Source organism: Mirounga angustirostris, unplaced genomic scaffold, assembly GCF_029215605.1.
Source record: "Mirounga angustirostris isolate CCGP_5_RB_7025 unplaced genomic scaffold, mMirAng1.0.hap1 SCAF_1, whole genome shotgun sequence".
In the NCBI taxonomy this organism is placed as follows: domain Eukaryota; kingdom Metazoa; phylum Chordata; class Mammalia; order Carnivora; family Phocidae; genus Mirounga; species Mirounga angustirostris.
In genome coordinates, this window is record NW_026991709.1 from 28,767,102 (window position 1) to 29,055,459 (window position 288,358).

A 288,358-nucleotide genomic window follows, 5' to 3' on the forward strand; every position below is an offset into this window, starting at 1 on the left:
GAGGAAGGAGGGAAGGAGAGAAGGAAATTGGTTACATTTTGGAAGAAAAAGGTATTCCAAGGCCATCTCTACTAAAGAGATACAATCAATATGTAATTAGTGTCACAGAGCTGGCTCTGGAACTGTCTTCTACTAGCTGGCCCAGAATCCTTTCTGTTCTACCAGACAACAGATGCTATCTGTTTCAAGCTAGTGGATTTCATCCCAATTTGAGTATCTTGATGTACTTAGTACAACAAATTTGGTAAAAAATTAGACAAACCTTTTGGGCGCCTGGGTGGCTCAGTCATTAAGCGTCTGCCTTCGGCTTGGGTCATGATCCCAGGGTCCTGGGATCGAGTCCCACATCGGGCTCCCTCCTCGGTGGGAAGCCTGCTCTCCCTCTCCCACTCCCGCTGCTTGTGTTCCTGCTCTCGTTATGTCTCTCTCTGTCAAATAAATAAATAAAATCTTTAAAAAAAAAATTAGACAAAACCTTTCAACAGTTATTACTAAAATCTCAGGTTGTTACATCCCTTCCCTTCTCTCCTTTGTCTCCAGCCTGTCTGTAGTTAAGGCTAGAAGCTATTTAATTTTGCAACTCTATTGAGTTTCTTCTTTATGTTAGGTAAAGATTTAAGGCCAAACGTATGTGCAATAGAAAACCAACTAAATACTTTGAAAGACTACTTTTCTTAAGGCATTCTTTGTTGAAAGAAAAAAAAAACCTGAAAAGCTGCCATATTCTCTACTCCGTATTAACTTCCTACTGGTCCAGCTAAGAAAAATAATTGTTAAATGTCAGGATGGTTTTCTTCATGTGTTCAAAAGCATATCTGAAATCTAATGATCTTTCTGTGACTGTATAATATTTTGATGGGCTGAGGAACAATGAAGATGGCAAAGAGGATTAGACACTTGAAGTGCCAAATCATAAGGCATAATCAAATTTAGGAGCCTAAAGCTGGGTTTAAGCTTTGAATTCTAGAGCTCCTAGCAAGAACAATTAAAGGGGGCGCCTGGGTGGCTCAGTTGGTTAAGCGACTGCCTTTGGCTCAGGTCATGATCCTGGAGTCCAGGGATCGAGTCCCGCATCGGGCTCCCTGCTCGGCAGGGAGTCTGCTTCTCCCTCTGACCCTCCACCCTCTCGTGCTCTCTATCATTCTCTCTCTCTCAATAAATAAATAAAAATCTTAAAAAAAAAAAAGAACAATTAAAGGATGTGTCATTTGATTTGAAAAGAATGTATAATCTACTCATACTTTGGAGACAAAAAATTGAAAATCATGTAATAACACAAGTCTGTGTGACCATAAATTTGTTCTTAGGTGGTGGAATCCATTCATATTTCACCAACTATTACTATGTGCCAGAGAGTTACTCATGGAGTTATTAATTGTAGGTCACAAAGTAAATCACACCCAGAAGACAACTGAAAAATAACTCAAAATATTAAATTGTTTCATCCTTATTTGAAAATTATAACAGTACTAATTACAAAACTGAATATTACAGTGTTTAAAAACTGCTATGGATTGAATTTGTATTCCCCCAAAATTCTTATATTGAAGCTTCCATGTGACTGTATATACAGATAGTATTTTTAGGAAATGATTAAGATTAAATGAGGTTATATGGGTGGAGCCCTAATCTGAAAGGACTATGAATTTATAGGAGAAATCTCTCTCTCTCTCTTAGAACCATGTGAGGATGCGCAGAGAAGGCAACCATCTACAAGCCAGGAAGAGAACTTTCACCAGAAACTGAATCGGCTGGCACCTTGATACTTTGATCTTGAACTTCACAGTCTCCAGAAATATGAGAAAGTAAATTTCTGTTGCTCAAGTCACCCAATTTATGGTATTTTGTTATTATGACAGCCCAAATTGACTAAGACAAGAAGATAGGTTGTTTGTTAGTGTTTTTAATAAATAGGCCTAGTTTCAAATTCTGCCTTAACTAACTCTCAAAATCTGTTTCCTATTTGTAAAAACTTATCAAGCTATCCCCAAATCCATTTTTAGAAATAAAGCTTGTAACACATATAAAGCAGTTATTATAGAAGTAAATAAATATTATTATTTTATGTTTTAGTCATCATTTAAATAAACTATTTAGCAAATCATAGACATTATAACTTAAAGACAGCTTAAATAATACATATTTAAATACAAATTCACCATTAATAATTAGTTGTCCAGAAAGCAGTTTGTCTCTTATAAGTCTAATCATTTGTTTTGATCTTCAAGTTCAAGGTAGTGTAATCTTTGAATGACCAGCTTCATGGCAGAAGATAGTAACACCCATTAAGAAAATAAAAGCCTATACAATTATTTTGTCAGTTTGTTGGATATGCTGTTTATGCAGTATTTGGCAAAAACATTTTAAAGATATAATCATATTATTTGTATAAATTCACATATTATTATTAGTTTAAGTGAAAATTGCCCTCAGTATATATATAGTATTTGACACAATTTGGGAATCAGTAATAGTTCATGGAATAAATGGATAAATTCAATTATTTTAGCAACACTAGAACTATATATGATGACCTGTTCCAATACACATTCATTCAATCACTCATTATAAAGCATCTAATCTCCATGTACGGCAAGCTCATATTAAAATGAGCTAGACATAGTCATTGTCTTTAAGCAGCTGGATCTCTGAGACTTAGTGAAGGGTTTCACCCGTACCTTTTCATATCCCCTCTGTATTTACTTGTTTTGTTTATTCATTCAGTTAATACATTTTAAGCAGCCACCATGTATTTTGCACTCACTGTTCTAGGAACTGGGAATATGGTGAAGAACAAGACCACAAAGCCTCTTCTCTCGTGAAGCCTCCATTCACAGTCTGTATTGTACTTGCCTGTTTCCTTCTTCATCTTCCTTTGTCTCGGGCACATTTACCACATACCAAAGTTTTTAGCACACAGTAGTAAATAGTGCAATTAGACATAGGAACAGCATGTGTGCCACACCCCGATATCCAAACCCATGGTAGATATTGTTAATTAATTGTGGCTCTCATTCCCCAAGAGTCTGAATGTGATTTCAAAATCCTTTGCATCACAGTATTCACACCAGCAATGACTAATCAAAGTTAATAAACAAGTTAAATTATCTATTTAAAACACCGGAGTAGAATGCAAAATATAGGCGCAAGCTGTAAGCCCCACTTCAGCAAACAGGAAAAAAAAATGCAGACATCCTACAATCAAGTTTGTAAAGGCATCAGAGTAATGAGAAAGCAAAGAGGACTAGAAGAATTGTTTGCAGAGACCGAATAGCTCTTCTTAGGCAAGATGAGACCAGCAACAGTTTTCTTCATTGGGAGCATTTGCCAAATCTGTGCACATATGAAAGATCCAGCTTGACTTAAATAAAAAACTCTGCTACAGGGCGCCTGGGTGGCTCAGATGGTTAAGCGTCTGCCTTCGGCTCAGGTCATGGTCCCAGGGTCCCGGGATCGAGCCCTGCATCGGGGTCCCTGCTCCACAGGAAGCCTGCTTCTCTCTCTCCCCCTCCCCCTGCTTGTGTTCCCTCTCTCGCTGTGTCTCTCTCTATCAAATAAATAAATCTTAAAAAAAAAAAAAAAGAAACAAACAAAACTCTGCTACAGAAAGAGAAACCAGCAGAGTTTTGGGAGGTCACTGGCAAAGGAATCTAAAGAAGCCTCAAATATGAGTGCTTTTTTGCAAACCTGAGGAGACAAAGCCCCTCTAGAGGCAGGGGTCTGCAAAAACACAGGAAATGTCTCTACTGGAAATATATGAAACCTGACAAGTACTAAATTTATCTTAAGCTACAATTAAGCACCTACCAAGCTAAATTCCCATGTGAACTGAGATAATTTCCCCTCAGTCTGTATGTGTGACAGAGAAAAGGGCAAATGCTATCTAAGGGAAAATAACATCAACCTCTCTCTATGGTTCTTTGGCATGCAAAAGTAAACATGAGACATGGGAAGAAGCAGGAAAATGTAACTGAAAATAAAGAGAAAAAAAAAGATGTTATAAGGAGACCATCCCCTTCCATGAATGTCATTGGAATACACAGACAAGAGCTTTAAAATAGATAACAAGAATAATTTTAAATGAAATAGATAACATAAAGAATAAAAGATGGATATTTTCAACATATAATTTGAATCAATATAAAAATCAAACGAGACATTCTAGAACTGAAGAAATACATATATGAATTTAAAAATTCATGGAATTTGTTTAATAGCAGACTAGACACAATAAAGACACTATTAGTAAACATAAAAACAGAAAAATATTCAAACTGAAGCACACAGAGAAAAAAATAGAACAGAATAGAGTATTAATGAATATAAGACAAAAATTTCATATAGGACATGAGCTAATATATGTGTACCTGGAATCTCAGAAGAAGAGAAAAGGGACAGAGACAATATTTAAAGAGATACAGATGAGAATTTTTCCAAACCTGATGAGAGGCATCAACCAGAGATCCAAGAATCTCAGCCAACTCCAAAAAGGATACATATAAAGAAACAATTTATGGCAAGACATAGGTAAAATGCTCAAAAACAAACAGAAATTTTTTAATCAGGTAGAGAAAAAAAAGACACATTACCTTCAAAAAGCAAGAATAAGACTTATGACTGAGTTTCCGAAACAAACAATAGAAGACAATGGCAATTGGATGACATCTTTAAAGCAATGAAAAGAAAAAATTGAAACTGCCAACCAAAATCCTATATCCAATAAAAATATTTTTCAAAAATGAAGGCGAATTAAAGATGTTTTCAGTCCCTCCTCAAGAAAATCTGAAAGAATGTGCTGTCAACAAACCAGCACTACAGGAAATATGAAAGGAACTTTTTCAAGTTGAAGGGAAATGGTTGCAGATGAAAACACGAAAGAAATAAAGAACACTAGAGGGACGCCTGGGTGGCTCAGCTGGTTAAGCATCTGCCTTCGGCTTGGGTCATGATCCCAGGGTCCTGGGATTGAGCCCCGCATCAGGCTCCCTGCTCCGCGGGAAGCCTGCTTCTCTCTCTGCCTGCCACTTTTCCTGCTTCTCCCTCTCCCATTCCCCCTGCTTGTGTTCCCTGTCCCGCTGTGTCTCTCTCTGTCAAATAAATAAATAAAATCTTAAAAAAAAAAAAAAAGAAACGAACACTAGAAAAGTTAAATACGTGGGTAAATCAAAAGAAAACTTATGGTTTAAAAAAAGTGGTAAGTATGCCTTATGAGGTTTATAACATACTCTATGTACAAAATATGACATATCAATAATTCAAAGGTGCGAATGGTAAACTCTGAGATTTCTGTATCTTCAAGAACTGATAAGAGAACCAACTGTATATAAATGAAGGATATTTGTTCAAATCACTACAATAATCACTAAAGAATAAAATACAAGGGTTTTAACCAATATATATATATAATATATAGATAAAGGATTTAAAATACTGGTTGATATTAAGGAAAGAGGAAAAGTAAAAGAACAAGGGCGCCTGGGTGGCTCAGTGGGTTAAGTGTCCGACTCTTGATCTCAGCTCAGGTCTTGATCTCAGGGTCATGAGTTCAAGCCCCGCATTGGGTTCCATGCTGGGTATGGAGCCTACTTACAAAAAATAATAATAAAAATTTAAAAAATTATAGAACAAAAATTAAAACAAATCCTTTTAAAAAATTGGTAGACAACCTTATGTATAGATCTATATCCATAATTATATCTAATGTGAATGGACTAAACATTTCAGTTAAAAGACTAATATTGTCAAACTTAATTAAAACGTTAAGTTCAACTGTATATTATCTGAGACACTTTAAATATAAGGACACAAAAGGGTGAAGAGATAAAGAATGGGAAAAAATGAACTAAGCAAACACTATCCCAAAGAACGCTAGAGTTGCCGTATTCGTATTAGACAAAGGAGGAGTGGAACCAGGGTAAGACAAGCAAGTACAAGTACATTAGATACTTGCATGAGAGAGTGAGTGCCTCCTGAAGAACGAAGCTTCTAGGGCCCAAAATTTAAGGAGGCACTTATTCTCAGGGTTGGAAACGTGCAGAGTCATTTCCTTATGTTTTGCACTCCAGTTCTAGCCCTATGGCAAAGCAGACTTCCAAACAAGAGGTATTATTAGACATAAAAAAGATTATTTCATGATAATAAAGGATAACAATCTTAAATTTGTATGTGCCTAGAAAAAAGAGCTTTGAAATATATAAAGCAATAATGGGTACAGCTTCAACATACATTCACACACACACACACACACACACAGGAAACAGTAAAACATAATCATAGGTGGATATTTTAACATACCACTCTCAGTAACAGGACATGCCTTTGTCATTATATGGCATTCTTTCTGTGTCTCTGTATCTTTAGATGGCTGTTTTCTTTCATAATATTAGCTTAAGAGACCACTCTACTCCAGTGTGACCTCATCTTACCTAATTACATGTGTAATAATCCTATTTCCAAATAAGATAAGGTACTGCAGGTTATGGGACTTCAACCTATCGTTTTTGAGGGGGGCATATAATTCAACTTAAACAGCTGAAAATGAAATGCTATTATTTGTATTTACATTTATTTAAATGTGATTAAAATATCTTTTCATGTTTATTACACATTTTCATTTTCTGTTAATTGCCTATTCATATTGTTTCTGATTTTTCAATTGGGTTGTAAATATTTATACCTTGAGGCGTTACTATAAAGTAAAAAACTTAATCTCTCTTGTACATCATGTGTGTTTAATATTTCTTCAGTTTGTCATCTGTCTTGACATCATATATATTTACATATAAATAATTTAAAATTCTATATATCAAATTTCTCTCTTTTTTGTTTAGCTCAGTTTTGATTTACAGTTTCTAAGTTTCAAGTTTTAATTTGAAATGCCTTTCCCACCCCAAGTTAATTACTAAAGCCATCTATACTTTTTGAATTAAATCTTCCATCCATTTGGATTTTGATGTTAACATGTAATACTCCTTTCATGGTTAACATGATATAAATAGCCAGTTGTCTCAATAACACCTATTGAATAATTTGCCTCTCCCTTTCCCCTCAATTTGAAAGAAATGCCACTTTCTTCTTTGGTCTATTTCTTATTTCCTCTGTAGTATAAAGTTGTTCGGATTTTTGTAGCTTTGTCCTTTGTTTTAGCATGTGAAAGGGCCATTCTCCCATTAACTTCTTTTTTTTTTTTAATTTCTTTTATTATTATTTTTTAAAGATTTTATTTATTTATTTGACAAAGAGAGACACAGCTGAGAGCAGCGGGAGTGGGAGAGGGAGAAGCACGCTTCCCGCTGAGCAGGGAGCCCGATGTGGGGCTCGATCCCAGGGTCCTGGGATCATGACCTGAGCGGAAGGCAAACGCTTAACGACTGAACCACCCAGGAGCCCCTCCCCCATAAAATTCTTATTCTTAAACCTTCCAAATGAATTTTATTGTTACTTTGTCAAATATATTCTGCTGGCATTTTGATATTTCACTTAATTAAAAAATATGAGAACTAGCATCCTTAAAAATAATAGTCCCTTAGGACACAAATTATGGTCTCTAAATACTGCGTCCTAGTAAAAGAAAGTAGGGGTCCTTGGAGGTATGGCTAATTATAAGGCCCCCCCAAAAAATGAATACGAAGATCCCAGGGCATCTTTCAGAGTAAGTAGTACAGAAAAAAGTAAAGCCTACTAGGGTTTTGTCAAAAGCACTCAAGAGTGAATTTTGAAATGTTTACCACTGGCCAAAGTTAGGATATTCTAAGTATTAAAAGGATAATAATTACAATAGATTGGCACATATCTTATAACACCACCCAACAACTGTCACAACAAAATAATTGGTCATCATTGAATGATGCTAGTAAGCTGAATATTTTTAAAAGTAGAAAATAAAGAGAACAAATCAAGAATTAATCTTTCCTTTCGACATAAACTATACTATGGGTGATCAAATAGTAAGTGAGAGAAGTACCCCTTTAAGCTAACAAAGAAGGAAATATAGAATATGATTGTTTTTCAATGCTTAATAAATTAATGAGCTTGGCCATTACTCATCAATGAAAAGAGAGGCAACCACACATTATTTGTCTTTTAATGGAAAAACATGATCAAAGACAAAGTAGTCTTGCCATATAAAAAAATAGCCTAGGGGCGCCTGGGTGGCTCAGTCGTTAAGAGTCTGCCTTCGGCTCAGGTCATGATCCCAGGGTCCTGGGATCCAGCCCCGAATCGAGCCCCGCATGGAGCCCCGCATCGAGCTCCCTGCTCCGTGGGGAGGCCTGCTTCTCCCTCTCCCACTCCCCCTGTTTGTGTTCCTGCTCTCACTGTCTCTGTCTCTGTCAAATAAATAAATAAAATCTTTAAAAAAAAAAATAGCCTAAATTAGAGCAAACCTCCACATCTAACTAGCAATTTATACTAAATACACAAAAGAGACAAAGATGTTTATACGATTAAGATACAATCCACAAAATTGTAGGAAGCCTTGAAGGACAAATGGTTTATTTTTTAAAAAACTGCAAGTGGTAGGGGCGCCTGGGTGGCTCAGTCGTTAAGCGTCTGCCTTCGGTTCAGGTCATGATCCCAGGGTCCTGGGATCGAGCCGCACATTGAGCCCCATATCAGGCTCCCTGCTCAGTGGTAAGCCTATTTCTCCCTCTCCCACTCCCCCTGCTTTTGTTCCCTCTCTCGCTGTGTCTCTCTCTGTCAAATTAATAAATAAAATCTTTCAAAAGTGCAAGTGGTTGACTTTTGGATTCTAATTCAAAGGAGCAAACTGGAAAACAATACAATATTTATGTATGAAGCATTTGGAAATGCTTCTGACTAGATTCTTAATAGTAGAGAATTGCTTTTAATATTTACGTTTGACAATATTATTTTGTGTTTAAAAATTTTTTTACATGTACTTATTGAAATATTTAAGGATAAAAGGATTTATCTCCTATTTGCTTCAAAGTAATATGAGATTGAGGAATAGGGCAGATAGACATAAAACATGATTAGTTAGGCTTCGCCTTTCTTTTTCCGCCATCCTGGAGTCTGTGGAGGCCTGCTGGGAACAGGACTCCTCTAATGCCAAATAATGTCTGGAAGGCTGTGGTCCAAGGCCATTTTTGCTGGCTATAAGCGGGGTCTCCAGAACCAGAGAGAGCACACAGCTCTTCCTAAAATTGAAGGTGTTTATGCTCGAGATGAAACGGAATTCTATCTAGGCAAGAGATGTGCTTATGTGTACAAAGCGAAGAACAACACAGTGACTCCTGGAGGCAAACCAAACAAAACCAGAGTAATCTGGGGAAAAGTAACTCGTGCTCATGGAAACAGTGGCATGGTTTGTGCCAAATTCCGAAGCAACCTTCCTGCTAAAGCCAGTGGCCACAGAATCCGTGTGATGCTGTACCCCTCAAGGATTTAAATTTAATGAAAAGTAAATAAAGGTGTAGATTTGTTCTCTTGTATTTTTGTTTAAAAAAAAGCATGATTAGTTACCAATTGATAATTATTGAATCTGGATGAGGGGCATGGTCGCTAACTGTCTCTGCCTTATGTATGTTTAAAATTTTCTATAATAAATGTCTTGAGTTTTCCTATCCAAAAAGGTGTTGTCTTTTTATCTACTTCAATATTTTGTTCTAGTCTTAGGAAAGATGGATTGATTGATTGATTTTTAGGAGAGATTTAAAGCTTTCTTCTTTTATTTTTAAATGTACTTCTAAGGATTTTGTTTGCTACTGTAAATGTAATCTTTCCTGCCATATTTTTTTCTAACTGGATGTTGTTTGCATATAGAAAAGTTATTCTTATACAATATTATTAAAGGAGCCCTCTATTCAATTCTTATTGTTTCTCAGACATTTTTAATGTGTGTTTTAATTTATATAATCGCTACAGACTGTGTCTCCACTCCTCCCCACCCCCCAAATCTATGTTGAACCCCAATCCTCAATATAATAGTATTAGAAGGTGAGACCTTTGAGCGGTGATTAGATTATGAGAGTAGAATCCTCATGAGTGGGATTAATACCCTTATGAAAAAGACCCTAGAGAGTTCCCTTGTCCCTTCCACCCTGTGAAGACACAGAGAAGACAGCAGTCTATGAATCAGGAAACAGGCTTTCACCAGACACCTAATCTGCCAGTGTCTTGACCTTGGATTTCTCAGGCTCCAGAACTATGAGAAATACATTTCTGTTGTTTATGAACTACCCAGTTTGTATTATTTTGCTATAGTAGCCCGAACTAAGATAATAATCATATAATTAGAAAATGATGATAAATTTGCCTTTTTATTTTCCCTAAATTTATACTTTCTATTGTATTTTCTTGCACAGGCTGTTAATTCCAAAGCAATGCTATATAATAGTTGTAAATGAGTATTCTTATCTCGGTCTCAATTTTACTGGTAATAATTCTAAGTTTGGTGCTGGTTTGTTGTTTGGGACATATTTTTGATCATGTAAGAAGTATTCATACGTTCATATGACTTCAAGTTTTTGTTATGTTTTGCTTTAATCGGAAATAGATTTTTTAAAAACAATCTGTTTCTTATTGTAAACATATGTAATATATATATCCACTTAAATTAATTTGAAACTTACAGACAATAACCAGAATATAAGCTATTTTTAAAATAAAGGGCAAACATACTCATCCTTCAAAAGTTCAGAGGTATGATAATAAGGTTCTGTGAAAAAACAACAACACTGGTACCAGCTTCTTGGTTACAAATCAGATTTATTTCCTAATACGTTTACATGAAAAATCTTCATGCAATAAATTTTAAATTCCCAGAGAACAGAAATATATGGAACCATAGCAGTCTAGCACAAGGGGGAAAATGTATAAATACTCTGGTTCAATAAATGAGATTTGTCCTGTTATGGCATAATTTTAACATAGAAGTAATTTTTTATGTTTAAATATCACAGTGTTCCATAGAATCTAACAATGTAAGTCAAACTAAATTGTAATTTCAATACACTTATTCTTCTAATGAATGTGCAGAGAACTGGATCAATTTTCCATTCAATGAACTTTTCTTATATAGATGAGAGAAGAGAAATAAGTGTGAATTAAACAACAACAAGGATAATTTGTCCCCTGAATTAGACTGGTATATTGTAAGATTTTTGTTATTTGGCAATGATTTTCCTAACAGAGCACATTTCTGAAATAATAATGAGAAATATCGGGATATATAATTAGATAATTTTTCACTCCAGCTGCTATTGTTAAAGATTACCTCTAATCACTAAATTGAAGGTGAAGTATAATTTATTAAGAGAATGAACACTAATTGAGATCATAATTTTCTTGACTTCTCTTGGCCTCTATTTTTCTCTCTATAAATAAGGGGGTGGGTCCAGATGCCCTCTAAGATATTTTCCAGCTACCAACTTCATTTAGTTATCTATTTAAGTCTCTAATAAATAGTTACAACTTTATATTAAAAAAAGGCAATCTGGCAGTTTTTAGTCTATCCCATTTATATTTATGCATATAATAAAAATTGAGCCTAAATCTGTCATCTGATATATTTTTTGACTTATTGCTTCCTTTGTTCATATATTTTGCTAAATGGATTTTTAAATTTTACTTTAAATTATATACATTGACACCTCTCTATGGAAAACTGAAAAAAAGTACACATTTTAATTTGTCCCACTTATTTTTCTCTATAGCTTATTCTTTTATATGTTTTATCATTTTTTAGTCCTTCAGAAAGTTGCCTTCATAACCTTGAATTATCTATTTAAGCGCCTATGTCTCAAATTCTCCATTCTAAATATCTATGAACTCCCTGCTAAGAAAAATGAAGAAAACAGTATATCCACATTTCTTTCCATATCCCTGCCCTCACCCTTATTTCCCAACTCTCTTGGTTGCTATTCTTTATAACATTAGTATAAAGATCTTGAAGTCTTCTTGACTTCAAGATTAAATTACAGTGTTTATTCAATTCTGTTTCTGCCCTCTATCCATACACAATTATGGTTTTGTTAATCCTAAGATTAGCCAGTTATTTTACTAGCAAAATGAGTTTATGTGGTATGAATAGCAGAGGAATTGCGATTCAGGACAAGCAAACTATAGTGAACCATAGGCAAGTCTGGAGAACCAAATGAGAGAGGCTTATTTCTATGGAGGACAGGACAAAATTGTGAAGGACTTCCCTGAACAAAAGTCCATTGTAGTAGAGTGAGAGTTTGAACTTTTTTTTTTTTTTTAATTTTTAATGATTTTATTTATTTGAGAGAGAGAGCGCGAGAGCCATCAAACCCCTGGGCGGGGAGGGTGAGGGGGGCCGGAGAGGTAGAGAGGCAGAAGCAGAGGGAGAGGCAAAGGCAGAGGGAGAGGCAGACTCCCCACTGCACAACAGGGAGCCTGAGGAGGGCGGGGGCAGGATCCCAGGACGCCAGGATCACCAGGATCATGACCTGAGCTGAGGGCAGATGCTCAACCGACTAAGCCACCCAGGCGCCCCTAAAGAGTTTGAACTTCTCATTGGCTATTGCTATTGCTGGGCAAGGAGAAAATTTTATTACCTCCTGCTGGGGCAGTAAATTAAGCTTCCTCCTGCTGAGGATGCAAGGTATGGCTTTTCCTCCTGGGGTCTGCAATTGACAACCCGTGGTAGTCCCAGAGAGCTCCCCCTTCAAGGCTTCTCCTGCTCCATTTTAAAAATGATGAGATTTCCTTTATTTTCACAGTATATACCATAGTAAATTGTATGTATGTGCTTACCTTCTGTCTCTCCTTCCGGTTGTTACCAGGGGCTACCACTACGGTCAATAAATGTTGGTTAATGTGATCTATACCTAATAATATTCATGACTTGAGTGTTTGAATTATGTGTTCTTCATAAAGAAATTATACTGAACAGTACTCACTATAGACATACACACACTTTTTATAGATTACATTATGAAAGATTTTTTTAAATGTACAAAAGTGGAGAGATTATAATGCATCCCCATTAACTATACTTCAACTTCAATAACCATCAATATTTTCATTTACATTTTTTAGTCAAAAAGCCAGTAGTATATACCCCCAGCAGGTTGACCGGTTGTCAACACGGATTGTTTGATTTACATCTAAGATGAGGAAACATATTTCAATTCACCAGGATTATAGTTCTGGGGAACTTTAACAGCAATGACAGACAAACAGACAGACAGGCTTTCAGAAAGAGCCATTAAGTACTACCAGTGACCAAGAAGGAAAAAAAAAAAAGGTCTCTTATAGACTAAAATCTGAAAAACACTTCACAAGTTTCCTAAATGGCCATTACATGCTACAGGACTTGTCCATGAAAGCAATTCCTGCCAATTATGACAGGTGTTTAGAGGAACCCCATCCAGAATCTAGATCCCAGGCAAAGGATCATTCTTTAAAAGGTAGGAAGAACGAAAGACAAAGGCTTGAACCTAGGCCTGGGAGAGGAACACGGCTAAAGAAAGCAATAACCTACGGGTCCTCGCTCTCCCTACCGCGAATGGGGGCAGGACCGAACTACACTTCCCAGAATGCAAAGCGGGGGGGGCGGCGCTAAAGAGATAGTGTGTTTTTACCTCAACTTGGTTCCGGGCGCTTCCGGTTTGATTATAAACCCCAGTCTCTCTTCTTGGCTCTTCTCCACCTCAGCCTAATTGGCCCCGTAATCCGGGCGTGGGAGGGCGGCTCAGACGTCACTGGCCGCGGTTGAATGGAGGCTCTCGGCCCCGCGACCTGATGGTAAATGAAGTCTCTTCTCTGGTCAGAGCTGTAGCTTCTCCAACTGCATTGGAGCAAGAGAACTACATTACCCTGTAAGCCTCGGGGCTGGGAGGTGGCGTGGGGGCGGTCCCTCACGTCTGGTACAGTCATCCCAAGCCTCTTCGGCGGGACTGTGATGGCTGGAGAGATGACGATCTTAGGTCAGTGACCAGGGGTTCTCTATGGCTGTTGTGGGCACCGGAGCAGTTTGGGGAGGCCGGGATGGGCAGGGGTGGTTGTCACCTCCCGGATCCAATTGGCGCAGTGGGAAGGACTCGGGAAAGGTGACTTAGAGGCGGTTTTTGGTTTCTCGGGGCGCCGGATTGAGGGTTCGTCCAGAAATGGCCTGGGCCAGAGTAGGCCATGTAGGGCCGGCGGCGACCCTCTGCGTACATCCCAGGGACATCGGGCCTCGGGAAGGGTTCTTTTCAAAACAACGTCGATTTTGAATCGTTGGTTGAATTGGGGCCTTTGAGAGGCTGCAAGAACGTGCATCTCCAAGACCCCTTTGTAGAGGAAGGGGGAGGAGCAGTCCCCGCGGCCTGAGCTGTAGACTCGTGGGATGCTGCATTTTGAGAGAGCCAGGCCTCTTGGATGTATAGCCTGATGCACTTTCCACCAGTCTGAGTTAGTAATTAACCCTCCCCGAACGAGAAAATAATGAAATGTTTCTGAAGTTTTCCACACAGGAGCAAGAGGAAAGTGGGGTTGGCACTTGATTTCTTTCTTTCTTTTTTTTTTTTTGAGTTATGTGTGATGAGGATGAGCTCACAATTAGTAAAACAGACTCCTACAAATTGACGTTTTGGGTCGTATGTAACACGTATGGACATAATCTCCTGAAACCAAATAACATATTAATTTTAAATTCGAAGTGGCATCTTTCTTCATTCCTTATGTTTACAATCTGCATGGCGTTTGTTCATATTTGTGTGTCTGTGTGTGTGTTATTTTATTTTATTTTTTTGTATATATTTTTAATTTTTTTATTCTTACGTTAATCCCCGTACATTACATCATTAGTTTTAGATGTAGTGTTCCATGATTCATTGTTTGTGCATAACACCCAGTGCTCCATGCAGAATGTACCCTCCTCGGGCGCCTGGGTGGCTCAGTTGGTTGAGCGACTGCTTCGGCTCAGGTCATGATCCTGGAGTCCCGGGATCGAGTCCCGCATCGGGCTCCCTGCTCGGCGGGGAGTCTGCTTCTCCCTCAGCCCTCTTCCCTCTCGTGCTCTCTGTCTCTCATTCTCTCTCTCTCAAATAAATAAAATCTTTAAAAAAAAAAAAAAAAAAAGAATGTGCCCTCCTCAATACCCACCACCAGGCTAACTCATCCTCCACCCCCCTCCCCTCTAGAACCCTGTTTGTTTTTCAGAGTCCATCCTCTCTCATGGTTCGTCTACTGTGTGTGGTTTTTTTAAATCAATATTTGTTGAGCATCTGTTTGCTAGGAGCCATTCCTAGTGCAAGGGATATACAAAAGTGAACAAAAGCCGCCTTCAAGGAGCTTTGTATTGCATTTAGGGTTACACATTTATGGTTCTCCTTCCCTAAATATTAATTTCTGCAAGAAGTATTTTCTTATTTTGTATTTAAATACAGAAAAAGTTAACTGTGTTCTGTTGTAAAGTGGCAGTTTCATATTTAAACTACTTTCAAAATCATTTTACCCATTTATCCAGTTCATCCTTTTGAAAGGAAAAAGGAGATGAGGGGATAAAAAGTTTTAGTCCTCCAATAACAGAGTTTTCGCTGTGGAAATTTAATAATGGAGTTTCTTTTAAATGATAACTAAAGCTGCTTATAAAGCTATAATATCTAAATATTAATTGATCAAGAAATTGAATTATATCTATATTATATTTATCTAGCTTTTGCCAGAGATGAATGGCTTTTCCTGTCAGTATTAGCACAATTAATTATATGTTTTTACTTTTTCTTCCCCCATAGGTGTAGTACACAGACATACAACTACAGGGGTTTTTTGGTTTTGTTGTTCCTTCATTTTAACTGTATTATAGTCTTTATGAAAGACTTGATGTCTGAGAGAAGGGTTATCTTTAGTACTATAAAAGAAAATATTTTGAGAGTGTATTAGTCTTTTCTCAAAGAGTGTTATTAAAAGGACTTTGCTATAGTAATTTAACATATTGTACTAGTTTAATAAAACATATCTTTTCATTTGCCTGTATTTCAGGATCAGCTGTTTTGACTCTCCTGTTGGCTGGGTATTTGGCACAACAGTACTTACCATTGCCTACTCCTAAAGTGATTGGCATTGACCTTGGTACCACCTATTGTTCTGTTGGGGTGTTTTTTCCTGGCACAGGAAAAGTAAAGGTCATTCCAGATGAAAATGGGCATATCAGTATACCCAGCATGGTGTCCTTTACTGACAATGATGTATATGTGGGTTATGAGAGCTTAGAGCTGGCCGATTCAAATCCTCAGAACACAATATATGATGCCAAGAGATTCATAGGCAAGATTTTTACCCCAGAAGAGCTGGAGGCTGAAGTTGGCAGATACCCATTTAAGGTAAGTGATTAAGCTAAAATCTGTTTTAATTTTAGTTAAGCATACTGTTTCAATTAATGCTTTGGCTTCAAGCTATGAAACATTCTGTTTCAACTCACTTACTTTGCATGGAAGCTACATTATGACAAGCAGTCCTACAGCAATTCCATGATGACTTAATTCATTGGCTCCACAGCTCTATCATGGACTTGGAGCCTTACTATGTTCTTGCTTTGCAATCCTCAGAATATCTGCTTAGATCTTTGTTTCACTGTAGCAAGAAGGCTAATGATGCCCCATGTACTATGGATGGATGGATGGGTGGATGGACGGATGGATAGATGGATGGATGGCTAGATAGATGGATAGGTGCTGTGTGTGGTAGGATATACATATTTATATACTTTAAAAGATCACAGTAGGCATGCTATTTTATGACTTATTTGAAACTCAACAATATGACATGGTTCCTTAGAATGGCTATTCCAATATTTAATTTTCCAATCTCAGTAAGGGCACATTTTTTTCCCCTGGTTTTCCACTTATGTTGCAGCTTCAGTGAATATTCTTGTACATAGATCTTTGTGTACTTCTTGATCCTTAGCTTGAATTCTAGAAGTAGAAGAACTTGAGTTCTTTAAGTACTTTGATTTATCTTGCCAAATTGTACACTGAAACGGTTGTGTACTCTTTACTTTTTTTTAGAGGGCCTATATCTTCCCTAGTTACTGTTTGTTTGTTTAAGATTTATTTAAGAGAGAGACAGAGTAAGTGTAAGTAGGAGTAGAGGCAGAGGGAGAGAATCTTCAAGCAGACTCCACGGAGACCGCCACGGTACTCAGTCTCAGGGCCCTGAGATCATGATTGAGTTGAAGCCGTAAGTCAGACTCTCAACCAACTGAGCACCCAGGTACCCTCCCGCCCCAGTTACTATTTTTTTAATCTTTGCCAATATATAAGTGAAAAATGGTATTTTTGTATTAATTAGCATTCCTTTGATTTTTACTGAGGTCAGATTTTTTAAACATTTGTTAATTGGCATTTTTATTTTTTTAGTGATCTATTTCTTGTCCTTTGTCCTATTTTTTGGGGGGGGTTCTTTTCCTTTGTAAAATACTTAGTGATATGTTTACAGTGTTTTTTTATGTTCTTTTTTTTTAACTGATGATATATAATTTTGCTTTTGAGCTGTCAAGAATGTTAAATTTTTATGTGGCAAAATCATCTCAAAAATTTTTAAAAAATGATTATAGACTCTTACCATGCTTACAATGGCCTTTCCCATCCTGTCCACTTCTATTGCTAATGCTTTTACATGACTATATGTAGGTTTGTGTTTTGCCAGTTTTTTCTTTTAAGTATTTTATTTTTTGTCTAAAACATTTTTTTTCATCATGATGAGTGTACTCTTTAATCCCCATCACCCATTTCACCCATCCCCCCACCCATATCTTTTAAATACTTAAGTGTTTTTTTCCATAGAGGGTTTTTCATGTAAACTGTGAAGTGGAATTCTAAGTGACTAGCTTTTAAAATTGATAGCTGTATCAGTGCTGCTTATTGAATAAAATTCTTAAATATTTTATGCATTTTCAAAGGAGAAAATAAATCTATCCCATGCATTTCTTAGGTTTATTTCTTTGTTCTTTTTTAGCTTTTTTCTTAGGATCCTTTATCAATTTATAAGTCTTAAGTAATGATTAAATTATATAGAGCTATACATTTCCTCAAAATTAAGAATTTGAGTACATTACTTACTGATTCAGGAATTATTTTTTTCCCAAGTTTTATTGGAATATAATCAACATATGGCCCTGTATAAATTTATGATGTACAGCATAATGATTTCACTTAAATATATTGTGTAATTATTAGAACAGTAAGTTAACATCCATCATCTCGTATAGATACAAAAAAAAGAAAAAAAATTTTTTTTCCTTGTGGTGAGAGCTCTTAGAATTTACTCTCTCAGCAACCTTCAAATATACCATATAGCAGTATTAACTATAGTCATCATGTTGACATTACATTCCCAGTACTTACTTCTTTTATAACTGGAAATCTGTACCTTTTGACCACCTTCATCCATTTCCCCTACTCTCCCCCCATCCCCTGCCTGCGGTAACCTATCTAATCTTTTTTTCTCTGAGTTTGGTTGTTGTTTTAGATTCTACATATGAGCGATCATACAGCGTTTGCCTTTCCCTGTTTGACTTAACTGCGCTTAGCGTAATACCCGCAGGGTCCATCCATGTCACCAGCGGCAGGAATTTCTTCTTTTTTTATGGCTGAATAACATTCCACTGTGTATGTATATCACCACTTTATCCATTTATCTGTTGATAGACACTTCGGTTGTATTCATGGCTCGGCCATCGTAAATGTTGCTGCTGTGACCATGGGGTGCAGGTAGCTCTTCCACATAAGGGTGTGTTCCCAGAAGTGGAGCTGCTGCATCAGATCGTAGTTCCATTGTCAGTTTTTTGAGGACCCCCTGTACTATTTTCCAACCAAGAGTTAGTTTGAGTTTTCTTGGTGTTGTTAAGTTTCTAAGTGTTGTGATTTTTTTTGTTGTTGTTGTTGCTGTTTCATGTGGGAACTGAACCTCATTTTAATAGTATCTGTAGCTTATTTTTGTTTTTTCCAGATAGGTTTGTAGATGGTCAAGTTTTCTTCATTGAAATCTAATTATGTAGTCTAGAATGAAGAGGGTAAAATTCTTACAGTTTCTTAGAAGACTTAATTCTCTTTACTCTTGATATGAATTTAGTCTGTTGGTGAAAGTGGGATAGCATGTTTTAGAATTAATCTAGTTTTTTAAATGTACAACCACATTAGCAGGGATAATGACTTAATACATGTTTTCATGGAAATAAGAATATAAGTGATATTTGATTCTTGGATAAGAACATAATGAAGTACTAAAATTATTCTTGTTAATATGTGCCAGAACACTTTTTCACGTATCTATTATTTTTGGAAACAAGTTAACTAAAAAAAAGAAGATCCTAAGTCAAATACATGATCCAGCAACTTTTATTCCTTATATTTCATCTTTTTTTCTTTCATTTAGCAGATATATATTGAGAATCTTCTATATTCCATTTATATGCGTGGTGATGGATTTTATTATTCTGCTGTTATTGTAGATTCACTTTATAGATTTTAAAGTATAGCTTTTAATAACCTCTAATCTTAGTAAATGATAGATTATAAATAAATTTTATGATGTTATAAAGTTAAGTTTTTTATTGAATAAGTCCAATGTGTATGTATGTATGTATTTAAGTATATATGTGTATGTGTATATGTATGATTTTACATTTCTTTCTTTTTTTTTCTTTTTTGGCAAATCCTATTCACAGGTTTTAAACAAAAATGGAATGGTTGAGTTTTCTGTGACAAGTAATGAGACCATCACCGTTTCCCCAGAATATGTTGGCTCTAGACTACTGTTGAAGTTAAAGGAAATGGCAGAGGAATATCTTGGAATGCCAGTTGCCAATGCTGTTATTTCTGTACCAGCAGAATTCGATCTAAAACAGAGAAATTCAACAATTGAAGCTGCTAATCTTGCAGGTAATATCACCCTTGCTTGAGTTATATTTTTCTCAAAATGTTCTTAGGTTGAAAATCTTCTGTAGTAAGGTGTGTCACTTTGCAAACCACCTAACGAAGCACATGAATAAACCCAAAGTGGGTAAATTAGATGGATTTTGATATAGGTTTAGAAACAGAAATTAAGAAAATTTTATGGCACAATGTAAAACGCAACATACTATGAAAATAGCCAGTTAGGTAGGCATATAATAAAGACTGAGAACATGGGTGCATGTTAGCAATGAGGAATTTTTTCTATAAACTTTCTTTAATGTTATGATGAATGTAATATTTTTTTTTAAATCTGAGGTGGAAGAGAACTCATTTAAAACCATTCAATAAATATTGAGTGCCTTGATAAACAAAACAGATAAATCTCTGTTCTCATGGAACTTATATTCTACTGGAGGGAAACAGAAAGTCTGTATTAAAGATAAGTATATTGTGGGGTTTCCCTCTCTTAGCATTATTTGATATTTTGGGCTAGATAATTCTGTGTTATGGGAAACTGTCCTGTGCGTTATAGGACAGTTAGCAGCACCCCAGCTTCTACTCATGAGGTGCTCCAGCCCTCTCCTCTCCAAGTAGTGATAATCTTCTGTCTTCAGATGTTGCCAAATGCTCCCAGAGGGGCAAAATTGCTCCTGGTTGAAAACCCTGATACATTGTATATCAGAAAGTAACATGCAATGGAAGAAAAAAAGAGTAGAACAGGAACAGGATTGCTGGTGGTGATCAGGAGGTGGGGGGGACTTGTAGGTTTTAGAGTGGTCAGGTAGGCCTCATTGAGAAAGTGACGTTTAAGCAGATTTGAAGGAGGCACGTTTGTTAGCCAAGCTGATATATAGGGTAAGAATATTGCAGGAGAGAATGGTCAGTGTAGCAGCCATAAAATGGGAATTTGCTGGTACATCTGAAGGTGGTAAGTTGGTCAGTGTGACCAGAGCAGAGTGAGTGATGAAGTCAGACTGCTAAAGGAAAGGGTATGAATTTAAATAAATTCTTCAGAATTTGAATAATTTTTTTATGGCTCCTGATACATAAATGCTGTATTACTTTCCAAACCACTCATGACCTATGGCAGTTAGGTTAAAGCAGGAAGTTTGCGCAAGGAAATCTGACCTTTTGCTTGAACTTTCACTGTTTAGCATTACTTTCAAGATCAGATTTGCTGTATATTTCAGATTTACATTTGAGGGTCTTAAATTTTAAGTACTTTTTTAAGAGTCATTTTACCTATTGGAACACTTCATCTAGATTTTTTTAATAATCTCATCTGTTTACTTATCTGCTTTTCAAAGTCCCTTTAAAAAGAAGAGCATAGTAAGCTTATTTCATTTCCACAGCAATTTATTATAGCACATAATGATTAAAGTTTTATTGCTCTTATATTCCCAAGTAAAATAATGAAAATTAAAAGGGGCTAGGATTTTTAAAAATTAAATATTAAATAATACAGAACAGAATGATGTATTCCACTGAATCTGGGCTTTTCTTTTCTTACATTAATAATTTTTTAGAATGATTTTAATGATTCCATTTAGAACAACCAATATTTATCCTTCCCATTTCATTATTTTTGATGGGTTTGTGACTACTATCTTTGTTACTCAGTGGAGTTCATGTCGCATAAAACACACTAACATGGTATGACGTTGAGGGGGAAGGAATTTTGAGAATGGTGTCCTCTGATGAATTTTTCTTCCTTCCAACCAATCTTACAGGACTGAAGATCTTGAGGGTGATAAATGAACCCACAGCGGCAGCCATGGCTTATGGCCTCCACAAGGCTGATGTCTTTCATGTCTTGGTGATAGATTTGGGTGGAGGAACTCTAGATGTGTCATTGCTAAATAAACAAGGAGGAATGTTTCTAACCCGAGCAATGTCTGGTAAGAAAAATACAGGGAGACTAAAAGAGGTTCAGATAATGCTTTCCTTATTAGCACACCTAATGTGTTAAGTGTTTATTTTTAAATTTTTTTCAGGGGATGCCTGGGTGGTTCAGTCGGGTAAGCGTCCAACTCTTGGTTTCAGCCCAGGTTATGATCTCAGGGTTGCGAGATCGAGCCCAGCGTGGGGCTCTGCACTTGGTGCAGATCTGCTTGAGATTCTTTCCCCCTCTGCTCTTCCCCTTGCTTGTGCACGTGCTCTCTCTCTCTGTCTCTCTCTAAAATAAATCAATAGAAATAAAATAAAATAAAAATAAAATTTTTTTCAGTATACTTTGACTTCATTTTGGTAGTCTGTATATGTAATTTTATAACCACCATTTATATATATCATAACAACAAAAACTGAAATCTAAAAAAAAATGACTGAGGCAAATAAATATATCACTGCCAGTTGTAGCTCACTGAGCCGGTAGGACTTCATGGCTTCGGTGAAGGAAACGAAAGCAAGAAAAATCCTTTAAAATGAAGAGTGATCAGTTTATTTCATTTGCTAACATGTTTTACAAAATAGATATGCTTAGAAAATCTAATAATAGTATTCTCTAGGAAATTATAGGTTTTTGTATTCTAAATCTTTTTTTTTTTTTTTAAGTATTTTGTTTTAGTTTAAAGAATGGAGCCTGTTTAAAAAGTGAAGCTATAAGTTATAGGTTGTCTAACTTCTGCATTTTTCTTTTTCCTAACTGGACTCTTTAAAACCAAATTCAGTGCCAGGGATTTATATTAACATTAATCTTTTCCTTTTAAATCTCTCTTTCTCCTTTTTTTTTTTTTTTTTTTTAAGATTTTATTTATTTATTTGACAGAGAGAGAGAGGGAACACAAGCAGGGGGAACAGCAGAGGGAGAGGGAGAAGCAGGCTTCCCGCAGAGCAAGGAGCCCGATGCAGGGCTCGATCCCAGGACCCTGAGATCATGACCTTAGCCAAAGGCAGACACAACCGACTGAGCCACCCAGGCGCCCTTTTTTTTTTAATTTTAGCTCTTAATCTAGCAAGCAAAAGGATTTAAAAAAAAGATAAAATGCCTACTGGTACTTTTTAATTCTAAAGACTTTCTTCTCTTGGGAGTAATCATATTCAGTGTTTTTAAATTGCTTTTAAAAGCTAATCTTTTGTCAACCTTTATCTTCTGAAAAATTATTTAGGGATATCATTAAGAGATACTTCCTTTTTTATTATTTAAAAATTTTAACCAGAGGGGCGCCTGGGTGGCTCAGTTGGTTAAGCGACTGCCTTCGGCTCAGGTCATGATCCCAGGGTCCTAGGATCGAGCCCCGCATCGGGCTCCCTGCTCTGCGGGAAGCCTGCTTCTTCCTCTCCCACTCCCCCTGCTTGTGTTCCCTCTCTCGCTGTCTCTCTCTCTGTCACTTAAATAAATAAATAAAATCTTTTAAAAATTTTAACCAGATATACACTGTTTTTTTTTTTTAAAGATTTTATTTATTTTTCAACAGAGAGAGAGACAGCGAGAGAGGGAACACAAGCAGGGGGAGTGGGACAGGGAGAAGCAGGCTTCCTGCGGAGCAGGGAGCCTGATGTGGGACTCGATCCCAGGACCGTGGGATCATGACCTGAGCTGAAGGCAGATGCTTAACGACTGAGCCACCCAGGCGCCCGATATGCACTGTTTTTTAATAATATACATTTGAGTTAAAATTACTTTAATCCAATTATTTTTAATCAGTCTTTGTATGAATAAAATCTAAATAGTTAAGTACATTAAGCAAGAGATTTGTTATTCATTATATCATTTTCATACATACTAACAGACATGTATATGCATATACGCGTACAAATACATAAATATACGCCTTTTTATTTTTAACTTAGGAAACAATAAACTTGGAGGACAGGACTTCAATCAAAGACTGCTTCAGTATTTATATAAACAGATCTATCAAACGTATGGCTTTCTACCCTCTAGGAAAGAGGAAATTCACAGATTAAGACAAGCTGTGGAAATGGTCAAATTAAATCTGACTCTTCATCAGTCTGCTCACTTGTCAGTATTACTAACAGTGGAGGAAAAGGACAAGAAGGAGCCTCAGAGTAGTGACACTGAACTGCCAAAGGACAGATTTTCTCCCACTGATGGCCACCATGTGAACAGTGTGTTTGGAGCTGGTCTTTCTGAAAAGAAAAGCGGAGAAAGTCAGGTGTTATTTGAAACAGAAATATCACGGAAGCTCTTTGACACCCTTAATGAAGATCTCTTCCAGAAAATACTTGTACCCATTCAGCAAGTATTAAAAGAAGGCCACCTGGAAAAGACTGAGATTGATGAGGTGGTTTTGGTTGGGGGTTCCACTCGTATTCCTCGAATCCGCCAAGTCATTCAGGAGTTCTTTGGAAAGGATCCCAACACTTCTGTAGACCCTGACCTGGCAGTGGTGACAGGAGTGGCTATCCAAGCAGGGATTGATGGAGGCTCCTGGCCTCTCCAAGTCAGTGCTTTAGAAATTCCCAGTAAGCACTTACAAAAGACCAACTTCAACTGAATTATGGAGGGATGATTATTTGTGATTGTCTGATGAGCTCTTCCTCCTTATCAGACCACCTCCTCCAATAAAGAAAAATCTCTAAAATATCTCAGAAATTTACCTGAAAGGTAACATTTAGATACACAGAATTTTACATAACATTTTGTTTTAGGATTAAATGTGACCAGATTGATCCTATTTGATTTCAGAGAGATCTCACTCCAACAAATACTTTTAAAATGATAGAATTGAAGTAAAACTGTTATAGGAGCATGGGTAGTTTTGTTCTCTGGAATCTGGAAGTAGATAACCATATGCACTTAAAATTACATTCTGTAAACATTGCCTAGTACCAGTATTACAATTCCCAGTTCTTACTAAATTGTATTAGCAGGAGCTGGTAACTGATTTGCTTGGTTATCACATGTAACTATTAGTTTGAACTCTACTTGAAGGACAGTATTGGTGTCAGGTTTTTACATTGGCTGGGAGATAGCAGTATTAGTAATATAAGCTGCATATATATATAATGTTCAGTAACTGCCATAAATAAATTTACTTTCACAAATTCAATTACGTGTCCTATTTACATAACCTTCATTCTCCAGATTTTTAAAATTACTTACTGTATCAACTTACTTTCTTTCTAAAATAGCTGTAGATTTATTCAGATGTTTCAATACCAGACAGTAAACGTAACCAATTTATACTCCAGTTCCTTCAGTTGCTATGCATCATTCTCTGCTTGGATTCCCATGATTCTGCCTGGTGAGAAAACAGTGGGGAATTAATAACTTCATTCTACACGTCTTAATGTCACAATAAAGCCATCATTACTAGCTCTTTTTTGTTACCCAAGACCTTTGCAGACACTAGTAAGTACCAGTAATTAGCTACAGTATTTATGTTTTTGTTTTTGTTTCTTTGTTTATTTTCAGTAAGCCCTGGAGAATGTAGCTTGCATTTGAACTATCAAATCATATTTGATTCAGTTTTTACTGAGATTTTTCCCCATATTGGTTTTGAATGAGGAAAATGTGCTCAGTTGTAAAATCCTTATTGTTGTTTCCCACTATCATTTTACAGTAGTCACACTTGGACTGTTTTTAGCCTTAAGGTTAGTATGTGTTGCGAGTAAAAAAATTTTGAATATTGGAAATAATGTGGCAATCTAATGTGGGAGGCAATGTGGAAGAATTTCTACAAATCAGCATTTGTAGCAGTTTCGTTTTGTTTTTGTTTGTTTCCTTTTAGAAATGCTACAGGGACCAAGAAAGAAAATGTAGCAAGCAGTTATATTTCTGTGATGGCCATATTTGAAGACTTTTTTTTTCTTAATGCATGCATGCTTCATATTAATATTCAAAGATTACATTCTGGTCAACATTTTTGTTAATGTAAAAAGTATGTCTGTTTTATCTGTTGTTGAATTTAAAGGATGTTGTATTTCCAATCACTGAAAAACAGAACTAAGCAAACTCATTTCAGCAACATCGAAACATTTCAGCTTCTGAGAATAAAAAGCTGAATGTTAATATTTTTTGCAGATCTAAAAAAAAAAAGGTTAGCAATGAGATTGCTGTTAAAACACAATTTCAATCACATAGTTTTGTGTACAGAATGTCTAGTAAGTAGATAGAAAAATAAAAAATGTTTGTTGACATATTTTATTTTAGAACTAACAGAGAAATGCCAAAGATGAATCCTTCACTGCGTTATGAAAATATTCCAGTGTTCTCTTGGACTTGATACGAATCTTTAATAGATTTTAGAATTGGAAAAGATCTTTTTGCAAAGGTCTTAAGAGAAAAGTGTTCAATCTATCAAAATCTCCACTTACATTATCAGCTTTAACCTAAAGCATTTTAACATTTTTAAAAAAAGCCTTGACTCTCTCAAATACATGAGATAGTTCAGGAAGATCTGTTACCACTTTTTAGTGGAAACAATTTGCAGAACGGGGCAGCTAATCTCATATACTAAAATTGGAATTTAAATGTGTCTGAAAAATAGGATGGCAGTGTTGGAATTTGGGGGCAATAGTTTAGCATATTCTCTAGTATAGTTACACCTTTAAAAATACGAAGTAATGTCTGTCAGTCATATGTTAGGGGCCTATATATAAATGGTCTTGAAATCAATGTAGTTTATTTATTTAAAAGAGAAAGGGATCCCGAAAGGGATCATTTATGCCTAATAATCTTAAGACATTTTTCATAAAACAATACATTCTGGTTTGTACATGTAACTAGTGTTTTTTGAAGTGCATTAACTTTTTAAATATTAACTGTTGTATGATTAGAATATGTGAATGAGTAATTTATTTTGTATCAGGAATGTTTCGGTACTGTGTTTTCACTCCAACCACTGACTTCACAGATGCTACTGTGTATGACATTTCGGAAGATTATATAGTTATTGTGCATAACAGATTGTGCCTCTTCAAATTGTGTGTATACAGGTAATTCACATTTTAATGTAAATAAATACCACTTTGCAGTTTGTTTTTTAAACTGTGTCCTTTCTCTTCCATTCACAGCTAGGCCAGAGTACATATTTGAGGTTTATAAGTGAAAAGGGAAGCAGGGACAGCTGCTGTGATGCTCATGCATGTGAGCTCAGCAGCTATTGCCTGCCCCCCTGCATCCTGACTCTGGGGTTGCTTGTATCCTTTTTCATTTATTTTCCTAATTTAGAAGTGACAGTTCCTGTATCATATGAACAGTAGCTCCGGAATTCTGAATACCAATTCATGACCTTTGACTATAATGGAGCAAAGACCTAAATTAATCTATAGTTAGTGAATAATCCTACTGTAATCCTTTGGTTGATTCAGTAATACTTCATAATTTTCTAATAAAGTTTGTCTTAACTCTTTGGACAAAAACTATATATACATATTTTATATATCTAAAGAAATTCATTTGATTAATACAGTCTTTTCAGATGAGCCCTTAAATAAAGATAGGAGACTTGACTTTCCAATAGTTCCTGTGATTCCTCCATAGTTTTTCTAACCACCATTGCTGAGGGACTCAAATGAGGAAATATAGTGACACCCCCATATTTAGTTTATTTAACCAACAAAAACACAGTACCCCATTGAGGGTAGGCAGCCTCCATTGTAGCCTCCAATGACACCCATTTTCTGGTATTCATCTCCTTTTGTGATCTTCCCTTGACTTTGGGCAAGATTTGGTGACTCCCTGCTAATGATGAGAGGTACATGGTGAATAAGCACCCCAGCGGACAGCACCACCTTCCAGCTGTGAGCGCCTTCTCAAAAGCGAGCCCTCTCTTCCTTCAGATAATGTGGCCATGGTTGAAGTTTAAGTATAATCTCATGAGAGACTTAAACCAGAATAGTCCAGCTAAGTGGATTCCTGGCCCATGGAAACTACAATATATTTTTGTTGTTTTAAGCCACTAAGTTTTGGATTAATTTGTTGACCAATAGATAATAGAGTACTAATTATGTACCAGTACTGTTCTAAGTGTTTTAGTGATGGGGTGCCTGGGTGGTTTAGTTAAGCGACTGCCTTCGGAACAGGTCATAATCTCAGGGTCCTGGGATCAAGCCTTGTGTCGGGCTCCCTGCTCAGTGGGGAGCCTTCTTCTCCCTCTCCCTCTGCCCCTACCCCCTTCTCACTCTCTCTCAAATAAGTAAATAAATAAAAATATTTTTAGAAAAGTTTTAGTGAAAACCAATTTAGTTTTGTTCTAGCAAACTTATGAGTAGGTACTATTATCCCCATTTTCAGATAGGGAAATTAAGGCACAGATGTGTCAAGAAATTTCCCCAGGATTATACAGCTAATAAGTGGCAAAATCAGGATTTAAATCCAATCCATGCTCAAACGCAGTGCTGTGCTGCTTTATCCATCACATAATACAACCCCATAGTACCGATTTTATTGTTACTAAACTACTGGATGGTACAGACTTCTTATTTAGCTGATGATATTAAAATTACAGATTTTGATAATGCTATTTAGTCCCTTACACTTCTGACTAATTCATTGGTTTTTGTGAGTACCTAGTGCAAAGAAAATACTCAATATTACAAATGGCTATGCTAGAAAGATAAGGAAATAAGCAAAGAAGTTCAGTGACTTGCCAATTTATGTGGGCTTGTAAGAAAATGCCACAATAAAATAGGTTATTATTTTAGCTAAAATTCTCAAGCTCCTGATTCTGTAGTTCTCAAGTTTCTGCAAGTTATTGAAAATTCTCCTGATGAAGTATGAAAGAAAATAAATTTGCCTTGGTAAAGCATTTACTTAATTTGTAATATGAATTAACAGACATGAAGTAAAAAAAAAATTGACATTACTTGGGTGTTAAAGCAGGACCAAATGCTGTTTTTTTTACACCTCATTGAATTAACTATCATTCGGCTTATGTAAAAGACCTCCTTGTAACTTTATTAACATATGTATATCACATAAACACACACACATTTCTCCTGTTAAGAGTTCATCCATTTACCTTAAATCATCGAACATGGCCTATATAGAATTGGAAATTGGAATCTGGATCTCAGTTAGTTGTAATCGCTACTCTTCCTCTGTCTCCCAGTTTGCTAAACTCAAGTTATTTTGCTGAGGTAAGTCTTGAAAAAGACTTTGTGGCAAAAAGTAGTTATGGCAGAATCTGCTAAATGCTACTGCAGTATCTTTTCTATTCATTCTTACTTGTGTTGTTTAAAGCAGCAACATCCACTGCTTTAAAAACTGTTTCCCAGCCTCCTCTGCAGCTAGGGGTGGCTAGTGATACAATTCTGACCACTGAGATGTAAGCATAAATCAGTAGATAGAAACCCCACAGGCTTTTTTTTTTTTTTTAAGGTTTTATTTATCTATTTGACAGAGAGAGATCACAAGTAGGTGGGCAGGCAGGCAGGCAGAGGGAGAGGGAGAAGCAGACTCCCCGCTGAGCAGGGACCTGATGCGGGGCTCGATTCCAGGACTCTGGGATCATGCCCTGAGCAGAACGCAGACGCTCAACCGACTGATCCACCCAGGCACCACCGCCCTCCCTTTTTTAAGCTTACACGTTTGTGCTATTAAATGTCTTGTTCCTCACCATTCCTTTCTTCTTGGAACAGACATGATGCTGGGGATAAAGCAATGGGTTTTTGCAACTACCAACCAAGATGTGCTATGGATGATGTTTGAGCAAAAGACAAAAGACAAAAGTGTTATGGAACCACCCTGGCCAGCTTTGTCCTCTCTACCTTGAGAGGACTTCTTTCTACTTAAGAAAAATAAACCCCACAGGGGGTCTTGGCTGGCTCAGTTGGTAGAGCATACAACTCTTGATCTCAAGGTTTAGGCATAGAAATTACTTAAAAAAATAGGGCGCCTGGGTGGCTCAGTTGGTTAAGCAACTGCCTTCGGCTCAGGTCATGATCCTGGAGTCCTGGGATCAAGTCCCACATCGGGCTCCCTGCTCAGCAGGAAGTCTGCTTCTCCCTCTGACCCTCACCCCTCTCATGCTCTCTCTCTCTATCTCATTCTCTCTCTCAAATAAATAAATAAAATCTTTAAAAAAAAAGAAATTACTTTAAAAAATAACAAATAAAAACATAAAAATAAACCCCTTAGTTGTTTACCCTTCTTTCTTTGTTTTCCTTCTTTTCTTCCTTCTGCTTTTAAACTTATGACCCTTACTATAGGGTTAAACATTTGGCCAAAGTGTCATTCGTTGGACTTCTGTTTTTGGCCAGGATGGAATAAGAAGGAACTCATTTGACTAAATAATCAGACAAAATACATGAAACAACAGGACTTTACACATCATGGTCAACATTAATTCATATCCATTACCTCTGTGGAATCACTGATACGGTAATACAGGGAAAGCAGATGGCTGTTCTGTAATACCAGGAGAATGTTGCACAAAGGCTCAGAACAGAGCTAAAAGCAGGTGTTCAGAGGGAATTAGTGGCAACTGAAGTGTTATCAATATGTATACCTAGCTCCTGTTTGTACTCCGCTGTCACTCATTCCAAATCATTTATGTCATGCCCTGAGCAGAACGCAGACGCTCAACCGACTGATCCACCCAGGCACCACCCCCCTCCCTTTTTTAAGCTTACACGTTTGTGCTATTAAATGTCTTGTTCCTCACCATTCCTTTCTTCTTGGAATGCAGACATGATGCTGGGGATAAAGCAACGGGTTTTTGCACATGACATTTTCTACTACACATATCGGCAATAAACCAATGGTCATTCATGAGTATATTAAAGAGGAGTTACATTTTTGAAGCATGACTTCAAAAACTGATCCTATATCACTTCCGTTGGCGCACAGAAAACAATGCATGTGTGGTATTTTCTTTCTAAACATTGGGGAGCAAATATTTGTCAAATCTTGCAGATTTTTTTTTTTATAAATATCACAAATATTTCTCAAGTTATGACCTATTTTTACATTTTACTCCTAGGTCTATTCACATTTATTTTGTTCTTTGTGCCACGCCCAGGAGATAAAAGATTCCTAGCTTTGATCAACTGTGTAACTGTGTGCTCAGCCTGGCCAAGCAACTCTGGTTACCTCGCCAGCAATTGTGGAGAAGCCAGTCAGCCTTTTCCCCATTCATACTCATTACCTTATTAATTCAGCCGCAGAGCAGTCACATGAATTACCTACCTACCTTTCATCTCTATAAGCACATTTAGAAAAATGTAGCTTACAGGATAGCCATAAGTCTTGATTTCAGGATTCTACAGATGGCCCACGTGCTTGCAAAATGACAGCTAGCAAGATGCGAATTAGGAAAACCAGAAGGAACTAGATCTGTCCTGACTGGTACCTTCTCAAGTGACATAATATAATAACCTGATAACAATATGATACTATATTGTGTACCACTGGGGACTGGATCTTAATCTCCAGTTATCCCAAAATTGCTGTGTATAGAATAGACTTTTGTAAACATTGCCTCGATTTTGTCCTTTTTATTCACTTAACAGTGTGTTCCATGATGTTTGTAAATATGAGACTACAATTACAGGAGCTGTGACTGTTGATATTTAGATAATAGCTAATATGCCATTGAATGTTTTCTACATGCCAGACACTGTCCTAAGTGTTACATGTTATTGATTTAATTTTCAAAAACTTTAGGAGGTAGATAAAACCGTTACTCCCAAGTAAGCCCAGAGGAGTAAGTAAACTTGCCCCAGTTTACACAATCGGAAAGTGGTGGGAGTGGGCTTTAACACAGGCACCCTGTCCCAAGATCCTGAACTCTCTAACTTACTATATTTTATTTTATTTTTCTTGATTATTTTTCCTAAAAGCCCCTACAGATCAGTTATAATTATTTGTGTATTTAAAATATAGCATTATGTCTTCATAATACTGTTTGACATCGAAGCTATGTTTAAAAGTATATGAAATTGCCATTATTAAACCATTTTGACCTACAAAAATGGCTATTTCATATGGTTCAAGCTAATGATATATTTGAAAAAGCAGCCTGTCCCCAAACTTTAATTCCATTTACTATGCTTACAAAGCTATTGGTTTAAAATCTTTCTCCCCCATTTTTAACCACCAGACTCTTTTTAACTGGCTCTCCCAGGAATGAGACATATTAGTAGGAACTGGAAAGACCATCAATTTTCTCACCATGTAGACCTGGATTCTACATATTTGGCCAAGATCCTCTTGAAATCTTATTTTTGACAAAATGGGGTAGATAATATCTTTCTTATATTCTTTAGTGAAGACTGAAGTAACAAAAGATTCCAATGCCTTGCACATTACAGGCATATGGTATGCTTTCAATAAATATCATTATCCGTAAAAGAATTCAACTTAATCCTGCTTAGCATTTTCCTTCTATCAGCTAAGGTAAATATTTCTACACATTGAAATTATAATCACTATTTTCTTAATATATTTTGTAGTTAATATCTTTAAACAAATCAATCATTGACTAAAGGTGTTTTCTTTTTACAAAATTCAAATGAACTACCTCTCTGTAATCCAGTCATATTGAGTACCCTGCACTTTGCTTCCAGTGTACTTCAGTGATTGAATAACCTTGGTGAACATAATTGAAATGAAAATGTAATATTAATTTCTTAAAACATGACAAAATTATCTTTGAGTACTTTTGGCTTAGTCTTTTTTTTTGTTTTTACTCAAATTCTAGTTAGTTAACATACAGTGTTACTATAGTAACATATAGCTTCTTAAAACATGACGAAATTATCTTTGAGTAATTTTGGCTTAGTCTTTTTTGTTTGTTTGTTTTTATTTTAATTCTAGTTAACATATAGTGTAATATTGGTTTCAGGAGTAGAATTTAAGGATTCCATCAGTTATATATAATATTACATTTTTGATGTTTATTTTATTTTTGCTTTATTTTTCTCTTTAAGTATATGTTATACATATATCTGTATATGTATATATAAAACTGCACATATCCTAAGTATACAGCTTGATGAATTTTCACAAACTGAACCAATACTTGGGCCCAGATCAAGAAACAGAATATAATCATTATTGCAGAAGCCCACCGGTGTACCCCTTCAAACTTTACCCCTCCTTCCTTACCAAGAAGAGCCAGTATCCTGACTTCTAATAGTACTATAGACCAGTTTTCCTTTCTAAAAAACTTTTGTACAGAGTTATAGAATCACATACTAATATTTTTTTGTGGTTGGCTTCTTTCACTCAACACATTCATGAGATTCATCCATGCTGTTGCCTGTAGCTGTTGTTCATTCATTCTCATAGCTGTATAGAGTTCCACTCTGTGACTATACTATAATTTATCCAGGCTTCTGTCGATTTCCATTAGATTTTTTTTTTTTAAAGATTTTATTTATTCATTTGGCAGAGAGAGAGAGACACAGCAAGAGAGGGAACACAAGCAGGGGGAGCAGGAGAGGTAGAAGCAGGCTCTCCGCCAAGCAGGGAGCCCGACGCGGGGCTCGATCCCAGGACCCTGGGACCGTGACCTGAGTCGAAGGCAGACTCTTAACGACTGAGCCACCCAGGCGCCGCCCCCATTAGATTTTTTAAATTACAGAGGGTCTCAAAAAATAATAAATTAAAAAAATAAATTACAGAGAGTCTCTGGTTGATTTACTATAGGTGTAAAGAGGCTAAAACATAACCTTTTAACAATGAAATATCTAGATCCCTCTCTTATTTTAATTCAAGTATAGTTAACATACAGTGTTATATTAATTTCAAATGTACAGTATGATGATTCAATAATGCTCTGCATGACTCAGTGCTTATCACAGTAAGTGTCCTCTGAATCCCCTTTACCTATTTCAGCCATCCCCCTTCCCACCGCCCCTCTGGCAACCACCAGTTTGTTCTCTGTATTTGAATCTTTTTCTTTTTTTTTAATTTCTCTTCTCATCTTTGTTTTCTTTCTTTTTTTTTTTTTTAAAAGACATAACAATTCTTATTTTATTTTATTTATTTATTTGAGAGAGAGAGAATGAGAGACAGAGAGCATGAGAGGGAGGAGGGTCAGAGGGAGAAGCAGACTCCCTGCCGAGCAGGGAGCCCGATGCGGGACTCGATCCCGGGACTCCAGGATCATGACCTGAGCCGAAGGCAGTCGCTTAACCAACTGAGCCACCCAGGCGCCCTCATCTTTGTTTTCTTTCTTAACTTCCACATATGAGTGAAATCATATGGTCTTTGTCCTTCTCTGACTGACTTCTTTCACTTAGCATTATACCCTCCCAGCCATATTGTTGCACATGGCAAAATCTCATTTTTTATATGGCTGGGTGATATTCCATTATATATATCTTCTTTATCCTTTCATCTATCAGTGGACTCTTGGGTTGCTTCTATATCTTGGTTATTGATAATGAAAACACTGGAAGACTATATGCTACAAAAACATAGGGGTGCATATATCTTTTCAAATTAGACTTTTGGGTTTTGGGGGGTAAATACCTAGTAGGAAAATTACTGGATGATATGGTAATTCTATTTTTAATTTTTCGAGGAATCTCCATTCTGCTCTCCACAGTGGCTGTACCAATTTGCATTCCCACCAACAGTGCATAAGATTCCTTTTTCTCCACATGCTTGCCAACACTCATTATTTCTTGTCTTTTTGATGTTAACCATTCTGACAGATGTGAGGTGATATCGCACTCTAGTTTTGTTTTGCATTTCCCTGATGATGAGGGATGTTGAGCCTCTTTTCACGTGTCTGTTGGCCAGGTCTATGTCCTTTTTGGGAAAATGTCAATTCAGGTCCTCTTCCCCTTTTTAATTGAATTACTTGATTTGAGTGTTGAGTTGTAAAAGTTCTTTATATATTTTGAGTATTAACCCCTTATCTGATATATCATTTGCAAATATCTTCTCCCATTCAGTAGGTTGCTGTGTCGTTTTGTTGATGGTTTCCTTCACTGTGCAGAGGCTTTTTATTTTGATATAGTCCCAATAGTTTATTTTTGCTTTTGTTTCCCTGCCTAAGGAGACATACCTAGAAAAATGTTGGTAGGCCAGTGTTAAAGAAACTACTATGTTTTCTTCTAGGAGTTTTATGGTTTTAGGTCTCACATTTAGGTCTTTTTAAAAATCCATTTAGAGTTTATTTTTGTGCATAGTGTAAGAAAGTGATCCAGTTTCATTCTTCTGCAGGTAGCTGCCCGATTTTCCCAGCACCATTCGTTGGAGTTTAGATCCCTTTCTTAATAGAATTCAACAGATATTTTATTCATTATTTACGGAGTACAAAACATACTGATAGGCACTTCAGGGATTGTAAAGAAAGGATGACACTTCTAGTGGCTTAGATTCTAATGGGAGGAGGCTTCAGATAATATAGGGTTTTATAACTTCAGGCAACTTTTCATAAATACCTGTAGGGGATGAAGGTAGGTTGTACATGGTCATGCACAGGAAGGAGAAAAGATGAATAAAAGAAACAGTTGATAGGTCTTCCAGAACATGTTAAAATATTTTATTAAAATCATCTTAAAGGAAAATACCACTAAATTTGAATACTTCAAATTTGAAGGGCAATTCAAGAAATAATATTGCTTCTATTACATAAAACAGTTAAAAAGTCCTTCAAAATATGATTAGTATTACAAGCCAACAATCTTCTTGTGAATGTATACTATCTGATACCTAAGTCACTGAGGTTAATCCAGCCAAAAATAATGTTGCATAGAAAGTACTGTTTTTTACTCAAAGTCAATAGTAAAAAATATTATAAAATATTATTTTAAAATAAAGTATACCATAAAATACAGTGAATATATTATTTCTAAAAAGCAACTGAATAACTCCTAATATTTTTTCTGTGATTGCCCCATCATTTTATATACTGTACAGTAGCTCAACATGTATTATGTCTGTCTATAAATACCTGTATTATATTACTCGAAAATGCCAAGTCATTAATTCTTCAAACATTGGTTGGGTATCAACTAGATGAAAATCACTATGCTAGGAACCCAACATACAGAGATGACTGACACTGGGTACTTGCCTTCAAGTAGCTTTAGTGGGAAGACAGACTAAAATAATTAAAATAAGAGTATGGTCCCTGTCATGACGCCAGTATGCACACGGGGATGGTGAGTACAGAAAAGGGACAGCTAGATCAGATCGGAGAGCAGGGGGGAAATCAAGGGACCCTTCACGGAGAAGATGACTCCTGAATGAACTCAGAGACTTAAAGGATACATGGCATGTAGTACTTTGGGCAACGTGGAGAAGGCAGATATTCCGGAGGGCATGAGTGGAAGAGAGAAGGTTGGGTGCAGCCCAGGATAGTTGGAACTCTGATGCTTTTTGGTATTTATGCGAACATGTAGCCAGGGGCCTACCTTTGTGCGGTTCTCCCCATTGTTATTTTTAAAATACGAATCTATTTTTTATTCAGTATAATCAATCTATAGCTAAAAGTTTTTATTATTTTGCCACTGAGTCTTCTGGTATTCCAGCTTCTGTTAGCATTTCAAAGAAAAGTCCTTTCTGGAATATCAAATTCTGCGGTGTTTCAAATTCTGTAATCCTTCCAGAGTCTAGAACAAGTACCCTGCAATGTGAAAAGAATCCAGTCAGGTAACCTTAATCAGTTTTCCGGCTTACCCTTGTTTTTCTTGCTAATGTAGAATGTAAATTACCGTGTGAGTTATGTCACTACAAAATATGGGTACTACTGAACTCAAGAAGTATATCCAGTTTTCTTTTTTTTTTAAAGATTTTATTTATTTATTTATTTGAGAGAGAGAGAGTGAGAAACAGCATGAGAGGGGGAGAGGGTCAGAGGGAGAAGTAGGCTCCGCCCCAAATGGGAGCCCGATGTGGGACTCGATCCCAGGACTCCAGGATCATGATCTGAGCCGAAGGCAGTCGCCCAACCAACTGAGCCACCCAGGCGCCCCTCCAGTTTTCTAATATTCTTTTAGCATTAACATATTCTTCTAATTGTTTGGAAAATATGTTTCCTACTATTAAGGAAAATTTTGTATCTCTCAGTATGGATACAATCCTTTATTAGTGGCAATTAGTTGTTTGGTATATTCAGTGGCTATCCCTGTGGAGATATAGATATGTTTTGTTTCTGAAAACAAATAAAGCATACCTATCTGAATCAATGATAGAGTGCAGTCTATGAGCAATCGTCAGGATGGTACAGTCAGAGAACTCTTTCCTGATTGTGGTCTGCACCAAGTTATCAGTCTCAAAATCAATGGAGGCTGTTGCCTCATCCAAGATGAGAATTTTTGTTTTTCGAAGCAAAGCACGAGCAAGACAGACAAGCTGCCTTTGTCCAACGCTGTTAAAAAAAAAAAGAAGTAAAGTAATTTCTATGGTGGACTTTATGGTTACACACTTCCTGTTCTAAAATTCTGATTATATCACTACTCACTCTCTTTCTAAGTCACATATTCATTCATTCTTTTGTTCAAGAAATATTTATTTTGTCAAAAGAGACAAAAATCTCTACGTGGAGTTTACATTCTCGTGGGAAGACAGAAAAAAATAAACATGATACATGAGTAAAATGCATCGTAATAAGAATTCAAGCACACAAAGAGGGAGGGTATAGAGTGCGGGCCTGGGGTGGACATTTTAGATGGGCCTGCCAAAGAAACCCTCACTGGACTGAGGGTGTTGCCTTTTAATTTAAGACCCTTTGGAAGGGGAGAGCGGGCCACGCAGATTTCCAGTGGAAACTTGTTCCCGGCAAAGGGAACAGCGGGTGCAAGATCCCTGAGGCAGGCAAGAGCTGGCCTGGCATATTCAGGAACCAGCAAGGAGGCCAATGTGGCAGAAACAGACAGAGGTAAGGAGAGCAATCAGAGAGACCGAGTCATGCAGTGCAGGGCTTGAGGGGACCTAGCTCACTTTCCTTGGGTCTCTGATCACGTGAAAGGGACTGTCATCGGGTATCAGACAGCCATGAAGGAGAAAGGAGTCCTTACAACATTTTTAAGGAAGAAAGCTATTTGAATAGGAGTCTTCACAAAAGAAGAGTCAATTAAACAAACTTTCCATACCGGATCGTTCCTTTCTTCCCCCTTCTTTCCTTCACCAGAGGTTTCCCAGCTAGTGGTTACCATTATATTCCTTGTCCCTCTTCCCTAGAGGGAATCAGCAATCGTGCACTTTGAACAGACCAAAGGAGGTCCTCGGTGACTCAGGAGGAGCGACTTCTCTTTGAGGCTAACTCAAAGTTTCTAAGGAGCCTTGGAATGAGTAACTTGGCCAAGCTTTGTTCTTAGCAGCTTACCTGAGGTTTTCACCTCCCTCTGTAATCTCATGCAGCAACTTCTTGGGAAGGGACTGCACAAACTCTTTTAAGTGACACAGTTCTAGCACCTCCCACAGCTCGCTATCGGAATACTTGTCTAGGGGATCCAGGTTCATTTGAAGGGTACCAGAAAATAAAACAGGATCCTAGAGAATAAAATTGTCACCAGTAATCTTACTGTCTCATGAGGCACAGATACATTTTTAAAAAAATCAGATTCAGAAAATAAAAAGCAAAATGATCAAACCTAAATAGTTACAAAATTCACTTTATATTGAAAACAAAAGCAGAAGAGAATCAGGGTAAGCTGTAAGTGAGATTAAATCATTATACATTTCCTGATCCTCTTTTTCCTTCTCATTAACAATGTCAACATCAGCCACAATGATGATGATGGTAGGTGCTATCGGTGCCATTTAGTCAGAGAGAGAACACAGAAGAGAATAAATGCAAACTATAGTATGTATATAATATTATCAATCAGCACACCAACTCAGAAAGATGGAAGTCAATATCCCCACTTAAAGAGACTGAACTGGAGGGTCCAAAGAGCTCGTGTTCAAAGCCACACAGAAGGTGAGTGGTTGAGTAGAATTTGAATAGGACAAGTCACGCTCTTTCCAATACACCAACATGCCTGATGAAACTGTATTTTACTACACCTGTATTTATTTGTAAGAGAGGAACGACTAATATCTCTTTTCTTCATTAAATTTTTTTCCCTGCTGGAATTTCATTCAAATTTGCTTTTGAAGTAAATTCATGAATACGAGTATATGTCTAAACAATATGAAAAAGAGATCATATTTTAAGATATTTTTTCAAGGTAAATACAAAGGTATCTCATAAATACTCAGCTTAAATCTCTCAAACTCAACTGAATAAGTCATCTTTGACTGTAGATGCATATTCTTGAGCCAATTTGCATATTTGTTAATGATCAAGTTCTTTTGATGCCATAGATAGACAAATCAAAGGACTTGAAAAAAATGATCTAACTGAATTATTGTTCTTTTCATCTTTTAAAATGTTTTCAAACTTCAAATCAAAGAGGCAAAATTCTACACTCCCTCTACCAATTAGGCAAAAGCCTCAGTATTTTTTTTCTTTCAAAAAATACCAAGGCATTTCAGTCTGATCTCTTCATTCAAATTTTGTTTGCATTTACTATTATGAAGGAAACTTAGAGCAACATACCAGTTTTTCAAGTGGATAAATGCATTTAGGAAGAATGTTTTAGAGTAAGAGTATTTAATAGGATTCAGTTATGTAGTGATTTTTCATTACACATTCAAATGCTCTGGCTTCTAAAAATGAATTTAGATGCTTGGAAGGAACACATTTAAAAAAAAAGAAGATCAACTAAAGGGAGTTAAGAAAGTCTACTGACAAAATAGACTCTACCTGTGGAATAATATTAAGTTTGCCCCGAAGGTCATGAAGTCCAATAGTGGATATGTCAATACCATCGATAATAATTTTGCCTCCTGATCTTTCCACAATTCTAAATAGACAATTTGAAAGCGTTGATTTGCCTGCTCCAGTCCGTCCCACAATTCCAATCTGTAATGAAATGATCATAAACAGTTTGCACTGTGCTTTTGGTAAGGGACTGCGACCTTTGCGCTGACAACAAATACATTAGGTATCGGGTCAGCGGGATTTAATTTTGCCAAACAGAATCACCCTGCCTGGCATGGAAGACATAATGTTGACTTCTAAGGATCAGTCTTTATCCAAATACTCATTACTCCCTGGAAAGGCTCAGGTTAATATGTGTCTTTTCTCTACTTTTGAGTAATTTAATGAGCACCTGACTAGAGCATGCCAACAGCCCCAGGAAGAGCAAACCACCCCTGAACCATCCTGGGACTAGCTATTCAGAGTGCGGCCAAAGATGACTCTGATAATAGAGTGGTTTTCTTGGTCCTTTCAAAATGAGGCTTCTCTACTCTCCTTCTCCAAATAAAACAAACAAACAAACAAACAAAGGGGACAGGAACCCTTTGCCAGGATAGAAAATCCAAAGGGATGTTTGTAAATTTCCTTGGTGTATCAAAATAACTCTGGCATTAAAACTATTGAGGATGGCTATGGGTAACATCTGAGGATCTTAGATTCATGGACAAAATAATCAACTTGTCATAAACATCAAGTGACTACACATATTCCTCTGACCATGAGGACTAAAGCAATCCCTCTGGGTGCTGATTTGTGTCTTGGTTTTAATGGGCACATTAGGCAGAGAAAACATTAAGGAGGTTGGTTTGCCCTGATAAAAGATCTTAAATCTTAAATCTGACACACTATACCAGAAACATCAGGAATCTGTTGAATTAATTGGGATAATCAAAATTCCACAATGACCTCCTTTGTTCCAAAGACAATTTTTATTCTTGATGTTACTGCAGTGGACATGGTGTAGAGGGTTAGAAAAAGAGATGTTTGGGGTTATAAAAGCCCGGTCTTTGAAAAAGGAAAAGTAGGTCACTGTTGTCAATTTTTTTCTTCATTTTTTACTTTTATTTACTTGTAAAATCTTCCTAAGGAAATAATGTGTTTTCATAAAACATTTTGAAAAATGGGAGAAAAACTATAGCAGTGGAAATTATTTACAATCCTGTCACCTGAAGAGAACCACGATATATGCTTTACTACTGTTCTTCTGGGATTTTTGCTAATGTAGTCTACCTGTTTGCTTTTTTTTAAAACATAAAACTGATATACTATCAACAGTTTTGTATATAGCTTTTATTAACCGAATTACATCTCAAGTGTATTCCCTTCTCACTAATAATCCCAGAAAACATGGTGTCAATGACTACACAAATATTCTCTCCTATAGATTTACTGTATTTTAGGTAACTTAATTTTATTGTCTTATTATTGCTTTTTACTTAATAAAGGAAGTAAAAATAACGTATACTACTACTAGGTATATATCCAAAGGAAATTAAATTAGTATCTCGAAGAGAAATCTGCACTCCCATGTTCATATTCCCAATAGCCAGGATATGGAAACAACCGAAGTGTCTGTCCATAGAACGGATAATGAAAATGTGTGTATATATATATATACACATACACACACACACACACATATATATACTGGAATAATTCAGCCATAAAAAGGATGGAAATCCAGCCATTTGTGGCAACATAAATGAACCTGGTGGACATTATGCTAAGTGGAATAAGCCAGATGGAGAAAGACAAATACTGTACTATCTTCCTTATATTTGGAATCTAAAAGAGTGAAACTCATAGTACCACAGAGTAAACGGTGGTTACCAGAGACTGAGGGGTGGGGAGAATGGGAAGATGTTGGTCAAAGGGCATGAACTTTCAGATGAATAAGAAGAATGTGTTCTGGCGATCTAAAGTATAATGAGGTGACTATAGTTAATAGTACTGTATTGTATACTTGAAATTTGCTGAGATAGTAGATCTTAGGTGTTCCTACCACATCCAAAAAAAATCAAAACAAAACAAAAACAAAAAACCTTGTAACTATGTGAGGTGATGGATGTGTTAATCTGATCGTGGTATCATTTCACTATATATATCAAACCATCATGCTGTACACTTTAAATATATACAATATTTACTTGTTAATTATAACTGAATAAAGCTGAAAAAACAAAGTACGCTAAGATTATGTTTCATAATATAGTATGCACAATTTAAAAATACCTTTTTTTAAAGAGGAAAAACTTATTCTGTATATACCAACCACATGAGTTTATTACTTTTATATGAAATTTGAACAAAGACCATCTTATATTCAATACCATATCATAGTTTGACCTTAACAATGAATGAATTCAGATAAAAGGGAAAGTGAAACTTCTGAAATATATATGGTACCTTTTCTTCACCATGAGTCCGGAAAGTGATATCTTGTAATGCTAAACCAAGATCATCTCGGTATCGAGCCTGATAATTAATAAATTCCACTATCCCTTTATCGGGCCATTGTGATGGAGGTCTTTTAGACATTATCCAGGGTGCCTTAAAACAAAGAAATATTATAATAACCACAAAAAAAATACCCTTTCCTCCAAAAAGTAATTATCATGCGTATAAACAAAAGTGATAGAAAACATTCGTGGATATTATGATCTCCTGAAAATAGTTTTAAATATTACCAACATAAAACTTCTCACCTTGTTAAAGAAAAGCTTAGAAATAAGTTTTTGAAGGTAACAAGGCTTCCCATCTCCTATACAGTTATTAAGAAGAATCTTCTACAACTCTACAAAGTTGCTGAAGGTAACCTGTTTGAAATTTTAGCTGAGATGGGGGACAGTTTGTCATTCATTCATTGCCCAATATTGAGTATTTACTATGCTAGTCAGTGCTTTAGTTGATGGAGATTTATCATTGAGTAAAACAGATACAAATTCTTGCCCTTACAGAGCATACAGGATGCCAGAGAGAGACAGAAGGAACCACACAGCATATGTAGAATGTTAGACAGTGATAAAGCTTGAGAGGATGGGAGACAGGCAAGGTTAGTGGTGGTGGTGTAATTTTACATAGGGTGGATAGGGAAGTCTTGGCTGGACATGATATGGGAACAAGCCATGTGGATATGGGTTGAAGTGCTTTCCAGGCAGACGACTAACTAACTATACGTGCTGAGGTCCTGAGACAGGGGCCTGCCTGGGACGTTGGAGGAACAGGAGGCAAAAGAGTGTGGTGTCTGGGCAGCGAGGTGAAGTGTTTTCATCAGAGGGAGTGATCACCAGTGTCAGAGGATGGATCAGGTCAAGTGAGGACTAACAGGAGACCACTGGTGATCTTGACAAGGGCAGGTTCAGTGGAGTGGTGGGATTTAAAGCCTGTTTGGAGAGAGTCCAAAATAGAATGAGAGACATATAGGCTATTCCAGAAAATTCTTCTGTAAAAAGGTGCAGAGAAATGGGGTTACAGAAGGGTAAACAGAATTATATGAACAATTTACTTCTTCCACATCAAGAGTTTTTGTAACAGTATTTGTCATACCTGCATCAAATTACATAAAGATGATTTAAAAAAAAAATGTGTGGGTGTATGTGCTTTACACATTTTATTGTTTTTTCAATATGAAAAGAATATATATTAAAAATTTGTATGTACATAAACAAAAAGTTTATATACAAAAGTATATATACAAAAAATTAGAAGATACAGAAAACAATAAAGTTATGTAGTGGTCACCACATGGCAACAGACTGAGCAAAATTAATACTGATAATTGGAGGTTGTGAAGGTAGATTAATCTTCCGTGAAATTTGTGTGAAAAAGGAAGGTAAGACCTGGGGAAGAATCTAGGAGAAGATTCCAAATTTAAGTAGGAGCTGGAGGATGTAGATAATATTTTAGCCTATTTATAGGCAAGGGGGTCAGGGTCCTGAGATGTAGAAATTAAAGGAAGTGGTTAATGGAGCAAAGTCTGACAGAAGACATGAACAGATATTACCAAAAATATAAGTGGAAACTCAGGTTTCTATTTGAAGGAGGGACACCTCTTCCTGAGAGTCATAAGCAAAAGAGGAACATTTCATGATTCAGATACCTTTATAGGTGGATTGAAGAAGATAAAGAAAGTCAAGTCAACTTTAACATTTACCTTGTTAATTCATGGAACTGGGAGGCAGAAGTAACCCAGATTAGTAAAATATGAAGATAACTCAAATATTATACTCTGCCAATAGTCTAATCCTTCTCCTTTCTAAATTATAATTAATCAAAGGGAACAAAACAGACTGATTTATTCTTCTCCTCCTTTCTATCCACAGAGACGTTAATGATGAGTAAATGGAATAGAAAGCATAAATAATAAAGATGTAGTTAATTTAAAAATTGCACAGACTTCAATTATGAAATGACTATACTAAGACACTTTTCACAATGTAAAATCCTCACGAAGTTATAGTCTTAGGTTGCATATTTTACTCTACATTGGTAGAGGACAAATCATTGTGCCTTCTAAAAACAGGTAATCATATTTAATCTCTACAATACAACATATCTTCCAATTTATGTACTATTGCAATTTATTTAACTCTGATATTTTTTCTATTTTAGTGATATATAAAATAATGGTGTATTTAACAGTAGATTGGGTTTTAATTTCATTGAAATGCTGAATATTACAACATGAATTTGGAAAAGCAGGTTTTGTTTAAGATTTATTTTTTTTAATGTCAATTTAAGGTGCATTAAAATACCTTTTTTTTTTTTTTTTTAAGATTTTATTTATTTATTCATGAGAGACAGAGAGAGAGGCAGAGGGAGAAGCAGGCTCCCAAGGAGCAGGGAGCCCGATGCGGGACTCGATCCCAGGACGCTGGGATCATGACCTGAGCCGAAGGCAGACGCTTAACCATCTGAGCCACCCAGGCGCCCGCATTAAAATATCTTAATCTTGCATCTATTTATTGGTTATTTAGGAGTGCTTACCTCTTTATCCATATTTTCATATTCACAAACTCTTTCAATGGAAACTGCATTGGTTTCAATTTCACAAGCTTTCCTCACCCAAAAATTCAGAGATTGAGTAATCTGGAGGAAAAAAAACCCAACCTTCATGAGTGGTTCTTTAGTCTTTTACGTAATATTAATAATACTTCATAAAGTTTCACTTTTCATGGTTTTCATATGCTTTATCTCTTCTGATTATTCAACAACTTTAGAAGTAAGCATAAACACACAAGTGTTTAAGTATATTAAACTCATACATATCATAAATAATTGTTTTTTGGCAGAATAGATATAGTTCAACATAGGTTGAAGGAGTCCCTACTTGGTGCAAGGAATGATGAATACCAATATTGATGGGATCTGCTTCAAGAAATGTACACCCCGGGGTGCCTGGGTGGCTCAGTCAGTTAAGGGTCTGTCTTAGGCTCAGGTCACGATCCTGGAGTCCCAGGATTGAGTCCCGTATCGGGCTCCCCGCTCAGCAGGGAGTCTGCTTCTCCCTCTGACCCTTCCCCCCTCTTGTGCTTTCTCTCTCACTCAAATAAATAAATAAAATCTAAAAAAAAAAAGAAAGAAAGAAAGAAAGAAAGAAATGTACACCCCAAGTGAGAAAAAGTTGTGCACAATATTACTTTTGGCATTCCTCATTATCGGAAGGAGGATTCTCCTAAGTTTTGACCACTACTGTCTCCTCTTTTTCTTTTTCTTTTTTTTTTTTTAACTCTACTTTCTTCTCACCATACCCACAAATACAGATTGTAATTCAAGCCTAATTCTAAAAGTCAAAAAACTCTGCCAATTCAGTTTTTTCTCAAGTTTGGTGCCAGATCATTTGATGGCCAACCTGACTTGAGAACTGACTGGGGTTCTTTAAAGTCTTTATTTAACCCACTTAGGGTAAACATGCACGTATTTCACTGCAGAACAAGTAGTTTGATCATGGGGTTCTGCCCCAAACATTGACTATGGTATGTGTATCATATTTCCTTTCTACAAGCCTAAGTTCTGAATTCTGAAATGCAACTGGCCTTAAGCATTTTGGATAAGAGATGAAGGGTAGGCACTCAAATCATCTAGACTTATCTTCTAAATAATGTGTAAGTATATTTAGTAGTTTAAGGAATATTCTATTTTACAAAGAGGTCATGAACACACTGATACACTAGTGCTTTCCAGTGTAATATAAGATAGGGCTTATTAGGGACAAACTTACAAGCAAAGAACCACCAGAGCCTATATTCTCCCCAGTTTGCATCATCTCCTTGGTTAGGCTGGGCAAACTGGAAGGACAGGCCACGGTGGAGAGAGGCTCTACCACTGCTACATTCTATAAATTTATAAGGATAGGAGAACAGGAAACTTCTAGGTAACTAGGCAACCCCAGGAGTTTCTGAGTCTTCTAGCACTCAGCCTGTTGTTTCTGTGAGCTCACTTAGAACTGCTGAGCCAGGGGCGCCTGGGTGGCTCAGTGGGGCGCCTGGGTGGCTCAGTCGTTAAGCGTCTGCCTTCGGCTCAGGTCATGATCCCAGGGTCCTGGGATCGAGCCCCACATCGGGCTCTCTGCTCAGCGGGGAGCCTGCTTCTCCCTCTGCCTGCCACTCCCCCTGCTTGTGTTCCCTCTCTCACTGTCTCTCTCTGTCAAATAAATAAAAAAAATCTTAAAAAAAAACCCAAAACTCAAAAAAAAAAAAAAAAAAAAGAACTGCTGAGCCAGCTTCCTGCTAGTAGCAACAGAGGAAGAAATGAGCCTCCAGGGCAATCCTGATTTGTCTCTCATTACTTAGTTAATACCATATAAAATTCAGACAGGCAAAGGGGAAGAGAGTTTAATTAACTGGATTATAAACATATCATATACCACAAAATCATTATTACTTACATTTAGGGCATAGGATATGGACAAACCAACTATTGCTGAATCTATAGAATTGCCAGCCAGCACAGTAAGCAATGCAGCAAAGAATACCATTAAGTTGCCAAGGAATTCAAGTCTAACAGACAGCCACCTGTGATAATGGAAGACACTCCTCAGCTGAGATGCAAAAGTTTTGATGCACTTAGTATGAACTCTCCTCTGGGAAATGAAAATGTAAACATCAATAGCTGCTTCCTTTTTTTCCTCACTTACTTAGAACTCAATCAAAATAGGATCGATGCAGTGATGATAGATTAAAGGAGTCCCTCTACATAAAAACACACTTTACTTTTGCAGAACTTTGCTTTTAAAACTTAATCAGAATTAAAAATCAAAAAAGAACACCAGCCAAAATGATGCATCATATTTTAAAATCCTATTGGAAAATCGATCACCTTTCCAATTACATACCCTTTTTTACATGATAAAATTAGTCTCCAAAAGTTAAAACATGTCCAGCTACCATTTAATATTTCATTTTTCTCCTTTATGTGAAATGATAACCTCAAATTTAAAATATAAATTATTGTATGTAAATAAAATATATTCTACAAATACAAAATATAACATAGAGTCATATTATTAGTAATTCTAATAGCATCCTATATAACCCTCAAAAACTTGGGACCTGGGGCATCTGGGTGGCTCAGCGGGTTAAGCATCCAACTGTTGGTTTTGGCTCAGGTCATGATCTCATGGGTCACGGGGTCAAGCCCCACATCAGGCTCCATGCTCAGCGGGGAGTCTGCTTAAAGATTCCCTCCTTCTGCCCCTCTCCCCACTCATTCTCTTTATCGCTCTCTCTCTCAAATAAATAAATCTTTATTTTTTAATTTTTTTTAAAGATTTTATTTATTTATTTGACAGAGCACAAGCAGGGGGGAGTGGCAGGCAGAGGGAGAGGGAGAAGCTGGCCCCCCCAAAGAATAGGGGAAGCCCTGTGCAGGACTCGATCCCAAGACCCTGGGATCAACCAACTGAGCCACCCAGGTGCCTCAATAAATAAATCTTTAAAGAAAAAAAACTTGGGACCTTATTTTCATGTAAAGTAGCATGTACTTTTTATTTGAATATAAATAGATGCACTTTAACTTAAATGTATATTAAATATTAGAAACATTTAAGGTTTTCTTCTTTTTTTTAAATAATTTGATAAAATGCCATTACAAAACACTCTTTCCCTTTAAAAGTTAGTGCACAAGACATCTAAAAAGAGACTGGTCTTGAACTAGGTATACTGATATGACTTACCTGTTTGAAATTACATTATTGTAGAAACAGACCAGGTTCTCATTCACCACCTCTTTGTTTTGCTGGATGAACCTCTGTTCATGTCCAAATGCCCGGATAGTGGACACCCCTGATAAAGTCTCACTAAAGTGTGAAATGATAGGAGAGCGAGACGCTCCTGCCAACCGTCGAATCTGCCGAGAACTCGCCACATAGTATCTCTAACCCAAAGACAGAAAGAGGCAGTTGGAAAGATGTAGCACAAATTGCTTCATTGGTGTGAAAATGGCAAGACATTTAAGTGACCCCAAGAAGTGAAGTTCAAGCTTTCACTCCAGTACCTGTGAATGTGGCCTTATGTGGAAATGGAATCTTTGCAGATGTCATTAAGGATCTCTAGATGAGATCATCCTGGATTTAGGGTGGGCCTGAAGCCAATGCTGAGTGTCCTTGTAGGAGACAGAAAAAGAGAAGACAGACACAGGGAGAAAGCCATGTGAAGATGAGACTGGAGTAATATGTGCATAAGCCAAGGAAAATGCCAAGGATTGCTGACAGCCACCAGAAGTTAGGAGAGAAGCATGAAACCAATGTTCCCTCAAAGGCTCCAGAAAGAACCAATCCTGCCTATACCTTGATTTTGAACTGTTAGCCTCCAGAAATGTGAAAGAATAAAATTTCTGTTGTTTTAAGCTACCAAATTTGTTACATACAGGAGCCTTAAGAAATGAATACACGCTTGGAACAGTAAAAAGCCCAAATTCTGGACAGCATAAGTAGAACAGAATTGGGCAAAGCTCCACTTCGATAATCCTTTCATACAACCATTACTGAGTACCTACTATGGAAGAAGCTCTATGTCACAGGTTGGAAATGTGACTAGGGAGTTAACCCATTAAATGAAGGAAGTCAACCAAGTGTACAAACAATAGTATTTTTGTACCTAAATATAATCATGAGGAAAAATTTATTTATTTATTTATTTTGTTGACAAAAAAAAAAAACCCACCAGTGCAGCCATCAATACAATTGGCTAGTTCTCCTCTAGCTTGGTTGAGACTAGTTGGGATGAGTGGAGACTGGAGAGCTGGAGGGAGCATGCCCTGAGTTAACTGGGCCATCATTCATCAGCCCCAGATAATTGCTACAAACTGGAAATGAAAATCAAGAGTTTCCACATCTTGCAATTTTTTCAAGAAAATCTTTGGATCTGGAGTTTTACATAAAATCCCTGATTTTAAAATGTCTTCATTTTGGTAAAAATGAACAAGCTGAGCAAAAACCCATGTGAAACTACATGTCAACCTGCAGTTGACTCTGCTCTGTGCAAGTACCCTGGAGAACACAGAGGACTGTGGCATTCTGGGACTTCAAGGGGACTTAATATCATAAAGAAATTTTGACTCTGGGCCTCACCCTGATAGATTCTTTATTTCACCCTGATAGATTCTTTATTTCCTCCCAGTTTTATTAGGATGTGATTAACAACAACAACAATAACAATACACACACCCACACACACACACACGTTGTAAAATGTGATTTTTTAAAAAAGAGGTGCAACTAAAGACTCTGATTTAATACGTCTGGGGTATGGTCCATAGGTCCAGGGCCCATCCTTTGAGTAGCACTGATATAAAGCAAATCTCGTCTTTTATAGGGGAAAGCAAGGAAGCCTGGAAACAGAAATGAGGTGTCAAGCATAGGAGTCAGGGAAGTAGAATTTGAGGCTCCTGAATTCCCATTCAGGGCTCATCCTATACAGTGTCCCCTAACAAGATATGGTTTCTGGACTCATTTCCACTCCTGGTCATCCTATTATAATTTACCAACCACAAGACTATCACATACATTTTCATTTGTGATAGGAGAGTTTTTTTTTTTAAGCAGATACAATTGATTCTCAATACCATCCCTCATATTCTAATTTTTTTTCTTTTAGCTCTAAGACATAGTGTCTTCCCTGGAGGACTTACAGTCTCATTGGTGAGACAATTTGTAGTCTAAAAAAATAGCTTACAATACTACCTGTATAATAAATCCATAATTACCTGGATGAATCTGATCTCTTTGCACTATTCTGGTAGAGAACACTTCACACAGAAATGAAAGTAAGTAAGATCCAGTCAGGCAGAGAGAATAGGGAAAACATAGGAAGTAGGAGGAATAATAATGGCATACGTGTAGAAATGAGAACATGATTAACATTCTGGTTTGGGCAGATTAAACTCCAATATGAATTTTAAAACTTTAGTTTGGGGAAAGCATTGAACTACAAGAACTGCATCCTTTTATGTAAAGAGCCTCAAAATACTTGCATTTTTAAATTAAATATGTGTTAAAAAATTTCCTTTTACACTGTAGCCTCCCAGGGACATCATCTTGGAATGTGGCTGACCACATTTTAATTGGAATATAAAGATATGTATCATGAGAGATCTGTTTCCTTCTTCTAGGAATCCTTTGCTGATATTAGGGATAACAGGACAAAAAGGCCGTTACCGGTTTCTCTTTTGGATTTACAGGCAAATTCACTGTCTGCTAAAGTGTAAATACCATATAGATTCTGTGGTGGCCTTAAAAATGCATAACTCAGTTCTGCTGCGGCAGGCGGCACAGCTGACTGGCAGCCCAGCCACTGCCCCTCTGGATCTACTACTCTGTGAGCATGGAGGCCATGTTTCCCACAGGTGGCTCCCAGCAATGACTGAGTATGGCAAAGGTGCCAAAGCAGGCCCATTTCAGGGACACGTGGGACATTGCAATGGGCGACACTGCTTGTAGACGTCCCATTCATGCAAGGAATCTTTCATGGACCTGTCCCGTAATCCAACATCTTTCCTACCCAATCCTCTTCTCTCCCCTACCAGAATCAGACCTGCATCACTGTCTGAGAGCTCACCCATCCTTCTGCTGCTCCCTCTCCTTTATCTTTTACAGGCATTCCCTGGGAACTCTCTACTATATGGAATCCTTTCTTGGAATCTGCTTTTTGGAGAACGTGAACTAATGGGCCATTGAAGTGGGTCTGAACTTGACCCCCTGACTGTGAACTTATGTTATTAATACACATAAAAATCCAGGTACTTACCTGTATAGTGAAATAGAGGAACACCAAGGGAATAACCCCCAGAATGAAGAGTGGTAAAGCTCCCCCAATGACCAAAACTGTTCCAATAACATCCAATGTGCAATTCAGCCAGGTCCGTAAGTAGTAATGGAAACGTATATCAATTATAAACATGTCCTGAAAAAAATGATATCAGGTCACTTTATTTTTAACTTTTCATAATTTAAAATGAGGAAAAGAAAAAATATATTGTTTAATGTAAACATTTTTTTAAAAATTACCCAGATGTGACAATCTAATGATCAAATAAGTCTAACTACATGGTCTTTGCCCTCCCCAATCCACCCTCGTATATTTTTCCCCTGTGGTGAGTTGTAATAGTTAAAAACACATTCTGGTAACAAATGACCATGATCAAGCAATTTGCATTTCCCAATGACAACTACACAGCACTTAGTTTATATGACTAATGTCAGACTCTGCTTAAAAACAGAGTCCAAACCCAGGTAGTTGGGTGTTCAGGGGCATTGGCCTACCACTATCTACTACTCTGTAAAATACTAGTGAGCCATTCTTATCCACTGAGAACATGTTCAGTGGTCTTTTGGGTAGCTGGATCCTGTCAAGATTCTAAGAGGCAGGAAAACAAAATAATCTTCATTTGCAAAATTAGAAACTGAAAGATGGAGTGGACAATAAAGAAGATCATAGGAAGGTCATCCATCAATTCACATATAACTTAATCAAATCTATGTTGTCAAATCTATGGCATAAGGTATGACCTAAGAAATCCCAGAGAGTAGGAAGATACCCAATCTAGAGAGATGAACGACTACTCAGTTCATGACAAAACTGACACAAAGAGTGGAGATGGAATTTTATTAATCTCAGTCTTGCTTTGGGAATTCTCTGATTATCTCATATACCAAATAGTATAAGAGCATCATATCCATATGAAGTTTTCTGCCTGTCTTTAGAACAACCTTCCCATATTCTCATCTGTTTAAGACCCAAGCATTTGACATGTTACTGTACAAAAGTGACAGTTATTCAGTAGGGTCCTAGAGAAATGTCCACTGAGAGATAAAAATGCTGAAGATCAAGTTCTTCCATACATTTTAAAAGCTAGCATGTACATTGGTATGATGAGGCAAGATTTAATATTCCACCAAACATTTATTACGCTAGGTACTTTCACTTTGATTTTCATGTTTTATCCTCACTTCCCCCCATACACACACCAAAAATTTTTTACATGTACACACAAATATATTGGCATATTTTACAGTTGTGGGCTTGTACTATCTGATTCAGGAACCACTAGCAATATGTGTCTATTGAGCCCTTGAAATGTGCCTACTGCAAATTGAGATGTGCCATAAGCAAATAATACAAATCAGATTCTGAAGACTGTGTAGAAAAAAGAATGTGAAATATTTAGTTAATAATTTTAAACAAGTTTAAATGAGTTTGAAATGTTTCAGACATTCTATGTTAAAATATATTACTATAATTAATTATTTCCAGCTGTCTCCTTTTACTTCTTTATTGCAGCTACTAGAAAATTTAAAATTACCTATGTGGTTTGCATTACATTTCTGTTGGACGGTGCAATTTTAAGTGTTTGATAGTAAACACCAGGAGGGAAACCCTGTCGGTAAGCAGAGACACTCTGGGAAGCCCCACCTATCCCCCATTCACCAGAAGTGAGCTCACAGTTTTCTTAAAAGCAGAATGCTTAAAATCCAGTTATCTTCATATAGACTTATATTTTCTTTACTTTCTCAGCCCCAACCAGCGATTCTCAAGCTAAATGTATGTAAGAATTGGAGTCGTAGACACCAGAACACATATGCTTTTTGGATCCTTTCAGCAATTTTCAAGGGTTATTTTGATTATGTGTGTAAGATGTGGTGCTGCTATACATCAACTATAAATGTCCCAAGAATTATAAATAAAATAATAAGGAAATCTATACTAAACATAATCCCATCTTTTCAGGGTGATATACATATACATATTTATATATATTTACAAATACTATTACAAGGTACTAAATATGGATCACCATTTTTAGGTATGCTATTCAATGAGGTGTGGCTTTACTGACCTTAGTGAACCGATTGATGATCTGACCTATGGGATTCGTTTCAAAAAACCTGAGCGGGAGGTGTAGCACATTATCCAATAGCTGAGTATGCAAAGTTCGAGACGCAGACAGGGATCCTCTGGTGAGTATATAGGCTCCAGAGCAGACAAAGAGACCTAAACACAAAATCTTATCAGGGGTATGTTAACCTCTTAAAGGAATTTTGTACCTTAACTCACAAAAAGTTGCTTATCATAGCATTTTTTAAATGGAAAACTCAAAGAGCAAACTTAACAATGTGTAATTGTGGACCAAACTAAGTATAGATGTATATGGTGCATTGATAATAAATATACACTCTGATGGGTTGCCATCTCATCAAAGAAGGGCTCTCCTTATTCATGGGCTTAGATTCTACAGAAATGCACAAAACATAACAGAACCAGGTTCACCAGATACTAGCAACCTATTAATTTTGTGATGTCCTATGGGGCAATACGGTATTCACTGGTGCTGCTAGCCAAATAATTATAGTTCCCCTAGCTTCTAGGTCCATGGTAGAATTGTTCTTTCTGGGCTCCTTGTGATTTATGGGACCTTATAAAGAGTTCTGAACAAGTTGAAGGAGAAACAACACGTAATACCCGGTTACAGCACTTAATTGCTGGTATCAGAACTGCTAAAGTTTATTACCTTTGTACAGTGCCTGCCAATATTTATAATGGTGGATGGATTGCGTCTTCAACTTGGGTCCCAAGAATAAGGAATAAACTTTTTATTATTTTATTTATTTATTTATTTATTTAGGTCTATTAAGCTACTGAGATTTGGTTGGTGGAAGGGCTGTTCTTGCGACAACTGAAAAGGTAGACATATAAATAATAGACATATAGCTGTAGTGGAAGAGATTGGAAATAGTTATAAGCACCTATTGATGCTATAACAATATAACTATTGTTACCCTCATTTGACAAACTATGGTAAGAAAGAGACAAGCTCATAAAAGAGCTATCCATGTGTGAGGAGAAATGAAAGGACAAGAAGTTCTCAAACTGGAGAACTTGTAGGGCTGGAAGAAGACATGCTTTGTTACAGTGATTGGTCAAAGATGGATATGTGACTCAAACTGTTTCAAGGAGAGTAACTTCATGGATTTCTATGGAAGGAAGTTCTTTGCGAGAGAACATTTCCAACACCATGTGAAGCCTGAGAATTAAGCCAATGGGGACAACAAGCAGAGCTGATAAATAGAGTAGTGAACACTTCATCTGAGCACAGAGATGGAGTGTGTACAAAGACTATGCCTGGACTTTTCAGGTTGGGGAGTCAATAAATTTCCATGTTACTTAAGCTAGTTTGCTCTGAGTCATAGGGGATACACAATTGCTCCATTGTTCTCTAATACACAAAATTGCTAACAAACGTGTATTGCCAATATGATTCTTATTCCTTTGTAAGTATGTGTAAAACAAAACAAAACAATGATAGTTGACCCTGACCATCTTAAATTATTTCAGCTAATTCCTTTATATTTTAAATAATAACACATGCTGCTGTTGAATGATTTGTTAGCTTCAAATATTTTCTATTTTTTTCCTACCTCACTCCCCCCAAACTTCCTTTTTCCCCTTTCAAAAACAGGTTGTCACCCTCTTTCCTCAAATAAACATTCAATATTTATATTGCCACTAAGCATACATTATGCATGAAGTTCACCACTCTTTTCCATATTCTTAGTTTCCTATGCAACAAGCCCTAATTTATTCCCAAACACTTCAATAGTCAGCAAATCTCTTCTGAATATATTTCAACTCATCAGATATTCTATTATTTCCTTCATCCTACTTAGCCCCCTTCTCTTTGCAACATAAACTACTCTCTCGGAACCCCCTTTCTTTCCACTCTAAACTGGAATGGTTGCAAGATCAGACACTTGCATTTTTCAGTTATGGGAAATGTTAAGTATTATGAATTTGATCATTTTCACTTGCATTTACTGAAAGACTTATGTGAATGTTGAACTTCCTGGATTGTTCCTCTAATTTTCTTATTTATCATTTTTTCATCTCTTTTCAATGGTATACATCTGGAATAATTTCCTCTAATTTATCTTCTCACAGTTGTTCAAACTCTTTATTTTATTTTTTAAAAGATTTTTATTTATTTATTTGACAGAGAGATAGCGAGAGCAGGAGCACAAGCAGGGGGAGTGGGAGAGGGAGAAGCAGGGGGCTTCCCGCCGAGCAGGGAGCCCGATGCGGGGCTCGATCCTAGGACCCTGGGATCATGACCTGAGCCAAAGGCAGATGCTTAACAACTGAGCCACCCAGGCACCCCTGTTCAATCTCTTTAAATTCCTTAAATGTTTCGAGAATTGTTTGTCTAAGATTGAACTTATTCCAGCACATTTTCACACTTGCTTTGTGGATATAATATTTTGAATCTTTGAAGACACTACTTTGACATTTTAAGCTTCTATTTCAAATAGGATTATTTTATTTCTGGACTCCATTGCTTTATTTATTAGCTCTTATTTATACTGTTGGTTTGATTAAAATGCAAGGCCATCCATCATTATCAGTTTAAATATATGAGATAAACACATGGTTAATTAATAGAGGTATCTGGTGTGGCTTCCTTCTGCTATTGCGCACATTAATTTCCCCCAAGATTTTTTCCTCTGAATGGAAGGGATTGCTTCAAATTCCACATAAGTGGGCAGATGTGACACAGAGAGTCTGAATACTGGGATCCAGACTGGAGCTTTTCCAAAAGCCATTTAAGGAGGATTTCTTCTATGTAGGCCACACACACTAGGAACCCTAATTTCCTCTTTAGACATCAGCTTTCTAGTTTTCATTGTATTGCTACAATGCCAGTTGCTGTGAACATTATGGTGGTGATGGTGGTAGGTGTTGTAGGAGAGACTGATGGGCCAGGAGAACAATGGTCTAGTGAATTATTTTGATTATTTCCATGCAACTCAATCCTACTCTCTACCTGTGACCATGAGTTTAGTGTTTCTCCACTGCCCAAATAAACATCTCCCTCTTGTGTTATAGCTTCTCCCCTATCCATTTCTGGCTGCAGGTTCTTCTACCCTTGATCAACTATCAGGTTAATTGCTTATGTAGAAATTTATCACTCTGAAATCTTCTGAAGTCTTTCCTTTTATATTTATTCACTGTCATCTCACTGGAATTTTGTGAGGTAAGTAAAGTAGATGATCCACTCACTCATCTTAAACTAGAAGCAGCAGTGTAGTCTTTAAACATTGCACCTTGAAAATAAGGTGCCTAGGGACGCCTGGGTGGCTCAGTCGTTAAGCGTCTGCCTTCGGCTCAGGTCATGATCCCAGGGTCCTGGGATCGAGTCCCACATCGGGCTCCTTGCTCAGTGAGGAGCCTGCTTCTCCCTCTCCCTCTGCTGCTTCCCCTGTTGTGCTCTCCCTCTCTCTGACAAATAAATAAATAAAAATCTTAAAAAAAAAAAAAAAAGAAAAGAAGGTGCCTATATTTTTCACATTGGATTGGAGAAAGGAAGTTCCTAACAATGAGGCATAAAAGATAATAGACTGGGGATGTTTAGAGCGTCCTAAAGATTCTAAGGAGAATAGCTGGGACCTAGGAAGAAAATGTTCAGAACTATTTCTTGTTTAGAAAATGAGGTTAAAATTTTTATTATTGTTACAAAATATAGATCTAACACTGTGCTTTGATCTCTAGTTTCTTTTTAAATGTTAGCTTTCTATATTATTCATAGTAGGCCTGTGGTATTAACAGGTGACAGACAATGCTGCTTATGCTTTAAAGCACTTTTGCCCTTTTTATTTTGTGAGCTATGATGATCTAAGTGAATACAGCCTGCTCTTCATTGTACCAAATTCTGTAAGATGCAGCTGTGGTCTACTGAAAAAAACAGAAATTATACATTTTCATTTCTTAGGCTTACCCACTTACAGAAAACTTATAATTACATGTAATAAATAAGTCTTCAGAAAAATTTTAATTTTTTAATGCAAAAAAATTAAAAATGAAAGAAAAATTAGAGAGGATTCTTATTCATTCACTCACTCATTCATTCATTCATTCATTTATTCATTCATTCATTTAAAGTAGGCTCCACACCCAGAGTGGAGCCCAACATGGGGCTTGAACTCATGACCTTGAGATCAAAACCTGAGTTGAGATCATGAGTCGGATGTTTAACCGACAGCTACCCAGGTGCCCTGAGAAGATTCATATTTTAATGATTGAAGACCACTCTACACAAAGATCCAATCGGGAAAAAATCCTTTTGATTATACTGCATAATCTGTTGCCTCATTACAAAATATTTCCTATATCTACTGATAGTTAATTAAAAATAAGAGAGTCTCTTCAACAAATGGTGCTGGGAACATTGGACAGCAACATGCAAAAGAATGAAACTGGGCCACTTTTCTTACACCATATACAAAAATAAATTCTAAATAGATTAAAGACCTAAACTTGAGACCTGAAGCCATAAAAATCCTAGAGGAGAACATAGGCAGCAACCTTTTTGACATGAGCCATAGCAACTTCTTACTAGATACGTCCCCTGAGGCAAGGGAAACAAAAGCAAAAATAAACCATTGGGATTTCATCAAAATAAAAAGCCTCTTCACAGTGAAGGAAACAATAAACAAAATGAAAAGGCAACCTATGGAATGGGAGAAGACATTTGTAAATTGCATATCTGATAAAGGGTTAGCATCCAAATTATATGAAGAACTTACAAAACTCAACACCCAAAAAACAAATAATCCAATTTAAAAATGGGCAGAAGACACGAATAGACATTTTTCCAAAGAAGACAGACAGATGGCCAACAGATATATGAAAAGATACTCAACATCACTCATCATGAGGGAAATACAATTGAAAACTACAATAAGATATCACCTCACACCTGTCAGAATGGTTAAAATCAACAATACAAGAAACAACAGGTGTTGGTAAGGATCTGGAGAACAAGAAAATAATCTTGTTTCACTGTTGGTGGGAATGCAAAGTGGTGCAGCCACTCCGGAAAACAGCAAAAGGTTAAAAACAGAACTACCCTATGATAGAGCAATTGCATTAAGTACGTACCCAAAGAATACCAAAATACTAATTTGAAGGGATACAACACATGCACCCCACTGTTTATAGCACCATCACTTACAATAGCCAAATGTCCATCCACTGGTGAATGGATAAAGAAGTTGTGGCACACACAGACACACACACACAGACACACACAAACTGGAATATTACTCAGCCATATAAAAAAGAATGAAATCTTGGGGCACCTGGGTGGCTCAGTCGTTAAGCCTCTGCCTTTGGCTTGGGTCATGAGCCCAGGGTCCGGTGATCGAGCCCCACATCGGGCTCCCTGCTCAGCGGGAAGCCTGCTTCTCCCTCTCCCACTCCCCCTGCTTGTGTTCCTGCTTTTGCTATCTCTCTCTGTCAAATAAATAAATAAAGTCTTTTTTTTTTAAAGATTTTATTTATTTATTTGTGAGAGAGAGAATGAGAGAGAGCACATGAGAGGGGGGAGGGTCAGAGGGAGAAGCAGACCCCCTGCCGAGCAGGGAGCCCGATGCGGGACTCGATCCCGGGACTCCGGGATCATGACCTGAGCCAAAGGCAGTCGCTTAACCAACTGAGCCACCCAGGCGCCCAATAAATAAAGTCTTTAAAAAAAAAGAGAAAAGAATGCAATCTTGCCATTTGCAATGACATGGATGGAGCTAGAGAGTATTACACTAAGCAAAATAAGTCAGTCAGAGAAAGACAAATACCATACGATTTCACTCATATGTGGAATTTAAGAAACAAAACAGATGAATATAGAGAAAAAACAAAGAGAGACAGACCAGAAAACAGACTCTTAACTGTAGAGAACAAACTGAGGGTTACTGGAGGGGAGCTGGGGGGAGGGGGGATGGGTTAAATTATTGACGGGTATTAAGGAGGGCACTTGTTGTGGTGAGCACCAGGTGTTGTATGTAAGTGATAAATCACTAAATTTTACACCCAAAACTAATGTTACACTGTATATTAACAAACTGGAATTTAAAAACTTAAAAAAGATAAAAAAAAGATATATGGCAAATCAAAAAAATGTATACCTTAAACTAATATTACACTGTATGTTAACTAACTGGAATTTAAATAAAAAGTTTAAAAATTCTGATAAAAAAGTAAGACTTTACAATGGTAAAACTGTGAACATTAAACTTACATAGCTTGTCTAGTATGGGAAATGATATTTGCTCACTTAAAATACTCTCCAAATTATATTGAATTTCCCCTAAAGTTGTAACATGAGCTCCTGGATTGGTATGAGTTTAACTCTCATATGTAGATGTGATAGACACAGATATAGAGATATTTGTATATATGGATGTTTCTTTTGCTGTTCAGAATTCTAGACTGCTATATCTATTCTTTCCTCAATGAGTTGCGAATTGCAAGCCAATAAACTTGACTCTCACTGATTCAAAACCAAACACACTGTATCTTTCATACTATAAATATTCTTTATATCTCATTTTAGTCATTAACAACATCTCTTTCCCCAATGAATATTGTTAACAGAATGGCAAAGTAAATATAAATCTGTCTCACAATATTTGCATACTTTTGATGGAGACACTTAGAAGCAATACTATGGCCACACAATAAAGATGGGAAAGGAGAAGAGAACCAAAGCCCCAAGTTTCATACTTTTTATTTTATCTTCATTTTTTTTTTTTTTTTACCAAATGCATGTATCTCTTTGTGTTGTCCCTTATGAATATCCTTAGACAGTATGACTTCCACATATTTTTTTCTTGTTTGAATTCTCCCTGAATATCATTCTCCCTCAAGGTGCCTTTCTTTCCTTTTATAATCATACACAAAATGTCTGTACTTTAAAAATCTCTTTATTTCTACCATACTTTTGAATATCCTTTTTTTTTCTTTCAAATCACCTAACTTCTTTGAAGGACAATATGTATCTACTCCTTAATTATCAATTGTTCAACTACCTACAGTCTGTATTCTCTTTCTATCTCTTTCTAGATGATGCATCTTTGACTACAATCATGGGTCTTTTCTCAATTTTTTCTTCTTAACATTTCTGCAGCATTTCAGAACCAGTGAGAACTTCTTTGAACTTTCTTTCTTTCTTCTTTTTTTTTTTTTTTTGGCTTTTGTTACATCATACTTTTCACTTGGAAGGCAGTGTATCATCATTTAGAGTTTTCCAAAGTATATTCTATGGAAAACAAGTTGCTCAAGATATTAATGGCCAATACAAGAAGAAACATTTTTTCCATGGTCAAACGGATTTGAGAAACATTGGGTTAGATAGAACTAAACAGATCAGTTTACTGAAAAATATCTGGAAACTTCTAGTGAAAGGAAAAAAAGATTTCAGAAGCACAGAAAAATATAGTCCTCGGTTTTCCAGATCTATTGGGAGTACAGATCCCTATATTTGTGGAGTATCTCTACTGTTTCATGTAAAACTTTTGGAAATGTTAATTTAGTGGTTAAGAACATAGTTTGGGGAATCTGGTACACATGGATTCAAACCTGGCTCTGAAACTTTTATCTGTAGGACTTTGTGCATAGTATTCATTTCCTCTATTGTTAAATAATAGCTAACATTTACTGCACTCTTGTTATACGCTCAGCATTTTTTTGTAAGCTCTATACATATTAGCTAATTTAATCACTGGAACGATATTTAGGTAGAACTTATCTACCTTCTATAAATGGTAAAACTAAAAGTTTAATTAACATGCCCAAGTTCAAGGAGTCCCTCATTAGAATGTATGTTAAATGAATTAATAAATTAGTTTAAACCATATGGAATTACCATTTTTGTGTGTCATAAAATGTCAAATATAGGCAATTTCATGTATCTAACCTCTATAAAATGCTTTGGGTTTCTAGGAACAGAGCAAGCCTTCACATTATTGTGCTTTTGTGGGGTTTTTTTTGTTTTTTTGTTTATCTATTGATCAGGAACTTATCTCTGCTCAATTTCTCTGAAGCCAATCCTCTAACTGGCTGTACATGGGCATTCCCCAAGTAACCATCATTCACCCTTGTGGCTCTTAATCCTCATTCATAGTGATCATATCTTCTCTATGGCTCACTTGTTATCTCTATGAGAATGACTCAACATCTCGGTAGAACCACAGAGCTATGGAGTGTTAGAGGTTGGAGGAAATGTAGAAATTATTTAGTCTAAGCCCTCCATTTTACAAATAAATGAAATTTGCTTCCCAAACTTCCAGATATGCATTTAAACCTGCCTACTGGGAGAAAAAAAAAAGTAGAAAAATGCATCTACACTTTCTATTAAATGTGTCCAAAATTGAATTCACCACTGAATTGAGTTGAAGTCAATTGAATTCTCTGCCCCACGTATTAAGACTCCCCCCTCTGGTTTCCTTATTTTTGTCTTCATCATTCCCCAGTTACCCAAAATGAACTTCGAAACCATGAATGAGGCCCTCTTCTTAGCTTCAAATCACCCATTCTTACGTATGTGTTCACTGCAGTGTCTTTCCTCTCTATCCCTTTTCTCCAACTGCATTGCTATTCTCTGACCATTCATTTGTTTGTTCATTTATTTTCCTACATCCTTTATTCATTCAATCCTATTCCATTCCCTACTCATTGGTTAGCACTGGACTAGGTGCCTTGGATGACATGGAGATAGATTAGAGAAGAGATTTTTCTATAGTAGATTATCTCCCATCCAGACTTCCACCTAGAAGATACTTGATTACTCCTTCCCTATCAATCCCAAATTTTCCCTGGTCTCTGATTTAATCCCTCCAATAAAAGTCCATCTTTCTTTTTCATCACTTAATTCATTCTCAGTTTGAAAAATAACTCTAATTCACCTCTTTTCCCTCAAATTCTCAAAGTTTTCCACTTGCCTTTCCAACTATCATCTCCAACACATCTCCAAACTACCTTCCCACCTCTAGTTCCCCTACTGCCCTACCAATAACCTGAAGACCACTCAAACTGGCTCCCTCACTCATGCCTACAGCCCCCTTTCTTCCCCACCCCTGTCTTTACTCACATCTTTCTCTCTGCATCGGTCACCTCTCCTTTTCTGTGACCTCAGTCTCACAAAATTCAAATCATTCTTTTAGCGACACCTCAAATGACAACTATTCCTTGGAAATTATCTTAACTCTCAAATATGGCTTTTTCTTGCTCTGTATCCTTGCAGGTTTTCTTTTATTACTTTTATAGCACTTATTGCTTGCCATGTAGTTTTAGACTTTACTTACAATGTAGTTTGTAACTGACTCACTTATTGATCTTCATATCATTCACAGGTCTCACACATACAGTGAGTAACCATGTGGTCAAGACTTTTGGGTCCTGAATGACTTAGCATATGGGCCTCATTTTCCTCGGCTGTAAATAGGAATAATAACACCTTTCCAAATACTTTTTGTCAAGAATAAATGAGACAAATACATTATTTAGTGTGGGCCATGTAGCAGATACACATAAGTTTTGGTTTACTTTCTAAAATACGATGAATTAAAAGCATATGCATTTGAATTATCTCAAAATATTTGAAAAATATGGCATAGGTTTTATTTGAAATAAAATGATGCCATATGCTTGCATTTGAATAAATTAGGTCAGAAAGAGAAAAAAGAAGCCCCTGGACTTTTTTTTTTTTTTTACCTTGCATTAATCCCAGTAATCCATAGATGTTAAGTTTATTGCTTCTTATTTGCTTCCATTCTCTGAACTCATTCTTGTGTTTTGCTTCTTTTACCCAGGCACTAAGCCATAGATTCTGTCCAATGCCCACCAAATTCTGCCCGAGGTAAGCAGCCACACTCAGCCACACCCAGAGCCAGCCAAAGGCTTGGAGGTACTTCAGAATGATTGAGAACTTCATCTAAAGGAAAAATTAATATGGAATTAGATTACTGTACTTAAAGGTCAGACAAAATAGATTTAAATCCTACATGGTATTTTTCCTAAGCTTTGTGATCTTGGTCAAGTTACTAACTCCTCTAACTCCCAGATTATTCATCTGTAAGTTGGAATTTTAACAGTAGTCACCTTATAAGTACATCTAAAGTGCCAACATAGTCCTAAGTGCTTAAAAATGATGCATGTTCAAATAATATTGGTTACTATCATTAGTAACAAAGAATATACATGTAATCCTAATTAAACACCGCTATAATAAACCAACAGTTCCATTTAATGTAATTTCTAAGTAACATGTAATCCTAATTAAACACCACTATAATAAACCAACAGTTCCATTTAATGTAATTTCTTCTAACTATTATATAGTAACCCTCCTCAAATGAAAAATATATATTTATTAATAATGCAATGCAATCTTTTATATTTGTGTGGTTAATAACAAATAATACTAGTAATTCTGGTGCTTACCCCACCAATAGGGATCTTTTCTTTTTTCATTGAGAACTGTTTTCCTTGATCCAGTGAGGGCCTAATAAAGCAAGACAATGTACATTTTGTAGTTTTCAGATCAACCACGTTTTTTAAAGTTATACATTATCAACCATTTTACTGCATAATCTTCTGCCCTGATAACATTGTTCCTTTAATCTTTTCAAATGGAGATTGTTTATTTGCCAATATCTCATATATTTTAAAGTCAGAACATATAGTCTGATTTTTTACTGCTTCTTCTAGATAATTACCTTTCAAACTTGAGCCAAATCCCTAGATTATTTAAGCTAATGCTACCCAGTTGTACCATACTCTATGTCTTCTCATCTACTTGCCTCCTGGCCTATCAGGACTAGCACCAAGGGGCGCCTGGCTGGCTCAGTCGGTAGAGCATGCAACTCTTGATCTCAGGGTTGTGAGTTTGAGCTCCAAAGTAGGTGTGGAGCCTACTTAAAAAAAAGAATAAAAATTAAAAAAAAAAATTTTTTTAAAGTGGGCACCTAGGTAGTTCAGTTGGTCGAGCATCTGACTCTTGATTTTGGCTCAGGTCATGATCTCAGGGCCATGGGATCAAGCCCCATGGTGGGCCCCGTGCTCAGCGCAGAGTCTGCTTGTCCCTCTCCCTCTGCTCCTCCCCTTGCTCATGTGCTCTCTCTCTCTCTTTCTCTCTTTCGGATAAATAAACAAACAAACAAGCAAATAAATAAAAAGACTGGCATCGGGCTCATCGTCCCACTTTGTTCTGCCACCATCCTGGGTGATGTCATAGTTTACATAGACAGCTTATTAAACTCAATCTCTTTTCAATCTCATGACCTTCATACTTCCAGGTCCTTCCTCTGCATTCTACTCTGATCATCAACTGTCACGACGTTAAGCCATGAATCTTATAATCAGGAACTAACCCACCTTGGAAAACCCAACTCTAAACATTTCAATCTCTGGCCATAACTCCTTCTATTTCTAAATTGTACATTCAATAACTCTCACTACATTTGGTTTTAATTCCATCTAGACTTCCAGTTCCTGAATCCAACTTTCCTACCATCCTTGCTCTCCTAGGATGATCAATGATTCTAGTTTCCCAGATATTCCTGATTTTAGCATTGATTGTCCCATATTCCAAGAAACTCTCAGTCCCAGGCAAACCTATTACGTCTCTCTTTTGACTTCATTATCCAGCCTGTACTCCATGATTACATTATCCAAACTGTGGTAATATTCTGAACTGTCAGGCTCTGCTTTCTTTCCATTAAACCTCCATGTTAGAACTCACATGTCAATCTTCATCACACTTGCTTCAAAAAAAATCATGCAGCTCTGTAAATTGGTTCCACCATGAATTAACATCTTCCCTCTACCTGGGCTCTTAATAGTGCTTAGAAATTCTTGCATGACTCTCAGAAGGGGCCCCACATCCTACTTGATGGAGAAAGTAAGGGCAGACAGGAAAGTCAGTCACCAAATCTCTACATTTACATGCACCTCTATGCAGCCTTTTCTAATTCTCTCCTACAGCAAACAAAGGAAATTCTCTCCTCAGATCAAGAATAACCATATGATCTGAATCCCATTCTGTCCCATTTCCTCAAAACACATTTATTAACTATAGTGTCTCCACACTGTCCTGTCAATGAGTCACTTGATAGTACTTGTTAGAAATACAGATTATAGGGGCACCTGGGCGGCTCAGTCGTTAAGCGTCTGCCTTCGGCTCAGGTCATGATCCCAGGGTCCTGGGATCGAGCCCCGCATCGGGCTCCCTGCTCCACAGGAAGCCTGCTTCTCCCTCTCCCACTCCCCCTGCTTGTGTTCCCTCTCCCGCTGTGTCTCTCTCTGTCAAATAAATAAAATCTTAAAAAAAAAAAAAAGAAATACAGATTATAGGATTTCCCCCACTAGAAACCTGCCTTTCAAACAAATGATCCAAGGGATTCTCATCTTAAGGCAAATCTAAGAAACTCTGAGTTCTTCCCAATTTTTTCTAAACTTCATCTTCTCCTCCCTACTCCTGACTCTTTCCCATCAGCCCATAGAGAATAACACATTCTTCTCATCTTAAAACCATCACCACAAAAATGATACTATTCTCAATTCTATGTCTTTCGTCAATTACCATCCTACTTCTTGCCTTCCTTTTATAGCCAAACATTTTTCTGCTAAACCACTTTGCCTCCTTCAACTGTCTGGCACCTGGCTGGAAGAGTTTCCATCAATGGTGCCTTGAATGAAATGAGTAAAATATTTATTGTTATATCCATGGGATACTTTAAAAAATATTTCACTTAAACTCTTCATGACATTTAACAACATTGACCACTCCCTTGTTTAAGGAACATTTCCTTTAACTTCCCTACCACCATGAATTTGTATTTTCTCACACCTCTCTGGCCCTCCGTGAGTTTCTCTTTAGATTCCTTTCTCTGTATTCTCTTTAATGTTTATGTTTCCTCAGGCTCAATTCTAGTCATTATAGTCGATCCTTGAACAACACAGGCTTGAACTAAACAGGTCCACTTATATGCAGATTTCTTTTACAATAAATATACATATGGTACTGTAAATGTATCTTCCTTTTGATAAGATTCTCTTTTCTCTAGCTTACTTTATTGTAAGAATACAGTATATAATACATATAACATACAAAACATGTATTAATTGACTGTTTGCCATCAATAAGCCTTCTGGTCAACTATAGGTTATTGGTAGTTAAGCTTTTGCAGAGTCAAAAGTTATACTCAGATCTTCAGCTGCTTGGAGTTGTTGATGCTCTAACCCCTTACACTGTTCAAGGGCCAACTCTATTTCCTTTGTATGCTCCACACTCTTCTGAGTAATCTCATTCACTCAGTTTCAATGACCTTCTTTGTGGGTGACTCTCAAATTGCTTGTTCTAGTCCATACCTCTCCCTTGAGTTCCAGATCTCTACAGTAACATGCTTACTTCATCTCTTTGCTTGTTCATCTCCATACCACCCTAAACTGAACCAGATATTTTCCTACCTCCTTTAAAGCTTTCTCTGGCTTTGTAAAGGGCCACAAACACTTCCTCTGTCTCAATCTTGGTACATTTCTAACCAATCACGTGGTATGTGTCAATTCCTCTAGAACTGTATTATTGGAGAAACAGTTGGAAAATACCTAACAGCATGAAGAAAAGTAATGGCAAAGGAGGAGAGAAAAAAAGAGGAAGAAGAGAAGCAGGAGAAGGAAGATTCATAATCCTATGTTCCAGAGACATTCGGTGCTAACATGTTTGTGAATATTGCCATAGTCTTTCCTCCACATGTGTGTAGTATCATAATACAAATGTTGTTCTAAAACCATTCTTCAACTTTTAAACAACTTTATACATGGTCTTTGTAACTCAGTATGCAAGGAACCTAAAATATTATTCTATAACTGCATTATATTTTTCATTTTATTATATTAAGATTCATTTAACAAACTCAGTAGTTCTAGTGGCTGTAGACTGTTCCTACTTTTTTGCTGTAATGATCATTCTTTTTACACATCTCTCATTGTTCCTTGTAGGGACACAGGAGCATGGGGTATGTTAAGTTCTGAATTGAGTTTAATTTCCCCCCATTTCTCCATGTTTTCCATTTTATTTACCAGAATAAGAAAGGCTTTATTTGATCAGTCTGGTGGCTCTTCCCTTTCTATCCCTGGCACTAATGTCAAGAAACATTCTGTGGGAGGTTGTAACACATGGCCTTTGTAGAATCAGCTTCACCATCAGGAAAAGACACACTATTTAACAGACACTTTCATTGGAACAGCTCCTGGTATACGATTTGGGTTAATTACTGTCATCATCCGTCAAGCCCTTGGCATGGCTTCTGTTTGAATAAGCAAATTCAGCATTGGTGTCAAGCCAAAAAATTAATTCTTAATGTAGTTGGATATAAAATGCTATGAAACCCAACTGTTAAAAGGGAATTAAAGCATCCTAATTAGGCATAACTAACAAAGACCGAGAATTTATTGGACACCATAGAGGAGGGCATTGCTTCTGCAAACTACAATGTTACTTATTCTTTTTCCACAAAAATACTGCATTTGGTTCTGGGCACTCTACTGTGAATAACAGATTCCATCTGAATTTTAAAAGAGCAAATTATTTTATGCTAGTAAAGAAGTTTTAAAAATGAGTCTTGTGTTGTCCTTCAGAAAACCTCAGGAAAGTTGGCACAATACCCGTCTGCATATTTTTGTGTAAAAGATATAAAATTAACATACTGAAACCATTATCCCTGAACTGCGCATGCAGTTGCAAAGTATGGAATATGTATGGGAGGATTAAAGTGATTAAAAGAGTCTGACATGAAAGACAGAAGGGGGCAGTCTAATACTGAAATCACACTCCTGATTTATTTTATTTGAGGAAGATATTAATAAATATTTAAAGAAATAAAATAATTAATATATACCATGTAAATTTAAATCAGGAAGTGAAAAGCATAATGTAGAAACAGTTCAAATTATTTTAGTCCCTATTAGCGAATTGAACTAACGTGTCATAAAGTAATTCTAAGTCTTAAATTTCAGACATTATTTAGTCCAACTCCCTTTTTACCCCCCTCCTGATGGGCAGTTAGCCACTTTCCCCATGAACTAACTCTTCCATGAGGAAGAATCACTGCATTCTATCTCAGTACGTCCCGTTGTAGAGACTCTCTAACTGCTGTAAAGTTCCTGCCTGTGTGTATCTTCCAGCCCCTAGTCTATCTTAATGCTGCACTAAGTGGAAATTGGATAATTCTAAAAAATAGAAAGTTAGGTTAAAAAGTCAGGAAAATTTTCTCCATGTAATATTATCTTACCAAACAGTAAAGCAGATAAAAAATGAAATTTAAGATGAGAAGTAGCACAGAAAATAATAAACTAGGAAATACATAGGAAGTAGCCAAACATGCACATATTTTGGAAAAATTGAAATAGGTCTCTGGTCTCTCAAACACAAGATAAAAAATGATTTAAATACTATGATGACAAACAAGAAAAGATCAGCATGGGGGAATTCATGGACCTCCAATAACATTTTCATCGCAGTTATTAAGAAGTAAGCTTGATGCTCGTTGTGTTGACAAGAATGTAACATATTGGAATTGAGGCGATCTTCCCAATGTACTCAATCACTGGAGAAGTAAGTTTCAGAATGCTGGCTTCAGTCTGAGCCTCCATAAGTTGAGAAATGTTTAGAAATCAATTCTGTAAATAAATTTTTATAAGGATTGGGATTCCTGTTTCAAGAAGAAACTTTCCAAAAATGATTCACAAAAACTTCAAGGGGTTCAATTTAGATATTGTGACTGACAATGATTTTATAAATAAGGACAACTGATTTATTATAGAGAGAAGGGTATGATTAAGTTAACAACAATACTTACTGATTTTTAAGTTCTAAGCTTTTATTTATTTTTTTAGATTTTATTTATTTATTCATGAGAGATAGAGAGAGAGAGAGGCAGAGGCAGAGGGAGAAGCAGGCTCCCCGCAGAGCGGGGAGCCCGATGCGGGACTCGATCCCAGGACCCTGGGATCATGACCTGAGCTGAAGGCAGACGCTTAACCGACTGAGCCACCCAGGTGTCCCAGGTCTAAGCTTTTAAACAAGTTACATATTGACTACATGGTGAAACTGTACACAGGTGAAAATTCTCCTAAGGATTAGAGATGCTTAGATCCTATAGCACATGAATTTCAAAGTCTGGTTCACTGCTTCTAGATTCACTTCTCTTGGGGATCCTTAAAAACAGACACTCATTTAAATGAAAGGTAATGTCATAATGGTCAAAAAAATAAAATAGAATAAATGATGAATTAAAAGATCCTTGAGCGTTCTTTCAGAATTCAGTTACTTATTCATCCATTCAACAATTATTTATTGAACATCAGCTTATATGTTATTATAACATATAACACAGCTTTTTATTCAGTGTTTAGTTGAAACTTTTTAGATGACAATAAAGCAATGAACAAATAGACAAAAATTTAGGCTGTTATAAAGCTTAAAACCCAGAAGTGAAAGACAAAATAAAAGTAAATAAATTCTCCAGTATACTGAAAATTAATAAGGATTATAAGAAAAAAAAATAAGCCTGGAAGGGGTTGGGGAGGACTGTGACAAAATAGGGTGGCTAAACCCAAAGTCTTCATCAATAAGGTAATATTTGAGCAAAGACCTGCAAAAGGTGGGTGAGCAAGTTGTATGGATATCTGGGACAATGATTTAGTTGATCTACTGGCTCAGCTGATTCTGATATAGAGGCAAAACTCAAACCTGCAACATCCACATCATCCACACATCCTTAGGAATATCCACTCTTTTCAAAATAAATAAATAAATTCAAGGTCCTGTTTTTTGTTGTTGTTGTTGTTAAAGATTTTATTTATTTATTTGACAGAGAGACACAGCGAGAGGGAATACAAGCAGGGGGAGTGGGAGAGGAAGAAGCAGGCTTCCCAAGGAGCAGGGAGCCCGATGCGGGGCTCGATCCCAGGACCCTGGGATCATGACCTGAGCCGAAGGCAGACGCTTAACGATTGAGCCACCCAGGTGCCCTCAAGGTCCATTTTTTAATTCAAGGTCAAATCTACAAAATTCTGAGCCAATGGAACCCAAAGTGCTTGCTTCCTTATAATCCATCCCGATCCTCCATTTTAGCAATTTTGATGAGTGGCTGCTCCCTGTAATTCTGTTTATTCCTATTTTTTTTTCTTTCAGTCTCCTATTTGCAACTGCTGTGGGGAATACTGGGGCAAGTAACAGATTAGGGTAATTTGCTTTAATTACTGTTCATTTTAGTCACTTTTGAAAAAAAAAAGAAGTATAATATAACAAAATCCAATCAGGGTCAATGTTTTATGATTTTTATTTCTCTCACTTTCTCCTATCCTTCTTTCACTTCCTCCCTCCCTCCTTCCCTTCATACCTTCTCCCCCACCTCCTCCCTCACTTCTCCCTCCCTCTCTTCTTTTTTCCCTCTCTCTTGCTTCATTTAACAGATTCTTCAATTCCTACACCAAGTCCCTATTTCTAGGTCACATATCCTGGCCTGATACCCATACCAGTCCATTGTAGAATTCTCACATCTAAAGCTTATTTCACATTCACATCAGCAGTGGGTATGACTGTTATGGGTTGGGAACAGGGCGCACACCCACACACACACAATTCTGCTACTAGAATTTGTCTAGAAGTTATTGAGAGTCTAATGAGCATGTATGTCCCAAACTAAGTCACATCCATCTCTCTTAAAACCTTAGACACATCCATCTAACTTAGAGATTAAAACCTGGAGACCACTAAGTACATATTGTAGCCATTATAATGTGTAGATCCTTTATAAAGGAAACATTTTAAATGTTAAAAGGATTGTAATTAATTATTCATAATCCCAGTGAGCCTGGTATTATCCTAATACTCACCTGTCATTTTGCTCCAAGATTTGGTCTTTCAGTATAGTTCTGGAGTTGATTACACTGACTCGCTTTAAAGCATGAGCTGGAGAGGAAGATGGTAAGTGCTTTCATATACATATAAGCAAACAATGCATAAAATATAGAGAGATATGATGAAAGATTATACCAGTTGGAGAAATTTTGGTTCTGGATCCACAGGTATACAGGGAGCCCTTTCATTTTTCCCATTACTTCCCCTTCACCTGAAGTATCTTCTAACATCTTCTAAAACTAAGATTTTGTAATGAAAAAGCCTACACAAATTATTTTTTTGGACATTAGAGAGGAGTGTTAACTTGTTTTGGACTTCCACAGAATGGCTAGGTATTTGCCCAAGAGGAACATGACTCTAGTCTTTAAAAGAAAAATGCAATTTAATGAAGCCTTATAGACAATTTGATTATTATGAAGATTACTAATGAAACACAATGGTAAATTCCCCAAATCTCTGTCATGTTCTTTCTAATGTCACTAATACTAATAATAGCTTCCTATATGGCAGGCATTTTTCTAAATGATATATATATACATGTATATATATATATTCTTGATCCCTATGAGGAAGATACTATAATTATCCCTTTATTCTAGGGATGAAAAGACTGAGGCACAGAGAAGTTAAGCAGGTCACACAAACCAAGGTCTCACATCTAGAACTATAAGATTGAGGTTCAAGTTACTGCTTGTGAATTTGATGGGAAACTTCTCAGAGCTTGGCTGAGTTTTGTCTTTTTTTTTTACAGTATAATACTTAAACTCCTTGAATTTCAGACTTCTCATCTTTAAAAAAAAGGACTGGACCTGGGAATTTCTACAATCTCTTCTATGAATTCTATGTTTTCTTATTTCTAGAAGTAAACATCTAATAGCCCTTAATGGAAAAATTTGACTTACATCAACCATCTCTACGAAACATGGTATTCCATGTCTCAACAGAATGAAAATTTGATCTGGAGATGTTTCAGCCCCCTCCTGCCTAAGGACCGTTTTCATTTTTATAGTTTATAATAATTTTAAAATTTATATATTTGCAATTTATAGGGGTCTTTCACATACATTACATTTGAGTACCAAATGAGCTTGTAAGATAAAGAGAATAGTTAAGCTTATCCATATTTTGCAAGGGAAAAATAAAACTCAGATAGGATAAGTGACTTGACTGAAACCAACAGTTATCAAAGAGACAGAGAGGAAGGGAGAGAGACAGAGACAGAACAAACAAGAGTGAGCTGAGTCACACATCCCTTCCTGTCTCTTCACACCAAGTCAGTGTACTTGTTCCTACACATTTGATAAAACGTTTAAGAGTTTGGCTGGCCTCGCATGAAACAGATGTAGTATCAGATTCAAATTCTGCCACTTACAATCTGTCTTAACTTGTGCAAGATACCTAATCTTTGTAAAATCATGACCATGCGGTCTCAGGAGGTTTCGAGGAGGATTAAGGTAAGGTAAAAGTTGTGAATATATTGACTTACTACCCATGACATCCTCCTAGCTATCACCAGGATTATTAGTGTGGGTAAGAAGTAGCCTAGGGGCACCTGGGTGGCTCAGTCGTTGGGCGTCTGCCTTCAGCTCAGGGCATGATCCCAGGGTCCTGGGATCGAGCCCCGCATCGGGCTCCCTTCTCGGTGGGAGTCCTGCTTCTCCCTCTCCCACTCCCCCTGCTTGTGTTCCCTCTCTCGCTGTGTATCTCTCTGTCGAATAAATAAATAAAATCTTAAAAAAAAAAAAAAGAAGTAGCCTAGACTAAACCTATAAATATGTAAATTTATCATTAGTCTTCATATCTTTCTTCATTGACCTTTCTTCTCACCTCTGACTGATTCTCTAATATAATATCCCCTTAAGGTGAGATTTGTAGATTTTTCAGAGCTGGATGGAGTCTCCAAGATCTGATGTATCCAAACCCAAATTATACTATAAAAACTACTTTTTCTAAGTTATCTGTTATTAACCTTAATAGTAAAGGTGAGGATGGTAGGAAAAGAAGAAAAAGTGGCTAAGTCGTAGGTAGTTTTGGAGGCAAGGGAATGATAAAAATGTGCATTGTTCAATTCCACATCAGCCACTAGGAAAAAAAAGACTTAGTTCAGTCCCATTTTTCATAAATGGGAAGAACCAGAGGTGTAAAGTCAACTCTATGAAGACTCACATAGTTATTCTGAGTCAGAACTAGAGCCTGGGGCAACCTAAAATTGGCCCAGTGTTTTTTCCACAAAATTGTGCTTACTTTTACTCCCACTCTGGTGTCACATAAGTTAACATGAATTTTAAAATGGAAGCATTGTGTACCTTTTAAAAGAATTCTTGAACAGACTCAAGATCAAAGAAGATAAATTAAAACATAAATGATAGATCACAGGGTGTTTTAGTACTGGGGATCATACTTCTCAAATTCCACTCCTTGTCTAGGTAATCCTTTTCCCCTAAATCCCAATAAAAATGCTCTCAGATATAATGTGAGTTTTCCCTACTACTTATACAAATAAGAAAAAGAAATGCCCCACAGGGACAGGCCTGCACCTCACATTGGTGGGTACCAGGACAAGAATATAAATGAAGGCCCACATACCATATTCCTAATTATTTAACAGTAACAGATAGAGCCAACCAACTTATCATAAATAAGTTCTATTGCTTATCCCAACCAATACACCTTCCCAACCACCTGAAAGCTAAGGTCCATGTGAGAGTGTCTGAAATCCTAAGAGTTCCTTGGAAATATAACAGTCCTAAGTGAGGTAGTCCCAGTAAAGGCCCTTGTCCCCTTCTCTCCCACCCCAACCCCAACCTGCTGCATGTCTGGGGACACCCCAGCCCATATGTCTAGGCTTTGTTCACCCTAACCCATCCCTCCAAGAAAGAAAAAATTCCTCAGGCCAAAGAGTGGCAAATGCCGGTAGATTAGCCTGCCTTTGGGAGGATAGGATTGAGGAGCAAGTTTATGTTATTTGGGCAGAGAATTCTGGAACCCCAAAATATCTGGAATACTCAAAAAGTAGAAGATTGGAAGGAGACCCCTGATGGGCACAATCCTTGGGCTCTTGCCAGAAAGGCAGCTAAGAAAGGCCAGAACAAGGTAGAGTATAGTACTAGGTCATGCTGGTCCAGATCTAAGAGCAGCACTATAAGAACCTGACACTGGGGGCGCCTGGGTGGTTCAGTCAGTTAAGCATCTGAGTCTTGATTTTGGCTCAGGTCAGGACCTGAGGGTTGTTGAGATGGAGCCCCGTGTAGGACTCTGGGCTCAGCACAGAGTCTACTTGTCCCTTTCCCTCTGCTCCTCCCCCCACTCGTGCTCACGTGCACTCTCTCTCTCAAATAAATAAATAAATAAATAAGAACTTGACACTGAATGTAACCTGGTTTGAAACTATTATTTAATGGGGTGGTTTATATCATCAAACTCTACTTTTGCCTTGCTCTGTGTGGGCCCTAAGGGAATTACACTATACATGACTGACCTTTTACAAATACCTATCTAACATCTAGTATCATCATGGTGTAATTTTATGGTGGCCTTTAAAAAGCCTTTACATTTTTTTATTCAGCATCCAAAAAAATCAAAATCCCAGAAATATCCTTTTTCAAAAATGTATTATATTTTTAGTACAAAAATCATCTCTACTCATCACCTTCCTGAATTTTAATAGAGAAGACACAATATTGAAGTCATTAGGGGAAAAAAAGTTCAATTTGCATTTTTCTAACTCTGGCATATTTCTGACAGTGAGGTAGTAACATCTATTAATGTCAGGCCGACTTCAAGAATAATACTGCTTTCCATTTGTTACCATAGAGGATTCATGTACATAAGAAGGTATATAGAAATAAAAGAGAAGGCATGATATTTGTTTCCAAAAACTGGGATTTTAAACAAGAGCAAATTCCACAACTTTCAAAAGATACAGTTTATATTTTATGGTAAATTAAATATTGACCATAAAACTTATGCATTGCCTGCTTTTCGAGCTATATTTTCCAAAGTAATACAACTTATATTTCATGTGGCCTTTAAAATAAATTGCCACATGAAAAATACACTGGCTCATAGCATTCCAAATCATCCCATTAACTCCTGAGGAGACACGCTTCCAGCAGATTCACCTGTTTAAAAACAGCTACTGAGGACCTGTAATGTGCCTAGCATGAAGCTACCTAAAAGCTGGGAATAGAGAAAACTGACAGACCACATTTTCATCCTAGGAGACACTCACAGTCATCTCTTTCCTATACATACAGTAAGCATAAATTACTACTTAGCTTGGCCAAGAACATAAGAGATCATTTTCAAAATTGTTAGCCATTAAGAGAAGAGAAGGTGCTTCTTTTATTAAGCATGACCATAGCTGGGACTCCTGGGTGGCTTAGTTAGTTGAGCATCTGCCTTTGGCTCAGGTCATGATCCCAGGGTCCTGGGATCGAGTCCCGCATCGGGATCCCTGCTCAGTAGGGAGCCTGCTTCTCCCTCTGCTGCTCCTCCCCCTGCTCGTGCTCTCTTCTCAGAAAAATAAATGAATAAAATCTTAAAAAAAAAAAAAAAGAATGATCATAGCCATCTGATGATGCATCAGATATTTCTGAATGCATCTACAGATAGAATATTTGAATTTGAGAAAGGAATAAAGACAAGAAAGACAAAAAATAGTAGTATATAACTAAAGTGTATTAGCTTAGGTCCAAAAAAAGAAACACATCAACAAAATCGCTTTGATTTCACAACAAATAATAAATTGCACTGATCCTGTTATAAACTGGTTTCATATTTTTATGACTTTTATAACTAGGTACAGTGTAAAGTGATTAGTGGATAGGAGTTCACACTTGATCTTAGCCAAAAGGCCGAGAAGCGATTGGATAGGAGTTCATATAGGAAATACTGAGATATAGCTCTGTATTTCCTCTGTTACCCTGAAATTATGAAGTAGGTAACTGATTTTATAGTCATTTCTCAGTGGTATTCTGGGAAGTTATAGGACAAGTATCATAGCGGTCTACCTGAGAAAGCATCTATAGATGGAAAAAGAGATGACGCACATTACACTTTCTTTTTTTTTTTTTTAATTTTATTTATTTATTTGACAGAGAGGACAAGAGAGCACAAACAGGGGAACAGCAGACACCCTGCTGAGCAGGGAGCCTGATGCGATGTGGGGCTCCATCCCAGGACCCTGGGATCATGACCTGAGCCAAAGGCAGACGCTTAACAACTGAGCCACCCAAGCGCCCCTACACTTTCAAAGATGGGAAATAACTGACCTCTAGAATATTAAGTTAATACTTGACTTCAAACATCCCTGTGTCTTAATTAGGTAAGGATCAAACCACTTCATTTACATAAACATGTATAATCTTAATTTAAAATGGTAGGAGTATAGTAACAAAAATTAGTAGGTAAACTCAATTGTTATCTTATAAAAGTTAAGACAAATATCATTCCCCTTTGTCTTTCCTCAGATTCCTTTTCTGTCTATTCGTTTCTCCTCCTCAGCATGCAACAGTATGTTTAAAATATTTATTACTTATTTGACATGGATTTATGCTCCCTGTTCTTAATTTTAAAGAAAGTAGAATGTTTAGACCCATTATATTCTAGACCCGCAGTAGAGCTTATAAATCATCTAATCTCTTATTTCAGAGATGAACAAACAGATCTTGGGGCATAACATTTTGCTTAAAAAATCATAAATGAGGGTAATTTTTAGCTGATGTGTCCTAACGTTTGTTTCTTTTCTAGAGAAAGGAAGGTGCCCAGCTCCTGACTTAAGCAGGATGAATGAAGAAAAAGGCATTGTAAGAAATCACACAATTAATGGACTTTCGGAATGGCTAGGCACACGGCATCGTAGGCTTATTTTTCATTGTGTCTCACCTTTTTCTCGTTCACTGAAGGCCTGAAGCAAATTTGTGAGGTTTCTGGTTTTCAACAGCAGCTCCTGGTATGTTCCCATGTGTGCAATTCTGCCACTCTCCATTACAACAATCAGATCCATCTGTGGCAGAAGTGTGAGGTTATGTGTCACTAAAATGCGAGTCTGAAAAACAGTGTTTTATTTCTTGGGTTACCAAAAAAAAAAAAAGGAAAAATAATCTATTTTAAAGAAAGCTGCAATTTTTTGTTTTTTGTGTGTTTTTTTTACTATTTCAGAGTGTAATTGTCAGTAGGTACCAGTAAAAGGCAGCATATATGTATTTCACAACGGATGATTATATGCTGTTAGACAAAAACCAGACAAACAAACAAACAAAAGATTGCAAGTGTTTTAACCCTCTGGTTCAGGTAGTCTTCATTCATTAAAAACGAATCAATTTCATAACAAATTTAAAAATTTCATATCTGTCATTCATGCTTACTTTTTAAAGGTCCTATAGCATTACAATAAAGTGTTGATTCCAGTCATAATTCATATAGGAAATACTGAGATATAGCTCTATACTTCCTCTGTTACCCTGAAATTATGAAGTAGGTAACAGAGGAAGTATAGAGCTCATAGTCTTGTGAAGGAGACTGATGTATTTATTCATAGTATTTATTTTTAAGTCTTTCCATATTATTGTACACATACACATAGGATTGAACCAGAGGTTTTTATCTTGGGCTCATTTTAATAAGTAAAGACATTTATCTATTATTTACTTAGATATATACGTTAACATTTTATGCATTTATTTAATGTTTTCCAGATTGCCTTATATTAACAAGTCTATAAATGCGTATTATGAAGGAATGAGTACAGCCTTGTGGTCAGACGGACTTTTTAAAATCTCTGCTGTTCTTTTTTTTTTTTTTAATTAAAGTACGTTTGCACACGATGTTACATTAGTTTTAGGGGTACAACATAGTGATTCAACAATTCTACATGTTATTAAAATCTCTGCTGTTCTTAAGCTAAGCTACCCATATCAAATCATTCTGAGTCCCAAGTTCACTCATAGGTAAAACAGGAATAATAATACCTATTCAGAGACTTGCTGTAAGAACTAAATGAACTAATTTAGCGTCAGACATGGTATGCACTTGGTAAATATTAATTCCTTTCTTCTTGGCCCTTTCACAAGAGAGCTGAATTGTTACTGCTATGTTAATAATACCATAGTTTTAAGTAATAAATAATCAGTAAAATAATACTTTTTTTGCAAGTGCTATGTATGAAAATACCATTTAAAAAAAATCAAGTAAACTAAAACCAATTCATTCTGACATACAAATCCCCTTAGAGTATGGTATCAGTCTATAAGGTAACAATCACATAAATTATTGTCAGAGTAAACTTGTAAAAAAAAAACTTTAAAAAATATTCATTAAAGTTTATCTGTAAAAAGGTCAGTATGATATCCCCTTTTTCATATGAAATATCACTACTTTACTTCAACAAATGAACAAAATGTTGGAATTTTAGGCACAATGCTATGCAGATTATCATCTTCCCCTTTCCCCCCAAAAGCATAAGTGACACTATGGCTACCTTGTTTTTCAAAATACCCGAGGACCCAATCACTTTCTCAAAAAGTTGCTTTCCAACATGGACATCAACTGCAGCAAAGGGATCATCCAGGAGGTAGATGTCAGCCCCACTATACACAGCTCTGGCCAGACTTACGCGGTGCTTCTGGCCCCCACTTATATTCACACCCTGCAGATGGAGCAGGAGGAAAAAACCAAGACCAAAAATGTGTAAATCTCAAAGCACGTATAGTGACATCCAATTTCTCTTCTGTAGCATGGATAGAAAACAACTCAAGATTAACCCTCAAACCCTTCTTTATTACAAAATCCAAAGGCCTACCCCCACCCCCTATTTCCAAGTGCTACTAACTTGTGCAAATTAACAGATATATCTACTTTCTCTTAACTGCTTGCTCTCAAAAGTAGATACTAACAATTAAGGAGAAAACAATTTCCAATCCCCTAACTCTGAAAAGTCATGCCTCTGAAATATTAAATAAGACTTTTGGCTGCCAACCATATACCGACACCAGTGATCATTTTTAAATTGACACATAGAAAATGGAGAATAATAGCTAAATTACCAAAGCAGTAATCACCATGTCCTATTTTATTCTGTAGAAAGATTAGTACAAGTCTTGTTGGCAAAAGTACAACTCTAAGAAGCAAGAATAAGGAATATACATCATTCCGTGTGAGAATTAAAGTCGACGTGTACAGCCACATATAGAGAATTATGGGGCCAGGCCCAATTTACTTGATTTATTTTATATTTAGTGTTTATAGATCTGGCTTAAAAGCCCTCCTTGCAGCACAGAACTTAGCCAGTTACCTCTAATTATAAAATGCCATTGCTTTTTTGCTTTTCTCATCTTCCGCCTACTCAACAAATACCTCCTTTGTATAACCATATTCTGGGTGCTACGCGAACACTTGGGATTCAGAAATAAATGAAACTGAGCCTCTATCATGAGGAGGTCACAGTTTAGCAGGGGAGACAGGCATGAAAAAAATATATAAAGTAATATGATACATGTGTGCATGTGTATATATATGTGTGTGTGTGCGCGCTTCTGTGTGTGTGATTGTAATAGCCCCCAACTCATGGGTGTGTCATGAGCATTTAATAAGATGAATGTAAAATATTTACAACAAATCCAACACCAAGTACAGATGCAATCAACCTCACTATCATCACCCAATCACTCCTCTCTCCAGTGCATCCTCTGCCTTGTCACTGCATATCCTGTGATTATGAAATCACCTTGTTTAAACACCTGTGATGCCCACATCTCATCTGCCATCACCCACTCTCCCAATGCTGCCTGCCAACCAGACTAGCAGAGGCTGGTCACTCTGCTAGGGAGCCCATATCTTCCCTTTTCAATTCAAAAGCTATTCACTCTATGAAGTCCTCTTTGAAAGCAATCTTCCACCCAGTATTCCAAGTAAACTGATTCCTTCCCTCCATTCCTGTCCTGATGGTGCTCCATTTACTCATCCCATTGCCAGAAATGGCTATATCCACATCAGTCTCCCTCACAAGACTATGAGCTAAATTCATCCTTGCATTCCCAGCACATAGACTGTCTGATGATTAATATTAATAAAGGACAACTGATAATTTCATTGGCAGAGATCCACTAGACTGAAAATCTCTTGAAGGCAGGGTGATAGCTCTCTTGCTCACCATTGGGTACCCCACAGCAGAATAAAGGCATATAATAATACATTGATAAATATTTATGGTCAATTGAAGAATGCCAAAGGAAAAGATAAAGGAAAGTGAGGAAAATTCTGCATTTGTTATCTTGCGTGTCTCCTAACAGTTGTAAACAGATTGCCTTTTGAAATATTCAATTACATGTTTATTTTATTTTATTTATTTATTTATTTTTTTAAAGATTTTATCCATTTATTTGAGAGAGAGAGAGAGAGAGAGAAAGCACATGAGAGGGGGGAGGGTCAGAGGGAGAAGCAGACTCCCTGCTGAGCAGGGAGCCCAATGCGGGACTCGATCCTGGGACTCCAGGATCATGACCTGAGCCGAAGGCAGTCGCTTAACCAACTGAGCCACCCAGGCACCCTACATGTTTATTTTAAAGTATATCATCAGATTGGGAGACACTTAATAATAAAAAGTAGAAGTTATAAACAGCAGTAACATTTATGCCTATATTAAATATATACTTCATATTTTGAAAATTTTTCTTTTTTAGATTCTTTTTAGTTACATATTATCAACTATTTCTTATTATTAGTGATTGGCTTTATTGGCATAATATTCAATATGTATTAACAAGTTTGAAGAAGTCACATTTCTGCATAATTTTAGCTATGGTGCCATTTTGCCTGTGGACAGTGAAGACACCAGAAAAAAAAGAGAGGTGGGGAAAAAAATTAAATCTATTTAATAACTTGAGAAAATACATCTGCAAAGTAACAGACTATGAGTGAAGCCAACATAAGTCTACGTAAGAGGTAAATTTTGCCTCATTCTAGAGTTTTTTTAATATGCCCACTTTCTATGATTTTGTTCTCTATTTTATTTATCAATTTATATAAGAGGACTATTAAACAACAGGGGGCCAGGGGTAAAAATGCCTAACAATGCTATGCTCTCTTTTCAGAAATTCGAAGCACTTGGCAAGGATTATTTACTCATCTTCACAGCACACATGAATCGCAGGCAGAGGCTGCTTTTGCATTCATGTTTAATTAATGGAGATTTTAGTCACGGGTCGGAGATAATCTCTCGGGGTTCATGCTTTGGCTCACGCTATCTTGTTTTGTTTTGTTTTAACTCCAAAACACTGGGCAGCGTAATGACTATTCATTAATGCAATGAAAATAAAATAGAACAAAGACTATGGGAAACAAGATCCTCTTAAGCAAGAATGAGCAAACACGGAGAAGGCACATTAATGACAGCATCGTCCCTGAGCCTTTTTAGAACCTGGCCTCGGTGCCACCACTGGAGACTGGCACTCTGTTGCTACTGTCCTAGGCTTGACTTTGTGCAAAGAGACACAGGGTAAAAAAAAAAAAAACAAAAAAAACCAAACTACCATTCACTCGTTAGGTAGTGAGCCAGCAATGAAAACAAAGTGCTGATGATCCAGTTGGTGGGCTTTCATTCCCCCACGTAGATCCTAACGACAGAATTTCCTGCTGATTTTAAATCTGTTTTCCAGATAGTCAATTACAGATAATTATTTGTCCTTAATATTGCCATCTCTTTCATAGGAATTCTGTAATGATTTTTAAAAGATTATAGTTGTGTATGGCTCTCTAGGACCTCAGGAAAGAGACTATAAATATTTTATTAGCACGGCTGAATGGAGTTTTATTCCTGCATATGATAAATTATATTTTCCTTACTCTTTCTCCAATCTCAGTTTGATCTCCATTTGGTAACTGCTCCAAATCAGGAAGGAGGGCACAGGCTTCCAATACTTGCTCATAAAACTGCTTCTGCATGATGGAGCCAAAGAGAATGTTTTCCTGTAAAATGCAATTCTGAATCCAGGCCTGCTGGGCAACATAAGCCACAGAACCCTAAAAAGGGAAGAAATAAAAGACATGCTCTTAACAAGGGAAAAGAAAAAGTTGCATACACCACATTAAAGGAACATATTCAGTCCAGTTTTGCTTTAACTTTAAACTGAATTTTTAAAAAACTAGGTTATTTCTTAACTGTAAGTATATCCTATTTACATTTTAATCTTATACATGTTTCATAGAGGCTCCTTCAAATGAGTTACTTTGTACTTCTTATTTGCTTTCACTGTAGTTTCTATCAAAGTTATCTGTCTCTGGTGGAGTTTTCTGGAAGCAGAGGCTGATTGTATTAGTCAGCTCCAGTTGCCGTTAACAAGATACCAGACTGGATTGCTTAAACAACAGAAATTTCTTTTCTCACAATTCTGGAGGCTAGAAGTGTGACAAGTTGTCTGCAAGGTTGACGTCTTCTGAGGTCTATCTCCTTAGCTTGTGGATGACTGCCTTTTCTTGAGTCTTCACATGGCCTTCCCTCTGTGTGGGTATGTGTGTCTTAATTTCTTCTTCTCTTAAGAACACCAGTCATGGGCGCCTGGGTGGCTCAGTCGTTGAGCGTCTGCCTTTGGCTCAGGTCATGATCCCAGGGTCCTGGGATCGAGTCCCACATCGGGCTCCCTGCTCAGCAGGAAGCCTGCTTCTCCCTCTCCCACTCCCCCTGCTTGTGTTTCTGCTCTCGCTATCTCTCTCTCGGTCAAATAAATAAATAAAAATCTTTAAAAAAAAAAAAAAAAAGAACACCAGTCACATTGGATTAAGGCCCACCCTATTATATCTTAATTTAATTACCTCTTTAAAGACTCTATCTCCAAATACAGTCACATTCTTGGGATTAGGACTTTAACATATGAATTTTGGGGGAACACAGTTTAGTGCATAACACTGAGCCTGGAGTGCAAGTTGTTTATTTGGGATCAATTCTTGTGGAAGGAAAGAAGGTAGGAGGATTGGGTGGATGGAGAAGTCACACCGTGATCCAGATCCAACAAAGCTTTGTCCAACCCTCTAGAGAGATATAGAGTATTACCCATCAGAGTTGTTCCATGTTAGGCTAGATTGGCCTGGCTTTCAGTTGTGGGCCCTCAGCCAGGCCATTGTCAGCAGGTCACCCCTAAAGGGGCTAACTTGCTGTGTGTACTCCCAGGGCTGGGAGGCAAGCCCTTGCTAGACAGGGTATCTGGGTGGCACATCCATATCTTCCACACACTCACTGCTCCTATGCTTATTTTTTGATGATTTCATGACTCAAAATGATTCCTAAATATATGACAGTTTACTGTATAATATATCCTTTTAATAAACCCTCCTTTTCTTAGAGAGGACCCACAATATTTAAACTAGAGACTTACCTTTCAATCTGCCCCATGGACTCTATCCATACACTGATTTTAGAGAATTTATTTTGACTACACAATACAAGACACTTAAAGTACTTTTTGACCTACTAACCTACGTATATGTATGTAACTATTAGCCTTTTGATTTCTCCAGGTACTTTAAAAATCAAAGATTAACTTTTAATTCTTCTTTGTTGAGCACGTAAGACATGGAGTGGCTTTTGATCCCAAACAATGTAATTCTGATCTGACTTGATCTTGAACACAAAAGTAATTGCTCTTGAATTGCCTTACCCTGAATAACCTTTGATTAAAATAATATTAAATCAATTCTCAAGTGATAGAGATTTTGAACACTTATATACTTAGCAAGATAAGGGGAACAGAGGAAAAACACTGAAAAAAAGACTGAAGAACAGGAACAATGGTGCAAAATATAAAACAGAAACTAAATACTACATTGAGAGCTACAGACTTGATGTGTTGGTATGACTGGAGCTGAAGAAGAGTTGATCCATTTTCACAGAGGTATAAATTCTTCCTTTAATTTTTAGAATAATTATCATTTTAATTTCATATACAAATGAAAATGTGTTTTTTTTTTAAAGATTTTATTTATTTATTTGACAGAGAAAGACACAACGAGAGAGGGAACACAAACGGGGAGTGGGAGAGGGAGAAGCAGACTCCCCGCCGAGCAGGGAGCCCGATGCGGGACTCGATCCCGGGACTCCAGGATCATGACCTGAGCCGAAGGCAGTCGCTTAACCAACTGAGCCACCCAGGCGCCCCGAAAATGTGTTTTTATTTCATTTTATTCTTAATAATGAAACCATAATAGAATATTGCTAATTCAAAAACTGTCTTCCAAATCCCTAAGGTTCCATTAAAGAACACTGGATACTGAAAACTCTGCATGAATGGTGCCTGGTGTGAACCTTTGATATTGAGAACAAGGAGACTGAAGGTTGAATGTTGTGATATGATATGCCTCAAAAAAGTGCTCATAGGAAACCTTGAGGAACAGAAAGACAAAACATAAAAGCACCTTGTAAACACTAAGTGTTAAGTTCGTTATTATTATTAAATTAGAGATGATAAGAATGACAGTTATAAATTCAGGATTAAAAATGTTTTGAGGAGTTCCTGGGTGGCTCAATCAGTTAAGCGTATGACTTTTGGTTTTGGCTTGGGTCATGATCTCCGGGTCGTGAGATTGAGCCCCGAGATGGCCTCCACGCTGGGCATGGAACCTGCTTAAGATTCTCAAGATTCTCTCTCTCCCTCTCCCTCTGCCTCTCCCCTACCCTTCTCTCCCTCTCTTAAAAAAAAAAAAAAAATGTTTTAGGAAATAATTTATCCCCATATCCTCATATCCTGCCATTGCTCTAGACCAAAGAACTTCCCAAAGGACAAAATTGTCAATTATATTGACAGATAATATCTTCTCTCTTCCACAACTCTCGCTTAATATAAACAAAGGGTGTCCTCTCTGTCTTGTGATTAGTAACAGCATTGTTATAATTTCTTGCATCACCATGAACATTTTCTTAATTTCAAACCTTCAAAGGATCAGAAATAATCTTTAAATCTTACCATGAGTGCTTCAACAATCATAATAAAGATAACAATAACCATAAAAATTCACAGGGAGCTAGCAGACTCTGTGCCAAGAACCAGGCTAGGTCTTTGCACATTAATGCATTAGATGAAATCCAGAATTGATATTGTTTTTATCTTGATCAATTCCTAATTATTTTTTTTAAGATCAAGTAAAAATCTGATAATTTTTCTAACTCTTCAGAGTTTGTTGTTTTTTATACTTTGATTCATTTTTTTTATATCTGATTTAAACACTTGTCATAATTGATTTTAGTATCTCCCTCACTAGACAATAAACTCTGTAAAAAGAGGGGTATATCATATTCATGCCTGTTTCCCTGGTACTAAGTGCCAGGCACATAGTATGTGTGCAATAACTGCTTGGTAAAAATAGCTGAAGACACTAAATAAATGAAAATAAAGTCAATATGACAATCATATTTTTAAAGGATATTCACTGGCCTAAGATAAGTTACAGTCATCTTCAACTATAGACAAATGACTGACTACAATCATTATGAAGAACATAAGGGTACAAAGACAGCATACTTAAGGTTTAAATAGTGGTATTCATTAAGTATAATCTTATCAGAAAAAGTCCCAGATACCAATAGTTGATCCTAAAATAAGTAATAATAATAATACTGAAAGAGAAAAGAAAAAATAAAGGGCTAATCATTAGAGGACTGGAATCAGGAAAGACATAAGGATATGAGGAAATACATATTATGAAGAAAAATGAAAGAGTTGGAGTTGATTCTTCCTAGAGAGAAAAACTGTGAAGAAACTGGTCTCACATCCATAGAACTTCTCCATCTTGTCAGAAGTGAGAAGGAGGAATTAGGTTAGTATTTTACCTAAGAGTTAGTTAAATCTAAAACTCATCAGATAGTCTAGTGTTTCAAAAAAATAACAGTTGATTAAGAACCTGTTGAATTCTTATTCCCATTGACTTTTAAGAATAGAACAAAAGGCTTGGAGTAGTCCTCTCCATAGTCCAAGGGCTGAAATTTAAAAGTATTTAAAAATAATATTATTATTTAGATGAACCATGAAAGACTATGGACTCTGAGAAACAAACTGAGGGTTCTAGAGGGGAGGGGGGTGGAGGGGATGGGTTAGCCTGGTGATGGGTATTAAGGAGGGCATGTATTGCATGGAGCACTGGGTGTTATACGCAAACAATGAATCATGGAACACTACATCAAAAACTAATGATGTAATGTATGGTGACTAACATAACATAATAAAATAAAAAATATATATATATTATTTTTCTTTTTTTTTTTTTTCTGGGTCAAAGATCCTACCCCTGAGCAACTATAAGACTTCTTAGAAATGTGCCTGTAATTACTTAGGTAACTTTGCAATGAATGATAATTAGAAACCAAATCAAATTAAAATATAAATTGCATTAGTTTCTCTATAATTGGTTGCAATTCAGTTAATATCATCAAACAATTACCATAAGCATTCATAAATGATTCACTAAAGTATTTGGAGGACAGAATGCTATTACTAAAACATCCATAGCTAATCAATTTTTGTGGAAATTGAAATGTTTGCTACAAACTAGAAATACCCATTAAATACCTGCATCTTCAATTTGATTTGATTTAAATTCTTATTGACGCTAACCATGTGTTGGCCATAGCCTATTACACTAGGAGATGTGGAATGAATGTATTGCTGGCTTTACCTTTCTTTGAACAACTCCTGTAAGTTTCTCCATTTCCCCCAGAATGGCAGAAAGCACAGATGATTTTCCAGATCCAACCTGCCCTACAACAGCTACTAAAGCTCCTTCTGGAATCTTTATGTTCAAGCTGCATGACAAGAAAAGGAGAGAGATGATATAGGAAGTTCTTGTTACATTTTTAATGTTTATTCCCAGATAAGTTAGAGTGCTGAGCATTGTCCTTGAAATTGCTGCTATTCCTATGATACTAAATTATTCTATGAATACCCAGCCATTACCAAATGCAAACAACAAATGCTGCAGAGGAAACAGAGGAAATGAATAGAAAACAAGAGTAAAAAAAAAAAAAAAAAAATCCATAAAAACAGAAGGTATTATGAGAGGTTAAAAAAGAAAATTCTTGTAAATTTCAATATATTCATCTTTTCCTTTAAAAACGCTAAGAAATAAAAATATGGAACACTTTAGAATTCAATGCTAAAAAAAATTTTTGTTTTTCATTTTCCCCAAACCACGACTTACTTTTTTAGTACTGGAATCCCTGTTTTATCCCAAGAGAAGGAAGCATTTGTAAAACCAATGGCATGATCTGAGAAGAAAAATAAATACATTTTAGAGCCAATTATCTTCAACCCGGAAGTCAAATAAATACTGAATGCAGAGGAAATGCTGACCTCCTATGTAGTTTGTTTCAATATTTTGAGGATGAAGCTCCTCAGTGTTGAGAAAGTCTTCCAAACGATTCAATGATATTCTTGTCTATCAAAATAAACACAGATAGAATTTATTTGGGGGTCAAGTAGAACTTCAACTAAAAAGACTTACAGCACGATTAAAAATTTGTGATGCAAATTGAAGATACTGACTAAATATTCAGCAAGCATAGCTTGAATTGTTCTAATGTTTATAAATAATTTCATTCCTAAAAAGAAAGAACAGCTTCAAGAATGAAAGATCAAAATAGATGTCATTTATGCAGGAAGGCATGAGAAAAAGAAACAAAAATTCCTTCTTAACACTCTAGGAAAGCCATAATAACTACTTAATAATTATAGAAAGATTAGTTTTTAAAAACAACATCAGAACTGTTGAATGAATTTGGCTTCTGAATATTAAATGATAGCTCTGGCAATTATAACACTGGGTTTCAGTAAAATAGCTACAAAATGCTTAGCTACTATTAGGATAAATAAAATCAATTTTGTTTTCCGAAACTGACTTACATGAAATCTCTAGTGCATTTTTATTCACTCGACGCTAGAAGACACCTATTGTTAGTGGATAAGATGAAACTGGGCCATGGTTTTGTTTACCAAGTGTATCATATTAGTATGCAGGGTTGCTTCTCTCTTTCCTTCTCTCTCTTTGTTTTGATAATTGCTCTCTGTATTTATTTAGTGAAGGCAGAAATGTACCACTAGGAGTTGGAGACCACTTTGAGATACCAGACCTTTAGCTGGATTCTAATTTCAAAAGCAAAACAAAACTTATTCTAAGAATGGCATTTTTCTTAAGAGAAGAATGCTCTGAAACAAATGTTAAAAGCCTCACATCAATAGTACTTCTATGCCCTCTGTTGGTCATTATTAGTAAAATAACAACAACAAAAAAAGGCATGCTGTAACAAAAGTGGATTACTTGGTATTCACTATCTAATTCTTTATTCAAATAATATACTATTACTATAATTTCAATATAATATAATTTAATATCATTATTACTATTATAGTTACTATGAAGTAACTGTAAATTACTATTTATTCAAATATAAAAATTTAAAGGCAAAGTTCTTAGATCAAAGAGTGGGTTCTAATAAGTCAAGCTTCACTTTGTTTAAAAGACTTGAGAAAAAGGATTCAATGGGGGACATCCAGGCAATCCAAACCTGACATTCAAAAAATTTAACAGAAAATCTCAGGGCAGAGGATTCAAGGAACTCACTTCTTCACATTCCCTGTGGTTTTAGCAGCTTTCTACTCATAGTATTGAGTCTCCAGAGACTGGAGATTACAGTGAAGGTAGGCTGAACCAAATACCTCATACATGGTTTGTTGGCAGACTGATATTAGCAATGCACTTGTCTCCCTGCTTTATTCACTCAGTGCAGATGAAATGTTGCTGAACCCTGGGAAAACATTCCTATCCAGTTCCATGGAAAGCACCTCGCTAAAAATTTTTCAATTGAAAACAGAAAATGAGCCTTTTGACGGCATGGCGTCTGACCCCAGCTTTTAAAAAGCTAAATAAAAGAAACTAACACTTAGCAAAGAAAACAAAATCTTATATTAAAATAGTTAAGTCATTTTGATAGAAGAAAAGCATAGGCAAAGAAGACATGATTCCTTCCATTCTTTAATGTTTTCTATTACGCATTAATTCAGGGAGATTAATTTTGAAAGCAGTGTAAAACCACCACAAAAAGCAAAATAAATAATGAAGAAAAGAAAGAAAGAAAATGTGCAAAACCACAGACTCCAGTAGATGAATGATTTTTAGTTTAAGCATATTTCAGATGTACCTGGACCACAGCTGAGATTACCATTGGTAAATCAAACAAAGGAAGCCTCAAAATATTAAACAAAGACATAGATGTGAACACTTTGGTGGCTGTTAAAATGTTTCCTTCATCCAATAAGAAATAGATGCCAAATGTCACCAGGGACACCTGAAAAATAGACACATGTTCCTTCCTTCAATTACTCAGTGCTAACGACAGGATGAGTTAAGGTTCCAAAAATTAGGGGAAAAATTTAAAACCTTTTTTATTGTTGTTTACCAAAATTCAGTACTATTCAGTACGATTGCTGAAGAATATAAAATAAATATTCAGTTCACTAAGATATACAGATCATACAATTGTGTATCTTAGACCATGGCATCCTTGAGACCATGCGGTCCAGCTCCCTTCTATAAGACACTGTGTTCTTACCAGAGTTATTACTCCCATTTAATATGTATGCTAACTGGGGTGCCTGGGTGGCTCAGTTGGTTAGGCATCTGCCTTTGGCTCAGATCATGATCCCGTGGTCCTGGGATCAAGTCCTGCTTCAGGCTCCTTGCTCAGCGGGGAGTCTGCTTCTCCCTCTGCCTTCTGCTTCCCCTGCTTGTGCTCTCTCTCTGACAAATAAATTTAAAAACTAAAATAAAATAAAATGTATACTAATTGATCTTTTTTTCAAGATGGTATATTACGTAAATTTATTTTCCAATGGTGTGTGTATACATTCTGATTCATATGTAATGATTATACTTTCTGTGAGTCATAAAATTAACTGAAGAAAGTATGAATAAATTATGGCTCATAACATTTATATTTACTCTTATAAGTTTCATTTAGAAAAGGCAGAAAAGTTCATATATGCATGAGAATGTACTGACTATCATGTACCTAGGACTTATCTTAAGCAAATGCTTCTTGGACATTTTTACCAAAGAATTCCAAATGTAAATATTGCTTTTATTTTCATAATCCCCACATATTTGTTTAAATAAAAATAACAATATTTTAAATTACCAACAAAAGAGACATATGGAATTTCTCCTGACTCTATGACCACCAGGAATGGTAACTTTGATTAAAACTGATGCTTCAGGGGCACCTGGGTGGCTCAGTTGTTAAGTGTCTGCCTTTGGCTCAGGTCATGATCCCAGGGTCCTGGGATTGAGCCCCACATCGGGCTCCCTGCTCCGCGGGAAGCCTGCTTCTTCCTCTCCCACTCCCCCTTCTTGTGTTCCCTCTTCCGCTGTCTCTCTTTCAGAAAATAAATAAAATCTTAAAAAAATCCAGAAAACTGATGCTTCAGTTCTATGTGGTTTTGTTATCCTCTCGCTTTCACTCATTGCTTCATACCTCAAGGCAATTTATACTCTAGTTTAAATAGCATGGGATTCCTAATGTGTACACGGTATGATGGAGAATGCCCTCAGTTCATATCAATTTGCCTCCAAATATTAATTCTATAACTTTGAGGATGTTTCCCAAACTAGAATGGACTTCCATTCCCTATTGTAAAATGAAAAAAGCAAAGGCCTTATTATTGCAAGAATGAAATAAGGCAGTCTCTATAACTTATCTGGCATGCAGAGGAAACATTCAATGAATGTTAATTCTCTTCCCAACTCTATATGGTGTGTGTTGGGTCGTGCTTAAAAGGGATTAATCACACAAATCAAGACATTCCAGAGCTGAAATGAAACTCTGAAATGCAGGTTATATTGTTTAAGAACAGACTAGCACATGTTTGTTCTGTGAGAAATTTACAAAGAAGTAAAATCTTATTATGTGTAAAAAATACAGACCAATGAGAATGCACATATTTTCCCCTTCTTTAAAACTTCCATTCCCTAATCTACATAAGTCAATGACTGCGTTTCTTGAAAATTTTATTTCAGATATAGATTTCACTTTGGACACTGCAATTCCAAGTAATTTGGAGGTGAATCTGCAAATCAAATTTGAAAATCAAAACAGGAAATATTATACGCACTCACCAAGAATGGAATGCAAGTTAATGTCAGCATAGAAAATACAGCAAGATACCCAGCTGATTTTTGAACTTCCAATTCCTGCTCTCGAATTTCAACAATCTTCTTTTTATAGGAGGGCTCCCATGTATAAAGTTTGAGGATCTGTAAAGGAATCAGACAATAACTATTTGATAATCAATATCATAGAAAAAATAAAAACATGCATACATGCAAATATACACAGCATACCCCCCCACACAATTGTAAAAGTTAAAAAAAAAAAAATATGGTGAACTCATAAAGTAAAATGCTCCTATTTTCAGCTGAGTCAAAATGTTTCCTTGAATTGTGGGCTTTTTTTTGCGGGGGATGGGGTAGGTGGCTGGGAGAGGAAAATCACCATCTCTCTCCAGCCTTATGTCCTTCTTACCCACCAATAGCTTATTCTTGAGTCATACTTTGGCAACATCCCAGCTCTTGGCATGAACTCCATAGCAGTTTCCGTTTAGCTTAATCTTCGTACTTTTCCTGCTGGTCCAGCTCTCACTTCAATCCACTCCCCATTTCTTAATAGCTACGCTCCTCTCCCTGGACTCCCAATTTCTTGGAAACTGATGGCATGGGACTTGAAGCCATTTTCGGAAAGGTGACTGGTGTTTTGAGATTGTAAATTGGAATATATACATATTCACACACATCCTCTTGGTTCTGTTTCTCTGGAGAACCCTAAAAATCTTCCACTGGCTCTGTGAACTTACACATGACCCTTAATTGCACACTTTGTTTCCTTGTTTGGATAATGAGAATGAGAAATTATTTTCTTGGGGTTCATAAGAATTATATGAGGAAACAGATATAAAGTGGTAAGTACAGTGTGTGATCCATAGAAAATGTTCACTAAATGGTAGCTATTATCATTATCAGAGAGAGGCCATGGTATCTGTTATCCTTACCCCTGGGATGCCGACCCCCCATACCTTTAAACCATGCTGTACTTTCAACTTGCCTATACTTGGTCCTCTACCAGTATTCTAGTGTATTCACTGCTGGGACTGCTATTTCAAATTTTAGACTTTGCTCGTATCTTTAGGAGATGTTCTTTATTTTATCTACATTGTCCTAGTCCTACTAATAGTATAAATTTCCTTTTAAGAGTATCAATATTTAAAACCTATAAACATACATTACTGTCCTTTTTATGAATACAGGGGTTATCAGTTAACCCACTGAGAGGTACAAGATGCATTTGGATCACATTACTTTGGGAGTGTATGACCCTATTACATAATCTCAGTTATTTAATAATTTAATCTGAGTTAAATTTCAGAGCTACTTAAGGCTATTCCTAATTTTAGATAAATAAATGATTATCAGTCTCTTTTCAGGGTATCTTTTATCTAACAATGTTTTTCACTTTAGTAATTTTCAATGTTGTGAAAGTTCTACACAGCACAATACAGCATAATTTTTATTGATTTCTAAAGTGAATCAATGTGTACATATAATGGGCATAACCTATGTTTATAGTGATAGATGCACCAGACAGAGGAAATTTCCTATGCAATTATCAATTCCAGAAGGAAATTCCATGTGGGCTTTGTAAATTTTGCCCTTTAGAAACATCTGATAAAGCATAATCCAGGTGCAACAGGATTTGAATCTCTATCATCTATCTAAAAGTTCATGAGGTTGGTTTCACTCTTTTATCATAGAGAAAATATTAGCATGGAGTGTAGCTTTCCTATGGAACAAATAATTTATAACATACCTTTTGCAGAATCACATTTGTATGATCATTTCTATTCCACATAAAAGAACCTAAATCACATGTCATCATTCCCCCATATAAATCTGCCTTCACACTGAAGATGATGTTATGGCCACTCTTGCCTGCTTCATTCCATCTCTTCTACCCAATCCCTTCAAACAAGTCACATTTTGTGTCTTTTGGGATATTTGTGTTCAGTTGTTGGGTGAGAAACAAAGAGAAAACACCTGCATTTTATTTGGTTTTATTTAAATACTATTTTAGCAAGAAGGATTCCTATACATCTGAAATCTGAAATACTCTGCCAAGAATGTTATATACAATTATATAATTACTTTGATATTAAGAATGATAAAAATTCATTTATTGACTAACATGGCTATATTCTAAATAGTGAAATTAAAGTCATATTCCTTGTATATTACCTTAATTCCATGTAAGATTTCATTGAGTAGTTTTATCTGTTTATCTTTGTTCTTCGTTTGGCTTTTCTATTCAAGGGGGAAAAAATGAAGGCATATTTGACAAAGGTTGTTAATAATTTAACTAACATGGCCCACAGCTATTTTTCAAAATATAGGCTATTCTCTCCATTTTATATAATATTTAGTTGAAAACCATTTAAAAATATTCATATAATATTATTCTATTGATAATGTTAAAATTAGTTATAAATAGATATTTTAAAACTTAAAAGTAGTCAGCAGAATATAAGCAAGGTGTGTATTTTACAAAATAGTAGAAAATATAATATTCATTTAGATGTAATTTGTTTAAAATTGAATAATAAAATAATATCCATCTTCTATTAAAATGGGATAAAATTCCCCAAACTCTATCAATTATTTACATATATAATACATATATATTATAAGAGAAGTCTCACAGGAATAAAAATAAAGGTCTGTATATTGTAAGTACACTATCTTGAGTGTTAATACTTGTGATTAAAATGTATATTTTCTTTTTTTTTTTTAAAGATTTTATTTATTTACTTGACAGAGACACATCAAGAGAGGGAACACAAGCAGGGGGAGTGGGAGAGGGAGAAGCAGGCTTCCCGCCGAGCAAGGAGCCAGATGCGGGGCTCGATCCCAGGACCCTGGGATCCTGACCTGAGCCGAAGGCAGATGCTTAATGACTGAGCCACCCAGGCTCCCCTTAAAAATGTATATTTTCAAATACTGACTCTTTTTTGGCAAATCTTACGTAATTACTGTATATTTATTCAAATATTTAACATTTATATTATTTTATACTTATCATTGCTTGCGTATTGCTTCTTAAGGATTTCTTCCAATAATATTGTCATAATTATGATTTAAATAATAATAAGTACAATATTTGTATATCTAACAAAGGACACATTTACAAGTTAACATCCATAATACTCTATGTGTGATTAAAGGCATATTTTCTGCTTAGCATATTTGTACATAATATTGCAGTCTCTTTGAAATTTTTAGGGCCCTATATTAAGGTCCCCCAAATCTATTTCCATTCCTAAATATTTGAATCTAAATTACTTAAAATACAGAATTTTTTAAAAAGCTACTTTAAAAGTATTTATTAAAATTATAAACAAGCTTGTTATTCTAAATACTAGTGTGTTAATAATTCATAATTATTTCATAGTTATATGGTATATTCTAGCTCTCACCTTTAAAGACTAGTCATCTTTTTGGTAATTATTTGGTAATTTGAATTTTAAAAATTCAGAAAAATATAAAACAAGGCATAAACCTTCATCACTTAAATGTATTAAAGTAATAAGTGAAAAATCTCCCCTCTTTCCATCTAATTCTACTTTACAGGTAACTTTTTTTTTTTTCCTTAAATGTAGGCTCCACGCTGGGTGTGGGGTTGAACTCACGACCCTGAGATCAAGGTCTGAGCTGAGATCAAGAGCTGACGACCTAACCGACTGAGCCACCCAGGCGCCCCTATAGGTAACTATTCTTAAAAGACTGGTGCTTTATCTCTAGATTATTTCTATGCTTATACAAGTCCATTTATATCTATATCTATATAACTTCATTTATGCCTCTCTATCACACCCATGTGCATTGGTATATTCACATTTTAAAAACTGGATTAAGGATATTTATGTACATATATGCATAATATACACATGCACATACATACATATGTTTCTTTCTTTTTTCCCCTAACATATGATTGACATATTTCCATGTCCATACATAGATCTTATTCCATACATAGATATTATTAATCTTTGATCCATTTAAAATAATAAAATAAGTGTCATAAGCAGTACACCTGTACCTGTGTGGTTACTTTAACACGTGAAATCATTTGTCTCTCCCCTGACAGCGTGCGTGGCTTTTCAGTGCAGTGAACTGTGTCCTGTCTCTCCTTCCCTACAGTACAGCATACTGCACACTGTCTGGTACATGTCAGATGTCAAAAAATGTATTGATAGTAAGATGAATGACTGAATGTAAAGGAAGAATATTTAAATGAATTCAGTTAAGCACTTACTATCTACTTGCTGTATGCAGTCACGCCTTGCTCACCGTGGCCCACTCTTCAAACAAAATGAGCATACCCTTACCTCCAGGCTGTGTGCACACTGTTTCTTCTGCTTAGTAAATCTTTTTCTCAGACATCCACATGGATTCCTCCCTTATCCTGCTGATACATTGTTTCTTTCCTGAGGACTTTGCTGCCCCTGTATGTGAAATGGCCCTCTCGTTGTTACTCTATCACCCTAGCCTAAGTTATATTTCTTTGTATACAAATTAACACCAGGCATTATGTTCTTTATTTATTTCTTAATGCCTGTCTCCTTTAATGAAAGCTGGAACTTATCAGATCTCCTCACTGCTGTACTTTGGCACAGAACAGATGTCCAATCAATACTGGTTGAATGAATGAACGAATGAATGATAAATCTGGATTATTTCCACATGTACAGAATTAACTAGATGGTTACTGTCGACTCCAGTCAGAAAATTCAGCTTCTGTTTGACATATGTAACATGAGGCAGTCTTTTTCTTACCTTTAGCTTTTTTACTCTAGTTGCAGCTAAAGCATTTATTGGTATAACAAACACAAGGACTGCTACCCCTGCTAACACAGCTGGACCCAGCTCTTGCCAAAGGAGTGACATGGCCATCAGGATCTGAAAAGGGGCTGACCAGAGGAGACTGAGGTTTGCTGTCAAGTCCATGAGCTGCTGGGCATCCGCTGACATCAAGTTAATAACTTCCCCAGTTGAAAACCTCTTTCGAGAAACATTAGATAAAAGTAGGGCCTGAAAAAAGAGAGGCAAAGTATTTAAAGAGTTCTGTAGACCGTGGGGCATCTTTATCGTCAAACAATGGTAACTTTTAATATCAATTTTCAATATATATTTAGGAAAATCTAAAAGATTATTTATGTGTTAGGATTATGAAATACTGAAACTTTTAAAAATGCTTTTAGATGAAGAAAAATACAATTACTGATCAAAACACACAGTTTTAAACTTCACTGCATATTGGTAGAGAGTAACATTTGGATTCTCAAGCAAATATATTCACCAAAAGCCCTCTACAAGCTGTCGATTACAAAATTGCAAAAAGAAATCTATTCTAGGGGCACCTAGCTGGCTCAGTCAGGACAGCATGTGACTCTTGATCTCCAGGTCATGAATTCAAGCCCCACATTGGGCATAGAACTCACACACACAAAAAAATCTATTCTAGATTTCTAGCATTGGGGATCCCCTCTATTCGCTGGCACCCCTATAATGCTAAACCTTCTAAATTTTATCAGTACAAAGTACATAAGTGATCCAATAAATATCTAATGAATACTGATGCTATGTACTATGCTTGAAACTAGAAAATTTAAAAATGACACTGTCCCAATTCTCAAGAAGATTATAATTTGGTTGTGGAGTCCACCCCCCCACCCACCCACATATACCTCCCACACAGGATGATTGTAAGCATAAAAATAGTTAAGAAGGGCCATGGGAATTTAGAGAGATAAAAATACTGGAAAGGCTTCTTCGAGCAGATGGAAATATATCTTTTCTTCCAAAGCCCAATTCTCACTTCCTGTGCACGTTATTTTAATATTTGGATATTGAATTCAATATTCCCAAGCTTAATTATTGGTAACTCTTACTAAGGTTGATCTCAGAAATTCATTTATTAAATTCTCCACCCATTTAAAATTCCCAGTGAAATGCATAAATAAATTGTCAAAGTCGTGGAGAATTGGTATGTGTACTGGAAGCCAGGCAAAACTCCATTCATATGCCAAGAATTTTAAGGAATTTCCACTACACTGATTTAAAGAGACAGGATAGAGAGGTGGAACAAGCAAGAGTAAATGAGAAACTACAGGAGGCACTCAAAGTCTGTTTTCTCAATAAATGGGTAATACAAAGTCCCACCCCCACCCCCCAATAAAAGGTTCATGTGGAAAATAAGTAGTCAGGGGCTTCAGTGGACCTCTTCTAACATTCCGAAGCTTAAAGCAGGAGGGCTTCATGCAAAGGGGGAGGCCACGGGGTCAGCCCTGGGAGGTTCACAAGGTGCCAGGATCCCCCAAGCGCTATGGCTACTGCAGTGTTCAATCCTCATTTAAATTTCATGCAGTAAATTGGAAACATTTCTGTTACTGACTAGTAAGGGGGGACAGCTGTGCTGATGATAAAACAGAATGACTACTCAAACAGAGAAAGACATGTATCATATGATCTCACTGATATGAGGAATTCTTAATCGCAGGAAACAAACTGAGGGTTGCTGCAGTGGGGGGTGGGGTGGGAGGGATGGGGTGACTGGGTGATGGACACTGGGGAGGGTGTGTGCTCTGGTAAGCGCTGTGAATTGTGCAAGACTGTTGAATCTCAGATCTGTACCTCTGAAACAAATAATGCAATATATGTTAAAAAAAAAAAAAAAGAAGAAGGTAGCAGGAGGGGAAGAATGAAGCGGGGGAAATAGGAGGGGTAGACGAACCATGAGAGACGATGGACTCTGAAAAACAAACTGAGGGTTCTAGAGGGGAGGGTGGGGGGATGGGTTAGCCTGGTGGTGGGTATTGAGGAGGACACATTCTGCATGGAGCACTGGGTGTTGTGCACAAACAATGAATCATGGAACACTACATCTAAAACTAATGATGTAATGTATGGGGATTAACATAAGAATAAAATTAAAAAAAAAAAAAAAAACCAGAATGACTACTACTGCCACAAGAGAGAAAAAAGGAAAAAATACTAGTCCCTACGACAATGAAGCTTTAGCCATGTCTCCTCCAAAGGTAGCTCTTTAACCTCCTCCTGATACGTTACTGACCACCCAATGCAGCCAAGTGAAACAATGGAAATCCAAGCACGGGAACTCTCATTTCATTAAGTCTCTAACATTTCTTCAGAGAGGTTCATTGATCTCTAATAGAATCCACCAGCAACTTATAATTATAAACAAACATATTTCCTCTCATACTTCTAGAAGGAAAAGATAAATAGTATTTAGTATTTATGAAAATACTAGCAGATTGAAGAGTTCAAAGTAGCTAAATTAGCCAAGGAATCAAATGAATGACCTCCTATTGGAAAAAACATATCACAAGAAACATAAAAAATATATGAATATCTCTCTGTAATCTTTATAGTGAAAGAACATGATAACGATTAAAAATGAGTAAGAATAGAAAAATTACTTCAAATTAAAAGCACAACTGTCAAATTTTTAAAAATGTAATGGAGGCACCAAAAATCCAAATGGATATTAGAACAAATGGAATTCTTAAACTATGAGTAGATATGTTCAAAAACTTTTCCCAGAAATTAGAGAAAACATATTTTTTTTAAAGATTTTATTTATTTATATGCCAGAGAGAGAGAGAGGGAGAGTACAAGCAGGGGGAGTGGCAGGCAGAGGAAGTGGGACTCGATCCCAGGACCCTGAGATCATGACCTGAGTTGAAGGTAGACCCTTAACCATCTGAGCCACCCAGGTGCCCCGAGAACATATTTTTAAAATGAAATGACTTTTTAAAAAGACTTAAAGCATGGAGAAATTTCAGGAAATCACACACACACACACACACAAGATATAAATATATATTCAGGTTGTCAATTTCTTCCTGTTGATCTATAAAGAACTTCTCAAACTCAACACCCAAAAAACAAATAATCAAGTCAAAAAGTGGGCAGAAGAGATGAACAGACACTTCTCCGAAGAAGACATACAAATGGCTAACAGACACATGAAAAAATGCTCAACATCATTAGTCATCAGGGAAATTCAAATCAAAACCACATTGAGATACCACCTTACACCAGTTAAAATGGTTAAATTGGCAAGGCAAGAAACTACAAATGTAGGACAGGTTGTGGAGAAAGGGGAACCCTCTTACACTGTTGGTGGGAATGCAAGTTGGTACAGCCACTTTGGAAAACAGTGTGGAGGTTCTTCAAAAAATTAAAAATAGAGCTACCCTATGACCCAGCAATTGCATTACTGGGTATTTACCCCAAAGACACAGATGTAGTGAAAAGAAGGGCCATATGCACCCCAATGTTCATAGCAGCAATGTCCACAATAGCCAAACTGTGGAAGGAGCCGAGATGCCCTCCAATAGACGAATGGATAAAGAAGATGTGGTCCATATATACAGTGGAATAATACTCAGCCATCAGAAAGGATGAATACCCAACATGTGCATCAACATGGATGGAACTGGAGGAGATTATGCTAAGTGAAATAAGTCAAGCAGAGAAAGTCAATTATCATATGGTTTCACTTATTTGTGGAACATAAGGAATAGCATGGAGGACATTAGGAGAAGGAAGGGAAAAATGAAGGGGGGATATCAGATGGGGAGATGAACCATGAGACACTATGGACTCCGGGAAACAAACTGAGGGTTTTAGAGGGAAGGGGGGTGGGGGGATGGGTGAGCCCGGTGATGGGTATTAAGGAGGGCATGTATTGCATGGAGCACTGGGTGTTATACGCAAACAATGAATCATGGATTACTACATCAAAAACTAATGATGTACTGTATGGTGACATAACATAATAAAAAATTTTTTTAAAAAGACATAAATGTATACACATTTATGTATATATTACATAAACATATTAATATAAATATTAATATATTTACATTTATATTTCTTTATAAATTCAGAATAATGAATAACACAACTTCTAGAGTGGAATGCCTGGGTTCAGGGCCAGTTACTCTGTTTCATAACTCTTTGACAATGGGTAAGTTACTCATTGTTCTGAGTTTAAGTTTCCTTATATTATATGTATACCCACACACACACGAGCATTATATCTACAGCTACCTCTATATCTAGAACTGATTGTTTATCTATTTCTATGCACATAATAGTGCTTAAAACAGCAACAGAGTGCAACAGATATGTTAATATGTGTTTATTATATATGTATATTATGTGTTTATTATATATGTGTATTATATATACAGATAAAACATAACAACACACACACATATACACACACACACAAAACACAACACATAACACAATTACTTTACAAGCAAAGAATGAGAAGAAATAATTAAAGAAAAAATTAGAAGACAATCTCTCTGAATGAAGGAAAGATTTCAAACCAAAAGCAGTTAGGAAGTAGCAGTCTAATTAGAAAACAGTATACCTCCTCTTAGCATGGTGAAATTTGTAAATTCTATAATGTTAAAATTATCCTTAAAAAGAAATACTTACAAGCACCTAAACACAGAAAAATCAAAATAAAACAGGTTATCCTAAAATGGTGGGGCAAGAGGTGGGGATTGGCAGTAGCTTTACCTGTCATACCTACTATCAGAAGATAATGTTGCAATGGTTATAAAGAATGTGTGGAAAAGGTAGTTTGATATGTATTGAGTGAACCATATGTATTAATGAGTGAAGATGGTAAGCAAGGTGGAAAGCAAAATAGGGAAAAAAATGACAATAGTAGGAAAAGAGTTTAATATATATACGGAAGTTTCTGCTATGCATTTATTTAAATTTATGCTTATATGTAAGAATGTACTTAAAAACAAAATGATTTTTTTTTAAGATTTTATTTATTTATTTGAGAGAGAGAGAAAGAGCATGAGCATGAGCATGAGCAGGGGGAGGGGCAGAGGGAGAAGCAGATTCCCCACTGAGCAGGGAGCAGGATCATGACCTGAGCAAAGGCAGGTGCTTAAAGGATTGAGCCACCCACGCGCCCCCCTCAAACAGATTAAATACAAAAAAGAATCATAAAGAAATCATATAATAATGTATTTTGTCAATATGTTTTGTCATGATATATTATGAAGTAAGTAACAGATTATAAAACAGTGTATTACAAATATATATTATGCAGGTAAAATAAATGTTAGGGGAAAATATATCAATGCTTATCTTTGCAATCTAGAATTATGAATGGCTGCCATTTTCTCTTTCCTATTTTATGCATTACACATATTTTCTTCAGTAGACAAGAGAAAATTTTCTTTAAAAATTAATTGCTTTCAAAATATTAAGGAAAAGACTAAAGGGCACTATATAATTGGATCTTGTCCTGCATGGCATTTTCAACATCAGGAGCACTGATTTCTCTTTCAATATTTTTTTCTGCCAAATAAACTTCTACCTTTTTGTAAGGGACAAAATTCACAAGCCATGAGGGGGAATTTAGTTACCGCTTATTGCTAAATTATACAATCTAAACTGCCTCTTTGTTATATGAAACAATTTGGAAGAATACTGCAATATGTCACCACAATTATACTGGATGATGCAACATGTTCCAGAATTGTCTAGTAAAGAGTTATTTAAAGAGATAAAAGAGAGAAAGCCAGAGTGAGGTAAAAAGAAAAAAAAATCAACTGTAAAATCTAAAACCGTATAAAAAGTTGGGAGTTTATAAATACTCTTCAATCAAAATGACAATTAACAAATTTTCATTTACAATTATATTTAATCATAATCACTTACACAAAACTCTGTTATTTTTAAATTTCATCCAATTTTGAGATTTCTTTACTACAATATTTTCTTTACCTAGTCTACACACACACACACGGCACAACTATGTGACTTATCAATTCCTAAAACTTCACTGATTTCATTTATTGAATTATACTCTAACAAGACCAAGATGAACCGGATAAGGCTCCAGCCTCAAAAACCTCTCTTACTGACTGGAAATATTTGAATTATCCCTGAACTCAACTCACTAATATCTCACTTTATCATCGGATGATGAAACCTGTTTGCAATTTCACATTCTCCTTCTTATATATTTGTTCCTTTCTAGACTCATTGCCATGGTCCTGGTTCATATCTTTATCTCCAGAACTACTGAAATAGTTCTAAGTTACTCCTTATTTCCAACCCTATCTATTTTCATTAGTTTCTCCTGATCATCCGTCTACCCTATGGCTCAAATGAGTTCCAATTTCCTCTAGAATTAAAGTCCGTTTTTACAATGTATCTTTCAAGTTATTGAAAAAGAGAGTTGCAATCCCTTCTATTTTACCAACCTACCCCTCCCCACCATCCTACTCATAAAAATACTATCTCTAGCTAAATTAATCTACTCATCATTTTCTGAGCAAGCCATGTATTCATCTGTGTACTCTCTCCCACAATGTATTTCCACAGTAGAGTCTTTGCCTCGTGCAATTCATCCTTCTGACTTAAATCATGCAGTATTATGCAATACTAATCATTACATTTTTCCTGACCATCCTAGCTATAAGTCATAGAAATCACATAATTTAGAGCTGGAAGGGTCCTAAAAATTCCTCACCCAGTGATTCTAAACCAGCAGTTACTATACTTCTAAAGAGATGTGGTGGACCTAAAGGCGGACCCTCATAACATTTATAAGAACTCATTCTTCTTCAGTTCTTCTGTATGCAAAAAAAGTATGCCAGGATTCTCTTTCTGACTTTAAGTGCAGGATTAGGATTCTGCTTCTCCTCTTCCTGACTACACTTACATGTTTTTATTTTTTTAAATGTACTAAATTTTATTAATTTTCTTGCATTTTAGAATTATCCCAATTAAGGTTAAGAACAAATCTTTAAACTACAAATATAGACAGTTTAGACACTGCACTACTGTCCAATAATGGTAGCAACTAGCTATGTGTTGTTATTAAATTTCATTAAAATTAAAAATTCACTTCCTTAGTCTTAAGAGCCACAGTTCAAGGGCTCAATAGTCATATGTGACTAGTGGCTGCCAAACTGGATAATGTGGATATATTACTTTTGTTTAGTTAAAAAAATGTTTTAGAAGTCAGGAAGTTTTTATTGTATTTTGCTTTATTTTACTTTATTTCATTTTTTTTTTTTTTTCAGATACCTCCTTCAACATAAAACAATACTTTGGTCTCTAACTCAAACCTGTTCTCTTTGTCAGCACCCCATGCTCCAAATCTCTCCTGTTTCTCCTACCTCCCCGCTTTTTTAAAAATTGTGATATATTTAATTGACATATATAGTTTCAGGTATGTAACAAAATTATTCGGTATTTGTATACATTGCAAAATGATATACAATACAAAATGACATTGTCAAATGATCACAAGTCTAGTTAACATCCATCACTACACATAGTTACAAAAGTTTTATTTCTTGTGATTAGAACTTTTAAGATCTACTCTCTTAGCAGCTCTCAAATATACAATACGGTATTTTTTTTAAGGATTTTATTTATTTATTTGAGAGAGAGAGAGAGGAAGCACAAGCATGGGGAGAGGCAGAGGGAGAGAAAAAGGGAGAAGCAGACTCCCTGCTGAGCAGGGAGCCCGACGCGGGGCTGGAACCCAGGGACCCTGGATCATGACCTGAGCTGAAGGCAGACATTTAACTGACTGAGCCACGCAAGTGCCCATCACAATACAGTATTATTAACTATAATTGCCATGCTGCACAATACATCTTCATGACATTTATTGTTTAATTAGAAGTTTTGTACCTTCTGATCACCTTTACCCATTTTTAAAATCACAAAGATTCTACTGTTTGGTGGAAGAATTCCCCCAGACTCCCCATATTAAACCCAGGACTAACTGATGCTGCTTTTGAAGCATATCCCGTTTCTTAGTCCTCAAGAATTGTCATGGGGCCTGCACCTGTGAGCTAACAGGTAACAAAATCTGAGCTTTGAGACTCATGAACTCTTAAAGTGATCAAGTGGAATGGGGCCCATGTTTTTCCCACAAACCTTAAAAATGATATTCCTATTCCAAACTAGAGCAGTCATGTGGATGGGTTGAGAACAAGAAAGTCCTAACATCTCCCTTCCTCACCAAGAAAAGGATCTGAGACCACGTTTACCCCACTCTAGTAACAAGTCCCTGATGAAGTAGAGCCAATGTCAGATTAATATGGGTCACCTGGTGCCACTATGAAAGCCATTTTGGATACTGAAGGTCTCTAAATATGATAAAAATCAGAATTCTACAACCCGTAAAGAGAATGGAAATCTAACTACCCTAATTAGTCCCACAGAGATAGACTCTCTGGAAAACAGGTGTATGATACGAGACTAAGAAAAAAGGCCAGCCTTACATCAGTGCCAGCTGCACATGCTATCTCAGTGCATCAATACAGGTTATAACAACAAAGGCTATGTCTTCTACTGCTTGTTTGATGGACTTGGCATTAAACGGTAATCCATACAGCAAGCTCTACTGAGCTGGCTTGATTGCTGTACTCCTTTGATCCAGAGTGCTCTTTGTTCTTAAACAATCTCTCTAAGGAATCTATGGTTTCATCCCTATAGTCAGTGTTACCTCTTCCATTATTATCTCCGGGGTCTCCCTGCCCTTGTAATAGACTCACCCACAATGCTTGATTTTCTTTTTTTATTTGACAGCTTGTTCTAATTTCTACTGCAGTCCACTCTTTTGTATTTGTAAATCCATCCAAATCGTATTCCCAAGCTCCAATGCTTTAATCACTGAATGAAATCCTATTCCATATGGACTGTATATCAAAAACAAGTGTTAACATTTAAACTGATTCCTAGACTCCTTGATATCCTTCGTCCATATTAGGATTTCTTGGAATTTACAGCCTCTAGAATTACGACCATAGCAGTATGTCCCTGCATTTGGGCTAAGGCCATTCCATACCCCCATTTTGGCCCAATATGGCCAAATGGCCTATATGCTTCATGCACAGCTCAGCCCAAATTATAATACTTCCTTCCACTAATACAAATTCTACATCTCTCCCAAAGACCATTTCAAGTCTTTCTTTCTATGTGAAACCTTCTTTAACTGCACACAATCACTGTGGATTTCCTGCTCATCTGACCTCTTATAAAACCTGCATTTAGTTCCACACATTTATTATGTATGCTAATAATTCCCCCCAATTTCTTGAAGGCAGTGGCTCATTTACTCATTTATTCAGTCATCCAACTTTTATAAAAATGTATAAAAGTCACTTTCCCAGATGATAAAGGTACAATAGGTAAAGAGGTTTCTATTCCAAATCTTAAAGGGCCCACAATCTACAGAAGAGTACAGAGTAAGAATGCAAAATACACTTGATTGACTAACTCAGGTGATAACTACGGGAAGGAAGAAACTCTTCAATTGTTTATAATTATGATGTAAATAAAAGGCTCTGGATGGTAAAGAAGTGGTATTTAAAATCGCATTTTCAAGAAAGAACAAATTGAACTTCAGTGTTATCACAGGTATAAGAATCAGCCAGGTTGTTCTGAAGGGTGGATGGGTGCAGAGGCAGGGCTTAGAGTGAAACAGAAGTAGATAATGATTATATAGAGAAAGATGGCTTTGTTGCATGAGAAAGTGAAGTAGAGTCAGCAGAGGAAGAAGAAAAAAGTAGTATGCAGAATGAAAATAATCATGAAAAGAAGAAACTTTATTAATACATAAACATAGACAACCATGAAAACATTCATTGCCATTCACTTTGGGGGGAGGAGTTCAGTGACACAACAGCAGACAGAAACCATCATCTAGTTTCATGGATTAGGGCTCACCGGAAGTTGGAGGGGCTGTAAGGACTATAGAGAGTCCTATAGAGAAATTAATACAACCAACATTGATGAGTCAAAGTTCTTTTAAGGCAAAACAAATGTACACTCAAAGGGCACCCTAGGAACATTTTAACGTACTCTCCTATTTTAAAGTATGCAAGGAAAGAATCCATTTACAAATTGAGAATTCCTTAATTTTTTACCTTTTTGTAGATGAGTCCAATTACGGCCGTCTTAATTTTTGCTGAAGTGAGCATGTTAAAACGTTGGTATTGCTGAAGGATCAAGGTTTGCAGAAAGACTACAACAAAAAGTGCCAAAGCATAACCATAGCCACTCCATCCAAAATCTGGGCGATGTTCACAGAAAATGATCATTTGCCTGAACGTCATATAGAAATTGAGAAAGGGTAAGAAATGTTAAACATCTAAAGCAGTTAAATGCTTATGAAAGTTAAATGCTGTCAAAATGTTACACACACTCACATGTTTACCTGCTCTTTTTCTCTTCTTGCCAATTTGGCTTCTTCCCCCTGCCCCTTTATTTTTTATTTATTTATTTTTTTTAAGATTTTATTTATTTATTTGACAGAGTGACACAGCGAGAGAAGGAACACAAGCAAGGGGAGTGAGAGAGGGAGAAGCAGGCTCCCCGCTGAGCCCCAATGATGCAGGGCTCAATCCCAGGACCCTGGGAACATGACCTGAGCCAAAGGCAGACACTTAATGACTGACCCACCCAGTGCCCCCCCTTTATTTTTAATTCAATTATGATATAAAGTACATGGAATCAACAGTTACTTTCAGAGGCTTCTGAGTACACGGTTAATTTCTAGTTCTCACATGGTAATCTCACCAACTAACTGCTCTGGTCTAACTTCATCATACAAGTTGAGACACAAAGACCTTTAAAGCTTCTTTTTTATCATAATCATACATTTTGTTAAATATAGGGAAACATGACAGAACGTTAAGTAGTGAATCTCTCAGAATGGCACAGTTTTTTCAAAGAAAGACCTGAATTATATCTCACCTCTTATTACTTTTATCCGTATCCAGTTTCTCTCTACTCTATCTTCCCTTATTTTCTCCTAAGTTTGGCAATAGCATGGTCATGATGATCATGGTCAATGCTGGGTTACAGCTAGACAATGGGGATAGTTCTAATCATAGCTCTCTTGGTTGCTTATTGCCCTTCAACTGTAAACACTGGTTAAAATGCCTTATGTCATTGTTATTATTATATACATGCTCTCAACTTTTTTTAAACTGCATCTGTGTGACTAATAATAATACTAATGTAAAAAGTCTACATATACTCTACATCATGGTGAAAACAACTTGGATATATTCTCTCAGATACTACAGATTAATATGTCATTTATTTTGCAGGCTCAATTCCTGATTGGTTTAAGTAGTTCCTGTTATTTATTTTATAGGTAAAAAGTAAAATATTAGATGTTTTAGAAATGTACTTTTTTTTTTTACTCTGAGTTCTGGAAATGCAGAAATGTGCTTGTTATTGTAAACAGCCATTTTGAGTTAACTTAAGATTATAACCAGAAGGAAGCCACATGTAATTAGGTAAGACTATATCTAAATTTTTTTTAAGAACATTGACTTTAAAAACTCATTCTTTATGTGAGTTTATGTTTTTAAAGTTTACATTTTTTAAAAATAAAAAATTAATGTCTAAGCCTTGATCTATTTTATTTGCAGCTTGGACAACTTATGGGTAAAAAAATTAAAAGCAATTGTGTTTCCCAAATTGCTTTATAAACCAAGTACTTCAAGAGATTAACTTTATTGGAATTGTACTTTGGAATCAAATATATACCCGTGTTTCTAAAATTACTATTAAAACCTCTAGTCACTGAAAATTATTGAGAGCATTGTGTATTCTCAATGACAGTACTGAATTATACCACAGCCCACCTACATGAAATAACAGGAAATTCTGTATTTCTTAGTGGATCTCTATCAGATGCCTTCCACTGGGACACCAAATTATTTTTACAAGAGCAACTTACTAAATGTCTTCTCAGTCTATGAATTAAATTTCCTGAAAGAGGTGCACTATTCTTCTTATTGTGGCTATATCTACAAATTAGGCTTTTTTCCTTTCTCATAAAATCAAACAACTAAATGACTATCAACAGGTACCTTAGTGGTTCTACACATATAAATCTGGGAATATTAAAAATAATCTGTGATCAAGAAATGGTGAAGACCAGGGCGCCTGAGTGGCTCAGTTGGTTAAGCGACTGCCTTCGGCTCAGGTCATGATCCTGGAGTCCCTGGATCGAGTCCCACATAGGGCTCCCTGCTCAGCGGAGAGTCTGCTTCTCCCTCTCCCACTCCCCGTTTGTGTTCCCTCTCTCGCTGTGTCTTTCTCTGTCAAATAAATAAAATCTTAAAAAAAAAAAAAAAAAAAGAAATGGTGAAGACCATAAAACCAAAATCCTCATATCGTTTATGAACACTCATTGGTTTGACTAACATAATAATAAAATTCATAGAAAAGGGGAAAATGAGTAAGCATAAGAATCAACAAGAAACATTTCTTCTAATAGTATGTTAATGAAAGTATTATTTTTATATGTTTGATTACTACACATATGAGTCATGATAACACAACAATGTATTCTCATCCTTAAAGGTAGTAGTCTCTAGTAATTTCCCTTATCAAAAGGAAAAATATACATCTCAAAATTAGCTTATAAAATTAGCTCCCCCAGGCTCAGTTTATGATCATGTAAACTCATAAAATTCTTTATGTTTCAAGTTTTTATTTAAATTCTAACATTAAACCCATAAAATTATTTCTGATCCTTTAATCCTCAATGTGGAAATATTAAGGTTATTCAGCTACTCTAGAATCAGAATCTCTTGAAAAAGTGTGACTTTGGATAAGCCCATTTATTCAGTATTCCATTCAGGAAATGTATTTGAGTTCTATGTGCCAGGCTCTGTGCTAGGCAGTAAGGACACCGACACTGAGTAACATAGAATCTGTTACCATGAGGAGCTCATAGTTTAGGCAGGAAGAAAGATACATCAACCAACTGATTTCAATGCAATATTGACATTACTATTTTGCAGGTATGGTCAGGCTAGTCTGTTACAAAAGTGTGTCACAAAATTAGGGAGACCATTCCTTACCCCATAGACAAGGACTTAGTAATTATTTAGCACCCTGTAGACTGCAAATATTTGGAGACACTGAATTACCATGACCTATAGCTATTTTTAAAAAAAGTGGCCACAGTGAGATTCTGGAATGAGTTTTTTGAGCAGTAGACATTGAAAACTAGGAATCAGAGCATGACTAAAAATGGCTGGGTATCTCTTGCTACTCCTTCCACTCAGAAGTCAAACCTAACCATTCTAAGTCTCCTCCCCTTGGATCTGGGCTGATTTAGGGGCTTGCTTGACCAAAATAATGTTGCAGAAGTGACATTCTGGGGCTTCCAAGCCTAGATCATAAAAAGACTTGTCTGAGCCTCTTGGCATGTTCACTCTGAAAAAAATCCAGCTGCTATGTAAGAAGTTCAACTGCTCTGAGACTTCTGTGCTCAAGCTAACCATTTGGAGAGGCTTGGAGAGAGAGAGACAGACAGACAGACAGAGATGGATATCTGGCTATCTTAGCCCAGGCATGAATATGTAAGCTAAGTAGCCATTGTGGACATTCCAGCACCAGCACACATAAAAAAGAACCAAGATAACCCAGCTGACAGCCAAAACCAAGGCCCCAGGGCGCCTGGGTGGCTCAGTTGGTTAAGCGACTGCTTTCGGCTCAGGTCATGATCCTGGAGTCCCTGGATCGAGTCCCGCATCGGGCAACCTGCTCGGCAGGGAGCCTGCTTCTCCCTCTGACCCTCCCCCCTCTCATGTGCTCTCTGTCTCTCTCATTCTGTCTCAAATAAATAAAATCTTTAAAAAAAAACAAGGCCCCAAACATTCGTCTCTATTTGAACTTCTAGAGCTATTGCCTGCCGAGCTAATCAGCTAGGGCCCCCATCATGGTGAATCAAAGAAAATCCATCCCTCTCTGAAGTTCAGATCCATAAAATCATGCCTTGTTTCTGTAGCTTAGTGGTTATCATGTTTGCCTCATAGATTTTGGTGTGAACATAATAAAATGATCATTGTTTTATGCCACTAAACTTTGACAATCTTAATACTACAGCAACAGATCACCAGAAGAGGGCAGGAAAGGAAGATGCTGGTCAATACATTTCTGAGAGAGAGATTTCTGGCCACAGGTGAGAGAACTCTATGGCAACTCCTTAAAAATAGCTGTGATACACAAAGGTGAGAGGCAGAGGCAGGGGAAGAAGAGGTATGTTACCTTGTCTGTGGGGGGGTTTTAATCCAGAAGACATTTGGCTTATATTTCCACAGACAAGGGAGCCAAACAGACCTTGGAGTGAAAAATGACAGGAGCACATTTTCTGACAACAAAGGATCACCTTCTTGCCTTAGATTCCCTGACACCATGCTCTCTTGGTTTTCCTCTCTCTGCACTAAGCACTCCTTCTCACTGCCCTTTGGTGGATTTCCCTGTCTTCACTAACTCCACAAATTGGAATAGCTGGATTGTTTGTCTATAGATGTCTTTACTTCTCCTTATCCATGCTAAGGTGGTCTCATCCAGAAAAACAGTTTGTCATACCCAGTATAATTTGGAACAGTTCCTCAGTTTATTACCTCAGCCAATATTTTTGTTAACTCCAGGCTTATGTAGACAATTACTCACACAATCTTTTTGGATTGGCTAGATAGCTGTCAGGGATCCCCAAGGCCACTCCCTAGTTAAATGATTCATTAGAAGGACTTGTAACAGTCAGCATCTAGTCATACTAATGACTATGACTTATTATGTTGAAAGGATACCAAAAAAAAAAAAAAAAAAATCAACAAAGAGAAAAGATACATGGGTCCAGGAGAAAATAGACACAGGCTTCCAAAAGTCCTCTCTCAGTAGGGTCACACAAAACACACAAAAAAACCCTTGCATATAGATATTAAAGAAATATCAAGGAAATTCTTCAAACATTATGTCTCTATGTATATGTGTGTGTGTGTATATATATATGTATGCATTTATATTTATTTATATTTATATATTACTACCCTGGTTGATAAAGTTCAACTCCCAAAAGGCCACAGCTAAGAAAAATAGTAAGGGTATGTATCATTTCATTTTCTAAATATATATTCAAGACCGACTTCCTAGCTTTTAATCATAACTCTGGAATTTTCTAGCTATGTGAACTTAGGCAAATTACTTGAACCTCTTTTTCTGCATCGTGATAATGAGTGTAATAATATTTCCCGTCTCATAGGATTGTTGTAAAGATTAAATAAGATAATTCATATAAAGATTTTAGAACAGTGTTTAGTACATGGCTGACTTCAGTAAATATTGACTATATTACCATCATTCACATTTGTATTATAGCAAAGCTAACAGAATGTCCATATCCTACATAAAATTTGCAATAAGGACCTTCCCTACTCTTTTTTAGTACAACTTTGAGAGTTGAACACTTGCTTATCATTTACCTGTGGGGAGATTAAAAAAAAACAAAAAAAAAAAACTACAACTTACTTCATTATGAGTGGGCTAGTGAAGGACAAAATATCAGCAAACACTCTGAATAAAGCAACTTGAATCAGGACAAACTTAAAGGTGTTCCACAATGCATAGACCAGAGATGGTTTCCTGGCATGTGCCTCTTTATGAAAGGATGCCTACATAATGAAAGAAAATAAGAAACAGTGAGAAAATTGGACAGAGCTAATAGAGGTAAAAAATGAAATATATATATACACCAACCATAAAATTAGTACTGTACTCCAGAGATAATAAGGTCAGAAGGGATAAATTCAGTTAAACTTGAAAATATGACCTATATCATTGGAACTGTATGTCTTCAGATCACCTGGTATTATTTACACCACGTGGTATAAATGGGCAAGAGAAACAGTTCTATTTTATTTTGTGAATGCTGAAACTGTTTCATTAATGTAATTAATTAATATAAATACAATTTTATCTTCAAATTGTATTTTCTTTTTGGGAATTCTAAAGAGGATATATATGTGTGTATATATGATACTAGATAGATAAGGAGTAACCATCCCTGCTCCATAAGCTTTGCTCTTGGTCACCATGTTATTAGTTGGACCAACAGATATGAGGCCATGAGATATCGAACCCATCTTTGCCATGATAGTTGAGCAAAAGATACTGGTAAAAAGCCAAAGATAACATATCAACACATTGTTCCTGATATTAAAGGGAGGGGTTGCTGCATAATTTGATGACAGAAATTCGTTGCAATAACAACCAACTGTACTTATGAAAATGGCTTGTCATTGCACTATTTTAAGAACTTTCTAAATTTATAATAATATCATCTCATGTTTGGGAGAACCTCTTTCTAGTTTTAGGTAGTAATTAGGTACTTAGGTTTTAAGAATTAATTACCTTTACTTCTTGCCTCTCTTGATTCCTTAAAACTTCCTTCCTCCATTGTTTTTCAAAGATGGGACACACAATATAGGAAGAATCACTTTCATTTAGTTCAACAAGATCCTCTCTTTCCAAAGGTTTCTTATAGCCTAAAACAATTATTCTAAAAATGAAAGAGTAAGGTAAACAATTCAGCAAAACCAATAATCAAGTTAAAAATAATTTTGCATGCATTTATCTTATTCTTTGATTTATAAATTATTTTTTAAATCAGGATGCAATGACTAGATTGTAATGTGAAAAATCATACAACATATCCTGCAGTTCAACAATGTGCAATAATCACTTGTAGCTTTTAGAAGAATTACTTGGATTATTCAGTGAAACACTAACTTCCTTTACTCATCTCATATTGGAAGCACCTACTACTTTACCTCCCTTACTGAAATTTATATAGCTAACTTTCACAGTCAGGTGTTCACTTCAAAACCCCAACTCCTGGGGCGCCTGGGTGGCTCAGATGGTTAAGCATCTGCCTTCGGCTCAGGTCATGATCCTGGGGTCCTGGGACTGAGCCCCCTGTTGGGCTCCCTGCTCAGCGGGGAGCTTGCTTCTCCCTCTCCCGCTCCCCCTGCTTGTGTTCCCTCTCTCGCTGTGTCTCTCTCTGTCAAATAAATAAATAAAATCTTAAAAAAAAAAAAAAAAAAACTACAACTCCTCTGTCTTGTATCAGAGGAGAAATGGATCCAACCTCTGCATTTGCAACTTCTCCTATTCCACTGGGACATTATATACCCTTTGCCACTTCACTTTACAAATTGTCCAACTAGATGTGGAGTACCTGTCTCTGCCCCATAAACTTTAGCCTTGGCCATATGACCTACTTTGGCCAACAGAATATGAGCCAGTGTGACAGTGCTGTTTCTTAAGATGCCTTAAGAAGTACGGCAAGTTGGGGCGCCTGGGTGGCTCAGTCGTTAAGCGTCTGCCTTTGGCTCAGGTCATGATCCCAGGGTCCTGGGATCAAGCCCCTCATCGGGCTCCCTGCTCGGCAAAAGCCTGCTTCTCCCTCTCCCAGTCCCCCTGCTTGTGTTCCCTCTCTTGCTGTGTCTCTCTCTGTCAAATAAATAAATAAAATCTTAAAAAAAAAAAAAAAAAAAGAAGTATGGCAAGTTACTGCGCGTCTCAGTACTTCCACTCTCCCCCATTCAGTGAGTTTACCCCAAAGGACATTGTGAATAATTATGCAAAAACAATGGGTCTAAATCAGGACTGTCCCTGGCAAACTATGATTCATGGTCTAGTTACACAACAAATGTTGTGGCAGACAATAAATTATACTTACCTTACAGCCATCCTTCTGCCCCATCATCTTCTTACCACCAGGAATCTGATACTTATTCAGGTGAAAATCTCTCAAACTCAGGGTAAGTCCTTATCCCAGCCACAGAGTCATAACTTATAGATTGGTCTAAAGTAGTCCTGGTAATCTCAGTATCTTTTGCTAAGCATTAATAATTTAACTCAGTTACGGTTAGGGATACCTAAACACAAGTCTGCTGAGGAGAACTTTCTTTTTCAAAAGGAGGCACAAAACTTCAAGAGGAAAAAATGTTCTGCCTCCTTTTTCCTTTCCCCTTCTCCTTTCTGCCTGCACTGGAGGTATAATGCTCTGACATAGAGAAGCCAACTTTGCCACCATCGGCAAAATGCCAAATAATAAGGAAGGGAAGTGGAAAGAGAAAAATTCTGGGCCCCTTATAACATAGTTTACCCGCTTATTCCTAGCGTTCTGCCCAATAACAACAAAATAAATACCTATTTGTTTCAGCTGTTATTATTTGGCTACTCTGTTGCTTGATATGTTCCTTGATTTTTTTTTTTTCTTTTCAAATTTTTATTAAATTCTAGTTAGTTAATATATAGTGTAATATCTGTTTTTGGAGTAGAATTTAGTGATTAGTTATACTTACGTATAACACCCAGTGCTTATCATAACAAGTGACCTCTTTAATACCCATCACCCATTTAGCCCACTCCCCACCCACTTCCCTCCATCAACCCTCAGTTTGTTCTCTGGCAAGAGTCTCTTATGGTTTGCTTCTCTCTCTCTCTCTCTTTTTTCTTTCCCATATGTTTATCTGTTTTGTTTCTTAAATTCTACACATGAGTGAAATCATATGGTATGGTATTTGTTTTTCTCTGACTGACTTATTTCACTTAGTGAGGATGTGGAGAAAGGAGAACCCTCTTACACTGTTGGTGGGAATGCAAGCTGGTGCAGCCACTCTGGAAAACAGTATGGAGGTTTCTCAAAAAGTTGAAAATAGAACTACCCTAGGACCCAGCAATTGCATTACTAGGTATTTACCCAAAGGATATAAAAGCCAGCCAAGTTCCTAAGTGATGTAGTTCAGATATGCTCAGTTTATGAGCTTGGTGACAGGACTTGTTCAGGAAGAAATTAAACCCATGTTTAAACCCAGGCCTTTTGACTCAATAGTTTTTGTTCTTTCCATTATAAAGTACATTATTAGTCCAAGAGACCATAACAAAGTATTACACTACTCCACACTGGGACTGGTTTCATTGTCATTATTACTGAACAATCTCTATTGATTGACCCTGAGATGGATTTAAACCCTATGGTAACCAGAGTCTGCACTGGATTCAATTTCACTTTTATTATACTACATAATATCATATTACAATTCACATTTAACAAAAAGGTTTAAAAGTAGTAAGAAAGGACCTTCAATAATCATGTTTCTGTTGGCTCAAATACCCTGGACATTTTCCTGCAGTGCACTTTCAAAAACATATTAAGCAATAAACTACTTTTATGTCATATTAAGTCTTTCTATTCCATTCCACAAAATAAATATTCATTTTCTTTTTTTTTTTTTAAAGATTTTATTTATTTATTTGAGACAGAATGAGAGAGAGAGAGAGCACATGAGAGGGGGGAGGGTCAGAGGGAGAAGCAGGCTCCCTGCCAAGCAGGGAGCCCAATGCAGGACTCGATCCAGGGACTCCAGGATCATGACCTGAGCCGAAGGCAGTCGCTTAACCAACTGAGCCACCCAGGCGCCCATAAATATTCATTTTCAAAATAAGATTGCATTGATTTTCACAAAAGCATTTTTAATAACATTTACTGCCTCAGCATTTTGAGTTAGAACTGTGAAAAACTCAGCGGTTTTGGTTCATGGGGATAAGTGACCCCTGGCTTTCATGCTGAGTCTCCAAATAATGCAGCATCTAAAAGTGACACTTCAAATGAATTGATTGTGATGCCCGTGGTTCAGCTGTTTAACTACTGTGACTTGCCTTTTCCCAGGTGTGTGCTCCCTCCTCCTCTTTTTGCTCTCCCTTGGTAAATTTAAATACTCTCATCACCCTGGCTGGTCTTTCTATCACACATAAGCATCCAGGAAAAGAGGAAGGAGTGCTTCTTTTTAAAGCAAATGATGAGGCAGCTTTTTGGGAAGAACTGGGACCAAGAGCTGACTGTCCCAATAAGGGGAATGTAGCATGCACCAGGTCCCATAAACTTGTGGACTTGATTCCTAAGCATGCATCTTGTATTTTTTAGACTGATACTTCTTTTCAAAGGTCATTCAGTTAAATTAATTTGATCCTCGCAGCTCTCTAAAAGAGGTAGAGCAGTACTAATTTCCCATTATTACAGGTGGTTAAACACCAAGAACTCCAGAGACTGGTCAGTTTTTTAAATGTGACATAAACCAAGGCTAACTTAACCAAAGGCAGACAATGCCGTTAAGTGTAATATTCCACTCTGCTTTCAATTTTGTGATCTTAGAGAGAATTTTGAGTATATTTGATACTGACATTAACAAGTGTGAGTAAAGATCTCATCCAACTGATCTTAAGAGCAGCAAACCAGTAGCAGTTCGCTAGGAAGATGAGATGAAATATAAATTTTGTAGATGAGTAACATTGGAAAACAGATATATAGTTGCATCATCAATTTCATTACTGTTAATCACTTTTTAAAACATTTCTGGAAAGGGGTGACTGTGTTATGGGAAAAGGCAAAGGGTCAGTCTATCCAAAACTTACAAGATACGACATAGGTAATATATGTTTTATTAATATGTGAGGAAAGGGAGGACAGACTGAATAGTGTATCCCTGGTTAAAACAGTGATTCAACTGTGACCTCTAAAAACTTTAACTAGGGGCGCCTGGGTGGCTCAGTCGTTAAGCATCTGCCTTTGGCTCAGGTCATGATCCCAGGGTCCTGGGATTGAGCTCCGTGTTGGCGGGAAGCCTGCTTCTCCCTCTCCCACTCCCCCTGTTTGTGTTCCCTCTCTCGCTGTGTCTCTCTGTCAAAAAAATAAATAAAATCTTAAAAAAAAAAAAAAAAACTTTAACTAGATTTTCCCATGTATGTCAAGGGGATTATTCTATGACAATGATTATTATACACTGATGACAGATTATATTTGCTAATAAAGGCTTCATAATTATTTGATCATCAAAACTATCTAGACAGTTCCTGCCTTAGGAATTAAGGATCATAAGCATATAATTCCCTGATTATTTGTATCATCTGAGCACATTTTAATTGGATTATTCATATAATTATGGGAGCTTGAATTTGGCCTAGGAAATAATTTCTGACTTTATTCTGTAACTCAAAGAAAAGATCTGAGAACACAATTAACCACTGTCTTCAAAGAGACATTCTCTTAAACAATAGCTATATTTTAGCTGCAAATGTTTAATTACCAGATAAGAAATCAAATTAGATTCATGCCAGTGACAGCTCCAGATAGCAGCATGCTATAAAAATATTTCCTATCTAGTTCTGAGATGTTAAATCTAAACAGAAAATAAATGTGATAGTCAACAATTACAGCTTATTGGTTTGTTCAAGACATTGAGTTGTTATATTTTAAAATTTGCTAAGCCTTATCTTGCTTATTAAATTTAATTTCAGCTCATATTTTAGGCCTCCTAAAATGGTGTTTGTAATATTTAAAATAAATGCATATAGTCTTTATAGTCTGATAAAGTTTTAAAAGTTCATTTCCTTAAAATTAATTTTATTTGCATTATTTAAATTCTATGATATCCTGTGACTTAAAAATGATAGTCTGAAATTTTTAAAGCCAGAATAGACATCACTCTTCCTCTCAACACATGAATGAAATATAACTCAGGTTTGGAAAATATATTTATACATATACAAATTTGAAAAATCAAGATCATTAAATGTAAATAGCCCACATTTACATAATTCCTATTTAATCATTCTTTTTTCTAGTGTGTAACTTAATGTAGCATATTGATGTAAAATTTTTGCCATCCTCTTTAAGTGATTCTTAGATTTGTGTTAACTTGAAATTCTTACAACTTAATGCAATTTATTTGCTTCTGCCCAATTATTTGCTCAGCAAGTATATCAGTTTTCTACTTAAACTGCTTTCATAAAAATCACCAATGACCTTTACATTGCCAAATTCAATGAAGAATACTCAGTTCTTTTTTTAATCTACCCCTTTTCAGTATTTGGTGCTATTGACCACCTTATTTTCCTCCTTTTTTGACAGTTTCCTTAGCTTTCAAACACACTCTTTCCTTGGTTTGTCTCCTACATTCGGAATGCCTTTCCTTAGCTTCCTTGGTAGATGACCCCTCCTTTCACCATTTAATACTGAGGATTCTCAATGTTCTGTTTGCTCATCCCGTTCAATAGGCTCTCCCTTCTGGATGATCTCATTCATACTCATGGCTTCAACGACTGACATACAGTCAATGACTCCCAAATCCGTATCAATAGATCAAAAGCCTATATATCCAAACACCTATTAGATATTTTTTATGGGGATGAGTCAGACATCCCAAATTGAAGCTTCTCCAAACTGAACATAGTTTTTCCGCCACACCTGAATCGGGTGGTTATCCGAGCCAGAAACTGATAAACATTTTTCCCAGTTCTTCAATTTCCTTATCTAATCGTTCATTAGCTTTTGAATCTGTTCCTTCCTCTTCATCCTCTTTACCATAGTTCAGACCATAAGCATAAATTTACAGCATAATTGAAGAACCTAACCACTCCCTTTGTCTCCATTCTCACCTGGTACATACCATATCCACACAACTGCAAAGGGGATTTTCTGAAGTGCGAGCAAGAATTACAGGACACTCTGCTTAATCTCTTGCCACGTCAACAGGCTGCAGTGTGGGAGGGGTCAGTCCACGCTTGCCTCTCTGGTTTGCATACAGTATTTGCTCAACTTGGAATGCCACTTGGTTCACTCTTACATTGTTACATGTTGGGTTCAAACATTAATTACTTGTAAAACATTCCCTAACTGTGCAAATGTGGTTAGACGGCATTCCTGAAAACTGTGTTTCTCTATCATGCTTATATTGCCTTTTGCCTTTTTTGGGTAATTGACAGCATACTTTTTAATCTTTCTAAATCTATGAATTCCTAGAAGATATGAACTAGGGCATTTATCTCTGCATTCTTTTTTTTTAGGATTTTATTTATTTATCTGACAGAGAGAGACACAGCGAGAGAGGGAACACAAGCAGGGGGAGTGCGAGAGGGAGAAGCAGGCTTCCCGCCAAGCAGGGAGCCTGATGCGGGACATAGTCCCAGGACCCTGGGATCATGACCTGAGCCAAAGGCAGATGCTTAACGACTGAGCCACCCAGGTGCCCCTATCTCTGCATTCTTAAAGGTTAGCATAATGCAGGGCATCCAGCACACGATCAACCTTTTCTTTTCTTTTTTTTTTTTTTTTAAGCATTCATCTACTATTGAGAGCATATTTGTAGATCATATTGGGCAATTTTGTTTCTACTAACCCTAAAACAAGGGGCATAAAGTTAAGATAATAGTTTTTTGTATCATAATCTGTTATGGGGGAAAGAAATACATATCTAAAGAAAGCTTCTGAATTTATAAAATTGGAAAAATCAATTCTTCTCTTTTAATATGATTTAATTCTGGGTTAAAGCCCTCATCACACATTATAGATGAACTATTCTGTGAGATAAACCACATTATATGTCTTATAAAAATGACTATGTATGTGTTTTAATAGCAGTATATATATATACACGCACATATTTGTGGGAGCATTCCTAGTAAAGAGTAGACTATCAAAGTGAAAAAAAAGCATGAAACAGGGACTCAAAGAAACTGACTTCCAACACCAACTTGGTGCACTCCTTCTTGGGTATCAATGGACAAGTTAATTCCTTTCTCTAACCTTCAATTTTCAATTTTCTTATATGTAAATGCCTATCTCATAAGACTTGGGGGGGGAATTAAGTAAAATTATATGCACATATATACTGGATGTTAAAAAAAAATTCAAATTTCTGGGGTGCCTGGGTGGCTCAGTCAGTGAAGCACCTGACTCTTGGTTTCGGCTCAGGTCATGATCTCAGGGTCATGGGATGGAGCCTCGCCACGAGCTCCCCACTCAGCACGGAGTATGCTTGAGATTCTCCACTTATCCCTCTCCCTCTGTGCCCCCCCGAATTGCTCGTGTGTGCTCTCTCTCTCTTCCTCTGTCTCTCTCAAATAAATAAATAGAATCTTAAAAAAAAAAAAATTCAAATTTCTCTCCTTGTATAGTCCTGACAGGGTTACAAATCTTATGAAGGGACAGACATATTGCAGGAGTATTAGCAATCTTATCTGTGGAACTACTTAGTATGTTATTGTCTTGTGATTTCTCTGTAATAAAATAAGAAAAAAGTCTTAACAAAGTCAATTTAGAAAAATATGCATGCTTTAGACTGGAGGAATAGCATTTAGGTGTCATTTTCCTTGGAATCTTCCTCAGAATGGTATGCTGCAAACAAATTAGTACAATTCCTACCTGCTAAACCAGGAATATGTCATCCTACTGAAGAATGAAGCACTTTTCTCCGGATTGCATTTCTAAAAAGAAAAATATAACAAGTAGTCTATGAAGAATATGCCTTTATTTCAAATTTGAAATATCTTTGTCAACAGGTGGAAAAGTAAACATGAAATAATTTCATCTACCAATAGTTGCAGCTATGTTGCTATCATAATCCCTAAGGAATAAAATTAAGATATGAGAATGGTGGTTGGACTAGAGGCATTTTAAGATTTCTCCCAACATTATCATTATGACTCTGCTTACATAGCAAGAAATCATGTAGGAAAGGGAAATCATTTCTGAAATCTCTATTTCTCATTCTCTCTCTCTCTCTCTCTCTCTCTATCTCCTTGAATTTCTATGACTGTGTATATATGTATGTATTTGCTTATGTATACATACATAATTTAGCTCTCTATATAGGCTAAATTTAAAACATTTTAATCACTAAATTAAAGATAGTTTTGGGTTTTTTTCTAAAAGTATAAAAATAAGAGAATATAATAGGCATTTTTTTTTAAAGATTTTATTTATTTGAGAGAGAGAATGAGAGAGAGAGAGAGCACATGAGAGGGGGGAGGATCAGAGGGAGAAGCAGACCCCCTGCTAATCAAGGAGCCCGATATGGGACTCGATCCCGGGACTCCAGGATCATGACCTGTGCCGAAGGCAGTCACTTAACCAACTGAGCCACCCAGGCGCCCGAGAATATAATAGGCATTTGGTTTACATCTGTGTGCTTAATTACATATTTTAGTATAAAGGTATAAATATATAAACATTTATTTATCACAATTACATACTATTTTGGGAGTTTACAACATTACCATAAAATTCTTCCTGTTGACCTGGTGAGTTCAACCAAAAGAAGGGCTTAAAAGGGCCTCAAAAGTAATCATTTTATATTTTTAGAGTCAGCACCAATGTCTATATTTTAAAAAGTAAAACTGATCACCAGAGTAAAGTTCATTATGAGAAATTGTCCCATATTTAACAATTTTAGCACTGACCCTCTCTAATCCAGTTCTGATCTCATACATAAAGTGTTCACTATGTTTTAAAAAATTCTTATCCTAGAAGGAATCTGTGCAACAAAATTCCAACCTATACAGCAAATGTCCTGAGAAAACATTGTTCACTCCACATCTGTTCTCTGAGTTACAGCAAATGATCTACTACTATAAATCATTTACTCAATTGCTATCTATCCTTATATTATTGTTGCAAAAGTAAATGCAGTGACAGATGTAAAACCATCATCATACTTGGCCCAAAACAACAACTCATACATGTGAACTGTATCATCATCACTACTATTACCAAACATATTACTTGGAAAATAAGTGCACATATTGTGGAGAATGTTCTGAAAATTCTTGAATTAACCTGCAAGTCACAAATTATTTCACAGGGAGTTGCCAACTTGATAATTTACCACCAAACCAGAGATCGTATTCACCTCCAAAACACGTGTATTTCTGTGGCAGATTGCAAATGGCTACAGATCCTTAGGAGCTTTTCCCATCAAGAGGTAAACGCTAGTCTCCACCCCTTGAAAATTTTGATCATGAAAATGCCACAAGAGTGACACCAAGAGAGCTCCAATTCTAAGTGCCGAGAGGCTTGCTGTGCTCAGAACCCTGAGTGCACCATGTGTCTGATCCTGAGCTGGCCTGCTAGAGGATGAGAGACCCCATAGGAGAGAACTGAGGTGCTCATCTGACAGGTCTGTCATCCTGGCTTGGAACAAGTACTAGACATAGGAGTAAATTAGTCCTAGACGATCCTGTCACCAGCCAACTTTCCAGTTGGCTTTAGTGCCTGAAAGAGATCAGCAGAGATCAGCCAAGCTGACCCAAACCAGGTCATGACTCAACTGATCCAGAGAATCATGAGCTAAGTAAAAAAAAGAAAGCATCTTATATGAAGCCCTTTGAGTCCTTTGGTAAATAGCCTCCTTAGATGTGGGCCAGGCTTCTTACACTGAATTTATCACAGTAAATTCCAAATTTACCTCCCAGAAAAAAATTACAGTAGATAGGTAAAATATCTGGTGAAGGTAATTAGCCTTATCAAGCACCAAGGATATACAAATGACTTTTCAATAAATACTGAATTCATAGCATGGGTCTCACTGAGTTCATTATTGATATATTGCTATAAAGTAAAGTAAAGATCACTCTCCTCTGAGCTCCCCGGCGTTAAATAAACCTCCTATCCTCCAAGATCTCTGAGTGCCGCTTGGTTCTTCCGTCAGGCGATCCAGTCCAAGTTCCGTAACAAGAGTATCTTTCAGTGTCTTAATTTACTCCCATCTTCTCCATTAAACATTTCTCAATCCTTCTAATTCACTTATCTCACTCTGACATCACTTCTGGTCTGCAGACCGAACTGATCCCAATGTTTCCCATTTCCCTTGTTGCCCCAGGGCCACTACAGGCCTTTGTTTTCTAGTCCATTTTCTTATCTATTATACTTATCTACCATTTCAGGTATAGCAGGTGTCCTATCAACATACCTTAACACGGCGGACTTAAGGGCAATTTTCATTTGAACAGAGGTCCTGTTATTTCTGGATGATGATGGAGCAGGAAATTTTTAGACCATGAGACCACAGCATAGCCAGGGTCCAGGATTAGTGAAGTGTTTTGCTTTCAATCTTCCTTGGGTTCAACCTTGAGATGTGGTCCCACGAGGATATGGTTTGTGCGACTGCTACATTTAACAGTATCTCATAACCCCTAACTTCAGGAGCTTCCTTTGTGCATACTGGAGCAGGGTTCTGGGATTGGTGGAGGAAGTTAGGGGAAGTGGAAGGACAGCCTCGTGGGGAAGGGAAAACATCCAGAAACCAAAAATAATTTGTTTCTTAATCACTTATTATGTGCCAGATTCTGTATGAAGTGTATTATCTCATTAAATACAACATGTCTGTGGGGCTCCCAGGCTGCTCAGCCGGTTAAGCGGCTGCCTTTGGCTCAAGTCCTGGGATCAAGCCCCGACAGGCTCCCTGCTCAGTGGGGAGACTGCTTCTCCCTCTGCCTCTCCCCCCTGCTCATGCTTCCTCTCTCTTTCTCAAATAAATAAATAAAATTATATAAATATATATGTCTTTGTGGTGAAACCACTTTTGTCAACTCCATTTTACAGAGGAGGAAACTAAGGCCCAGAGTTTAAGAAACTTAAAGAAGTTTAAGAGATAGGATCTAATCCAGTTAGTCCATTGTATCTTCCAGTCGTGTTTCCACATTCTCAACTCTGTTACACGCTGCAGCTACTGAGATATCTTTCCTCCTGCCCACATCCTTCTACTTCACTTCTGGCTAATTCTCACTTGTACTTCAATCCTATTTAAGATTTATTGCCTTTGGGGAAAGAAAAAAAATTTACTGCCTTTGGTAATTCCTTTCCTCCCATCCCAGCCTCCAAGGCTTATATTCTTTTTTTTTTTTTTTTTTTTTTTAGGGCTTATATTCTTGTTCTGGGTTACCATAGCAATCTCAACATATGCCTCAGGGAGGATTTAAGGGATTCTTCAGAACTGTCTTCACTGAATGTACCCTCACTCTTTCCTGACTATCAAAACATTTGCTGACAGGTACTTCTCTCTTGCTAGACTTAGTTCCTCTGGAAGACGGAAAACTGTATTCAATTCATCTTTATATTTTCAGGTTTAGCCCAGGGGCTAGCTCATAATAAACATGTTGGGGGGGAGGGGGATGAATGAATGGCCCCTGCTAATCACAAGTATTTAGAAGTATTCTATTCATAGGTCACCATGCCAACCCTAGAAACTATCAGAACGTCATGTTCTGGGGCGCCTGGGTGGCTCAGTTGGTTAAGCGACTGCCTTCAGCTCAGGTCATGATCCCAGGGTCCTGGGATCGAGTCCCGCATCGGGCTCCCTGCTCTCCGGGGAGCCTGCTTCTCCCTCTCCCACTCCCCCTGCTTGTGTTCCCTCTCTCGCTGTGTCTGTCAAATAAATAAATAAAATCTTAAAAAAAAAAAAAAAAGAAAGAAAGTCATGTTCTTAGCTTATAAGTAGGTGGGATTTTTGTCTGAGATCTATTATGTCAAAATATAAAGTCTCAGCAATGAAATGTAATCATATAAGGTTTTCAATATGCTCTGAAGCCATCAACTATTTTTTTTTTTAAATTGGCATCATGAAGTAACAAAAAGAAAATGCGATTAAAACAGTATTTTCAATCCTGTCTAAATGGATTCCTGGTCCATAAAGCTATCCAGGTTGAATAATAGTCAAGGATATAAACATTGTTGGAATCCTACAGGAAGAACTGACTACAATTTTGGGTGAGAGAATTGTTTGAGTTTTATAATTTCCCACCCTATTAAGTTGGTGATTCACTGCCTTTGGCCACTTCCGTAGTTGCACCAGTGATGTGAAACCCATTTCCCTGCTTAAAACTGCCATCTCTCCTGTAAAGTAAAAAAAAAAAAAGGTGTATTGTCCTGGTGGAGCTCTTTCACATTTTCAAGGGATTTATTCAACATCTATATTTTATAGACTTTTAAAAGAATACTTTACATACAATTTGCTTTACTTTTAAAAACATTTATAGTTTCATTTTATATGTAATTAGAAGAATGCTGTCATATTTGACACTTGGAGTCACTAACAAGAACCAGGATTAAAACAAGATCCCCTGAACCTGAATTTTTCTTTCTCCTTTTTAGAATTACAGAACGACTTATGTGAGGGGCAAAATTTCTAAGACTTTAGAAAGTCTTAGTGGAGGGCGCCTGGGTGGCTCAGTTGGTTAAGCGACTGCCTTCGGCGCAGGTCATGATCCCAGGGTCCTGGGAGCGAGCCCCGCATCGGGCTCCCTGCTCGGCGGGAAGCCTGCTTCTCCCTCTCCCACTCCCCCTGCTTGTGTTCCCTCTCTTGCTGTGTGTCTCTCTCTCAAAATAAATAAATAAAATCTTTTAAAAACTGAGAGGGTTGTAGGGAATCATCTCCTGTGAAAAATACCTTCCATTATTTTTGGGAAACAGGGCTAGTAGAAATAAGACTAGTTCTTTGTAATCTCAATTCAAAATACTATATTGAAAGTGGTGTTCTGGGCGCCTGGGTGGCTCAGTTGGTTAAGCGACAGCCTTCGGCTCAGGTCATGGTCCCAGGGTCCTGAGATCGAGCCCCACCTTGGGCTCCCTGCTCGGCAGGAGGCCTGCTTCTCCCTCTCCCACTCCCCCTGCTTGTGTTCCCTCTCTCGCTGTGTCTCTCTGTCAAATAAATAAATAAAATCTTAAAAAAAAAAAAAAAAGAAAGTCTTAGTGGAGGAAGTTAGGGGAAGTGGAAGGACAAAACACGTGGCATTTTTGTTAGGGAAATTACTCCTAACACACCACTGCGCGGTTGGTGGCCCTGCTCTGTGGTCCAGCACGTGACTTCTATTGTGGAAGAAGCACGTGTTAATCACGGGGGCAGAGCGAGGCACAGTTAAGCGTCTGCAGTGTCCGGATTGCCCCAACCGCAGGCTCCCAACACCCGGTCAGTTAACACCTGCCAGTTAACCCCGGGGTATTTACGCCGAATCTCCCCTGCAGTTTCGGTGGGTTCTGCCGCTGCGTGTGCAATCCCATCCCAGCCTCTCCTCCTTCCCCGATGCCAGGTCCGTTCATTCTTTTCCCAAACGCTTGTTTCTGCTGACGGCGGAGTGCTCCACCCCTTCAAAGCAGCCTCTTTCTCTCCTCCAGCAGCCACCTTGGCTGAGATCTTGATGGTTCAGAGTTCACGTCAGCCTGAGGGCTGGTGTCAGCTCCCACGACTGCGCGCTTGTGTGTGTCCGTCCGTGTGTGCGTGTGTGTGTGATTTCTACTAAACCGGGGGCTCTAAAGCATCAGTTCACAGGCCAGCGCCCGAACCGGCGGCTCTCCCCCCCCCCCTCCCCACCCAGGGTGGCGAAGACCGCCCGCCTCCCCCAGGGCCCCCAGGACCAATGAGCATTACCTGCGCCTCGGGCCCCTCGGGGACCCGCTCGTAGCTGCTGCCGGCGCCCCACCTCCGCGGGATGGAGAACATGGTCCGCGGGCGCCTGGCGAGGGGAGGCGGGGGGCGGTACCGAGGCCGTTAGCTCTCTCGGCTGGGGTCCGCCGCCCCGGCGCCCCGAAGTTGGGAGGACGCGAGCACTCAGCCAGACCTAGCCGGCTGTCGCCCTGCCCCGAGCCGGCCCTTCCCGGGAGCGCGCCCTGGGCGAGGCAGGGGGCGGGAGCGAGGCGGGCGGACCCGCGCCGGGCGGGGGAGGTGGGGGAAGGGGCGGAATGAGCAGTGGCGGGACCTTCTGCGGAGGGCGGTGATCTCCGCCCCTGGGCAGATTGCGCTTGACTCGGTGAAGTTCCCTCCGCGCTTTGCAGGATTGCTTTGTTGGAAAATGATTCTTTCTTTTCTCTCTCTCTCTCTCTCTCTCTCTCTCTCTCTTTCTTTCTTTCTTTCTTTCTTTCTTTCTTTCTTTCTTTCTTTCTTTCTTTCTTTCTTTTCTTTCCTTTCTTTCCTTTCTTTCTTTCTTTTCTTTCTTTCTTTCTTTCTTTCTTTTTTTTCTTCCTTCCTTCCTTCCTTCCTTCCTTCCTTCCTTCCTTCCTTCCTTCCTTCCTCTCTCTCTTTCCTTCTTTCTTTCTTTCTTTCTTTCTTTCTTTCTTTCTTTCTTTCTTTCTTTCTTTCTTTCTTTCTTTTTCTTCCTTCCTTCCTTCCTTCCTTCCTCTCTCTCTCTTTCCTTCTTTCTTTCTTTCTGTAGATTTTGTTTATTTATTTGACAGAAAGAGCACAGGCGGAGGGGAGGGGCAGAGGGAGAGGGAGAAGCAGGCTCCCCACTGAGCAAGGAGCCCAACACGGGGCTCCATCCCAGGTCCCCGGGATCATGACCTGAGCCGAAGGCAGAGGCTCAACCGACTGAGCCACCCAGGCGCCCCTTCTTTATGATAGAAGCACAAAGCTCATTTCTCCATGGAATGACATGTTTATAAGCAGAATATTACAGCAGTCCGGAACAGAAAACTGTTAAGGACAACAGGTGTCAGCAGAACTGTATGGAGCGAATTTTATTGCAATGACTTTAAAATTAGAACGAATGAAATACTTCCCTTAATACTTCCTAAAGTTAGGAAACCATAACAGTATATGAAATCTAAATTTTACTCTTCAAATTAGTTATAAAGCAACATAATAAATGAAAAACGTCGTAGTAACTAGAATCAGCAAAGGGCTAAATGAGAAACATGACATATAAAAGGGAATATGAATATTAAGGATGGCATTTGAGTTTTAATAACTTGACAAACAGTAGCCTTGTATAAAGTACTGATGTATGCAGTACTTTGAGGAAAATCTGCTGACCCTGAGATGTGTCATTGGTCTGAGAAAATATTTTGTTTCAATTTACTTGGGACCTGAAGCAACAGGAGTAATTTTATTTTATTTTTGCTTGAACTCTTGACCCTGAGATCAAGTGTGGCATGCTCCAAGACTGAGCCAGCCAGGCATCCTAAGAGGGAGTAATTTTAGAAATTCTGAATAATGGGATAAAGATAAAGCAATGTGATAATTTCACAAGGATGGGTAATTATGTTTCAGGACTAAGGGAGATTCTGTCTGCATCTTGAAATTAATGTTAGAGGTAAATGGAAAGAATTGAGATTTAGGCGGGCCTGGGTGGCTCAGTCGTTAAGCGTCTGCCTTCGGCTCAGGTCATGGTCCCAGGGTCCTGGGATGAAGCCCCGCATCGGGCTCCCTGCTCAGTGGGAAGCCTGCTTCTCCCTCTCCCACTCCCCTGTTTGTGTTCCTTCTCTTGCTGTGTCTCTGTCAAATAAATAAATAAAATCTTTAAAAAAAAGAAAGAGTTGAGATTTAGGATTGAAGAAAGCCTGTTTCCTGGAGAAAAAAGGCCCACAGATGATACCTGGAGGAAATTTTGGCTTGCCCATAGAATGGGCCAAGCTGTGAGGAACCAGACAATTTCTATATAAGGATTAGACTAAATGATTCATCATAGAATTAAAGTTCTGGGGGATGTTTAGAATACAGTTTATTTGGCTTTCTTCCTCTCTTTAGACCGTATTCGTCTGGCCCTTTGCAAAGAGGAAGTTGTAGATTTTAGTTTGAAACAAATGTGTCTGTGAAGAATTGAGGTTGCAGCTTGGGATTTAGAAACTTTGTCTCACTTCTTCCAGAACTTTACACAAACTCAAGTGCAATCTGGGGACATTTCATATTCAACAGCCTCAGCCTGAGGGGCCCCTGCTCCATCTGTACTTTTAAAATGCTCACTGTGTGGATTCCATGTGGAAAATACAAGATCTTTGTAGAGTTAGTCCTTGCTTTCAGATACAAGGAAAGAAGGAACTTGGAGCCTGTGCCTCGGAGGAGGAAGCCAGAAAGAAGAGGCCTAAAAATAGCTCAGGCTTTAAATTCAACATGTGTTTTCCTCCCTCTTCTTGGAATCAGTCCCCTCAGAAAAGGCTGGTGTTCTGGCAGCTGAAAGCAGACAGATTTCTATACACACTCCATATAGACACACAATCCACTGATCAGTGGGAGGAGACAGAGATCCCCAAGGTAATTAATTATTAGTAGTTATTATTAAAGGAGAGAGGGTTATAGGTATTGGGGAACTAGAATGATGAAGTCTCCACTCAAAGGAATTGGGGGAAAAATCTCTGGGAGCCCCACAGGATTCCATTTTAAGTTTCTCCATTTTGAAGGAGGCTCAAGGTAAGACTATGCTAATAAGAAGGAAGGCATGAGTTTTCAAGAAAGGAATGACCATTTTCTTTGCTTCAAAGAAAAAACAGTAAAATATTCAGATTTGCCTAGGCAACAGAAAGTATAAAATAAAATAAAATGACCTTGACATAAGCAAAGCATTGCTGCAAAGTTAGCATTCTATCACTGAATTCTCACACTAGCTGAAATAAATATTTCCTCCTCAGGAAAAAAAATCATGGAGATATGGAATAAAAGGGCATGTGGATTTAGTAATGGGTGGAGCATGTTTTATGTCACAGTATTCCATTTTTTTAGGTTCATTTTGAGGATTCTTTTTTTTAAGATTTTATTTATTTATTTGAGAGAGAGAGAGAGCACACAAGCAGAGGGGGCAGCAGAGGGATAGAGAGAGAAGCAGAGGAGCCCGATGAGGGGCTCGATGAGGGGCTCGATCCCAGGACCCTGGGATCATGACCTGAGTCAAAGGCAGACGCTTAACCGACTGAGCCACCCAGGTGCCCCAATTTTGAGGATTCTTGTCCTCCCAGGGATTCTGCTCTTACTTTACAAGTTCTGCAGGCACTCAGCTCTTCCTTTCTTGTTGAGAGCTTCAGAGATCAGGGTCAGAATCTCTGAGGCTGATTAGAATAAAGCTGGAAAGAAAGAGCTGCATGTTTCCCATAGTTAGCTGAGCAAATGGTTGTCTCCATGGCAGAGAGGGGAGAATTCTTTTCCTCAAGGCAACTGTAGGTTGTGTGCGTATATGGGGTGGAGTCTGGAGTAGACAGTATTTTCACTGTTCTTGTTAACCTTGGTATTAAAAATTGAATTAACAGTACTCTTCAGTTCATGGCATACTACCATCATTTTGTGAAGCACCATTTTTATTTTGTTTTGTTTTCTTTTTATTTCCCCACTGAGTCAATTTCCAATCCATTTATTATCCACCGTAAGTCATTTATCTGGAGTGACACAAAAGTATACAAATGGCATTTTCTTATGCAGTCATTACAATACAATTCCTTCCCTCCGCCCCTTATTTTTTAACTTATTATTGTGAGGCCATGCAGTACTCACCTATTGTTCCTGACTTCTCCGTGGTGCTTTGTTCTATGCAAATACCACAATTTAGAGGAACTTGAATGTGATTAAGCACATAGACTCTGAGGTAAGACTTCAGGTTGAAGTTCAGCTCCACCATTTAAGAAGTGGAAGATGAAAGCAAGTCATTTAACTTCTCAGGGCTCACTTTCCCATCTATAAAATGAAAGTGATAGAGATGCCTTCTTCATAGATTTGTTGTAAGGATGACATAATTCAATCATATAATAAGTAAAGCACTTAGAACAGCAAGAGCACATGGTGTATATTGAATGAATTATTATGATGATTATGACTTACCTAGTCACCTAGTGAACAAGATGTAGGCTAAGTCCAACTACTTGCTCCCATGGTCAGTGCTATGAGGAATATCTCTCTGAAGACTGGTGTGCGACTTTCTCTTAGACCAAGAGATCTAACTCAAACTTTTTGGACTTGGGAACTCTTTACATTCTTCAAAATTATTGAGTACTTAACTAACTTCTGTGTATATGGAGTATCTCTATGGATATTCACTATGTTAGAAATTAGTTGAGACTAAAATTTTTTACTTATCAATTTATTTAAAGATAATAAGAAACCCATTATATGTTTTCATTAATGATAGGTTATTTATGAAAAGTAGCTATATTTAAAGAATGAAAATTTTTTCTGAGAATACTGACATTGTTTTACATCTTCTTTTCTTTTTTTTAGAAAGAGATGTGAGTGTGAGATGGGTGGGGAGCAGGCAGAGGGAGAGAGAGAATCTTTTTTTTGTTGTTGTTAAAGGTTTTGTTTATTTATTTGTCAGAGAGAGAGAGCACAAGCAGGAGGAGTGGCAGGCAGAGGCAGAAGCAGGCGCCCTGCTGAGCAAGGAGGCCGATGCAGGACTCGATCCCAGGACCCTGGGATCATGACCTGAGGCGAAGGCAGCTGCTTAACCAACTGAGCCACCCAGGCATCCCATTATTTTACGTTTTAACATCTGGTTTGGTAAAAGATGGTGGGACTCCCATACCTGCATCTGCGTTCAACCTATTATAATATATGCTTTTGATTGAAGTAGATGAAGAAAATCTAGCTTCCCACACATATGTAGTTGGAAGAGGTGGATTAATTTGTTGCTTTTCAGGTAGTTCTGGGTATTTTTCTTTGATATAACAGCAAAACTCTGTTAGTTTCTTAAAAGTTAGTTGCAATGTAGAAGCTGAAGCCCTATCAGTAAACCTTTTGTGCTACATTAAAATTCACTGGTCTCTCTTGCATTTTGAATGAGTCTTTTATAACTGTATGATTTTGTAACATGATGTCTTGGTTATTTGGAATATATTAGTTCCCTGAGTAATGAATATCTTCCAAATGTTGACACATATCATTATGTAATATCAAAAAAAGTTTATTGATATCACCACCAATGTCACCAAAAAATTCTGTAAATATTGGAAAGCTGTCAAGCTCATAATGCTGGATACTGGTAGTCTAAAAATATAACTTTCTCTAAAAACCTTGAATTTTTCACTGGCAACAAACACCGTCAGTTGTATCCCTTGAAATGGCAGAATCAGTTTATTTTCTCTTGAGCAAATTCTGCCAGATATCCAAATCTGAATGACCATACTTTGTCTTCAGTCATTCTTTCGTGTAAAAATGGTGTTCCATGAAATAGTGGCCAATTCAGCTTCCATTCAAACTATTGTCTAAGTGTTTTTCCTCAAAGCTACCATCGTACTTTGTCATGCAGCAGGAGTGCTTTGTGGGTACTTTGAATTTCATCACACAAAATATTAGAAATACATACTCAAGGGTCAAGACTGAATAGCTGTACACACACACATTTTAACTTACTGTGAATCCACAGTGGTAAAGAACGTGATGACTACTTGTACTTGGCTTTGCTGCATTTATTTGTTCTAAAGAGCCAGCAGTTTTACCCATGATTACTTTCACATCATGGGTCCAAATGTTAACAAAGTGAGAAAGATAGGTGAAAAAAGACTAGGTACTAAGACTAGTTATTTGTCTGTGGTGCATAACAAGACTACCATCCAAGAAAGTTCTGAAGAGGGTTTACATTAAATTTAAATGTAAATTTAAAATTTAATTTTAAATAACAAAATTCACCATTGATTCATATTCTCTCCCAAGAGAATAAACAGCAATGAAGTCAAATACTTTATTGCTAAATATTTTCACTGGGTCATTATGTATATATTTGGAACAAAGAAAAAGTAAATTATAACAATAGGACAACCGTTGAGTTAATTATAAATACATCCACATGATGCAATATTATGTCATGATAAAAAATGACATTTATGATAAAAGTTAATATCTGAACATGACAATATAATTATATAATTTTAAATGATATAGACTTTATAGATGATATCAACTATAAAGTATATGTAATTAATTAAATTACTATAGTATACAAATGTTAAATTATTTAAAATGTTAAATTATTTACTGTTTGCAAATAATCAGATGTTTGTAGTGGTCCCCATTGGATAGTGAGATTATGAAAGATTTTTATTCTCTGTATTTATATATTTTCAAAATTCCCTATAGCAAGCATGCATTAGTTTTTGTTTTTAAGATTTTATTTATTTGACAGAGAGAGACACAGCGAGAGGGAACAGAAGCAGGGGGAGTGGGAGAGGGAGAAACAAGCCTCCCACGGAGCAGGGAGCCCAACAGAGCAGGACCCTGGATCATGACCTGAACCGAGGGCAGACGCTTAATGACTGAGCGTCCCGGGCGCCCCTGCATTAGTTTTTAAAGTAGACAAAAATAAATGTTAAAAAAAAGGGCGGTTTCGCCAACAGGCAGATGTGTTTATAAACAGGCACATAATTCTTCAACACAAACTTTGCTCCTCCAAGGGCTCACGTTTCCCCAAATGACTTATCAGCGTTGGAAAGGAGGAGATGATTGAGGGCCGGGTTGAAAGCAGGGCTTGAGTGTGAGACCAGAGGTAGAATCTCAGTTTGCATTTGCTAGCTGTGTGAAACTACGCAAATCACCTAGCTTCTTGTTTCTTAGCCTCAGTTTTTCAGCCTAACTTTTACCTCACAGGGCACCAAAAGTACTATATTAGAAACTGAATTAGAAACCAGATTAAAATGTTAGGCACAGAACCTGGCATGTGGTTAAGTAGTCAGTAAATATTGCAATCATATTACATTTAGAGCCGTATCTCAAAAGTCTAAAGGTTAGGACTCAGCTCGGATTGGAAACCAGAAATGTAAAGCACGGCCAGTGTGCAGAATTATGAGGCTGTCTTTCCAGATCTGCTTCTCAAAAGGAGAACAAGAGTATTTAAAGGAATGATTGAATTCACTCAACAAAGAGAACCTGTTAAGACGCAAGAATTGAAAATGTTCGCGAGTGTCACTGTGGCTGTCCAGATTGGATAGAAAAGTGATAGGCAACTGGAGATGGAAACATCTCAGAGTATAAACCTTTATGAGTTATATTTAAACAGTCACCAGATCGCAATTCCAAATCTGCCCTTGGAGGGATAGATGGAACAACTTTCTACCTGAGTCAGCCAACAGACTGCTGCCTGTTAAAGGTGAACTTGGCTTTCTTTTACATACATGGAAAGGCACGTGCAGGTACCTCATTTGGAGTTGATAGCTTTATTCTTGATTGAACACGGCTACTGTTTTTTTCCTAGTAGTAAGCATAACCAAATCTCTTCAGAATTTCCATAGTGATCACAATAGCATTTAGCAGCAAAAGGGCAGGTATTGATGTTGACAGGGAGAATCACACATTTTTAAAGTTAGAATGCCTTGGTTTATTTCTATTGACTATGCACAGGTTTTTCTCTATGAAGCTCAGACCTCAGAATCTGACACCATTGAGAAAATGGCCAACTTTTTAATCCCTGCATTCTTCCTAAAATGACAGCCAATAGCAAAATGAAGTGAGCAGAACATCTTGGCCTTAAAAAACAAAAGAGCCAGTCATTTTACCAGCAAAATGAGTTAATTCAAGAACAGCGGAGGAATTGCAACTTGGGACGAGCAAACCTTGGCAAAGCAGAGACACGCCTGGAGAACTCAAGAGAGGGGCTTGCTCTCATAGGAGGAAGGAAGAGGCTGGGCGGGGCTGTTTTGTTGAGTTCAGGTGGTGATGGCTTCTCATTGGCTCAGTGTGGCAGTTTCTCATTGGCTGGGCTATTGATGGGCATAGAGAAATCCTTCCTCTTGCTGGGTAATGTAAAGCGAGTTTCTTTCAGTTGGGGAATGTGAAGTATGCTTCTTTCATTGAGTTGTAGTGCACGAGAGCGCCCCCTCCAGGGCTTCTTGACTCCATCTTAAATGCGGCTTCTTTTACATATTTTTTAAAAAATAATAGTCGAAATAGTCAAAGCACTTATTAATTCCATGTATTAAAAGCAAGTGCAAGTTGCTCTGCTTTCGACTGCATTACAAAAGCTAAAAATCAACACCAGAGAAGTTAAAAACTAAGCAATAGTAGAAAAGGTCTCAAGTTTCGAAGGATTTATTCTATTTTTTTTTTTTTAAGATTTTATTTATTTGACAGACAGAGACAGAGAGAGAGAGAGGCAACACAAGCAGGGGGAGTGGGAGAGGGAGAAGCAGGCTTCCCGCCAAGCAGAGAGCCTGATGCGGGGCTCGATCCCAGGACCCTGGGATCATGACCTGAGCCGAAGGCAGACGCTCAACGACTGAGCCACCCAGGCGCCCCTCGAAGGGTTTATTCTAAATCCACCATGTCACAGAGGTAGAGAGGCCAGGAGAGAGTTCAATGACTTTCCCACCATTAGCGTTAGAAAGAAAACCAGGGCAAAGTATTAGATTTCCTTGAATCCAGGATTCTTTGTGCCGCTATACCAATATGATACGCTTTCATTTTTCTTCAAAAAACTAGTGATTTGCAAATGTGTAAGAGAAGCTACTAAGTCTGCTCATCTTCTGGTACAATTTATTTGTGATCATATTTGTTTGACCCCCCAAAGTTGTATGCACATCATTTAGCAAAAAGAAATTTCTAAATATTTTCCAGAGAATTTTTTCAAATATGCACTGCTTTATTTAATTAATGTATTTAACAAGCATTAAATGACTACTTCTATGTGCCAGGCATTCTGGTAGGTGCTGGAAATGTAGTGAATTGTCCTTATCCTCACTGGATTATACACTAGAAGGAGAGACCAAGAAGAAACAAGTACACCAAGTAAATAAATAACTACAAAATGCATGGTGCTATGAAGAAAATGAACAAGATGCAGTATTAGAGAACAATGAATCAAGATATGGATCACCTTCCAAATTCGTTGGGGAAGGCTCACAGGTTAGAACATAATGATAAACTATAGCCAGCCACAGGAATAGCAGGAGGCAATCAATTTCAGGTAAGGAAATACTGTAGGCAGAAACCTAAACACTTGTTCTTTGTGGTTTTTTTTCATGCTTTTTATGATGCAAATTACTTGAAAACATATAAAACATATAATCTGCCCATGACTAGGTATTGCTAAACCTGCAGCAGAACTGTATTCTTTTTTTTTTTTTTTTAAGATTTTATTTATTTGAGATAGAAAGAGCATGAGTGGGGCAGGGAGGGGCAGAGGGAAAGGGAGGAACAGACACCCCACCAAGCAGGGGCTCAATCCTAGGACCCAGCGATCATGACCCCAGTGGAAGGCAGACACTTAAGCAACTGAGCCACTCAGGCACCCCCAGGACTGTATTCTTTATTTCTCTATCTTTCCCCACCATTGCCTGAATCATTATTTGGTTTCCAAAGAGACGTATGTGGGGCAAAGTCCACATTTATCTTTTTTAAATGAAAATTTTTGAGCCACATTACACATGTCTGCACATGTTCCTTTCTGTACATTCTGTGCGTCATGCATAGTGCACATCTATTACAATAGACTCGAATAGTTTTGATCAAACTCATGTAAGATGCTAGGACAGAACCCTGAAGACTTTAAGCTCCAAACTTAATAATAGCTAATATTTATAGTGCACTTATTATGCCAGTTGGCATACTATTTACACTTATAATCTAAGTCCACACAACCAAACCCATGAATTTTTGAGAAACTAAGTAACTTGAAAAGAGTCACCCGGCTGATAAACTTAAGAATTGACCAGAAGCAGTTTTACCATCAAGCTCTTTGGAATAGAGGGTAACCGTGCAAGCAAAGCCCAAAGGCTGGAACAGCTTGCATGCACGGTGATATTAACACAGCTGGGGGAAGATGATGTGAGCACAAAGGGGTGGGGCTGTTATCACAGAATAGGGTTCAGAGAGGAAGACATTTTCTCAGGGTATAAACCCAGCATTTCAAAGGGAGGGCAATTCCTGCCAACTATGAATACCTTTTCTGAATTTTCCAGTGCAGGTGAATGGTCATTTAGTCATTCATCTGTTATTCATTGAATATCTGTTACGGAGTAGGCACTGTGTTAGGTGTTGGATACAATTTTTTTAAAAAATTAGAAAAGGCAGTCAAATCCTGCCCACATAAAACTTATAAGTCTTATGTTTGTGGGGACAATGAACACACACATAAAGAAATGTTTTGATGTCAGATAGCATGCTATGGGGAGAAATGCTGAGGGGAAGAGGCAAAGGAAGATGAGTGATGTTGTTGCAATTTATATGTGGTCATCAGCAAAGGTCTCTCTGAAAAAGGATTTTAAGCAAATACCTAAGGAAAAGAGGAAGAAGGAATGTGGTATCTGGCAAAATTCAAGGAAACTGCAATGAAAATTTGCAGAATGGGCGTCTGTGGTTTGGAAGAAACTGGGACAACAGTGGAACACTTATCAGAACGTCCATCCACACCAGTTCTTGATGGCACAGAGGCCGATAGGGTGCAGACAAAGAGGACCACAGCAGCTCTGACTGGAAGAGAGATTCATAAATTTGGATCTGAGGACAAGAAGTTTTAGAAATGTGTCAATTGATTTAGTTTACTTCTGTATATCATTTTCTTGTAGGCACAAGAGTGATAAATAAAACCTCGGTCTAAAGCCTAAAAATATTCTCTATGTACATATAAAAGAACACATCTGCTAGGTAAGAAAACATTGTTTCATAGTTTAGTTGGTAATATCGTTTTTCCTTAGTGGTCTGTGAAATAATGTAAATGCCTAATCATTGACATCTTAGATCCAATGAATTAACAGTTTTGGGAACAGCAGATAGTGGAATTCTATAAAGGATAGAGATTTGCGAACGAGGCTTCTCATTAAAAAGACATCTTTTTGAAATAAAGCTAAAGATTTTCAAGTACCTAGAAGTAGAAATGATAAAATCACATGTATTTAAAAGCGTGAAAAGGGGTCATGACAGGCTGTGCACAATTTCTGCCTCTTTCCCTGTCCCCCGCTTGGCCAATATTCTCTTACTCAGAATCACCATCAATCTTTATCTATTAAAGAAAAGGTGGTGGTTATGACACAAGAAAGTAGTCATTATCTTCCCATTAACATTAACAAGATGAATTTGTGGGATAAGGATGAGCCGTAGAAGCAAGAGTTTTATTAATTTGGCTTTTAAAATGCACATTAATGAACAGAGAGAAGTAAAAAAAGCTTTAGATTCTTCCAAGACTATTATCTAGCCTTAATTGTAGTAGATCCTACAAAAATTTAGACATGGGTTCTCCCTGCAATGATTAGTTGTTAATTGAGAGTTAATTTAAGGATTAAAGAAAAAAAAATTTTTTTATCTGATTTGAACAAAATGGAAGAGAAAATGAAAATACGTATTATTTAATATGTTAAATTTATTTCTTCTTAATAGCTAACACTATTTAAAGGCACATTATTTTGAATTTAAATGTCAAATATACCTATGTTCATGTTTGAAATAATTATGCTTATAAATATATTAAGCAAATAACCTGAATGTATTATCTCACAGTTTTATGAATTGAACAATCATAAAGAAGATGTTTAAAAAGCAAAGAAAAAAACCACCAAATTCCATCCTCCTCTAATGGCCACTCTATGTATGATTTTTTTATGTTCTAGTTCTCTCTATAAGCACCATTACTGAATTTAGTTGCAATTTTACCAAGATTACATTTATGTTCTTCCTTTTGCTACATTTTCTACATAATTATTTTAATAACTACCCAATATTCTATGGCTAATGAAGCATAATTTAATTAATGAAGTAATGGAGTAAATTTTAGATTATTTTCAAATTTTTACTGTCACAAAGGACTCTGTGCAGAAAGTGTTTTCATATACGTCTTTTCATTACTTCCTTGAAATGAATTACCAAGAATTATTAGTTCAGGAGGTTTAAACATTCAATGGCTCTAGTTAACTTTGTCAACATTATGCAAAAGTATATACTTTTGTTATATGTTATATGTTATATACTAACATATTATTTTACCTGGTTCTGCAACACTCCTCCAGCTCTGTGGATACGGCTAACAATGATAACCTTAATCTAGTTCAAAATATGCCAGGCACTATTCTAAGCACCTTATATAGAATTGTAATGGAAAATTACAGATTTTATATTCAAATGAACTTGTGTTGGATTCTTTACTTTTCTAATGAGTTCAGTGACCTTAGGTAGGTTACTTAATCTCTTTGAGATAAGTTTCCCCAGTTATGCTATGCAATTAGTACTTAAAAATCTTGCAGGATTTTTGAGAGAATTGGTTTTCTTAAGACTTGAATTTTTAAAAAATCTATCCCTTTAATCTAACTGGAATTTATTTTTAATATGTTAAAATACGTGAATGTAATCCTTTTAGATAAGTTTTTCATTTATCACATTGCTAATTAAGTAATCCCTTTTGCCATTATTTAGTGTTATATACTTCCTTATATTCTAAACTTTCATATATAATTGTATCTACTTCTAAAATTTCTATTCTTTTTAATTGATATATTCTTATGGCTGTACAATAATACTTTAGTAACTACTGGATCAAAATATGTTTCATTCTTTGGTAGGCTATACATTCTTTGGTTTTGCAAATTTATTTTTACCAGAAAATTTCTTTAGTTGTAAAATAGGTGTACAGGGTGGGATTGTGTTAAATGTATATGTTAATGTCAGGAGTATTGAAATGTTTTCAATATAACCAAAGTGAAATTGTTAAGGTTTTGTTGCTAGGTTCTCAATGTAACACAGGTGCAGCAATCTCCCTAAATGAGACTGTTGGGGAGTGAGGAACCTTCTGGTGCTCCCATCAAAGTCACTTGAATAAACTTTTATAATTATGGCAGCTATATGGTTTGATTATATGATTATAGCTTTAGAATTATATGATTGTAGCTATAGAATTAACTGAAATATATTAAATTGGATACCTTATTTGAAATATATAAGGTGTCCAAACTGTTTATTACATTTAAATATAAAATTTGCAACTATATTTCAATTATCAAGAATGTAAATATTGGTATACTGAGCCAGAATGTGCCATTTATAAACTAGAAAGAGGAAATTAATTCTGATTCCTGAATTAAATCCTGATTTACCTGAAATTCATTTAAATTTAATTACATATACTCTGTCATGCTACTTAAATGAAAGATAATAACATTTCATTCCACCCACAAAGAAATTTGCATAAAATATTCAAATAAGAAATAAGGACACATTTACCCTAAATGAGTGGTCCAAATTATACAGTAAAATTTTAATATTTTAGACACACATTCATGAAATTTAAATTTGTTAAATAATAGTGATAATATTATCAGCATTTATTTAGTGCTTCTTATGTGCCAGACATATTCTAAGTGCTTTATTTGTACTCATGTTATCTCAGGATAATACTATGAAGAAGAAACTATAATTATTTTCATTTTATAGCTGGGGAAACTGAGGCATAAAGCCAGTCTAAGAACCTTGCTCCAAATTGTACAGAAGTGTATGAACCCAGGTTGTCTCCTGAGCCTTTGCTTTCAACCATTTTGCCCCAAACAATTAAATCCTTTATACACTATAACTTCAACTTTATTGAACAAGTGCTTTTGATTATCTATAGCTTCGTAAATTTAAATTAAATCCCTTATAAAATCTCAGCTATTCATTTCAGCTGTTGGGGGAATTCCTATAAAAGATCAAATAAAGCTTAACAAGTGTTCTTGTTCAGGATTAAACACTAACCGTAGAACAAAATCGTATGCACAGTATGGATTTAAAAATTGAGCACATCTTTCAAAAGTGACTTTTCAATTAAAATATATGATATATGGCTATAAAGTATTGTCTTTATGCCCACACACTTTTGATTTAATTTCAAGAATATTTTATGGTTCTATAAAAACTGTATCAGTAAGTCTATAAAAGCTAGAAGATACTTGGTTTAACCTTTATTCTTTCTACACCCAAAGTAAAACCGGCAATTACATTCAGCTTCTATATAGAGGCAGGAGGCTATCCAGCTAGCATTTTCAATTGCAAATGCAGACTTTACCTTCTAAGGCAAAGGACAGCTGGCGGTGGGAGCAAATCAAGTCGGACTAGTCTGCAGGAGCCCCCAAATTAAATATGCATGTTACTTGGGCACCATCTGCTGGACACTTTAAATAATACTCCATTTGCTGTGAACTCGAGAATGCTGAGATACATGCGTGGAGAACTCCTGAATTCCACTTCCGCCTTGTGTAGTAGCAATCCATTTTCTCTACCTAGTCAGAATTAATTGCCCACTCAGGACATTTACCCCCTTTTTTGCCTGTTGATTTACAGGCATGAGGAGCTCAAAGTGGCCAGGTGGTGGGCTCAACTTCCAATTTAATGGCACAAAATGACTGGGTCCCCCAGTGAAAGAATTACTCCATTGGGAACCAGGATCACGAAATTAGCAGAAGCACAAATCCTGAGGGCCCTAAGGACAAAACCACTCAATGCCGCCATTGCAGTATGGAAGCAGCCATAGACAACCGTGTGGCTCTATTATTACAACAAACATTTATTTAGAAAAATAAGCAGCAAGCTCAATGTGGCCTGTGGTTTATAATTTACCAACCCCTGATATATGTGATATAAATCTTTATAGTTTTTAATGACTTGTTTTATGACCCAGTGTAAGTTCAGCTTTCTTAATTGTTTAGTGTTCTTGTTGATATGATGATAGATGGATACGGAGAGAGACAGAGATAAATAGTAAAAAATTGAATTATCAGTTACAATTGCTATCAAGAGCAAATAGGAATTATCAGTTACAATTGCTATCAATAGCAAATAGGAATTATCAATATCAGGATCAATTAATTACAATTGATAATTGCATTGCTCAACTTTTCTAAATCCTTGATTGATTTGTGTATGTGCTTCTTTATATTATGTATGAAGGTGTAAAAATTCTCCCAGTATAATTGTGACTTTGTCTATTTCTCTTCGTATCTCTGGCAATGCTTCGCTTTATGTGTTTTGAGGATGATATTAGGTACATACAATTTGAGATTTATATCAAGCTAAAGAATTGAACCTTTTATTATTTTCAAGTGCCCACTTTATCGTGTATAATAGTGTTTGCTTTAAAGTCTTTATTTCCTTTTTTTAAAAATATTTTATTTATTTATTTGACAGAGAGAGACACAGCGAGAGAGGGAACACAAGCAGGGGGAGAGGGAGAGGGAGAAGCAAGCTTCCTGCCGAGCAGGGAGCCCGACGCGGGGCCCGACGCGGGGCTCAATCCCAAGACCCTGGGACCATGACCTGAGCCAAAGGCAGACGCTTAACGACTGAGCCACCCAGGTGCCCCTAAAGTCTCTATTTCCTGATATTAATACATTTATGTTAGGTTTTTTTCTTTATGTTTCCATGGTATATAATTTTCCATTCCATTACTTCCAACATTCCAGTATCCTTTTCCATTAGTTGGTTTATTGTAAATAGCGGATAGATGGACTTTTAAAAAAGTTGGTGTGAAAATGTCATTTATCTAGCGCTCTCATATTTCATGTTATTATTGATGTATTTGGGTTTAAATATGCCATCTTATTTTGTGTCTTTCTCTTTCTCCCTTCCTTCCTTCCTTTCTTTCTTTCTTTCTTTCTTTCTTTCTTTCTTTCTTTCTTTCTTTTTTTTCTTTCTTTCTCTCTTTCTTTTTTTTGTCCTGTGTTTCTTATTCAGCCTTTATGGCATTTGCACAAGGCTATGCACTCTGGGGTAGCCTACATTAAATGTAGGCTGGTAGAGGTTGGGGTATAAAGACCAGGCCATTTCAGTACAAAACAGGTTAGCTCTGATCATGATAGGACACTCAATGTCTCCCTCTGCCCATTACTGCTCACATCTCCCTCCTTGGGTGTTGACCCCAAGGATACTCTCCTATAAACATCCTGTACACTAAACTCCATCTCAAAATTTACTTCCTGGAGAATCCAAACTGTGACACATCCTTTAAAAAGCAGAACACCCATATCAAAGGATTGTATAAAGCATGGGTAAATGTGAAAGTGGAAAACAAGTATAATCAGTATAATATACACAAACCATTATTTAGTGAATGCCGAGGTGACAGAGTATTGCCCTGACTCTGAGAGAAATGTTCCAGAATCTAAGCGAATAGTTTTCAAAGGGAAGGCACAGTAGAGATGATACATATTGAAGGGATCTGAGCAGAAGAGTCCAAGACTGGGTTAGATGTTGCTCTGATAAGAGAATACCTTCTGGGTGACACAATCCAGTTGAGTGAGGTGCAGTTGGGAAAGATCTGTATAATCCATCTTTTTCATAGACTCAGAATTTATTGTGCATGCTTTATAAATCTATCCCACTGTGGGTGGCCTTTCAAAACAAGACTAGTTTCAAGGGCGCCTGGGTAGCTCAGTCAGTTAAGCATCTGCTTTCCGCTCAGGCCATGATCCCAGAGTCCTGGGATCACGCCCTGCATCAGGCTCCTGGCTCAGCAGGGAGTCTGCTTTTTCCTCTCCCTCTGTCCCTCTCCCCACACCCCCGCCATGTGCTCTCTTTTGTGCACGCTCTCTCAAATAAATAAATAAATTAAAAAAAAAAAAAAAAAAGCAAAGAAGGCTAGTATCTGGACCAGAGGACCAGAAAGCAAAAGAAAACTAAAATGAAAGGAGCACTAGGGTTCAACTAACTTAAGGAAAAGAATCATCCTCCAAGGTTAAATTCTCAGAAATTTCCTGGAAACTGTTGAATTTAGCTGAAGCAGTAGGGGGGTAGCACAGGAAAATTTCAGGCTACAATATGTAGCAGATGCTAAGAATGCATCTTCACTGTATGCATACCGCCCACCCCCCACCCCCAGCACATCTGAGTTCTCCAGCAGTTAAATAGAGAGCCCCATAGCTCACAGCTTTCTCCCTGCAGCCCTCTTTCCTGATTGTCTGTAGCTTCTCCAGTGCCCTAGAAAGGATGGCATGGGTAGTTGATGTGCCAGGGCAACTCCTAACTGATGGTGGATGGGAGTCCAAGGATAAATGGCCAGACTCCTCACCCTCTGGTGGGATGACTCTGAGGTATGACTTTGGATATTGTGATTTGTAATAAGAAAGACATGTTTGGTCTTGATCTCCATTTCTGGCCCAGGGCTCCTAAAACCCTTGGAATTTCCTAAGAGATGAGAGTTACAAAGGAGTTTCTTGTTATGTTAATGAGGTCACATTTGGAATCCACCTGAGGGTGGAGGCTGGTTGAGAGAAGACCTAACTCTGTGATTTGAAGATGGAACCTTTTAATCTTATCTCCCTGACCTCAGAAGAGGAGGAGGGGTTGGAGGTTGAATCAATCGCTGATGGCCAATGATTTAGTCGTCCATGCCCATGGTCTGAAGCTTCCACAAAAACCCAAAAGGATAGGCTCAGAGAGCTTCCAGGTTGGTGAACACATGGAAATTTGGGGAGAGTGATGTGTTCAGAGAGAGGTCATGGAAGCTCCTCATGGTTTTCCCATACCTTGCCCTATGCATCTCTATTTGGCTGTTCCTTAGTTATATATATATATATATATATATATATATATATATATATATATATATATATATAAATTGGTACTCTAGTAAGTAAAACATTTCTGAGTTCTGTGAGCTGCTCTAGCAAATTAATTGAACCAAGGAGGGAGCTGTTGGTATGGGATCCAGAGCCAGTTGGTCAGAAGCACAGGTAATAACCCAGATTTGTGAGTGGTGTCTGAAGTGGGGATATTGTAATTGGGGCCCAAGGGTTCAAGAGCACCTGGCTACAGGGGTCTCAAATAGACCATGTTCGGCCACTTGCCATTGACAAAACCCAAAGGCAGAGACGTGAGTGGTGGTGACACAAGAAAGGATTTCATTTCAGTGAGGCGAACGCTGGGAAGACAGCAGACTAATGTCTCAAAGACTGTCTCCAAACTGCTGAAAATACTTTCTAGGATTATATAAGGAAGATGTGGGACAAAGTTCAGTGGGTATAGGCAGCGGGGCAGTAAAGGTTGGATAGGTCATTGTCTTGGGGTCAATCATGTGGAGTCTTGGAGTCAGGGCAGTCGTTACTGCTTGAGGGGTAGTTCAGGTTCCCATCGCAGGATGCTATGTCCGCCAGGTCTTTTGCCTAAATTAAGAGATAAGCTGGAAAGAAGAACTTAATCAGTTAGAAAGTACAGACCAAGGTCAAAATGGAGGTTGTTAAACTCCTCTTTCAGACTCGTGGGACTGAGCCCTTACTCTCCATGCAAGCTTAGAGGATGAGTAATCAGGGTTGAAAGGGGGCAATTGAGGTGATAAACTTCTGAATAGTTGGGGGAATACCAAAATAAGAAACCTCAAAAAACCTGGGGTCCAGGGCTATCACCTTAGGGATTTTCTAAATTTTGTAAGGCAGCAATCTCTAAACACCTCTGAGAAAGGTAATGGGTACACAGATCAACTTTTCCTTCCAGATGTGATAAAACGCATTGCCATAATAAATCCTTGGATGGGAGTGCTCTCCAGTTGCTTTTATTGGATCTGGAAAACTTATGGGGACTGTGAGACAGAACCCAGGATGTAGCCACAAAGGAAACTCAGCTCCATGACATGGAGAATTGCTCAGGCTGCTACTGAGAAGAACACAAAACCACAAAATATTTAAATTTCCTTGGACTCTAACTTAAAATTTTTAGAGAGTTTTGGGGCCTTAACTCACAGGACAAGATTATTTGATTTCAGTCTGTGGGACTTTAATTTCCTTTAATTTCTTTTAGGTTGTGAGGAGATTAATTTTGTTAGTTAATTTCTCCCTGGGAACTCGGTAAGGGATTTATTAAAATGAGGAAATCTTATACTGGTATTTTATTACTGAAGCTTTCATGCATTTCATTGTTGGGGTGTCTTCCTGGCCTCACCACCCGTGGTTTGCATTAGCTATCATGACGGGACATAGTGGGAGTGCAAAGTCAGAATTTGCAGTTCCCAGTTTCAATTCCTTGACCCTGAGTGAAAAACAGAGTTTCAAATGCCAAGGTGAAAATATGAAACACAGCAGAAAACTGCAAACAGGTATTCTAAGGAGGGCCTTTGAAAGAACAAAGGCAGACTGGAAAGACACGTGAACATTGCCTCCCATCGAGTGTAGACACTGACACAACCAAGCGATGAAAAATTTGGTTCCGCAGAGCTGACGTAAGCTCCCGGGACTGTGGCCTCACGTGAGTCCAGGGCAGATGGGGAAGAAGACAATCTCTCTATCTCTAGGACATCTAGTTTTTATCAATATGTCCGTGTAATCAGAACATGTGGATTAACAGGTTTTTTTCAATGAAGAACCCCATACCTCCATAGGGTCAAGTGAATAAGATTTAGGATAAAAGGCCATGAAGAATTATTTTGGGGATGTCCATGGAATGGAAACACGAGGTGAATGAACAACATATCTCCCTCTAACATCCCTAGGCTTCTCATTCTCTAACCCATTGGGCTTAACCCTTAGGTCAATAGCTCATCAGGGACAGTATATTTCCCTTTAGAGGGGGAGACCAGCCTTCTATCAGGGCAAATAGTTTCCAACTTTTAATAGCCAAATCCTTCAATACCCAATACTGCTCTATTTATAGATTTCCTCCTAGGCCCATTAAGAAGCCGTTTATATTTCCTCCCAACCAGCAGAACACTAAAATCAAATGAACCCAAAATTGAGTTTCGAGGTGACAGAGCATTGCCCCAAATTTGAGAGCTATTGTTCCCAATTCTAAAGGAATCGTTTTCTAAGGGAAGGCACCAAGTATCACCCTAGTGCTTTATGATATACTGACCTCCCTATGTTCTAACTATATTAACAACTCTTTAGATCTGTTAGGAATTTTGTAACATAAAACTGTTTTGATTACATTTCTTTCTCAAGCCCACAGCATTGGAATTAGTACCACTATTGATGTATTAACACTATAGTTTTCTTTCTAGCATAAAAATTTAAATATAAATGAAATAGAATCAAAGAAGAGTTGATAAGGTCATTGGTAGGTGTGACACAACTTTCCAGAGCTACCAGGAGACAGAGGCCCTAGGGCTGCTGCTGAAAGGAGGGGCTTACAGTGAATGGGCTGGGGGTCATCCCATCTGGAGGATCTTTCTGCAAATAACCCAACAGATCACACTGTGAGTCACACCTGCACCTTCTTTGGCTCTCACTCTCTACAGACTCTGGGTCTAGAGTACTTTTATTGTTGCTCCACCATTAAGAACAGTATATTCCATGATTGTTTGGGCTATGCTTTTCTTTCTTCGAAAATTCCTTATGGGTTTTTAATCCCTTATTTTTGGCAAATAATAGGTAGGTAGGTAGGTAGGTAGGTAGATAGACAGATAGATAGATGCAGGTACAGATACATTTCTAGTAATTAGGAGAATCTACTTGCCTCGGAGACTGTTTTATCTGACACCGTGAACCAGTAACCCCTTAAAAGCTCCATGCTAATCTTTGTCTCAATAAAAAGATGTGTGTACGTGTGTCATCTAGAATCTTCTGTGATAGCTAAACTCTTCCTACTACTTAAGATTGTAAGATTGATTCAAATCCCAAATCCATGTCTTATGAAGTATGCAGGGGGCTCCTCAAGATTTCTAGGAATACCCAGAATAGTCATAGCTATAGTCATCTTTATCTTCAAATTCTTGCTTCCACTAAATTAGTACAAATAATACATTGGCACTGCTCCACACCTTATTAACTCAAACACTGAGCTTGGTTTTCCTCATTTTCAACACACGTGCATATGCGCACATGCACAGAAGGTCCTTACTGGCCTAGATGACCTAGGTTGACATTGCTGTAAAGTAACCTGAAATTGTAAATAATTTGAAATTGAGTCTAAAACACTATCTAGTGGTGCTTTCCACCAACAAAGGGTCCAGTCTCGCACTATTTTGATCATCTGTCTTCTCTTTGCTCTCCCTCTGTTTTCCTCAGTTTCCCTTCTTTACTCCCTCCCACACTATCCTATTCATTTCTATGCAGTGCTGGTATATTTCCTAGTTTCCCACTAAGCATTGCCCTCTAACGGCATCTCAAGGTATTCTAAACAAAGACTTACTGCCTAATCACTCATGTTAGCTGTTAAGCGTAATTCATTTTTTTAAAGATTTTTTATTTATTTATTTGAGAGAGAGAGAATGAGAGAGAGCACATGACAGGGGGGAGGGTCAGAGGGAGAAGCAGACTCCCCGCTGAGCAGGGAGCCCGATGTGGGACTCGATCCAGGGACTCCAGGATCATGACCTGAGCCGAAGGCAGTCGCTTAACCAACTGAGCCACCCAGGCGCCCAAGCGTAATTCATTTTTAAACAGTTCACTTACAATAGATTAAGCCAGTTACCAGCACAATTTTTATATAACTTTATTTTGTAACTTATTTAAGTTGTTGAGGAACTGATTAGAAAGACGTTAAGTATTTTTCCACATATTTTGCAAGAACATGGTTTCTCTGAAAAGAAATGATCTCTCAATGAACAATCTAAAATAAAAATATATTCCAGGAAGTAATTCACTAGGCCACATATCAGCATGATTCATCATGTTTCCTGTAACAGAGGAAATCATTAAAATTAGAAGGTTTAAAGGAGCCATAGGGAGGGTTTGGTTTTTTGTTTGTTTTGTTTAATGGCACTGACAACTGGCTTTTTTTTACCCATATGCAAAATTCTGTTGGCCGAAATGATATTTTTCATTCCCGATGATCAGGTGCCAAACACCTATACAAATACTCGTGCGATTAAAAATATGTATATATTTTATTTTATTTTATTTTTTTAAAGATTTTATTTATTTGACACAGCGAGAGAGGGAACACAAGCAGGGGGAGTGGGAGAGGGAGAAGCAGGCCTCCCGCCGAGCAGGGAGCCCGATGCGGGGCTCGATCCCAGGACCCTGGGATCATGACCCCAGCCGAAAGCAGACGCTCAACTGACTGAGCCACCCAGGCGCCCTAAAATACGTATATATTTTAAAGGTGTCCACTGTCACCCCTGAGATACAACTCAGGAGGGTTCCCTGCTGAATCTGAAGAAGACTTATTTTTTTGGAGCAGAGCTGTAACCTCCACTTCTCCCCTTCTGTTCTGCAAAACAACTACATCAGATATCTGCACTTAAGGCACATTATAGGTACTTGTGAACAAGTGACTGGTCAGGAGAGAACAAGTGACTGGTACTGGAATATGGGCTACAGGTATGATTCACAGAGATTATGGATGAGATATTTTTGAGAAAGAACATAGCGAGAAAAGAGCAAAGGATTAAAGGAGATGTATTGGTCAGTCCTAAAATATACTGAGTGCCCTTGACTCTGTACCTTTTACTAGAAACTCAATGTCTAAAGCTTCTTGAATTAAGTAGTGAAGTTTGATTTTGTTTAATATATAGATAACGAATTGTGACTCTTATCAAATCTCCGGATTTGATCATTCAGACCGGAAAAAAAAAATCCTCTACTCAAGATTAGCTGGATTAATAACCAAACCCTTTGTTTACAGATATTTGCAAAACTCCAAAGTAAGTGCCCATGGTTAGAACTCAAGAGTCCTATTCTCTGGAAGTAGTTTGTAGTTTGCCCTATAGTTCTTAGGCCTGGCAGGATTTTCTTAGCCTTCCTTTGACATCTGCTAAGAAGGATCAATGACCCAGTATAACTATTCTGTATTCATGAGTGCCATCTTTCTTCTCAGAAAGCTGTAATTTTACAATATTACAACTCTCAGACACATGTAAGGTATAATTTTTCTCTTTCCTATTTCTCATTACAGAAATGAATTTTGGAAGGGACTTCATGATTGTTATAGCCATGGTAGCAAAGGGGATGATGAGTCAAAACATTAGTGTTTTTGCAACAATAAAACCCATAGAATAAGTAAGGCTGTCTGGTGAGCACTTGCATGATCTGGCCATGTCCCTACGACATCAATGCACTCTGGAATCCCTAAATAGTTGCCTTGGACTTGCTAAGAATTTTAACTCGCTTTCCTGCTAGCAATTTATCCCTTACAATCTGACTATACTAGTTAGATAATGGGTAAACAATTTGAGGAAATGAGCTATCTTTCTCTTCTAATCATGTTTTCTACAGGGTAAAAAATATTAAAATTCATCCCTACACAGATAACTTGAATTGGAGAATTGTATCAATTATCTGACTCAGTGGATAAACATAACCAGAGATATGGAAAACTGAACATAGCTATAGCATACCCTTGTATTAATATTGAAACCTATTAAATGGGGCTGCCTTGTTGAGTGTTTTCTCACTGATGTGGAACAGAGCTTTGCTTCTAAGTGTTTGTATGGAAAAAATATCAGTCCATTTCCATGCACCCTCTTATGATTACAAACAGAAGTCTTGCAATAAATATGATGAATTAGATTTTTTTTTGTAGTCCATAAGGAAAAATGATATTTACTAAATATTTATAAGTTGTAGTTACTTTTATCCTTAACATGTGAAATAGATCATTGTTTTCCACTTCACACATGAATCAACCGAGAATAGAAATGGTACAGGATTCATGGCCTGTGTTTCTATATTTGATTTGGATTGGATATAGATTTCAGACATTCGGTTTCTTGAAGAAACATTAAAGGATCTGTTGTTATCCAGAGAATTTAGGACAACTCGCATATGGCAATTTCTGAAAATGTCCTAAGAAACGATATGTCAGTTTAAATGCATATGTTCCTGCAATCATATTATTTATCAGTGCACACTGACTTAAGTATTAAGTATCTGTAGACAATGATATCGCCAGATGAGTGCTGAGAAAAATCAATACTCAGTCCGCTTGATTCAAAGGTACTATGAAAGAATGTCTATCTAAAACAGAACCGGAGAATATAAATGGAAAATCTTATACAAGTGCCGTCAGGAAAGCAAAACTTAAGGACTGAGAGACTGATTTCCCCCAAATACCTAATTTACAGAAAACTGGTAATATTTGGATTTTTTTTAAATGATAGGAAAGTAATCAAGGATTGCTTCATATCGACTTTGGAAAATTTGCTTATTTTCCAGAGTCTTGAACAAGAGATGTCCCAGGTTGGGTTGGACTGGCAAATGATCTGAATTGAACTTTGTCTGCATGACTGGACTAGTTTTGTCTGCTCAGCGAGTTTTCGAGACTAGTCTCCATTTGCTTTGATTTTATCAGACTCTAACTGAACTCTCCCCTCTTTATATCTCCTGCCCACAAATACAGCCCCTCCCAAACCCTCAGTGGATTTGCCTGTACCTTGCTACAGTTTATCCATCCCAAATTACACTTCCTCTGTTATTCCCAAATAAATTCATCTTTTTTTTTTTTTTCTTGAGAGAGGGAGGGGAGAGGTCGAGGGAGAGGGAGAGAGAGAACCCTAAGCAGGCTCCATGCCCAGCATGGAGCCCGACATAGGGCTCAATTCCATGACCCTGAGATTATGACCTGAGCCAAAATCAAGTAAACTCTTCTTCTTCTTCTTTTTTTTTTTTAAAGATTTTATTTATTTATTTGACAGAGAGATAGACAGAAGAGCACAAGCAGAGGGAGTGGCAGAGGGAGAGGGAGAAGCAGGCTCTGCACTGAGCGGGGAACCCAATGCGGGACTCGATCCCAGGACCCTGAGATCATGACCTGAGCCAAAGGCAGACACTTAACCATCTGAGCCACTCAGGTGCCTGTAAACTCATCTTCTAAAAATGATTTTAGGCTTGCCTCTTTATTTAGGTCGACAGTACTATATCTTCCTCAGAAGCTATGGGGACAGAACAGATGAACTTGCTTTCATGATATGAGACTGCCATTAAGAGAACTAACGAGATTTTTACAACGTATTTACTCTTTCTGTTTAAGTGAATTGTGCCTATAGTATGTATTTAAATGCTTTTCTTAGTAAAAGATAGAGTCGGTGATAGAAAGTATCACTGGTTTGCGTTTTCATTCAGGATTATTTGAAAATAAAATACATCTTTTTTTTTAAAGATTTTATTTATTTATCTGACACAGAGAGACACAGCAAGAGAGGGAACACAAGCAGGGGGAGTGGGAGAGGGAGAAGCAGGCTTCCTGCAGAGCAGGGAGCCCGATGCAGGTCTCGATCCCAGGACCCTGGGATCATGACCTGAGCTGAAGGCAGATGCTTAACTGACTGAGCCACCCAGGTGCCCCAAAATGCATCTTTTATATAGAATTTTTCCCACATGTTTGTTTGGGTTTCCTTTTTACATCTCGCAAATAAAAAGTAGTTGGTTAATGACCTCTTGTCTTTTTAAGAAAATGGCTATAATTAATTTGCCTCACTCAGCTTCTGACTGAAATAATTGATTCTTGAACCAGAAGAAAAGAAAAACTCGAAATGGCCACAGTAGTAAACTTATCTGAATCATAGGAAATTTTCTGCCAGGCTGCTAGAAGTGAGAAGCTGGTCAGCTTAGTTGTGAGAAGCCAGCTAACCATTCTCCCTCCATCCTCTGCCATTCCCTTCCTGCTTCAGAACTTGGAAATCATTATCAAATAGAAAATTGACAGCTATTCTTCTACTTCCTAGATGCTAGTAGTAGATGATACTTTGTAATGTCAATATCAACATCTACATCCCACTTCAAGTTCTTCTACACCTAATTAGATACCAAAATTCCCATAATATGAGTGGGGTAGAATCAGGGGCCACCCAAAATTAAGACTGGTGGTGGTGGCTTACTATCCTCTGCAAAAGGTCATGTTCACAAATAAAGCATTAGAAACAGGGATGGGGTCAGGAAGACCTCTGGCCACAGTGCACCCAGAGGGTTCTACAGATCCACGTGCATCATCTGTTCCGAAAGTTAAAAACCCAGGTGGTGAATATAGAAAAGGCTCATCTCATTCCTGCAGGACAGAAATAGATAGAACCCTTCTAAGTAATGAAAGAGCTTATGAACTCAGCACATGCTCCTGAAACAGTGTTCTGGATAAAGTCCCAACACAAGAATTGGAATTGCACACAAGCTGGCACACAATGGACATAAACTCATTCCTCATTCCGTGTAATTTGGTAAACACTGCTTGAGGAGAGTTCTCATTTAAAAATGAGTACATTTTAAGAGAGGGAAATTAAAATGTATGATAAAGCAACAGAAAAGAAGTCTTCATAAAGTTTCTGAGAAAAGAGGAAACTCCAAAAATTATTTACTTTAAGTAATGTAATAGTGAGCATGTTTATTTACCTCATGACACAAGAGGTTTCCTCATTAACTAAATATGGAGGGAGAACCACAAAGAAAGAGTAGGTTGGCATGAAGGTGAATAAGACATGATAAAAAGGGAGCTGCATGAGAGAGGGGATTTATATAGCCCATAAATGAAAAAAAAAAAAAAAAAGCCAGATTGGAAGAAGAGTACAGCATATCTCAGGTAAAACCAACAAGAATATATTCACACCTTTAAATATCCTGTAAAAGAGATGAAAATAGCACCTTGAATATACCTTCAGATTAAAAAAACAAGAATGGTAAAGATAAAAATCCTGAAAGCATAAAGAGGCAAAAACTAAATTTCTTACAAAGAGTAAGAAAATACTCATGCTGGCCTCAAAGTTCATCTTTGGAACATTTTTTTTTGCCCACATATTCATTGTTAATTTGTTTTTTGTCTTCTGTGAATCACTGGTTAATATTATCTGCTATTTTTAAAACTGAGATTTTTAGCTCTATCACTGATTCATTAATGCTGGTTCTTATTTTAAAACTCAAGCAATACAGAAATATAAAGGAAGAAAAGGTTTCATATCTCTCAGTTCCCATTATAACTCCTCTGAGCAAAGCTAGCCACTTTGAACTAATGCAGCAGGAGCGTTAAAAGTGCTCATCTTTCTGAATCTATGAACCCCTGGAAATTCATATAGTAAATAAATTCATTAACAATCAGCAGTTTGCACAAAGATATCTGGCATAATATTATCTATGATAGTGAAGAAGGGGGGTGGAGGGATAGGCTAGCCTGGTGATGGGTATTAAAGAGGGCACATATTGAATGGAGCACTGGGTGTTATATGCAAACAATGAATCATGGAACACTACATCAAAAAGTAATGATGTGTGGACAGAACTGGAGGGTATTATGCTGAGTGAAATAAGTCAATCAGAGAAAGACATGTATCATATGATCTCACTGATATGAGGAATTCTTAATCTCAGGAAACAAACTGAGGGTTGCTGGGTGGAGTGGTGGGGGGTGGGAGGGATGTGGCGGCTGGGTAATAGACATTGGGGAGGGTATGTGCTATGGTGAGCGCTGTGAATTGTGCAAGACTGTTGAATCACAGATCTGTACCTCTGAAACAAATGATACATTATATGTTAAAAAAAAAAAAGAAGACAGCAGGAGGGGAAGAATGAAGAGGGGGAAATCGGAGACGAACCATGAGAGACTATGGACCTGAGAAACAAACTGAGGGTTCTAGAGGGGAGGGGGGTGGGGAGATGGGTTAGCCTGGTGATGGGTATTAAAGAGGGCATGTACTGAATGGAGCACTGGGTGTTATACGCAAACAATGAATCATGGAACACTACATCAAAAACTAATGATGTACTGTATGGTGATTAACATAATAAAATAAAAAAAATTAAAGTATACAACTGAAAAAAACAACTAATGATGTAATGTATGGTGATTAACATAGCATAATAAAATTTTTTAAAAAAGGAGTGTTTGGCATTACAGCCGCTCAATAAGTTCTTGATTAAATTAATAAATGTCTCTATTCTATATCTTCTCCAAGAAAAAAAAAAAAGTTCAAGTTCCTAATAGAGTCACCAAGCAATATTATGAAATGTGCATTCTATAGCCAACATTAGCTCAAGGTTTAAAAATGTGATTATATGACCTCTTATAATTTCTATCTTCCTCACCTGTTAATGGAAAGACAGAAGTTGTTCAGTGAAGTGTAGAATTCTTGAAACTGAAATATGGAGAAGTTGCATTTCTTGGTGATGGGGCAAAAGTCTAACGTATGAGCATGGGAGTGAGTGTACGAGGGTAAGAGTTGAGAAGCTTCGAGAAGAGTTCAGGGAACTAAGGGACCAGTGCTTTGGAAGGACCTGCTGACATCACTGAAATTTTGGTGGGAATAGTGTTAAAGACACTTTGAGCCAGGAGTTAGGTTCAGGAAATGAAAGAATACTGTAAATGATGCTGTAAATGATGCAATGAGGAGGTATGGCAGGAGATATATTCCAATGGAGAGAAGAAGGGAGAATGATCTTGAAGTGGCAATGTCAGGGAAAGAGACAACTACCCCTCTTTCAGGCTGAGGAATAAGGGGCCAGTGCATGAGGAGAGGAGAGTGTCGCCCCTTGAGAGGGCTGCAGGGAACCAGTGTCCTCAGGGGAGAATCTAGTTTTAGTTATAGCAGGAGAGTATGGGAACAGGTTAAGGAGGTGGGATTTTTCTGTTGAAAGACTGAATTCTAAAAGCACAGCAGGAAGGTTCAGGAATTGGAAAAGGCTGGAATATGGGTAAAGAGGAGGGATGTTCACAGAATTTCTGGTCCCAATAGTCTGGGAGATGAGGAATAACTGAATGTGCTTTTTGTAGCCACTGAAGGAAATCAAGATGAACCCCACAATAAGACTGATCTTCATGGTCTCAGGGAAAATAATGATGGGGAAGCTGTGGGTACCAGGACTGAAGGTAGAGGGAGAGAGAGTGGTGAGGCTCTCACCAGAACATCACAGAGCTCTCCTTTATTAGTACTGAGGAGGCCAGAGAAAGGGGACATCTTGTCAGTACACAGCTGTCCCTTTGGATGGAATCCCAAAATAATCTAGTCTACTGAGGGATGTAGAACTCTGAATCACAAAACAGCTAGAGAATCCAGATTCTTATTTAAGGAATACCTTATATTTTACACTTTCTTACATCTAGATTCTTATTTAATAGCTATTGGAAATATTGGGGAGCCTAAAACCACTTAGATGTTTGGAGTTAGCTTGAGAATAACAAGGCTGGATCTGCATGACCGTCACTGTGAATAAACAGGATGGATTTAGAAAGAAGATGGGAGGAGACTACTTTGTCTCCCTGAATGAAATGTGAAGAAATGAAAGGTGTTTAGTGAGATAAACAGAGCTTTTGTAATCTTACTCCACCTGAGAAGATTAAAATGGATTTGAAGTTTTCTAGGTTGTGTGGCTTGCAATGACCAGAGTTAGTTGTGAGGGAAGAAGGCCAAGAGATAGCTTCACAGATGGCCAGCTCAGAGAAGACACCGAAAGTCAACAATAAGCAGAATATGAAAATTCTTAGAACAGCTTTAAAGCAAATGATTTCCCAAGACTTCTTAAGACCAGATTTTAAACATATCTGTTTATGGATATAGCGTATGATTAAATGGGATTTTTTTATGGTTTAAATTAAATGAGCATTAAAAATTTTACAGATTAACTGTAAGGGTTGAAGTTCTATAATTTTCCTCACTCTCTAACCATAAGGAGGGAGAGGTGCCATGGAGATCTCAACTCCCCAGTTAACAGATATGTTGCAAAAAGATTAAAGGCAGGTTGACTGCAGAAATGCATTTAAATTTTTCAGTGAGCATATGGAAAAGTTATTTACATTGGTTAATGGAACGTGACAAAAAAAATCAGCTCTTTCCTCTCCATTTCACTAGTATTTAAAAACAAATAAAACCAATCTGATTGCATTAAAAGTTTGGAAATTGGGCTTGGCAGAACTACTTTAGAGAGGGATGAAAAAATATCCCCCCATAGCTCCATCTGAATTTCAAAGATATGAGAAGACAAGGAGTGACCAAAACATAACAATCTTTATTAATAAAGCTTGGGAGGAAAATGTAGAGTATTATATCTATATTATATCTATAGTCTCCAGTTACTGAACTCCAAAATTCATAAAGCTTACAAATCCAGTAAATGTGGTGCTGGAAAAATGTATTGTATGGGGAAAGGACAATACCTGCCCCTGAGGCCATCTTCACCCCAAGAAGATCAAGGGAAACAGTAGTTCTTCTTTTCCGTATTAAAATGATATGAATGCTTTTTCAGTGTGTCCCACCAGCCACAGACTGAGATGTCTCACACTGAAACGTTCCCGTTATCTATGACAGGCCAATAAACAACTCCAAAGTGGCTAAAACCTAAGTGGTTAAAAACCAAAACATTTTATGACATTTTATGATTCTGTGGGTAGGAGATGTAGGCAGGGCTCAGTTGTGAAGTTCTTCTGCTCCCTGTGGTGTTGGCTGGAGTCATTTTGGTGGCATTCAGCTGATGGGTCCAAAATGGATTCACTCAGATGCCTGGCCTTTGCAGGAATTGTTGGAAGGTTAGATTCATCTGTGCTTTTCTCCCTATCTCAGGACGTCCCCACAGCCGAACTGCTTACAGGGAGAGTCAAGACTCCAACTGTAAGTATTCTAAGATACAGAAAGTGGAACCATTAATTATTTAAGGTTTAGGAACCAGAAACTGGCACTTAATCACTTCATCCATATTCTATGTGCCAAAGCAGTCAGAGAGCCCATTAAGAATTCAAGGGGAAGAGACAAACACCCCCTAACTCAATGAGGAGAGTGCCAAAGAACTTACGGTCATCTTTATTGTGTGAGAATTTGCCTGCCCTCTGACTATAGAGAAAACACATTCAGCCCCTCCTGTGACCCCTGGGGTTCTCATGGTACAGCATCAGGCTCAGGTGGTCATCATCTAACTCAGGTCCAGGCATGGGTGAGGTTCTTTGGCTCCTGGAGCATGGTTCCTCCCTCTCGGATAAACTGTAAGCTAAAGAGAGCTTTTTTTTTTTTTTCTTTAAAGATTTTATTTATTTATTTGAGAGAGAGAGAATGAGAGAGAGCAAGCACATGAGAGTGGGGAGGGTCAGAGGGAGAAGCAGACTCCCTGCCGAGCAGGGAGCCCGATGCGGGACTCGATCCAGGGACTCCAGGATCATGACCTGAGCCGAAGGCAGTTGCTTAACCAACTGAGCCACCCAGGCGCCCGCTAAAGAGAGCTTTTTAAAGTTATTTTTTTTAAGATTTTATTTATTTATTTTAGAGACAGAGCACAAGCAGGGGGAGGTGGAGGGGCAGAGGAGAGGGAGAAGCAGACTCCCCGCCGAGCAGGGAGCCCGACTCGGGGCTCCATCCCAGGATCCTGGGATCATGACCTAAGCTGAAGGCAGAGGCTTAACCGATTGAGCCACCCAGGTGCCCCTACAGTTTTAAAGTTTTTCTACCAGCACATGATGGTGAGCCAAAAATAAGTGTAGTAAGATCCCCAGTTCAAATAGGGACGGAATCAGAGGTGCAGCAATTACTGGGGTTAGTAATTGTGAAATACGGAATTGGGGAGTTTTGCTCCTGGGAATGATTCTCCTTGGCTCTTAGCACTGCTTTCTAAGTTCTTGGTTTTGCGTTTTGGGTCCTTATCTAGACGGGATAGTCAAGTTTTTGCAACAAAGTGAGTTTCTCAGCCTGCTTCCTGCCCATAGTAAATTGGGAAAGTCCAAAGACTTCTTATTTTGTACTTTTAAAATCCATGATATTAAGCATAAACCATATACACACACTATTTTTTTCCTTTCCTTTCCTTTCCTTTCCTTTCCTTTCCTTTCCTTTCCTTTCCTTTCCTTTCCTTTCCTTTCCTTCCCTTCCCTTCCCTTTCCTTTCCTTTCCCTCCCCTCCCCTTCCGCCCCCTCCCATTTTCTTTCTTTCTTTTTCTTTCTTTCTTTCTTTCTTTCTTTCTTTCTTTCTTTCTTTCTTTCTTTCTTTCTTTCTTTCTCTCTCTCTCTCTCTCTCTCTCTCTCTCTCTCTCTCTCTCTCTCCTCCCTCTCTCTCTTTCTTTCTTTCCTGAGACAGGCTCTTAGAGGAGAGACCTTGGGCCAAGAGCAACAATAAGAATGCTGTGGGGCATCCTGTAGAGCCCTAGGAGGGATGAGTTTAGTCTTTTGTGTTGTTTTGCTTTGCTTTGTTTTTGAGGTATCAGCAAAGGGATTTATAGAAGCCACACACTTGCAATCCTTACCCTGAGTCTCTTTTAGTGTGCTGGATTTTATATGTGCTAAAGCTATTTCTTTCTTTGAGAATCTTTTTCTGGGAATAGCTGAGGATGAAAACCAATTTTATTTTCAACCCCCCAAATCCTTGGACCCTTTATATTTTGTCTAAATTCTTAAAATCCAAATGAAAATTGTATAGTTCCTTCTTTAGTTTCTCTTCCTCTTCCCATCCCCCCTTCCATCTTGTATTTAATTATAGGAAGCTAGAAGCCTGTTGGAATTTTCCACATTCTGCCTATAAATCTCTCCAGCTAGATCCATGAATTCATTAAATACCCTCTTTACTCTCTACATTATGACAGGAAGCTATGTTTCCAAACTTTTCAATAACAATTTCCTTATTATTTTTCAAAGCCTTGCGGTCTTCTGAAGTCTCTTCCAGCTTGACGATCTCCAATAACACTAGTATTTTCTGCTCTTTAACTGGAGGTCATGTTATATTCATTCCCAGGAGCAAAACTGTCCCCAGTTCTGGATTTCGGATTAGGCTCTTTCTGGTTGTGGATATTAGAGGACCATGCCATCGGAGGGCTCTCCATGGAGAAACACCTCTCTGACATAGAAATATATGTTTAAGGACCATGAGATGTTTAGTCCTCTTTAAGTATTATGTGTCAATACCACTGAAAATAGAATTAACACATTTTTATAAATGGCAAAGAATTTGCAGAAGAAAAATTTCTCGATACAAGAGCTATCAACAAAGATGAGAGAAAAAAGAAAGGAAAAAAGAGCAACTTTAGATTGTTCACTTTCTCTTATTATTTATTTCTTTTCTTAAAGATTTCTTTCTTTATGGGGGGGAGGGGCAAAGAGGTAGAGAATCTTAAGTGGACTCCTTGCTGAGCATGGAGCCCAATGAGGGGCTCAGTCTCACGACCCTGGGATTATAACCTGAGCTGAAATCAAGACTTCTTTGCTTAACCGACTAAACCAGCCAGATGCCCCATCTTATTATTTCTTTCTTTCTTTCTTTTTTTTTTTTTTTGACAGAGAGATAGCGAGAGAGGGAACACAAGCAGGGGGAGTGGGAGAGGGAGAAGCAGGCTTCCCGCTGAGCAGGGAGCCCGATATGGGGCTCAATCCCAGGACCCTGGGATCACGACCTGAGCCAAAGGCAGATGCTTAGCGACTGAGCCACCCAGGAGCCCTTATTATTTATTTCTAATGACACATTCAAATAAAATGTTCAAAAATACGGATTCTGTTTTATCCTTTTCATCATAGAGACTACTTAAAACTGGAGTGATTGACAAAATGTAAATTACATTGGCACAAGAGGGCAGACTTTACATATATATTTTTCAAATAAATTACCAGGACTTTAAGTAATTCTGTGGATATTTTAGATCATATTAGAAAAGAGGTGAAAGGAATTCCAAAGCAAAATTAATCCTTCAAAGGCGCCTGGGTGGCTCAGTTGGTTGAGCGACTGCCTTTGGCTCAGGTCATGATCCTGGAGTCCCTGGATCGAGTCCCACATCGGGCTCCCTGCTCAGCAGGAAGTCTGCTTCTCCCTCTGACCCTAACCCCTCTCATGTGCTCTCTCTCATTCTCTCTCTCAAATAAATAAATAAAATCTTTAAAAAAAAATTAATCCTTCAAGGTGATTATTTTGCCAGTTTCCTTATTTAATCACCGGCAAGTAGTTCTTGAATTTAAACGATTTTACATCAGTACAATAAAACAAGCACAAAAAAATTTTTAACTGCAATAAAATTTTATTGATTTAAATGTTTTATGGAGAGGCAAAATGCTGTGGAGATAGAATCTTATATTCTGAAGCTAGAATAATTAAAACAATGTAGTACTTGTATAAAGCCTGATAGTTCAATGGAATAGAATAAAAAGCACAGAAACACAAACAAGAAAGAATTTATTATTTGACAAAGGAGTCATTTTAACTAACCATATGGAGAATGAATAAGGTTAGATTCTTAACTTATACCAAGATGGAGCATGAGTTGGCGGGGGGGGGATGGAAAGGGGCAGAGGGAGAAGAAGAAGCAGATTCCCTGCTGAGCAGGGAGCCCAACCTGGGGCTCTATCCCAGGACCCTGAGATCATGACCCCAACTGAAGGCAGACGCTTAACCGAATGAGCCACCCAGGCACCCCTTGATTTATATTTTAATGCTAAGTATTAAATAAAATGCCAGAGGAAAACCTGGAAATAGTCACATAATTTAATAGTAAAAAAAGGCTTCCTGAGAATGTCATGCAAGGCAGGTACCATAGAGGAGGAAATGGTAGACTTGAGTACAAGCTAAATTCTCCAGCTCACAGGTACGTAAACAAACCTGAAAGCAAATGACACACAAAGAAATATTTGCAACAATTGTAAATGTTAATCAATATATTCCTTCTATATAAGGACCCCCTTAAAATAATTAAGAAAAATATGAGGAAAAAAATGGACAAAGGTCTTAATTCACACAGACTAGAAATGATCAGTAAGTTAGAAAAAGGGCTCACGTTCTTTTTCTTCATAAATTTTATTTATAACAAAATATATGAAAATTTAAACAGAAAAAATAGCATACTTGGCTTACTAGATTGGCAATTATAAAAAAAATTAAATATTGAATGAGGGTAAGGTTGTTGGAAAATGAGCTCGCTGTCTCATACTGTCATGGACTGAATGTTTGTATTCCCCTAAAATTCATATGTTGAAACCTCACCCCTGATGGTATTAGGAGGTTGGGCCTTTGGGAGATGATTAGGAGTAGATGAGTCATTAGTGGGGAACCTTCATGAAGGGGATTAGTGCCCTCAGAGTCAGGACAGAGCTTGCTTCACCTTTGCGCTCTCTGCCATGTGAAGATACAAAGAGAAGTGTTGTCTGCAACCTGGAAGTGTGTTCTTACCAGAACTTTACCATACTGGCACTCTGCACATCCCAGCCTCCAGAAATGTGAGAAATAAATTTCTTTTCTTTATAAGCCACCCAGTCAATGGTACTTTGTTATAGCAGCCTGACCTAATGCTGCTGATAGAAATGTAAATTAGCAAAATCTTTCTGAAGAGAAAACCAAAACAAGAACTGCTAATCAACTCACCCTGAGTAACAACAGAAAGTGAGGGAACCCAGATTTTAACACAGATCACTACCAGCGAAACCTAGGGTCCTTAACTTTCCAATAAATGCTTGGATTTAAAGAGTGCATCATTTAGAATATAAATCGAAAACCTAAGCAAAAGAAGGGAGTTTATTGTAAAACTACAGGGGGCTTAGGTAGATTTTTCTGAATGAGGGTCTCAGATGTCTTTATTACTCTCTTTTGTCTCTGCTTTTCTCCACATATCCATGTTGTTCTATTCTGTAAAGGACTTCATCTGTTTTCCTTACCCACAAGATGAAAAGCCAGCAATAGAAAGCTCCCAAATTTTCATTTTTTGAATAAGCCACTTGTGTTTCCTTTTTGTACTTTCCAGCAGAAGAGACCGTGATTGAGCCACCTCAGTCAGATTGGGTGCCAATCCCAACCAAGCACTTTTGACCGCAAGTGGGAAGTGACAAGGATTGGTTTGGGTTGCGTTTTATACATGTAGCTGCTCTAAACATCTATGACTAAGGAAACAAGAGTCCTTTTATCAAAATGGCTGTTACAATGTGATCATGGTGAGGGAGGATTGGTCTTTCAATGAGATTATTTAATATGAGGCAATCCACAATATGTGTGCGGACATAATCAGTTTCCTGAACTCCAAAATGGAGGACTAGACTCTTTATAGACCTTCATATTGAACTTAACAATTCCAGGGAGAATTTCCACATCTTTATTTATAGGGTGTTTTCCTCAGGACTAACATCTGGCATGCAGTAACCTGAATAAATAGTGGTTATTATGATTATTAACCTCATACAGCTCCACACTATGGGCAACAACCCTGCTTTATAGCGTACCTTTCAAATCTCAATGTAGTCAATATGCTGCAATTTCAGGTTTCTTTAAGCTAGTGACATAAAAATTTAACCAAGCAAACACAAAAAGTGAAGTATTTAAAATTCATTAAGAAGGTGGCTTTTCATGGTCACTCATCTTTGCAGGAGGTGGTTTTCTTGCATTTAAAAAATTCTTTTAAATTTTTTGCTACTGATGTCCGTCTTCTTCAACACACACACAAACACTCAACTAATCCATTTAACATTTCTCATGTTTATGGGGATAAAAGGTGCAGCTTAGGGAATATAGTCAGTGATGTTGCAATAGCATTGTATGGTGAGCATAGCAAAACGTATAGAGTTGTTGAATCACTATGTCGTATACCTGAGACTAATGTAACATTGTGTGTCAACTACACAATAAAAATTTTTAAATAAAATTTCTCATGCTTATATTTCCTAAATGGTGCATATTCTATGGAAAAAGACAACTGAAACTTGGGGAAATAGAACTGAAATAGGATTAGGGTATCAAAGGATAAAAAAAGCAGTTTTGTCATAAAATGGTTCACTTACACCGAACAGTGTTGGAAAGCCGCCATTGAATTTTTCCAGAGTAACTTTAATAGATTTTAAATTTATCCTAAGTTAGGGCAGAGTCTTTACGGAGAGCCTCATTTTTAGTCACACTGACCATTGGGCCCAGGTTTATACATAGAAGTGACAATGACATCAATCCTAGCATGAGGTAATTATGATACCTGTTTACAAATTTTCATTCAAAAGCTCTGACCAGTTATTATAGATCCTGCAAGTAAATTTTTAGTACCAACAGTGTGGTAATTAATATTTAGAGCACTGGATCAGGTCAGGCCTCACCAGACTTATATTCTAGCTTTTCTCTGCAGAAAAAAGATGTGTTTTGGTCAACTGAGTGAACCTCAGCTTCTTCATTTATAGGCTGTTTTCCTCAGGACTAAAGTCTGGCATGCAATGGCCTGAATACATAGTAGTTATTATTATGATGATGATGATTATTTTTTAAGATTTTATTTATTTATTTGACAGAGAGCGACACAGCGAGAGAGGAAACACAAGCAGGGGGAGCAGCAGAGGGAGAGGGAGAAGCAGGCTTCCCGCGGAGCAGGGAGCCCGATGTGGGGCTCGATCCCAGGACCCTGGGATCAGGACCTGAGCCGAAGGCAGATGCTTAACGACTGAGCCACCCAGGCGCCCCCATAGTAGTTATTATTAACCTTGTACAGTTTCAGCTCCTCATTCATTCATTCATTCCTACTCCCCAAATCCAGTATTATTTTAGCAGTAAACAAAGAAAGTTTGATTAACGAATTAAGAACATTCTTACTATTGCCTGAAAATTTAGTTCTTTGAAGCAGCTCAGCGAGTTTATCTGCAGCGTTCTTCAGAAAAGTACCTTAGATATTCTGCACAATTCTTTCATAAGGTTCCTACTTGCTGCTGGGGGACAAGGAGGGAAGAAGCTGCTGTGTGGGCAGCTGGATAATCTGTAGGTAGAAGGTGGAGGTGGTACCGGTTTGTGAGAAAGACAGACCTGAGATTTCCATCAAGGAAACGGCTTGTAACCGCCCCACTCCCAATTTCACGTACAACCCATAGGCTGATGTTTTGCAGTTTATCTTGTTTTCTGAACATGACATTTATTTTGATCAGACTCTTCCTGTGTGCACGTATTCTGAGGGAGGAAATTCGGCCACGTGGCTGGTCTGATTTGCTTTCCAAAATCTTGTGACATGGCCCTGAGCTTTGCCACTGCCTAGGGATGAGGTTTCAAGCTCAGGAGATTTTAATTAAATTTTAAAGCAATATAATCACGAATTTAAGAATCTCTGGCTAAGGAAACATGCCAATTTTTCAGACCAAAGTATTTCACACGTATTTGAACATAAAAGTAGTACGATATAGGGATATGCATACAGAGGCATATGTTAGTTGAACCAAAAATGCCTTAGCTCATAGTAAATGCAGTTCAGGGTTACTGAATTTTCACCATTTAAGAAAGGCTTAAATTTTTTAATGTAGTATTGGGTTCCTTACATAAATATAAACAAGCAAGCGTATTTGCTATTAAAGGGACCAATAACCCACCAGAGTGGTATGAGGATAACTTTAAACTGAAAACATCTGAACAAATAGCAGCCTTTCTCAGAAAGAAACCTTATCTAACTTCCCTTTGCTGACTTAAGCGGAGCCATAAACCCTCCTCGGAAGGGGTTTCCTGTTTGAGGGAAGACTGCTCCTTAGCCCTGGAAATGAGAGTTCAGCTGTCATAAATACCCCTTTGGGGGAGCTGCAAGCCAGGAAGGAGATGCCCATCAGCACCTGGATGAAAGCACATGTAAACATATGCGAACAACAGAACCTTCCACACTTTCCCACTGAAGCCCTAACCCACCAACCCCCCTTGTTTGTTAAGCTGGCATATAAACCATTGTCCCTTGCAATTTTTTTTTTTAAAGATTTTATTTATTTATTTGAGAGAGAAGAGAATGAGATAGAGAGAGCATGAGAGGGGGGAGAGTCAGAGGGAGACGCAGACTCCCTGCTGAGCAGGGAGCCCGATGCGGGACTCGATCCCAGGATTCCAGGATCATGACCTGAGCCGAAGGCAGTCGCTTAACCAACTGAGCCACCCAGGCGCCCTCTTTGTCCCTTGCAATTTGAGGAGTCAGTCCTTATACTATGCTCCCACGTGCATGTGAATTAAACTTTTCTTAAAGGCATTAATTCAGAGAAATAATTTAACCAAAATTAATTAGTTAACCTTTGTCAATTTAATTTTCAGGCCCCAGACTACTTACGCCTAAGTTGGTAAGAGGAAAGTTTTCTTCCTAACGCTATCTAGCTTGGTAATTCAAGCTATCCGTCTTGCACATATACCACTTCTTCCTATGAAGTTAAACTCAAATGTCTTTATAAAGGAAAATAAATTATAGCATGATAATTTGGAAAAGAGATCCATTTTCTTAATGTTTGTGTCCTTGGTTTCAAAAAATAGCTTAAAATTTGATGTCTGTTGGATGGGTCACTTTGGAGTCACCAAGTGTCTTGCAATAGGACTCAGGATGAATTTCTCACCGTCCCATTGATGGGTTGAAGAGGAGACTCCATTGAACCACAGAGCAAGACAAGAGAAGGCACTGTTTGCCATCCTCCCAATATTCCCTCAGAGAAGCTGAAGTTGTGTGTCTGTGAGTTTGGGTGGCCATTGCAGGTGCTGCCCTGAGCTTGAAGACCTGGGGAAGTTGCAGCGCCCCTTGTGGGGGTGGGGGAGTGGGAGGAAGCCCCTTGTCCCCAGGAAACTGAGCTTGAGTTTAACCCTTCTGCCTGGAAGAAGCAGTAGGAAATCCTTATTTAGGCTAGCTCCTTGTCAAAGTAGGTATGTGGGTTATTTTCAGAAAACCCTGCTCCTTAACAGCTGACGATTTACTTTCCCTAGAGGTTCATTCAACTTTTTTCTTAAAATTTTTGCTGACAGCAGACATATTTCCGAGGCTGTTTTAAAGTGTGTCATATTATTACTTAAGATTCCCCTGACTTAAATTTTAGTTGACTTTTAAGTTTCTAAATGCCATCAACTGTATCTTACTTCAGTTCCTTAAATTCCTCTAATTTTACTGGCCATATTCTGATTACGTTGTCACTTTCCTACCTCTAAACTGTTCATTTTGCTGAGAAATAACGTCCTCATTCTGGATGTTTCAAAATACCACACATTGTTCTAAATTTATCACCACTTTCATAAACTTTACCTTGTCACCTCAGGCGGAAACGAAATCTACTTTATTCGAGCCCTTTGCTGACTGTACTGTTTATTTTTTTTAAGATTTTATTTATTTATTCATGAGAGACAGACAGAGAGAGAGAGAGAGGCAGAGGGAGAAGCAGACTCCCCAAGGAGCAGGGAGCCCGATGCGGGGCTCGATCCCAGGACCCTGGGCCGAAGGCAGACGCTTAACCATCTGAGCCACCCAGGCACCCTCTTCAACTTAATTTGTTTCACACTCCCATTACAATGGGTGGGGGCAATAAATTCAGTCAGTGGGAAAATTCACTCCTTCCCTCAGGACTGTATCCTCTACAGGATTACCTAACATAGGAACACCATTGCTATTTTAATATAAAAAAACCTTCAGGCAAGCATTCAGAAAGAAACTCAAAACTGCTTATGTTGTACAAAAATCTAAACATTTAATCTTCATATCCTCATAAAGCACTCCATGATCCAAGATTTATATATAAAATTGAATTTGGCAAAATTCTAAAAGAAAACACAATAGATTTTCTCTTAATCTTTGACTGTGAAAGGCTCTCTGGGGGAAAAAAAAAAACCACCCAAACTATAAGAAAGACTAATATGTATGACAATATATTAACTATATGACAATTAAAACCTCCTGCTCTGGCAAGAAAACAGAAAAAATAAACTGGAAAATTATTTACATATATATAACAAAGAGCAAATTTTCTTAAGGTAAAAGAGGATTTAAAAATCAGTAAAAACTTTTTTTTAAACCTGACATACTGACATATTGAAAAAAAAAAAAGTATTTTAGCAGCAGAGATTGGGAAAAGGGACAATAACAAAATTTTAGGCATTCTCCAGATCTTTAAGAAAACTAAGCAACCCACAAAAATCTCTCTTAATCATGTTATCTTCCTTGAGTTATGGTCCTATTTCTCTCCTCCCTTTCACAGCAAGAAACTTGCATAAGTTATCTCTTCTTGCAGTCCATCAGTTATTTCCTCTATCCTCACTTGAAACGGCTCTGATCATGCTCTTGCCAGAATCATTCACCCAAAATGTCTTTATGAAGCATCATTGCTAAATCCAGTGACCAATTCTGAGTCCCTATCTTACATGACCTATCAGTAACATTTGACACAACTAATTATTTCTTCCTTCTGGAAACACTTTGTTCCCTTGGATTCCCAGACACCATATTCTGCTTGTCATTCTATGGGAGGTTCTTCCTCATCTCCCTAAGGTACAAAATACTGGCAATACTCAGGGCACAGACCTTGGGGCTCACCTCCTATCTACACACACTTCTTAGATGATCTTATCCAGTCTTGAGACTTGAAATACCATTGATATGCCAATAATGCTAATGTTTAAGTCTTCAACCTTGACCTTTCCCCTGGACTCCAGACTTATATATACAAATTTCTTGATATCTCCTATTAGATTTTTGATATGCAAATCATAATTAACATGTCCAAAATTCTGCTCCAGATCCTGCTCTAAAACTTGCTTCTCCATAGTTTTGCCCATATCAATAAATGATAACTTGGAGTCATTGTTGACCCTTCTTTCCCAGGATTAGAATGCTTAGTGAATTGTCAGCTTTACCTTTAAAATACATCTAGAATCTGACCACTTCTATTGCTACTGTTTTAGGCTAAACAACCATCTTCTCTTGACTGGGTAACTTCAATAGTCTTGATATGTCAGAACTTGTCCCCACACCCCATCCACAAGACATCCCCATTAAAAGTCCAAGTTGTTACAATGGCCTATGAGTTCCCATTATCTTCTGCTCACATCTCACCTGTGATCAACCTCCTCCACCATATTAGAGCTTCCTTCCCTTTCTTCCCTGGAATGCTTCCTCCATGGGGCCTTTACATCTGCTGTTTCCTCTGCCTGGTGTTCTTCCCTCAGATATGCACATGGCTTACTTTCCCTCCTGCTTTGAGTTTTTAATCCCTAAACATTTCCTGTAAAAAAAAAATCGTTTTCCTCAGCAGTTATCAGTTATTAACATCTAACTTTATATGTTATTTATCTTATTCTCTTTCCACTAGACTGTTCCATAAGAACATGATTTTTTTAAAAAAAATTATCATAACTCAAGTTCCTGTATCCTTAAGAGGTTGGGGTGATACTGACAAGAGGCAAGCCGTTTTACTTGTACAGATTTAATACTTGGAGACACTCTTCCAAGGACAGGTGAAAAGCAGGGCTAAATATGTGAGGACAGTTGAGAGTCAGGATAGAAAATTGTTGGACTCCTAGATATCCTTTTTTTTGTGTGTGTGTATTCAGGTTTTCTTTTCCTTTCTTCCTCCCAGGATTAATTTTCTTGAGGAATGGAGACTCTCATGCCCTCCCATCATTGCATTCTGTGTTTACCTCTATTGTTGTAGCATTATCCTGAAATCACCTTCCTAACTGTCCATTTATGCTGGAAAATCATAAACTCTTGAATGTTGGGATCAAACTTTTCCAGTGACGCTGTCGCCTCAGCACCAAAATCTGTGTTTGGAATGATAATCATTCCTTGTTGATTGATTTGCTTTAATGAATACTCCAAGTAGGAAATGAAAAGAACCTGAACAAGGTCACAATGAGGAGTTAATGACCACTTAGAAATGAAGTGAAAGGCACTGTCTAGAGTAACTCCCAGGGTTTTGATTGGCATGCAGGAGAGTCTGCAATGTTTCCCTTGTGATTAACCTGGAGGTGGGATAAAATCGATGAAGATTTGTTATCAGCCTGGGGCAACAGCTGGGGCGAGAGTTATTTTCCTATCCAGGTTATTACTAATTGTCTCATATAGAAATAGAAGCAAAACAATAATTATCAGGTTTCAAATAGTGTGTTGGAATGACCAACAGTATTCATTTAAAGCATGTTTTCATTCACAAAGCTCCCCAAACAATGGGTCAAGTGGTTGAAACAGGGGTTGTTAGATCCAGGTTCCTTGCAGCAGATATTATGTAAGCTTGTTGGGTGCCAACTATTCCCAGAGTTTATAACACAGGAAATATATGACTGTCTATCCTTACATACTGTTTAGGTTTTCTAATTACAGTGCAAATAGCACATGTGTTTCTTAATCCTTATAAAACCTGTTAATATTATAACAAGATGGTATTAGAAGCTGGAAAGGAAATTTTACAGGGAACCAGATAACAGACTACTTGATTTCACCTGCTAAGGCAGTTTCTGCAGGCACCTGAAGTAATTTTTGCAGGTTGGGCATGACTGGTAATAGACTTAGTCCACAGTTGCGGTATCATGTGACCCCGTAGGACCCATTCTGATCAAATAACATCATCACTAATGCAAACTGGAGTTGTGCTCACTGAACTTCCTCAGGCTTGAGGCATAGAAGCAGACATCATCCTTTGTTAAAAAGGTGTCCTTTGAATTTTCTGCATTAAAATATAGTTTCTGTAGAGATTTATGTATTAGTCCTCATTTTACCCAAAATCAAACCCAGGCTATTAATTCACATTTCTTAATGGGAAATAAATTAATGAGAGGCTCTTAATTCTGATGTAACTAGCTTTACTAGGATGTATAGAAATAGAAAATAGAGGTAGAATATGGACACTTAACTGAGCTTTGACTACAGACCTGAGTAGTTCAGCTGATGTTCCATCAGTTCTTTGGGATGGTATTCTAAAAGCCAACCCTGCTCCTCCAGCCTTTCTTCCTAGGGACAAGGAAGATGGGGGAACCAAACAGCCACACCATCACCCAGGGGCAGCTATGTAAGCCGCATGTGTCATGAGGCACATCCGCCCTGAGGAGAATATGCCCAGTCCTTAAGCATATTTAAATGGAGATGGGGCTGAATAACTGGTATCCCCTTTATCTTTGCATTCTGCTCAGTCCCAATAAATGGGCTTATTTTCATTTCCTTAAGTGCCTAACATCAAGAGTGCTTCATGATCTTGAAGTAGGCGCATGGGCTAAGAGAGACTGAAACTGAAGTGAGGTCAACAATTGTTCCAACACTCCAGCACCCAGTCCATAGTGAAATATTGGCCCCCACTGATCACAGAAGAAAATATTGGGGGAGGAAAAAATTGGGGTAATATTGAAAGTGTTGAGCTTGTATTGCTAATGAGACATCCAGGAGGGAATGTTCAGTAGGCACTGGAGGAAACGGTCTGGGAATATGGTTTCAGAAGTACTGTATTGGCAAGAGATGAAAATTTCACTTTCTAATTGCCCAACAATTTATTAGTATTTAGCCACACAAAGGAAGAGGCTGACTACTCAGTGTACAATGTTCCTGCACCTGGACAGTACTAAAGAAAGTATAATAATTCTTAACTTTTTCTTTCATTACACTCTAAACAGATAACATTATTACAACAGAACTTTGTCAACAAATTTGTTGCTAATCTTATAATAATTGCATTTAATGCTAGGAATTCAAAGGTGACAACCGTCTTAAGAGCTACACATAGCTATTTGAAACCATAGCTCAGGATGCATAATTTCAGTAAAAATTTCAAGGGTGTATGTTGACCTTTCTGACCAACTTTAATTCTAAGTAATTTTTCTCAATGGTTTTGCCACTGCCTGATGCATTATAAAAATTCATTAAAAAATTAGTGAATATGAGAATAAAAAGATAACTTATTTGGTTCTCAAAGTCCAGGCTTCTCCTAGCATTTACAACAGAATGTGCACATACATAAAATAGATTTTGAGAATGGAGAATTAAAATTAAAAAAAATAAAACCCTCTAAGGCAAATAATTTATATAATTTTTAACTCAAAGACACAGCACTGGGAAAACCGGTAATTTAAAATTATATAGAATTGTAGATTATAGTAACATTTTAAGGAAAGTTTCCTATTTATTTTAACAATGAAAGACAGCAAGGGCAAATAGGTGTATTTACCTTCTGGTTGGCTCAAATTGGCTGACTGTCTAAAGTTGGTAGCGGGGTCTAAAGTTGGTATCGGGGTAATTCCTGCCTGTGATGGAAGAAGTTGCAAGAATTCCTCGCAGTTCTAAGATTTCAGTTCATGTAGCAGTTATTTCAAGGTAATTCTGTTACAAATATGCACTCTTACTTGCTAAGAGACATTTCTTATGTACATATTTTTGATAATGCCAATCACTATGAAATAATGTAGGGCTAAGGTGAACTATAGGTATAAGAGTTGAAAAAAAGGCTGAGGTGAAGTTAATGTTTTTAAACTGCAAAAATGTGAAGGTAAAAAGAAAAAAAAAGATCATCTCTTTTAGTCTGATTATTCAGGTACATACAGTATATATAGATCAAGCTATATCAAGCAGTATTTAATTTTTCATGTTCCTCAGATGGAAATGGATTAGTATTTATATTTAAAACTCTACTGCATTGTATATTTATAATCAAAAGTTAAATTCAGTTACTCATTTTGCTAAAAACATCTTTGTTATTTTAAATAAAGATCTATAAAGTGCTATGCAACCTGCAAAAGAAGTATCTAAGCAAGGCTTTTGCAGGATTCTTTTAATTAGCTTTAGTAAATAAATACTTTCATCATTATGTACTTGTAGTTCATATGCAGCATCATATGTAGCTTATGATGAGCTACAAAGTTAACAAAGTGTCCAAATAAACCATTAATTTTACATGTATTCTATGTCTTCTAAAAATAAATGTACCAGAAACAGGAAACCTGATTTGATAATAAATATTAAATATCATATATTAATGAAATATCACTCTATTTATTGTTCATTATCAAGATTTAAGTATGTCAAATATACTATCTCAAACCCAGTTGGCAAAAGAGGTGGATAATAAATACTGATCTAGCCAACTAATTTCCATGAAATACAATTAAGTGAGAAGTAAAGAGGCAGGTATTCCTATTTATATACACTCGTATAAAAAAGGAAGGATCTAAAAACTAGTCCCATGATAATCAGCTTTCCTTTGGTATCACGGTCAGATATCCTCATTTTATGATATAAACCTGTAGGAAAGTAAGGCTCAGAATGAATATATTTAGACATAAAAAATAAAATGTTATTCACAAAGGAAACTAAAGCCTGCTTTTCCGTCTTTGTTAGGAACAACATGAAACCCCTAAATAGTTGCACTAGTTTCATTCAGAAGATTCCCCACTCCATACAGGCAACAGACTAGGAGAGCAAGGGTGCCTTATCCACGAGGGCTCAGTGAGTGACTTCTGACTGATAATTTCATGCAATTTCATCATCAGTACTAAAATATAACAACTCAAAGTATATTTCTTGTTGACAATGCGTCAAAAATACCATTACAAAAAGTACTACATTATATTATTTATGTTTTTGTCATTCAAGACAAAAATGAAATAGCAAATCAGATGTCATATTATATATTTCGAAAAACACAAGAAAGCCACGAGATTGGTCATTTAGAAGAATACAGGTGTTTGTTTTTTTTTCTTTTAAGAAAATGATGACCAGGGTAGGCAAATTTCATGTGAACATAATGCTAGTATCTTTTCTTTTTCTTACACTTTCGGAATTTTTGGCTATATTCATTTCCTCTCTTGTTTTCTGTGCTACTATCGCTGTCACTGGTTTGTTTTTGCCTCTTTCGTTTATTCGTCTGATAAAGGTCAGGGTCACTGGGCTGTTGGTGAGTCCATTCGTAAGAGCTGGGTCCAGCCTCCAGATCTGGGGCACAATTTAGTGACGACGTCGCAGACGTGCTATTAGGAAGCGGTGCTGCCATCTCATAATACGGCAGCTGCAGGGCTGGATTATAGGCATGCCACTGCTGGGGAAAAAAGACAATCATCTAGCAAAACAAGCCTGAAACGTTACAAGAAAAAGTTAACAGTCTACATGCATTATACAGCTAACCACGGGCAAACTCAACCACGAGTTAGGACAGTAACTTTCCAAAACAAGAATGTGGTAGTTCCTTTAAATTGTTAATGGAAAGATTCAAGGTAGTGTACAGCTTCCTACAATACAGATTCTGCCTTACAGAAATAGAATACAAGCCAGTTTTACATCTTCTAGTAGCCGCAATATAGAAAAAACAGGTGCCACTAATGATGTGTTTTATTTATCCCCCCAAATCCCAAATATTGTCATTTCAACATGTAAACAACATAAAAATTATTAATGAGTTATTTTACTTTCCTTTTTCCATACTAAGTCTTTGAAATCTGGTGTGCATTTTATACTTGCAGCACATCTCAATGTGGATGCAACATTTTCCCTGAAAATACTTGATCTGAATTTAGATTACCTAAAATTTACATTTGAAAAAGTAGATTCACATACCCAAGTTCCTGCAAATATTCTTTTTTTTTTTAAAGATTTTATTTATTTGACAGAGAGAGACACAGCAAGAGAGAGAACACAAGCAGGGGGAGTGGGAGAGGGAGAAGCAGGCTCCCCGCTGGGCAGGGAGCCCAATGTGGGACTCGATCCCAGGACCCTGGGATCATGACCTGAGCCGAAGGCAGACGCTTAACGACTGAGCCACCCAGGTGCCCCTCCTGCAAATATTCTTAAAAATATTCTAATAACTGAACCAAGTATCTGCTTTTAAATTTTAATAAAATTTAAAATTAAATAAAACTAAAAACTCTGCTCCTTGGTCTCACATGTGGCTAACTGCCACAGTATGGGACAGCATGTTTGTCAACTATTAAGATAGAGAGACCCTTTCTTGTTTTTAACTCAAATTTCCAACTATTCAAAGTAGATTAAAGATTAATAGAGAAAACACAAACCTGTGTGTGTCTGTGTGTTTCTCATCTCTACCAAGGATAAAAATGCTGGGAAGAAGGATATTGACAGTTTTGGATGAGAACTGGTTGTTTCTTAATATCTCACTGTAACTAAGAAAAATTTTTTTCCAAAAGTTAAATTCTCCATTTTCTTTATGTTAACAAAATGAAAATGGCTATTTGAAAAATCTGAAGCTCACATATATGTTGGATGTTCACAACAATGTTCCACGTCTGTCACTAACAAGCTGTACTGTCTTGGGCCTATTGGTTAATACCCCTGGACCTCAATTTCATTATGTATAAAATGAGGAGTTGGAAGAAAAAAATTTCCTAAGTGCCCCTTTAACTTATTGTGACCATAATTATGATTTCTAGGCCAGAACCATATTATTGAGAGTCTCTAGAAATAATGTAGTTTAACACTGAGAATCTAATTTAAATTAAAGTTTAAATGAGAACTCTCTGCTCAAATTGTACTAGGACCACAATGCAGCATCACTACTATCTACCCATCTTGTGTTGACACACTCGCTAAAGTTCTAGGTGTGAGGTTGAAGATGACTTGGTTGTTGCAGCAGACTGCCATTGCGGAGACAGTGCTAAGGGCAGCTTCTGCCTTCACCCCAGGTTTAGATTTGAGAAACATAAGTTCCATCACAGTCTGTATTATATTACATATTGAACCAAAGGCATATCAAACTTACCATCTTCTGAAAGAAAAAATATTCTTGAGGTAAAGCTGCACTGTTAATTGGAAAGAACTGCATGGGAAAGGAAGATCTGGCCACAACTTCTTCATTTCTTTGGGGAGGTAAAAGAAAAATTAATAAAAAGTTAAAATCCCTACACACAAATGTCCTTTTTTCTTAAAAAAAGAAGAAAAAGGCTCTTTGTTATTAAAAAACAAAGCTTCTCTAAGACAGCTCAGTTAAGATTAACTTTAAACATATACACACAAGTAATCAGATATTATACTGATAATATAGTGACATAGTAGTACCTTAAGTCTTACTAATTGCTACATAGCGAAATCTCAATATTTAGAGTCACATCTGGCCTTCTGACAGGAAAATGTTAAACAGTGTTGTATGTGTATAAAGAACTAGATACTTAAGTATGAAGAGAGCAAAGCAAGTCGTTGGTAATCACCAAGGGTACATTCAATCTTCTACAGATATATATAAAAAGTGAAAGAAATATAGAAATTTTCCTCAGTTTATTGTTGAAGATATCTTTACTGTTTAACTATAAAAATTATGCTCTTTCCTAAATGGACTGCTAATGTTTATCCACGTTTGTGGATTTCTTTCACCCATGAATTAAGATAATAAAAATTCCTCATTTAAAAACTGTGGTGAGCTAAAGTTTCATTTATAAGTGTTGTAATATTTGCTTCTATGAAGATACTTAATAAATTCCAGTTATAATTACTAGTTAGATTATCTAGCTAGCCCTCACTTGTCTACTTGCTCCACAGCATTCCACAATTTTAATGCTAATACTACTAATCCTTAGGAAAGGAGGTGTGCTGTGGGAAAGGCGGAGGCAAAGATGAGGGCAGGGGAACGACAGGAAGAGTCGGATACGCGGACATCCCATTGATAAGTGGTGAGACTGGTATCGCAAAAACCAGTGGAGGAGTAAATTTCACTAAGGAAGGAATTAGGTGTCAGTTGTTATGAAAGAATAAACTGAATTAGCATTGAAGCTATTGTTCAGAAGGTTCTTGATAACCCCTGAATGAGCACCTTCCATATAACAATGGGCTTAAGAAGCATGTAGGAAGTAAGGATGTGAAAGATAAAAGATTTTTCAGTGAGAAGAAGGGGTAAAATATAACAGCCTCATTTGGGGACAAGGTTGGAGGAGACCAGAACGTGTGTATAGAGTAAGTGATAGTAAAGAAACAAACAAAAAGTGCAATGAAATTAGACTGGGGAACAGAGTGGGGAAGATACAACCTCAGTAGCAGAAGTGCCGAGACTAGCACCATTATGAAAACAGATGCAGATTCTCTAAAACCACACCGTCTTTCCTAGGTGAATCTCAGGGCATGCATCGTTGTCTACAGAGATGAATCACATGTAAATTGGGAAAAGTTAGGAGCTAACTGTATCACTCCAAAATTTCTATGTTGAAGTCCTAACCCCCAATACCTCAGAATGTGACCCTATTTGGAACCAGGGTTGTTGCAGATGTAATTGGTTAAGACGAGGTCATACTGGAGTAGGATGAGCCACTAATCCAATAGGACTGTTTTCTTTATAAGGGGAAATTTAAAGACAGGCATACACAGGAGAACATCATATGAAGATCTGGGTGATGTATCTACAAGCCAAGGAATATCAAGGACTGCCAAATAACCAGAAGACACTATGGGATAGACACAGAACATTCTTTCTCAGAGCCCTCAGAAGGAACTAATTCTGTGGACACTTTGATCTTGGACTTCTAGCCTCCAGAACTATGAGACAACACATTTCTGTTGTTTAAACACCTCTTTGTGGTTATTTGTTATGGCAGCCCCAGCAAACTAATACGGGAACTGTTTATTAAAAACAGAAGGCATAAGAGGCAACAGAAGCATAAAAAATCCTTTTCAAAGAAAGACCCATGAAAGACTAAGGATACAACATGCACACCATTTTTCTCTGCACAAGTATTACTTCTAGGACACTATATCCTATTCTCATTCTTCCTTTATAATGTAACAAATACTAGAAAATAAGGGACTACCAATGAAGTGTACTGTTATGGAATATACATATAATTCTGATTTTCTGCTCTAGAATGTGATGATTTAGTTTGTCAAACATAAACATAGAATACAAGAGTTCTGATATCTCATAGTGCTTGTCTTTCTACCTCTGCCCAAATAGCAACAGCTTGTTTCTTCCTAATTCCTGAGAAATATGAGGTATGTTTTCCCACTAGTAGAAGAGAGGAAGCTCTCATATAAATGGCTCAATTCATGAGTCTATAGTACGTCCCCTACCAACATAGTAAATCATTCCCCCCTTTCTGGTAACATTGGCTGAAAGTATTTACTGAATACCTGCTATGTGTCCAGTATATTAAATGCATTGAATGTATTACAATATTTGATTCTCACAACAATCTTCGAGGTATGATCCTTGTTTTAGAACAGGTTAGAGTGTGGTGAAATAACCTGTCCAAGGTCATACCATTAATAAAGTGGCAGAAGCAAGATTTAAGTTCACGTAATTTGATGTCAGCACCTACTTTGTTTTTTTTTACGATTTTCTTTCTTTTTCTTTTATTTGAGAAAGAGCGAGAGAGAGCACCAGCAGGGGAGAGGCAGAGGCAGACTCCCTGTGGAGCAGGGAGCCCGATGCGGGACTCGATCTCAGGACCCTGGGATCATGACCTGAGCTGAAGGCAGATCTTAACTGACTGAGCCCCCCAGGTGCCCCTCAACACCTACTTTTTCATTTCTCCTGATTTCCCTGATACAGAAATACTGGGAAGAATGAAGATGTGGAACACACTGTGTTTTATTTGGGAGGCAGTACTTCTCCTATAGATAAGCCTGTGTGATTGCCAGTCCTCAGAGGCATTTGCTTATGCCTCAGAGGAGTTTCAGTTACTGTTAGTTTACATGAGAATATTCAGTTCTGCTGCAGAAGACAAAAACAAACAAGATGGATGAAATGCTTGTAACAGACTCTAAGTAAGCTAGTAGTTTATAGGACAGTGAGGAAACCGTGTTAGGGACAGAATAAGCAAATCACTTGGGAGATACAGGCAGGAGTTATAATATATGTTCAGTACAGATAGTAAATAAGTTAGAATCCTGTCAGACATGCTACAGATAGATTCAATCGATAATATGTGGAATAAGTAAGAGTGGCACTGGTACCCGATGATACGTGTGCCAAACTATCCAGGATCTTTCCTGTTGCTTTTCACTGTGTCTTCTAAATTGGTTTAATAAATGGTGTGATTTGAACATCTTAATTCAGTTTCAGGGCCTTTCTGTTCCATGACCTCTAGGATAGCTTGCCTGACAGTGTCCTTAGAGGCTACCATTGCATCAAGAAATCAGCCAATACAAAATTTTAGAATATTTGGAAAATTATCATAAAGAAGTTCTAAAAAGCAGTACAATAAATAACAGAATGGCTTAATGTCAGAAGGCTTAATTTCAAGCCTTGCAACTATCACTTTTTCATCTTTATGACCCTGAAAACTAGTTACCTTTTGCATCTCTGTTTATTCAAGTATAAGATATGGATAATAGCATCTCTATGATCCATCACAATGACACCTTGGAAGCTTAAGTGATTTAACATCTATGAAAAGCCCACAAGGTAAACTATAAAGAACACTAGAAATATGAATCTTTCTCACCTGCTACTGAAAATATTAAAACTGAACTTTAAATCAAAATATCGTGCCACTGTTCATCGTTTCAGAAAAAAGTGAATTGCTTAAATTTTATCCCATGTCTAAATAATAAGGTTTTACAATAGTTCAGAATATATAAAAACTATTTCTTGTACAAGAACATATTTGTTTTTTTGAAAAAATATTTTTAATTACCTGTAGCTGTGTGAATTTATCTTAACACAGCTCTCAAAACTTTGGTTAGCTGGTTCAGAAGAGCGAGAGCTCCCTATAGAAGAAAAAGAATTAACAGATTACTTAATGGTACAATTTTTTGGAGTTCTATTGTTAAACCACAGAGAAACTCCAAACCTAAAAGGATGTAGCATTGGTCAAAATTCCTTAATCATATAAGGTACATGAGTATATCTTTGATCTCCCAAGTGATAGTTACAGATTGTTTACATTACGACAAATGACTGAATTATAACCAAGCTTTGTCCAAAGCCATGGCTGTACAGAAGAATGATATTGACATGGGGCCATAAGATAGATGATGTGTATTATTCCACACGCCTGTAGACTAATAATGGCAAAAATTAGTGTTATCTGCCTCCTGTGGAGAATGCAGAAGTTCTCTAAACTGCATTGGCAAAAGTGGATGCAACGTTACAGAGGATGCTAAGCAGCTGGCTGGGACGTGTCAGAACATAGTGCATCCCGGCCCACTTTACCAGTCTGTGTGAATTAACCAAACAGTACTTGAAAGCAATGATACAGCCAATTACTTTTGCAAAATCATTAAAAATATAAATAAAAGAAAGAAACACAAGGAGAAACCTTTTTCCTTTGCAATGAGGTACTGTTTTCTTACTATCTGTTTTTAGTATAATAAGAGGAAAAAAATAAACAAGCAAGGGATACGTCAATAGGCTCGCATCACTCAGGGGAGGGAGGCAACATAAGCATCGCAAGCACCGCACCATAAGCATCGCCTCTATCAGTCCCTCAAACCATGAAAGAGGTAGCGTATACTAGTACAGTGTTCTCCGGTATCTAATCAGTTTTTGACAAGTGTGTAGGAGAAGACATTTGAGGTCACTGGTGTCCGGAAGCTCTCCTCCACAGTGACTGAGCGTCACTCTGCAGCCGCTTTTGGCCAGCTACTTTTGCAGGGGCTTAGATCCAGGGCAATAATGTAGAGTATGGTGCTCACAAGAGAACGACTAAGGCACCCACTCTACCTTCCAAACAGTAGGTATTTGATACCACACACTAGCATTGACAAGAGTGGCAAATGGCCTTGATGTATTAAAGGCTAGAGCTGTGTGTCCCCAATTCATTTAGATTCGCTTAATTTAAAACAGCCAATAGCAACTATCATAGCTACTTGCTGGCTGGTACTAAGATAGAACATTTTAAACTTTAATATAGAAAAGATGCTATAGGATTGGCAATACTAATTAATCACATAACACTATGAATGTCTACATGTATTCTGAGAAAATTTAACAGAGACAAAAGGAACACTTTTTTGGTCTTACATTATATAGAAAACAATGTTCACACCTCTGAGAACAACACCATCAACAAAACACACTTGGAAGATTCTTCAGTGGCAAGACCTACCAAATCGATACTGTACATTAATTGGTCTTCCATATAAACGTATTCCATTCAGCAAAGCTATGGCATAAGACACCGATTCAGGGTGTTTAAAGCAGACAAATCCAAAAGTCTTCGGCTTTCCTTCTCTGTCTTTGCATATAGTCACTTTGGTTAATGGCCCAGCCTATAAAAAACTTAAAAATTATTTTCTCATAAATCTAAAGATTTTTTTTTACACTCAGATAAATCAAGTATATTCAACTTCAGACTTCAAAATAAATCTGTTAGCAATAATTGCTTTATGTAGCTCTGCGAATGATGCATTTTCCTAACAGTAAATATCATATTTCATCACACTTTCTAGTATTTTTTGGCTCATCAAGAAAACATTCATGGTGTTAAGAACAGAAAATTTTAGGTAACAGTTCCAAATCTTAAAAGAAAAGATATGTTACCCTCTGTTAGGTTTAACAAAATAATTTGGAGAGCACTTAAATCTAAGAGTAAAATACTATTTTATCTCCATATGTATTAACTGTGTATAACTCAAAAACAAATTGAAATGACAAACCTAATGTTGGTTTGAGTGAGCCTAAAAAACTGTTGTATTGTAGCACGGCCTAATTTTTTTTGTCAGAGTTAAACATTTTGACAAGAGAAACTAATTTATCATGTGTTTTGATCTAATAACCCCATTTGGTAAATACTCCCAAAGGAAAAAATGTTTTAGTATGTTTACGACTTTAAAGTAGGTACGTTGTTTATATGAGTGAAAAATTAGAAAGGTTCTAATTCCCACAATGGGAGAATATTATTCCATCATGCATTAAAAAAATGGAATAAAACAAAATAAATTGAAAATATTCAGACTGTATTGGTAGTAAAACCTATAATTAGCAAGACAGTAAAAAAGCAGAGTGAAATATTATAAAAAGGTATTAATTACAACTAAAAAAATTACATGTCCCCATGATAATGATTATAGGAGGCACCCACAAAGACTTATAAACAACTAAGATTTAATGGTAAATGGCTCATACTTCTTATTTTTATTTATTTTTTTTAGATTTTATTTATTTATTTTTGAGAGACAGAGAGAGAGCATGAGCGGGGTGAGGGGCAGAGGGAGAAGCAGACTCCCTGCTGAGCAGGGAGCCCGATGTGTGGGATTCGATCCTGGGACTCCGGGTTCATGACCTGAGCTGAAGGCAGATGCTTAACTGACTGAGCCACCCAGGCCCTGGCTCATACTTTTTAATTGTACTTTTAATGATTGATTACTTTTCTCTGTCGAGTTGGATAAAGAAATCGCTTTTATTCTAAAGAAAAATGTTAACTATCATCTTTAAAATGATACTACATTTTAAGATTCCGTCTTTTTTTTTTTTTTTTTTAAATTCATTTTCTGCTTTCTCAGGGACTAGCTCATCCTCCCTTCTGGATTCAAGGACCACTTTGTCAACAAATCTATTTTTTACACTCATGCCTCCTAGAGACCTCTGTGTGACTGTTCTTCAACATATTTGAAACTGAATTCATTATCTTTCTCCTCCAAATCTCTACTTCAGTATTTCTTAGTCAAAAGTACAAAAACTTTAAACCTAATTTTTTCACTTCAAAAGATAATCAGAAATTTGAAAGAGACTAGTAAAAGGATAAATATACAGTAATAAAAAAATCAATTTTAATCAGTACTGTTCTACTACAGATATTAAATATATGAAATCACAAATGAAAAGAGTATGCTTAAATGCTTTGAATTTTACAAATTTGAAGGTATACCAAAACATTTCCAAAGATAAATTTCAACAAAACTTGCTTGTAGTAACAATCCCATCAACTTTTAGTCTTTTTAAAGACTAAGTTCATGTGTTTTAAAAAGCCTTTTTAAAAGACACCCCATTTTAGCAAATTCTTACAGAATACAGAAGGACCTAGGCAAAAATAAACACATATACTTGGTTGCCTGATCTGTTAAAAGAGATGAACATTTTGTTTAGGTAGAAATTATTTAAAAAATGAGAAGATTTTATATCTATAATATCTATCTATCTATCTATCTATCTATCTATCTATCTATCTATCTATCTTGTAGATCCATACAACTCGTATCGATCCAGTTCCTACTGACTAGAAATAATATAAGTGCGTGCTGGGGGCCTTTATGCTTATCCCCAAACCCTACACCAACTCCCCTCCTCCTTTTTGGAGGCTCAACATGAGAGAAACCTTCAGGAAAAAAGAACCAGAAGGTTTTTTCTTTCTTTCTGTTTTCTTTAAAATTTTTTTTTGTTGTTAGAGTGGAAAGTTTCAAATGATATTGGGGGAAATAACTATAGGAAAAGACAAGTATCAGAGCAGATTAAAAAGGGCAAATTTTAAAAGATGGCAACTTAGAAAAGTAAGCATAAAAGCCTTAAATGTATTTTTCAAATAATAAAGTTTTATGTCCAGGAAAGGAAACTGTGTTCCTTGGGGGGAATTCTCTTGATCAAATTGTGTGTATCTGAAATTAATAGAAGACAGAAACAAAGTTAGGGCCTTTCAAAAACCATGTAGAGAACCCTTTTCACTGCTAGTAGTACTTACCTAGTCCTAGAAATTTAGCTTTGCTATTGCCTGCCTTGGAACGTGCCCTTATTCTGATAGGGGGAAGTCTTCCTTTCTTGATTTCTCATTAGTATTAGTAGTATTAGTAATTGTACCACTATTAGTGGTAGCAGTAGCAGCAGCAAACACTTAGAAATGCCAAGCTCAGTTCTGTTTTACCTGCTTTAATTTATTTGATCTTCCCACCACATCACATTGTAGATGCTATTACTACCATTTAACATTTAAAGAAACTGCAGTACTGAGATACTCATTTACTTGCCCAAAGTCACATCGACATTAGACGTTATGACATTAGAGTTCATATTCCAAACAACTTCACTATATTGCGTATCCTTCTCTTTTTAGATTATCCTAAATCATGGTAATTAATTTTAAATTTCCCCTTTTAAAAAGACCAAGGGCGGGGCTCCCGAGTGGCTCAGTCGTTAAGCATCTGCCTTCGCTCAGGTCCTGATCCCAGGGTCCCGGGATCGAGCCCCACATCGGGTTCCCTGCTCCGCGGGAAGCCTGCTTTTCCCTCTCTCACTCCCCCTGCTTGTGTTCCCCCTCTCACTGTGTCTCTGTCAAATAAATAAATAAAATCTTAAAAAAAAAAAAAAAGACCAAGGGTTATCTCTTAAATTTGTATGTTCAGCATCTTACTTCGTATTTGTCGTGTAATGGCTAGATGAATGGCTGGAAGAGCAGATCTCTTTAGAAGTGACATCTACATGTATACAATAGGTGAGTGTTTACAGGGGACAGAAGACTTACTCATGGAGGCCCTAAATCTCGAAAAGTTTCCAAAAGGTCCTCCTGGTATGAAATACAGGGAACTGCCCAGGGAATCAACTGGTCATAGTCATGATTTGACTGTACGAATCATTAAATCTTACCATACTGGAGTAAAAACACCCTCCGTATCAAAGGGTTTGGAGGAGTAAGTAATGTATACGGTAACATTTTAAAATCTATACCAATGCTGGATGTAAGGCGTGAGGGCGCTTACTACCTCAAGGAAGGTAGTGACAGGGCTTTCTGTTTTGCCCTAGACACCCAAGGCCCAGGCCGTCTCCGCGAAGCCCCTACTCAGGGCCGGGGGCTGGGGGGAGCCAAGTCACTCCCACCCCTAGGGCTCTATAGTGGGGATGGGGATGGGGCGCATATTATATCACTTCACTACCAGCTGCTCACCTAGAGGCAGGTATGCCAAAACGGAACTAAATTATAAACCTAGGTACAAGACGCGGCGGGAAGGGGGCCGGGCTCCGGGTGGCCCAGGTGCGCCCGCTCCTCGGGCTGCGCTTCCGGCTCGACGCTCCCCGCCCGTCCGCCGCCCCCCGCCGACGATACCTGAAGGAACAGCTCGTAAAGAATCTCTTCCCGTACTCGGGCCTCTAAATTCCCCACAAACACCGTTCTGTCGGCCTCCTCCTGAGCAGGGAACATCCCTCCGGTCTCGGCCCGAGGATGTAGGAGGTCCCCAAGCCCCGCCCCCTCTCGTCTCTTTTCCGCGCCGCTTGGACTAGGGGAACGGGGCCGGCGGCGACGGGAGCGCGCGCGCCAGGGGCGGGGCGAGGCTGCGGGGCCACGCCCACAGAGGCTTGCGGGGACCGCCCACTGCGCCGCCACGCTGCTCCGGATCCCGCCGGGACCCTAGGAGAGTGAGTGAGAATAGAAAGGATTACGGCGCTCGGGGCTTTGCCCTCTCGTTCGTGGAGTGCCTTCCATTTTCCTAGGTACAGCATTATTAATTGACTTTGGATTTATTCAGTCAACATTTTCAATAAAAGAGATGTTTTAAGACATACTACCTGCAGTACTGGAGCTGCCAGGTTAATGGGGGAAGATTTGTTTCCAAAGAGTGAACGAATAAATCATTAGGAGTTTGAATTTATATTCTGTATAAAATAGTTTTTTGAAAGAATAAATCCATGCATGCGTGGATGTGAAATACGATAGAGTCCTAGGACTAAAGTTTATTTACCTAGGAAGCGCGCCCTAGAGAAGTCTTTGAAAATGGGTACAGAGGTTTTAGGTGGACTCCAGAAGGCATTTGAAAATTTGAGAAAACGGCCTCTACCGAGGAACGCTACAAAAAGGATAGCAAGTTTTTTTTTTTTTAAGATTTTATTTATTTATTTGACAGAGAGACACAGTGAGAGAGGGAACACAAGCAGGGGGAGTGGGAGAGGCAGAAGCAGGCTTCCCGCGGAGCAGGGAGCCCGATGCGGGGCTCGATCCCAGGACCCTGGGACCATGACCTGAGCGGAAGGCAGACGCTTAACGACTGAGCCACCCAGGTGCCCAAGGATAGCAAGTTTTGTGACTGAAGCCAGAATTTTTGAGGATGGCTGCAGGGCGCTTGTAGCGGGATCCAATGTTTGTACTTTGTATCAGGACTGTACTTTGTATACAGTGACCAGGGTGAATAATTAATTTTTACTTGAGGAGGGTTAGGGGAAAAAATCCTACAAAAAATAAAGGTAAGTAAAAGAAAGGGAGAAGAAAACCCACTCAGAATCTCAGTGGATGGATAAATCAACTGTCAACTATTAATTTGGCTTCCTTTTTGAAGAATCCATATGTCTATGAAAGACCCTGAAATTATCCCGTAAATATACAAGTAATCAGGGCGTCATTTGGCTATTAGTTAGGAGTGGTGATAATTTAGGTTCTATTTCTTAAGGAATGGATTGGGCTAATGTAAATTACAGTACTTCATTTCGGTATTTTTTTTTTAATGTTTTATTTATTTATTCATGAGAGTCAGAGAGAGAGAGGCAGAGGCAGAGGGAGAAGCAGGCTCCCCACCCAGCAGGGAGCCCCATGCGGGACTCGATCCAGGACCCTGGGATCATGACCTGAGCCGAAGGCAGACGCTCAACCATCTGAGCCACCCAGGCGCCCCCATTTCGGTATTTTTTGAATGCTTGCTATGTACCAGGCACTGTCTTTAATCCCTGGGAAACAAAGGTTAAGTATAAAGATCTGTCCTAAAGCTTTCAGCATAATGAGAGAGACAGACTTCCCATACAAATAAATACAAAATCATGTGTCAGTAACTTCAGTAGTCACCTTCTGTTGATATCATAAGTATATAAGTCCTGTCTCCATTTTTCCTTTCTTTCGTGTGTCATCAACATTGTGGTAGGATAAGAGGGGATTAAGGAAACTAACATTGTAGTTATATAACAAATATATGTTGATCAAATGAATGGATACCTGAAGGTCTCAATTATGTGTCATACTACTGATTTTTTAAATTCATTTATCTCATAAATCTTATCCAAATGAACATATTTCCTCTTTAACTTCCCCTCAGTCAGAGCTAATCTGAGAGTTGGATCTTCAGGTTTCACTGTAAAATTTGTAGTGCACATATCTGGTTGTGAATCATATAAACCTTTAGCTGTATTTATAAATAATTAACAATCATGTTGTCTTGCTATATTGAAGCTTGCATCATACTTTTTTTTTTTTTTACAAATGTGTATGATTTTGGTGTTCTTATCACATCCTCTTTTATAGTTTCTTTTTTTTTTCTCAAGATTTTATCTATTTGTTTGACAGAGAGAGACACAGCGAGAGAGGGAACACAAGCAGGGGGAGTGGGAGAGGGAGAAGCAGGCTTCCCGCTGAGCAGGGAGTCTGATGCGGGGCTCGATCCCAGGACCTGGGATCATGACCTGAGCGGAAGGCAGACGCTTAACGACTGAGCCACCCAGGCGCCCCTTCACATCCTCTTTTCTTTTGGCGGGACCTGAATTTATGGTGCTTATACTCCTAGAGTACTTTTTTAATGTTATGAGCTCTGAAAGTCAGCTCATGCAGTTAGCTGTTTATTCAGAATTTGACCTAAATATATATCATTTTTCTAATTTAAGCTTACTGTATTTCCTAACATATTGAATGAACACATTGTAATAAAACTAGCAGTAGTTAAAAAATAATTTATTCTCGGAGCGCCTGGGTGGCTTAGATGGTTAAGGGTCTGCCTTCGGCTCAGGTCATGATCCCAGGGGCCTGGGATCAAGTCCCGCATCGGGCTCCCTGCTCATCAGGGATCCTGTTTCCCCCTCTGCCTGCCACTCTCCCTGCTTGTGCTCTCTCTCTAATAAATAAAATCTTTTAAAAAAAAAATTTTATTCTCAGCATTTCCTGGACCATTACTCAAATATAAGATTTAATGGGTTAAATGCATGCAACACAGTAAAGAATTAGCCTTTCTTGACCCATATCAGGACATTTTACACCCCTAACTTTATGTATTCAAAAATGAAAATGTTTATATATATATATATGTAAAACTATAATCCATGTATATAAATCTGTCATCTATCTATCTATCATCTATCTATCATCTAAAACTAGAGGTTCTTTCTCCCTTTCTTTGCCCACTTGACTCTTACTCTCTTTTGTAGTTCAGCCTAGGCAGCATCTCCTACAAGGCTTCCCTGAACTCTGCACTCTAGATTAGCTGGCTGCCCTGCTGTGTGGTTCCACGGTTCCATAGATACACCTTTTTCAAGCCCTCCTCACTGTGAATTGCAATAGGGTAAATATTATTTCGGTACCTAGGACAAACCCTGACTTATCTGTGGATGTATCATAAATAGTTGTTGACATGATACAGTTTGAATGAATGAATGTCTGTACTTTGTATGTCCAACTATATTATGCCTGGAAATCAGTACACGCTTAATCAACCATGAATGGATGAGTGAATGGAGGAACTTGATAAATTAGTGTAAAGGGACTCTAGTGGATGCTTTTTCTAAAATTGACCTCACTTTGTCTTCACTTTTTTCCTACCCTCATTTTTTTCTCTATTCTGATTTTCCTAACCATATTTGTCCCAAGTAAATACAGTTTTTTTTGTTTGTTTTACTTGTATTATATGATTATTGTAGAGAAATACTTTTAATGTTTAAAGAAATAAATAAAGTAAAAAAAAACATCAATAAGTCTGCCATGCAGAGGTAAACATTTTGGAGGAAAACCTTCCTAACTTTGATCTATACATATATATGTAAAAGATATTTTAGGAAAATAAATTTTACTATACATATTATTTTTTAGCTTGCCTTTTCTCCCCTTGAACTACATAATGGAGACTTTCTATATCAATTAATATTGATTTATCTATATCTTTTATTTTAATCCACAGTATGTACATAATTAGACTAATCCTCCACTGTTAGACATTTACATTGTTTCCATTTTTTAGCCATTATAAAAATGCTGAGATTAAATCCTTGCTCATATGTCTTTGTGCACATATGTTAGTATTTCTGTGGGAAAATATCTTGGATGTTTGCTGAATCCAAGGGTAAGACCATTAAACATTCTGACACATATTGCTAAATTATACAAAAAGATTGTGCCAAAATATGTTCTGATAAACAATGACTCCCCCATCTAAGTATACAATACTCAACTACCTATTATAATCACCTGTAAAGTCCCTAGAAGCATACATGGTACATAGAGCTCAATCAAATTTATATCTTCATCCTTATCATCCTCATTATCACCCTTATTGTATTATTTATATTGTATAGATGTCTGTAAGCTTAAAATCATTTTTTATTTCGAAGGAGGACTAAATAAGCACGGAAATATTCTCTTACTAAACTATAGATATTTTGGGACGCCTGGGTGACTCAGTCGATTAAGCATCTGCCTTCAGCTTAAGTCATGATCCCAGGATCCTGGGATCGAGTTCCGCATCAGGCTCCTTGCTCAGCAGGGAGCCTGCTCCTCCCTCTGCCTACTGACCCCCCCCCCCGCTTGTGCTCTCTCTCTCTTTCTCTCTCTGACAAATAAATAAAATCTTAAAAAAAAATAAACTATAGATATTTTATATAATTTGCCATTTCTCAATATTTTGCTATTTAATGCAATGGACATTAATCTCAATTTTATCACTATTGACAGTAAGTAAAAATATGAAAACAGTATAGTTTTTTATATTTTGAAACTCTGCTATGTAGTGTACTGTATTAAATGCCAAGTTGATATTTTGAATATGAGCTCTTCAGAATGGCAAAGATGAAAATAATCTATAAGATTAATATTTCAGTGTCACATCAAAAGCACAGAATAAAAAAAATTATATGTTAAATAGGAAAGATTTATCTTTTAATTTAAGTATAAACTTGTTACTCTCTTTTAACATGTATGACATTTATATTACCTTTCTTCCCTCATTTCAAAATGATTGGAATGATTAGGATGATTACTAGATCATTAGAATGATAGGAATGATTATTCCTATCTTTGTTAAAGAAGTACATTGGTGGTCTCCAGTCAAATTATAGTAGTGGACTCCTTCTAAAAATGAAGTCTCACATAAAATCCCTAGAGAGCGAACAGTTTAAATTGCTGATTTTTAAATTTTTCATGGTTTTTAAATGAATACCTCCTTTTGTTTGTGGATTCTTTGATATACCTCCCAGACCTCGATTAGTTTCTGCTGATCGATGATATGAATTAGGCATTTCTGTTCTTCAAGTATCTTTGGAAATTTATAGAGACTTGAATTTATAAAAAACAAATTTAATTTTTGAACTGATAATGCATGTACTTACAACGGTTCTCTATTTTTCAGACCTCTAAAGTCTATTGCTGGAAGGAAAATAAGGGGAAAAATGAAGTAAATGTGAAAAAAACCCCATAATTTAAAAATGTTTGTTATATTAAAAATAAAAATATATTTTGTTTATTATCCAATTATAGAACTTAAGGACAAGCTAGCATTTTGAATTTTAAAATAGCCACTGAGCTTGGGTTGCAAAACTGCACAAACATGAAAATCTCATATTTTATATTTGACAGCTTGATGGATATGGATTTTATTATTGATTTTATGGTATATGAAGACAGCTTAGTTTGTAATCAAAATGAACATAAATCACAACGTTTTCTGACTCTTTCCATTTCTAGCATTTTTTAACATCACATTTGCTCTAGGCTTTCAACAGACATATTCTTCCTGACCACTTCTGAAATCTTGAGGTTAAGAGGAATAAAGAAAGATATAATTACTTTTTCTTTCCCTTTAAATTTAACTTGGGCAGCTGTTTGTGACTTCTTCGAGTTTTGACTTAAAAATCCTCTCACCACCACAAGCCAGATAAGAGAAACAAACCACCTTACCTTTACTACAAACAGGGAGGAGCAAAAGATCAGGAATCTTTTACGATAAAACCTACCAGACTCTGACAATCTTACCAAAGAGAAACCTTAATGAATTTCAGAATTTCTTTTTTGCTGAATCTGAGGGCTGCTTTTACTTTTATTGGATTCCAAATGAGAGTATACATTTTTCTCTGTTTGATGTGCTGGGCAAGATCTGGTAAGAACTGAATAATTTGATTTATCTACCAAATCGTGTGTAAGATAATTGGTATGGTCTTCTGATTCTGGGATAAAGAATTTTATGACATCATAGTATGAAAAAAAATAGTATGATTTGGGTACTAATTGTATCAACTGGGTAATTATGAAGAAAGTTTATATGTGTGTGTGTGTGTTTCTTAAATTGTATATTCTGTATTTTATTTGCTTTCCAGAAAATTAATAACTAAAAATCTTCTTACAAGAAGATGGAGAGAACAGAAATATTCAAAAGAAAGTTAGAATAATTCAGTCATAGAGAAATTAATTCAATATTTGAAAATCATGACTTACTAAACATCTTGTTTCAATTTCAGTGCTCAAGTAATCTTACTTTTCAGTAACTTTTTACATAGGTAAATTGCCAATTGCAAAGCAAACAAAGTAAACATATATACTACAACTTTTTTTTTTTTTTGACCTATTATGCTAAAGTATAACAAAACCCAAACTGATTTATAGTAATAAAGTAGAACTTTATTCTCCTGGTTTACTGGTTTATAGTAATAAAGTTTATTAATGTTAGTAATATCATTTACTTCTTTCTGGTAATGAAGTAGAACTAGAACTACTTGTTCTACTTTATGATAATAAGTAACAAATTTAAAATTCATGATGAACAGATTTTGTGCCTTTGTAAAAGCAGATGACTTGCTTTGTTTCAAATTTCCTTTTAAAATAATTCTTGAATGTATCCTTGAATAACCTTAAAATATCACCTAGAAATTCAAATTATTTCTTGTTTCTTTTCAGTTGGATATTTGAGTTAATCAAATTCTAGAAATGTTTGAGTTTTATATTCAAACGCAGAATCTAAAGGATATTAATATCCAATTTATTATATTTTTCTCATTTAGATGTTTCTTGATAGGCATTTTATATTTGTGTAATGTATGATAGTGGCATCTTAATTTAGAAGTCAGAGAAATTTGAAGTCTAGGCCTCTTTGTGTCATTTATAGTTTACATCATTTTAGTATCATAGTTTATACTCCAAACTCATGTGGCAAACTTTCTAAGATTATTGTTTTGATTAGTAGTTAGGAATTACCTAAATTTTTAGTTGGGAAAACTCTGAGGTAATTACTATGTATGTTTCTGTCTCTCTTGACTGAAATAGAACAGCAGGCCTTTAAGATATTAATGACCGTAAATAGAAAATAAGGAAATTAAAGATTTCAGTTATTCTCAAAATCATTTGTAACCCATGCAAACTCTTAGCGTGCCCTCTCATTTTCCTTGAAACCCACATGCCTAGGGAATTGTTGAATTTTCAGTAATTTCATATATGTATGTTTTATTCAAATTATAAATTCCCCTCCCTTCTCTACTAGAGATTCTGATATGTGCCTCTTAGAGAGCCCGTCTCACACTCCTCGACATGAAAATCATTACATGATTACATCTGCCTTCAAAAAAGGAAAAACATTCTGAAAAACCAAGATTATCAGATGTTTTAAACATTTTTAAATGGAGGGATGTCTGGGTGGCTCAGTTGGTTAAGCTGCCAGCCAGCCCTTGATTTTGGGCTCAGGTTGTGATCTCAGGGTCCTGGGATCAGCCCTGTGTGGAGCCCCAAGTTGAGCCCATATCAAGTCTCACATGGGGCTCCGTACTCGGTGGGGAGTCTGCTTGAGTATTCTCTATTTCTCTCTCTCTCTCTCTCGCTCTCATTCTCGCTCTCCCTCTACCCCTCCCACCTGGCTCACGCTCTCTCTCTCTCTCTTTCAAATATTTAAAAAAATTTTTTTAATGGGATAAAGGGGAATGGAGAGGTAGCTGAACAAACTATGTACAGATATGTATCTATTTGCATATATATTCAAATTATATGCATATATATTCTTAGTACAGTTTCTGATTCTTATTAAGTGCTTAAATAGTAATTGTTGCAAGGGTCAGCAAATATTTCTGTAACGGGCCAGATGGTCAACATTTTAGGCTTTGAGGGGCATACAGTCTCTGCTCTATCTATTTAGCTCTGTCATTGTAATATGGAAACTGCTATAGACAATTCATAAACTAATGAGCATGGTTGTGTTCTAATAAAATTTATTCTAGACAACATTTGAATTCATTACAATTTTCACGTCACAAAATATTATTATCTTAATTCTTTTCAACCATTTAGAAATGTAAAAGCCTGCCTGAACTTGCCAGCCAGATTTGGCCCTTAGGCCATAGTTTGCCAACTCATATTCCAGTAACTTGGAAGAGATGTACAAAAATTTCCTTAAGGGTGACTTGCAAGAACATGGAATTTGCATTTAAAAGACCCAGATTTAAGTCCTGATGGCTTGTTATCTCAAGGCCGAATGACTTAACCTCTGTGAACCTCAGTTTCCTCATTTTTAAATGGAAGTAAAAGTCGTAATACTGTCTCACTGCATTGCAAAGCTCAAAGGAGGTAACATAAATGTGTGATTTGGTCAATTATAAATTAGGATAGAATAATCCACTGTGTTTTCTTCCATGTACATTTTCTCTGTAATTGTCTCAGATTAATTTGCAGGTGTAGGACTTCACACTATAGAGTTGTGGTAGACCTGTATAGACTATGGGTATCAGAATCCCCTGGGGTATGCATTTTAAAATGCAGATTTACCTACCAAATCAGGATCTCTGGAGATGGCACCAGGAAACTACATTTTGAACAAACTTTCCCAGTCATTTTTACCCTCATTTTTAAACCCAGGCTTGAGAATTCTTGATCTAAAGACTTAATCAGACATCTACTTTATTTTGTGCAGTCAGCTTCATTCTTCCACTACTTTCCAAACATTTGCACAGTTGGAAGAGTTACTGATGGAAAATCTGGGTTACTTATGACTTGTTAAATAGTATATATTTTCTAAATGTGCTTTGATTGTTTCAGAACCAGAAAATTAAAGACACTTTTACCTCTTATTTTGCCTTCTGCCCCTAGCCTTCAGAGATTAAAGTTCTGTCTACAGTTTTGTGTCTTAACTGACTCTATGGCCATATAAACCTCTGTTTTTGTAGGCATAAAGTCAGTCTGTTGTTTCGTACTTGACACTTCGCTGGCCCCAAAGGTCTTCATTCTTTCTATTACACATGAATATAATTGAGCTAGTGAACTTGGTTGCTCAACTGTTTGCATAATAACTTGTGCCATGAGTATGGTTATGCTTTTCAGATGTCACTCATAAATGTTCTGTTGCTTCTAATTGTATGATCTTTCTTCATATATAAAATGAGGGAAAGGATAGCAAATATAAAGTAGCACAGTGCCCAACATGGAGTGAGTGCTAAATAACCATTAAGCATTATTACTATTATTGATGGTATTGTTATTGCTGTTAACAAATATATATTGTTTTCAGAAATGGGGAAAAAGAAGAGGTTTTCATGGAGTCTTTTGAGGGTTAGAGCGGGGTTTCAGGGGAAGTAGGGTTAAACCTTTCCAGGATGTGTTAGGATTGTTAGCTTTTTATGGTTGGGTTTTGAGGCTCCTCTGTATTGACTTGGTCAATATTCAAAGTTGCAAGGCAAGGGGCACGGGGGTGACTCAGTGGGTTAAGCGTCTGCCTTCAGTTCAGGTCGTGATCCCGGGGTTCTGGAATCAAGCCCAGTGTCAGGCTCTCTGCTTGGGGCAGGATCTGCTTCTCCCTCTCTCTCTGTCCCTCCTCCTGCTTGTGTTCTCTCTCTCTCTCAAATAAATAAAATCTTAAAAAAAAAAAAGAAAAAGAAAGTTGCAAGGCAGACTAATTTGTCTTAGTAGCTTACCAAGTGTGAAAATGGGTTTGAAACCAAAGAATGTTAGAATACAAGTCATGGGGACTATTTGTTACAGCTCCTTCCATTTAAAGAAGCCGAAGCTCAGAGATGAGGGGGAAATTTGCTCAGAGTAGCAAGAGATGTTTAAGGAGGCCAGAGGCACGTGGGTCTCAGCTGTCCGTGTCCAGGGCACTATCCATGCCTCTGGACACTGTCCATTTGCTCCCCTTGTCCTCTTCACAGCCACTGTCACTATAATGGAACTATATTTCAGAGATACAGCTGAACAACCTAGAATGATTATCCTAACTTCACTATATGCCTTTGATATTTTTAACAATTTTACTGCTTCTATAATCGAAGTCTCAAGATTTTCAGAATTCTTTCTCAGTGTACCTCTCTGTTGAGATTACTGCTAGAGTCATCATCTTCCTATATATTTGGCGATGGACTCTAATATTGTGCCCCTGCTACTGAATTTCTGATCACAGTAGAGTTACTTAGTATAGTATGCAGACCCTCAGTTTGTTAATTTCTCAAATGATTTAAAAAAAAATCAATACTTGCTTTTCTGGTCTAGATATCTTCATCCTTTTGCTGGTAATATTATTTTTGCTATTATCATTATCAGTTAATTGAATTCAATTTAAACCATTTTTTATCATTATAAAATTAATGAATGAATATTTTAAACCTAGAATATTTAGAAAATATAATGCACATAAAATACACTAGAACAGAGAAATAAACTAATATCTCCATCATTACAATTAATCTATTGTTTTATTTCCTATCCATTCTATTATAATGAATATGTGTGTGCACAAATGTGTGTTTTAAGTATACTGTATATTATATATAATATAGATAAAATTAGAACCATTTATATACACACATATATATATGGATTATATAAGATTTCTTAATTGGTGCATACAGTCCCCATCATGTGGGGACAACATTAATTTCTTTTTCTAGTCTCTCAATTCTGTGTATTTAGTTGACGGCTAAATATTCACTGTTAAAAATCCTGTGATAAACATTGATGTTAAGAGTCAATGGGTATAATAATAAAAATGATATGGGAATATTATTTTAATTAATCTTTATTTGATTTTTAAGAAGATTAAGCACACTTTGATGACTTAATGAGCCATTTTCATATTTTATAAAATATCTGTTTATATCTTTCTCTTGATATTCAGTTGGGTATTTTCTTCATTTATACTTTATATGTAAGTATATCAATTTCCTTCATACCTTTCATTGAAATATTTCCCTGTATATTCTTGTCTTTTGTCTAGTGTATAGTGTTTATGTACAGAAGTTTGTAATTTATATGCTGTGAAATCTATCAGTCTCACACTTTATGGTTTCTTTCATTTTTATGCTAAAAAGTCATTCCTCAACTGAGGTCATATACATATTATTAACTGTATTCTTCTAGTTCATATAATTTATCTTTTCTAGAATCAATTATCCTAGTCATTGTTTATTTAAAAATCCATTATCTTTGACTATGAATTGCCATAGTTATCATGGGTAATGTAGTTTATTTCTGGGTGTTCCCATTCTGTTTCATTAATCTGTGTATCAATTCTTGATTCAGTTTCAGGGGCCTCTTTTTCATTGGTTGATAGTATAAACATAATTTTAATCATGCCTCTATATTATCTTTAAAAAATCATTCATTTTCTTTGGGCATTTATCCCCTCCCTGGAGACATCTCATTGAGACCTTAATTTAGAATCACATTACACATATAAGTTAATATGAGTAGAACTGATTTTGTGATAATATCTCTTCCATTCTGGATCATGGTATATCTCAGTGTTTTTTTTTTTTTTAAGTTTGTTTATGTCTTTTATTTTATTTTATTATTTTTTTTAATTTTATGATGTTATGTTAGTCACCATACAATACATCATTAGTTTTTGATGTAGTGATCCACGATCCATTGTTTTCGTATAACACCCAGTGCTCCATGCAGTACGTGCCCTCCTTAATACCCATCACCGGGCTAACCAATCCCCCCCCCCCCTCCCCTCTAAAACCCTGTTTGTTTCTCAGGTCCATAGTCTCTCATGGTTTATCTCTCCCTCCAATTCCCACTGCCCATTTTTCCCTTCCTTCTCCTAATGTCCTCCATGTTATTCCTTATATTCCACAAATAAGTGAAACCATATGATAATTGACTTTCTCTGCTTGACTTATTTCACTTAGCATAATCTCCTCCAGTCCCATCCATGTTGATGTAAAAGTTGGGTATTCATCTTTTCTGATGGCTGAGTAATATTCCATTGTATATATGGACCACATCTTCTTTATCCATTCATCTGTTGAAGGGCATCTCGGCTCTTTCCACAGTTTGGCTATTGAGGACATTGCTGCTATGAACATTGGGGTGCATGTGGCCCTTCTTTTCACTACATCTGTGTCTTTGGGGTAAATACCCAGTAGTGCAATTGCTGGGTCATAGGGTAGCTCTATTTTTAAATTTTTGAGGAACCGCCACACTGTTTTCCAAAGTGGCTGTACCAACTTGCATTCCCACCAACAGTGTACGAGGGTTCCCCTTTCTCCACAACCTCTCCAACATTTGTTGTTTCTTTCCCTGTCCATTTTGGCCATTCTAACTGGTGTAAGATGGTATCTCAGTGTGGTTTCGGTTTGAATTTCCCTGATGGCTAATGATGATGAACGTTTTTTCATGTCTGTTAGCCATTTGTATGTCTTCTTCAGAGAAGTGTCTGTTCATCTCTTCTGCCCACTTTTTGACTTGATTATTTGTTTTTTGGGTGTTGAGTTTGAGAAGTTCTTTATAGATTTTGGATACCAGCCCTTTATCTGTAGTGTCATTTGCAAATATCTTCTCCCATTCTGTGGGTTGCCTCTTTGTTTTGTTGACTGTTTCCTTTGCTGTGCAGAAGCTTTTTATCTTGATGAAGTCCCAGAAGTTCATTTTTGCTTTTGTTTTACTGGCTTTTGGAGATGTATCTTGAAAGAAGTTGCTGTGGCCTATGTCAAAGAGGTTACTGCCTATGTTCTCCTCTAGGATTTTGTTGGATTCCTGTCTCACATTGAGGTCTTTCATCCACTTTCAGTTTATCTTTGTGACTGGTGTTAGAGAATGGTCGAGTTTCATTCTTTTGCATGTGGCTGTCCAATTTTCCCAGCACCATTTATTGAAGAGACTGTCTTTTTTCCTTTGCATGTTTTTTCCTGCTTTGTCAAAGATTATTTGACCATAGAGTTGAGGGTCTATATCTGGGTTCTCTATTCTGTTCCATTGGTCTGTATGTCTGTTTTTGTGCCAGTACCATGCTGTCTTGGTGATCACTTCTTTGTAATATAGCTTGAAATCAGGCAACGTGATGCCCCCAGCTTTGTTTTTCTTTTTCAACATCTCCTTGGCGATTCGGGGTCTTTTCTGATTCCATACAAATTTTAGGATTGTTTGTTCCAGCACTTTGAAAAATGTCATTGGAATTTTGATTGGGATGTAATTGAAGGTATAGATTGCTCTGGGTAGCATAGACATTTTAACAATGTTTATTCTTCCGATCCATGAGCATGGAATATTTTTCCATCTTTTTGTGTCTTCTTCAATTTCTTTCATGAGTGTTTTGTAGTTCCCAGAGTATAAATCCTTTACCTCTTTGGTTAGGTTTATTCCGAGGTTTTTGGTGCTATTGTAAATGGAATCGTTTCTTTAATTTCTCTTTCTACAGTTGCGTTGTTAGTGTATAAGAAAGCAACTGATTTCTGTGCATTGATTTTGTATCCTGCCACATTACTGAATTGCTGGATGAGTTCTAGTAATTTGGGGGTGGAGTCTTTTGGGTTTTCCACATAAAGTATCATGTCATCTGCGAAAAGAGAGAGTTTGACTTCCTCTTTGCCAATTTGAATACCTTTTATTTCTTTTTGTTGTCTGATTGCTGTTGCTAGGACTTCTAGTACTATGTTGAACAACAGTGGTGAGAGTGGGCACCCTTGACGTGTTCCTGATCTTAAGGGAAAGGCTCTCAGCTTTTCCCCATTGAGGATGATATTCGCTGTGGGTTTTTCATAGATGGATTTTATGAGCTTGAGGAATGTTCCCTCTATCCCTATACTCTGGAGAGTTTTAATCAGGAAAGGATGTTGTATTTTGTCAAATGCTTTTTCTGCATCAATTGAGAGGATCATATGGTTCTTCTCCCTCTTCTTATTAATGTGTTCTATCACATTATTGATTTGCGAATGTTGAACCACTCTTGCATCCCGGGGATAAATCCCACTTGGTCATGGTGGATGATCCTTTTAATGTATTGTTGGATCCTATTAGCTAGGATTTTGTTGAGGATTTTGGAATCCATATTCATCAGGGATATCGGTCTGAAATTCTCCTTTTTGATGGGGTCTTTGCCTGACTTGGGGATTAAGGTAATGCTGGCCTCATAGAATGAGTTTGGAAGTTTTCCTTCTGTTTCTATTTTTTGAAACAGCTTCAGTAGAATAGGTATTATTTCTTCTTTGAATGTTTGGTAGAATTCCCCAGGGAATCCATCAGGCCCTGGACTCTTGTTTTTTGGGAGGTTTTTGATCACTGCTTCAATCTCGTTACTGGTTATTGGCCTATTCAGGTTGTCAGTTTCTTCCTGTTTCAGTCTTGGCAGCTTATAGGTTTCTAGGAAGGCCTCCATTTCATCCAGATTGCTCAGTTTATTGGCATATAGTTGTTGATAATAATTTCTAATAATTGTTTCTATTTCCTTGGTGTTAGTCGTAATCTCTCCCCTTTCATTCATAATTTTATTAATTTGGGTCCTTTCTCTTTTCTTTTTTTTTTTTTTTTAAAGATTTTATTTATTTGACAGAGAGAGATACAGCGAGAGAGGGAACACAAGCGGGGGGAGAGGGAGAGGGAGAAGCAGGCCTTCCGCTGAGCAGGGAGCCCGATGCGGGGCTTGATCCCAGGATCCTGGGATCTGACCTGAGCCGAAGGCAGATGCCCAATGACTGAGCCACCCAGGCGCCCTCCTTTCTCTTTTCTTCTGGATAAGTCTGGCCAGTGGTTTATCAATCTTATTAATTCTTTCAAAGAACCAGCTTCTAGTTTCATTGATCTGATCTACTGTGTTTCTGGTTTCTCATTCATTGATTTCTGCTCTAATTTTAATTATTTCTCTTCTAATGCGTGGCTTAGGCATTGTTTGTTGCTTTTTCTCTAGTTCTTTAAGGTGTAGAGTTAGTTGGTGAATTCGGGATTTTTCTATTTTTTTGAGTGAGGCTTGGATGGCAATGTATTTCCCCCTTAGGACCGCCTTTGCAGTATCCCATAGGTTTTGGACCGATGTGTTTTCGTTCTCATTGATTTCCATGAATTGTTTAAGTTCTTCTTTGATTTCTTGGTTGACCCAAACATTCTTGAGCAGAGTGGCCTTTAGCTTCCAAGTGTTTGAATTTCTGCCCAATTTTTTCTTGTGATTGAGTTCCAGTTTTAGAGCATTGTGGTCTGAGAATATGCAGGGAATAATCTCAATCTTTTGGTATCGGTTGAGACCTGATTTGTGACCCAGTATATGGTCTATTCTGGAGAAAGTTCCATGTGCGCCCGAGAAGAATGAGTATTCTGTTGTTTTAGGATGGAATGTTCTGTAAATATCTATGAGGTCCATCTGGTCCAATGTATCATTCAAAGCTCTTGTTTCCTTGTTGATTTTCTGCTTAGATGATCTGTCCATTGCTGAGAGTGGAGTATTGAGGTCTCCTACATTTAACGTATTGTTATCAATATGACTCTTTATTTTGGTTAACAGTTGACTTATGTAGATGGCTGCTCCCATGTTGGGGGCATAGATATTTACAATTATTAGATCTTCTTGTTGGATAGACCGTTTAAGAATGATATAGTGTCCTTCTGTGTCTCTTATTACAGACTTTAGTTTAAAATCTAATTTGTCTGATATAAGAATTGTTACCCCAGCTTTCTTTTAAGGTCCGCTGGCATGGAAGATAGATCTCCATCCCTTCACTTTCAGTCTGGATGTATCTTTAGGTTCAAAATGAGTGTCTTGTAGACAGCATATGGATGGGTCCTGTCTTTTTATCCAATCTGCAACCCTGTGCCGTTTTATGGGAGCGTTTAGGCCATTCACGTTGAGAGTGATTATTGAAAGATATGAATGAATTGTCATCATGTTGCTTGTGAAGATGTTGTTTTTATAGATTGTCCCTGTAAATTTCTGTTGTAGATCACTCTTGGGGTTTTTCTCCTTTTATAGAACCCCCCCTTAATATTTCTTTTCTTTTTTTTTAAAGATTTTATTTATTTATTTGACAGAGAGAGAGACACAGCGAGAGAGGGAACACAAGCAGGGGGAGTGGGAGAGGGAGAAGCAGACTTCCCGTGGAGCAGGGAGCCCGATGCGGGGCTCGATCCCAGGACCTGGAATCATGACCTGAGCCGAAGGCAGACGCTTAACGACTAAGCCACCCAGGCGCCCCCCCCCCCCCCTTAATATTTCTTGCAGGGCCATCTTAGTGGTCACATATTCTTTCAACTTCTGCCGGTCGTGTAAGCTCTGCATCTCTCCATCCATTCTAAATGAAAGCCTTGCCAGATAAAGTATTCTTGGCTGCATGTTCTTCTCATTTAGTACCTTGAATATGTCTTGCCAGGCCTTTCTGGCTTGCTAGGTCTCTGTGGATAGGTCTGATGTTATTCTGATGTTCCTCCCTCTGTACATAAGGAATCTCTTCCCCCTAACTGCCCTTAAGATGGTTTCCTTGGTTCTAAGATTTGCAAGTTTTACTATTACATGCCGGGGTGTTGGCCTGTTTTCCTTGATCTTAGGAGGGGTCCTTTCTGCCTCTAGGACTCGAATGTTTGTTCATTCCCCAGATTAGGGAAGTTCTCAGCTACGATTTGCTCAAATACATCTTCTAGTCCTCTCTCTCTCTCTCCACTCCCTTCGGGATTTCAATTATTCTGACATTGGAACGCCTCATGGTGTCACTTATTTCTCTGATTCTATTTTCATGGATTCTGAATTGTTTTTCCCTGGCCTCCTCTTTTCCCTTTTTATCTATTATATTGTCTTCCAGGTCGCTTATTCTCTCTTCAGTCTCAGTTACCCTAGCTGTTAGATTATCTAGTTTGGATTGGATCTCATTGATAGCATTTTTAAGTTCTGCCAATTCACCTTTTATTTCTGCCCTTAGAGACTCTATGTTGCCATTAATTGATTTCTCCATTCTAGCCATTGTCTTCACAATTGCTAGCCTGAATTCCATCTCCGACATCTTGGTTATATCTGCATCCATTTGTAAATCTGCAGCATAAGTCATAATCTCTGAGTCTTTTCTGTTTTGGGGGCTCCTCCTCCTAGTCATTCTGTTGATGGGTGTTTGAGGGAATGTATATAGAGTCCAAATTATTGACCAGAACCCAAGCAAGATGCACTTGTTTTCTTGGGAACTTAGGGTTCCTGGCCTCTTGTTTTCCCAGCCTGTCTTCTGCGGGAGGGGCCTGTGGCGCTGTTACTCAGGCAACCCTGTTTGGGCGAAGTTGCCCTGCACCCCTGTGGTGGGGGATGGGCTCAGTGGGAATCAGTCTTTGGGGCTTTTGTTCTCTGGCGCCTTTCCCTGGTGGCTTTCCGCATCTCTTCCACGAGTCAGCAGAAGAGACCATTTCCAACCCTCTGCCTCAGAGCAGAGAGACCGCAGTCTGTTCTTCAGTGAGCTCTCCAGGCCACACCGTCTCCGTTTTTGTCCGTGCTGCTATAAACTGCAGCGTCCTGCATTGTGCGCCCCTCTGCAGCGCTCCCAGTCCTGCCTCCAGGTCGGGGCACGTCTCTGCCCTTTGTGCTTCTAAAACCGCCAGCCGCTCCCAGTTCGCGCGCGCCCGCTCGGGGTTTGCAGTTCACTGGTGCGACCCCCGTGCACCGGGTTTCCCTCTCGGAGGCTGCAGTTCGCGTGTGCGCGACCGTCGCTTCAGGTTTCTGTCCGGGGGGCTGCAGTTCACGTGCGCGCTACCCTGCTGGTCTGGTTTTCCACCCCGGGACTGCCCTAAAGTCCTTTCCCAACGCGGTCTGCGAGTCTGTGCCCTGTCCGCAGCGCGCGAGGCTGTCACTCACCGTCAGTGTAGGATCCCCACGTCCAAGCTCCCTCCCGCTGCCGTTTATCCTCCGATATCTGCCCGCAGAATCATGGCTCTCCGTTTCGTACATCAAAACCAACTGCCTGCAATATTCTGTTTGTAGAGATCCAGATCTTCTTACATCTCAGGCTGGTTTCGTGGGTGCTCAGAGCGGTCTGGTAGATATCCAGCTCAATTCCGGGGACCAGTTGAAATAGGGTCCCCTACTCCTCTGCCATCTTTCCCCCTTCCTATCTCGGTGTTTATTCAAATCTTTTCTGTTTCTATGTAAGGTTTTTAAGCTTTGTAGTTTTCTTTTAAGGGTACTGTATATTTCTTTTTTCCTTTTGGTCTTCTTTTCTCTGTCTCTTCCTCCTTTTCTTCATCCTCTCTATCCTCCTCCTCTTCCTTCTCCTCCTCTTTTCAAAGGGCTAATTAACTTGCAAATCACAGGAACCTGGTTGAAACTAGCTAAGGAAAGAAGAAATATATTATCTCATATAACTGAAAAGTTTTACACTAAATATCACTGGATCCAATACTGGAAAAAAAGATTACTATCTGTAGCTTCAGGATGTGTTTCCTTATAGCTTGAGATCTGGAAAGAAGAAAGCCACTTCTCTCTCAACTTCCCCCAAAGGGTCCTGAATGGACCTGTTTGGATTTTATATCCTCCTGTGGTCTAATCCTGGGTGGAGGCTGATTAGGCATTCAGACTGGCCCAGGATGAAGGGAGAGCATGTCTTTATGGTTAGTTCCAAAAATTCACGTGGTATTGGGGGGGAGGGGAAGTTTTAAAAAAGAAAGGCTGGAGAGCTGAGAAAATATAAAATATATTTACAGCAATATTAATAATTATATTTTTGTGTGTGGTTTTTTTTTTAAAGATTTTATTTATTTATTTCAGAGAGAGAGAATGAGAGAGAGCACATGAGAGGGGGGAGGGGGAGAGGGAGAAGCAGACTCCCTGCCGAGCAGGGAGCCCGATGCGGGACTCAATCCCGGGACTCCAGGATCATGACCTGAGCCGAAGGCAGTCGCTTAACCAACTGAGCCACCCAGGAGCCCTATTTTTGTGTGTTTTAATATTTTTCTTTATTATATTATATTGACTATTGCTATTATGAGCCAAGGCTAATGATTTTTGTATATTTATACGTCTATACTGCAACTTCCCTTTAGATTAATTTTTTTCAGTTCCTATTTTCATATTTTCAGGTAGAATATTATATCATATGAAACAAGTAATAATGTCTGCATCCAATGATGACATCATATTTCTTTTTCTTATACTATCGCTGGTAGAATGTGTGACAGCAGATGTTTTTATACTTTCTTAATTTTAATGGAAATGTCACTAGTGTTTCATCATTAATATGATAACTGCTATTGACATGAAATAGGTAATATTTTATCATTTTAATAAAATACACTATTTTTAATTATTTAAAATTATTTAATTTTAGTATTAAAATATACTATTTATTACTAATAAAATATACTATTTTTAATTAAATATTAATTAAAATTAATTTTTTATGTCCTAGTCTTATGCTGTGGACCGTGCTATGGACTATGTATGCTTATGAGTGTATTATTTGGGAATTTTGTTTTTAAATTGTTGCCTGAGTTGTAATAATCTATAGTTCATGTATCTATCTGTGTGCATATTTGTCCTATTATTGTTATGTTTGATATTAGAGGTGTTCTATCTTTTAAAAATGATTTATTAAGCTTTGTAATTTTCTACACTTTGTAAAAAATTAGATGTTTACTATAAGTTTTTTTAACTTTATTGAGGTTATATTGAAATTATTGAGGTTATAACATATACGATAAAATATTCTCATTTAAGAGTATACTTTGATGAGTTTTAAAAAATATGTGCACCACATTTTATGTGGCATGTAACAGTCTTATCAATCAAAATATAAAACATTTACTGCATCCCCAAAAGTTAGCTCTTTGCAATTAATCCCCTCTCCATCTCTGGTTCTAAACAGATCTACTTTCTGATACTCTAGATTAAATATCCCTTTTCTAGAATTTCATACAAATGGAATTAAATAATATGTACTTTTTTTTCTGGAGTCTTTTGTTCAGCATAATGTTTTTGAGACTCATCAAAGTTGTTGCATGTATGGTCAGTTTATTCCTTTTTATTGCTGGGCAGTATTACATTGTATAGATATACCACAATTTGTATATCTGTACTCATTTTGATTGACATGTAGGTTTTTTCCAGTTTGGGGGCCTTATGAAAAAAACTTCTATAAATTTATAAATATTGTGGACAAGTGCTTTTTCTTTTTCTTAAAAAAAATTTATTTGTTTATTTCACAGAGAGAGAGAGCAGGAGAGTACAAGCAGGGGGAGCAGCAGAGGGGAGGGAGTACCAGACTCCCTGCTGAGCAGAGAGCCCGATGTGGGGCTCAATCCCAGGACCCTGGGATTGTGACCTGAGCCAAAGGCAGTCGCTTAACCGACTGAGCCACCCAGGCACTCCAAGTGCTTTTATTTTTCATGGGCAAACAATTGGATGTGATTTTTTAGGATCATAAAAGTACATATTTAACATTTTAAGAAACTACCAAACTGTTTTCCAAAATATTGTACCATTTTGTCACTTCCCTCAGCAATGAAGGAAGCTTCAAGTTGCTTTACATCTTCACCTATATTTGGTTTTGTCAGTCTTTTTAATTTTAGCCATCCTAGTGGGTATGTAGTGATATTTTGGTTTAATTTATATTTTCCTGGTGACTAGTGAAGTTGAGCATCATTTCTTGAGCTTATTGGCCATTATACCATCTTTGGTTAAGTGTCTTCAGTTCTTTTGACAATTCTTAAACATTGAGGTGTCGTGTTTTACCTATATGTATATATAAACACACACATCCCCCCCCCCCCCCGCCCCACAAATTCTGGACACAGGTGGCTTTCAGGTGTACATATTGCAAGTCTGCCTATTCATATTCTTAACAATGTCCTTTTAGGAGCAGACATGTTTCATTATGACAGTGTCCTATTTATCAGTTTTTGCTTTTATGCGTCACACTTCTTGTAATCTTGTCTGAGAAATCCTTGCTTACTTCAAAGTCATTAATATTTTCTCTCAATATTTCAGACACATAGCCTGCTCCCTGCCAGAAAATGAAGCCGAATCAAAGCAAGCAGAATGGAGAGAATGAGAAGGAGAAAAGATGGGTCTCTTTTACACTAGTGCTAGTTTGGCTCCCTTAAAATTAAATATGACCCTTCTAGGGTCTCTATTGAATGTCCATGATGTTCTTTAAGGTCTTTCTACTCTGGCTAGCCAGAACTTCATTGTCTCCCAGAGGATTGTGACCTTTGGAATGGTTCAGCTTAGAGCTCTTTGTGGAATGTCACCCCCTGCATGCATAGGTTTGTATCCAGCAAGGTACTCCTGGGGATCCCTCTGCAGATTTCTGAGCTCTGCCTCCACACAGCTCCTTCCGTTGCAGCACTCTGATATAAATTCTAGTTGCTTTACCCTCCCTAAACTCCGGTCTTTCTCCCCAATTTGGTAACACCACCATGCTTCCCTTGAGTCCAACCTTCCTGCACGGCAGGAGACTATTCCAGGCAGAAAGCTATTAGATTATAGTGTTCAAATAATTTATTTCCTTTCTTTTAGAGATCCCAGTTCTGAGCCCTTTGTTGTCCAGTGTCTAAACTTTTATATAAACATTTTATCCAGTATTCTAGTTGTTTATAGAAGTAAGAGGAGTCTGGATATCTTTCATGACAGGAATTGTATTCTGTAAGGTTTAATTGTGGTAAAACATACATAACAATGACCATTTAAATAATTTTTAAGTGTACAGTTCAGTGGTATTAAGTACACTGACACTGATGTACTATCCATCTCCAGAACTTTTCTGTCTTTCCAAACTGAAACTCTTTACCTATTAAACAGTAATTCTCCATTTTCCTCTCTGTCCCACCCCCTGGCAACCACTATTCTACTTTATGTCTCCATTTGACAACTTTAGGTACCTCATGTAAGTGGAATCATACAGTACTTATATTTTTGTGACTGGTTTATTTCAATTATTATAATGACTTAGAAGTTCTTCCGTGTTGTAGCCTGTGTCAAAATTTCCTTCTTTTTTAAGGCTGAATAATATTCCATTGTATGTATGTACCAGATTTTGTTTATACATTCATCTGTTGGTGGATACTTGATTTGCCTCCTCCTTTTGGTTATTATGAATGATGCTGCTATGAACATGGGTGTATAAATATGTTTGGGTTATTTTATTTTTAAATTTTTTAGGAACTACCATATCATTTTCTATCCCCATCAGCAATGGGCAGGGTTCCAGTTTTTTCACATTCTTGCCAACAGTTGTTATTTTCTGTTCTTGATAGTAGCCATACTTATGGTTTTGATTTGGTTTCTCTAATGATTAGTGATATTGAACATTTTTCATGTGCTTATTAGCCATTTGTATATCTTTATCTGTATGTCCATTCAAATCTTTTGCCAATTTTTTAATTGGTTGTCTATTTGTTGTTGTTGTCATTGAATTATGGGAGATCTTTATGTATTCTGGATATAAATCTCTTATCAGATATATGATTGGTCAACATTTTCTCCCATTCCCTGTGTTGCCTTTTCACTGTTGATAATGTCCTTCAACTCACAAAAGTTTTTAATTTTAATGAAGTACAATTCATCTGTTTTTCTTTTATTATCTGTGCTATTTTTGGTAATGTTCAAAAAGTCATTACCAGATCAAAAGTCATGAAATTTTCTCTTATGTTTTCTTCTAAGAGTCTTATGGTTTTAGTTCTATCATGTCCTTCTTTTTCTCTTGTAAGAATTTTAACTTAGAGTGTATTTTCTCTGATAGAAGTATAGACATCCCAATCTGTTCTTTCCCTACCCTGCAACTTTATTGAGGAATAATTGACAAATATAATTGTGTATATTTAAATTGTACAATGTGATGATTTAAAACATATATACACTGTGGAATGATTGCCAAGATCAAGATAATTAATACATCCATCACCTCTCATAATTAACACTTTTTGTGTGTGTGATGAGAATGCTTAAGATTTATTCTCAGCAACTTTCAAGTATGCAATAGTATATTATTACATAACCAAATATACAGTATCATGTTATTAACTATAGTCACCATGCCGCATGTTAGATCCTCAGAACTTACTCATCTTATTTTTTTTTAAGATTTTATTTATTTGCCAGAGAGAGAGAGAGACAGCAAGAGAGGGAACACAGGCAGGGGATAGTGGGAGAGGGAGAAGCAGGCTTCCTGCAGAGCAGGGAGCCCAACGCGGGGCTTGATCCCCGGACCCTGGGATCATGACCTGAGCCGAAGGCAGACACTTTACAACTGAGCCACCCAGGTGCCCCAGAACTTATTCATCTTATAACTGGAAGTTTGCACCCTTTGCTCTGTATCTCCCCACCTACCCCTCCCAAACCTGTGGTAACCACCATTCTATTATCTATTTCTATGAAATTGGCTTTTTTTTTTTTTTTTTTTAGAGTCCACATATAAGTGATACTATATAGTATTTTTATTTGTTTTTCTCTGTCTGGCTTATTTTACTTAGCATAATGCCCTCTATGTTTATCCATTTGTTGCAAATGGCAGGATGTACTTTTTTTATGGCTAAATAATGTTCTATTATTTATATATACCACATTTCCTTTATCCATTCATTCACTGGACATTTAGGTTGTATCCCTGCCCTCTTTTGGTAACTTTCTGTTGAATGATATTCTGTTGAATATCTTTTTTTTCCATCCTAACACTTTCAACCTATGAATGTCTTTAGATGTAAAGTGAGTCTCTCTTATAGATAGCATATAGTTGGATGCTGTTTTTTATCCACTCTGTCAATCTATTTCTTTTTATTGGGGGGTTTAATCCATTTACATTTAAAGTTATTGCTGATAGGGAAGCACTTCCTTTTGCCATTTTGTTGTTTTTATATGTTTTATATGTCTTATAGCTTATTTTGTCTTTCATTTCCTCTGTCTTCTATTTGTGTTTAGTTGATTTTTTGTAGTGACACATTTTGATTCCCTTCCCATTTTCCTTTGTGTGTATTCTATAGATTATTTTCTTTGTGATTATCAGAGGATTACATATAACATCCTAAAATTATGACAACCTTTCTTAAATTGATACTAACTTAACTTAAGAAAAATAGACCTCAATAAAAACTTAACTTTTACATAAATAGCTACTTCTTTACAGCTCTGCTTTCCTCATTTTCAGTTATTATGACACAGATTTTATCTTTATATTGCATAACATTAGCATAGATTTATAATTATACTTATGCATTTGTCTTTTAAATTCTGTAGGAAATAAAAAGTGGAATTGCAAATCGAAATTACAAAAATATTGTTTTTTTATATTTGTTCATACATTTGCCTTTTCCAGAGCTCTTTATATTTTCATATGACTTTAAGTTACTGTCTAACATTTTCATTTCAACTTGAAGTCTCCCATTAGCATTTCATGTAGAGCAAGTCTATGGTAATGAACTCCCTCAGCTTTTGTTTGTCTAAGGATGTCTTAATTTTGCTCTCATTTTTAAAGGACAGTTTTGCTGGTTATAGAATTCAAGGTTGAAAGTTTTTCTCTTTCATCACTTTAAATATATAAATGTATCATCTCACTGCCTTCTGGCCTGCTCTGCTGAGAAATCTGACAATCTTATTGGGGATTCTGGTAAGTTTTTGATACCTAGAGCTTTATTTTTCTACTCCTAACATCTACCAGAATTGAGACAGTTCAATGTTTTTTAGGAGTTTTAACATACTAGTTAACACTTTTTATCATTTTAAAACTTTTGTTTTTCTTTACCTGATATTAATATTACCAATGTAATCAATTATATGATGTCCCAATAAAGCTAAACAAAATGAAACAAAACAAAAACTCATTCCCTCAGTAGCATTTGACTTAAAGCAGTATACTCACACACTTGTGGGGTCAGGTGGGAATTGGTTAGGCAACCCTGCTCTTCCTGATTGGGTTCACTTGCATGGTTTGCTTTTGACTGGCTGTCAGTCTGTTGGAGTGACTAGTACAACCGGCAGCTTGGCTTTTTTGCTCCTCTCTCCCCTCTTCTATCAGGCCAGACCAAGGATATTTTCATGGTGATGGCAGAAGTATGAGAGGCCAGCCCCCCAACATGCAAGCCCATTTCAAGCCTCTGCTTGCATTATATCTACCAGGGTCCTATTTTCCATGGCAGGCTGTATGTTTGTGCCCATATCAAGAAGTGAGGCAAGTCACCCATTTATGATGGTAGAAGAATGACTCAAAGTTACAAGGCAAATGGCATGGATTCAAGAAAGGGTGATGAATTGGAGCCACACTTATAATCGAGTACACCAACCAGCTTTCCTTTTATTTTGTGTAGAATGTACCTCCTATTTCTTTAAAATTTCCTGTGCGCTTCTTTTAAATAACATATAGCTAAGTGTCACTTAGAAGAATTATTTAAATTCTAGTTAGTTAACATACAGTGCAGTATTGGTTTCAGGAGTAATTTTAGTGATTAATCACTTACAACAACCAGTGCTAATTTTTTTAATGAAAGCTGAGATTCTTTGCTTTTTAAATGGGCAATTTTTATAGTTACATAACTTTATATATCATATATATTTTTTCTCCAGTGTAATTGTATCCTTTTGTTTCATGTTTTCTACTTTCTATATTTATTTTTTCAATTTCTAATCTTTTGTATGTATACACTATTTGCTATTTTTTTTTTTTTTAGTGTGTACAAAGTTATGTGTACTGTTTTATATAGTATGGTGGTTAAAATTTAAGGTTTTCAGTATCTTTTTAAAGCCACACTTATCTATTTATTAAAATTTAAAAAGCTGACATCTTTTGAATCCTCCAGTTAAGGAATTTTTGTACCACACTTACTTTCTCTATACTCCTTTTAACCTATATTCCCATCTTATTAGTATATTGACTTACACTAATATTTAAATATTCTTAGCAAACATTTGAATAAGAATGCCTTTTGATATTGCATGTATGTTTCACTCAGTTTTATAATATATACACTTATATTGGTGTCTTACCTATTTCCTTGCAAACTTTCTATCTGCTTATACTATGAGTTTCTGTGGATCTTGTCTTCAATAAATCTAGCATTTATTTAACAGCAATGATGTTAGGAACTGTACTATGTTATTTATGAGTGGTGTACTTTAGGGAGGATATAAAATCATTAGGCCACAAACTTTTTCACTTATAACTTTCATTCATCAAACTTTTATCTTGTCTAATGTATTGTTTTGGAAGACAAATCTGAAGTCATCATGACTTCATTTCTCTATTTTAACATGGATTTTCTGCCTTGATGTTTTTAGGATATTTTTCCCTTTCATCAAAACCCAAACTAGTTTCTAGGAAGCCTCTTGGTGAGTCTGATTAACTGATTTTCTCTATATTGTGATGGTATGCAATTATTTCCTTAGTGATTGTAACTGCAAACCTCTCCCTCTCTAATTCCTTCCCACTCCAAGGGAGCAGTGATGATTTTTTAACTTGAATCATCATTTCCTGTCCCATATCTGTGTTTCCCTTCATAATTGAAATCTTCCTTCCTTCATTTCTTACTGCCAGGTTAGCATTCCATGTTTTAGCACATGCAATGTGAATTTTTATTCTGCAATTGCATTTTTTCTTTTCTTGAATTTTAGTATCTCATTATTCCACTTTTAATTTTATACTATTTTTTTTTACCTCAACAAATTTTCTCTTAGTGTCCTCCTATTTTTGAGACACGATTTTTCTTGTATTGTAATGAGAGTGCTATTGAATTTTCTGCAATTACTTCTACATCTGGCAATAGATAATAGTTTGCTCTATTGATTGTTTCAAGTGATTTCTGTCTCTTACTTTATCAGAGGAATCCTACTTTTTATTCCTCATTACTTATCCCAGGGCCAGGTAAAATCTACCTTGGCTTGGAGTGGACTGGCAGTTTAGATATATTGATTGCATTTGGCCTTCTCAGAGTTTCAGCTGATGGAAACAGTTCAGATTGTGGAAAGATGGTTGTACACAATTCCCTATGCAATTTGTATAGTGTGATGTTGCACTGTGGTTTGATTTATTTCTCCTCTCCACTTCCTCATTCTCTAGTACTTAGGACAAATGAAGTTTGTTTCAAAGTTTTCACTTGCCTAAGTATCTCTCACCTGTCAACCTGGGAATTAATTGTGCTTCTCCTTCACTTGTTTCTCCTTCACTGCCTTCTTCCTTTATCTTCTGAATAATTGTGACAATATCACATATATATACTTTCCAAATTAAAAGGTAGATTGTAATTTGTGCATATTATTATGGATTTATCAAATGTACATTATATGTCTGTGGTTTTAAATATGTGTATACAAAACATATATTTATATTTATTAAATATATTTGTAGTTTACTTAATCATATCATTGTTTCTGGGCATTTAAATCACTTCTATTTCTCCAATACTAAAATAATATATATTAGTTCATTTTTATGTTTAAATGACTATTTTCTTGGGATAAATTCTTAGAAGTAGAATTACTGGCATGAACTATATTAACAATTTTGTGAATTTTGGATATAAATTGACATATCATTTCCCCAAATCTTTTAATAAGTTAAACTTCCAGAAATAATACAAGCATATGCTCATAAAAAATTAGGGTCATGTGCCTATTTTGAAAGAAATTACACTTTTGAGACTCTATGAAAAAGAAAATTAAAAAGCAGCCTTTGTTTCACTGCCTAGGTATGACTATTGCTATTGATTTGGCTTAGTTATTTCATTCTGCCCTACTCCTTTCTAGGATAGATGAATGGTTAGATAGGTAGGTAGATAGATAGGCAGACACATAGGATGCGCACATTAATGAAAATACTATCTGGTGATATTTAAGGTGTTTTAAGTTTTTGTGCAATTATGTATAACCCAGTTATTAATGTCTTTACATTTAATACAAATTATTTATTTCATTAATATAAATCCTAGGAAGAAAATAAGGAAGAACACATATTTTAGGATTCTGTGTACCATCTAATTTCAGTTTTTTTTTTAAAGATCTTATTTATTTATTTGACAGAGAGAGCGAGAGAGCACAAGCAGGGGGAGCAGGAGAAGGAGAGGGAGAAGAAGGCTCCCTGCTCAGGGAGCCTGATGAGGGGCTCAATCCTAGGACCCTGGGATCATGACCTGAGCCGAAGGCAGACGCTTAACCATCTGAGCCACCCAGTCACCCCTATAATTTCAATTTCAAAAGGATGTTGTATCAACTTATGCTCTCAGCATCCATGTATATGAATATTTGTTAAATATACCTTCAGAAGTATTAAGTATTAAAATGATTTTTTTTTGTTTAATTTGATAGGAAGAAAATGATACCTTATTGTTTTGTTTGTTTGTTTGTTTGTTTTTTTAAAGATTTATTTATTTATTTGAGAGAGCGAGAAAGTACATGAGAGGGGGGAGGGTTAGAGGGAGAAGCAGGCTCCTCGCCGAGCAGGGAGCCCGATGTGGGACTCGATCCAGGGACCCCAGGATCATGACCTGAGCCGAAGGCAGTCGCTCAACCAACTGAGCCACCCAGGCGCCCGATACCTTATTGTTTTGATTTGTATTTATTTGATCACTAGTTAGGTTAAATATATTTTCTTTTTTTTTTTAAAGATTTATTTATTTATTTGAGAGAGCGAGAATGAGAGAGAGTACATGAGAGGGGGGAGGGTCAGAGGGAGAAGCAGGCTCCTCGTTGAGCAGGGAGCCCGATGTGGGACTCGATCCCGGGACTCCAGGATCATGACCTGAGCCGAAGGCAGTCGCTTAACCAACTGAGCCACCCAGGCGCCCAAATATATTTTCTTGAATGATTATTATCCATATATATTATTCTGCAGAACTTCTGTTAAAGCTCAGAATCAATTTATTTACTTTTATTGGTGTGCATAATACTTTCTTCACTAACAATATATTTTTTAAAGATTGTATTTATTTGAGAGAGAAAAAAAGGGAGAGAGAGATAGAGAGAGCATGAGCATGAATGGGGGAGTGGGAGAGGAGTAGAGGGAGAGGGAGAAGCAGACTCCCCGCCCAGCAGGGATCCTGATGTAAGGCTGGATCCCTGGACCCTGATATGATCTGAGCTGAAGGCAGATGCTTAACTGACTGAGCCACCCAGGCGTCCCTTTACTAACAATATTAATGATTTTAAGTGACACCATTGCTATTTTGTACAGATAAAAAATAATTTTTAACTTTTAACCAATCGCATTTCTTTCTATATTTTATTTAAAAATTTTGGATGCTTCTTGTTCAAAGGGTCTTTTTACATAATCAACACATTAAACATTGTAGTTGCTCAGAGTATTATGTTGAAATACTGATGAAATAGGGGGGCCTGGGTGGCTCAGATGGTTGGGCATCTGCGTTCAGCTCAGGTCGTGATCTCGGGGTCCTGGATTCCAGTCCCAGATCCAGCTCCTTTTTGGCGGGGAGACTGCTTCTCCCTCTGCCTCCCGCTCCCCCTGCTTGTATTCTCCCTCTGGCAAGTAAATAAATAAAATCTTTAAAAAAAAAGAAATACTGATGAAATAAAACCTTCCCTCCAAGTTCAAATCTGTTCTTTGTAATAGTGATAGGAATTGTATCAAATACTATCCCAGTACTCAGTTTGACGGACTTTTTTTTTCTTATTTCAGAGAATAAAAGATCATGCCTTGAATTCTCTCATCTAAGTATAAAGGATTCCTTCAAAGATTTGTTTGTTCCCCAAATGGAGATTTCCTTGATGTTGTATACAAGGAAAAATCTCAACTGTGCTGAGCCACTGTTTGAGCAGCATAACTCCCTTAATGTTAATTTCAGTATAAGCAAGAAAACAGTCTGGCTTATTCATGGATACAGACCAACGGGCTCCTCTCCCACATGGCTTCAGAACTTCCTAAGGATTTTGTTGAATCAAGAGGATATAAACATAATTGTAGTAGACTGGAACCGGGGTGCTACAACTTTTCTTTACAACAGAGCAGTTAAAAACACCAGAAAAGTTGCTGTGAGTTTGAGTGGGTACATTCGGAATCTTTTGGTAAGAATTTTATATATTATATATGTTTTACAATATACAGTGTTTTATGCAATACCACAAAGTGGTAGCAAGATAAATACTTTTTTCCTATACACATTAAGAATTATTGCTTTGAGGGGCGCCTGGGTGGCTCAGTTGGTTGGGCGACTGTCTTTGGCTCAGGTTATGATCCTGGAGTCCCAGGATCCAGTCCACATTGGGCTCCCTGCTCAGCATGGAGTCTGCTCCTCTCTCTGACCTCCCCCCTCTCATGTGCTCTCTCTCTCTCAAATAAATAAATAAATACAATCTTTAAAAAAAGAATTATTCTTTGATATGCTACCATATACAGCCATCTTTAACTTGTGTAAATGGATAAATTCCATACCTACCTATGAACGGTCTTATTTTTAAAAAAAAAATATCTTAAAGACTCAGTTATTATGTTTTATCTTAAAATCTTTTAAGATTTTAATTTTTTTTTTTTTAACTCTACCTATACTGACTTGATGTTAGGGTAGTAATTCCATGTGGACCAAGGGGATAAACTATATAATCATTAGGTTCTTTAGACATCTTTCCTAAGGTATGGCTAATATATTTATAGTTCATCAAGTGTGAATTGGTAAAAGTGAGGGAAAAACATCTTGAAAAGTAGCATACTTCTGGCCAACTTTGGAGGCAAGTCTTCAGATTTTGTCCAGGATTTAGGTGCAGGGTTGCAGTGTGTCAGTAACATTCAGGCCAGTTTTAGGTCATCTGCAGTTTGAATGATCTACATTTACTATGTCAACCCATATGGAGATCAGTGTCTGTTCTAGAGAGAGATGTGGTGGTGATGAGCACTTGAGAGAAAGAAGGGTGATTTCTGATTTGGAACATTCTTGAACTTGACATCTGCTTTGAGTTGCGTTGTCCTGAATTTCCAAGGCTCTCCTGAAATTGAGCAAGCTTACCAGATCCAAGAAGCAGTTTACATGTAGTCATTAGGAGTCAGACTGGAAGAGTTCAAAGACCAAATCTATCTCTTATCTTCTGTGTGACTTTAAGCAATTGCTTAATCTCTCTGCCTCATTTACTTAGCTATATATTGGGGATAATGAAACTTTATAACAATATTTTATATAAGTATTAAATGAAATTAATTCTTAACCAGTACCTGGCATATAATAATCATTGAATATAATCAGGATCAGTATAATTATTACATCCCCAAATTTGGACAAAACCAAACTGTCTCTCTAGAGAGACAGTGGAAGTAATTCATCTGTTCTTATAGTCTATAAACTACATAATTGATTTTTGCTTACAGCAGTGGTCTTTTCTCTAATAACATGTACTTCAAAGTGTGGGAAATACGAATGTAAAATATAGAAATTTAGGAAAAGGCTTTATATTTAGGAAAAAGGATGAAAAGCTCAGTAACACTAAAGTTGAGAGTGATACTCCCTCGGGTTTCTGGGCATTGCTCTGAGGAATTTGAAGAAAATTAACACCCTGTGGCTGGAAAGCCTGGATTTAGTTTCTCATTGGCAGTAAATGTCCCACATCTTTCTACAAGCCTCTAAGATGTGTTCAGAATTTTAGCTTGGAAGATTGGATTCCATGGCTCTCCAGCTTGTGATTCAGGAATCCATGATCACACTTCAAATCCATGAGTCTCATTTTAACATCTCTGAAATGAGCATCCTCATTTCATACTGTTTCAGTCTTCCTAGTGATTTTGACACAATCTGTTCAGAAAAAAACAAGGAGGCAGATTAGTATATATTTTGGAGTTAAACAGGTCTGGACTTGAAGTTCATCTTTTTCCCTTACAGTAATAATTATATGTGGCTTTGGGCAACTTTTTATCAAACCATGTTATTCAACATTTAATAAGTGCCAGGAATAGTTTGAAACAATAGGATAAAAATAAATATCTCATAGGACTAATGTGAATATTAAATGTGAGATTTACAAAACACTTATTCAAGGTAAGTACCCTATAATGTCTACTACTATTATTACAAAATTCTTTAACTAAATGTATTATTTTGCATATACTAGTTTAGATAACAGATAACAAAGGTTTTTAAAAATGTACTGGTATTACTAAAAATGTATAGAGAAAAATCAGATGTCCTATGGAAAATGTTGAACAAAGATATTGTTGTTTTCAAATTATAAAATCCCATCCTCCATCTCCCAGAAATGTATTAAACTAGAAAAAAAATAAATTCTAGAATATTGATGCACAGGGCATAATTTGCGATTTCTGAAATGAAAATCGTAACATTGCATTTTCACTTGCAGAAGCATGGAGCATCTCTTGGTAATTTTCATTTCATAGGTATGAGCTTAGGGGCTCATATTAGTGGATTTGTTGGAAAGATATTTCAAGGTCAACTTGGAAGAATAACAGGTAAAATATTTTTTATAAAATGTGTTTTAGCATTCTTTAAGGCATCAGAAGTTGTTTTATTTAAAAGTTATCCGGCACAATAATTAAGCAGTAGAAATGATGCACATTTATTTTTTTTCTGTATTATATTCAAATGCTAGTCTTTGTTTTAGTTAGATTCTAAAGTCTTGTTTCTTGTTTAGTTCTTTTTTTTTTTTTTAAAGATTTTATTTATTTTTTGACAGAGACACAGCGAGAGAGGGAACACAAGCAGGGGGAGTGGGAGAGGGAGAAGCAGGCTCCCCGCAGAGCAGGGAGCCCGATGCGGGACTCTTGTTTAGTTCTTAACAGAGATGAGATACTCCTATAAAAATGGGAGGAAGAAGATCAATTTCTGCAACCCCACGTGAATTTTAAGGACACATTATTCTAACAATCCAGAGGGAAATATGACCCATTAAATATAAAACTTTTTTCATGTATTAACTAAATATATAACCATGTACTTAATTTTCACAAACTTTGACACATTTCAATTCTTTTAAGAATTTTATTTGAACACCAGAAGAGAGAATCAGGAGTTGATACCCAAGCTTGAAGGAGTCTAGATCCTGATACCCCTCATATTTTTTTTTTTTTTTAACAGAGTTCCTGCATCCAGAAAGCTTAGTAACCAAATAATGCTGACATAGATTTTCATGCTTCCACTTGGGAATGGTGATTTTAGAATAGAAAGAGCATATCCCTCCCCAATCAATTCAGCTTTTTAACAACTATTGAGATCTGTGTCCATAGAATATTTATAATGATTTTAAGTGTTAATAAAAGTAATAGTGTGTTAAGTTAAGCAAAGGGGGAGGGGAGAGGTGAATGAATTGCATAGATAGGATCTTTACAACCTTAAGTATACCTTACTTACTTATTCTGATCGGTTTTAATGTTATTCCCCATTATATAGATGTGAAAACAGGTTAACTGAATGAATGTAGGGGGAGGGGGTCAAAAAGTTTTTAATAGCTAAGCCAGGATTTGTACAAAACTTTCTAGCACCCAAAGCCCATTCTGTTTCAACCACCATAGTCATCCTACTTTATGTTAAGGTGTGTTTACTCACACATTAGTCCAGTTAGATTGAATCCACAGGCCAAGCAATCATCAGGGTTTAAAAGTCCAGCAAATGTGGTAGTTCTACATCAGAATTATTTATGAGAAGAGAAGTTTCTGCCTCACTCAGTCAAGTGGGCTAACTAAACTAGGGATAGGAGAAGGGCTTGAGATGAGCAACATTATATTTTACTTTTTAAAATATCCTTTTTGAGATGATTGTTATCTTCCATTGCATAGATGTTCTCAAGTTATTGAATTTTACCTCCTTCCCACTCCCTTGCCTTTTTGATACATGCCAGTAGGTCATGAGACTAGAATTTCTATTTAAAATTTCAAATATGGGGTGCCTGGGTGGCTCAGTCGGTTAAGTGTCTGCTTTCGGCTCAGGTCATGATCCCAGGGTCCTGGGATCAAGCCCCATGTAGGGCTCCCTGCCTGGCGGGAAGCCTGCTTCTCCCTTTCCCTCTGCTGCTCCCCTTGCTTGTGCTGTTTCTCTCTGTGTCAAATAAATAAATATTTAAAAAAATAAATAAAATTTCAAATACACCAGAAATAATATCTATATTCCATGGAACTCTTAATACATTTTTGTTTTCTTGTGTGTATATGGGAAACTTTTGTGAAAAATGAATGATGAGATAATAATATGTTTTATGCCAGAGCCCAAATTGTATTTGGCACTTAAAAATCATTTTAGAACTGCAGATATATCTGGGATGTATTAGTAAGGCATGAGATTCAAGACAGGACCAGGATATTATTCATTCCCCCCACCCCCCTCAGGGCAGTAGTAGTTATTTATTATTAACTATATAGCTACTATTGGTTTACCCCTAAGTACTTCTTAGATAAAAATGCTAAAAAAATAAAACCTACAGTATTTTGTTGAGGCATCGCTAAGTGTGCTTTAACACTAGATTGTTGATTAACTATTGGTAAAAAGTATCATTCAAATAACAAAGATACTTGCTATTCATCCAATTTCATTTATCTTAATATTAGTTTTTTTTACAAGTTTAAGCTAAAACTATATAGACATGCTTATAATTTAATAATAATGCAACCATAAGATCTAATAAACACTGTAGTAGGAATTAATTAATCGATCGATAGTTTCTTTCTTGAATTTCAGGTCTTGACCCTGCTGGGCCAAAATTCTCTGGAAGATCATTTAATGACAGATTAGACTACACTGATGCCAAGTTTGTGGATGTCATCCATTCCGATACCAATGGTAACAATGTAGGATTTATTGCTTAATTATCTGAAAATGAAAAGATGTAGACATTGGGGAAGAGGAGAACATGAAAGGAGAAGGAGTAGTGGGTAAAGTGACGATGAGTCTGTAATCATAAAATGATTTTATTTCCCACAAGCGGTATTTCTTAGAGTTCGTGATGTCCTGTGGTGTCAAATGGCCAGGTTTTGCCATCGGCTTACCTCCTTCAGGTTTCAAGGGCTGTCATATTATCCTAAAAAATGGAAACTTGATAAAAAAATACTTCATCTTGTTCAAGCTATTGACAATTTTGATTGATCACAGTTTCTCCCATGCTTCCTTTTCCTGCTGTATTTAGATTACCATTCCCTCCACTTTCTCACTGTGATGTGTATCAACTCGAACTGAACACAGCATTTCAGGCACAGATAGAGAATACCCTCCCCTGGAGGTAGGGACATAATTTCTCTATGATTTTTAATTGTCTTCCTGAAAATGTCTAATGGGCTATTGGTAGTTTAGGCCAGAGTGCTTTGGACAGACACTCTCAAGGAAGAATTTAGATGACCCTGAGCCCCTTCCTCATTTGAAATTAATGATCCTACGATTTATTGAGCACTTCCTATACCTTGGGCAGTGTTTTAGATGCTTTCTGTGAATGAATTATGGCATTCTTCTAAGTCCCCATGAGATAAATAAAATAATAAAATAAATAAAATAAATAAAATAAAATAAAATAAATATCATCCCCCTTTTACTGATGGGGAAGCTAGGGTCATGGTCACAAGTGGCAGAGCCAGAATTTGAAGTCTTATGATTCCAGAGTCTGTGCGTCACCAGTTTGTTGCTCTGACCAGCTGATAATTTCCATGTGCTCTGGTTGTGGGCATGGGGAGGATATGGCGCTACCATGGAGAAAGGAGGAAGTGATGCTCAGGCTGTTTTGATTTCCCTATTTCCTCAGGTTTCTTTTCTCTTTGGTCCAGGTAATTTATTTGCTCCCATAGTACTCTGAATTGTCCTTGTGGAGATTCATACCGATGCCTTTGTGAGAGATACAAATGCCGTAAATGCCACAGAGGACAATTTTTCAGCTTCTATGGCTACATGCCAGGGGGCTGAGCCTCTATGGGTATCGTTCTGCTCCTTCTTTGGAATCTAAGTTACCTTATGTATCACAGGGAGTTAGTGCCCAGAGGTTCATAGTTCGAATATGATACCTCAACCTCTCAAGCCTTCCTTGTCTTTATCCCTTTATATTAACTTAGCTTTCCCCCCACACAGTGCACCTACTGCCCAATTGCTCTGCAGTTCTTTGTCTGAAATCCCAACTCCAGTTTTGCCTATGGCCTTTGAATTAGCTCTTCATACTTTTTATTATTTTTGTTTGCATTTCTGGCTTTTCCTAATAAAAAACTGTTTCTATTATCTTCCACTGTCAACATCTTTTGATGACCTGGCCTGTCAAATCTAACTTACCACTAGATGCCACATTGTTGACACCCTTGATCGATCTTTTCACAACCATTGCAAACGAGGGACACAGCATTTTGATGCTGCAGATCCACCTGTCTCAAGGAATTTCTGAATGAGATACTTGGGGTCAACACATATCTGGCAGACTACCTTTTCCTTGAATACTTATCAGTGAGTGCATCTTCTACTTACCAGGAGTTTTTGTCCATATTTGGTTGTATATGTTAAAAAAGTTATGTGGCCTTCTAAAATTGTGAATTGGATAATTTGGACTAATATCCTTGCTGGGATATCAGTAAAAAATTACAGTCCAACATCCAGAAGATAGAAAAATTCCAGGGAAGTAAACTGGTAAGTTTGGAGTCACTTTTCTTACGGCAGGTTTCCTGATACATACATAGAGTATGGGAAGTATTTTTGAAACCCTTACACGGGGCTTGTAAAATATCTCATTTTTACCTTCTTTCCATGTAGTGAAGGAATATACAGTGCTTGGACTTTATATATCACCCTCCAATTTAATATATTCTTGGGGAGAAAAAATAGAACAACGAGAGAAGGCACAATGAATTTCAGTAATTTACAACAGGCCCCTGGTAGAGGCGCCTGGGTGGCTCAGTCATTAAGCATCTGCCTTCGGCTCAGGTCATGATCCCAGGGTCCTGGAATCGAGCCCCGCAGGGCTCCCTGCTCAGCCGGGGGCCTGCTATTCCCTCTCTCACTGCCCTTTTCCTACTGGTGCGCACACAGCACTCTCTCTCTCTCTCTCAAATAAATAAATAAAATCTTTAAAAAAATAAAATAAAGGGACACCTGGATGGCTCAGTCGGTTAAGTGTCTGTCTTTGGCTCGGATCAGGATCCCAGGATCCTGGGATCGAGTCCCACATCGGGCTCCTTGCTCAGTGGGGACCTTGCTTCTCCCTCTGTCTGCCACTCCCCCTGCTTGTGCTGTCTCTCTCTCTGACAAATAAATAAATAAAATCTTTAATATATATATATATTAAAAAGATAAAATAGAAAAAGAGATAGTTTTACAGGTACTACAGATATGAAATTGATCATATTATGATATAATGAACAATATTATGCAAATAAATATGAAAATGTATGATTATATTGTATGATATATAAAATAGAAAAATTTTTATGAAAAAGCAAAAGCATTTACCAAACTGACAAATTAAGAAAGAAAATTTGAATAGTTCTATAATTATTAATGAGATAGAAACTGTAATTTAAAGATTTCCAACAAAGTAAATCCTAGGCAAATTTTTTCATCTCTACCAAACAATTAAGGGAAAAGTAAGACCACTTTCACACAAACGGTTTCAGAGAATAATAAAATGTAGGCAACTGTTTATAACCTTTTTTAAAAGCTATCATAAAAATGTCAAAACTTGAGATGATAGACATTACAGAAAAGAAAATTTGTGGACATTCTCTATTATAATCATGGGTGCAAAATTTCTACGTAAACATCACATTAGTAAATCAATTCTGCAACATATAAAAATGGATAATGAATCACACCCAATTTGGATTATTATAAAAAAGCAAGTTTATAATAAAAGCATACACAAAAGCATACATGAAATATGAGTCAATTTATATGTAGTTCCAAAATGGGCAAATCTAAACTGTTATGTTTTGGGAGGCATCCTTGGAAGGTAAAGAATAGCAAAAAAATTATTTTATTAAAAGATGTTATTGGACACCTGGGTGGCTCAGTCGTTAAGCGTCTGCCTTCGGCTCAGGTCATGATCCCAGGGGCCTGGGATCAAGTCCGAATCGGGCTCCCTGCTCAGCTGGGGGCCTGCTTTTCCCTCCCCCTCTGCCTGCTGCTCTGCCTACTTATGCTCTCTATCTCTCTGTCAAATAAATAAATAAAATCTTTTTTTAAAAAAAGATGTTATTATTTTTAAAGGAAAAGGAGAAGCTGGTAATTAGGTAAGAGCTAGGGGTTTCTAGGTGCTATTTCTTTTTTTTAATTTTAATTTTAATTTTTTATTTTTTTAAAGATTTTATTTATTTATTTGTCAGAGAGAGAGACAGAACACAAGCAGGGGGAGAGGCAGGCAGAGGGAGAAGCAGGCTCCCTGCTGAGCAAGGAGCCCAATGCGGGACTTGATCCCAGGACCCTGGGATCATGACCTGAGCCAAAGGCAGCCGCTTAACCAACTGAGCCACCCAGGCGTCCCTCTAGGTGCTATTTCTTGACATGGGTGTGATAGCTAAGTGGCTATCTGCTTTATAATAATTAATTAATATTTAGATTTACGCTCTTGTTTGTGTGTATGTATATTAAATTATAATAAAAAGAAAATTTAAAAAGCCCTATCTACTCTCCTTACCCTCCTTGAAACCAAGGGAATGAATGACCTAAACAGACCAAACTTCTCTGCCCCTTCCATCTGGTAAAGGGGAAAAGACATGCCTGAATGAATCAAGGCCAGCTTCTAAGTTAATATAAATGTCTTTTGTTTCTCCCTGAGTCCTGAGGAGTCTTGGCTTATTTCTACTTTAGTGGCAGATTGGAGAAAATGATGGCTCCAACCTGGCACCCCTAGTCTTGGAACTCCATGTTGAATTCAGACATAGGGAAATTGTAAAGATTGCCAAAATTTAAAAAAATTATTGGACTTTTTTTTTTTGGGTCATACTTAGGAGAATGCAAGCAGATGATGGAATGTAAAGAGAGATTGGCTAGCATAACCTCACCACTGTCACAATCTAATCACTCTCGTGCTTCCCTGAATTCTTAGGAGTTCTAATGAAGTCGTCTGAATTGTTTTTTGCCTTTCCTTACACGCTGACTCCCCTCCCCCATAATGCACATGCCCAGTGTCCTCCTGCTCTGCTAACATCTCATTAGCAGTTATCTTGTTCTGTTCTGTACTTTCACTAAATCCTGTCACTCCATCTTAATCCTACTGTCAGACCCAAGTATTTATCTTTGTTATGTAAATCTATTGCTGATCACTTTCAAGAGTTTATCATGTTGTAGGAAATTTCTTGTGCCCTAAGCCAAAGCATTGTGACTTCACTTGGCAGCAAGATTTTCAGATCTAACCACATTCCTGATTTTTCTGAGCTTGCTACCCTCTTTCGTTCCCATGCCTTCCCTGGGTTATAGCCCCCATATTGGTAATAATGGACCCAGCATTTGCACCTTCCCCAGTGCCCCGAGGATCCACAGATATACAGAAGCCCTTAAATCACAGCTACACATTTATGTCACTCTGACCCATTTGTTCCAGCTGAAGCAGCATATTTAGATTTTTCCAGTTAGTGAATCTAGTACCAAGTCTTAGGCCTTATCCAGAGTATAAGCAAATCATCAAACTGGCCTAAAAGGTCCTATATGACTTGGCTTCATTTCCTCTGGTGCTCCCTCTTACCCATTATACTCCTGCTAACCTGGCTTCTTTGAATACTTTAGGTATGCTCACATAATTTTCTACTTGCCTGTCTCACTCATCTCACTCACATCCTTCACGTCATTGCTTGACTCTACCACCTCAATGGATAATTCCCTAACCAGACTACTTAAAAGTACAACCAACCTACCACCCTGACTAAGCACTTACCGCCCTCTTATGCTACTTGTGTTTTCTCTACAGCATTATTGTTATCTGACATACTATATTTTTACTTGTTTATTATGTCTTCCTCCACTCAGATGTAATTTCCACTACAAAAAGGTGTTTTGCTCTGTTTTTCTTTTTTACTTATATATTTGTAGCACAAAGAACTGTGATGGGCCCGTAGTAAATTGGTGACTAGTAAACATGTTAAATTAATGACATATAATTTTCATGAGGAATTAATTTGAGGCATTAAAACCAGAAAAATGTATCTTTTTAAAAAAGGCATTTCTTTTATTTTCAATTCAAATTTTAAGAGTCACTTTCAATAGAATTTATAGATTTTATTTTGTAAAAGTGTTGTTGACCTGATTATGTTCACTTTGTGATTTTTGAGTGTTTTTCTTCTTAGGTTTAGGCATTAAAGAACCCTTGGGGCATGTAGATTTTTATCCAAATGGAGGAAAAACGCAACCTGGCTGTCCTAAATCCATTCTTTCAGGTATACCAATAGTAATTTTGAATGAATTACATATGATTCAAATGATGAAGGAAAATCAAATTTACTTTACTTTTTTCCTTCTTAATCTGTGGGTAAGATTTTGATCACCCTTGCTCATTATTCAGGAGAGTGATTGGCAAAAAATGGTTGAATTGGATTTTTCTCAGTTCATAGAGTTTACCAGTAGATATCCCCATTTGGTCATGGTGGGATCCATTACATTAGTTTCAATAGCTTTATTTCATCATTTTAAACATTAGGAGAAGTGCTAAGTCAGTGAAGAAGCACAGATGGCCAAAGTATCATGTAACATGAGTTTGGGCTCGGGATTTAATCTTTACCATCACTCTAATATTGTACAAGCACAGATTCATAATCTCTTGAACTTGGTTATTACATAAATAGCCGAGCAGCTGCTCCAGGTGTGGAATTTGGTTCACTTCAGAGTCAGAAGAATTCGATGTTTTGAGGTCTACAGTGACAACTGGTCAAGTAACACACAGTGAAAGGCCATTACAGCTAGAGAAGTTTGGCCAAAGGTTATAAGGATGTGAGGAGTTGGGGAAAGAAATGGACATAATAAAGCTTTAATGTTACCTGGTTTCATAGTCCTCTCTGACATTAAGCAGAAATGTTAGGGGTGCGGGATTAGGAGGGAAAGATGTACACATAGTTATTAAGTATGGTAGCACCGTGTTTGTAGAGTTTGTCAAATTATTGAAATTAAACATTTTTTCCCCTGTGGTAATTATTACTTCAGAAAAAATTCTTATAAATCTCATGTAAAAGCATACTAAATTTAAATTTTCAATGGTACTACTTATTTAATTGCTCGAGATAAAACTTTGCATTGTAGTCAACACTTTAATATTCACAAGGGCATAGTATTGAGTGGAACTTAACCTTTAATTTTTCTCTAATTTACTTGAACTTGGTTTAATACATCTACAGTTCTTTTGCTTGATTTTTAACACTTAAGGAATTCAGTTTATTAAATGCGACCACCAGAGAGCGGTTTACTTGTTCATGGCCTCTTTGGAAACAAACTGCAATTTTATTTCATTTCCTTGTCCTTCATATGAAGATTTCAAAGCTGGTTCATGTGTAGACTGTGACAACTTCAACGAAAAATCATGTCCTAGGCTAGGTAAGTGAGACTGTTGTAATTACTCTAATTTTTTGTGGAAAATGAATAACATAATTGTTAGTATTTTTGCTGGAAGCTTTCATATTTACTTAGGAACATGTTAAGCATTTTATGGAAAAATTACCTGTGGAACAACCAGAGGAAATAGTTTATTTCCTACTAAATATTTTTAAGGTGTTTAGTGAAAAGAATTTAATCAACTGCTCAATGGATTTTAACCAACTGTGCTCAATGTATGTGCAAATTTGGTGGTCTCATGATGACCCTTGCTCTTGTTTTGTAAAGGAGGCTCACTATCTATCATCCATCTGTATTTCCACTAAAGAAAGAGACTGTGCATTCTTTTTTTTTTTTTTTGAGACTTGTGCATTCTTAGTGGCACTGAAGGCTTTTATTTTTATGGAAAGTCTTAGGAGCAAGTGGAGAGGTGTAAACCATAGTTAGCTTTTCATTTGCTATTAGCAAGTAGGCATGAATCATACATGGTTCACACCTTCCAAATCGATAAAGCTTGGCAAGAGCAGTTAAGTACTGCAACTTTCGATAACAACAGCCTGTCTGTAGGAAATTATAGAGGAAAAAAGAATCCACATAAAAATAGAACGGTAGAGCTGAAAGAATCTCAGAGGCTGTTTTTTGCTCAGGATTTTCCAAAGAGATCACCAGATCCCAAGCATGTCATGAGCATATAACATCTTATCAGTGTCATGATCAGGATCTGCTAGAAATGTTTCCAAGGCCAAAGGGGCTTGGGAAGCGATTACAACGACTGAAGTAAACCGCTTTCTGTAGTTTTCTTCGGCAGGAGATTTATACTAACATGCGTAGAGAATTTCTGGGGGAGGCAGGCAATCTGCCGGCTTGGCCAGACCTATTTTCTCATAGACCCCTTCTGTCCAGAAGACGTCTTGTGGGATTCTTTTTCTCCAGACCTCATGTTGGGGATTGCTTTTCTGGTCTCATTGCTTTTCCATATAAATGAGAAAATTGTGACCCAGTGGGAACAGAAGGATTATGTAAGGACACAAGTGAGAACTAGAGTTAAACTTCTTAATTCTCAATTCAGTGTACTTTCTATACATTCAAATTTCGAATTTGGAGGTAGCAATGTGGGAACAGACAAATACATAAAGTAGGAAGCATTTTAAATATATGCATGTGTGTGTGATGATATTTCAAATGTACTAATAATGTATGTATCTGGAATATATATAGTATATATATAATATATACTATATATAGATGCTATCTATATGACATATTTATAATGTATACACATGTATAGTATATCTGTATGAATGTAGGAGAATTGGGAGCTGTACTCATGGAACTAAATTTTGTGTTTGTTTTATCTAATCATTTTATTCTGCTGAATTTACTAAAAGGAGATACAAGTAAAATTCTGAATTTATGAAATAATAATAAAAACTGCTACAAATGGATTGTAGCCATATGGAGTATGCTCAGCTCTGGTAAGATTTCCGGGGGGGGGATTTGTTTGTGAATCTTGGATTTGATTTATTATGTAATTAAAATGAATAGAATATAAAATTATTGGAAAAGTGGTTTTTAAGTTATAAAAATCATAAATTATTATTACGATTATTATTATAATGCATTGATTCTTCAGTTCCTTTAGTGATTTGAAAGCTTTGTGTGCTATTTGATGGAAATCTGGTTTCTAATGTTTTCTTTTTTTTTTTTTTTTTAAGATTTTATTCACTTACTTGACTCAGAGAGAGAGAGGGAGAGAGTACAAGCAGGGAGAGTAGCAGAGCCAGAGGGAGAAGCAGGCTCTCCACTGAGCAGGGAGCTCGATGTAGGGCTCCATGCGGGGCTCGATCCCAGGACCCTGGGATCATGACCCGAGCCAAAGGCAGACGCTTAACGACTGAGCCGCCAGGCATTCCTTGTTTCTAATGTTTTCTTTCTCAAATCTTAGGTTATCAAGCTGAGCTATGGGAAGATGTTTTAAAAGAAAAGAGAGAAGAGACCACTGTGTTTTTGGATACTACTGGCGCAAGTCCATTCTGTGGTAAGTTAACATTTTCAACAAATGACAAATGATTGGTTTTACATGCTAATTTATCTTTTCTCCAAAATGTTCTTCGTACCCAGTCCAATTCCATCATGTAATTTCAAGGAACTCTGAAATTTGTTAGAGCCAAATTCAAATAAGGACTTGATTTTTTAGTTTGTTTAATTGTTCATCTCTTGAAGGACATCAGGGATATTTTTAGTTTTTGGCTATTATGAATAAAGCTGCTATGAATATTTATATACAAGTTTTTATGTGATTTTAAGTTTGTATTTCTTCTTTATAAAGGCCTAGGAAAGCACTTACTGGGTCGGAAGCTAATTAGTCTTATAAGAAATTGACAAAGTGCTTTTCAGTGTGTCATACCATTTTGCAATTCCCCCAGCAAAGTATGAGTGATCCAATTTCTCTGATTTCTTACTAGCAATTGCTGTTGTCATCATTTAAAAAAAATTATTCATTCTAACAGGTGGATAGTGATACCTTATTGTGGTTTTAATCTTTGTTGCCCTGATGACTTATGATAATGAATATCTTTTCTGTATATCCTCTTTGGTGAAGTGTGTGTTCATGTCTTTTGCCCATGTTCCAGCTGCATTTTTTTGAAGTGTTGGGTTTTGAGAGTTTTCTTCATATATTTTTATAGTAGTCCTTGTTGAATACTTGGTTTGCAAATATTTTCTCCCAGTCTATAATCTGACTATCTTTTCATCTTCTTTACAAGGACTTTTGCAAGGGCAAAAAAGGGCACTTTTGATGAGATCTAATTTATTTTTTTTTTTTTCATAGAACATTTTTTTTTTCATTTCTGAGAACTCTTTGCTGAGTTTAGGTCCTGAAGAATTTTTCCCACATAAGATCTTTATAGTTTTATGTGTTACCTTTAAGTCTGTAATTCATTATTGATTTAGTTTTCGTATAATATGTGGGGTTTAGGTTGAGGTATATATATATATTTTTTTTGCCTATGGATGTCCATTTGCTCGAGCACGATTTGTTGAAAGGGCTATCTTTGCTTTATTGAAATGCTTTTGTACCTTTATCAAAAATCAGTTAAGCATATTTGTTTAGGCATATTTCTGTTTTGTCTAGATTCCATTCTCTATCCTGTTATTTATCTGCTTATCCCTTTTCCAATACCACACATTATTAATTACTATAGCTAATACTATAGCCTTAATATCAGGTAGAATGAATATTTCTTCTTCATTCTTCTTTGTCATGATTATTTTAGATATTCTAGGGTATTTGCCTTTCAATAAAAATTTAAAATAAGGTTGTCTATGTCTGCAAAACTTTGGCTGGGATTTTGATAGGAATTAAATTAAACCTATAGATAGACTTGGGGAGAACTGACATCTTTACTATGTTGTCTTCTGATTCATAGACATGTTATGTCTCTACATTTACTTTGATTCTTTGATTTCTTTCATCAGTATTTTGTAATTTTCAGCATATAGGCCCTGTGTATCTTTTGTTACATGTATACCTAAATAATTATTTAAAAAAATTTTTTTTGAGTGATGGTAAATGATATTTTAAAAATTTTATATCCCCATGTCTGTGTTAGAAGGTAGAAATAGGATTGAATATTTTGTATTGAGCTTGTTTCCTGGAGCCTCACTGAATTCACTTATTATTTCTTGGATTTTTAAAATAGATTTCTTAGAGTTTTCTATGTAACAATCATATCATCTACAAATAGAGAGAAACTTTTACTTCTTCCTTTCTAATCTGTATGCCTTTTATTTCTTTTTCTTGACTTATTTCAGTGGCTAGAGCTTCCAGTACTATGTTAAATAAGGATGGTGGGAACAGACATCTTGTCTTACTCCCGATCTTAGAAGAAAGCATTGTTTGTTACCTGTAGGTTTTTTGACCATGGGTTATTTACAAGCATGTTGTTTACTTCCATGTATTTAGAGATTTTCCTGTTGTCCTTCTATTATTGATTTCTATTGTTGATTATATTATTTAGAGTCATTATGTTTAGAAAACAAATTGTATATAATTTCAATTCTTTTGGGGCGCCTGGGTGGCTCAGATGGTTGAGCATCTGCCTTCAGCTCAGGTCATGACCCCAGGGGCCTGGGATCGAGCCCCGCGTCCAGCTTCCTGCTCGGTGCAGAGACTGCTTCTCTCTCTCCCTCTGCCATTCCCTCCGCTTGTGCTGTCTGGCTCTATCTCTCTGTCAAATAAATAAATAAAATCTTTAAAAAAAAATTTCAATTCTTTTAAATTTGTTGAATTTTTTTTTAATAGTCCAGGATATAGTTTATCTGCATGAATATTTCATAGGCACTTGAAATAAATGTGTATTCTGTTTTTGTTGGGTGCAGTGTTCAATATATGTCAATAGGATTCTGTTGGTCTCCAACATCATCAACTCATTATAACATCAACTCAAAGTAAAAAATCTCATCTAATGTCATCAGATAAAATATTCCAAATCATATCATTCAATTCCAAATCTAAATCAGATTTGGGTAAGGCTCTAGGTAGAATCTACCCATAGGCACAATTACCTTCATTTGTGAGTCTATGAAACTCAAGAATCAAGTTTTTTGTTCCCAAAATACGTTGGTGAGACAGGCATAGGATACTAGTCATAGACATTCCTGTTCAAAAGGGAAGAAAATGAAAGGAAAATGGAGTCAATGGTCTGAAGCAATTTTATAGTCCAATGAGGCAAATTCCATTTGGTTTCAAGGTTGGGAATAATTCCCTGTGGTTTATTCCTCCTGGGGTCTGCTCTGTGGGTTCACGACTCCATGTTCTAGCTTCTCAGAGTCATCTTTTTTCTTCTTTATTTCTTCTTTTTTATTTTTGTAAAAATGGTAACTTATGCTTACAGCTGAATAGTTTTAACAGCCTGTTCCTTGCCTGAAAAATTTTGGGGGTCCAACAACATTCTTTCATTTTGTACTCTGTCTCCTTCCATCCAAACTGACAGTGTTTATGCTTCAACATTGTCAAAAACCTTGTTGATGTCCATATATGTCAGAGATTCATTCCATTAGACAAGAGGTACTTCCAAATATTTTTTGTAGATAATCTTATCTCTATTTTGGGCTTCTGCTGAGGTGGCTGAGGGAATCTAAGAACGACATACTTAATCTTTCCAAAGAGACTTTTGTGTTACCGAATTCTCTGACTCTTTGATCTAAGTCAAAAGGTTGTCAAGCCACACTGCTAGATTTTTCTCTAGAGCGTGATTTCCTGACGGTGAATCTCTTAGTTTTAGTATCTTTTGCAAACTTGATAGGATAAGGATTTTTCAAGACATTAGGTCCAGGTTTGTTTTTGCTTAACACTTTTATCTCAATTTACATTTTTCCTCTCACATTTCACCATAAACACCAATAAGAAACAAGGCCACACTTTGAAGCCTTGTTAGCACAGAAATTCCCTCAGCTAGATGTCCAATTTCTTTATTTGCAACTTTTGCTTTCCATATAATTTCATAGGACATAATTTTGTTAGGCTTTCTGTGGCTATATAGCAAGCATTCTTTTTCTACCAGTTTCCAATAACATGACCCTTCCTTCTGAGGCCTCACCAGCAGAGTTGTTACCATCTACATTTCCACTAACAATGTGTTCAAGGTAACCTAGGTGTTTTTTTTTTTTATCATGCTCCTCAAAATTCTTTCAGCTTCTGTTCATTGTCAATTTCAAAACCTTTTCCTCATTTTTAGGTATTTGTTACCAGAGCATCCCATTCTTCACATCAAGATATGTATTTATTTTTCTGTCACTAACATAACAAATTACCACAAACTTAGTGGCTTAAAAAAGCAAAAATCTATTATCTTTACAGTCCTGTAGGTCAGAAGACTCACACGGGTGTCACTGCAAAAATCAAGGTGTCATCAGGACTGTATTTCTGGAGGGTCCAGGGGAGAATCTGTTTCCTTGACTTTTTGAACTTCCAGAGGCTGTCTGCATTCCTTGGCTTTTGGCCTCTTCTTCCCCAATGGTGGCTTGAGTCTTCACTCACACCCACTGCATCTCTTCAACCCTTCTTTCTGCATCACATCTCTTTTTATGATTCTCTTCTGTCTTCCTCTTCTTCTTTTAAGGCTTTGTGATTACAATCCTTGTGACTGCATTGCTCCCACTTGTGTAAATCATATAATCTTCCTATTTTAAGGGCAGCTGATTAATAATTTTAATTCCATTTGAGATCTTAATTATGCTTTGCCACTTAAGGTAACATATTCACAGGTTCCAGAGATTAGGACATGGACATATTTGGGGAGGTCTACCACAATTACAATAAGCACATATGATGTTTCAGTTTCCTAATATCAACATTTTCTGTGAAGTGTGAGAACTTGACTTGCATTTAGGTTTCTTTACATTCTCTGCTTTAAAATCTCATTGAGTAGCAGATTGTGTAATAATTTTGGTCTCAATCATCAAATATATAAAATTCATGAGGAAAAGGATAATCTATTGTATGAATGCAGATGTCTTCCCTTCCCATTTTTACCTCTTTGTTTTTGATGCGTCGATGATTTCAATTTCTTTCTGTCGGAAGAAATCCCTTCTTACAATATTTAAGAGATTGAGTCTGCTAATAAGAAATTCTTTAAGTTTTTCTTTGTCTTAGAGTACCTTTATTTCTCCTTTATTCTCAAAGGATAGTTTTGCTGGATATAAGGTTAAGAGCTGAACTCTTTCTTTTGGCCTTTGAAAAATGTGCCACATAATGTGTGAAAAATGCTGGCCTCCATAGTTTCAGATAAAAAATCCATTGATTTTTTAGATATAGATAATGCGTCATTTGTCTTGGGCTGCTTTCAATTTTTTGTCTTTGTTTTCATTTTCTGAAGTTTAATTATGATATGACTTGGTGAGATTTGTTTAGGTTTATCCTGTTTCAGGTTCACTCAGCTTCTTGAATCTGCATTTTTGTTTTCTTCACCAAATTTAGAGAGTCCTTTGCCATTATTTCTTTGAATATTCTTTAGCCCCACTTTCTTTTCTCTCTTCCTGACGTGATAACACAGATATTATATTTTTGTTATAGTCACACAGGTATCTGAGGCCCTGTTCATTTTTTCCCTCCTTAGTCTCTTTTCTCTCTGTTGCTGAGATTGAGTAGCCAATTGATCTGTCTTCAATTTCACTGATTTCTATCCTCTATCATCCACTCTACCATCAGGCACATGCAGTGAGTTTTATATATTTTACTGTAGCTTTCATTTATGTAATTTCTATTTTGTTTTCTTTACAGCTCCTATTTCTTTGCTCAGCTCTTTCTATTCATTTTTCTTCAAGAGGCTCTAACTGACTTTGAAGCATTTTTATGATGGCTTCTTTGAAATCCTTGTCAGATAATCCCAGCATCTGATTCATCTCAGTGTTGGCATCATTTCATTGTCCTTTCTCACCAAAGTTGTGGTTGTCTTTGTTCTTGGTATAATGGGCAATTTTCAATCACATCCTGGATATTTTGTTTATTATGTTGGAATTTGAGTCCTATTTAAATCTTTTATTTCAAGCAGGGAGCCACATTGTTTAGATTTTAGTTTTATGTATTCTGAGGCTGTGATTTCTTAGATGTATAAAGGTCAGGATTTTTATATTTTCCTGGTGACTTGCTTCTTTTTGCTTTATGCATAAACTTGCATTTTGACTCCCAATTTTATCCAATTCTATCACAACAATTTGTCTCATAGAGCCTTTGAACCTGAGTTTTCTTTTCTGTCTTAAATATTATGTTCTGTAGTATTTTATTTCACATGTTACTTAACAATCAGTATTTATTATGAATGTTATCATTACAACAAATGCTCACCATATTTACCAATTTTAGTTTTCTACCTTTTACCTTGTTCTCTTTTCCCTCCCCCACTTATTGCTTCTGAGTTTAATTCCTATCTTACTAAAATATATCCTTAGTGACTTTTCACTTCTGGTCTCTCTCAGTTTGTTTCTTTCCTTGAAAATGCCTTTATCTTTTCCTTACTCTGGAATGCAAATTTTTTTTTTTTTAAAGATTTTATTTATTTATTTATTTGAGACAGAGAGAGACAGAGAGCACATGAGAGGGGGGAGGGTCAGAGGGAGAAGCAGGCTCCCTGCCGAGCAGGGAGCCCGATGCGGGACTCGATCCCGGGACTCCAGGATCATGACCCGAGCCGAAGGCAGTCGCCCAACGAACTGAGCCACCCAGGCGCCCCTGGAATGCAAATTTAATTCAAGATAGAATTCTACATTGAGAGTATTTTCACTCAGCACTTTGAAGATATTAATTTTCTTTTCAGATAAATCTCTTTTTTCATTTATTGTCAGTGTAATTGTTTCCTGCAGATAATCTATAGTTTTCTTCTGGTTGAATTCATTAATTAATTAATCTATTTATTCATGATTTATTATTATCATTTTCTAGTCTCAATGGTCAGTTTAAGTCTCTTAAAAATTAAAGAAAGATATTCGTGCTGTTTCAAAATAAAAACTCATGTATTCTTTAAATATAGAAAACTCTCAGTAATCAGTTCTTCAAGATTCTCTCTTCAGAGCAAGTTGGATTTTGTTTTTTTCCAGAATTTATGTAGCATAGTCTTGGAGCATTTTTAATATAATTTGGGGGGTTCTTCACCAAGTGATGAGTGCTAATTTAAATTCCATCTTACCAGGGCACTTGGGTGGCTCAGTCAGTTAAGCATGGGACTCTTGATTTCCTCTCAGGTCATGATCTCAGGGTTCTGAGATTGAGCCCCGCGACCGGCTCCATGCTCAGGGCAGAGTCCACTTGTTTCTCTCTCTCTCTCTCTCTCTCAAATAAATAAACAAAATCTTTAAAAAATTTCCATGTTACCTAGAGTTTTATTTAGTCTTGGAAAATTTATTCCCCCATCTAAGACTCATAGACAACCAGTAGGAAGAATTTTCCAAGTTCCTCTTTGAATGACAGAGCAGAGAATTAAGGTCTCTGGCTCTGTGCAGGGACTTTCATCTCAGCACTGTCACTTAGCATCTTATCTCCTGTGCATGGAAGTTGACACTGCAGCCTCAGTCTCCCTACATCCAGTTCTCAAGTCCTGCAGGGATCCAGAGCTTCAGTCTATCTTAAGTTTTGCCTTTACTTTCTCTTCATTTCTGCTTCCTAATATTTTTCCTACCTTCACCTGAGCTTGGTTTTATATTTAATTTATGGATTGTACACTCATCATTTCCATGTACCTGTAGCAAGAGGTGGGCTTATTCTGTAACATCTCAATATGTCATGCTACCAGAAGTCATCTGAGAAAGTCTGAACATCTGCTTTTTTGGGTGAGGTGGAACAAAGTATTTTGTCTAAAGCTGAGCAGTCACTTCAAAGTAAGAAGTGGTCCTTAACTCTCTTGTGTGAGAAATTGATGAGGTCCAGTGATAAATACATTACCTTATTTGAGGTAGTACTCAGCATCAGGAATAAAACAGGAAGTTACTACTCTTGTCTGTTTAGTAGCAGCATTTAACAGCTAGCATGCATGATTTTAGTACATGTATTTCTCATAAGAAAATTTCATATTCCATGTTCTGTTTTTTATACATTTTCTTCTAAGAGATGGTTCACAGTACAGGGACTAGTGTCTACCTCTGATGGAGATGGACTGCACATTCTAGTCCGTAAGTTACAGTATCACAACAGGATTGGCATAGAACTAAAAGGATGGGCATCACCTTACACTGGGTTGCAGCAAAATGTATCCACTTGGCTGTTCTTGGGACTGGGGGATGGGCATCTAAGTCATAAGGTCATCATACTTGAAGTATAGGAGGAAAAGTGGATATTGATGTTAAGTGGTAAAAGGGGTAGACCTAGTAAGCACTTAAAAATATCTCTTTGCTGCGAATTTAAATCTTCCCTCTGTCTGGGTATTTCTTTTCCTTTTTTTTTTTTTAAGATTTTATTTATTTATTTGACAGAGAGAGACACGGCGAGAGAGGGAACACAAGCAGGGGGAGTGGGAGAGGGAGAAGCGGGCTTCCCGCAGAGCAGGGAGCCCGATGTGGGGCTCGATCCCAGGACCCTGGGATCATGACCTGAGCCGAAGGCAGACGCTTAACGACTGAGCCCCCCAGGCGCCCCTGTCTGGGTATTTCCCCTCCAGATGCATCAACATCTTCCCATCATAGAAATGAAAGTATCTCAAACTTGTTTTCTCAGCTAATCTTCTAGCTCTTGTTTGCAGGTGGGAGTAGTGGGATCTTGAAGCAGTTCTGGGCTGTGGTGGGGTTTCTGGCAGAGCCTTGTTCTCTGGACCTCAATAATTATTTGAACTACATATTCCCTAATAAATTCTTCTTGTGCTTAAAAACAAAACAAACCAAAAAAAAAACCTCACAGGGAGTCAGAACTTGCTGTATAGCTCAGACTATATTGAGTATAGTGATTAGTTCAGCATCCTTGCCTCTGGAAGATTTACTATATCGATTTTTAGCTGGGGCATTTTGAATAAAAACTATTATGAGCTTGGTATTATAGAAATACTTAATTTTACAGGCATTCCTAAACAACCAGTGAAATTGGGAATTATATTTGTCAAGCAATTTTACCCAGGACTATTCATCAGATAATTAAGGAACCTTATCATATTTACTTCTTTAGTTGTGCTATTGAAAAAGAAAAATTGTTTCATTGACCTAAATTCTGAAATTTCTTGGTTTGCAGACCAGTTAGTATTCTCTAATTATTTGGCCAACTTTTCACCATACCTATGACTTTCTGGCAGGCTTTTTCATTCCTCCCATTTTCAGGTCTAGTTAAGAATTGACAAAAAGTAAAATATATTACCCATGTACCTAATGAGTGGCTCTCAATATTATGTGCATATATAATATGTGCCTAGATTGTGTACATATATACATACATGTGTATCTGCATAGGCACCAAAAATAAGGAAAAAAATAATAATGTGAATTGCATTCTATATTTTTATTTTACAGCCTATTATTTTGTTCTCACTATAACTGTTCTGGATAAAACTATAGAGGATGGCTATATTACATTTAAATTATTAAACCAGCTTGGAATGGTTGAAGAGCCAAGGCTCTATGAGTAAGTATAAGTTAGTATTTTTTTTCTTTCATAAATTAAATGTTTGTTTTTTTGAGCATCTACTTTGGAATATAATACAGATAGTGTAATTTTTCTATCCGTTGAACCTTAAAATGTTAAATATTAAAAGAATCTCAGGTGTATATTCTAACTCATTCATTCTATGGAGGAAGATGCTGAATACGAAGTCGACTAACTTGTTTATGTCATACACACCTAGGAACTACAAACATTAGGGGAAACTTTTTTTTCCCTCTCATTCTAACTCTCATTCCAGTGTTCTTCTTCTCAAACTACTTGCCTTCTAATTCTCTCTGGTTTTCAGGCAACATTGTGTTCACAGTGCTGTGAATAAATGTCTAACAACTTCTGTCAGTAGAGTGACACAATTTCAGTATTCCAGAGAACCACTCCCAGCCACAAATTCCACAAATAATAGAAGAGTGTTTTGTTTTTACTTAATCTTCTATTTAACTCTTTGTGTATATATGTATGTGTAGGTATATATACATATTTTTTAAGTTATCTAATCATCTCAAAGAATGTTCTCAGCTTGAATTTGTTGAATGCACATTTGTGTATTTAATAAATTCTCAAACTAAGAAATTCATTTCCTGTTAAACAAAAGAATGGTATGAAGGTGTATGCTACTATTAAAATTGTAGTTTCCAACCTGCTGTGCTAGACTTCTAGAAATCTATTAAATAATGTGACTTTTCAAAATGCTCACTGGTACCATGTCTAGTGATGAAATAAAAGATACACTTTATTTTATTGTGCCTGGACTCAGAACAATTTGGTTTAAGTTTAGACTGATTACTGATGACCTCTTTAGAATTTCAGGAAGCATAATCGATATATCCAGTTTTTACCATTGTCATAGTCTAGGTGGTTACAGTACCTGAATTGACTAAATCTGATGCGTGATGGGCTTCAGACTTGCATACATCGTGATGCCCAAACTTGTTCAACCACTAAAGCGAACCAGGGAAAAGTCTCTGCATGCTTATATATTTGCACATCAGCATTGCAAACAATGGAAGTGATGTATGTAATTTTACAGGATTATTATGAACATTTGTTTAAAATCTAAAATGATATTAAAATATAAAAAGTAGTCATATCTCATAATAAATGAAGTTTGTTTTGTAGATAAATCTTCAAAACCTTGAAATCCACAAAGAAAAATAATAGTAAAAGAAGTATATTATGATAAAATATTGAGAACCTATGTACTGAAGTGACATAAAGACTACTTCACCATGGGATACTAAGGCCATTCTTGGAAATAATGTTCTGAGTTTTAGTCAGGAAAAATTTTTTAAACATTGAGATTAACATATTTTTAATATTAGATCCTTAAAATTTTAATTTTCTTAAAATGATTAAAGGCATTGCAGATAATTTAGTAGTTGGATAGAACTGGTGATGAGTGAGCATCAATTCTTTTTGTTTTTTCCCTTTCTTCAACTTCCCCTCAGTCACCCAAAGAAGAATATTAAATAAATCAAACTAGGATTTCAGATTCTTCAAATTCGTCATTTACATCAAGGCCCATATATATTTTTAAAGATTTTATTTATTTATTTGACAGCGAGAGACACAGCGAGAGAGGGAACACGATCAGGGGGAGTGGGAGAGGGAGAAGCAGGCTTCCCGCGGAGCAAGGAGCCCGATGCGGGGCTCGATCCCAGGACCCTGGGATCATGACCTGAGCCGAAGGCAGACGCTTAATGACTGAGCCACCCAGGCATCCCAAGGCCCGTATTTTATTAAGAGAAACTTAAGTTGTTGCCACTTAATTTTGAGCACTGATTGACAGTGTTATAATAATAGTTATTTTATAATAGTTTATTGCTTTAAATCACTTAAAATAGTGTATATATGTGCATACATATAACACACATATGTGTATGATCCATTATTTATTTTTATAAGACACATGCTTTCTTAGGTTTTTGAATCCACTTATTCAACAGTGTTATTCAGCACCAATGGAACTTATTCAGGCATTTCACCAAATAATGGGTATTCAAGATAAAATAGCACTGTTATTGTTCTCAAGGAAGTCACAGAAAACTGGAGGAGACTAATGCATATTTATAGCTCTGAGTAATAAGTTCTGTAGTAGCAGAATACTTACATGCTGTGGGTGTACAGAGGAAGAAGCAAGGAAGCATTTGAAGGAGAGAGACTGCAGTCAAGGCGTGGAGAGAGAGTGCTTTCAAAGGCATGGAAATAGGAAAGTACCAGAGTTCAGTAACAGCACAAAGACTATAGTATGAGAGAAGTTGTTTCCAACTTGTTCAGAAGGCAATGCAATTGTGATTCTTGATTCCCTTTATAAACATCCTTGTCTATGCAGAACACCGTGAAATATTGATGCATTTTATCCACATACTTGACTTCGTGCATTTTTCATGAAGGAATATAAAACATGGATGATATATTCATGGCAAATCTGTCCATTTAAGCCTGGCCATAGGCTTTATTGTTTTTCTATTAAATAATTCTTTGCTAATAGCTTTGGTCATGCTTCGGGATTTGAACTGTTTCAGAAACTAGGGAAGCCAGAGACTTTTAAATGACCTTTTGTTTCCCTTTTCAAAATTGAAAAGGAATATTTGCTCATTCTAGAAAAATGTGTCATACAGTAGAAAATGAGAATCATATATAATTACATCATCCAGGCATGTTCACATTTACTATTTGGTCTACATCTATGTCTCCTTCTCTTCCTCTACCTCTTCACTTCCTTCCTCTTTCTTCTTGTACATACCCCTGTGCATTATTTTTTTTCACTTAGCAAAACTAGGATCTTATCCTGATTTTTATACTGAATGTTACAATGTAATAATTTTTTATGTCACTTAAAATTACTCACACATTATAATACGATGCCAAATATATTAATATATCAATATAGGAATTTAAACAGGGGTTATCAATTTTGGACATTCTGGTTCCCTCAGAGGATGAGTAGTGGAGAGATTAGAGTGGCACAAGTCCAAAGAGGTGACTGTTGTAATAATTTCTGTGAGAGATGATGGAGGCCTGGACTAAATTCATGGAAATGTTTTTTGTTTTGTATTGTTTTGTTTTTAGGACTTAGAATAGATGTGTTTTTATGATAAATTAAATATATGAAACTGAAGGAAAGAAACCAGTTTCGAGGCAAACATTTAAGTTATGGTGCCATTTACTGAGCCGGGAGGTCATGGATAGGAACCAATCTAATCATTCAATATAATATCTTGAAAGCTTCTATAGGCCAGTAACTGTACTAGAAATTGGGGATACAGTTCTGGACAAATTAGATTGCTGTCTTTACATAATTTCTGTCCAGTGCAGCCGATAGACTTTACAAATACATAATACAAATAAAATGATAATGTTCATCATTCCTCTATTCAGACAATTTTTAATGTGTTTCTGCATTGAGCTAGGGACTGTGCTAAGTGCTGAGGATACTGTGATGAGAAAAATAGACATGGTCCTACCCTCATTAAAGTTACATCTTAATGAAGGCTATAACAGTCATCAAAAATAAATAAAAATGTATAAATGAAATCTGAAAAATGTCTTGAAGCAAATTATAGTGTGTATGGAAACATAAAATAGGGGATAGTGAGGTCATTAAAAGTTTCCCTAAGGACATTTCATATTAGTTGAGACCTAAATGAGGAGCAGGAATTCATCTGCTTTGCTATATTCCAGGCAGAAGGGTCAATAAATGCATAGATCCTGAAGGAGAAGGGAACATAGCCCATTTTAGGAACTGAAGGAATTTTATAATGTCTTAGAATGGAGGCAGGGAAAGCAAGAGAGCTTTGAGAGAGGTAGTACACCCCTAGATTCTGTAAGAACTAGAACTTACAGGGCATTTCTAGGATTTTATTTTACTCACTGGGCAAATGAAAACCACTAAAGTGTTTTAGTTGGGGCAGTCTGGTTGGAGCTGGGATTGGATCTTTATTTAGGAAAAACAATTTGATCACAGTGGGTTGATGAGGGACAAGACAGGATGTCGTTTTAAGAATATAGGCAAGGAACAATGGTGTCCTGAGTGCTTGCAGTGGAGATGGAAACTGAGGATGGATTCAAAGCAGATTCAGGATATTTTATAGGTATAGTCAGTAGGAATTTATGATGGATTGGAAGTAGGAGTTAAAAGAGGGGATATCAAGGGTGAATCCTAATTGTCTGGCTTGGGTAATAGGTGGTAGAGCCATTTAAAATGATAAAGAAATTTGTAAACTGTTGGGTTTTGTTTCCTTTTGTTTTTTGGTGAGAGATGGTTTTTGGGGAAGATGTCATTTAGATTTGAACCTACTGAGCTGCAGATATCCTTGAGAGATCCAAGTAGACATGATGAATGACAGTCAATATGTATGTCTGGATCTCAGCAGAGTTCAGCTAGAGGCAGAGATTTTGTGGTCATGAGCAAACAGTTGGTATTCGAAATCATTAAAGTGTGTGTGAAATTGTAGGGAAAGATAGCACATTCCCATCTGGACATACTGACTTTGAAGTATCTCTGAGAAACCCAGATAAGGTCTTGGATAGAAATTAGAGATATGATCATTGATGCTATATTCCGTGAAAGAGGAGGTAGTAATAGTGTCTGGAAGGAGCAGAAATGGGCTTTGAGGAGTGTGATGACAACCTTTTTTTGGGCCTAGCTGTTTTGAAGACTCAAGAGGAGGAAAAGGTGGGAAGAAATGTAAGATGGCGCAAGTGTTGAACATACTCTTCATCTGTTCTACGTGTGATTGTTGCCTTTGCTCAAGCAAATCATTGCTGCCTTGAAGGAGGAAATTAATACAACAGATTTTTTTAAAGATTTATTTATTTGAGAGAGAGAGAGGGAGAGAGTGAGAGCAGGGGCAGAGGGAAAGAGAGAATCTCAGGCAGACTCTGCTGAGCGTGGAGCCCCACACAGGGCTCGATCCCGCGACCTTGAGATCATGACCTGAACTGAAATCAAGAGTCAGAGGCTTAACTGACTGAGCCACCCATGTGCCCCAGTACAATAGATGTTTTTTTTCTTTCTCTCCTCTTCCTTTATCTTCTCTTCTCTCTTCTTCCCTTGCTTCCTCCTCTCCTCTCCCCCTTCCTCCCACTCTCCCTCCTTTTCTTTCCTCCTCCTCTTACTTATCCTGCTCCTCCTCCTCCTTTTCCTTCTTTGGAGTTCCCTTGGTAGTTAAGCAGATTCATATTGATCTAACTGACTCCAGGCCCCCATACTTCTGGCAAACAAGGATGAGGAATTTGAGTAGAGTGATGAAGAACATTGACATGACTGTGTTTGCGTTCTAGCTTTGCATTCACTAGCTTAGGAAAGGCTCTTATATGCTCTGATATTCAGTTTTCTCATCTGTTAATGGCAATACTAATAGTACCTAATAAAGGGAGTTGTTAAGATAGTTAAATAAGGGCAAGTATGTCAAACTTTATTACAGTTCTGGATGCACTGTAAATGCTCAGAAAATTGTACTTATTAAATTCTACCTTTATTTTTTCCTTTTGAATCTGAGGCTTTTATAATTATTCCTTTAATTCACAAATATTTGGTAAATGGCACAGAACAATGAAGAATTATTATTTGAGTATCCAGCCCATTCAGGGAACTATGATAGTTGTTCAGGTGTCTAAACAAAGAAGCATAAGGGGACTTCTCTAATCTTTTTTTTTTTTTTTAAAGATTTTATTTATTTATTTGAGAGAGAGGATGAGAGAGAGAGAGCATGAGAAGGGGGAGGGTCAGAGGGAGAAGCAGACTCCCTGCTGAGCAGGGAGCCCGACGCGGGATCGATCCCGGGACTCCAGGATCATGACCTGAGTCAAAGGCAGTCGCTTAACCAACTGAGCCACCCAGGCACCTAGGACTTCTCTTATCTTAAATGTACAATCTAGATACCCAAGTCAGAAAGACAAGATGTCCCACATTTTTCTCAAAAAATATCCCCAAATAATTTTGTATGGAGACGCATGTATTATTTTTTTATTTTGTTTTAACTTATTTTAAATTAGTTTTTAAAAATTTTTATTTTATTTAAATTCAATTAATTAATTAATTAGTATATTATTAGTTTAGAGGTAAAGTTCAGTGATTCATCAGTTGCATATAACACCCAGTGCTCATTATATCACGTGCCCTCCTTAATGTCCATCACCCAGTTACCCCCTCCCCTCAGCAACCCTCAGTTTGTTTCCTGTAGTTAAGAGTCTCTTATGGTTTGTCTCCCTCTCTGATTTCGTCTTATTTTATTTTTCCCTCCCTTCCCCTATGATCCTCTGTTTTGTTTCTTAAATTCCACATATGAGTGAGATCATATGATGATTGTCTTTCTGTGATTGATTTATTTCACTTTGCATAATACCCTCTAGTTCTATCCATGTCATTGCAAAAGGTCGGATTTAATTTTTTGTGATGGCTGAGTAATATTCCATTGTGTGTGTGTGTATGTATAATATATTACATATATATACATACACACACCACATCTTCTTTATCCATTCATCTGTTGATGGACATCTGGGCTTTTTCCATAGTTTGGCTATTGTGGACATTGTTGCTATAAACATTGGGGTGCAAGTGCCCCTTTGGATCACTATGTTTGTATCCTTTGGGTAAATACCTAGTAGTGCAATTGCTAGGTTGTATTTTAAATTATTTTAATAAATACTTTAACAAATATGTTATTGTTTGGCCTTTTTCCTTTAAGTTTATTCTTTCTATCCTGCATTGTTAACATTACATTGACTTTAGAATTAAATTGTATTTTACTAATATGCTGAGCATATTAAATTCTCTCTTTAGGAAGAACAGATCATTTAATGAGCTCCAAGAAGTCAAGATTCTTGCTCAATTTTTAAATGATGTTGTAAATATTTCAAGCATTGGTTTGGCATATTCTCAGAGCTCACATTGGCAATTTATCACAGGCAGATACAAAATCCAGCGTATCATGTTACAGTCACTTACATATCCAGAAAGGTAAGAAAAATAAATTTTGATTTCAGTTTATAATCTTTTAAACTTGAAAATATTGGTCTGCTAAGAAATGTTTTAAAAGTTTATGTATTCAAGGGGCACCTGGGTGGCTCAGTCGATAAGCATCTGCCTTCGGCTCGGGTCGTGGTCCCAGGGTCCTGGGATCGAGCCCCACATAGGGCTCCCTGCTCCGCGGGAAGCCTGCTTCTGCCTCTCCCACTCCCCCTGCTTGTGTTCCCTCTCTTGCTGTGTCTCTGTCAAATAAATAAATAAAATCTTTAAAAAAAAAGTTTATGTATTCAAATATCTGTTTCTTGTGTATTTCAGATTATATTTTACATAAATGTTAGAATATCTAAAAGGTGCAAGATGCACTTTTTTAAAAATGAAAATTAGTTTGAATGAAACTTAGTTTGGAATCACATCACCTAAGCAAAGAAAAAACACAATCATTTCATTAGACACAATAAAAATGAAAAAAAAAAATGACAAGTATCTGCCTTAGAAGTTGATTGATAATTTCTTATATATACATATATATTTACAGAGTGGTTGAGATTCCTTTTATACAATTCTTTAGATGGGGTTCAGTAGCTGAAAACTCTATAATGAGGCATAATAAGATAGAAGTCATCATGACTTTCAATGATTTTTCTTTCTCTTAAATTTATTTTTATTTGGGAAGAGAAAAAAAGCCCATTTTCATTTATTGTATCTAAGATTCTACATATCACTGGAAATTCAACCCCAAGAATATACTGACAGAAGTGAAGCTCTAGCATATGTACAATAACAGCATGAGGAAAATCTGACTCTACATTTTAATTTTACCATCATATGTCTTGGTTTGTCTGTTATATCACAAATATCTCCATTCCACATCATGACTTGATGGGTTTTTTTGAAGATGATAGACTCCAGCGGTATTTTTCTTAGTCTATTTAATATGCTTTTCTTAGTTCCGTGTTCTCATAACTGAAGAGGTTTTCCTACTATCCTTGTCCCCACAGTATTGATGTACATGTTCACCATGGCAGGATTCATATTCCCACAAAAACACCTCTGTGAAAGCACTAAGAACCACTAAGACCTCTTTAATGAGTTGACCATTTGTCTATTTGGATATGTGACATGTGGTTTGTTCCAACCATGAGTTTCAACTGAGAGCCAATAGCAATGGGTTTGTGGATTGCTAGAAATCTCTCTTCTTTAGCTGACAGTGGAGCTTTCTTTTTACTTCTCTTTATGTTTCTGTATTTATATGTTTGATTCCCTAATTACCTTTCTATGAATGTTGCACATAGTAAATAAGAATTTTTGGAGAATAAAAATAATAAATTACAAGAATATGCATTTTGACAAGGTCTATAACAAAAGAGGAGAATTGGGGGGCACCTGGGTGGCTCAGTTGGTTAAGCCTCTACCTTCGGCTCAGGTCATGATCCTGGGGTCCTGGGATCAAGCCCCACATCAGGCTCCCTGATCAGCAGGGATCCTGCTTCTCCCTCTCCTCCATCCCTCTCCCTGTTTATTCTCTTTTTCTTTAAAATAAATAAATGAAGTCTTTTTAAAAATTAAAAAAAATAAAAAGAGGAGAATTAGAAAGATTCTTTGAAGTGAAAATTATTTTGTAACTTTTGGCATGAAAATAGTCACTCAAAAATCACTAAGTAAGATATTATAATGGAAAAAATCTAGGAATAATTTTACTGTTCTTTGTCTTTGATTGAAATACCTACAAAAAAATACAAAATATATGGAAATTTTCAGCTAGGAATATTAGCAACATCATTCCCCACCAAAGTATACCAGAGAGAGAGAGACAGACAGACACACATAGGGGGTCATGTTTGAAGGACTAGAGCTCAAGATTTTTATTCTTCAACTGATCTCTGTATTTATTACCTTTTTAAGACAATATTTATTTATTCCCCACCCCTTGTGTTTATTATCTTAAAGATGCAAAACCTCTAGTAATCATAAGAATGCAAAATATATTTGTAGTTCCCAAAAGCTAAGTTTTAAAGGGGCCAAGCTTTTTGCACCATCATATCCCCTTAGTCTCCCCCATTAATACCTCTCTGAGCATAAGGAAGGTGAGTATAAACAGAGAAGTTTAGAGGTTGTAATTTTATATCTTGTGTTTCTGGTACTTAAATGTAAAGAATTCATATTGTCTCAGAATAAAGTCTTCTCCCTATATATTATATATGGAAAGAGAAAATAAAAAGTTTCCTCTTTAGTCTGAGGATATAAACAAAATACACTTTCTAATAGCTATGGACATTTGCCAATTAAGGCAAAACATTAAACCACCACCTAACCTGTTTCACAGAATAGCTTATTCATTAAAGAACTTTCCCCTGCTGCTCAGAGGTGAAGCAAGAGGCCAACTCCCACCCCCTTGTCCCCCACCCTATATTGTCTAACCATCTTTTTTTTTATTATTGTTTTGTGGTAAGAGCATTTAACATGAGATTTACTCTCAACAAATTTTAAAGTGCAGTATTATTTACTATAGGCATGATGTTGTATAGCAGAAAAACAAGCAAACTCTTACTACTACAAAAGACAGAAAATCCAACCACAAATCCCGAAAGAGAAAGGGGACATGTAGCCAGATGTATCTGAAAATCCCATAGAAGATAATGGCTCCTGGCTTAGCTGCATTCAAAGCACCAAGTGCACTTCTGTGCTAGCTCTTGGCTTTGCCATTCACATTGCTTCGTCCCAATACCAACTTGGAGGCTACTTGATTCCAAATTCAAATCCCATGAGGATGGGTGGAGAAAGTTTTAAAGTCTCTTTGCATGTCACTGACTTTGACTGGGCAAGTGCATACCTTTGAACCTCATACTGTGGCCAGGGAAGTAGATTCTTCTGATTGGCCAGGGAAATAAGTCCTTTGATTTACGCTTACTCTGTGACAAGATGGGACCAAATTCAATCAGTTTATATATATACATATATATATATATATATATATATTTTTTAAGATTTTATTTGACAGAGAGAGGGAACACAAGCAGGGGGGAGTGGGAGAGGGAGAAGCAGGCTTCCTGAGGAGCAGGGAGCCCGATGCGGGGCTTGATCCCAGGACGCTGGGATCATGACCTGAGCCGAAGGCAGATGCTTAACGACTGAGCCACCTAGGCTCCCTGATCAAAGTTTATATATTAAGAGTAGGATGAAGAATGTTAAAGGTAGTATTACCAGAGAAGATAATATTACCTGTAAGGTGAAAAAAATAACAGGACACTACAGAAAGACTGAAAATATTTTGATAAATCAGGCAAAACATTAATTAAAAGTAGATTGGCTTGGGGGAGCCTGGGTGGCTCACTCGTTAAGCGTCTGCCTTCAGCTCAGGTCATGATCCTAGGGTCCTGGGATCGAGCCCCATATCGGGCTCCCTGCTCGTTGGGAAGCCTGCTTCTCCCTCTCCCACTCCCCCTGCTTGTGTTCCCTCTCTGCTCTGTCTCTGTCTGTCAAATAAATAAATAAAATCTTAAAAAAAAAAAGTAGATTGGCTTGTAATTTATCTTACTGAAGTTGGGTATTGATTTAACAACAACAACAAAAAACCCTCAAGATAATTTTGATTGGCTGATGCAGTTAACCTGTGAATGAAGGCAATGAATGAATAGCTAAGCTGGATCACTCAAATTCAGATTTTTCAAGATCTGAATACTTCGAACGATTTTGGGGTAAGTTAGTTTTTTTTTAAGTGGTTGTATTTATTGTTCTGGATAGCTATAATATAATATTTTGCCTGATAAGACAACTTGAGATTGAACATTGTAGTAACCTCTTAAGTAATTTACTCCAATATATCATGGAGGGTTGATGTATAACTTTAGACATTTTGTCCTTTTTCAAATTAATTAAATATTTAAATCAACAATTTTGTAGCTTTGCCCTGAATGCCTTACTTACTTCCTGTTAACTGCCCTAGTTATTTAGCATTGCATTTAGTTGAAGAGTTTCAACACTTAGTAAACCGTTTTCAAGATGAATAATAGTGGTTAAGGGTGTTTAGATTTACTACATCCCAGACACTGCTTTTGCAACCTTTGCAACACCTCTCTGAGTTAAGTATTTTCTTGGTTTTATTAGTAAAGGAACAGAAACTGAGAGGCTTTATATAGCAAGTCTAAGATTTCTCAGCAGAAAAGTGCCTTCGCAATGATTTGAAGCCAGACTTTTCTTGGGTTTTTAGTGTTGTTTTCTTTTCTTTTAGTTGCTCTTATTTTGATAGTAATAAACACTTTTTTTACTAACTAACTAATGTCGTGATTTATTCCCATTATGGAGTATTTGGAAAATTTAATTCAAATGTAATGCTACAACCGGGAGCTGTCACTGTTAATATTTTGTCATGCTTACTTATCATCACACATGTTACAAGTGAATCATGAATCTAATTATTTACGTTAAATTATAAGCCGGCTTTCTGTGTAGGATCGTGCAGTTTATTCACTGCAGGAGGTACTGGCATCACTGTTCACGTAGATAACAAGGTGAACATAATGTACTTGGAGCTGTGCCATACCATGGACCTGATTAGAAGCATTTTTTTCTTCCAAAATACAAATTAATGGCTGCCATTATATTCCACCTTTTGCAGAATATTCAAATTAGTCTTTCCTTTATTGTTAGGCATTTTGGTGCTTTTTCTTCCCCCCAATGCTTGCTTATCATAAATACTGACTATTGATGCATAGAAAGCTATCTGCACAGTAAACATTTTCCCTGTTCTATATTCATAGAAGGAACATCAAGGAGGAAGGAACATCCACCTCAGCACATGATGTTCACACCTTGATACAGGTTGTTGGTGAGCCTACAGACAGTGGTTGCTTTTTCCATGCATTTCTCCCTTTTAAAAAGTCCCTTGTTATAAGGGGAAAGGAAAGGGGAAAAAGGCAGACAGATGTGTCCACTATTATATGCGACTCCGTCTTCTTTTTTTTTTCTTCTTAATCATTTTTGCATAGACAGCTATTGTACACAGTTCATTCATTGGTTAATAAGGAAAAAATAGGGTAAAGTAATTAGAATATGCTATAGAGCAAAAAATAAGCATGCATGTAATTTCAATTTTTATGTAAAATCTAAACAGTGGATAGGCAATGAAAATTTACTAAATTTGCAAAATTTAGATGCAGTTGTTTCTACTCGGGGGAGGGGGCAGGAAGAAACCTAAAACACATTTTGTGGATGGTTAGCAAGACTCTTAACATTCCCTGCTGGCTGCGGATGCTAACAGATGCTTGGATGAAATGTATACTCTAAGTTTAATTACCTAGATAATTGCCATAACCGTTTAGTTGCTTTTCCTATTTAAATCTGTCCATACAGATAATGTGCAATTAATGAGAATTAGCACTGCCAAATTACTGGGAATGTGAGTTTTAAAAATGTGATGCCTTATGGTCCAGATAAACTGTGTCTGCATTCAACTAGTAATTATCCCTGTAGCAAACTCTGATAGACACTACAGCATAGTTCTCCTTCAGGGAGTTTCCAGTAGAGTAGGGCCTTTGAACTTAGGGACTGAGAGGAATATTCACAGTGGAGGTGACCTGGGATGACTTCTTGAGAAAAGTTGGACTAAAGCTGCTTTTTAACACTTAACAGTAAAAAGTACTCTTTTTGGTATATAGTTCTATGAGTTTTGATACATTCATAAAGTCATATAACGACAATCACATTGAACATACAGGACATTTCCATCAATGACAAAAACTGCCTTGTGCTACCCCCTTATTTTCAACCCCACTCCTACCCCCTGGCAACCACTGTCTCTAGTTTTGCCTTTTCCAGAACATTATATAAATGGAATCAGAATAATATGTAGCTTTTCAGTATGGCTTTTTTCACTTAGCTTCGTACATTCAAAATTTATGCATTTTGTTGCTTATACCAATGAAATGTTATTGATGAATAGCATTCCATTGTATGTATATACCACAGTTTGTTTATCCACTTACCAGTTTGAAGACATATGGTTCTTTCACAGTTTTTGATATCTATCTATGGATAAACCCAACATAAATATTTGCATGTAGGTTTTTATGTGAACATAAGCTTTCATTTCTCATGGATAAATACCTAGAAGTGAAATTGTTGGGTCATACTGTTAAGTGTATGTTTAACTTTAGAGGAAACTGCCAGACTGTTTCCAAAGTGACTGTACATTTTGCATTCCCACTGGCACTTAGCAGGGTTCCATTGCTCTCCTGCATCATCAAAGACTGCACCTTCCCCAGTGTTTTTGTTGTTTGGTTTTTGTTTTCCCTATACTAATAGGTGTATAGAGATTGTGTTTTTAATTTGGATTTCTCAAATGGTGAATGATGCTGATGGCTTCTGCCATTTTTGAAGATATTTACATCATTTAGTTTAATGTGGTTATGGATGTGGTTCGGCCTAAAACTATCATCTTACCATTTTGTTTTCTATTTGTCCCGTTTTTCGTACCCAGTTTTGTCATTGTCTGCCTTCTATTGGATAAAGAGTAGTCTTATGATTACATTTTATTTCCCTACTGTGGTGGTATTATTATTATTATTATTATTATTATTAACTCTTTGATTATTTTAGTGGTTTCTTTGGGGTTCATATTATAATCTTAATTTATCAGAGTCTACCTTCAAGTGAATTTTACCACTTCACATTTAACATGAGAATGTTTACAGTAGAATAATTTCATTTCTCCCATCCTAGCTTTTGTGTTGTTAGCATACATTTTACTTGTACATATGCTAAAAACTCCATAATACAGTATATCATTTTTGTTTAAAGAGTTAATCTATTAAAGGGATATAAATGAGTAGGAAAAGTCACTATTTCTGATGCACTTCTCAGAACTGTTAAGTGGTTGCATATTTTTATGTGGTATAATTTACCTTTGGGCTAAAGGAATTCCTTTAAGGTTTTTTGTTTGGTTGGTTGGCTTTTGTTTTGTTTTGTTTTGTTTTATTTGGTAGTGTGGGTCTGCTGGGTGTGAATTCTTTCAACTTTTGTGTATCTGAAAAAGTCTTTAGGATGCCTTCATTTCTTTGGATATAGATGTCTAGTTTGACAGGGTTTTTTTGTTTGTTTGTTTGTTTTTAAGTTCAGTTAGTTAAAGATGTTGCTGGACTGTCTTCTACCATGAATTGCTCCTAATGAGAAATCTGTTACTCTCCTTCCTTTGTTCTTGTGAAGATTATATGCCTTTTTTTTGTTTGTTTTCTGGCTGATTTTAAGATTGTCTCCTTACCACTGATTTTAAGCAGTTTGGTTATGATGTGACTTGTAATTTTCTTCATACCTCTTGTGTTTGGCATTTGTTGACCTTCTTGGACCCATAGGTTTATAGATTTCATCAAATTTCATCTAAAATCATAATTATTTTTTGAAATATATTTTTCCAAGTCCCTTCTCTCTCCTTTCCCTTTGGGGACTCCAATTTCAAGTTCATTAGGCTGCCTGAGGTTATGTCACAGCTCCCCGATGCTCCGTTAATTTTTAAATTTCATTTTCTCTCTGTATTTTATTTTGAATAGTTTCTGTTGCTATGGCTTCAAGTTCACTATTATTCTGCAATGTTTAATCTGCTATTAATCCCATGCATGGCATTTTTCATTTCAGACATGGTAGTTTTTACCTCTGGAAGTTTGATTAGGATCTTTTTATATCTCTTATATCTCTATTTAACTATTTGAACACCTGGACTAAAGTTATAATAACTCTTTTAATGTCCTCTGCTGATTCTCTCATCTGTGCTAGTTCTGGGTTGGTTTCAATGGTGACCCTCAGATGGGCCCATTTTCCTGCTTCTTTGCATGTTGGTAACTCTTGATTAGCTGTCACACTTTGTGCATTTTATTATGTTGGGTGCTCTATATTTTTATATTTCTGTAAATATTCTTCAGGTTTATTCTGAAGATGTTAAGTTCTTATAAACAGGTTGATTCTTTCAGGTCCTGCTTTCAAAATTTATTAGGCAGGCCCAGAGTAACCCTAAACCTAGGGTTAATTACTCCTACTACTGAGGCAAGAACCTCCCATGTACTTTCCCCAGGGACCTGTGAAATATTGGCTTTTCTCATCTGGCTGGGAACATGCAACTTGGGTTAGTGCTCAGAACCTTAAGTAACTTTTAAAAACAAAATTATAAGCTTGGATGTGGTGATATATTGTACAAAAGCCCTGGGGAGCTTTTTCAAATAAGTTTATGTATGTCTTATACATATACTTATTTAAGTATATGTATGTCTTATCATTTGGAATAATAGATGGATTAAAATAAAACAAATGAATTGTGTTTAAATCTTAGAGTTTTTTTATCACTAGATTTCTTTTATTATTTAGATACTTTATCAAAGTAATGTATTCATTTCACTAATTTGTGGTAAGTAAAACATTAGAAATGCAATATTCAGTGCTCTTTTTGAAATTAAAAAATCAGCATATAATAATCTTTGCATGGTGGTTGAACATATAACACCGTTTTCTTCTAAATTATAGTTTTTAAAAATTTATATTGGTTGGAGAGAAGGAACTATTAATAACCTAGAATAAATGATGTCAAACTCAGAAACATGGCAGAAGAAGTAGATAGGCTTTTCACAATGTAAAAACCAAGAAAATTAATTTTTCTCACACATTTTGGTGAAAATTAACTTTGGGTAGGCATTGTAAACCTGCCTGAACTGTCTTGTCATGCTTGCAAAGACTTTGTAAAATATGGAATATTTAATTCAAAAATATGCATTTATTATATTACTAATTGAACATATCTTAATGGAAATGGGGTTGTGAGCTTTTCTTGTGGAAAAGAAATAAAAACACACTTGCCCTGTTTTATATTGTAAATATGTGAATACAATGATTAAGGCTGAGGTAATTTACCTATTAATAAGTCTAAATGACACACTTGTCCTACAGTGACAACTGAAAAATGCGGCGGATCAGGGAGATCTAGAACAGTGAAGGCACATTCAGTAATTTAGGGGTATGGCGGGATATATAAAGAATTGACGTAAGTATATATACATTTGTTTGGAAACGTGGTGAAGTCATTCCCACACTTACTTCTTAATAAAGAAGGGAGGTTGATGATGTTTGATAACATAACAAAAAACTACTTTTGCTGACACCTAAAACTCTTATAAGATTGAAATATTACCATTTTACATTTACTGTTATAGTATCAAAATTAAAATTTCAAGATGCCTTTATTATTTCAAATGGAAGACACTGTAGAATTCTGTATCAGTTTTTATAATAAAAAATGAATGTCTATATTTTATTACTTTTAAACACATTAACAAATGTAGAAAATTGATTTATTTGAAAATTGAATAACTCAACCTAAAAAAGCTGTTGAATATTTAAAAAACTTGTTCGATGGTATCCTAACCAAGCTAGGAGCCTGGGAGCAATGTACATCTTGAACTAGAGCAATGCATTTTTCAAGCAAAGGTGAGCTGTCAGCCCCCGTGCAGCTGAGTTGCCCCTTTTCCTTGACTAAGTTGCTATTGCTCACATAGGAAATTTCCATTTATTTCAACCATATTTTTCTTTAGCTCCTTTCCTGAACTTTAACCCATCTTTTCTTATCCTACTTGATTACCTTTTTAAGGTTTTTTTGTTTGTTTGTTTGTTTTTTTAGACATTAACAGGAAGATAAAAACTAGACAAGATGTCCGATTCATCACAGTGACTTGACTTTTCAGGCGTCTTCAAATGCTAAATATACAATCTCTCCAAGATATAGATTCTTTACTCATTATTATCTCCACTTTAGTAGGCGGAAAAGAGGACTGATTAGATTATTAGAAAATCTGTGTATGCAGTTAAGCCCCATTCTTTAATGGTGGCTATCACGGTAGAAAAAAATGGCCCAGCCACTAAGCATTGCGTTCAGGCTTCAGCTCTTTCAGTATCCAAAAATATCTCCCATATAAAGTAAATATCCCAATGAAGCATCAGGGAGAGAAGAAATTGAAACACAGAGAGTTTTTTCTTTTTCATAAACATTGTGTCTACTTCATCCCGGTATAGCCAAATGAGATGGAATGAAAACTATGCCAAAGGTTTGTCTCTGCATTTGGAAAACTAATTAATTACAGGCATTGAATATCCTACTGTTTATGAGGAAAAAATGTAAACTTTGCTGCTTTTTACTAATAGTTATTTTTTTCTCTCTTCTCTTTCCATAGACCACCACTTTGCATATACAATTTTGTACTTAACAAAAATGAGGAAGTATTTCTCAACCCGAGCACATGCACATCAAAGGAAATATAAAATGCCTTCTTCCATCAGATATAAAAACTTGCTTGCGAATTAAAGAACTTCTAAAAGAATTCATTGTTCAATCTGGGATTCAGATATTTCTACTTCCTGAATAAATTTTTAAAATCAAAAATACAGAAAATTATTAAAGAACATATGGTAAAGCATTCTGAATATATATATATTTTTTAAGAGTTTATTTTATTTGAGAGAGAGAAAGCACAAGTGGGGGGAGGGGAGAGAGGGGGCAAGTAGACTCCGTGCTGAGTGCAGAGCCTGGGCTTGATCCCATAACCCTGAGTTCATGACCTGAGCCAAAATCAAGAGTCAGATGTTCAACCAACTGAGCCATCCAGGAGCCCCACATTCTGAATATATTCTAAAAGCTGTTTATCTCAATCAAATGTTTATCTTTGAATGTTTCCCTTAATTACTTATTATTAACAGATACTATGTTTTTAGAAAAAAAGAGAAGCCTATTGCTTCAGTACACTGTCTAACTAGTATCATTCTCTACTTCTCAGACTGCAGTAGTGAAATGAGTGAGTATATATATTTTTAATTGTAAATTTGTCACTTGGAGAAATCACTTGGATTAATGTAAATCTTGTAAACATAAATATAACTTCTGTTTAGTGATACGTTAGGCATTTAGTGTTCTATTTGATCTATTTGGCATCATAAATAAATTAGTTTCTATGGAGAACAATAATATATGGGTCTGTGACGCTTAAGGTCAAATCTTGGGTCCACATACTGGTGGTGAGAACTTGAGTAGCTAAACTTACCTCACCATGTCTCAGTCATCTAAGAATTTTTTTCAAGCCTGAGTCAGTATTTTGACTAGTGTCTGCCCAGAATGATAATAATAATAAAAATACCTATAGCTAAGACATACATCACTGTCTTCCTACACAGTTTAATAACATATATATATATATGAATGAGGAAGTATTTCTCAACCCGAGCATATATATATATATGTTATATGTGTTATATATGTTATATATATATGTTATATATATATATGTGCTCGGGTTGAGGAATACTTCCTCATTTTTGTTAAGTACAAAATTGTACTTACAAACAGTAGGATATTCAATGCCTGTAATTAATTAGTTTTCCAAATTAATTAGTTTTTTCCAAAAAAAAAACTATAGGTATTTTTATTATATATATATATCAAAGCATTTAATCCTTACAAAAACCCTATGAGGTTCTCCTTGCTATTTCCACTGATGAAGAAATTGAAGGACTCCTGGGCCTCAGCTCTCTCTCACTTATGTCTGAATACTCCCAGGGTTTGTTTCATGTATGTTTCTAAACTAATCTGTCGATTACAGTCAGTCTCTATGCTTTTGACTTCCTGGTGTATTAGTTTTCTAGGGCTTCCATAACAAAACACCGCTGAAAGGATGGCTTAAACAACACAGATTTATTTTCTCATAGTTCTGGAAGCTGAAAGTCTAAGATCAGGGTGTCAGTAGGCTTGATTTCTTCTGAGACCTTTCTCCTTAACTTGCAGAGGCTGCCTTTTTGCTATGTCCTCACATGTTCTTTTCTCTGTACATGGTGTCTCTTTCATGTGTCTGAATTTCCTCTTCTATGAAGACACCAGTCAGATTGGGTGAGGGCCCACCCTAATGGACTCGCTTTAATTTAATCACTTCTTTCAAGACCCCCGCTCAGGGGGAGGCTGTCTGGGGGGAGCACGCCTGTCCGAGTGGAGACCGGGCTCCAGGCCCTGCTCGCTGGGAGACCAGGGTAGATCATTCCCACCCTCTTGGCCTTGGCTTCCCTGTCTGTGAAGGAGGTGTCAGTGAAGATGATCTCCAAGTTTCTTCCAGCACTAACAACCTAACGTGCTCAATGCAGGAGAAAAATCAAAACTTCTTAAGCCTTTAAAACAGATACATTCCCATTCCATTTTTTTTTTTTTTTAAGATTTTATTTATTTATTTGACAGAGAGAGACACAGTGAGAGAGGGAACACAAGCAGGGGGAGTGGGAGAGGGAGAAACAGGCTTCCCACTGAGTAGGGAGCCCGATGCGGGGCTCGATCCCAGGACCCTGAGATCATGACCTGAGGAAGGCAGACGCTTAACGACTGAGCCACCGGGTGCCCCTAAAACAGACTTTTAAAATTAAATAAAATGCACTATTTTATTTAGTGTTAACAGAGGAAATTAACAGAAGAAATTTGTTCCTGTGTTCCTGGTTGCTTAGGGTATCTGGGTAATAGAGAGACTTATAGCATATTAATGGGTCCTACAACCCTCATAATAAAACTTCCTTGCCATAGGCTCTCCCAAGGATAACTTGATGGCATAAACTTACAAAATGTTTACATGTTTCCATATTGCAATAACTTCTCCAGGATCCTAATTCTTCTCATCTTTTTTTTTTTTTTTTAAGATAAAAGGCAGGTAAGGGAAGAAGACTTTGACTCCTCTGACGTCAAGTTCATAGTCTTCAAGCAATATTTTTAATCATATATTTTTTTTAATTTGTGGAAATCATAGATCAAAAATAAAAGAGGAAAAAATGCACTTTTTGGAGGATCATAATGAAGCACAGGTTTCTACAGCAATTATCTGGGACAACAAAAGGTACACATAGACATTATGCACAAAATATGTTATGCCAGGCTGCTTTGAAGACATACTGTTCTGGAACAGATAGAAAAGGAAGCAGAGAGATGAGATGTTTAGATTCTTTATCTTTCAGAATGCCTACTTGGCATGAATCACAGAATCAGACTCAACCTTGTCTTTCAAAATCCTCTCAACAACATAGTTTTATTATTTTTAGGTTAATTTTAGGATTTATCTAATTAAATACTATATTACTATTTTACTGTTGTTTCTTCTTTGTGTTTCCATGGCATAAGAAACTTTATATTTAAAAAAATAAATCACCAACAAAGCAACAAATCATACCTTTGTTCCCACAATGGTTGACTATAATGACAAGGAAATATAATCCTAGACCAACTGGATTTTGTTTAATAAACTATACATTTTAAAAAACCCAAATTGCAGGGGCGCCTGGGTGGCTCAGTTGGTTAAGCGACTGCCTTCGGCTCAGGTCATGATCCTGGAGTCCCTGGATCGAGTCCCACATTGGGCTCCCTGCTCGGCAGGGAGTCTGCTTCTCCCTCTGACCCTCCTCCCTCTCATGCTCTGTGTCTCTCATTCTCTCTCTCGCAAATAAATAAATAAAAATCTTTAAAACAAACCCCCCCCCCCAAATTGCATCATTTATAAGCTGTAACACCATTCTAATATACTGGATAATTGTTTAAATTGTGTGTATGTGTGGCCAAAATAGACAAGGCACAATTATAAGAATACTTATAATTAGTTACATTCATAAAAGTGTTGTTGTGGGTCATAACATTTATGGCCTATGTATTAATCCTGTTTTTTGACATTATTATAATATTAATAGCAAATACATAATGCATACTTACTATGGACCAGTCTGTGATTGACTGACTGATTGATTGATAGTAAGCTCTATGCCCAAAGTGGGGCTTGAATTCATGATCACAAGATCAAGAGTCGCATGCTCTACCACCTGAGGCAGCCAGGTGCCCCACCAGCCTGTGTTTTAAGTCTTTGACTTGCACTATTTAATTTAGTACTTAAAAATACCCTATAAGTTAGATACTTTTATTACCTTCAGTGACCAAGGGGAGTAAAAGAGGAAAAAGAAATCCTTTGAACAATTGACAATACTTGAAAGATATGTTGTTGGTTGTATGTTGTCTATTGAGTATGTAATAGACATTAGGCAAATGTTTGTGGATGAATAAATAGATGTGTGAACAGGACGTCACAGAAGTCACTGGAAAAGAAGCGTAGGACAAAAAGAAGAGCCTGACTCAGAAACTGATGTGGTTGGTGAGTGCCTGCCAACTGCCAAGGGGCTTGCTGAATGTAACGATTCCAGCAAATCGCCAGACACATGGATCTTAGTATGAAGACCTTGTTAAAAGTTACCAAATACCTGAGTCCTGCCCCAAGGAAATATAATCTACTTCTCCAGGTGGCGGAAACAACGCTGTCAGAGAACATCAGTGGATGACTTTGGGGTTATGAAAATGTAGGACTTCAAAGCACAGATAACATTTTCATTCATAATTTCTTTTTTCCCATGAACATGTGGTACATGAAAAAAGAAGGAAATATGGGAGGTGAACAGCTGGTTATGCAGATGGTGTTGAATTGAATTTGGATTTCTGTATCATGGCTTACGTTTCTGGAATGCTAGGCTCTTGGCTAGGGGTAGAATTATTTCTCACAGGGACATGGAAGAATGTGTTTGCATGTAGGCTAGCAGTCATGATTCAAGTGTTTCAAATGGAACATAATATTGCAGAAAGTGTTTGAAGATTCAAAGAAACAGATCATTCCCCCAGATTCTCTAGGATGCAGTTGAATACTTTTCCAGCTTTCCTGTTTGATCACCATTAGCACTTTCCAGTTCTTAACTCAGATTTGTCCTCACTTCTCACTTGGTCTTTTCTTGGCCTTTTCTATAGTTAACTTGTTATATCTCACCAAATCACTTCTTCCTTTGCTTTCACCTCCTCCTCTGTTTCCCCAGAGATGCTATTTCATGATCGTGTTACAGCATGGGCTATTAACTCTTTCCTTACTTGTCTATCTCCATCACAAGGATGCGATCTTCCTGAGTAGGACATTTTGTATTATACGTCTTTGTATTTTCAGGGTTTAGACCAATGCCTGGCCTGTTTCAGGGGTTCCATAAATATTTGTTGAATGATAAATGCAAAATTAAATGAAGCAGTAAGTTTCTTTTTAGCTTAGTCAGGAAGAGTAGGCAGTCACCACCATTTGATTGCCGGCTATTTAGAAGAACAAAATGTTACAAGTCGTTCTGGTTAGAGATCACAGAGCTCTCACAGTACAGCAAATTTAAGATCACCTGTGTCTTCAAATCTTTTCTAAAAATGTAGTAGAACCAGATTTTAACATTAAGTGATGTTAGTCAAGACAGAGTACTTAAGAATAATTTGCATTTAGAACTGAATTCAGAATAAAGTCTTCCACATATATCATTAAAGTATTAAAACACTAACACTTGAAACACAGAGAAGAATGATAAAATTCAGGTCTTTTAAAAACAACTCCCTGGGAAAGGAAACAATTTGAAGGTAAAAAAACACAACAAAGTCTGCAGCAGGCATAGATTCTGAAATCACTGGACCTTTGTCAGTTGAACTTGTCATAAGTTATCAAGGAGTTTTTTTACTCTCCAATACATGTTAGTGTTGTGTTACTCTTTAACACTTGGTAGGAGAGATGCTTAATTGGGAAAATGTCGGTGGAAAAAGTTTTCAAGATGAGGTTGTGAAAGTAAATGAAGAAAGAAGGACTTTGAAAGTGGGCTTACTCTTAGCAGAAGACTCTTTAAGTTGGGAGGGGGTATGAGATGAGAGAGAGAGTGACAAAGAGAATTAGAATTTTTTAAGAATACACTTTATCTTAATGATCAAACTAATGTATTCTCAGAACCACATGACCTAGGCCAGCACCCCCAAGAAACTTTCATCCTGAAATACAAGATATTGTTTCTGTGAAATAATGAGTTACCGATCATAGGGACTATCTTATTTCAACCATATTTCCCCACAATCTATACCAAAGAAAATGACACTTGACAAATATTTATAGATTTGAATATAGGCACAGTTTTAGTATAAAGTAAAGAAAAATTTGGAAGACACAACAGAGTTATGATAATGGAGCCAACAGTGATGGATTCACCCTTACCTCCCTTTCATTTGAACAAGTAAAGGAAATACACAGAATCCAGGATTGAAAATATTGGCAATCTAGGAAAATTACTTATAATCTTCCAAACTTCAGAAGGATGTTATAATAACCAGACACAAATGGGACATTGAGGCAGATAGCTGAACTGAGAATGTGGGGTGGGAAGAGAGGTTGACCATCGCACTGTGATTCCATTTCACTTTCCAACCAGAGGTGTATGGTCATTTATCTACTGGGACTCAATACCTTTCTGAGAGCAAGAAAATTTTCACTCTCCACATTCTCCTACATTATTTCACTTTCTAGTCACCAGTAGCCCACAAATCCAGGAAAATTATACTATTGGAAACAAATATACATAGGCTATGGTGGCTTTCCACCTGTGGTAGATTATTTCAGTAATATCTCCCAGTTTGTTCAAATCTCCCTGTAACCATTCCCATAGATAACACCTTTAAACCCTGAATCTGAGTTTGAACATGTGTCTTACTTTGGCCACTGGGACAATGTAACCCAACTTGAGACCTGACAAGTACTTGCTGCCCTTGGATCCCAGAGACATCATGTTAAAATGCCCAAGCTAGGCTGTTGGGAGGATGAGACAAGGAATGGAGGAAAACTGAGTCACCTCAGCCAATAACTGCCACTCAGCAGGTTGACCACAGATACAGAGATTGGTAGAATTGGCCCAGACTCACAAAATCATGAGCTAAATACAATAGTGGTTGTGTTAACACACTGTTTTGGGATGGTTTATTAGGCAGCAAAAGTCAAGCAACGTGGTTTCTGAAACATGAAATAGGTAAGCATGGATCGCGGCAAGAAAAACTATGTGCTGCATCTAGAATATGTAAATTAGACATGTCTACATAGACGTTCATTCATCCATTCAAACATGCACTGAATGTATCTTATGTGCCTGACATCTTGCTGGAGACAGCCATGAGCAAAAAAGAGCAGGTTCTTGAACTCAGTAAGCTTCAAGCAAAGAATAAGTAAGGTAACAAAAATATAATTTCAGAGAGTGATAAGGTGATAAGAAAAATAACAATGAAGAGAGATAGTGATATTAGAGAGACTGAGTTAGTTGAAATGGTCAGGAAAAGCCTCCCCAAGAAGGTAATATTACAGCACAGGCCTGGATGCCAAGACAGAACCACCCATGCAAGGATCTAGGGAACAGCATTTCCAGCAGAGGGTATAACAAATGTAAGGACCTGAGGAATGAAAGTGTGTTGGAGGAATAGGAAGAAGGCCAGTGGAGCTGAGAGTTCAGCAATCCAGAGACATGGTGGCAGGAGTTGAGGTTGATGACATTGGCAGAAGCCAGATTTTAAACATCTTCTTGGCCATGGTAGTAGTTTGGATTTTATTCTAAATATAATATAAAACCATTAATATCATTCAAACATAAGAGTAACAGTGTTTGTATTTCATTATTGGAAGGCCACTTCCAATAGGTAGGTAAGTCTGAAAGCAGAGGAACCGCTAAGAAGGCTGTGTGATCATGGTGGCTTGGTCTATGGTGGTTTTGTTTGTTTGTTTTGCTGGATGTAGTGGTTAGACTTTTGAAGGTTGAACTATAACATGCCAATGTATTAAATATGAAAGTTGAGGGAGGAAGGGTCCAGCATGACTTCATCTTTTTTAAAAATTTTTTTATTGTTATGTTAATCACCATACCTTACATCATTAGTTTTTGATGTAGTTCCATGATTCATTGTTTGTGCATAACACCCAGTGCTCCATGCAGAACGTGCTCTCTTTAATACCCATCACCAGGCTAGCCCATCCCCCCACCCCCTCCCCTCTAGAACCCTCAGTTTGTTTTTCAGAGTCCATTGTCTCTCATGGTTCATCTCCCCCTCTGATTCCCCCCCTTCATTCTTCCCCTCCCAGCATGACTTCATCTTAACTAACTGCATCTGCAAAAACCCTATTTCCAAATAATGTCACATTCTGAGGTTTTGAGTGGATATAGATTTTGGCGGGGGTTGGGGGGACACTATTCAACCCAGTACAAAATCCAAAACTCAGCTCAAAAAATAGAAGGACAAAATAAAACTTTATTAAACTACAAAAAAAAGGAAGCACTTTTAAGATGATAATGCATATCTTAAATCAAGGGTTTTCACTTAATTAACAATACAACAGCCAAGTTACTCTTGTTGAAATCAGAATCAAGGTAAGGAAACCTGTTATCACTATTAGTAGTTATTTTTATCTGGAAATTTTGCCCAAGTAAAATATGCAACGGAAACATGTGTATATAAAATACATATAAATTTGATAGACAACAAAGAAGGCATATATGATACATAGCTTATATAGGAATATTATATAATACACTTTAGTAACATTATATTATGTATTACTACCATCTACAAACACCGCTAACTTTGAGTCCTCCTTTCTAAAGTTATTAGTAGATGGTAATACTCTATACCAACAAAACACAATAGAATCAGCTACACTTGTAACAAATAAGAATGCTGTAAAGCAATAGGATGTAAAAGAATACAGAAAAATTAATAACTTCTCTATATTCCTAAGTTTGAAAACACTGAAACTACCATTTTAAAAGAAATATAATTCACATTGGCAATAAACTATGGTATACCTGGCATGTTATTTTTATGAAACATTGATTTTTTTTCTGTTTATATACAGATCGATTGTAGAAACATGGAAAAACAAAAAGAAGTGGAATTTAAAAATCATAAAATCCTATCCCTATTAGCATTTCCTCTTCATTTCTCTTTTTCTCCCCCCACTTCACTAATTCACTCCAAACATGTATCTATGTGTTAAAATGTACATTAAAATTTTTTTAGATCTTTTTGTCAATAACTTAGAAGGATCTGAGACATTACCCTACTTGCAAGCTAACAAGTTTTTCTGCCACAGTTTTATGGATACTGACTGAAGACGTAAGACTTCTGGCTCAGAGGAAAAAAAACCCTATTGCTCTTAGCAACAGCAGAGCCGGAGTACAGAACTCTCCCAGGGCAACACAAAGGGGCCCACCGATGTCTGCACATTGTATTTTGGAGAACAACCACAGGCTTAGGGAACCTACATCTTTTATTATGGTAGTTGACTTGCCAGGACTTTTCCCCAGAGAGAGACATGCTCTCTATTATACTGAACAGTAAACAAGTCTTTCCTTCACTCCAGCAGGAGACACTGCTTCTGTACTCCAAGGCTGTTTTCTATACAGACATTCTAGAAAAGATATTCAAACAAGGCAGCCAGGGCTCACAATTGTGCAGAAATGAGACCCCCAAGAACACCCCCCAAAATCCAGTTTTTTAAACCAGTTCTTTTTCTACATAATTATACACCTTTAATATGCTATCATATTCTAAAATGGTATTAAGAATGACTCCAATTTCTGGGATGCCTGGGTGCCTCAGTCGGTCAAGCGTCTGCCTTCCGCTCAGGTCATGATCCCAGGGTCCTGGGATCGAGTCCTGCATTGGAAACCTTGCTCAGCGGGGAGCTTGCTTTTCTCTCTGCCTGCGGTTCCCCCTGCTCATGCTCTCCCTCTCTGACAAATAAATAAAATCTTTAAAAAAAGGGGGATAGGTGAAGAACAGGGCCAATAATGCAATCTACCAAAAAAAAAAAAAAAGAATTATTCCAATTTCTGAATCTAGAAGGGTACTATGAATTTAATTTTATTTAGTACTACTTTAACTAGAAATGATCGAAATAACTAAGAGTTATTACCTTTATATTATTATGGAAAAAATAATAACAATAATATTGTGTGGTGACATATAAAAATAATGCCAGTCATCATTCCTAGTTGCAATAGTGGGTGTAGTGTTTGTTTTCTGTTATAAAATTGATGGACTGCAAAGAATAGATTAGAAGAAATGAGTTAAATGATTCATTTTCAAATGTAGGCAGGGTAAAGTGGAACTGGTTTCTGAGAAAAAAGATCTCAACAGAAATGCCCATGAAGTATCATCCCTTAACAGCAAGAACTCCTGGACATCAGAACACCTAGATCAGGTAGAAGAACTCTGTAGAGGTGTTGGATATACCAACTGTTATGGTACAAGGAACAAAAATAGACTCAGCACGGAACACCTACATTCAAGACTACTGAGCAAGAGGTAAGGAACCTAGTCTACAAACGTCCCTGTATCTGACCCCAAAAAGCCTGAGAATGGGCTTCTTTTTTTTTTTTTTAAGATTTTATTTATTTATTTGAGAGAGAGAGAGAGCACATGAGAAGGGGGAGGGTCAGAGGGAGAGGCAGACTCCCTGCTGAGCAGGGAGCCCGATGCGGGACTCGATCCCGGGACTCCAGGATCGTGACCTAAGCCGAAGGCAGTCGCTTAACCAACTGAGCCACCCAGGCGCCCAATGGGCTTCTTTTTGAAGCATTTCATCAAGATTAAAAATACTCTGCCCACTTTCTCTACATTTTACCAGATTGAGTGTATCTATTTATAACTGTGCAATGAACATACAAACTATGTGTTTAGGCGTAAAACGTTGTGATGAATAAATTTATAAGAGGAAAAATGCTGTGGCTCTCTTACTGTCACTTTTTCCTCCCTGAAATCTCATTTTACAAAATAAGCTACAGAAGGATATTGGTTGCCCTTCAGGGCCTCATATCTTAAACACTTCTGAGTGCATTTCCAGAGAACCGGGATGTCAAGGATTCTGACTTTGTGGGAGGAGGACTCCTACGACAGGTCTGGGGTGCCTTGTCGTTTCAAGTCCAAGCCCGGGAGCCAGGCTTCCAGGGTTCAAATCTTGGATCTGCCACATTACCATCTGGTGATCTTCATCTGACTACTTAAGCTCTCTGCCTCAGTTTCCTCAGCTGAGAAACGGTGGTAGTAATCATGTTTTCTTCACAGGGTTGGTGTAAGGATTAAATAATTATAATGTCTAGCACATAATAACAGAACACACTATTATCTGCATCGGGGCGAACTACTACCTTTACATGTGGTAGAGGCAAGAAGCAAGGCATTGGTCATTGGTCATTGGTGTCAGCGACTTTAGAAGTCAGAGAGCAGTCATGCTGTGTGGATAGTATATGTCAGGGCAAGATTGTGCTAGGAGGTCATTAGAAGCTGGTCATCTGGCTTGATTGTTAGCCAGATGGTCTCAATTCAAAGACTGCCTGAAACATTTTCTTTTACTAAGACTTTATTATGATTACTATTGTTATTATTATTTTAGAGCAGTTTAAGCTTCACAGCAAAAGGGAGGGGAAGTTACAGAGATTTTCTGTATATCCCCTTCTAGGGATGCTGACAATACTGACTCCATATTGGCACTCCATCTTGTTTCGTCTGTGCAATGAACTTCCTTGGGGCTACATGTTCCAGGCCCCTTGGAGGTTATTGTAGATCCTGACGGGAATGCAGGAAGGCTTGTTCTGATCTTCCCTAAAGATGTTTAGATAACTAGCAGAGATAACACAGTTCTTCCCCTCCCCCCCACTCCCCCCACACAGATGGCATCACTTTAGATAACTAGTAACCCCTCCCTCTATAAAATCCAGACTTTGCAGAGAATACCTGCCTAGCACCTGGATCATCTGCCCACTGGATCCCCTCTCTGTCAGTGAGTTACCCTGAATAAAGTTGTGTAGCGGTATGGAGTGGCTTGCTTTGTTTTTTGGTCTCAAAGTGCCTTCTTAGTGTGGAAGATGCTTTATTGCCCCTCCTCCACCTTCTAACACCTCTGCTCACACACTTGCGAGCCTCTCTCATTATCAATATCCCCCACCAGAGTGATACATTTGTTACAATGGATGAATCTACATTGATACATCATAATCATCCAACCTCCGGAATTTACATTATGGTTTACAGAGTTAACATTCTTGGTAGGGTACATTCTATGGGTTTGGACAAATGTGTCATGACACGTATCCATCACTACAATATCATACAGAGTTTCCCTGCCTTAAAAATCCTCTGTGCTCTACTTATTCATCCGTTCCTTCTCTCTGCCTCATGGCAACCACTCATCATTTTACTGTCTCCATAGTTTGGGTTTTTACTGCTTCCATAGTTTTACTGTTTCCCTAGTTTTGCTTTTGCTTTTTTTTTTTTTTGGTCTGTGTGTGTGTGGAATCATACAGTATTAGCCCTTTCAGATTGGATTCTTTCACTTAAAAATATTCATTTAAGATTCCTCCATGTCTTTTCATGGCTGGGTATCTCATTTCTTTTTAGGACTGAATAATATTCCATTGTCCAGATATACTGCAGTTTATTTATTTATCCACTCACCTACTGAAGGACATCTTGGTTACTTCGAAGTTGTAGCAATTTTGAATCAAGCTGTTATAAACATCCATGTGTAGATTTTTGTGTAGACATAAGTTTTAAATTCCTTTGGGTAAATACTAAAGAGCACGATTGCTGGATCATATGGTAAAAGTATGTTTGGTTTTGTTACAGGATTTTTTCTCTGTCAGTGCCGAGAGGGTTGCCATCCGGGTTTTCATGGGCTTGTTGGAGGGCTGTTTTAATCTGATTAACCCTCCCTGCGCCTGTCATCCAATCAGATTTTTGTTACCTATCTATCACGTGGGGAAGGGTGGAGGGCTCCTCCCAGGGTGGTGTAAAATCCTTTTAAGGGTGGTTTCCTCTTTTGGGGGGCGGGGTGGTCTTGTCCCTGCCTGCCTGCCTTCCAACTATCCTTCATTAGTTTTATAAGAAATTGCTAAAACTGTCTTCCAAAATGGCTATACCATATTGTATTGCCACTAGCAATGAATGAGAATTCCTCTTGCTATACTTCCTCACAGGCATCTGGTGTTGGTGTTCTGGATTTTAGCCATTCTAATAGAAAATGTAGAGGAATCTCACCATTGTTTTAATTTGCATTTCCTTGATGACATATGATGCTGAGCATATTTTCACACGCTTATTTGCCATCTATATATCTTCTTTGTGAGTTGTATATTAAGGTCTTTGTACATTTTTCAATTGGGTTGTTCATTTTCTTATTGTTGAGTTTTAAGACTTCTTTGTATATTTTGGGTAAGTTCTTTATCAGATGTCTCTCATAAATATTTTCTCACGGTCTGTGGCTCGGTCTTCTCATTCTCTTGGCGTTGTCTTTCAATGAGCAGAAGTTTTTAATTTTAATGAAGTCCAGCTTATCAATTATTACTTTCACGGATCATGCCTTTGGTGTTGTGTCTAAAAAGTCATGGTCATGCCAAATGTTGTCTAGGTTTTTTTCCTATGTTATTTTCTAGGGGTTTAATAGCTTTCCATTTTACATTTAGATCTATGATCCATTTTGAGTTGATTTTTGTGGAGGGTAAGATGATTGTCTTACCTTTTTTTTTCTTTTTTTTTTTTTGCGTGTGACTCGAACTGAGCTGCTGGTGCTCCTGGCTGCCCTTCTGGCCGCAGCCTTGGGCTACTTCGCCAGGATCCACAGGCACAAAGGGGAGTGCTTCTTGGAGCAGGTCACCTTGGGCACCAAGATGGTGGAGGGCGGCTTCCTACTGACATGGTTGTGGAGATGACAGGGCCTGATAATAAAAGAATTTATAAAGGAGACCGAGAGTCCAGTGGAAAATACACATTTGCTGCTCACACGCATGGAACACATTAGGTTTTGTTTTAGCAACAGGATGTCTACCATGATTCCAAAGATAGTGATGATCACCATTGATATTGGGGAGGCCCCCAAAGGACAAGACATGGAAATATAAGCTCACCAGAACAAGCTGGAAGAAATGACTAATGAGCTGGCAGGGGCAATGGCAGCTGTCAAACATGAACAGAAGTCCATGGAAGTTCAGGAGAGGATGCACAGAGCGATCAACAACAACACAAACAGCAGAGTGGTCCTTTGGTCCTTCATTGAAGCTCTTGTTCTAGTTGCCATGACATTGGGACAGATCTACTACCTGAAGAAATTTTTTTTTTTTTTTTTTTAACATTTTCTTTTTTTTTTCTTTTTTTTTTAAAGATTTTATTTATTTATTTGAGAGAGAGAGAATGAGAGACAGAGAGCACGAGAGGGAAGAGGGCAGAGGGAGAAGCAGACTCCCTGCCGAGCAGGGAGCCCGATGCGGGACTCGATCCCGGGACTCCGGGATCATGACCTGAGCTGAAGGCAGTCGCTTAACCAACTGAGCCACCCAGGCGCCCTACCTGAAGAAATTTTTGAAGTCTGGAGGGCTGTTTAAAAAGCCTTTTTGGGGGGCGCCTGGGTGGCTCAGTCGGTTGAGGGTCTGCCTTCAGCTCAGGTCATGATCCCAGAGTTCCGGGATCGAGTCCCGCATCGGGCCCCCTGCTCAGTGGGGAGTCTGCTTTTCCCTCTGCCCTTCACCCCTCTGTTGCTCTGTTGCTCTCTCTCTCTCTCCCAAATAAATAAATAAAATCTTTAAAAAAAAAAAAAGCCTTTTTTGGATGATCTCAAAATCATAATTCACTGTTTACCAAACATCTTGGTTGTACTAATGTCATTAGTCTCTACATTTTTTTTCAGAGTACTTATGTACAGTTAGGTACTCACAGTACATGTTTCTTTGTGATTAATAGATATTGGGGAAAACACCTTTTTAGAAAAGTTGTGAAAATTTGACACTCAATTGGAGTAATTTTTTATTTGAATTCTGCCTCCATTATACAGGCCTGTCAGAACTCAAACACTGTGAATGAAATATAGGTGTATAATCCCGATTATATCTTCTTTTCCTTTTGTTTTCATGATAAAATGCAGTCTGTTCAGACTAGTACTTTGCTGATAGTACTTTAACTAAAATGACTGCATTCTTTGGATCCTTTATCTTACAGTTCGAGTCATTAAAGATTCATTCTGTTGAGTCCTTATGAGAAAAAGCAGTCTGAATCTTGACATTTTCTTTTTTTAATTTTTTTTAAAGATTTTATTTATTTACTCATGAGAGAGAGAGAGAGAGGCAGAGGGAGGAGCAGGCTCCCAAGGAGCAGGGAGCCCGATGCGGAACTCGATCCCAGGACCCTGAGATCATGACCGGAGCCGAAGGCAGACGCTTAACCATCTGAGCCACCCAGGCGCCCCTGAATCTTGACATTTTCTACCCAGCCTTTTGGCAGAGCTCTGACTGGAGCTTATGACCAGGTGGTACTTTTATACTTGTCTGTCTTGTGTTTTTCTTTTAAGATTTTTTTTTTTTTTTTTTTGACACAGAGAGAGAGAGAGAGAGAGCACAAGCAGGGGAGATGGCAGGCAGAGAGAGAGGGAGATACAGACTCACTGTTGAGCAGGGAGCCCGATGCGGGGCTGGATCCCAGGACCCTGAGATCATGACCTGAGCCGAAGGCAGACGCTTAACGACTGAGCCACCCAGGCGCCCTGTCTTGTGTTTTTCTTTAAAGATAAGACCTAACCCAACAACGTTTTCCCCCCTAAATTTATATCTTGAACCTTAGGACTCAGTGGCCTCCAAACTGAATTAATGACACAAGCAGCTAATAACAATTTGTTGGTTTCTACCTAACCTTGTAAGAAGTCTCTACTAAAGCCAGTTTTCTGGGTGTTGCAGCGAACAGTAGCTCTTCTCTTTCTATGCTGGCCCATCTGCTTTCTCCACTCCTGTCATGTAGGAAGTGTGCATTCATGTAATTGGAAAAAACTGGATTTCTGATGTCAAGGGTTAAAGTCTCTTGAATTTCACTGCCATGACATACAGCCACTATTTTATTTTTGATCAGTGGCATTTTTTTTTTAAGATTTTATTTATTTATTCATGAGAGATAGAGAGAGAGAGGCAGAGGCAGAGGGAGAAGCAGGCTCCCTGTGGAGCAGGGAGCCCGATGCGGGACTCGATCCCAGGACCCTGGGATCATGACCTGAGCCGAAGGCAGATGCTTAACCGACTGAGCCACCCAGGCGTCCCGATCAGTGGCATTTTGGCCACTGTTTAATTAGGGTACTGAACATCACTGTCAGTACTAGGATTTCGTTTTTGTTTTTCTTGGGACTTTCTTTTTTGGCACATGTGAATTTTGTTTTTTTGTAAAATGAAATGACTTTCTCTCGGTCTCTGATGATGAGTTTAAAATTAAAGGAGCATCTGGTTGTGGGATATAATCCAGGATTGTATTATGACTGATGTATACTAGTTACTTGTATATTTGTTTTGGATCTTTGCAAGGGAAAAACTAGAAGTAATGAGTTTTATATAATTAATTTAAATTTGTTACAGGTTTTCATGTTCAGGATAAATAATTTTTCAACCCGGGGTGAAAATACTTGCAACAGTATGAGGTGATTGTATTTTACCTTAAGATAACTGTTGCAATGCCATTTGGGATTTGTTTTGTTTTGTTTTGTTTTTGTTATTTTGGTTTTTTTGGTGTGTTTGAAAACACTGCAATATTTAGTTAAAAGATGTAAACTTAGAGTTAGTTGTTATCTAATCTGCCCTGGTTCAGTAAATAAATATTTCTTTTTAATAACAAACAAACAAAATTGGTTCTTGATGGATAGTTAGGGATCAGTACACGCAAAGAGAGAGGTACAGAAGAGAATGTAGCCTGGTAGACTTGTAGACTATGACTTAGGAGGGAAGAACAGAACAGATACAGGCGGGCCAGGTTACACGAAGTTTTGTGTATCACAGAAAAGGATTTACTCTAAACAGGAGCTATTTAAGATTCTCAGGTAAGAACAGGGCATGAGGGGCGCCTGGGTGGCTCAGTTGGTTAAGCGACTGCCTTCGGCTCAGGTCATGATCCTGGAGTCCCGGGATCGAGTCCCGCATCGGGCTCCCTGCTTGGCAGGGAGTCTGCTTCTCCCTCTGACCCTCCCCCCCTCATGCTCTCTCTCTCTCTATCTCATTCTCTCTCAAATAAATAAATAAAATCTTTAAAAAAAAAAAAAAAAAAAAAAAAAAAAAAAAAAAAAAAGAACAGGGCATGAGCATACTTGTGTCTTCAAAAAGACATATCTCTTATGCTTTATTAAAGAGCTTGTCTCCAACCCTGATGATGGGACCCTGGGCATATGAAGTAGGATAATAAAATGTTAGGTAAGCAAGGTGAGCACCTCCCAGAAGATGGGGAAATTCAGCACAGCGATGCATTGACATTTTGCCACAACAGCCTGGCAGGAGTGAAAGAAAAATTTGTGTTGTATAGACGTGGCCTTCTAATGTGGCATGATTCTTTTCATCCCTTCTTCTAAAACATGTTGAGACCCCCTTTCCAGCTCCATGAGAGCAAAAGTCTAGTGCAAGTGGGTTTTATTTTAGAGGTCATAATAGGCTTTCTGTCCAGCAAGAGCAGGGATGTGAGGGAAATGGCAGGATGAGTTGACCTACGTAGTAGAGGTAAATCTGGACGGTTCCTGCTCTTTGAGCAGCTACTGGTAGGATTGGTTTGCAGATCCATGCCTGCCAAACATGCATATTCTAAATAAGTTAGGTCCATCCTCTCTAGGTCTGAATTGTATCATATCTCTGTCATTTGTTCTCCAGAATAAGGATATTTTTTATTTGTTCTGTTTTTGTTTGTTTCTTGTTGTTGTTGTTTTTTAATAGAGATCATGATAAGGGGTCTTCAATGTTCTTTTATTTTCTCTTTTTTCCTAGGAAAAATCACTGACTCACAACTATATATATCTGCTTACATCCCTGTGTGGGGGAGGAGAAAGGGTTAGAAATCTCTCTAATTGTCTCATTCAGAAAATTCAGGTTTTCATGGGAGCACAATTGAATATATAAATTGAATATGTAAGTTAGGCTGTGAATAAAAATAAAGTATCTACTTATATTTATTAATCATACATACTATGTAAGAAATTTAGATTTCTTAGACATTTTTAGAAATTCTCACACTTAGAAATTCTCACATTTCATGAAATAATTTAATCAAACTCTTCACATACATTTTTTATATCAATGTCTTTTTACCACTTAAATCCCCTTTAGTGTTATTTAACAGGGTTTTCTAGGCCATACTTTTCATGTCTGTCTAAATTGTCTGAGTTGTAGAACTTTTGAAATCTGTATATAAGGTGTCACAAGGAATTCCCTTGTTTAAGGGTTTAATCTCTTGACATGACACGGAATCAAAATGTACTAAAAGGACATATATCCAGAGTTCCCCACCCTAGAGTCAAAGCTATCACCAATTTCTTCTTTATGTCACTGGAATTAAAATTTTCATTTAAGTAATCATTAAAGTTGTGTTTAATTGCAATTTTGATGTCATACCATTAGGAATAATCATTGTCTTTGATACATTAATCCTTCCTCCCCTTTTTTTTGGTAGCTTGATTCTGATGGGTCTAAAACTGTCCTAGATTGGGGTAAAGGAGCCAGGACTTTATATACCCACATTGACTAGTCTTTGGATATGATTTATCTCTGAGAAGGGTCTGTGAACTTGGATGAGATGTTTTTATTCAGCTGTGACTTTACTGCAAGGTGTCAGCTGTCAGCACCCCTAGCTGCTGGGAGAATGGTGCTTTAGTCCTGAAGAAGGCATCTGGATGGCAGAGCACAGCCTTGGTAAGCAGAGCCAGAATGTGGGGGATGGATGGTAGTTAGGTCCTTAGTTGACCATCTGTCCACACAAGCTGCTGCTGGTCTCTCCTTTGTCCATCCCCACATGGCTCATTGAGGCCCACAAGCCCAATATTGCTTCTTTCTCATATTTGGAGTGCAAAAATCCTCTCATGAGTCTGCCGATGGCCCTTTCTGCCTAAACACCATTGTAGTTTTTGTCTTCCCCCCACCCCCGAACCTTTACATCTCATGGGATATTTCTTTTTTTTTTTTTTTTAAGATTTTTTTTTTTTTTTTTTAATTTGAGAGAGAGAGCACAAGAGGGGGGAGCAGGAGAGGGAGAAGCAGACTCCCTGCCGAGCAGGGAGCCCGATGCGGGACTCGATCCCGGGACTCCAGGATCATGACCTGAGCCGAAGGCAGTCGCTTAACCAACTGAGCCACCCAGGCGCCCCTCATGGGATATTTCTAGGAAATTGCTTCTAGGTCTTCTCTGCTGACTAAGGGACCTTCTGTTTCTCCCTCCTCTCAACCACAGAGAAGCAATGTAGAGGTGTGGAGAGTGGATTTTTTTCCTAACCTGGGGAAAATCTGTCTCCTTTCACATTTATACAGTGTTTCTCATTCACCAAAATACTTTACTCCACCAGTTCCTTGATTCTTTTAAATTCTCTCTAAGCTCTAAGTTTTTAGAAGTTAAAAGTCAGAAAGAATTGTAGGTAACTATTCCTTTCCATACAATGCTTTCTTTCCATTCCTCTAAATTAGTGAACCCAGAATCACTTTGCTCCTAGAACTGGGCAGGAAGACCTAGAAAAGTACTGGAAGAAAAACAAAAACCAAAAACCAACAACCCAAAATTAACACCACAGAAACACCACAGTCACTATATTTGTACTATAGGGCGGTAATGAAATGAAAAGAAGGGAACAGTTTCAAGAACTAAGAAGGAGAGAAAATCCACATAACATTATAAACCTTCATCACATTGCATTCAGATTGTTTGTGGTGTAGTTTCTCCATTACAACTCAGTTCCTTAAAAGTAGGGATTAAGTATTTTCATTAATATATCTCCAATATCTAGGGGGTACTTAGCATATAATAATATCCTGTGTGTCTTATTCAAATTTCAGGTGACTTCAAAGTTACCTGTTTCTAGCCTGTTTCCCTGGTTCTCTAAAGAAAAACTAAGTACTCTCTCTTCTGTACTTCCAGGTATAGTATATACACCTGCACTATAGCATTCATGATTTTTCTTTGTGATCATTTATCTACATCACCTATCTCCTGCATTAGACCGAGAGCTCTTCAGAGCCAGAAGATATGAACTATTCATCTTTCTTTTAGTGATGTTTACTGATTAACTGACTCTTCAATCCAGGGGTGACATTCATAGTTACAGTAACATAGATGAGTTATTAAGTTCTATGATGTGTGCCACTGACACCTCAGTCTGTAACAAAATTTAATTTTTTAAAAGCAGAGAAGTGGGTCATATATATTGGAAATGTATATATTAAGTTAGTTAAATCATGAGATGGGTTTAAATTTCAGCTCCCTGGAACACCTTACCTAATCAGAACAATTCATTATCTAAAACTGCCATATAAACAAGAATTTTTTAAAAGAAATCCCAAACGACATTGAGGTTTTATCTTTTTAATGTTATTATGAATTGTATTTTAGAGGGTATAAGGTTAAGTTTTACCAGTAAAACATACAACACATTGTCACAAGAGGGCAGCCTTTTAACATGAATTGTTCCTCAACCTGCATGCATTCCTTGAAATTTTAAAACCGTTACTTAAAGCCACACAAGTAAATAATAAAACAATACAAAACATTCAAGCAGAGACTTTGCTAAATTCATGCATATTGGCTTTTTTCTTCCTTACTGCTGACAAAAAATATTTCAAATCTATAAAGAAAACGAGGTCTGAATTGTCTCAAGTAGAAAGATGGCTTTACACAGATAATACCTTTCATGCGCCAAGTCGGTGGTAGGTCAATGGCTGAACTGAGTGCACCGAAGTTTTGTATGACCAAATGTGTCTAACTGAGCAAGGGCAAGCTGGAGGCCTCCAGACTGATATATCAGCCGTGGGCAAATTAATATCATTGGATTGTTTGTTTCTAATTTTTAAACTTCTAAATGTCTAAAGATACAATGCTATTAGATACATTGATAAAGACTAAATTGCAAGATGTCTTAGTGTATGGCTGGGCTTGGTCTGTAACACAGCTGAATAGAGTTACTTCTCCCAAATCATGAGATATTTCCAGGAGTAGCACATGGTGTTATAACCACCTGATCCCACCTTGCCCCACCTTGCTCCAATTTGGGTTTCTTTTCTTACTGAACTGGAAACTCTCCCAGCCAACTGTCTGTGGCCTCACAAGCTCTCCAGGTGATTCTAATTGAGGACTATTAGCAGCGACTGGCAGAGAGTAACAAAGAACCAAATCTCCCTGTGTGGTTTAAAGACTGCATCTAGTTTTTCAGCCTTAATAGCTCTCTCTTATCCACAGGCTGGCCCTTTAGCTGCCCTCCCCTCCTCTTTTCCTGCTCCTGACACACCAATATCCAAAGGCTATACTTACCTCCCTCTCTCTAGGACCAATCCTGACCTATGGCAGAAAGGATTGAAAGACCTCGTTTTTTGAAGTTGCTTTTGTGCATCACCTCTGACATTTCTAGAGTATTCCAGTTATAATCATGAGACAGAGGAGTCTCTCTCTGACCTCGTCCTGGACACTGCTGTCAAAAAACAGTGAGGCACTTAATCAAACCAAGGTATGTCATGCAATGGGTGGAGTGACAAGGGAGCTTCCTAATGACCCTGTGGACCTGAGATAAGAAATGTGTGTTCTACAGACCTGGCAGATCTGAAGAGGATTTGTGGTTGTGCTTGGGACAAAGTGGGCACAGCAGTGATCTTCGGGGACTAATGACTGAGACCGAAGGAGTGAGTCTATCTCGGTAGTTAGCATTTGGTGCTACTTCCAGCCCACTGTGAAATCTTAACAACTAGGACACTCCTGTCTGGTGCCTGGAATCTAGATGCAGTTCTGGGACGAGGATGGAGGAGAATCTGAATTGATAATTAAATTTTGCCACCTAGTGGCTATGTATATGCCATGTACATGCGACTAGTCACTGTCATCCATTTGGTGGCAACTTACAGCAGATCTCAGCTTTGTACTAGGAGGGACTAACTTTCTTAGTAAAAAGTAATCCTTTCCTTTATACATTTATAAAATGATGGAAACATCACACACCTGTCAAGCCATATGCAAACATGGAGCACACTATGATCTTTACCCCTAAGGATTTATAACATGTACACAGCTGATCTTCATGTGAGATGGAGTGGAATTTGTTTAAACTAGTGAGATTTTAAAAATCCTTATTTTACATACTGATAACAAAAATCATAATAACTCATCAATTTTCAACTTAAAATATAAATTTTTAATGCATTTTGAATTTCATTAAACTTATTTTATATTAAGGGAGAAGCTCATTAAATTTTTTGGAAGAGCTAAAGCAAAACTTTAAAATATAAATTACTAGGAAAGTTGGATAGACTATCAGCAAAATATGTAAAGTTGTATTGAAAACATTTCATCTCTACATAATAAGGCACTGAATCTAATCACTATAGGCCATTTTGGTCTCAAACTAGAAAAAAATCTGATTAAAGCTGAAGAGAATTACTAATGGCAATATTTAAAAAAATTACATGTGCATATATATATATATATATATATATATATATATATATAAAATGTATGATACAAACTTGGTTAACTTTTCACATTATCTCTATAATTCAAAGCCTTATGCCCCATGAATCAGTATTTTATGCATTGAATGTAATTAGACAAATTTATCAATTTGTGGCTTAAGGATTTTAGATGAGCAAACTCCAAAAGAAATACTTGTAAATTAAATATTTTTGAAAGGCATTGATAATACATTTTTAACACCAGAAGATTATTAACCTAAAAATTAAACCATTTCTATGCAACGTGGTATAGTCATTTCCTATGTATTAGTCAGATTGGGGCCTAAATGTAAAAGCAGTAGGGAATTCCATGGAATGATGTAGCTCCACCATTGAGACTTGAAATTTCTTTTTGATTCTAGACTGATGTACTTCTCTTCCTCTCTTTAAATGAACAGCAAATTTACTTAGGTAATTTTCAGTGAAATTCCTGGGTCCGGAATATAACTAAAAATATAATCTTTTATCAATAAGTATTGGTTAAATAAATGGATATATTATACTGTCTAAGTAAGTAAGTGGTCGAGTTTATAGTCAAAACTTGCTTTTATACAGAAAGGAAGAGTAGAGAAATTGAATGAGGTGGATGTAGTTGAACAAAACAGAGGTTTGTAAGTCTGTAAATCTTCACAGTGGAAACACTGGGGACTTTAAAACAAGAAAGTTAGAAGTCTGAGTATTACCCATTAAGATACGGATTCAGTTCTTATAGATATTTTAAATTTTTCAAGAAAATCTGTGGTTTTTAAGTAATGGAAAAAGCAAATGATGTGACAATAAACATTCCAGTTAATTTAGAGAATTTAATTAAATTTCGTGTTTAGAAAGTATACAATTTAACCAATATTTTTTCCTCTCTATTCTTCCTTTTGAAAAAAAATTCTTAATCTATCTTCAAGTTTACTGATATTTTCTTCTACCATGTCCAGTAAGCCTACCTAGTAAATTTTTCATATTCAATATTGTATTCATCAGTTCTAGCATTTCTATTTCCTTTTTTCTATAGTTTATATTTCTCCCTGGAAATTCCCCATATATTCGTATGTAAGATCATCTATTTCTTTCATTCTTGAACATACTTTTACTAGCTAATTTAAAGTCCTTGTCTTCTAATCCTCAAATGTAGGCCATCTCAATGCATCTGTCCATGGTCTACTTTTTTCCCATGTATTACATTTTCCTATGTCTTCTTACATCTAGCTATTTTTAATTATAAAATGGATTTGGGCCTGATACATTGTAGAGACTCTGGGTTCTGTTATTTTTCTTTGAGGAGTGACTCTTTTCTAGTATTACTTATCTATCTGTAACTCAAACACCAAACCTTCAAATCTTCCTAGTGCGCAGTAGTTGAAATCATTGCTCTGGTCTAGTCCCTCAGCTATTGCTTTCTGCTGGGGTCTATGGAGTCTCCTCTATGCATGTGCAATTTAGGGGTCACTGATAATCTGTATGGATTTTTATGAATATTTCAGATCTTCACTATCTGTGACATTCTCTTCCGTGACTTTCATTTGAATGGGATTCTCTCCCACTCCACTTAATTTCCCAGCTCTTCTGTTTTGTTAGCTTGGAACTCTGTACTCTTACTCCTCATGCTAGAATAAAATTGTTGCTCAGTTTGTAGTCATCTAGTTCTTCAAGACTGCCGTGTCATCAGCTTTAAAACCGTAGTAATGCACACTTAACCAGAGCAGTTATCTGCCTTTGATGATCAAATACTCGGTCATTGGATGAATACTCTGATATATCCGCCTACTTTCTGTTTTTTGTTTTTTGTTTTCTCCATAACATCAAATGTGTGTGTGTTTTTAAATGTTTTGATAGAGTTTATAATTTTTTCCTCTGCATTTGGGTTAGTCAGACATGAGCTACTATGCACATCATTGTAAAGTAAACTTTTTGTCTATCATCTTTTGGAAAACCTCTCTATATTTAAGGAATTTTCCAAGCTGTGAATTCCTCTGTAAAGTGAAACAAGGCGCAAATCCCCTATTTCCCTTGTAGGCAGATGTGCCCTTGAAACTTAGGCTCAGCTAATCAGACATACTCACACATTTGAAAGTAAGAAAAGTGATAAGAGGCACTGTTTATAGATATCATTTTAATTGATGCAGGCAAGAACAAAAATAACCAACTTCTACCAGAGAATTCTGTCCTTGGTGATTGTTTTCCTGTGGATAAGTGGTTAACTTCGTGGTATAGAAATACAATTGATGTGGTGGTAATGCTTGATTCTGATGATGCTCTGGTTTTGTCCTTTTTTTTTTTTTTTTTAATGTTGATTCATCCTTTTTTTTCTGGCCCTGCTATCTCTACAGTATATAATCTCTCCTATACAATTTGATTCTGGCTTTTTGTTTCCCAGCATAAACTGGACTTTGATGGACAACATTCTCACTTTTGAACGAAAGAAAGGGTTTTGGTTGACATTAGACAGAAATAACAACAAAGAGGAAAATTAGGAAATCTGTCATCTTAATAACATTATATTGATGAAATATTGACAATGCAACAATCCTCTTCTAAAAAATAGCAAGTTTCTACTGTTTCTCATTATCTTCAAAACAATATCATTAAATACGATTTCTACCACATGAAGGGTTTCCAGAAATATGCAATACTTAATAGCATCCAGATCAATACTTAATAGCTTCTAATCCAGAAATGATTAGAAGATTGAAACAGGTAAGCACTGCGAGGTAATCTAGATGGAACACAGTGTGTGCATGGAGCCTTAATACTTTTTATCATGGCATTTATAAAATAAAAGTTAGGCTCCTGTGAACCTGCTAATTAATATGACTTGTCACAGACATTTCATTAACCTAAACAGTTTAGGTTTCCTGTAGATAGACCGCATGCATTCTCATCATTAACCTTTCCATAATGTTTCCTAATTACAGATTTCATTGATTCTTAATAGCAGTGGGACAATAGTGGTTTATAAAGTTATGTTCTAATTTTTTATACCTTTTTTTACACTGATATGTAAAGTACGATTTTTGCCTTTCATTTCCCCTCTAGAGTTAATTATGCATTCTATGTAAACAAAAATTCCTGATCATGCTACCACTGGCTTAAACTTTACAATGAAACTCATTATTTTTTTTTTTTCTAATTAGTTGTCAAAATGTTTTTTGAGAGAGAGGTTAAAGAGTTCTTCAAATAAATGTCAACATTAATTTATGTACCTGAATTTTAAAAAAAGTTTTCTCTTTTAACCTCAAAGGATACTAATGAAGTTAGGATATGAGTTCTCTCTGGTTAATAAAATTGCAAAAGTTAAAATGGATTATTTCAACTTTTTCCAAAACAGTGAAAAATGTTTAATTTTTAAAGGCTGTCTTGTGTCTGTTTTATTCAAAAGGGTCAGCTCCTTCATTTAGCTGTTTTCAGAATTTGAGCAACCTTTCTTTCTTCTGTTTGATATAGTTACTGACCAGTCCAGGCCTCCAGGTTTGAAATTATATAAATTATATAAGAGTAATTAGACAAAATGAAGCAGATGCCTTTCTGTAACAACCTTGGGCTTATATCATAAATCCTGTACAACTGGTTATTAATTGCTTCAATTTATGAATTGTGAAATACAAATGAAAGCACTTACAGTAACAATAGCATATAATTTAAATTATATAAGCCTTTCATTTTCAGGAAAATTCTTCTAAAAGTGCATAGAAACTAATAGCATATAAAACCTATAAAGAGTTGTCCGTGGATGAATAGGCAAAGACAACTGTGAATAAAACAATGTTTGATAGAGATGCATTTTTTCTATATGTAGTATCTTTATGTTGAAGTGTTTCCAGAAATATATAATGCTGCAGGTCACTGATCATGAAGAACAGGCAAGAGGCAAAGGATAGAGTAAAGGTGAAAATGAGGAACAAATAGAAAGTGGAATTGTTTTTATAAGACAATGATCAGATGGGAGGTAATTTCAAAACTTGACTTTACCAGGTAGTATTTTCTAAATGTACCATGTGAGATGATTGATCACCTGTATATGTATATTATGCCATAAAACAAGCCATAAAGACTATGTATTATAATCTCAAAAATGGTTGACAGTGGATGAATTATTTATACTTATGTTAAAAGCAGGAATATTGATTTTTAAGGGGTGTAATGACCTCCTGAAACTATCCCCCAGTGGATTTTCTAGGGTGTCTCGCTGGCAAAAGCTCAGCCCCAAATAGCTACCGTCATCAAAGTGTATAGAACATTTAGTTTCGTTTTCAGCAAGTTTCAGCAAGTGGATGTCCTTATAAGTTTATAAGATGAATACCTATCAGAATAAAATATTAGGGATGCCTGGGTGGCTCAGTCGGTTAAGCGTCTGCTTTCAGCTCAGGTCAGGATCCCAGGGTCCTGGGATCGAGTCCCACATTGGGCTCCTTGCTCGGCAGGGAGCCTGCTTCTCCCTCTGCCTGCCTCTCCCCCTGCTTGTGTTCTGTCTCTCTGACAAATAAATAAATAAAATCTTTAAAAAAAAGGATAAAATATTAAATAGTACAATTAATTGGATCCTACAAGTGAAAAGCTAGGCCACTACAGTTCTTCCTTCTTAATAATGGATTTTTAGAAATCTTTTTATTCATGTCCTTATAGGTGGAGCAACACTCTTAAGACTTTCTTGTGAGACCCATAGCCATCAATATAACTGCAATTTATAACTAATTAGCCCACCTGCAGGGGGCTGGTTAAATTTAACTGGAAGTAATTTCCTAATTGGCATATCCTGGAATTAAAAAAAAAATCTGATAGCATTTGTAAGAGGGGTATAAGCTTAAAAATATTTTTATTAAATTTTATTATACATAAAATATAAGTTTTGGTCTCCTGTTTTGAAGTTTGATAGTGTGTACTGTACAGTGAATGTGCCAAAGGGCAACAGTTGCTTATTAAGCAAGTTGATGCAAAAGTTTTGGGACAGGTCCAGCTCTAGGTAACACTGTAAAGTATTTGATGCTTGTGTTCAGAGTTTCTTTCTCTCTTTCAGACATAACCCACATACCAAAAGATACATGGGGTGTGGGCAGAGCTTCCGCAAAGTGCTGGTGGGAAATGTGCCATGCATAAGCTCACCTCTTGGTGCATAAGCTCCCCTCAGTAGCCTACATCTCCCATGAGCCTCTTGGGCAACAACTATAACACTGTAGGTCATTCTGTCTTCATCCACTCTTGCATATAGCAAGACCAAGGAACATACTTGGCTAAGATGTTTCTAGTTTACAGGATATGTTTATTATTAGCAGGAAGTTAATTATTCTCACTGTGGAATTCAGTAAATCAATTATTGGTGTAACAATAATTAAGAAATAAAAATGAAGGGGGGGAATTCAGAGGGGGAGACTAACCATGAGAGACTATGGACTCTGAGAAACAAACTGAGGGTTCTAGAGGGGAGGAGGGTGGAGGGATGGGTTAGCCTGGTGATGGGTATTAAAGAGGGCACGTAATGCATGGAGCCCTGGGTGTTATATGTAAACAATGAATCATGGAACACTACATCAAAAACTAATGATGTAATGTATGGGGATTAACATAACATAATAAAATAAAATTTAAAAAATAGAAAAAAAAAGAAATAAGCAGTCTTAACAACTCTACCTTATCGAGGGAAGTAAAGTTTAGGGTAAACCCCAAGTTAGATCGCTGAAATATATAACTACAGCTGCAAGGACTTAAAAGCACAAGACCAGTTTATAAATACAGTTGAACTTTGAACAGCATGGATTTGAACTGTACAGGTCTATTGATACACATATTTTTTTTTACAGTATAGACTGTAAATGTCCTTCCTTATGATTTGCTTAATAACATTTTCTTTTCACTAGTGTCCTTTACAGTAAGAATACAGTATATAATACATATAACTTACAATATATATGTTAATTGACTGTTGATGTTAGTGGTAAAGCTTCCAGTCAACAGTAGGCTGTTAGTCCTTAAGCTCTTGGGGTGTTTAAAGTGAGTAAGTGATTTTTCATCTGTGTGAGGCTGAGATCGATGCCCCTAACCCCTGCACTGTTTAAGAGTCAACTGTGTTCAGTGGTATTTCCTAGACATTTAGCAGTCTTAGCAGTGGAAGGTACAGCCCAGAAGATCAATAGATTTGGGACTGTTGAAGAGACATGAGTAGCACTAGCACTTTGGATGTATTCAGACCCAGGTTAAGCAGGATGCTGGATGGCCCATTTATCCTGTGCTGACATTGCATCATTGCCTTTAAAAAAAAAAAAAAAGATTTTATTTATTTATTTGACAGAGAGAGAGAGACAGCTAGAGAGAGAACACAAGCAGGGGGAGTGGGAGAGGGAAAAGCAGGCTTCCCACGGAGCAGGGAGCCCGATGTGGGGCTCGATCCCAGGACCCTGGGATCATGACCTGAGCCGAAGGCAGACTCTTAACGACAGAGCCACCCAGGAGCCAGCATCATTGCCTTTTTATCTATGGATTCTCTCTTTTCAGTGCTCTCTAGATGGCTGTAGGTAGGGCTGCTCTTGGTGTGGGTGGAAAATGATGTCATACATATGCAAAACTTAACTGACTAGTCTCTATACCACCTCACTGAGTGAGTTCTATTTTTTGTTGTTCAGGATGGCAGTGGGAACATAATAAAAAGTGGTAGTTGGGAAATTAATGTAAGAGGCTTCTGGAACGACAGAGTGAATGATAAAATCAAATGTGAACAAGCAGATTTCAAGAAAGCTGTTCAGAACATTAACAATTGATTTTTAGAAATCTTTTTATTCATGTCCTTATAGGTGGAGCAACACTCTTAAGACTTTCTTGTGAGACCTGTAGCCACCAATATACCTGCGATTCATAACTAAATGTTTCTGTTTGCAATGGAGCTATAGTGTCCATTTCCCATCAAGTTCCCATAGTAATATCTCATAATGAAAGAATTAATAAATGATAGTATTGAAGTACCCACTGTGATTTCAATGAATGAAAAATGTGTTTGCTAAATTCTGATCACCTGAAATGGGAATTCCTTCCTGCTCACATGGCTGTTCCCCTGAAACAATGCAGCTGCCCGAGAAAGTAGAACGTCTAATAAATCCTAGAAGATCACCTGGTATCAAGTGAGGCAAATTTTTATGTTATAAAAACAGGTACTTTCTGGGCACCTCGATGGCTCAATTGGGAGAGCATGCAACTCTTGATCTCAGGGTTGTGAGTTCAAGCCCTATGTTGGGTGTGGAGCCTACTTAAAAAAAATAGATTAAAAAAAATTCATGTACTTTCTTGTTAACCTCTCAACAGAGCAGGCATTGATCTGTCTTGAGTGTTTCTGCACTTATTTTGGACTAAACTTGGGTCATGATTTTCTGCCTCTTTATCATAGAAGACAATATTGAGTTTGGAAAATGTTCTTTCTTTCTTTATTTTTATTTTATTATGTTACGTTAATCACCATACATTACATCATTAGTTTTTGATGTAGTGTTCCATGATTCATTGTTTGCGTATAACACCCAGTGCTCCATTCAGTACGTGCCCTCTTTAATACCCATCACCAGGCTAACCCATTCTCCCCCTCCCCTCTAGAACCCTCAGTTTGTTTCTCAGGGTCCATAGTCTCTCATGGTTCTTCTCCTCCTCCGATTTCCCCCCTTCATTCTTCCCTTCCTGCTATCTTCTTCTTTTATTTTTTAACATATAATGTATTATTTGTTTCAGAGGTACAGGTCTGTGATTCAACAGTCTTACACAATTCACAGTGCTCACCATAGCACATACCCTCCCCAATGTCCATCACCCAGCCACCCCATCCCTCCCACCCCACCACCACTCCAGCAACCCTCAGTTTGTTTCCTGGGATTAAGAATTCCTCATATCAGTGAGGTCATATGATACACGTCTTTCTCTGATTGACTTATTTCGCTCAGCATAATACCCTCCAGTTCCATCCATGTCATTGCAAATGGCAAGATTTCATTCCTTTTGATGGCTGCATAATATTCCATCGTATATATACTACATCCTTTTTATCCATTTATCTGTCGATGGACATCTTGGCTCTTTCCATAGTTTGGCTATTGTGGACATTGCTGCTATAAACATCGGGGTGCATGTACCCCTTCGGATCCCTACATTTGTATCTTTGGGGTAAATACCCAGTAGTGCAATTGCTGGGTTGTAGGGTAGCTCTATTTTCAACTTTTTGAGGAACCTCCATACTGTTTTCCAGAATGGCTGCACCAGCTTGCATTCCCACCAACAGTGTAGGAGGGCTCCCTCCTACATCCTCCACATCCAGATTTCTCCGCATCCAGATTTCTCTGCATCCTCGCCAACATCTGTCGTTTCCTGACTTGTTAATTTTAGCCATTCTGACTGGTGTGAGGTGGTATCTCATTGAGGTTTTGATTTGGATTTCCCTGATGCTAAGAGATGTGGAGCACTTTTTCATGTGTCATTGAGTTTGGCAAATGTTCTTTTTTCAAATTTGAGTGTAGCCGACACACAATGTTACATGAGTTTCAGGTGTACAACTTGGTGATTTGACAAGTTTATGCGTTTTATTATGGTCGCCACAGGGGTAGCTACCATCTCTCCTATTCCAGTACTATGATAGCCTCTTTGTACTATCCTACAGCACGTATGCTACAGTATACATTATGGTATACCATTGTACTCTGCCTTTTATTCCCGTGACTGACTCATTCCATAACTGGATGCCTGTATCTCTCTCTCCCCTTCACCTACTTTGCCCAAGCACACACTCCCCTTCCTTTCTGGAAACCATCAATTTGCTCACTGTATGCACTGGTCTGATTCTGCTTTTAGTTCATTTTTTTAAAAGATTCCACTTATGAGTGAAATCGTATTTGTTCTGTTACTATGTGATGTGAATTGTAAGTGCCATTTAGAAGAGTCTACCTTCTGGCCATTTTATTTGTCAAATTCTGTGTAGTCAAGAAGCATAGCTGGAGGCCTTCATAGACATCATCATATAGTTTGGACAGATAACTATACATGTGTGTGTGATCAGGAAGGATTTTGACCTTTCTCCTAGATCTCTGGGCTGGGGAGCTGGGCATATGTAGTTCTTTCACATGTCCTTCTGATTATCCTTATGTAGACTTTCCAGGGGCTTGCATTTGGGAACCACTGATGAAGGAAATCACTAGAATTGCTATGCTCAGGCAGATTCTTCCATTCTTCCATGATGCAATGTTAACTTTTCCAGTCCAATGTTCTGCTTTTGACATTGTAAATTTTGAATATGGACTGATAATTTTGCTCCCATAAAATAACAAAGTTTGACTCAAGTGAATTGTGTTTTATGCTAAAGCTGTACAGACTCTGAATTACTGTCCACTCCTCTTATGGTCTTCTGTTTTTTAAGTTGTAGGGTAAGATTAAAGCCACTCCCCTACATTTTAGTCATGAACCAGAATGATTAAAGCAAACGATCCACTTACTAGAAACACATACTCCAAACTCAGCTTCTAAGACATGACAACCTTTGAAAAGGCACCAATTTAATCTTCATAGCATTTATAACTACATTTGCACTCATATTATTGGTGTTCATAATATTTAATTAAACTTTGTGTGTACCGTGATAACAGAAAATAGTGTATATACAATGAGGAACCATTGAGACACTCTTAGTGAACCTACAACTCAGTGGTATTAGCAGAAATGTCTGGGTATAACAGCAAGAAACCTGCCGGCCAGAAGTGTTGAGCAGATTTTCAGGCAGAAAAATGATGTTAATCCTGGAAGTAAAATGAGTATTGGTCAGTTAAAATACCAAGTATCGATGATAAGTTTTGCTGAGGTTTCTACTAAGAAGGAAATATAACATTGCAATGATTTTCTCTTTACCTCTCTGGCTATTTCTTACTTGTTAACATTTTGTGAAAGTTATTAGCAGCCACTGTGTCATCCAAGATCTATGGGTCATACTCAACATTGATGTTTCCCTCTACCCCAATGCACATTTGCCCTACATAGCCCACCTCCTCCAACTCCTTAGCCTATCTCTAGCCTTTTCTTTACATCTCCACTATGGATACTTGATTTTTAGAATTTCATGTTACTGGAAGTTTTGCCTCCTTTCTGAACATCTTCCACACTGCTGTGAGGGTGCCAGAAGACACATGTGTAAGCATGTCATGCTTTTATACCACATCTCTCTATGTCTTCCTATAAGCCACAAGGAGGAAGCCCAAAAAGCTTAGCAAGTTATACAGATCCTGTTGTGATACAATTTAATTTCCTATGTAGCCTTCCTTCCTGCTTTTCCTTTAATACCATTTTCTCCAACCTTATTGAGCTAACGAACTTCCCTACATGTTCTCATGCCTTCTCTCATCTCCAAGCTCCCTTGGCCTAAAGATATGTCCTTTCCCTATCATCATACCCATATCATCCTCTAATTTACTTTTATTTATTTCTAATGTTTTCATTCTTCTGGGCACAGTGCAGTGTAACCACTTTCAAAAATTTTTCTCTGATATTCTCAGTCTGAATTAGGCACATGCAGATGAAATTCTGGATATTTACCATTCTGGATTTTACTTGTTTGTCAGTATATTAGGCTGGAAACTAGCTCCTTGTAGGCAGGGGTTGGGATGCATTTATCCTTATTTCCATCATGCCTAACATGGGACCTATGGTCATATACATATTGTAGGACCATAATTCCTGAGGACAGACACACACATTGTAGGGACCCATAAAGTCTTGAAATAAGTGAAAATGTGAGAAATTGGAGGAGTCAGTAAACTTGACGTCTCTGTGCAGATGAAAAGCAAGAGTAGAAGAGGTGTTGGGGATATCCGAAACACTGGGGAAGTATAGTCAGAAAATAAGAAATTGATCCTAGGTGCTTAGAGGTGAAGAAGTTTGGAGAGAAATACTTGAAGATGTAGCTCAGGGAATGAAATAGGTAATAGAGCCCAGTAACTGGATTCTACCCAGTACTAGCAATACAGTCAGGGAACTGCATTGGGGCAGAGAGCTGTCATAGGATAAATGGAATTTGGGATTAAATGGAAGGCTAAGTAAGAGGCTGATAGTCAGTGGATGCCAGACTCAAAAGGTATAGAAATACAACTAGATGCCACAATCTTCAAAGAAGATATTTTTACACCAGGAAGAAGGAATAAGTTTGGAATGTGATAAAAGATAAATTGATAATCATTTTGTAATGTTATCTGAGACACACTAAAAGCAGAGGTGTTGATGGCAACCTACACTTTGCTTACTGGCAATAGATTTTTAATATCTTAAAAACTGCCTTTGAAGACATAATCAATTTCACCCAATAGCTGTGAGGGTCTACTCAGCTGTGGACGGAGGTTGCTGATACCTCTGATTGGGTGTTATTGGTATTCTCTGAGGCATGGGAAATTGATCTCAGATGGCCAAGTGATGTGGCTGGAGGGCATTAGCCAGGCAATAATGATATTATAATTGTAATAATTTACATACAGCAGATTTTACACGTGTTACCCTTTAGAAAGCACTTCAAATACATTACTACTTTATATTGTCTTCCTTTACTGTGTTTGTCTTTCTTGTTATTGAACTATCATACTTGCTGACTTCAGAAAATGTCTTTTCCCTACACTATTCAATCATCTCCTTTCCTTTGTCAAAACTTTTTGCTTTAAGACTTAGGGTCTCCAACAGAACATTTCTGACAAACCTCATCAGTTTCCAGTTATTGATTCACCATTGTGATCTCACCCTTTCCCTTCTCAATTTAACAGAGCTTTCAAATATGCTTTCCAGTCAAACAGAGTTGTTTCTATGGTTTTACATTTCTTCCTGGTGCCTTTATAACATTCATGTTGGCATTGATTTCTATCAGACCATGAGCTACTCAAGGTGAAGAAAATGGGACAAGGTGGCTAATATTTGTCAAAAGTCGGTACTATTGTAAGTGTCCTACAAGCATAAATTAGTATAATAGCAGCTCATAAGAGAGGCACAAACTGATGCATATGTAAAACTAAGGCACAGAGAGGTAAGGGAACTTTCCCAGAATCGCACAGCTACTAAAGGGATGAGCTAAAATTTCAATCCAGAGCCTATGCTTCCAACCGTCATTTTACTGTTCTCTAAATTATACTTTACTATCTTGGGACTTCCAATATCCACTATGTCACCGATTAGCTGTCATTACAACTTACTATCTATAAGACTCAATTTTCTTCTCTGTAAAATTATAAAATCAGTAAATATCTCATAAATTTATTATAAGGATTGCATGAAAGAACGCATGTAAAAGCTTTAAAAGGAATTAGAAGATGGTAAGCTCTTATTTTCTCAATAGTATACCAATGTTGTATATGGTTGGTATTAAGAGACTTTTGGCTCAGTAAATGAATAAATGTTAGTGCTTAGTAGTATTCAATGTATTATTAATATAACATTAATAAATGTAGTTATTTCATTATTGACTGATATCATTTTTAGTGTTTTTTGGTCTTTGTCCAGAGACTTTTTAAAACCTTTTCAATAGTGTATACATTTCTTAAGTTGATGGAAGGATTTTTATAGGCATTTTATGTTATGCTTTCCTTAGTAAATGCTAAATTTCATCATGCAGGAGAAAGAGATTTTTGTTTTTGTTGGTGTATGGTTTAATACGTACTTGTACTCCCTCTGTGGTGGTTCCGATTTAATTGGTGTTTAGAATAAAGCTCACTACTTACTATATGTTTTCATAATTGAGAATTTGTTTTAATATATTCTTTTTTTAAAATTTTTTGTTATGTTAGTTACCATACATTACATCATTAGTTTTTGATGTAGTGTT

At 37.0% G+C, this 288,358-nt stretch overlaps 5 protein-coding genes and 1 pseudogene across 21 annotated transcripts; 4 read left to right on the forward strand and 2 right to left on the reverse strand.

Moving 5' to 3' along the window:
• The first annotated feature begins 9,033 nt into the window (after positions 1-9,033).
• LOC123834489 (large ribosomal subunit protein eL33-like) lies at positions 9,034-9,452 on the forward strand. The gene has a single exon (XM_045863618.3). The coding sequence runs from the start codon at positions 9,077-9,079 to the stop codon at positions 9,407-9,409; it is 333 nt and encodes a 110-aa protein (XP_045719574.1). The 5' UTR covers positions 9,034-9,076; the 3' UTR covers positions 9,410-9,452.
• Positions 9,453-13,763: 4,311 nt separating this feature from the next.
• HSPA13 (heat shock protein family A (Hsp70) member 13) lies at positions 13,764-26,820 on the forward strand. The gene is made up of 5 exons (XM_045902663.2): positions 13,764-13,913; positions 15,952-16,292; positions 19,637-19,850; positions 21,596-21,763; positions 23,658-26,820. The coding sequence occupies exons 1-5, from the start codon at positions 13,889-13,891 to the stop codon at positions 24,323-24,325; spliced, it is 1,416 nt and encodes a 471-aa protein (XP_045758619.1). The 5' UTR covers positions 13,764-13,888; the 3' UTR covers positions 24,326-26,820.
• A 5,905-nt stretch (positions 26,821-32,725) lies between these two features.
• Positions 32,726-126,301, reverse strand: LOC123834573 (multidrug resistance-associated protein 1-like). 9 transcript variants are annotated; one of them, XR_010407937.1, is made up of 29 exons: positions 126,037-126,298; positions 120,039-120,100; positions 112,184-112,331; positions 111,302-111,444; positions 105,889-106,066; positions 95,705-95,959; positions 93,107-93,172; positions 90,938-91,075; positions 88,965-89,111; positions 87,121-87,205; positions 86,969-87,035; positions 86,447-86,573; positions 81,632-81,808; positions 78,270-78,437; positions 76,676-76,838; positions 70,765-70,840; positions 63,307-63,367; positions 62,578-62,797; positions 52,877-53,031; positions 50,788-50,943; positions 47,718-47,917; positions 46,431-46,557; positions 44,531-44,632; positions 41,951-42,094; positions 39,488-39,646; positions 38,063-38,229; positions 36,911-37,105; positions 36,150-36,361; positions 32,726-35,174 (listed from the first exon to the last, which is right to left on the reverse strand). XR_010407937.1 is itself a non-coding variant. In XM_064580129.1 (28 exons), the coding sequence occupies exons 1-28, from the start codon at positions 126,106-126,108 to the stop codon at positions 36,235-36,237; spliced, it is 3,843 nt and encodes a 1,280-aa protein (XP_064436199.1). In that variant the 5' UTR covers positions 126,109-126,299; the 3' UTR covers positions 35,248-36,234. The 9 variants fall into 9 exon arrangements, 8 of the variants coding, with proteins under 8 accessions (XP_064436199.1, XP_064436194.1, XP_064436206.1 ...); XM_064580129.1 differs by lacking the exon at positions 32,726-35,174 and having other exon boundaries at positions 35,248-36,361; positions 76,676-76,796; positions 126,037-126,299; XM_064580124.1 differs by lacking the exon at positions 32,726-35,174 and having other exon boundaries at positions 35,248-36,361.
• A 21,406-nt stretch (positions 126,302-147,707) lies between these two features.
• On the reverse strand, positions 147,708-183,824 carry RBM11 (RNA binding motif protein 11). 8 transcript variants are annotated; one of them, XR_010407943.1, is made up of 8 exons: positions 183,644-183,824; positions 179,720-179,882; positions 178,307-178,379; positions 174,448-174,544; positions 172,509-172,773; positions 170,911-170,986; positions 167,814-167,982; positions 147,708-147,844 (listed from the first exon to the last, which is right to left on the reverse strand). XR_010407943.1 is itself a non-coding variant. In XM_064580148.1 (7 exons), exons 1-6 carry the CDS (start codon positions 183,737-183,739, stop codon positions 170,940-170,942), a joined length of 741 nt encoding a protein of 246 aa, XP_064436218.1. In that variant the 5' UTR covers positions 183,740-183,824; the 3' UTR covers positions 160,043-167,982; positions 170,911-170,939. The 8 variants fall into 8 exon arrangements, 6 of the variants coding, with proteins under 6 accessions (XP_064436218.1, XP_064436220.1, XP_045758621.1 ...); XR_010407942.1 differs by lacking the exon at positions 147,708-147,844 and adding an exon at positions 156,077-156,697; XM_064580148.1 differs by lacking the exon at positions 147,708-147,844 and having other exon boundaries at positions 160,043-167,982.
• A 29,472-nt stretch (positions 183,825-213,296) lies between these two features.
• LIPI (lipase I) lies at positions 213,297-253,585 on the forward strand. Of its 2 annotated transcripts, none has more exons than XM_045863620.2 (9): positions 213,297-213,689; positions 215,964-216,072; positions 218,291-218,392; positions 223,852-223,941; positions 224,921-225,088; positions 227,031-227,123; positions 236,069-236,180; positions 243,004-243,180; positions 253,392-253,585. In XM_045863620.2, exons 1-9 carry the CDS (start codon positions 213,378-213,380, stop codon positions 253,477-253,479), a joined length of 1,251 nt encoding a protein of 416 aa, XP_045719576.1. In that variant the 5' UTR covers positions 213,297-213,377; the 3' UTR covers positions 253,480-253,585. The 2 variants fall into 2 exon arrangements, with proteins under 2 accessions (XP_045719576.1, XP_045719575.1); XM_045863619.2 differs by having other exon boundaries at positions 225,026-225,088.
• Positions 253,586-257,631: 4,046 nt separating this feature from the next.
• LOC123834576 (transmembrane emp24 domain-containing protein 2-like) lies at positions 257,632-267,213 on the forward strand (annotated as a pseudogene).
• Positions 267,214-288,358: the final 21,145 nt, after the last annotated feature.

Excerpts from the sequence above, each read along its gene's own strand:
- LOC123834489 (XM_045863618.3), top strand. The coding sequence starts at position 9,077 with ATGTCTGGAAGGCTGTGGTCCAAGGCCATTTTTGCTGGCTATAAGCGG.
- HSPA13 (XM_045902663.2), top strand. The coding sequence starts at position 13,889 with ATGGCTGGAGAGATGACGATCTTAG. Across the intron at positions 16,293-19,636 it reads TTGGCAGATACCCATTTAAG|GTTTTAAACAAAAATGGAAT; the intron begins GTAAGTGATTAA and ends TCCTATTCACAG. Across the intron at positions 21,764-23,657 it reads TCTAACCCGAGCAATGTCTG|GAAACAATAAACTTGGAGGA; the intron begins GTAAGAAAAATA and ends TTTTTAACTTAG.
- LOC123834573 (XM_064580124.1), bottom strand. The coding sequence starts at position 126,108 with ATGTTCTCCATCCCGCGGAGGTGGGGCGCCGGCAGCAGCTACGAGCGG. Across the intron at positions 112,332-120,038 it reads ACATATTCCTGGTTTAGCAG|AATAATTGTTTTAGGCTATA; the intron begins GTAGGAATTGTA and ends TTTCATTTTTAG. Across the intron at positions 53,032-62,577 it reads ATTACTGGGATTAATGCAAG|GTCTCTTTGTCTGCTCTGGA; the intron begins GTAAAAAAAAAA and ends TTTTGTGTTTAG.
- RBM11 (XM_064580148.1), bottom strand. The coding sequence starts at position 183,739 with ATGTTCCCTGCTCAGGAGGAGGCCGACAGAACGGTGTTTGTGGGGAAT. Across the intron at positions 178,380-179,719 it reads TAATGTACAGTATCGATTTG|GGAGCTCTCGCTCTTCTGAA; the intron begins GTAGGTCTTGCC and ends TTTCTTCTATAG. Across the intron at positions 170,987-172,508 it reads TAGCCAAAAATTCCGAAAGT|GCAGGAATTACCCCGATACC; the intron begins GTAAGAAAAAGA and ends CTTCCATCACAG.
- LIPI (XM_045863620.2), top strand. The coding sequence starts at position 213,378 with ATGGAGATTTCCTTGATGTTGTATACAAGGAAAAATCTCAACTGTGCT. Across the intron at positions 216,073-218,290 it reads TCAACTTGGAAGAATAACAG|GTCTTGACCCTGCTGGGCCA; the intron begins GTAAAATATTTT and ends CTTGAATTTCAG. Across the intron at positions 243,181-253,391 it reads TCACTTACATATCCAGAAAG|ACCACCACTTTGCATATACA; the intron begins GTAAGAAAAATA and ends CTCTTTCCATAG.